Raw genomic sequence first — 259,349 nt, forward strand, 5'->3', positions numbered from 1 at the left:
AGAATGCTACAGAAACACATACCAGAGGCAGAAATACCTCTGGGATTCAATAAAAAAAGAGTTTGACATTTAGTTTGTAGTTCTTGATTAAAAAAAAATATATATTCTCTTAGTTCGAAACAACTCTGTTCATCTGCTTATTTCTATTGTAAGGTAGGTCAGGATTTCTTCTCAGAGGTTATGATTGTTGCTGAATACAGGTGTTGGAAGGACATTATTCTTGCCAGTTGTAAACAGACCCTAAGGAGTATGAATTATTTTAATCTTAAAATTGATGAGATCACTCACCAAGAGCTGCTGTTTCTGGGTTCATAGGGGAGGGTGACTGGCTCAGCTTTGTGTTCAGCTGTCTTACTGCTTTTCTTACAGGGTTGGATAAACCAGTTCTGAAACAAGAGCTGACCTACTACAGTTTTCAATGTGGTGTATTAAATGGTCACCAACTGCAGATTTCTTTGATAGTAATTCTGCAAGTGAGCTGCTGATGAACTGAACACCAGCAGATGGCTTGGGGTACAATCCATTACAGCTGCTTGAAGATAAACTATCCTTGTCCATGGCTCAGAAACTGGGTCTGGGGATCTGTCTTCAGAGCTCCATATATGGCTTTAAAGCTGTTCATGTCAAAATTATCCCAGTTGGGGGGAAAAGCTAGAGGGGGGAAGAATTTTAATGATGCACAATGTGGTAGCTGGATTTTTATTTTTTTTAATAACTTGTGCTATTTACTTACATTCTAGAGTTATTCTGTTAAAACAAGATCTTGCTATTTTTCTTTTCTGTTCACAGTTGGCAGCTATTGGATCAAGTATGCTAAAGTTAACCAGTACTAGACCAAATGATGGCTGGCTGTTGTCTCAGTCCACACAAAATAATCCTCTCCCTTTTATTTTGATTTCCAGGCATAATAGGATCTATCCTATTAATTCTCATTCCTCTATCAAGTGTTCAGTTGAAGAACTTACAGTTTTCAAAGAGTTAGGTCAGCTGTCCATTTTTCACAGCTAGTTGCCTCTTTCTATAAGCAAATATATTTTTTTTCCTATCCCGTGAATCATTATTTTCATTATTTCTGCTTTTTGCCTTTAAAATGCTCATCTTAATCCCATTTCCAAACTCTTACACACAATTTAGAAAAACGACCTGATTGTTTAGACTGTAAAGTTTTCATGACTTATGTTCTAACATCTGCTATGGGAAACAATGTTCAAAATACTGCTATCAGAAAAGCTTAGGCCTGTTTAGCATTCAAACAAGTTGGTGCTTTTTTGAATAGAAGTTCATGAGTTTTCATCTGACATTTGCACCAGAAATCAAATTGATCCACAAAAACCAGGATATTCCTGAAAAACATTGACAGTATTTTTTTTTTGCTTTATTAAAATACCTTTTCAGAGAAATTATTGGCAAATTAATAATGCTTGAAAAAAGACCACACATACAATAGCATTATTGATCTAGTGGCAGTCGGTGCTCTGAAGGATCTGTGCATTAGCCAAAGGTTTTTATATAGCAAGTAATATTTGGTGTATAGCAAAGCTGTTAAAACAATGATAACTACATTGTTGAAACCACACCTCAGAAGAACAGTCAAGTAAGACTTCACTTAAATCTTGTAGAACAACCTTTCAAGAACACAGTGTGAGATATAAGCCTTGAGATGGTCACATGGGCTCATTTACTAAAAATTTTCTTGCAGTTTAAGGCCAACTTATGTTACATGGCAATAGAGATATTTCAACATCCTTGACCACTGGCTTATACTTGCCAGGAAGGCAGATGTGGCTTTTTAATGGAAGAGCTTCTCATTAAAATTCACTCACCTGTCTCTCTGCTCCAATTAGAGGGGAAAAAACCAGATAGTGCAATCCATATCCTGTCCTGCCTAATATACACCCACTAAGCAATAGACATCTGAATGGAGGAGCACTATGCTTGGCCCTAGACCTCTGTTTCTTTTCCTGTCTCTACTTAATTCCTTTTCTTAGCAGAGATTTGCTGCTATCACTCCTTTTAGTGCTGGTGTGCAGTCAAACACAATAACCTAATCACATCACAGTTCTGACCTGCAAGACTCCCTCATCTCTTTCACATATTCTTCTGTTAAACTCATTTTTTTTCCCAGAAGTCTCAGCAATAGCTTAGACAGAGCATATCCTCGCTGGATGTCCCATATTGGTGCTGGGTTGTAAGCAGCCAGCATCTGTGATAGGTCATAGTACTTTGGAAGGAACTGTGGTCTTATAATACTGCATGAATGTTAGTGCTAACATGAAATCCCATCTTGCTATGTAAGAACTATTGGCTGTGTGATTCATTTTTGCTCTTGCTCTCACAGGCTGCCTACAGCCTGACTGCCACCACAGGATCCTTCATTCTTCCAGTACATTCATCCAGAAAGGACAGACCAAAGGAAGATCCCTGGCATAAACACTTGTTACTTTAGCCTGTGCATAACTTAATTCTCTTTGTTCTGTCTTCATAACTACTACATAGAACACATCCATGCTGTCTCTGACCTTATGTCCTAATTAAATACTGCATGGCAGTGTAAGCACCTTCAGCCACTGCTGCCTTGACTTTTTCTGCCTCCCTATGACAGAACTCCATTTGATATTCTATGATATGGCAGTTCTTGTTCATGTTCTGCACACACCTCCACCATTTCATATTTCCTCAAATGTTTTCAGAGGGCACTGGGGAATCTTCCTGTTGTTAACTTTATTCTGGCTCTTCTCTCATTGTCATCCTTGTCTTAACAAGTATTTAAATCTTCTCTTGTAATTCTCTACCCGTACATGCCACAGATACACTGGAAGTTTTATCACTCCAAGGGAGATTCTCAATTTTTTCTCTATCACGATTTGGTTTAAAGGGAGTAATTCAGATTCAGGCACTTATGTGTAAATGTCTGTAGTGGATATGGCCACATGTGATGTGAGTGCTTCAGGTCCCACAGCAGATGGTGGACATTTGGTACTGGTCCACAGAGCTGAGAAATTTTTCATCTGGTCATGTGTATGATTTCCTAGGCTTGGTTGACTTTATTGATGGAACAGAAATAGGAACGAATAGTCTTGCAATCTCAATAGGCAAATTAATGGGTTTCAGCAGGACTGGAAAAAATAATTTACTGTATGCAGATTTGAATAGACCACCGGCAAGCTGGATGCTAATTTTATCTCACCTAATGATCTTCTAGGCTAATTGTAGATTAGCTGACAGCACATACAGCTGCTGTTGTGATATCTTGAACTAGGCCAACTGCTCTGAGCTCCAACATTTTATGTAGCAACACTGATTTGATTTGTGGGGCCTTAAGTACTGGTGCATGTGTTAAAGGAAGTGATTTGGGCTTTGCTGAGAAGCTGAACTACGACTTGAATTGTTTATAGCTCTCTGACAGCTTGGGGGACTCTGATGATTTTCACCATCTGAGAAACTTGCATTACACTCCTCAAAAAGACTGTCTTTCCAAAACAGACAGCCCTGACAGACATTGTTGATGTAGGGTTGCAATTGTCTGTCTGACTCATAGTTAAAAGATCTGCCAAACAGCATATTTTTGGTGCAAAATACTTATATCTGCTAATGTAGAAATAGATTGTATTGTCATCCAAGTTATTAATATCTGCAAAGAAGCCCAAACACTGCAAGAAATCTGCCTTGCTATGCTACTTGCTTCAGTTTGGCTGAAAATGACAAATTTTAAAACCGTTATTAAGCTGAAGGTGTTGTACTAACCCCTCTATAGGATAGGATAGAATATATTTAGGTGTTTTCTGGACTAGGAAGAGAAAGCATACTTCAAAAATATTAGCTAATGTTTGTTCTTTCATTAAATATTTTCAGAGGCAATGTTAGCCAAGGACAATATTATTAATATTTAGGTAGCATTCAATTTCCTCAGTTTGGACAGGGCTTTAGAAAAAGAAGAATATTAGCAAGCCTTTACATGAGCATTGGAATATCTGAGGTTTGTTTGTTACATATTTATGTGCAGCAGTTGGCTTTGTGGTAGTTTCATACTAACACCACTCAAAAATGACCTGTTTGGAGGGATCCTTGGGATCCTCGTGATCAGTATAAGACAAGGAAAGACCTCCTAAAGCTGCACCTTTCCCTCTGCCAAGACACACATACTACTTTTCTGTGCAGTTGCCCCTATTCATGAAACTTTAAGGAACTGTGAGTCCTTTCTCACAGCATCAGAATTGGCTGAAGGTGAGAGAAGTAGACAGTGTAGGCACTGTCACTGTCAAGAAACCTTGTTCCTTCTGTAAAGCAGCCTGAAATGAATCATAGAATCATTTAGGTTGAAAAAGATCTTTAAGAATCCAGCTGTAAACCCAGCACTGCCAAGTCCAACAGTAAACCATATCCCTTGATGCCATATATTACCTGGAAACAACCTCTCCCACAAGCAGTAGGCATGCCCAATACTTCTTTTGTAATGAATAGTTCAACACACACACACAAACTACTGCTCAGCAGTGCCTGACAGGATATGCTCCTTATGACTTGGTGTTTTATGTTCTTCAGTTGTGTATTGTCATAAACCATAGCAAGAATCAGAAATAATCAGAAGTAATACATAGAACCATCCTCTGGTGATTTTCAGCCATATTTCAGCCCATGAAGCAGGGAGCATAAAGAGGAAAAATGAGCCCTTTCACATGTCTAGAAGGATGGGCAAGCAAACAGGCAGCAGCAAACAGAGCAGATAAATTCGATGGTCCAAATACTTGCTGTATTTGTTTCAGATATGGTTCTGCACATACTTTTTTGATGAGGTGTTCCAGGTTTTGTTCAGATTTCCATCTGCTTTGCCCCCAAGGGATGAAGAGTTCTCAAATCAACCAAAGTAACAAGTGGTTGGCATAACTGTCCTTTTCCAAAATTAGCACAAATGTCTTTCAAGAAATAACTCTGCTCTGCTTCTACACAAATATAGTAGAGATGGCCTTTGAGTCCTAGCAAAATAGAAGTATTGTACTTGAATATCTGTATTATAGGCTTTGCCCCGGGAGGTCCCAGTTGTCCTTAATAAGCTGCAGCTGCGATGTCCTTAATTAGGCTGCAGCTGTGACCAATGAAGATAACTGGGATAAAAGGGGGCGGGTTAGCCAGTCAGGGAGAGCCTTGGAGGAGCCCTGAACTAAGAAAGAGTAACATACAGAAGAAGGAGTCTGTGCTGTGAAGATCTGCAGCCATGGGAACACACCAAAGAAGTATGAGACTTTAGAAATCTGATAACAACAGTATGGGACTCTAGAAATAGAACAACAACACACAGTATGAGTGGAACTATAGGATGTGAAAGGCTTTGAATCCCATGAGAAGAAATGCTATGCATTTTACTATTGCATGAAAGCAGTAGTCTTGCTTGTCACTAGGAGAAGATCTATGAAACTTATCCTGGTTTAATAAATATGAAGTACACAAAAATATTCAACAAGGGGATGACAGGGATGACACTGATATTGCCCTCTCTGGTGCAGTAATGTCTTGCTCACCTTGCTTGAAATCCAAAGTCCCTTACTCAACAAATCTTTACTACTCACCGGATAGGATGTTCAGTAGAAAAGGGAAAGAAGCCTCCACATTAGAACACAGTCAGCTTTCTGGTACTTTCAGTGTTTCCAGGAGGTGGGAAAGCACAGCAGTGAAATCGAAAGAAAGGAAATGAAGCTGATGAAAGGTCTGGTGAGTGGCTGAGGGAGATGGGAGTGCTTAGCCTGGAGAGAAGACTCGGGGGAGATCTTATCACTTTCTACAACTGCCTGAAAGGAGGATGTAGTGAAAGGGTTCAGTCTCTTCTCCCAACTCAAAAGCAATGGGACAGTAGGAAATGGCCTCAAGTTGTGCCATGGGAGGTTTAAATTGGATATTAAGAAGAATTACTTTACCCCAAAAGTGTGGCTAGGCAGCAGAATTGGTTGCCAAGGGAAGTCATCTTCCCTGAAGGTACTTAAATGATGTGCAGAAGAGGCACAGAGGGACATGGTTTAGTGGTGGACTTGGTAGTGTTTGTTTCAGGGCTGGACTTGATGAACTAAGTGTTTTTTCTCAATCTAAATAATTGTATAATTCCATGAAGTGTAACTGATGCTCCCACAAGCAGAGAAACTTATTAAATCTGAGCCTACTCTGTCTGGAGAGAGTTATTGTAATGAATGGGAAATTGTGCAGGAGCAGCACAAGAATGTTGCTATACATAAATAATATGGTTTTGCAGACTAGGTGTTTGTAATAAGGTGGGGGTAAATTCTAATTTTGCTTAGCGGTTTGAACCTTTCAGGGGTCGTAAATTAAAAAGGTGCTAAATAGTACACCCAGGGAGGGCTTGAGCCTGACCAGTTGCTGAACTGCCTGGGAAAGGTTTTAGGGAAGAACTTTAGTGATTTTTCCTGGGTTAAAAATAGCATCTGTGGTGTTAGAGAACACTTCTTAATTTCAGTGCAACCTCAGTTAAGGCAGCATGGTGAATAAAAAAATTGCATTGGTGTCACAGACATCTTTCATGAAAAATCCTTTCTTAGGATTTTTCTTTGTGAGAAGCTGCAGTCTCAGCAACCAAAGTAAACAATGGTTATCTGCTGCTGTGGAATGCAACAGGTAGACCTGTGACTGGTCTCCTGTGGATGTTTAGATTTACTGACCACTCATAGCAGAGCTGGCTCTTGCTCTGTCTGAGACACAGATCTTTGTTATTCATTCTTTTCTATTCTTAGCTTAGCTAGCTTCTGAAGAAACCTTTTCCTTTCTATTGCTTTTTAGTATAGTCTTAATGTAACGTATATCATAAAATAATAAATCAAGCCTTCTGATCATAGAGTCAACATTCTCGTCTCTTCTTCATCCTAAAAACCCTTGTGACCATAGTCACACATTGGTTTTTTTCCTTTTTGTTAATCTGAAATAGTCCTACCTGCAGCTACCTCTCCTAAACATGGGGATTCAAACCGTGTTGCTAACAAGAAGAAAATGTTATTTGTAATAACTTATATATTGTGTCATCAGCACAGTAACCCTAAAGAGATAATAGAAATCAGTTACTTTATGAAGGAAACACTTTTCTTTGCAAAATCCACACCCTCTTGTAGCCAATTAAAGTCCTGCAAAATTTGGAAAATAATGAATATTGCACCTTATCTTCAGTTCTGGCTGAATGCTTTAGGCTGAAGTTCAAAGCAGCCACTCTACAGTTTTCTAAAAATTGCTTTATGAACTTGTTAATTCTTAGCTCAGTACCTATCATATTCTATGATATGATAGATATGATATTCTATCATATTCTATAGCTCTTTTAAGATCAGAAGTACTATTTCATATTGGTGCTTCATGATTTTGTCTCCAGAGATGAAGGAGTTTGCTTAAGTTTATTTAATTCACTTAGGTTCATAACCCAGACAGAACCAGCTCTGGCAAAACTTCCTCTGCCTTATGTTCCTTATTTAGTAAATAGAACCTGCAAAGTCCATTGCTATCTTCTCTGAAATCTTTGGCTTTGCTGGACTAAGCTGCAAATGAGATATATAGATCAGATGAACTTGGAAGGAAAAAAAAAGAGCAAGAGAGTTGCTGCTTTTACAAAGAAGCAAAAAGAAGCAAAAAGGGTTTTTCAAGCCAAGAAACTCCGTTAATAGCAGTACTAAATATCTACTGAAGCTTTGTGGAAAGCTTTTTATTTTTAAATAAAAAGATCCTAAGCTTACATTAATTGTCTTCCTCGAAAAAAAAGACTGAACAAACAGAAATATAGCACTGTATATCTGTAGGAAATCTTACAGTTAACTGAGGTGTCTTTTACATCAGGCAGGTGGTACAGATTTAAGTCATGTTTGTAGTGCATAACACAGTGCAACATGGTTCAGAATAAGAACTCTTACAGCCTTAGTTCTGCACAGGCTAAATTCCCTGACAGATAAGTATTTCTTCCTGCACAGATGCACATGGGTTAGATACAAAGTCCTTGGATCTATCCTTTCCTTGATCTAGGCAGTGGTCCTTGGTGCCTCCTCAGTTACCACCCACCCATTTACAGATCATTAAAACTAAAAGTGTGTATCTCTGTACATATTCACAGCCTGTGGAATTAGAAATTTTTATTGGGCTTTAGCTGCTTTAAAGTTATAGACCCCACTTTCCTCCTTCATCCTCTTTAGGCAAACCTACTGACACTGAGCTTGCCTTTAAGTGACTTTTTAGAAATAGTCGGCAACACACAGGCATCCCTGAATGCTGCTTGACAGAATAAAGCATAGAGAAAAAAAGCCCTATTTCCATACTAATAATCCTTGGAATAAAATGGACCACAACATTGTCAAGTGTCCTGCTGTTTGATGGAATGTCAGAAAGATTTTTTTAAATTCAAAAGGACAAAAAAGCAATGGCAGGAGAAGCCATAAGTGTGGAATGGTGTTTCAAATCATACATCTGCATATCCAATCCACAGAACATCTGCAAGTGCCCAGTACAAACCTAGAAGGAATATTGCATTTAGCTGAGCCTTGTATATTACTGTGCATAACTATTCTAAAAATGCATGTCTGCAGGCAATTCCATCCTGCATGGGAAATTTTTCCTGAAAGTTGAAGAAAAATGGATTTGAGAAGATCATGTAACTTTACAGATAATCATAGTGGGAGCAAGCACATACTAAAAGAACAGCTCAATGCTACAGGCTTCTGAAGACAATAAATTCAGGAAGGTCCTGGAACATGAGATGCAGTATTAGTCCCTTAGCAATGTTCTATTTTTGTTTCTATGTGTAAGTATATGCCAATCTGCTTTTAAAAAGCGTTTTTCAAATCATACAAAACAGAAACAAGCAGGTTGTGAGTCAAAGGTGTTTTGAGTAATTTATAGATTAGATTTGCCAACAGCTACTGCCATGATGTGAAACTGTTTCTAGTCATTTAGCAAGGCTTTTATACATGAAATAATATAATCATATTTAGTTGGAAGACATCTTACAGATGATCTAGTTCCAGCCCTTCAAGTAGACCAGATTGCTAAAGGACCAATCCACCTGGCCTGGAGCATTTCCATAGATGGGGCATCCACAACTTCTCTGGGCAACATGTGCCAGCACCTCACCATCCTCACAATAAAGAATTTCTTCCTAATATCTAAGCTAAATCTACCCTCTTCCAGCTTAAAACAACTGTCCCTTGTGCTATCACTACATGACCTTGCAAAAGGTCTCTCTCCAGCCTTCCTGTAGTCCTTTCTTCATACTTAAATCAACCTTTTAAAACTAGAAGACAAAAAGACATATAGATAAATTTTAAGAAACATAAGTCCTGAGTCCCTGCTTATGAATCAGCCTAGTACCAAAGAATTTTTAATGGGGAATGACTCATGAGAAATCTCTAAGGATTGACTTCACTGACTTAGAAATATAGATGTAAGTGAGAGCCAGGAAGCCCACGGACTGTCTGCATGCTTTAAAATTTGAGTCAGCAGTCTCTGATAAGATGACTGTGTGTCATGAAATTTCAGGCTTTCATCTGCAGCCTTGTGAATGGATTTCCTTCTTTCCACCCCCTGAATATTAACTCCAAGATGCAAGCTGAATATCTGTAGCATGAACCAGTAGAAAGTTGATTGCAGGGTAGAAAGAAAGGGGAATTCAGATGCCTTAAGTTTTAGGATTTCTATCCAGCTCTTGGTTTGACTAATCTTACCGCATCTCATTCTTCCTATTAAGCCATCAGATTCCCAGAAGTGTTGTCTTCCTTCCTCAGCTGAATTTTCCCCCATTGGTAGAAAATCAGCTGGAAAGAAAAAGTCCTGCTTTTGAATTAAACTCTTTCTAAATATTGTGATATTCTGGCAGCAGCATCTTGAACTTAAGAGTCACTTTTGAAGAGTAAATATTTTTTTCTTTTATGAAGTACAGGATTGCACTGGTCTTAGAGGTATTAAGGCTTTCAGGAAGCTGTTCCTTACTGGAGCAGAATTATCAGGATTTTTAGTCTTTCTTCTCTTTCAGGCAGGCTAACCTTTATGGTACATGTATTTTTTTTTTAATGTTGCAAATGTAGTGAAACATATGAGAACAAGAGGACAACAGGAGCATTTACACTTCTGAGTCCTTTAAGATTTTCCCTACAGATGTATTTTAGTCATTGAAAGTTATGGTAGCAATGCTAAGAGTGAAGTGTTCTTTAAATCAGTGCCTAAATATATTTTGTGCTGGCTGAAAAGAAGTATTTCATTTATGTGAAGAAATACACTTAGAGATACTCAAGTCTTTCACTTTCCTGAAATTCCTAAATATGAGTACCTCTGCTTGACTGATTGGGGTAGGCTTCAGTTCAGGCTTTGGGCAAAGGCAATTTTTCTCAGAAAACATCTCTTAAAGAAACAGTGGTAGAATGCTGACTAGATATTTCCTCTGCTGCTCTGTACTGCAGAGAGTCAGTGCTACTGTACTGATTTAAGCTCCTTTGAAAATGCTGTGCTGGAACTTAGGGTACCAACTTTCAGTATTGGTAAGGCAGGATGAGACATGCCTTGCTCCAACACTGCCATAAAAGCTAGGAATATACTAGGAGCCATGAAGCTCATTTGAAAATATCTACCTCAGTCATTCAAGTCAGTAGATTGCTATTTGTGTTTTTATAAAACAATAAACATGGTGTGTGTGTCTGCCTTGAGCCTATGTGTCTGTCCCAGCTCTTATAGCATACATGGTTTTTTACTTTTAACAATTTTGTTTATATTTGAAGTTCAATTAAATGAATATATAGGTAAGAGGTGTCGAACTTCATGTGATCCTGTGGATGGGATCTTTTTGTTTGACTCTACACACACAGTTGAGAATTTAAATATCTGCATTTGGCCATCTTGCTTAGACTGCCTTTACTCTCTAAGGAAAGCAGAAGTATATTATTCTGCCTACTTTCACTGTACATTTTAGGAAGAAATTATTCACTCCTTTTAAGGGCATCTTTCTCCCTGTTGTAGATAACTACACTGCCAGCTTAATTTTATCATCTAGCCTATGTAGTATATGCATGTTTGTTCTTCCCTGTCTCTGGATACATGTCCTTTTTCCTTTTAATGATGGATTTTTTTCCTCTTGTCTCTGGCAACAGTTTTTTTTTTCCTCTTTACAGAGCTTGCCAAACATATTTTAGTGTAATCTATCTTGTAAATGGGGTCTTGTCAATATGAAAGCGTTTTCCCTGGGACAGACTGTTGTAAACTGCACAAAATATGAGTTTCTTTCCATCTGCCAATGACTTAAAATTTCAGGTTGGGAAGCAACTTTTTTTTTTGACAAGAAGGGCAAGAAAGTGTACCCCAGAAACTACAGGCATGTCCATCTCACTTCAGTGCCTGGTAAAACCATGGAAAAGATTACTCTTGGGAGTATTGAAAAATACCTGGAGAAAAAGGCAGTCATCATTCACAGCCAGCATGGCTTCATGAGGGGAAAGTACTGAATTGAAAGAAAGAAATGAAAGAACCTGATTTCTTTATACAGCAGGGTAACCCACCTGATTCTTGTTCCAAAACCAGCTGATGTAATAATTTTCGACTTCAGCAAAGCTTTTGATAGTGTCCCTCAGAGGATCCCTCTGGACAAAATGTCCAGCCCATAGCAGGATGAACACATCCTGGGACGGTTGAGCAACTGACTCACGAGTTGGGCACAAAGGGTTCTTATAGTGGAAGGGGTTGACGTCAGGCTCATGACCTGTCCCTTGTGAGGTTCCAGTGGGCTCCATCCTTAGCCTAGTTCTCTTCAACAACTTCATTAATGATTGTTGATAATTGCTGTTTGATCTGATGATTTCTTCCTCATATGCAGAGATTGTTTTCTGTTATTTTGTTAATGAATAAAATACATTAAAAGTCAATGATCTGACCCCAGATTCTGGGTCTTGTTAAATATATATTCTGCCTGTTATGGCTTTGTTGAAAATCATCTTCAAGACAGTACTTTTGATCATCATTTCAAGGTGCCTGCTTTCACAGTTCTGCACCCCTTGTAGGAAATCAAGCAGTTCTGTGCCTTGACCTGTATGATGTCTGATTCCAAGAACAGTTCTTCATAGACAGTAAGAAGCTGGATTAGCAAGGAACCAGTCATGATTTAAAAGTGACCTGATGCTTCATGAGGTTTTCTCTTGAACAAAATAATGGGCTAATAGGTTATAAATCGAAGCAATATGGATAGAAATAGAGAGGCTTTATGTTTATTATTTACTGCATTGTGGAGGGCAGCAGGATAGAACAAGGAAAAAAATGAGAGGAATACTGTGAATCACTCCTTTGTGTTGCTTTAGTCCTGTTCAGTAAATTATTTGATTAACTTCTCTATAGGAAAAGAATAATTAGTATTACTGACAGCAGTTGAAAGCATAGAAAAGTGTGATGGCAGGAAAATGACTGTGATCATGAGGGAATTGTCATTTTCTAGAATATATAGGTTTGTTCATAAGCTGACTTGGCTTGTCATTTCAGCCTCACTGCAGCTATAATAATTAATTTATAGCCATGGTGTGTATTTGTTGATAGGACTAAGTGGACTGTGAAGCAAGTGACACTCAGTGCCATGAAGCAAATCCTTGGGTGGATTTTGTTCTATCTAGGACCCTTTCCATTCCTTACTTATATCAGCCCATATAAGAGTTCTGGGAAGCCAGTTACAAAGGGTTCCTGTCATCAGTTTTATTTTCTAAGGTTCCAAAAACACTTTTGGTTTTTGCCTGAGACTGCTTCCATTTTGTGTACACTCCTGATTCCTCTCCTACTTCTAGATCTAGCAAATTACGTAAAGAAACTGGTGTTGCCAGTGAGTACCTTTTGAGAAGCACATATTTGATTAGAGTAATATCATAAATATAATAAAAAATAATAATGAAAATCATACTGAGACCTCTTCCAGATCATCCATTGTGTCAAAAGCTTAAATCAATCCTGACCAATGAATCTGCAATTCATATTCAAATTTTCACTTGAATACATAAAAATTCTGAAAGAAAGGTGCAATTACATTCTCTTCAACAGAGCATTTCCATGCACATACAGAATATACATAAAATATCAGAATTGCAGCATATGAAATCCCTAATAACCTTAAATTATAGAATTACTTACACATGTTATTTTGCCACTTTGAAGATTAATTTAAATTAATGTTATAATTAATTTAAACAAAGGAATTCTTTAACATGTTCATTCATCCCTAATTTTCATGAAAAAGCATTTTATGTGCCTCAGACCTTTGCAAATAATAAGTAGCAGCTAATTTATTTAGTTAAAAGGTGTGACCAATTAATTTTCAGCACTGGAAATGCATATTACCAACTAAGGCACAACATTCGAGGAATATATCAAAAGATACATATATATGCATGTTATTTTAATTTTGTTACAGTTGAGGATAGGGGGCCTTTTGGAGTCTGCTTCTCACAAAATATACTCCTGTATATAAACATAATCTACATAAAAACTTTGCAAGTCCCATCTTTATGTTAGTGATACATCTTTCAAATATAAATTAAAACATTCTTTGGACACATGAATTCCTTCCTAAAATCTGTATTCTTTCCAAATTGGGTTTGCAGAAGACTGTTAACTCAATTGTTGGTGCAATGCATTAGATTTTTAATTTTGCCTTTAAGAAGTTAGTTTGATGTTTTAGTGTGAAATTAAAAAACAAAAAAGTACCCTCCACTCTTGCAATATGGGTGAATTGATGCTTGTCAGAGCAGGGTGTGAAGGCACCAGAAGGCACCAGAACTACGTCACTCTTTCCAGAATCAGAATTATTTTAAAACCCAACACCAAACACAAGCAGCACAGAATATGCGGAAAAGACTCCCCAGAAAACCATGGTCAAACACTTGTGGGGATGAGTTTCAGAACAGACTTTTGAAACAAAGCAATTATTTTAGGGAAAAAAAAGATACTGCACTTAGTGAATGTTAAAAAGATTGAAGGATGTTCAGGTAAGAAATTTTCTGAACAATTTGAAAAGAACCTACTCTTTCTTTAGTAAAATATTTGCTCTGGCTTAGGAGTTAGGTGTTTTAAATTTAAATTGCATCTCTGTGATATGTTTAGTAACTATAACAAAGTGATTTCTTGGCACTAGTTTGGCCTTCAGTCTGATGGCTTGGCTAAGTGTATGCTAATAAAAATATTTATTCTTTGGTACAAATGAACTTTTAGAAAGATATTTTTAGACTAGGTAATGATATTCTAACTACACAATTACACATGCAGCTCTTTGCCATCTTAAATGTCAGTAAATCTTTCAACATCTCACCTTTTTCCCCTGACTCAGCTTGCAGACAATTTTTCAGGGAGAGATGGTCTGTCATGTTGATCTGTAGAAGAATCTCAAACACAGTGAATCAATGCTGTTACATCAGAAGACCTAAATGCAAGTGAGACATATAGAGAAAGCAATACCTGGAAATCAGAGACATTATGATTACTTTTCAGATTAACTTAGAGAGAAGGAAGGGATGAAGGATGAACACAAGCTGACACCAAACAGATCAACACAAACACATGAGATTTAAATATTTTACTTAATCTCTTAAGAGTCTAAAAAAAGCAACACACTTCAACAGCAGTCAACTACAATTTTATCAACCCACTCAGTGAAACAGGATTGTCTCAGATGTTGAACAATGAACGCTACTGAGAAGTTTATGTGAGCTTGTGTTCACTTTAAGTGTTCTCGAGAAGGGCAGCAACCCTATTAAGTGTTTTAGAGACAGAATTTAGTTGCTGAAGTTGGGGAGGATGGTGATCGAGGACCCTGGCTGGGTTGCTCAGGTGTGCTATGCCAGGGGGCCAGCACTTCATTAGCTGGCTCCTGGCTCTCTAGGTGCTGCCTCTGTTAGCAATGGAAGCTTCCTTGCCTCTTCCTCTCCTGAGGGAAAACAAGCTTGGGTAGGGATGGCCATGTTTAGACTTTTCCTATGAAACCTTAGTGGTTAGAATTATGGAGATTTTAATGAAAACTCTTAATGGAGATTTTAATGAACACTCTTCTATGAAATTTATTTGACTTGGATTCCATTTCTTTTAACAGATTTTAAGCATTTTTCCTCCCATGCACTGCTTTTCCAGTCAGCACAGGTGTGAAACCTGGAACAAACAAAACAAAAGCAAAGAGGCTGCAACATTATGAACAAGTGAGAAAGAAACATATGCTGCGTGTCATTCATGGTTTCAATGTCAAATCAAACTCTCTCTCATCTATTCTTTCACATGAAACCAGAGGAGGACTGGAGACATGCAAAAGAAAGGTAGTTCTCTTTGGCAGCCCTGGTGAGAAGACACAGCTTTGTTCGTATGTCTTGGCTGATACTTTTGAGCTTCTTCTGCTGATGTATTTCAAGGAACAAAATCCTCAGCACAGTCAGTACATCAGAGTAAAAGCAGAATGTGTGCTCACTTCATATCTCCAAACAAAGCAAATACTCTGGTAAGACCAGTAAGACTGGTAATGACATTTTTACACACCATCTAGGCTTTAATCTGCAAGGAATGCTGTGAAAATAACCCAACTGCAAACACTGAAAAAGAATAAAGGCTTTTCCTCCTCTCCCTCCTACAAAGTTAGCAAGAGAGTAGCAGCTAACAAGCAAACAATCTTTTTTAGTGCTAGGCAGCACAGAGATCTCCAGGCTGCAGCCTGTGCTTTTCTTCTTGAAAGTGAACATAAGTGCTGCAATTCATGCTGGCTGAAGGGCTGCATTTCATTCAGGTCAAGTAGCTCAGGAATCTACATTACAACAAACCCCAAGTGGAATTATGCTTCTTCCAGAGTTAAATGCAAGATGAAACCATGCTGATATACCTGGTTTGGGGAATCTTCTACATTTGAAGTAGACGTGGAATGGGAAGCAAAATCAAAGCTTCGGAAAGCAACATCAGGTGTCCAGTAAGCTGCTTGAGAAATTAAAGGATGATTAAATTAAACTTAGCTCTGCTTCATATTCTATATAGACAAGTTTTATAATGCAAATATGTACAAATGACTGTTCCACTACATGCTGCATTGAGATATTGCTTCTCAAACTTTTCTTTCATTACATTTTGCTTAGTATGCTGTCTGTCACTTGCATTAACAATAATATCGCATAAGGATATTTTTACCCCATAGTGAACATTTGCATAAAAATGTTTATAAAAGGAGTCTGGAGGGTTCACAATGACCAAATGTCTCTGAAAATAGCATTACATGATTTTGAATGAAAGCTGTTTAAAGTAGAGTTGAAATGAAACCCATTATATCATACTACACCATACTGTAAATATTTGCCTTGTGAATGCTATTTTTGCTGTTCTATCTTTACTAAATGAAACATCCACAGAATCACAGAGTGGTTTGGATTGGAAGGGACCTTAAAGATCAAACCACTTGCCAGGGACAGGGGCACCTTCCACTAGACCAGTTTGCTCAAGGATACATCTCACCTGGCCTGGAACATTTGCAGGGATGGGGCATTCATAGCTTCTCTTGGCAATCTGTGCCTGTGCCTCATCATCCTCACATTAAAGAATTTCTTCCTAATATATAATCTAAACTTACGCTCTTCCAGATTAATGCCATTATTCCTTGTGCTATCACTGTACGTCCTTTTAAAAAGACCCTGTGCCTCTCTCTTGCAGGCTGCCTTTAGGTATGTAAAATACTACAAAGTTTTTCCAGAGCCTTTTCTTCTCTTGGCTTAAAAGCTCCAACTTTCCCAGCTATCTACATTTGAGAGGTGCTCCAGCCCTTTGATCATCTTAGCAGCTCTCATCTGGACTCCCTCCAACAATTCCATTCAAAATTGTTTTCATGCTTAAATTAATTACCTCAAAATAAGGATTACGTTACACAACAACCAAATTCATGTATCTTTTTCCTGAGGTTCCATTTATGCTTTAAAAGTATGCTTCTGTACACAGACAGAAACACATGCTTTCCTATTACCAGCTTTAAGTTAAATTTGCCTCTATTTAATGGACTGTTGAATGTGATTTAATGAATCGTGACTGAAAAGTAGACTTCTGGGGATATGTCACTGTCAACACATTCTGTCTCTCTGACATGTTGTCATCAGTGATCATGCTTACCCTGGATGAATGGTCTAATGTTCTTTTCTAAAACATAATTACCGATCTGACATGTAAAGTTAACAGAAAAAAATAAACACATAACAAGTAAAAAATTATGGGACCTGTGCTAGTTCCTGCCATGCCATGCCGTGCACTCCAGTTCCTTTTCCTAACTAGTCATTTGTCAGCACTGCTGATTTCTTCTAAATTAAATTACGAGGTGTTTGAAATGTGAAACATGAGCCTACTGCCTGGAATTAACTGAAATCCTTTATAAATTATAGATCTGATCTGAAGTAGGAAGACATCAAATAGTTGAGGATAGTAATGCATTTCTGTGGTTTATTCGATTGCTGGATGTGTATCCATACAGGAATTGTCAGAGCTAGAAAGCATCTGTTGAAGTCAAAGGAAAATATCCTTTTTTCTCCCAAGTGAAATCAACTTTATATCTACTATGGAAATGGTTTCACATCCTAAGTTACACTGTGCTACCCTCTCACTTGGGAAAAACACCACTGACCACATCAGCTAGAATATAGTCAGATTGAAATTTTTCTTCTGAATGGAAGAAAAACCTGAACAGTTTCAGTAAGAATATTTGACCACAAAAATTTCAGATTTCTATGTTTTCTTTTCTCATTTATTCACTAGTGCATCTTCAGGAGTAAAACCAGCAGTTTTCTACAATTATGTCCCCAACTCCAACAAGCCTAGATACCATAAGAATGACACCCACAATTGCTTAAAAGTTAGGAAATTCTTACAGTTAGAGTCCTGTGGAACTCTGTTTCTCAAAACATAAAAAGTATTTAAGAAAAAAATTCACAACTTGGTAAACATACCAAAATGTAATCATTCTGACTGTCACAATTAGTTATTCCTTAAGACAATCATATCTTTGGCAAATAGTAAAATAAAATTAAGTAATTATTTCTAATTATCAAAGCCATTTAGCTCTGAAGAAAGAGAATCTGTAACACTTGCTTTTCCAGTCCTGTCAAAATCAGTGGTTCAAGTCCAGGGTTTTGATCAACCATTATTCTATTATTTTCAACCTTTCAAAGCAAAATTTGCATTTTTAAGTTCAATATTTAAGTTCCTAGTAGACTATGAATTCTAGTAATAGGAACTGAACTTTCACAAACCATGCCAGATTAGTTAGATTTTCAGTATCTGCGAAATTAATTGATTTATCTGAAAAAATTATTTGCAAAGAAGTTATGGTGTGTGCGGCTTTTTTTCAGGACTTGTTTACATGTGTTTTACAAACCCAGAAGATGATGTGGTAGAGAAAAAACTGATCTCATGCAGATTTCAGTAAGACTGCTCCATCACCTGCAGTGAAATGTCCCTGATATGTGCCAAAGCAAGACATGAACCAGGCTGAATTTTCAAAGTCCATCACTGCTCATCATTGGCCTCTCAGTGCTTCTGTTCCTTCTTGTCTAGTCAAGCATCTGTTACCAGCACAAGCTCAAAAGGCTTAGTGAATTATGCATTTTTTGCATTTCATCCAAGATTTTCACGCACAAGTTTTTGACTTGATCATCTCTGTATGCTTGTTTTTATTTGACCTTATTTTTTAACACACTCTTGCTGCTTTTGTCTGACAAAGGCTAGAAGGCACTCAGTCAAAATGATGAAGAATATTAGAAAGAAGAAGTCCTAGCATGTAAAGATAATGGATCTATGAAAAATCAGAACAGATATTATAAATGAAAAAAAAAAAGAAAATGGAAACAAAAAAGAAAAAAAACAGTACTCCCCCAAAAAAGCACAAATTCCTCTAGATTTTGCTTTATTATAACCTTGTGTCTGATCCAATAGTCTGGTCTTTCAGTGCATGTCTATGCACCGAGAAGCAGAACAATGTAGTCAGTAAATGAATGCTGATACCTTTTCTGTTTGATTTCTGGTGTGATTCTCTCAAAATCAAATGGCAGTGGTGGGCAGCTTTCATTCTGTGTGACTCTGTTTGCACACATGGCTGTCTGGGCAGGGCCGGAGGATATAAGATCTGATGTGTACTCAGGTCCTTTCATTTCTGTCACAAATTTTTTGAGACATTAAACATTTTTTGAGAAAAATTGAAAAAGAAAATAATAATTCTTGATTTAACATCCTTTTTTTTTTTGAAATAGCATTTTTTTGAAGATTGACCCTTTATGTTTTGCTGTATATTCTAAGGTGTGGGACTTTAAACTATTTAGTAGCTCATGTAAACATTCAGCACAGCTCTAATATAATCTCAAATATCTTGATTTCTAAAGGGTTTTTTTTCCATTTTAGTTTTGAATATAAAAAAAAGCTCTGTGATTTAGATAGTGGTAAATTCTGTTTATAGAGAGAGAGAGCGTGAGGGCAAGTGTTCTGCATGACTGTGCAAAACCTAGGAATCACAGAACAAAGGTTTATGTCTTCAATTATGTGGAATATATCCTGGAATTTATTTTTCATCAGCTGATCATCTGACCCAGAACAAGACAAGTGAAGTGATTTTGTAATTGTAACACACACCCTTATTGCGTATTTTGACTCACCAAGAGAAGAATGCTTTCTCTTTTTTTTTTTTACATACCTAATTATTAATAAATCAGTAGATATTGTGACCAAAATCTGATTAATATTATTAAATATATATTGAATGTATATGAAAATGTGCTGGTTGGCAGTATGTTGTTGGAATCACAGTCCTGAATTTAGACACACCAGAAATCACAGAAACTAACTGCCATGAATAACTATAGTCTTTTGATTCTTGAACTTATGTTCCTTATAAATAGCAAAGTGCTTGGGCTTCCTTAATCTGACTGAAATAGAAATGAGTGTAACATGCAGTAATACATGTATTATATAGTAACATCTGAATATTTCTTTGACACAAATTTTGATTTAAAATATCTTAGTGAGAAATGGATGTTTAAACAAACCCACCCCAGCATGAGGAAAAGAATCTGCAAATAGCCTGTAGAAATAAAATCAATGTATATAAATAGAAGTACTACATGATAGTTCAAACAAATATTTCTTTGAAAAATAATTGTACTGACTGGATCATGAACGCTTGTAGTTCGTGATTTACTGATTGGCTGTTGTTGAACTCTGTGCTTTTGGTTTTGGACTTCTCATCCCCTCTATCTTATATCTGGAAGGTACAATCCATTGTTTATTCTGGATGTATTATATGATAAAACATTTTTGACATGTAGTCCAAACATCCCAAGAAAGATAATCTTTTTAGATTGTGGGAGGTCTTTTTGCTGCTACATGTTGTGATTCAGAGTAATAAATGAAGGATGTGAAATAGTGTGTGGGGAGGCACTGGGACTATAAAGAAGTATCTTTGTAATAACATACCCCACTGGAAGGTCCAGAAATTGTCTGGACGCTGTTGTCTTCATGGTTTTGGGGTTAGAGGGGTGAGGTCTGAAGGAGCGGTGAGGAGAAATATGTTTTTAGAATTAAAATTTATCTATTTTCTGTAATATCTGTATTTTCAGAACCGAGTATTTAAAAAAAAAACAAAACCAAAACCAAAAAACTCTGGTTTTGGTCCAATATTTTTCCCTCTGTATTCTAAAATAAGCATTTTAGCACTGATCTCAGAGTGATTAATGAAATAATATATGTATGCTTTTGAATATTGTTTTTTTAGATAATTCAAGAAATGAACATTGCTTGTTCATTTGCTAGATGAACATGTTGCTGTTCATCTAGCAACTGAACCAGTTGTTACGTGCTAGAAGTAACTTAGGTGACAGAAAACTCCTATAAAAAAGTATGGTCCATCTAGGAAAAGCATAGGTCAGTGAAATCAAGAGAAACTGGTGATCTTGGGGTGTTGGTAGATGAGAAGCTTGAAGTGACCTGATTCAGTCAAGGGGGAATGGCTTTAAACTGACAGAGGGTAGTTTTAGATATATGGGGGGAATTTTTTATTGTGAAGGTGGTGAGATACTGCCACAGGTCACCCAGAGAAACTGTGGGTGCTCCATCCCTGGAAGTGTTCATGGTCAGGTTGGATAGTGCTTTGAGAAACCTGGTGTAGTGGAAGATGTTCCTGCCCATGTCAGAGATTGGAACTAGATGGTCGTTAATGTGCCTTCTAACCCAAACCATTCTGTGATTCTATGATGATCTAATACTTTTAAGTGTAAAAGTAAAGATTCTGATAACTACTGCAGTGAAATTTTCAGATGAATATATGACAAGTCCAAGGAAATTGAAGGTATATTGCAATTACAAGATCTATATTTTGTCTGTGAAAAGAGCTGCTGAGAGTGGGCTGCTGTGCAGTTAGCTACCAGGGAAGGGTGGGTGGAAAACCAGCACAGAACAGAATGTCTATGAGGTCAAAAAAAACTATTGTGCCTTAAGAATGATTGCTGGAGAAAAGACTATGAGCAGGAAGGAGGCTGAAAGAGATCACTGTGTAATTGTGAGGCTCAAAAAAACAACACATAAGGCAGGAAATTGGGTGGCAAATATCTGATATTTATTCAGGCTCATGGTGATATTTCCAGTAGTTTCTTTTATACAAATAATTTGTCTTTCATACATTCAATTGTTTAATCTCAATATTTATTTCAAAGTGGTATTAACTTCTTTGTGTAGCTTAACGGCATTCCAACTTTGTAGTGACATTATCCTGATCACCTCTCAGTCTGTGATCATTTCAGGATGTGTTTTGTTTGACTGTTCTGGAAAATGAGGGATTCTGGGTCAAGACTATGCAAGAGAAGGAGCATATACCATATAGAGAAGCAGTCTTAAAAATGGTCTGGCAATTATTTTAAAATAAGCATTTCCTGAAGAAAAATGTGAAAAGGACTTGCAATTTTGAATCTTGATTTCCAATCCATATTCTAAATCTGAGGTTAAAAATTTGTTGATTTACAGGATGCACTCCACGAGGGTTTTGGAGGGAAGTGAGAAAGACATTCTTCTTATGATGAGATCCCTCTTGTCTATGAAAAATCTATTAGGCATAATATTTATCTGGATTTATTATAAGGAAGAAAAATCTAATAAATCTGAAAATATTAAATCCGTATAAACAAAATTTGTCATATTATCTATACATTTGCATTTTTTAAGTGTTGGTTCCAAAGATAAACTACTCCCTTTCAATTATGAATATTATCTCTGCCATGAGCCATTATATTATTGCACCTTTATTGGTACCAGTACTGCAAGGGATATTTGAAGCAGCAAAATAAAACACTTTATTATAATAAAGGGTAAAAAAGCAACAGTAACCTACTGTTCCACATTACAGACCTGAATATATGACTGTGACTATTTTTAAGCTCACTATTCTTCAAATTTATATAAAACTAATTTTTTAACATTCAAAACCTAATTCATGGGAAAAATTTCCAAGAAACAGGCAATAGATTAATTCTCTCAAAATAGACTCTTGAAGCATATGGAAGAAAAAAACCACCAGTTTTTCCTGCGCATCACATGAATTTTACTTTGTCTGCAACATTTATAAAGTTCTAGAACACTTTGTGTCCCTCTCTCCTCCCCAGGTCAAAGTGGGAAAATACTTAGTGTATGTCCATCTGAGCGAATTGGTGCACTATGTCATGTGCCATAATGGGCAGCTATAAATAAATGGATTTTGAAAGAAATCTGCATGAAGCCAAGGGTCAGATCCATAAAAGGATTTATGCACCTTAAGAAAGACTTGGAAGAATTTAGTGCCTTATTGATCCTGAGATCTGCTAAGCTGCATCTGTTTAACTCCAGAGATGCTTAAAAACCTGTATTATCATCTGTTTTTGAGCACTGCATGCCACCAGATGCCATGGCTTGGTTCTATATGTGCCTCAGTTTGACACAGTGATTGCGCCGTTGAGCGTTTAATTCATGCTTAGTACGTGGTGTCTGATCATAAAATGTCTTTGGACCCTTCAAGATAGGAAAAGAACTGTGACTGTCTCTCATGGGAATCAGCTGAATCAGAGGATAATGTTCTCTCATAGGATTATAAAATCATAAAATTCTGTAATGGTTTGGCTTGGAAGGGACCTTAAAGCTCATCTAGTTCCAACCTCCCTTGGTGTCCCATGGACTCCTTCCACTTGACCAGGTCACTCAAAGCCCAATCCAACCTGGCCTTGAACAGTTCTGGAAATGGGGCATCCACACCTTCTCTGAGCAACCTCTGCCAATGTCTTCCCACCTTCACAGTAAAAAATTTCTTCCTAATATTTAATCCAACCCATCCTCTGTTCATTTAAAGCCATTACTCCTTGCCCTATCACTGCATTCCCTACATGTAAAAAGCTCCAGTACAGGTCTTTTGATGGTCCCCTTTAGGTGCTCAAAGGATACTATAAGGTCTTCCCAGAGCCTTCACCAGGCTGAACAACCCCAATTCTCTCAGCCTGCCTACATAGGAGAGCTGTTACATCCCTCTGATCATCTCTGTGGCCCTCCTTGGGACTCACTCCAGCAGGTCCACGTCCTTCTCATATCATGATCTCTTCTCTGTCCATTGTAATATTTATAAGTGTCTCAGTTTCAGAGGAAAGTAAGGAAAATCTTCCTGGGCTAACTTGCTTGGTAAGGAGATCAGACACTGAGGACAAACAAAAGTGACCTAGAAATAACTCAGAGGGAATCCGTGCTGCTCTGCCCATCTTCTCTAAGTGCTATAATACCCAAGCTACTGAGGAAAGGGCAGCTGCAACATTTCAGATAAGGTTTTAAGAGAGCAACCCTTGATTCATTTGAAAAGAAAAGGAATGCACTTAAAGCTCCACAAGAAAAGTCCATGGATGAATACCTAGGCAAATAAAATGTTTCCTCACAGTCCTGACTAACACATATTGGATGGGAAAATTGGTGTCCCACCTACCAGTTCCAAGGCAGCCAGATCTCATTAACTGTAGAGAGCCTGTTGCCCTAATGTCCATGTGGGTGCAAGATCCTACTTTATTGCTTAGAAACCTTCATTTATATGTCATTGAAAACATCTGCATTTCAGTTTTTAACTCCGTTTTCATCAACCATCTGATGGCAATTGCTGATTTAGAGTTATGTCTTGACTCACTTCAGGCTGGTTCTTTAACAGAACCTGTAAAAGCATGGTGCTGTTTCATGATAACCTTTTTCTCAATGGCATTTTTCTCCCTTAGTCACAATGACACCTCAAAGAATATTGTGTTTCTGTGGATTTTAATCAGAAAATAAGAGCAAGAAATTTGATGTGCTGTTTTTGAGGGCTTTTATTCAGGCTGCCCATTTCTCCAGTGCCTAACAATCTTCAGAGGTATCAGTGCATGTGTACAAGATGGCTGAACCACTTCCTGAGGAAATACACACAGTCAGAAAGACGCAGAAATGAGCTTTTTTATTATATTTTTGTTGAAGTTTTGTTCTTTGGTCCTTGGCAATCAAAACTGCATGCCAGATAATTTCAAAATGATCGCTTGTCACAACAAAAGATATATCAGGAACAAACCAAATGTTTTTCCCACTCTTCTGTAGGAAAGAACTACACTTTCCTATTCTCCTGCATTAAAGGAACTCTCTCCAGCTTCTATAACTTACCTACATTTGGGAAAAAATAACTTACAGCATAGTTGCCCCATTTAATCAACATAATACTTCTGATATAGAAACAGTGTCATAAAACCCATTTTTAACTCTTAATTTGAAATGAAGTTACTGTATCTTCAGTTGCTATACTGTAAATCCAGGAAATTTAGAAAGACTATCCAAGATTTTGATATCTTCATCATAGGTATTTAAAAAAAAACAGTTCTGTGCTTGTAAAAGAGACATGCCCAAATTCCAACTGGGGCATAGCACACCCATGAGTACTGGACTGCTTATATTGGCAGAAAATTATAAAATGTCAGAAAGATCATAAAGTCAGAATAAATATGATCAGAAAGATCATATTTAGTCAGAAATGTGTCTTTTTGTTAATCCAGTTTGAGAGCCTTTTTTGAATTTTGTGGAAGCAACAATTAGATGGAGAAAATAGGAGCTTTCACCTCTGAAGTGAATATAATTAATCACTTCATTTCCTTTCTTCCTCTCCTCTGTTGCCACTTTATGTGAATATTGAAATAAATCAATTCCAAAAGTATTTTTAACTGCATTAAAAATAATGCTTGAATAATGCTTCATTACTTAAGCATTCAGTCTAGCAAACATCTGGATGGATAAGGGCATTTCACAAAGCACTACAGATGCAGAGGTGAAAATAGATAATGGCAAGTATGAAGAATGTAATTATAATATTTTGATTACTTCTAAAGTGTAGCTGCTTTTTCCTGATGGGGGACTCGATGCAGGTAAGTCAATAAGATAAATTTTTTCTGACTGCTAATAAAGTTTTCCTGCAAATTCAAGCAATATTAAATAAAATCATTAAAGAATGTCTCATAATACAATACATAAATATTCTATGTGAGCATGCTATGAAAATTTATGCAAAAAATTACAAAATTATAATGCATTTTTGTTGAAAGCAATAATTTCTTTTTCACCCAAAAGAAATTGATTGATTCAGAGTACTTGTTCACAAATACAGAATGAACATCCCTTTACAGATGAAACAAAAATGCACTCAAGTAAAAGAAAAAGAGTTTATTAGGCAGTTTCCCATTACTTTTTCTCATGTCTGGGTTAATAGAGGGGAGACTTCACTGCTCTCTATAACTACCTAAAAGGAGGGTGTAGTGAGGCAGGGGTCTGTCTTTCAGCCCTGGTAATAAGATGAGAAGAAGTATATGTTTGGATACTTGTGTATCCAAGTATCCATGCTTCTAGTTTTATTGGTTTTTTCATTGTAGAGTCAGTTGGGATGTAATGTAAAGGCTTTCTATATTTTAAGGGGTTTGGAGCTTTCATTAGCCTAGCCAGATCTGAGGTGTTTGTGGGCAAATGAACTCTGTGGCACAAACAGAAAACTCTGCCAATGAGATAAAGCAATAAAACTTTTCTAAGCTGGCAAGTTGCTTCATTTGTCTAAAGAAAAGGCTGCTGAATTATTTCCTACTCTCTGCTAGGCAATCTTCTCTGCTCCTGTTGCCTGGAAATGAATTATTTTCATGTTACAAACAGATTTGTTTGAGAATATGCTCAGGTGGGTTGAATAGGTCTTCAAGGTCTACTGGAAGAAGGATGGACTATATGCAGATAATGGGTATATCTTAATGGTAGGCATTAATCATTAAGCTTTCCCATTGCACTGTTCTCTAGAGCATCTTTTTTCATGTAAGGCAGTATCTTTACTCACTTCTGTGATATATCACAGGGGAACTGTCACAACAGGTTGTTAATGTTAAATCTATCCTAATGGAGTTTAATTAAAAACCGTATTTTGCAGCTTTAGTTAAAAGCATACACAATGCTGCTTCAAATCTTGACCAGCCCCTTAAGGCATACAAGTCATAATAAGTTCTTTTTCAAACAACTATGATTTTATTTTGATCTATCATTCATTTACATGGGTTAGAAAATACTTATTACACTATAACCAGAACTCAGTAAGATCACCCAAAAGTAAAGTTAAATAAGAAAAAAATGAAATATAATACTCAAAAGTCTTTTTTCTTATCTCCAAAGTGGGTGCTAGGAAAACATAATTAATGGGGGGGTGGGGGGTGGAAGTGAATTGTTATTTTTATGAGTATAAATAAATCCGTTCTTCCTTAAAATCCCTTTCAGTCACCTAAATTGAATTTTTCATAAGAAACATTTGTCAAATAAGAAAGTAAAAAAGTATATTTCTAAAGATTTTTCATATAGTCATGCATACTTAAAAAGAGATTGAAATACATAATACTGAGGAGTGAAGACAACACAATAAATGTTTTTGATATAAACTCTACATCATTACACTGCAAAGCACAGAATTCTAAATAATGAATTTGACAGTAAATCACAAACCTAAATTGTATCTAGGTGAATACAGTAAAAAAAATTCTGACAATAAATTTAAAGAATAAATAAATTAAGATCTGCTTTAAGACTTTGTACAAGAGATTCAAACAATAAAGAAGAAATTGAAATCCATTCTAATACAGAGATATATATTTAACTTACTATTCATAGAAACCAAGTTGGGTGTGGCTTTAAGTTGTGGTGATTTTGTGCCTTTTAATTTTTGTTCAAATATCCATTCCAGATGCATAAAAGTAGTTTATATCATTCTCACAACATGAGGCTGGAAGAGGTGCCTAATTAATACACTTACGCATTTGATAAATGCATTTTTCTGAACATATATATGTTTAAAATTTTCAAAAACGTATAGTGAAAAATTCAGGCAATAAACCTAAACAGTATGTTTCAAAATTGAAGTACATACTGTCATTTAAAAGTATTAATTCTTTTTTTGTTTCCTTGAAAAATGTTTTCTCTACTACCCCAATTTCCAAGATTCATAGAATCATCGAATATCTTGAGTTTGAAGGGATCCACAAGGATAATTGACTCCCCACAAGGCAACTTGAAAAATTGGGTACATTCTAATATTTTTATATCCATCCTATATTTTGGAATTCAAGATTTACACAGTACTTGAGGTGAGGCTGCAACAATGCTGATTATGATGCTAAAATCACTTCTTCCAGCTGGTTAGCTGTACTGTGCCTAATGTACCACAGGATACAGTTGGCACTTTGACCATCAGGGGACATGGCTGACTCCTACTGAGCTTGCCAGAGCTTCTTTCTGCAGGGCTGCACTCCAGTCTTTTGCCCTCCGTTTATACCTACATCCAGGATTACATCATCCCACATGCAGGATCTGGCATTGGAGCTTGTTAAAATTCCTGTGGTTGATGACTTCCCAGCCCTTTAATCCATGAAGGTCTCTCTGTAAGGGCCTCTCTACCCTTGAGAAAGTCAATAAGTCCTCCTAATTTAGTTTAGTTGACAAGCTTAGTGTGCATTAGATTGCAGCATCCAGGTCTGATAAAAATGTTGTTGGGAGCTTGCCATAAAATTGAGCTCTGGAGAACACCACTAGTGACTGCCCACCAGCCAAAAGTTGCCTCATTTACTGCAGCTCTTTGTGTGAGCCAATATAGGAAGGCAGTTGGGACAACCACAAATTTGTGGCTAGAATGGATAGAGTAAATTTATTTTTGTTATCTTGTTAAGCAGGTAAAGCAACACCTGGGCAGAGGCTCGCAAGCAGAGACACAGGAACTGTTAAACAGGGTCCATGCTAGAAGATCCCTGCCCTGCTGTTCACACAGACTAATCAAGAGTTATTCCCAACTGCAAGGTCACTTGAGGAATTTCTAGTCTCTTCTCCAACCTCTGCTTTTTAACCCATGCCTCCCAACACTTTTTGGGTCCAGCTCTTCAGCCAATTGGTTGCACATTGTATTGTATACATGACTGGATAGTTTTATAGATGGATATAAAGAGAGATTATAAAAAGACTTCCCAAAAAACCAAACAAAAAACAACAAAAAACCAAAACCCAAACAAAAACAAAACAAAACCAACCAACAACAGCAACAACCAAAACAAAAAAAAAAAAAAAACAAAAACAAACAACTATGTCTGCTACTGTCTCTATCCATTAGTCAGGTAACTTTGTCATAAAAGTAAACTAAGTTAGTGAAGCATGATTTTGCCTTCATGAACCTACACTAACTTTGAGTGATGACTACATTGTCTTTCAAGTGCTTTTCAGTAATTCCTCCAACAATCTTCTCCATAATTTTACCAGTCACTGAAGTGAGACTGACAGGCTTATTACCAAGGTTACCAAGGTCTTGTTTCTTGCCCCTTGAAGATTCTAATAACATTTCCTAGCTTCCAGTCATCTGGAACCATGGCATATTCCCAAGACCATTGATAGATAACTAAGAGAGGTCTCTCAACAACATCAGCCAGATCTTTCAGTATACTGGGATGAAATGTCATTATTTCCAAATTAAACCATTACATGTTAGAAAGCTATTCTAGTTGTGGTACCTAATCTGGCCTTGCTGAGGAAACTGGACAATTCTACTCTTATCCCAACCCCAAATGTTTATTCTCTTATCTGCAGAATTATAAAGCTGCAGGGAATACAAGTACTACAGGTAATACCATCCAACCCATCAGAATATACCTAAATAATTTCTGACAGAAATCCATCTAAAACAAAGTGATCTAGACTCTCCAAGCTCATCAGAAAATCTAAACTTGTTCTATGATATCTTTAGTACATCTTTTCCTTTGTATCACCCACATATTTCTGGTAAAAGTTAAAACCTAAATATAAGTAATGCTTCACAGTCCTCCAACAATTTTTTGAGTAGGCAGCTATCATTAATGCAGTCTTTGTAGGCACTAAAGAGCATCAGATGCTAAGCATTTCTTAAAATAAGTCCATCCCATGTTCAAAATTGACACAAATTTCACTACCAAACTGCAATAACCAAATAAGTAGTTCTCATTTAATTAGTAGTAACATTTTACTCCACATTTCTACAAGTCATCTCTAGGGAGGTAGTGGAATATTGAAAGAGATCTGTCGTACACATGCAGTTTTGGAAGCACTGACTAAGGTACATATCTTATTAATGCTGCCTTATAACACCTCAGATGTTACTGGAGAGTGAAAAAGTTGGCAAAAACTAGGGAATCTGATATGGGTGTTGCCCAAACCTTTTTGTGGAAATGCTGAGTATTTAAAACTGAAATTAGCAGAGTTTGAATAATTTAAATATGCTCCAGTGTTAAGAAATGTTTATTATTGTGACACAAACTTTTTTGCATGTGCGCTGACGGAAAAGTTCTTTTTTCTGAGAAGAACTTATGATGCTTTGTCTCAATGTATTCTGTTTCCATTCAGATTGCCTGGTGGATCTTGATGATAACTACAGCATCTAACTTGTATGAAGAATCATCTTTCAAAACATTAGGCTATTTAAAAATTTCAGAAAGTCTTTCCTTATGCATATGGAAACAAAACATTCTATCCCAAGCATGTGGAAAATGTTTCTATCATTCCTTTTCTATTCTTGCTTCTGCATTACGGTAGACCATTAAGAAACAAGGATTTAAGTGGGTTTTTCCCCCAGCTTTTAGAGCTGTGAAGTTAATGAAAGTCTTCCCTACCCTAGGAGTTGCCAATGCCTAGCACAGGATGCTCAGTGAAGGGGTTGCTCACTCACTTTCAGTGAGGTATTGACAATTCATGTAAATGTTACCTGCAATTACTGCTTAGATCTGTGATTGTGTGAGTCTTGAAATTACTTTTCACTAGTGTAAGTTAAAAAAACCAGTTTTTTCCTCTAAATGAAGTTCAAGACCCAAATACCTTTTCAAGCCTTGATCTAAATTGAATTAATTATTCTATGACTATTTGTTAATTGATAGGCAAGTTGTTATGACAGATATTGTTTCCTATTAGTCAGATCATTAGCAGATATCCTAAAATTTTTATGCAGAAAACCCTCTTAGAAATGTGGTGACCTTGTATTTCTTTTCCTCCTTCTATCCCAAAAGAAGTAGGAATATTGTATTTATACAAAAAATTGTGTCCAAGGTCTATTTGTCATTCCTTTTGTAAAGAAATTTAATATTTCTCTCTCACTGCACCATTCCAACTATCTCAATAAACAGAGTCTACTGAATAGGGCATTTTGCACTACAAATAAGAATAATCTTTCTTTCTAAGAGATAACATGACTGAATCACTACAATTTCAGTACTGTTTTGCACCAAAACAAATGTCTGCATGTTAAAGCAATATGGACAAAATATAGTAAAAATTTATTTTTACTATAATATATATTAGCCATTTTCGGACTGTAGGGCATCAAAATCTTCTGAGCTCCAGCCTCTTCAAAAGAATCTTTTTAATTATGAACTTTACATGTAAGTGATGGTGCATTTCCGGTGAGAAAGAAGATCCTCTAAATCACTGTTTTTGTTTTCAGGATGTATAGTTCTGATTACACTTTTGTGATTTAAATTTTCTTTTTAAAAGAAAATTTCTTTCAAGTGAATGAAGTGATTTTTTAAATTTCTTTCCCAAAAGGAAGATTTTAAAATGAAAATGAGTCATGATTTTGGTGTGCTTCAGTGTCAACCAGCTTGTCCTGTCAATGATAATTATCATGTTGATATACTCATTTGAATGAGTGTTTTTTCTAATCCCTTCTCAGTGCTTTTAAAATGAGAGCACATGTACAAGAAAGTTATGTTTTTAAGGTCATGGTGCAAAACTACCTCAGGAGTGCCCCCAATGTTTTGTTCCCTTGCAAAATTGTAAAACATTCACTATGTATACATATACATATATATATATATATATATGTGTGTGTGTGTGTGTGTGTGTGTATACACATGCATTGTAAAAAGTGTGTGAAGTTACCTGGCAGATCTAAAAAACAAAGAGAAAACAAACCCTTGGCTTCAATGCCATTTTAATGTTCCCTTTCCTGTTTTGGGCATGTCTGGTGCACATTAGAAACCAATTCTATGCAGCCCTTGAGATCAGAAAAGCTACAAAACAGGAAATCTCCAAAAGGTGACAAATAAGGAGCAGTTGAAATAGACCAAAATCACACAGCTTGATCCAGAAGACAGCATCTGTCCATGCTATTTTGAGCCCTCCAATCCATGATTTTCCTGGAGAAATTATGACTAAGTATTTGCTGGATCCAGCTTCTAATTAACTTCCCAGCACTGTTGGCTTAGCACAGCCTTCACCTGTGGGATGTTCTGAATTGAGTAGCCTGGATTTCATTTACGTCAGCATTTGGCCTGACTCATTGTATCTGAAGAACTGAAGGAAGAGAATAAATGGGTACATTTTCAAATGCAAATTTACTCAGCACTCAGCTGCCCTCATGCTTTTAAAACACTTTGTCTAAAAATTCATTTAGCCCTTGCCCTGTTTATGCTTACCTTACTTTGGAAACTGCCCCGCTGACAGCTGTTGAGAGGTGTGTGGCATGAAATCTTCTATTACAATATGTCCTTAGCTGTTTCAGGAGCTATAAGGCATGAGCAACAGAATATTATTTCCTACTGGAAATGCAATGGTACAAAATGAAACAAACCTACCTAAAATGTCTATTCCTCAGATTCAGATAAATGGACTTTATATAGAAAACTTCCAATGGCATATTAAAAAAAATACAAAAACTCAATCTCCTAGGTTATTTTTTCTCCTTCTTTTCTAAAATTATGTTTTCAAGACATCTTTCTCCATATTTTTCATTACAAAATTTAATAAGTTTTAGGGATATAATAAATAAATATTAATAGGCATTTCAGTACAGAGTCTCATAAATTAAATAGAAATTTTTGCCATGAAATGTGTCTCATCTTGTGGGGTACACACCTGAACCCAGTAGACTCAAGGTCCAAGGTTGGTTAGGGACATCTTGAGAGAAGAAGAGGAAAAATGTGCAATCTGACCATGTAACCCCAATTTGTAAATTCATTGTGCTTGCAGAGGGGTTTCAGTGATTAGAGGAATAAAGCAACAAAACTGTTGAAAGCAGTGTGGTGCTGTTAGTGCAAGGTGATTGTGTATTAAAAGGGAGGGAGATCCTGAGGGTAGGCTATGCTCCAGTGCATAATATAATCTGATTTGCAAATTTCCACCATTTACTTATCATTATGTTGCCTAAATAAGTTAATTTAACAGATAAATTGAATAGGTGTCCTAAGAACCTATGCTGCTGAATGATGGGAAATATGATCCTCAGGGAGAAGATGACTAAAAAATCTTGGGTTTTGTAAGCAAAGCTGTTTTTTCCTTCATTTGCTCCCTATCAGCCTTGTCCAACATTTACAGTGTAAAATGTTCTGAGTCGATGCATTGAATTCTGCACATACAGGGTAACAAGTATATCGGCCATAACAGCCCCAGGCAGTGCTGCAGTCTGGGGGAAGAGGTGCTGGAAAGCTGCCCAGCAGAAAAGGACTCAGAGCTGTGGGTCAATAGCAGCTGCACATGAGCCCACAGTGTGCCCAGGTGGCCACAAAGGCCCATGGCATCCTGGCCTGTATCAGCAATGGTGTGGCCAGCAGGACCAGGGCAGTGATTGTCCCTGCACTCAGCACTGGTGAAGCCACACCTCAAATCCTGCATTCAGGTTTAGGGCCCTCACTACAAGAAGGACATTGAGGGAGTGGAGCATGTCCAGAGGAGGGCAACAGAGCTGAAGGGTCTTGAGCATAAATCTTATGAGGAGTGGCTGGAGAAAAGGAATTGCAGAGGAGACCGTATTGCTTTCTTCTTGAAAGGTTGTAGCAAAGTGGGTGTTTGTCTCTTCTCCCAAGTATCAAGTAATAGGACATGCAGAAACAGCCTCAAGTTTCAACAGGGATGGTTCAGACTTTATCAGGAAAAATTTCTTCATGGAGAGGGTTACCAAGCATTGGAAAAGGCTTCCCAGGGAAGGGGTAGAGTCACCATCCCTGAAGGTATTTAAGAGATGTGTAGATGTGGCACTGAGGGACACGGTTTAGTGGTGGACTTGTCAGTGCTAGGTTAACAGTTGACTTTGATGATCTAGAAGGTCTTTTGCAACCTAAATGTTTTTATGATTCTAAGTATATGGGGATCCTTGCCTAACTTTTTTTGAGAACTATCTCAACGTCTAAGGATAAGCCTACTTATCCTGTCATACAAAAATGGGGAGATCTAGGAGTCTGTGCAAAACAGGATTTTGTAATCTAGGGTAAACAGCTAAATTAAAATTATGCTTTCATATATTTTTCTACATACCTAGTCTGTAAATTCGTTGAAGTGAATAGGATAATCCTGGTGTAAAAAGTGGAAAAGAGTACTTCTTTAGCTCTTGTAAAGAGCCCTTTTAGAAAATACTTTAAAAGTGTAGAGCTAATTGAGCTTTGAATGCTCAAATATTTTTATTGTGGAACAAATAGAGTCTTTGAAAAAGGCTTTTTAACTTTTGCTCTGTAATACTCAAAATGACGCTGTGGGAACTAGTTCTTTAAAAACCCCCAAAACAAAACAAAGGAAACTGAACTCTCCTTCTCCCCCAGAACCTTAGGGGTTCAAATTAAGTCAATCAAAATCAAGACCTTTTGTGGGCTGAGGGTAAATGCTGTTTTCCTCTGCAATCTGTGACCTCAAATAGGCCTTTTTCTTTTTAATCACATGCTTTACATGCTGTGAAGAATAAAATGCATTTAATTCTTTGACTCAGCCTTCCTTTATGCCTGCGTGAAAGAGCTGCTGAAAACTGCAGGCAAAGTTATATAGAAAAGAATAAAGCAAAAAGTGGTTTCATGCACAGTCCCCTATTCCTAGGGTCCTTATAAAGGTACACACAGCATGTGAGACTCTCCACAGTGATAAAATTGAAGAGTTTGAAAGAAATAAAATTCTGGAATAATGAGGAGGGAAAAGAACCGCATTTTATTTGCTTAGGGTGGAAGAAAACCTTTGCATGACTGTAGGGCTGCCTCTTCAGTGTCCATGACATCAGAATGGGTCACTTTGAAGGGACCTACAGCAATCATCTAGTCCAACTGCACAGCCTTTACACCAGAGCATTTGCATCATTTCCCTCTGACATTTGGGAAACTGGAACTCCTTTTTGTGCCATTTGGCAAAGCAGATTGCAGTGTATATGCCATCACTATTTGGGTTTTTCTCAGGGAACTTCTCTCCTGGATCCTTTCTATGTGTCTACCTGTGGCTAAATCTAAAGTTTTCAGGGGTTTGGAAGAAAAAAAATGACTTGTAGCCTCTGCTACTCTTCAGAACAAGATGGATTGGTTATATCTATAGTGGTAAAAGAAATATGCTCAGGAATCTGGAGCAAAGCACTTCATACAGACTTGATGAAATATTTTTGTCTCCAAAACAGGGTGTGTACATGAAGATAGACTACTGAGAATGGTGCTTGATATATGGTAAGCTACTGGACTAGGAAATGCATTAAAGCCGTTTAAAAGACCATTTAAATAATTATGATGTATAAACTAGTATTGCTAGCACCCAGGAAAGTTTCTAGACACTGTTTAATTTACAAATAGAGGTGCAACCACAGAAGACCTGTGGATTACCCAACTGTGACAACCACCTATTTGCAACCTGTATCTTCCTCTTTTATCCTCAACTTTTTAAACATCAATCTTCTTCTTCTTCTTGTTCTTCTACAAATGCTTAATGCTTTGACTCCTCTACTCCCTAATACTAATTTTTTTTTCCCTGCAGTGCTCTTTGTATAATTCTGTTTCTTCACTTTCTTGTCAGTCCATTCTTTTCAGACATATGCAACTGTTACTGTACTCCCACATATGCAGGATCCTTTTCCTCACTTCTATCATATTTTTCCTCAACCTACAAAGAAGAGGTTGTTCTTCTATTCTCACACTTTCAATACTTGTCTTTGACATTGCTAGCCATTTCTTTATCTCAGTGCTCAGCCTTTGAGATGCATAATTGAGAAAATGAAAGTGTTACAGAATTACTCTAGCTGTCTGCATCACAGAAAATAAAGGCTTCACAAGGAATGGAGAAAAATCTGATGGAAAATATTTTTCTGAGACAATGAAACAAGTCTCTTATGGAACATTATTACCTTTCTTCACTAAGGTAATGCCAGACATTTCTACAGCTCTGTAAAGTTCTGCCCACCACTCCAGGTAACATGATTGTGGCTCTTTTCATGATGACAAAATTATCTCTCCAGTCGATTTTTCCTTCATTTTTACATTAAGATATCCACAGAACCATGAAATTATTTTGGGTTGTAAGGGAGCTTTAAGGATCACCTAGCCTAACCCTCTGCCATGGATACAGACATCTTCACTGGACCAGGTCACACCAAAGCCCCATCCAACCTTACTTTTAACATTTTTAACACTTTTAACACTTCCAGGCATGAGGCATGCACAGCATCTCCAGGCAACCTGTTTCTCTGTTGCACTATCCTCACTGTAAAATTTTCTTCCTTGTGTTCAGTCTAAACCTGGCCTCTTCCACTTTAAAACCATTGCCCTTTGTCCTATCAATTGCAGGTCTGCTAAAAAGTTTGTTCCTACCTTTCTTACAGGCCCCCTTTGGGTACTGGAAGGCTGCAATGTGGTATCCCTGGAGGCTTCCAGGTTTAAAAACCCCAACTCTCCCAACTTTTCCTCATAAGAGATAGTTTCAGCCTTCTGGATACTTTTGTGTCCCTCCTCTGGGCCCCCTCCAGCAGGTCTTTCCCATGTCTCTCATGTACTGGGAAACCCATATGGGGATGTGTTGGAATTCTAGATGCTGAGAATTTTAGACTTTCTGTGCTGAGAGACTCTAGCTCCCAGGAGAACACTGCATTCATACAGAGTGCAGGTGTGGTGTCACCAGAGGGGCAGAATCCCTTCCCCTGACCTGCTGCCCACTTTGGATGCCCAAGATGTGTTTGACCTCCTGGGCTTGAGCTCACATGGACAGATTTGTCCTCAGATGGAACCAAATGGGACAGAACTGAACTTTGCACACAGAGGCATGTAATAAGCAGAGAGTAGGAGACACAGAACATCAGAGAGAGGAGATTTTCCAATGCCAATACCAATCCAGATTTCATCTGAGGGGGAACATTTTGTGATATTTCAAGAATAATAAAGGTAGATCACAATCTGTCTTTTTAAACTAAAAATGAATGTGTGGCTTTTTTTTCATTCCCCTCTATATGTTAATAATAATTCAATCACCTCTGATTTATTGATTTATTTATTTTTCAATATAGTTAGTCCTTCTGTCAAGAAAAAGAATGTAAAATTAAATTTAAAAGGTTTATTGTAATTATTGATTGAAGAACGAAATGATGGATTAATAAAACTCAGTGACTGCATATTTTTTGTTTGCATTATTCATTCTTGCATTATTCTTGCTTTTTTGTTTTTAATGTAGGATGAACCTGGACTTCCTATAACTGAAACACATGAAAAATTTATAAGGTATGGAATACTTTAAAGGAAAAATAAAGGCAAATCAAATAGATGTTCATAATTTCATGATCCTTAAAAAACCCAAACAAGTATTACATATATATATATATATATATATATATATATATATATATGAAATCTGTACTACCTTTCTATGACCTTAGCAAAGTTATTTCAAGTATTTATATTACAAGAGGAATTACTGGCCTTCCTACTGCCAATGCACCCAAATCTGCTCTTACATGATCATCTTCTAGTATGAAATACTTTTCGCTTAAGACACATGTCAAGGCGCATGATAAGGTAAGTGAACAGTTGACAAATGACTTGGAAATATTTATAAACCTTTTCATGAATAATTTTTAGTAAAGCAATATATAATATCCTAATGATAAGCAACCCAGTAATCAAACATGATTATTTCACTTTATGACACACTCAGCCAACAAGACCTAAAGAGCAAGACCATTCCTACCTCTGGATAGTGTTACATGTTCAGACTGCCAAGCCATAATGTCAGTTTTCATTCAAAACTCATTTCACTTAGTTATAGGCATTACAGCAGAGAGAAAATTAGGAAACTCTGGGCATATCCAGCAAAAGATTCTCAACTCTTTTGTAGACATCTTGTTGAAGCAGTCTATCGTACTCCACTGTCAGGAAATCCCAGATGACCTTTGGCTAGATGCTTAACCAAACTGCCCAAAGCTAAATCCCACAAAAAGCTTAGTGAGCAAATAAGAATGGTGACACTATACAAGAAGATTCTTTTTTATATGTAAGTAATTTAAAGTATGTATCTTTAATCAGCAGAAATGGAGGCATTCAAAACAGAGCCCTGACAATGTCCTGAACTTTTATTTAACTCATTGTCTTTATTCTTTTATGTTTATCCATTCATCTAGTCATTTATTTCAACTTAAGAAAACCTAGAAAAATCTGCATGTTGATTCTCTTCTTGTTTATTCATGATAACTTCCTGGTTTTGATGTGATTTGGTGAACATTTACTTTAGTCTAAAAAGAGACTGCAAAATCTAAATGGCTCCTTGTATGAGACATTAACTAGACATCAACACAAAATTCTATCTGATCATTACCAATTCTCAGGTGGTCCTAGGTCAATGACAACAAAGGAAACTGTTCCAAATTGTTTTCAAATCACTCCCCAAGTTATACTCATTTCCACTAACAGCTGGCATGTTTTGTTTCAGGAGAAATAATGGAGTCTGAAGCAAAGAGAAACTTGGGGTCATCTGAGGTGCAGAATGTAGTAAGCTAGACAAAACCTCCTACCAGGCTGATTCTAATCTCATATTGACAGCAGATGTCAGTATTCCTTAAGGACTATGTGTATTAGAAAGGAAAAAGTGTCTTGAGGCTTTGAATGGGATTCTGGGTACTTGTGAACACTCCAAGTGATCTAAATTTGTGAGCAACAGATTTTGTTGTTTTCATCACCTTATTTTTAAAATGTCTTGAAGAAGGTGTTTGCCACTGAACCAAAAGAATTAGCAATTTAACTTATGTGTGGTCTCAATTCTGAGCAGTGCTGAGTAGCCTGAACTCAAACCTGTAGTTGGGGCTGGAGGAAGAAATTGCTCTCAGCCTAAGCAGCATGAACACTCCCATCACAGAACAGTCAGTGGGGACATGATCTTGAGGTATGGAGGAAATACTTAGGTCATGATTTAAAAGTCAACCTGCTAATCTCAGAGTGAAATGAAAAATACTTGGTAAACTTTCAGAGTTGAATTTTTAAATAGAGAATAAAAGATGAATATAAACTTTTCAGAGAATGTACTATTATTGAATAACTTTCAAACATATGTATGTAAGAAGAGATATTTTCATCCAGATCATTTAATCCTTACACCATTTACTCAAACATACTGTTGAGCTATTTGGGACTACTCACAAGAGTAGTTGCATATAAATCACTAAAATTCAGCATAAGGATTACAGAATCTTTCCTCATGTCATATAGCCTTGAGTGACACATTGGAAAAAGATCTCTCCTATACAAACCAAGGAGCTTGCACAATCCTTGAACTTATCAAAAGAAGACAAAGTTATATTAGATCAGCTTTGAAGGTGCCTAGCAGCTGTTAATGCTTTCTAACAGTGGGGAGTCAAGGACGACAAAACCTCTTGTGATGAGTTCAAAGAACAGTTACAGCATGAATGTCAGAAACACTGTGCAGTTTTGCAATATGCTGTATAATTAGGAGGGAAGCTGTAGTCAGAAGCAATGAAGACATGGTTACCTTAGAAGCTGCCTATGGTGAGGACCCCACACTGGAACTTGTGGATGCCTGAAGGGGGCTGTGACCCCATGGGAAACTCTCTCTGGAGCAGGTTTGCCATGGGGAATCCAAGCTGGAGCAGTTCACAATGAACTGCAGCCCATGGGAAGGACTCAAACTGGAGCAGTTCATGGAGGACTGTTTCCCATGGAAAGGACCAGACCCTAGAGCAGGGGAATAGTGTGGGAAGTCTTCCTCTGGAGAGGAAGGAGCTGCAAAGACAGTATGTAAAGAACTGACTGAAGTCCCCATTCCCTGTTCTCCTGAGCCACTGATGGGGAGGAGATAGAGAATTCAGGAGCAAAGTTGAGCCAAGGAAGAAAGGAGGAATGCTGGTTCAGTTTTATTTTTTTTTTTATGATTTTATGTTATTTCTTATTACCCTACTCTGATCTGATTGGCAAAAAATGAAACTTGTTTCCCCAAGTCAATTTTGTTTTTCCTGTGAGTAATCTGTGAGTGATCTCTCCTTGCCCTTATCTTGACCCATGGGTTTTCTCATATAATTTCTCTCTTCTGTGCAGATGAGGAGAAGAGATTCAGTGAATTTGGTGGGCACCTGCCATCCACCATGGACAACCCACCACATCAGATAAAAAAAGCATCCTAAAATCTTCTCTCCAAAATAATTACTTTGAAAGATTAAATGTAATATACTGGTGTGGTATGCAACAGAAGGGGGGAAATGATCACAGGTCTCATTCTATTGTGCTTCAAAGCTAAACATCTAAACACCTATTGGCTGAAATTCTAAAACTTGAGTTATTGTGTCTAAATGTGCAAAAGAATTCAAAAAAATCCAAACAAACAAAAAATCAGCAGAAATAGAAAAGAGTAATATGAGAGCACTATTCAGTAAGCTCTGAAATTAATGCTATCAAGGGCACTCAGCTGTGACACCCTAGCTTGGTGGCTATATCCTACCCTTAATACATAGACATGGTAAAAAAAATATGTATTTTCTAATCCTAAAATAAAATCTATCTCTAAGTTTAGTCCTGATGAAACTCCACTGGCTGGTTCTCCTTATTAGGTACAAAGTTCACCATGTGAGTTCAGGTGATAGCAATATTAAGGATATACACAATTAGATTTATTTTTTTAAATGCAGCAAAATATTTCCCCATGCCTGCAGTTACCTCACCTCCATGAGCTACACTCAGTTCTGCTTACAAACTGTGGCTAAAATCCTGCTTCTTTTGTCTGGGAGTAGGATTAAGTGTCACAATATTTAAGGGCAGTCCTCTAGGCACTTTTAAAGCAAGTGTTAGATAGGGGAATGGTTTTATAAACAACCCTGTTAGATGTTAATAGGATCAGAATGATTACCTCTACTATCATACTGAAAATGCACCCTCAGAGAGATTTTTCTTTATCCTATTTATACTTAGGTAAGCCCTCTGCCGGAGTTTCAGACCAAACTTTAAAGTACTATGAGTCTGCACAGGGCAAAGAGATGTTATAGCCCATACAATCTGCAGTGAAAGAATAAGCTTTTACATAATCTCTCTGAAATTTGGTATAGGTTAGGCACCATCCCCCAAACACCAGTTCCTGTTTGTATAGAGTGAAAAGAAACAATTTTCAGAGAGCAGAGAATTCTGAATAATTTGGGGTAGTAGAGAGTTGTTGATCAAGCAGCCCGACTCTAATTGTTAAATGCAAATAGACACCATGCCGTAGAGAATATTGTCTTGCTGCTGAGCTATTCTCATTATGTTTCATGAAAAATAATAAAATCACGGGAAGTCTGTGGGACTTGTCCTAACTCTGTAAGATTTCAGATTCCATGACAACAACATTAAAGGATATGCATAACAGTTAGATGCTTAAACTTTAACGCAGGTTTTCAGATCAGCAGCTATCAATACTTGAACACTACATTTGAGGGAATGAGAAACCTGTACAAAATTTCAAATTCAGCAAGAACAAAGAACTGCCAATATCTGGAATTTATTTCACTTGTTTTTACTGCTAATCTAACCTTGTTAATACATTGATATTTACTTCTTCTCAGGTAGAGAGCAATAAGGTCCCTCCTGAGCCTTCTTTTCTCCAGGCAAAACATTCCCAGCTCACTCAGCCACCCCTCACCGGGCTTGTGCTCTAGACCCTTCACCAGCTCCACTGCCCTCCTCTGCACATGCTCCAGCACCTCAGTGTCCTTCTCATAGTGAGGGGCACAAAACTGAGCACAGGATTCAACATGTGGCCTCACCAGTGCCAAGTATGGGGACAATCACTGCCCTGGTCCTGCTGGCCACAGTGCTGATACAGGCCAGGATGGCATTGGCCTTCTTGGCCACCTGGACACACTGCTGACTTATCTTCAGCTGCTGTTGAAGAGCACCCCCAGGTCCTTTTCCACTGGGCAGATTTCCAGCCCCTCTGCCCCCAGCCTGTAGCCCTGCCTGGGGTTGTTGTGACCCAAGTGTGGGACCTGGTACTGGGCCTTGTTGAACCTCATACCATTGGCCTTAGCCCAGTGATGCAGATCTGTCAAGATCTCTTGGTAGAGCCTGCCTTCCAGTAGAACAACTCTCCCAACCAACTTGGTGTCCTCTACAAAATAACTGAGGGTGAATTCCATCCCCCCATCCAAATTATCAATAAAGTTGTTAAATTGAGCTGGCCCCAATACTGAGCTCTGGGGTCACCAGCTGCCAACTGGATGTGACTGCACTCACCACCACCCTCTGGGCCTGGCCTTCAGATTGGTTTTTTCCCAGTGAAGAGTGCATCTGTCCAAGCCACAGGCTGCTAGCTTCTCCAGGAGAATGCTGTGTGAGATGATGTCAAAACCTTTACTAATGTCTAGGTAGACAACATCCACAGCCTGTTCCTCATCCACTAACTTGATCATCCTGTCATAGAAAGAAATCATATTGATCTACCAAGACTTGCCTTTCACTCCTGTGCTGACTGGGCATGATCCCCTGGTTATCCTGCACATGCCATGTGTTGGCACTTAGGATGATCTGCTCTCTGACTTTTCCCTGGTACTGGGGTCAGGCTGACAGGCCTGCATTTCTCCCAGTCATCCTTCTGACCCTTTTTGTAGATGGGTGTTACATTTGCCAATTTCCTGTCAACTGGAGACATCCAATCAAAGCTAGATCAAAACATATTTGTTAATTGTCATTAATTTAAGTGATGATGATGATGATATATCTGAAAAAAGGGTGCTTGGGACATTCAAACACTGAGAGGAAAGGACAAAGACAATATAAGCTTCACGTAAGGACATTACAGGTACACGTATTTAATAGAATATTTCAGCTGTGTACATCCAAAAATTGCATACAAGTTCTTTGTTTTCTTAATCATTTTGACATCGTTTTCATATTCAGGAAAAACTAAAATCATTACACAAATGGGGTATAATTGAAAATACTATAAGAAATAATTGTAGAGTATTGGCTTCTGTAACTTCATAGCTAGGTTCCTTTAATTAACTCCAGATATGAAAAGCTTTTCAACATTACAGTTACACAAAATTATGAGATACTTCTTGAGCATTCAAGGAAGATAAATTTAATTTCACACAATTTGCTAAGCTGAACATTTCTTTGTTTGTACACCTGACAAAAATATATATGCTTCTTCCAGATGGATCTTCCAGGTTTGCAACTGCTGGTATTTGCTCTTCTGAAAGATACTGTCTGGAGGAGAAACTGAAATTTCTCTGATACATATAAGTGTTGTGCCAATACTTCAAGACATAGGAGTGAAAGTGGTCTAGAAATACTTGTTTCCACAATATTTTCACTTATGCTTTTGTAAAAATAGTTCAAAAGCAAGCACACACAACTGGCTATATTAAATATGCATGAAAACACATAAAAGTAACTACCATTACAGCTAAGACCAATGCCTGCCTACTGACTAGTTTATTTTTCTCTCTGTCCTGCCACCATCAATTTTTTTGGTGAGTGATTATTACTATTTGCTACAGCACTGAAAAATTTTATCATGGAAAGGGCTGAGATCCAGACTGTCTAAAGCAATAAGTACATAACTCATGCTGAGCTCTGACAGATCTAAGTGCTACCAAGGATTAAGGCCTGAGAAATTTTTCAGCATCTCTGAAAAATTTCCTTGTACAGCATGTAGTTTCTTAATGGATCTGCTGAAGTATAAAAAAAGAAAAGTTAGATTGAAACCGTCAAGGTGAACAAATTTCTCTTTATTTTAGCATATAGAACCAGAACAAAAGGAAACACAAAGTGTATATGAATAAATGAACTCAGTATCTGTAAAATACACTGTATCAAGCCTGCTGATTAAACAAATTAGATTATGCATTTTCCTAGGATTTTACCATCATTCCTAGTGAATATATATTTCAGCAGAGGAAAATCAATATTTTGTCAGGGAGACTGTCGAATCCAAACATTCAGAAAAAGGTATTGATGACAAGTTATAAAAATACTGACTGTCCTCTGAAGAAAACCATTCTGCTGGGAAGGCAATGCTTATTTCTTTGGGCAGATTCCATCCGTTAACATTTTCTATGTGGAATTTTACACACTGCTTTTCTTCTTGGAGCTAACCTTATACCAGCAAAAAAAGATTCTTAAACATCTAAGGTGGAGTGCAAAAACATTTCCATTTGAAGCCTGATCACACTGCAGGAAAAATTACATAAAAATGTATTAATTTTGAGTCAATACCAGCTAATTAGCCACACATAAATCAATATTTCAAAATTAATGAGTCTTTGTATCATACCTGTCTTCCCATTTGTCACCATTTTTTTGAAACAAGTGAAATATTTCCCAGTACTTTGTTTTTCCATGTTCTGCGTATCATTGGTTATACCACATGCTGACTTTCATGAAGTACAAAAAGACTCAAGTCTATAAATCTGAGCACATCTTTATGAAGAAAGCTCATTAACAGCATTACAGAATCATAACAACTGTAAAAAGCCTTTGCACTGACTGTTTTCCCCAGTTCTTCCTTCAAAGCTCTCAATCCTTCCTTCCATGCACTCACAAGTCTCTACTTACTGAGACAATGCAGTGAAAGGCTCACTGTGAGAGAGATCCTTATTTAACTAACCAAAAACCTTTTTCTTAAGGCTTCTATGAGAAATTTTCTCTTTTGAAAATTCTCACACCTCTGAGTTCCATATTATTATATCCAAGTATGCTGTTAACTGCGTGAGTGTTCTTAACAAAATCAATAAATGGAGAATCTGGAAGGAACAAACCTCACTCAATAACAAAACAAAACCCATAAAAAACCAGCAAAATTATTCAGGAAGATATTTTGGAAATGTTATCAGTTAGCATTTTCTTGGTGGCCCCTGGGCATACCATAAGCCCCAAAGAATCCGTTTCTGTAAGATAAATTCTATGGTAATTCTCAAGAAAATTTTAGCAAAAGACTTCTTCTCTGTAATGTCCACTCTATCACATAATAATTGTGTGTGTACTCAATTAGTAAAATTATTAGGGAGTGCTCAGCAGTGTGAGGCAGCTTCAGAAACCAGTTACTTTACCTTAAAATGAAATTTGCATTTAAAATAAAGCAGGAAGTTTGAGGTAAGTAATTTGTTCTCTTTTTATGAGTTCCCTACTCCAGCATATCTTGAAGATGGTGATCATATTTTAAAGCTGCCCTTCAATGAATTGCTCTTTTCTTGAATCTCCATCAGTGCTTGCCCACCCCAGTTCCTGTTTTAAGTCACCATTTCACAGACATAAGAAAATGAAAAAAATCCTCCTTCTCTGCCCACCTGCTTCTACCAGGAGCTGTGAATGCCACCCACATTCCCTATTTCATGCTATAATTAGAACAAATATTTTAAATACAAATATTCTCTCCTTCTCCTCCTGAAGTCTTTGTTGCTCTCCTGTCACTCTCCTGTCATTCTTCTGCATCACCTAGAAAGACTTTGATTACTGAAAATCAAGTTTTCTGCTTTTTTTATCTAGGGCTTTGATTTAGTCAGCACGACAGATATTAAACTTCTTTTTTAGACATTCTTTCTTGCGGGTCTCTGCAGGGCCTGTATTAAATTAATACAAAGCTTCCTGAAGATCCTTCAGCTCATTCTGTGCTTCACCTTCTTGCTCTGTATTTGTACCTTTGTGAGCCCTGAAAAGCAGATATCCATATTATATCCAATTATTCCCTGTGAAGCAGACAATAGACACTGGGATGCATTTCAGTCTTACTGAAACATCCCTTCTTTATTGCCCCAGAAAGATCTCCATTCCGGAGCTGGTCCGTGGAATGTTCATCACGTTTTTGCTGCTTTTAGATGGTATAGCAATGCTCTGGACAGAGTTGTGGTTATCACTGGGCTGTTCCCTGTAGAGCCCTCCTCTGCTGCCAGACCCACACCAGCATTATTAGCCTAGGGTCAGAGCTACAGCTTCTCATGGGCATGCTGTTTGTTCAGCCCACCCTGTGCAGCAGAACCCAGTACTTCACCATGGGGACGGATTAAAGATGGCAGTAGCCTCTCTGGAGACAACCTGAAATAAGCTAAAATGCAGCAACAGAGCAACAAGAAATGAGCAGAGGGATAAGTTCAGATTTTTCCTGTCAGTCATCTGTTTGCTTGAAAACAGCAATCCAACAGCAACATACCGTGCATCCACTGAGATGCTTGCTATGTCTTCCCACCCCCATTACGATGACTTTTCTACAGTCTACACAAGCCCCACAAATCTGCCAGACTGTGAGCTAGCAATAAGATATTTTAGGACAGCTGGAACTGTTATTGTTAGGTGTGGTTTAGGCAAGAAAGGCTGCTTTTTATTCCCTTTATGCCTATAAATGGTTACAATCTTTTGTTTAATGTTTCTGAGACTTTCACACACTTGAAATAGAATTATTGAGTATTCTGAGTTGGAAGGGACCCACACAGATCATTGAAGTCCAACTCCTGGCCCTGCACAGGACAGCCCCAAAAATAACACCATGAGCTGAAGAGCACTCTTGAAAAATATCTCAAAAATATCTCAAAAAATGTACTCTGTCAGGCTTGGTGAGGTATCTACTTCCCTGGGTAGCTTCTTCCAGTACCTGAACACACTTGCTAAGACCCACCCTCACTAGCTTGCTTAAAGCTACCTTTGCTGTCTCACTGATAACCTTCAGCATCAGCAACTATGAAGGAAAGAAGCATGTATTTCTCAGCCATTAAATATAGAAGACAAGTAAAAACTTCTGTGTTTTCATTCGTAAATTTGCAGGTGACACTAAGCTGGGAGCGTGTTTTGATCTGTTGGAAGGTAGGAGGGCTCTGCAGAGAGACCTGGGACTGTTGGATGGATGGGCAGAGTCCTATAAGATGATGTTTAAAAAATTCAAGTGCCGAGTCCTGCATTTTGGCCACAATAATCCCCTGCAATGCTCTAGGCTGGGGATGGTGTGGCTGGACAGTGCCCAGGCAGAAAGGGACCTAGTGGTACTGGCTGACAGCCAGCTGAACATGAGCCAGCAGTGTGCCCAGGTGGCCAAGAAGGCCAATGGCATCCTGACCTGTATCAGGAATAGTGTGGCCAGCAGGAGCAGGGAGGTCATTCTCCCACTGTACTCGGCACTGGTGAGGCCACACCTCGAGTGCTGTGTCCAGTTCTGGCCCCTCAGTTTGGGAAGGACATTGAGACACTTGAGCGTGTCCAGAGGAGAGCAGTGAGGCTGGTGAGGGGCTTGGAACACAAGTCCTGTGAGGAACGGCTGAGGGAGCTGGGGTGGCTCAGCCTGGAGAAAAGGAGACTCAGGGGTGACCTTATCACTCTCTACAACTCCCTGAAAGGTGGCTGTAGCCAGGGGGGTTGGTCTCTTTCACCAGGCAGCAACTGACAGAACCAGAGGACACAGACTTAAGGTGCACCAAAGGAAATATAGGAAATGTAGGAAAAAGTTTTTTATGGAAAGAGCTATAAAGTTCTGGAATTATCTGCCCAGGGAGGTGGTGGAATCACCATCCCTGAATGTGTTTAAAAAGACTGGATGTGGCATTTGGTGCCATGGTTTAGTTGAGGTGTTAGGACATGGGTTGGACTCAATGATCTTGAAGATCTCTTCCAACCTAGTGATTCCAAACCTATTACCATAATAGTGAAGACCAAGAAATCCAGCTGATAGGAAAGGGAAGCAACAATTTTGAGAGTGGCTGGTTGCTGCCAGGGAGACTCATCTGGATCTGCACAGAAGGGCAGAGGCCAATGGCTGTTCTCTGCCTGATTAAGAATGTGCCTGCCCAGCTTGAATTTGATGAAGCATCTCAGGAGGCTGCTAAATGTGCCCCAGCATGTGCCTTATTTACATGTACAGGGCCTGCATTCAGCATTGAGAATTGCAGGATAGCCAACGTTAAGAACAGATAAATAGATAAAAAAACCCTGAGTGTCCATGTGTAGCAAAGGTATTCAGTGATACCTGACCCATAGTAAATCAAATAAATTTTCCACTGCCGCAGCAGACAGATACAGAAAAAGAAATTATGCACTAGGTTTCCTGATGCCTTCTATTTTGCTTTCAGTGATAAGTTCAAAGAAAAAAAATTGTCTCTAAAAGCCTGTCCTGCTAGTGGGGTGTTCTTCACACAAGCAAACCTCAAGAAGGCTGTTCAGAAGCACAGTACTAAGTGCAATATTGTAATTCTGTTTGTGTAGCAGTGAACTGCCCAAAATTCCCAAGCAGTGCATTTGAGTAGGACTACAGGAATAGTGATCAATCTTAAATTGAACTGCCATAGATTATTACCTCAGCTCTTCAGTAAATCTCTGTTTATTTTACTTTTACTATCTGGAATAAAATCACGTTGCAAAGCTGCTAACCAGCATGTAACATTGTAATAGAGGGAGTAGAAAATTTCAACAGTCATCATTAAAAGTTTGAGGTTTCCGAGGAAACCTTTACCTCAATAGGAAAGGAAGCTTGTTCAACAAGCTCTAGCTGATAGGTAAAGAAACAGCAGAATCATTAACTTAATGTCCAGGAAAGATGAAATTGTCAGTGATCAGAATCAGTTTTGTAACATTTGCGTTCCAAAGGAGTGTGACTGGTCATGTCTGCCAGTTGTTCCTTGTGGTGGTACTCTCAGTTTCACCCAAAACCTTGTGAATTAAAACAAACAAAGTACAGCACTGCAATGAATTTTTTATATTCAAAATATGTTTATATTTTGACTGCTGAGTGCATCTGTCTGAATGCCTACTTTAACAATAGGCTATGTCTAAAGGATTTTATTCTTTATTCATACTTATCTCCAAAATGACATTTTCACACTTTGGAACATTAACATATATTTTAAAATTGCACTCTGTGGGCTTAGGCATTATCACATACTTCATCCAAAATTAGTCAAAGGCTGTACAAATAGTTTTTGCACTACTGCAAAATAGCCCAAAAAGAGATAAATAGCTGACTCTACATGGTAATCAAGGATGTTCTGGACTAAAGGGATGTTTTCAGAGATCATAACTCTACTGCAGTTAGAAGTAAAAGAAGTCTTGCCCTTTAGTTTCTCTTTACCACTCATGTGCCACAGAAATTATGTCACTAATTTCCAATTTTAATGTTTAGGCTGAGAGACAGGACATTCAAAGACCTACTCATTAGTTCTCCTGGTGATTTAAATAATCCTGACACATCAGGGTGCAGATAAAATATGTTCTTTGGATCATGGAACCCTGGAGACAAATAGCTATACAATTTCCTTATGCTGCCTTCATATTAGTTTTCAAAAAGACAAAACATTAAAATAAATAATGCTAGAGACATTTAAGCAGGAAACACTTAGTATGGTTAGTAAATGCATTTGTTTTTCACCTTAGTAAATTTTTATGAGACACTGAAGGGATTTTAAAAGCTTTGCTTTGAATAGGTGTCCCAATATAGCCATCTGATAAAACCAGGATTTTGACAGGACCCCAAAATGCATCAACCCCCACAGATGCATATAGAAGTCATCATTAATATTGTTCAACCATTCAGATCCACAAAAATGGAGACAAAAAGGTGTAAGTCAAGAGACAGCACATGCACTTACAAGAAATTGTTTTGAGAGCAAATTATTGAGTGAATCTAATGAGGACCGCGAAATTTTTGGGACTGTGGTGCCCATTTTGTTCAGGCAGCTGTACTGTTTGACTGAACTAGGACCTCACTTGTAGCAGATATGTGCTGTCATCTCTGGTTAGCAATGTGGCTCAGCAGCTGCATGGCTTAGGCACCTGTTCAAACATTGGAAGTATTCCTGGAGGTTTGAGCAAGCTTTAGTGATTAGGAAGAGGGTAACAATAGTCTGGGACAGAAACCCATTATTAAGGGGCAAATGGAAAATCTAGAATGGCTATTAAAGAAGTCTTTGTGTACTTCTGAAGAAATTAATTTTCTTATCTATGTCCAGATAATTCAGTGGGAGCAGATCCAAGTTCATAAAAAAACATTGGTAAGACCTCCTACTAAATTTTTGTGATTTCTAAAAAATCCCAGTAAGAATGATCTCATCTCATGTCTTTTGGAATATTTGTATTGATTTACATAGTTTTCTGATCTTTCTTTGTTTTTAAGCTAATATTGTTTTTCTAATATAAATTATAATTTGAGCATTTTGTGTTTATATATATATAAAAACAAATAAGTTACATATATAATCCATTCTCTTTCATTTATAAAAATGAAAAGCTGCCCCTTAAGCCATTAAGCTTCTGTACAAATACAAGAAACTGCTTCCAGAAAACTCCTTTGTATCCAGAGTCATCAAGCTTTCTTCCATTATTCTTTCTTCTAGGGTGTCTCATCACTTGACATTTCAGACAGTATTGCTGCCCTAAGTCAAATACAAACATACAAATAATGTGAAGGAGAAATTTTCCATTTTATGTTTTACTTGAGAAATAAATTATAAAATTTCACCTGTTAGATGAAGCAATGTGTGTATTTTAGATCTTAATTAAATTCCAATACCTCTGAAACAGTTTACAATTCAGATGGAGTCTTTTGGCTAAATATCCACATGTTGTAGGCTAGTTGGCTTGGTACATTTATTCCCGATTCTGTGTACCATACAACCCAGGGGTTGATCTGCCTTGTCAAGGAGCTGGACAAACCTTTTTCTTTATGTGATGGATGGATATACCCCAGCAACCTGCACTGTGGGTAAATTTATAGCCAGTGACAGCAACAGCAGCCCTGTACTGTTTCTTCCTTGACCTTACAAGCATGGTGAGCACAGGTTGGTTTGTGACTAAATGGTTTGTGATGTTGGTTGTGAAGGTCAACCTCTGCTCGTCAGAGAAACTTCACTGATTTAAGCACTACCCTTCATTAATTGCTGGACTCCTCCGGAGCTTTCTGGCAGCACACAACTCATGCAAGCTGTTTCTCCTGGGCCACCGTGTCCATTGGACCTGCAGGGGAAGATGCTGCATTTGCAGGCATGCAAATCTCTTGGGATCACACCGTGGTGCACAGACCGCTGTGACAGTGTGACACTCCTCTGGGCCAGACACACACTGCCATCCCTGCAGCTTCTCTGTCAGTCTTAGCAAAGAAAAGTTCAGATCCATATAAATGTTTAGAAAAAAATAAGATTTCAATAAGCACATTTCTTTTTTGCAGCCCGGGCTGCACAGGCAAACTGCAGAAATTCACTCATGTATTGGAATTGGTCTGTCCCTTTTTTTTCCTTTCTAAGCATTATCCTTGCTGCCAAGGAAACCTGGTGCAGGAAAAGCAATTTGGATAGCCTACACATGGCTCCTGTTGCTAAGGAAACAACTGATGATGTCTGTAGACCTCTGTGCAGAGCTCCTAAGTGCAGGTGTGCACTTGGATGGCTGAGATCCACTTGGGTGAAGTGACTGTGGAGAAATCAGAATTGCTGTTTTTCATTTAGTATGATATCATGAAGGTCCTAAGCATTTAGTGTCTGAGATTGATTTTGCAAAATCATAGCACTGAGAGTAATCTCCTGTATTCTGTTAGCACTGCTGCCTGCCTGTGCCCATAATCATTTGTGCACAAAGCAAATAGCCAAGTAACTCCTGTACCTGCCATATCCAATTCCCTCACTCTCATGCTCAGGTATTCTGAAGAGATACATATGAAGGAGACATAAAGTTTGGAAATGCAAATGATGACTCTTCAAAAGGTTTTTGCACATCTGCCTAGCTAGTATACAAAAGCTTCCTAAGAACAGTGAAAATTATATGTATTGTTAAAACCACATGCTGGAAGGATATTAGAATAATTCTCAAGAGTCCCAGTGATATTTCAAATGCAGCTATTTTCAGCTGAGCTTATATATGCAAAATCACATAACTAATCTGATGACATTTCCAGTCTCCCACAAGGACTGACACTTATCTGTTCATTTTTTGACCTTCTTGGTCTTCTCATCAGATATGCATGGGTGCATTTGTAAGGCCCCAGGAAACACACTAAATGAGACTCTTAAAAAGGGCTTGAGGTTGTTCATGTACTCTGAGTGAGATGCAAGGCAGAACTATCGACAAGATATTCTGAAGAGGTTAAAACAACAAAAAACTTTACTGAAAACTTTAAAAAATCATACAACTTTGGCAAAAGTTTTAAACACATAAAATATTCTCAAAGCATTAAATTTGCCTATTCAAATTAGTAGCCTCCAAGGCTGTCCAATTTTAAGCAAGTCAAAACTCCTAGAAGAGGGAATTAGAAGAGGAAGGAGGAAGAGAGCAAGACAGAAAAGAGATAGAAAAGAACAACTCTTGTCCCAGCAGTGTTCAGCTGATAGAAATTCCAAGCAGAGGTAGGGTTAAGACATGCTCATCACATGTCCTGGGTTAAATACATTTTGGCTTTCCTGGGCCTTTCCCAGGTAGGACTTCCAGCCATCTGGCCATTCTGGGTCTAGAATGGGATTCCAGAGGTGTAGAGCATTGCCTTCAGTGTCCCAGGGTCTGGTGGCCGTGGCAGGGCTGGGATACACCAAAGGCAAGGTCCCACCTGCTCCTTTCTCCCCCCCACACACACCTGAAATGTTTAGAGACAGCAATCCTCCCAGTCCCTCCTAGGATTCAGATATTTTACTATTCTTGTATTTCTCTTACTCAGCTTACACTCCAAAGAAATTGTTCGCCTGGTAACTTAGTCAATGTTCTCATACCAAGAGAGTAAGGATTCAAAACTAATTGCTCAAATGAATTATTTATCAGAAATAAATCGAACAAGGAAGGCAAGCAACAATTTCCTATGTGATATACACAAAATATTATAGTTCAATCCAGTGTGTTTAGTAGACATGTTGAGTGTAATAGGAACAGATTCTTAAGCCATTCCTTTACATCATTTGCAATATGTGAACACTGGCTGTATATATAGTGTCTTAGCCCCTCTCTCTGCCTCAGTCTTTAAAACCCTCAGTATAAATTCTCACAGGTACACAGCACACTGTGCTCTACATCTTGTGGGTCTGGCCAAATAAAAAGCAGATGCATCAATTATTGACTCATATGGAGAGTTTTATGGGCTTAGGGGTAATATGACAGGAAAATAGGAAGCAGCTGCAGGAAGTAGTAGAACTGAAAGACAAAATTTTACCTTTCTTATTAAAAATGTAGATAAAGTTGCAATAGTTGAATATTGTTATTCTTTAGTACATTTCCAGATACCAAATTTCCATTTCCAATAGTGCATCATGAATGATGAAAATAATTAATTTCATCTACATGTTTAATTAATTTCATCTACATCTCTCTGCCTGCCCAGTAAAAGTCTTGAGGTTCCATGACCTGCACACATGAACTAACCACAGGGCAGAATCTCACTCAATTTTCTGTTGTACCACCCTAAACTATAAACACACACTTACCATAGAGGTCAGGAAGGCTCCTGGGAAAGCTGTTGTCATCTCTACCTTCAAAAATCACTCGCTGACTCACTCTGAGTCTGATGGGGGAGACTTTTATTCAGTTAGTCTTTGATTTCTAATTAGTCAGCATTGTGAAATCATAGCAGTGCCGCTCTTTCTAACCCCTGGTGACCTGAGAGGTCCCAAAAATGCAGTTTCCCACAGTTTTGAATTCATAAGTTTGGAATCTGTCTGGAATTTATAAACAAGGAAAATGAAATACTCCTTTTGCTATGGTACAATGATTTCTAACACATGGATAAATTTCCCTGTGTTTCTTTAATGGTTTATCCCAACATTTCTTATTTTCATGAATTAACAGAAATGGTCATTCTACTAATCTACAAAAATGATTTTTAGTTTTCATGCACACATCCAAAATAAAACTTCATTTCCAGTATAAAAATAGGAGGTGTTGCTTCAACAGCTGCAGAGAAAAACAAAATTACAACTCAGGAATATTAAACCAGATCTTTCAGAACTCCCCTGGTTAAAGGTAAATGATAGTTATCTAAAATTACAATTAGTTATGCACAGTTTATGTTAGAACATGATTAGCAAGCAGTAAAAACAGGTCCTGTAATGGCAATGGGGAAGTGTTTTTCTCTGACAAAGCCAAACTACCATTCTGAGTGGGGAAAGAACAAGATGTTACTGTAGTTAAAATGGAAACAAAAATGAGAAAAATATTTGACTAGCTCATGGTTATTTTCTTCACATGACTTTCAATTCGTTTAATATTTGAATTTTCTGGGACTTGAAGAGTATTTGCATTGAAGCACTGGTAAATGTGAAGCTGCTTTTATACAAAATTCAGTTTACTCATCTTGAAAATTGTCCTGAAAGTGTAGATGAAACACACATTACAGAGTGAAAGCTACAGAGAGAAGCACATATCAGAACCCGGTGATCAAGGATCCCTCTCTTACCAAAGAGTAATCTTGTCACACATATATGAGGTTACTTACATTTTCTTCAGTAATCATGTCCCACTGATACAGAAATAGTGCATATCTAGAAGATCAAATCTTTGCAGTTCACAGAATCTCAGAACGGATGAGGTTGGAAGGAGACTCTGGAGGTCACCTTGTCCAAACCATCTGCTCAAACAGGGGCTACTCAGCACAGGACCATGTCTAGATGGTTTCTAAATATCTCCAAGGGGGATATTCCAAAACATCTCTGGGTTAGCTGTGTCAGCGTTTGATCAACCTCACAATAAAAAAATAACAGACAGAGCTCTCTTACTTAAGTACCTTTTATAATAACTCCATGCAACAAAGCAGACTGGGGTCTATCTGAAGAGAAGCAGCTTGCAGAGAAAGACCTGGGGATACTTGCAGAAGCTTGAATCAAAATAGTTTTGTCCTTTTTCCTGCAAGGACTCATTTTCACTGCAAACCAACAGAAAATCTAAGTGAGGCATATTTCAGTCAGATTTTTTCATTCTCAATTACTTTTGCATTTGGAAACACTTAAATGTGTACGAAATCTGTGGAAAATTTTAAATTTTTGATTAATTTTTATTTAGTTTTTATGGGCTGTTGACAAGCTTTGATCCACTCTTATGGAGCAGAGGGAAGTATGACTCTTGTGCTGAAACTTTAAGGATTACAGCAGTCTGAGCAGACAGTAGAAAAAACCAACTGGGAATTAGGTGATAAGAATGAAAAAGCTAAGAATACCAGCTTTGGTTATGTTTAGAAAAGTGCAGACATATCTTTCTGTCAAGCTTCCTGAAAGGTGTATCAGTGTTTGCACATGTAAGATATAAGGTTTCTTACATCTCTTCAGGAACAATAATGATAAGAGGTCCAGAATAAAAGACAATACATTGTCTTGACTTTTATCTCCATTTATGTCTATTTCTTTAAACTTTTTGCTTTGAAACTTCATCCACCATGAGTGAGAGTTAGTCCTACAGTTAGTTCTACTTGTGAAATTTGCCTTATGTCAGCACTTCTGTTTGAGAACACATTTCAAAACTGCACCCAGCTGGTTTTACTTGGAGGATTTGACTTCCCTCCCACTGGCATATAACTACCAATTCAGATACAATGACTATGCAGCTACCCTATTTTCTGTACCACTAAAAGTTGTCCTTAAGTAGCAATCCAAACATCCTTGACAGAGGTCACAGTTTAGACACCTATTTTCAAGGGATCACAGTGCTAGGAAACTTCCTCTCTTTTTAGAAACCCTCAGCATTTCCTAAGTGCACTCTGTCTTTGTAGATGCACAGCTCTGAACAGTGAGATGATGACAACCAAATTATGACAATGTTTCCTGGAGAGAAGGATGTGATCAAAACTTATTTATTTCACTAACTCATGATTGCCTCTCTGTACTGGACTTTGCCTTGCTGCCAGACATCCATCCAGTTATTATATCCCTCTCCCTGCTCAACAGGATAGAGAGAAGAAAATAAGATAAAAAATCTGTGGGTTGAGATAAAGACAGAGAGATCACTTAGTAATTACCATCATGGGCAAAACAGATTCAACTTAGAGGAGATTAATTTAATTTATTGACAATTAAAACCAGTGTAGGATAATAAAAAACAAATACAAAACTCAAAATCTTCCCCCTAATCCCCACTTTTTTCCAGGCTCAAATTCACTCCTTTGTTCCTTAACTCTTCCACACACTGCAGACTGGCACAGTGGGATGTGGAAGGGAAATTGTTGTCCCAGCATTTCCTCTCTGCTATTTTTTATTTCTCATATTTTTTCCCCTGCTGCAGTGTGAGACTCTTCCCACTTGAGACAGTCCTTCATGTATTACTCTAGTGTGTGTTCCCCATGGGTCACAGATCATGACAGAAAACCTGTTTCTTTGTGGGCTCCTCCCTATGTTCATGCATGTCCTCTTCATGGGATGCACCATTTTTCAGGACATATCCACCTGCTACGGCATGAGGTCCTCCATGGACTGGAGTGTGGAGATTACCTCCTCTAAAGGCTGTGGGATAATCTCAGCTCTGGTGCCTAGAGCACCTCCTCCTTCTCCTTCTCCTTCTCCTTCTCCTTCTCCTTCTCCTTCTCCTTCTCCTTCTCCTTCTCCTTCTCCTTCTCCTTCTCCTTCTCTTCTCCGACCTTGGTACCTTCAGGGTTCTTTCTTTCATATTTTTCTCACTCCTCTCTCACAGCTGCTGTGCAGGGTTTTTACCCTTTCTGAAATTTGTTCTTGCAGCAGTGCCACCAGCAGCACTGATGGGCTCAGATGGAGTGGGCTGGCACTGGCTGTTACCAATGGGGCCCTGGTCTATTCTCACAGGGGGCCACCCCTGCGATGCCCCAGCTAACAAAACCTTGCCACACAAGGCAAATTCCCCACGACAGCCTCTCTGCTGTTACAGAGAGGTTCACTCTTCATGTCACCTGACTTAAGCCCTCCCTTCTCACCCCATTTTCACAAACATGGGAATGCACACAGAGTCAAAAACACCCTACTGGAAGCTTCTGGACTATAGTGAAGCATATCTAGCACACATAGTAATTTTATTAATACCTTTATGAAATTCTTTTAGATGGTTACATATAACTTCAGAAACTTGTCCAGCATCTTTTCATGAACTTCTTGCATCATCCATATTTTTGAAGTGTTCTCAGTTTCAGCAATGAAAAATGATAAACTTGATATGAGAATCTTGGCTGACAGAGAAGAATCAAAACCCATGCCTGTCACAATGTGAGAATTCTGCCTGTTTATCATCCACAGTTTGGATAAGGAGGCAGGTGATGGAAGATTGGCAAGTGACATTAAGTTATGAAATAAATAAAAAAACTTCAATTTGAAAGAGTCAGAACCAGAAGGAAGAGTTTATTTTTTCTCTTACATATTATCTGTGGGACTCTAAGAGTAGCAGAGTGAAAACCCCAATGTTATTCTTGAAACAGAAAAATCATGATGAATCCAGCTGCAGGGAAGGCTTTGATCTAGTTCACACCTTAGTGCATATGAGGAATTTTAACTCTACATTACAAACCTGCCAGAGCTCCAGCTCTGTTAGTTGCAGTGGCTATAAAGCTATAGCTTTCTCTGTGATGCAGATTCTGTGATTCTAAGTTTCACATTCCTCTTTATTCCAGAAAGCAGATCAAGGCTATCTAAATTACAATAGTGATCTAAATTACAATCTAATCAAAGGCTATCTAAATTACAATAATAAGAAATATATTTCAACCAAGAATGATAGAAAATGTTCCCAAGAATATCAGTCTTGTGGCAACAGGTTAGAGAAAAAAAGGGAGTTTCTGTTGGTGTCCCATTGTGGAAGAGTTGTGCAAGCTCTGAATCAGGGGTCACATGGAAAGACTGCAAGGAAAACATCTGTGTCCCCAGTTCATACTACTACTTCCCAAAAGACTCCTAGGATGTAATGTAATTTTTTTGTACGTTTTATAGTTTTTAAAAAATATTTGCATTGCAATATCAGTAATCTGTTAGGTAGGACAATCCATGAGATTGTCCTACCTAAGAGATTACTGATATTGCAATTCAAGAAACAGAAGCATTGTTATAAAATAGGTGCTGTCTGGCATTTTGCCCTTTCTAAAATATGGTTTTCCAGAGACACCATCAGCTTGGCTGACAGGTTCAGCTGTGTCCTAAAGTGGGTCTTTTTAGGAGACATCTGCTCTTGGCCAAATCCATCAAGTGATGGATTACAAGAATTGAAATAGAAGATGGGCATATCAAACTTCATTTCTTTTTAAACTTTTCTTTTTTCTAAAAACTTCCTGAATGCATTTGTGCATTCAGGATTGTGAAAACTAAAAATGAAATAGTTGCTTTAGGTACTTAAAATTCCAGCTCGTAGAACCTCAGTACTTTTCAAAGCCAAATGATAAAAGTAGTATGACAAAATCCTAATTATTTTTCTTGTCTAGTTATGAATAAAACAAGATTTCAGATAATGACCTCACTCAAAATGTAAGATTTAGTTGAGTGGTTTTGTTTTGAAGTCTTTGTTTAAATTAATTTCTGAAACTTATTTTTCTTATTTTAGTGTCAGCTCATCTTTACACAAAACTTAGTAAGAAACTTTCCATGAAGAATAAACTAGTCAGAGAAATGACAAGCACATGCTTACACAGTCTGTCAGCATTTATGTTAGAAGTGAATAGATAGAAGCAGTAAATATCACCTGTAAAATCATAGTTACAGAACTAAATAATGTTCCTAATTGGTGCAACTAGATCCTGAAAATATTTTTCTACAGGTTTTCCTTTCTATTTCCAATGCTGGATATCTGCCAAAATATGCTATGCTAAAAAATCAGCCTCCTCAGTTTTCAGCTGAAAATTCCAGTAATAGTCACATGAGTATTACCACTGAAATAGAAGTTGATATAAAACACCTGTATTTATCTTTGTTTAGATTTTCATCATCATCATCACAATATAATTTCTCTAAATATATTAAGAAGGAAAGCCTTTTGCAGTTTCTGCACTCACAGTGAGTAAAATGCTTTTGCAAATACAGCACAGTCAGTTATAACACTGTTTTTCCTTTGGGGCTCTATTCTCACATTCCTGTTCTCATTTTACATATATGGCATGACCTCAAAAAGATTTTCACAGTTTCCTGATGCACTTTTTCATCATCTAAGACACTCTTTATAGGCTGGTTGAAACAATCCACATTTTGCTTTCTGGTGAAGTTACCACATCATGTTACAGGGAAATCAAGGCAGAGGATGGCTGTTGGGAGGTCCTCTGCTCAGGAGAACAAGAAAAGGGATCAGGAACGACTGATAGCAGGAGCTGATGAAATGGCAGCTGATTCTGTTAGGAGACACACAGAGTAGAAAGGAAGGATGATGGAGATGACCTGGAGAATGAATAAATATGCAGGTTTTACTTCAGGTAGTATAATATGAAAGGGTTTTGCATTACTGGGTTCACACCTCTGTGAGAAAAAGAAGATTTTCTTAATTGTTGCTGCTGCTTATGCAATAGAAGACATCACCTCCTCTTTGCTTATCCTAAGGAGTTTGCTGGGCCAGAAGCACTGAACTATTTCTGTCCTGTGTATCTCGAGTGCTGTGAGGTGAATCTTTCTGTAAGATAAGTCACCTGCAGCTATCAGTGGTAATACACTGCAGAGAGCAAGCAGCCAAGACAAGACAGCAGCACCCAGTTAGCACAAATCCCACCCACATCCTTGCTCAGTGCTAATGCAACCATGACATTTGTGCCCCACCACTCCTGAAGCCCTGGATTACTACAGATGCCAAGGCAGCACTTAACTCTTAGGTGATTCACAAGTGGAGACCATGCCATGAGATATTAAGGATATGTGTACACAACAAATTAAACAAATATGTGTACACAACAAAACAGATTCCAGTACTAAAAAATAACAGTTAACTGCCTCTTAGAACTTGCTCCTCATCTGCTCAACTCTTGGGTATTTCCAGGTATTGTCTGAGAAACCCGAGAGAGCTTCATAGGAATGGGTCTTTGCTTCAATGCAGGACTCCAGTAATTTAGCTGGAATTCTGCATGACAATAAAGTACCAGCACTGCAGGTGCAGTGGGAGTGTTGGGACCAAGCAGAGAGCAAAAGTGATAGATGAAAAGAGATTATAGAGAGCTATTGCCAATGAGAAATTTTTTTAATAAAGGCCCCACTAAAAGTACCTGTGAAAAAATGGTTAAGCAGGACTTTTGGTGTGGCCAAAATTGCTGTCAATATCTGTAACTTTGGTAATTTTTTTTTTTTAAGGAAATACCAAGTCCAAAATCACATATAGGCTTCCAACTTGATCATAGGAAAATACTTTTTGGGCTTTTAAAGTTTTTTATTGCTCTGCAATAGACATGCACTATTGCAGAGAACTTGTCTCAAACTTTAATAAATTAGGAACTATAGGTTAAATTTTATTAATGTACTCTGTTTTCCAATCATCTCTTCAATTAAACACTAATCTATGGGATGAAAAAAGATAATCTGGAAAATAATAAATCTACTTTCAAGTGTAGTTATAGTGCAAACTTTCAGCTTTTGCTGAAGAAAAAATACTTACAATGTTAAACAAATTATGGCGCTGATAAATTTAGTCATTTACAAGAGTGATTAAGAAAAAAGATCCAGGATACAGGTACACCTTAGGAAAGAAAAAGATTTTTCAAAGAGGACACTAGATTTTAAATTACATTTTGAGCCTACACTTTGAGCTACATTTTGAAGTGATCATTAATTAAGGCTGATCAGAAGGTGACGGAATTAACTTCTCACATTTAAATAAATTAAATTTAGTAAAAAAAATATCTCTTTTCACAGAGATATTTTTCACAACCCCCAAAATGGCTCAAGAAAGAGAAACATAAATATTCAATAGTAAAGATCAGCACTGTGGTTACCTTTGGATTTAGAAATTATGTTTTTTTAAGGTACAAAATCAAGTTTTTATTTATAACAACGAGATAACTTGCATACAACAATATAACTATTATGCTGCTTGCAGCTGAAAGTGACTCCTGAGAACTTAAAGGAAAAATATATACATGATGCAGACCAGATGCTGTAGAAGGCAGTATCTCAAAAAAAGCCATAAAGGAAATAAAAGCCCAAAAAGATTGGAACAAAAGGCCTGCAAAGAAAATTACACAAGGCTAGGTACCCAAAAAAGGCCTAAAACAGATGAGCACTTTGGAAGTGCTTTACTTTCTTCATGGACTGGTAAAGGTATTTCAGCACCTGTTGCCTACTGGCTGTCCACTGCTAACAATTGATTAAATTTATATGAAATCATATGTTTTTTAAGACCTCAGTTTCTTAAAAATGCAACCTAAAATTAAAGCACCATTTCAACGCTGACAAATACAGACAATTCACACACACTCCACCCCCAATCCCTTCACTACAGCTGCAAATAAAATTCCTAACAATGATTTTGCCCTCTGGCATTGTTCAGTCCATGTTTTGCCCATTACCTTTCCCAATTATTATTCTTATATTCAACTCCAAAGAGTTCCCCATTGTGCAACACAAAGAACTGTGGTGGGTTGACCCTGGAAAGGGTTAATCAAGCTGCTCTGTCACTCTCCTTCCATCAAAAGGATGTAGGGGAAATTAAGACCCAAAAACTCATGGGTCAAGATAGGGACAGGGAGGTCACTCTGTAATTGCCATCATGGGCAAAACAGACTCAGTTTGAAGAAATCAATTTAGTTGATTGCCAATCAAAAAGAACAGGATAATGAGAAACAAGAATAATTGTAAAATATCTTCCCTCCTCCTCTTGCTTTGTCCCAGGTTCAACTTCATTCCCAATTCTTCTACCTTCTCCATGTGAGAAGTGCAGGGGGAGAGAGAATGGGGATTGTGGTCAGTTTGTAACACCTCATTTCTTCTCTTCTTCTTCCTCCCACTCTTCCCCTCATTTCATGGGAGACAATCCTATAAACTCATCCAGTGTGAGTCCTTCCCACAGGATGCAGTTCTTCATAAACTGCTCCAGCATGGGTCCCTTCCACAGGGTGCAATCCTTCAGGAACAGCTGCTCCAGCATGGACTCCCCCTCTCCACTAGTCAATAGGTCCTACCAGGTGTCTTCTCTAGTGCAAACTCTCACAAGCTGCAGGTTTTTTTAGGACCGATCTACATGCACTGGTAAGAGATCTTCCACAGACTACAGAGGCACAGCTGCCTCACCATGGTTGTCACCACAGTCTGCAGGGGAGTCTCTGCACTGGGGCCTCCTTCTCCTTCGGTGGAGTTCTTTTATTCACGTTTTCTATCTCCTTTCTTCCAGAATTTTTCATCCTTTCTTAAATATGTTATCACATGCAAGGTTCTGCCAACACTGCTGGCGGACTTGGCCTTGGCCAGCTGTGGGTCCGTCTTGGAGCCTCTGATGCCTTCTCGCAGGAGCCACCCCTGCAGCACCTCCCACCAAAACCTTGCCACGTCAGTGCAACTCAGTCACAGCAGTGCTTGCTGCACATCTAAGGACAAGGTAAATCAAGGTAAGGAATAGCTTTAAAATATGCAACTTGTCTGGGGACCATTAAGTAAGTTTACATATGAATTTAGGAAAAGGAGTCTCTTAGGAGTCCAAAAGTGAGGCTCTTTCCTCAAGTGTAATGCAAAGCACTTAATGCAGCTAGTTTTAAACAGAACATCATACATTTATAGTTGTCTGTTCAGTTTGTCTATGACACGGAGTTGAACTTGGTGACTCAGAAGTTATTGTGAAATTTCTGTGCTCTAATATCTGCCGATGGCAATGGGCTAATGATAAAATCTGAGTTAAAAGCATTATCAGCAGTATGCTTTCACTAGAAAACAAAAGGAGAGGATTTCATTCATATTCATCTTTCTAAAGAAAAAAGCTCTGCTTTGCACAGCTAAACCAACGTTTTAAAAATAAATTAAATATCTACCTACTGAAGACAAGATATTTCTAAAGATTTCTTCTTAATAGGCATTTTAATTAAATTTCAGCACCCACATCATATCAGTGCTCACAAGGGAGCCTGATGTTCAAAAGAAAGAGGTTGCTGTCCATCATCCAGTCATCTTCACTGTTTAAATATGTGTGGAAACTTAAATGCTTCTTAACAAAAAGAATATGAAATTTCCAAGTATATATTTGCATGTAGTACTGGAGACGAAGAAATTTCTTCCATGATGCATTTGAGGTGTCAGGATGCTGTCTATTCCTTTTTCACTAATCCATCATTGATTATGCTGAAATTTATTTTTAATTATAAGTTTTCCTTTTGGATCATGAGCCATGCTCATGTCTCTCTTTCTCTAATTTTCTAAGGATGACCACAGTCACCAGAAGAGTGTTAAGTTTATGGTGTCCCCCTCTCCCATGACTCTGGCCTACTAATATTTTCAACATGAAAATTGCCTTGCTTTTCCTCAGAATAAATATACATTGCATAAACTCAAATAATTTGGACACAAAGAAAATTACCAGGGTCCAAAGGATCTTCTCTGGTGAAATATTTAATCTTACTACTTTTGATAGAAGCTAATTTTGATGAAACTGTGAGTGAGTATAATTAGAAGACTTTGGAATAAAGAAGGTTTCAAACAGAAATGCTCATTTAAAAAAAAAAAAAGGAAAAGAAATGAAAAGTAAGATGATGCACTGAACATTAAATATCATAGCATCATAGATTCATCTAGTTGGAAAAACCTTTAAAAACCCCAAGTCCATCTGTTAATCCAGAACTTTCAAGTGACTATTCATTGAACAAAACCTTTGATTTTGTTTTTCTGTCTTCTTCTTTTTTCTAAAAAAGATAATTGGTATTTTATTTGCTTCATCAAATCCATCTTTAGAAAGTCCTGACATGATGAAGTGGGCCTTCAGTGCTAAACTCCTGATCTATAGTATTTCATAGCAAAGAACTTAGAAAAAGAAAGAGGGAATTCTGTCTTATTGTAATTCATATTTACACTGTCTTGATTATATCCTAAAAAAAATAAATCTGAAATTAAAAAAATATTGTCAATAACTATGGCATTAATTACATGGTTATACACTTAGCCAAGGTAAAATAATGTAGCGTTCAGTTCACAGCATATGAGAATGTGACAAACTGTTCATTAAAAAAAGTCCATCTCAGACTGTTTATTCATTGGTCAGAAAAATCTGTAAATAAAGTGTTGCTCAATGCAACAAATCTGCACCTTGTGCTATCCTGTGTTTGAGGTATAATTTCTGTAGGCTGGAGCAAAAAATTACAATTAAAACTTCTATCCGTCTTGCAGAATATGTATTCCCACTTTGTAAAATCTTTTTTTTTTTTTTTTTTTTGCACAAAAGCTCACAAGGCTCATAAATTAGACCCTTTGAAGCTGAGGATATGGAGTTAAAAAACATTCAAGTTTAGAGTGTATTTAAGAGAGCTTGTAGCAACAAAGACAGACAAAAGACAGCAAAATAGCCACAAGGCAGTCACTAGGCCCACATGCAGTCTGGGAATTGGGACCATTTTCAGTCACTCATATTCTTGCTCTTCCTTGCTGGCACAGCCACAGAGCAAACCCATGGGCACAAAGCCCCAAGCTCAGCACCAGCTTGGAGACAAATGGTGCCCAGGCTTGTACAACACTTATAGATGCTACAGCTCTAGACAAGGAAGAATGAAGTAGAAGTCTGGTATAATGCTGGTGTTTACCATGCAGGGGTCTGTCTTGGAAGTAATGCACTCACGTTGGCAGTAGAGAGAAGTCAGTCCTAGCGGGGCGTTATTAACCTCTTCCTCAAGCTGACATTTGAAATAGACCAGGTGAATCACTTCTAAGGAATGCCCATTTTCTCAAGTATGGGATATTGATGAGAGAATTGTCCCATGCGTAGATCTCTGCAGCAAAAATAGGAGAAATAAATCACAGTTATGACGCATTATTGTATGTCATACTCACAGTATTATATAGGAATGATAAGTATTCTCTGAAGCCTAACAATCCAAGTTGGCATCTTACATATAACTATTAATATAATATCTATATTATATTAACAATATATTAATTATACTATATATTATATTCATTGTTATATATAATATATGTTATATATAATATATAGTATTAATATATTATATTAATATGCTATATGAATATATTATTTATACAATATAATATACCTACTAATATATCTGCATCTCTATATATTTGATATAGAGATGAAGACATCTCTATATCATCAGCACATCAGATACATAGAAGACTCTACCTCCCTAGTTTAACTTGTTGGAAAATATTTAAGGGATTCACTAGTTATCCAAAATTAGAGGGAAAGAACTTAGGTTATCTAATCAAAGAAGTAGATCAACATATTCCTTAAATTAAAAGGAGAAAATAAACCATAATGAGACCAGCCAAGTAGAATAAACCTGATTTTCCTTACAGATTCATAAATTATGGAAATTAAGGAAAGACCAGAGAATCACTGAAAAATTACAGCTCACTCCAAGAGATATCAATCGTTGTCATTTCTCACATACAAGCATAACACTGTCTCCTTTTTGGGCTGCAAATTAAGGAAATGAATCTAGAAATATGAATTTTGAATACATTAAAATAGTGTGATGAATAACTCTATTTCTCCAGCTAAGAAAAGGAAAGTCTTCACAAAAGGCTCTTCATTACTTTTATCAGTCCAATTCTGCTTGCCTTTCTGATGGCAACAGAAGGTCAGTTTCATGGCTTTCAAAGATTCACCAGTAATGACCCAGAACCAAACTAAGCATCACACCATTAGCAGTCATTCAACAGACAATGAGCAGGTGGAAGATGATTAATTGGTTCAGACTCAGGTCCTATAAAATGATGCTTAATTTCCTCTGAATTGCCTGAAAATGGCCTATAGAAGTGTTTGGAAAGAGATTAGGGAGGATAGAAACTTGCAAGATACCACCTTACTCACACGTGAAGAGACTTTTGTAAAGGCATTCCAAGAGTTGGAGAAGGTGGACAGCCAAGTTTAGACCTAGTCAAAACAGAGGCTCAGAAATATGATGTACAGTTTCAGAATAAGACTAACTTTATTGTCCATCTGTGACTGAATCAACTTTAATAAATTTGCATTGAAATATTCTCAAGCATATTTAATTTACTCCTGTGGACATAGCCTTTGACTATCTGGGTGAGTCCCTTCATTCTCTTAATTGTGAAGTACTTCCTGTACTTCATTTTTTTTGGATGTCGATGTCTTACTCAGACACTGCAGAGATGTTGCCCCATATATAACCCTTTACGTAAAGGCAAACCTGGACACATACTTTGGATAAATACAGTGATCACTGAAATAAATTTGTAAATTATTTCATAACCTATACATTATTATGTGAATAACTTGGAAAAAAATGTAGAAGTGGCCAATTTAGAATAATGCTGTTCTAACTTGTAAAATGTGAAACATCATATTGCATGTTTTCTTCAGAAAGGATTTTTTTAGAGGAAAAGGGACTGGAGAAATAACACTTTCTGTTACTCTGAACCCACTGCTTAAAAAAAGAAAGAATAAAAATCTGATCTGAGGGGTAAAAGAGAGGACTTGTAATTTTCATACTCTTAGTCGCTTGATTCACATGAGCAATGACCTCTCTAAATGATTTTCTTTACTATATGACTCAGCTGTAGAAAAACATCATTTCCTACAGTATATTTCAAAGCCAACTATCTGTGTTGACTCCCTGTCTTCCTTCTGTGCTGATTATGGATTCTCAGGTACCCACCTTTTCAAGATAATTAGATTTATCTCTTTTAAATCAGAATATAATCCCTAAAAGATTTAAAACAAAAAAAACAAAAACTTTTCAGAAGATTTGCAGAAGACTAACAATTTACTCTAGTCATAATAAAAAGGGTCATCAGGTAAAAGTAGCTGCTGTGTTCTGCAGTTTTGATGGTGTTATTGCAGAAGAAAAACCTGAGGTGTAATATTTATACTGTATGCAATGCCTTTTTTGGGAACGTATATTTCAAATTTATACATTGGAGAAAACAGCTTTTGCATGGTGTGCTTGACCAACACACCTCGACAGTGGAGGAATGTTCTGAGATGAGGCAAAAACCCCAATAAGCTCAGGTAAAAAAGCACCATAAAGAAAGCTAAGCTTATCTTAACACCAGGGAAAAATTAAGGGCAATGTTTTTAGATAAGACAGCTGCACTGTTGAATCATCAGGTTCCCTGAGATAATTAACAGACAATTATGTCTTCCTGAGCTAGCCAGACCAGTGTGCCAGGGCTGGGAGGACATACACATGCCTCAGCCCAACATAAAGTACAAAATCTGGTCAACTGCTAGAACAGAACTGGAAGGCAGCTCAATCTGGCTTTAATCCATGCATGGATCCTTTCCTAGGGGCTGGGGATGCTCAGCATCCTGACAGTGAGCACACAGGGACCGGTAATGAGGAACAGGGTTGTTCTGTGATTCAACCAGTACACAAGTGCTGTATCATTCTTCTCTTATGCTTTCAGTACATTGCTGCAGCACTCTGTTATATCAAAATCACAAGTACACCAAATGAGTAGATTTGATAATAAACACTGAAGCCTCCTCCTGGTCAGAGACTACTGAACTCTGACAGGGACAAATGTGGAAATGCTTCTCTCAAGGTACAATTAAGATAAAAGTTCTATCTGCTGTTGAAGTGGGTCAAATGAAATTTCAAATAAAAGGGTCAAAATTGAGAACTTAAAGAAAGGAAGGCATAAAAAATATACAGTACAGGCCTGGTTCTCAACCCATTTTAAGCCACAAAATAGATCAAGCCTCTCCCTGAACTCTAGGAACATTCCCATGCTCCAATCTTTCATTGGTTAGCTGTAAACTGGCAGGGTTACTCCTGAACAGAGAGTCACTCCTAGAAATGTAGACTAATAATATGATCCTATTAAAATATCCCATGGCAAATTTGTCAATAATGCTATTATAGAGAAAAAAAAAAAAGAAACCAAAAAAAGGATGAAAAATAATAAAACAAAACCAAAAACTAACAAAAAACAAGATAAAAGGAAATAAAAATAGAAAAACAGATAGAGACACAATTCATACTCACCTGTGCAAATCAATGTGATAACATGGACCCCAATAAAAAAAGTTTGTTTTCAAAGTATAAAGAACATGCTTACAAGGACACTTTAGAGTGAATTGTTGGAGAAAATCAGTTACTGGGCAATTAGTTTCTAAGTTTCTTCACCTTCTTAGCTGTATACATTTTCTATATAGATTAAGGGTTTTTTTCTCTTAGGGGTGTCAGGTCTGGTTTTACAGTGGTTTTTAATTAAGAACTTGGTAGTCACCATTTTCAATCACTTCCCTTTGTAAAAGTGCAAAGCAAAAGCAAAAATGAACTTGAAGTTCTTTCATTCACAGTCTTGGACACCAAAGCTGGTGTATGAAGCCAGCTGAATTTATTGCATGTAGCACATGTCTTCCCACACTTCAGTGAGTGAGCAAGCCACAGTAGAAACAGGGTGACTCATTAGTGAAAGCAGCAAACTGAAGCACATTTTGACCAGATGAAATTAATGAGAGAGAAACCCATAAAAAATACCCAGAAGTAAAACTGTTCCAAACAGATAAAACCCTAGATTCTCTGATTTTTGGTTTTCATGACATATGTCTCAAGGTGAATACATAAAGCAGAAGATAACAGTTTACATTCCACACTACAGTATGTGGGGTGGAATTCAGGCACACAAATACATTTGTCTACTGTCATTTAGGCACTGTGGGGAAAGCCTGGCAACTTCCACCTGAAACTGGAAAAAGTTGTAAGCTGCCTGTAAATACCTGTCATCTTCAAGGTATCTTAAATCAAAGAGGACATCCAAACCAGCACCAAATGCCTACAAGACAAGTCAGGCTAGCCCTTACCCTCTTTGCTGAAGTACCTATGTTGGTGTGTTTCCCTGTCTGTACATGCACACAAATATGCAGCAAAGTGCCAGCTGAGTCCAGAACAAGGCTCTCTTGAGACTGCTGCACCACTCACACCTTCTGTAAGTCTGGAGTTCTCCCATGGCAATTAATACACAAATGCTTTTTTAAAGTTGCATAGTAAACACTTTAGGGCAAGAATATTCTCTTTTTATACTTCATAGATGACCCAGTGTTCTAAAGGGGCTGACAGGTTCTTCCAGAGAAGTGTCAAGCACCATCTGTTTTCACAGACAAGTTCCCAGTCACCACTTCCCTGTTGTTGAAACATTGTCAATCATTTGCTGAGGTCTAAGATTTTTAATAGCACTGGAGTATTTAAAGATCTGCAATTTCTTCTCTGCCAGAAAGATTTTTTTTTCTTTTTTTTTCTTTTTTTTCTTTTTTTTTTTTTTTTTAAACAGATAACATTTCAGTAAGGAAAAATTCACTCCTCATTACTGGACATGTCTCATTACTGAACATAACTCCTTACTCAACAAAGATCACATTCTGAATGTGTGAATGCAATGAATGAGTACATCAAGTGGGAAGCATAAAGGGGCACTCAGCTCCTTGCCACAGGTGCTGCATTGTGTTGATAGCAGCAGGGAGATGGCAATGACTAATCAAGGATGTCAGCTCCCTTCTCCTCTCTGCTGGGATGAATTGGGCTCGGTCTTGCTGTTTTCCTCTGTCTCAGAGTGCCAGACAGTGTGCTTGGTTTGATGAGAGAGAGGAATTTAAAAAGCAAGGGAACTTTCTTTTGGGAAGCAGGGCTGCACTTTCATGGAATAAGGAGAAACAGAGTCAAGACTCTACTTTTGGAGTATGAGGATCTTTTCCTGAGGGGCAATCTCTGAATAAGCACATGTAAACTTATATGTAAACTAATATGTTCAGTTAAGAATTTCAAATGCATACTACCTTCCTTTTAATAAAAACCCTGACACACAGTCATACAATCAAATAAGCATACAATGATTATAAATATATATTGATTTTATTTAGGAGGACTGATTTGTTCTTCTTAGAGAGAAGCACTGTACAATAATTGGCATTTCTCTAAGGGTTGCTTTCTATAAAAAGCCAATTAATAAAAACCTGCATGTGGAATGAAGGTAACATTTAAACTGACACAGTTATTTATTTCAGTAAACTACAGTCTCAACAGAAAGAACTGTGTAATGATTATATTTTTCTACAGGTTGTGAGGAATGTTGAAAAATTTGTTTTGTACTGCAGTTTTCCCTGCATCAGCCATGTTGCATGGAGTCTATTTCAACTGTCTTTAGCCAGATAAGTGTTATTCACCCAGTTTAACCTAATTTCCTTGGATAGCTTGGAGCCAGATGGGCACCCACAAAAGACAGCTGAGCCAGCCTCAACTGTTCAGCATCTGTGGGATGAATTCTCTGATCATGTCTTGTGAGTAATAAACAAGGCATGAATGGCTATTTTAGAAGATATGTTTAAATTTTGTGTAGCTGAAGTTATGCTATGAGAGCCCCAGTCTGTGTCTCAATGTGACTCAGTTCTTTGTAGCACTCCAACTTCATAATTTCATTCATGCTTGTATTGGGTTTGCCTGACAAGATTTTGGTAGTGTGAGTTTTCACATGGGTGGCTTCAGAGAGAAGCTACCAGAAACTTCCTTCATGTCCACAGAGAGAGTGGCAGAGGTGTCCAAGACAGACCTGATGCTGGCCAATCAGTCAGTCCATCAGAGACAGTGGTGTTTACTTACTTAAGTGGAGATTGGAAAAAAGGGGTAATGATGCCCTCACAGTGCTGCTCAAACAAAGTACCCAAAAATAGACCAATTTGACCAGCATCAGTAAATACGGGAATGGCTGACAGTTTGTTAATGAACAAATAGGAAAATGATTAATGCTTCAGGAAAACCCGTTAGATCTTTTCCAAGTAGTTTGCTCTGCTAATGATCCCAGTTTGGTTAATAAAGGTAATGGATGGTGGTGTAACAAACCGTCACTTCTGTAATGATCATGACTCAGTAGTGCTTGACATTTTGATTAAGAACTAAAATGATATGGTATGATATGAGACACCAAGATTGTATTAAAAATAGACATGGCATATCTCAAAACTAATGGGAATCAGCCAGTGCATTTCATAGGGACTACAAGGATCCACAGGAGTTGATTCTTAGCTTTGTGAAACATAAAGCTCTTTCATAAGATTTATGAAACATTAGTTCTTCTGAACATCTTAGAATAAAGCCAAACAAAGCAAACTGATCAAGTATGCTGATGGCAGATATTTTTGAAAAATAGTAAGTACAAAGGAAAGGATAAGTTCCCAATAAAAAATTGGATAGCTTCATCTGATGAGTGGAAGCAGACAACAAGCTTCTTTATTCCATCAGTGGCAGTATAATATCTGGAAAATAGGTGTTATTGAGAAAACAGAACTTCTGCTTGTTGGCAATGGAGAGAACTATTGTCCCTTGAGAGGGCTCTGGAGAGATGCAGGGGCAACAGCTGAACCTCTTACAGGATATCTGTAAGACTAATATACAGTACCAAGTAGGATTTTTGTGACTACATTTCCTGTGTACTGACAGGGCTGTGACTGTCACCATATCCACATATACTGGTCACAATTTATGAGGTCTGTTTGACAATCTGGAAATTGAGAAACCAAAAGTCATGCCTTGTAATGGCATCCTGGAAGATGAAGCTATTTAGAATATCAAAAAATCTAGAGTAAGTGTGTAACTCTGGAGGAAGTGATAAAGACTTCCCTTCAGTACCTATACTGAGAGTAAAACATGGATAATGGGTACTTCAATTCAGTTGCCAAAGTTATAACTACAACCAACCCAAACTGAAAATTTGAATGTGATACTCATTTCTAAAAGTGAAAGTCATCTAAAAATCTTGTGAAGTGTTTCAGATGATGTTATACACAGCCAGTGTTTCATTCTAGAAACTCTTAGTTGAGCTTTTTAAGCAGCAGTGAATCAATAAAGTTGGACAATGGATGCAGGCACATTTATTCTTGAAAATATTTTAAAATCTTAGCATCCAACATTCAGACACTTACCCAAGGTCATACAGAACCTGTGAAGAGGAATCAGAAACTATCTTGTGATCTGCAGTGCTCTCAATATACTCTTCCTTCTCACCATTTGGAGATCATTCTAATTCAGTAGTGTCCCCCTTGCAAAAATTATGTATTTTGAAAATAAGCAACGGAAATACAAATGCAATTGCTAAAGCTTTTGTTTCTGATTCATTTTCAAATCATGTTTAAGCTGATAAAACAGACTTCAATCCACATTGGGTTCTATGCATGATATGGTTAACTCAATTGAGGTGGGGTTGTAAAAGTTATTTCTTGAAAATTAATTAGCTACACCTAACTTCAAAACCTTTCGTTTGCATGCTTTATGGCTCCAATTTTTGTTATAGACCTGCTAAGACATCCTGCCATGCAGACTATCCTATTTTATATAGTACTGAATCTGCCTAAATTTTGTTGTGCAAACATTTCCCTGCCATAGCAACAGCCAACACCTCAGTCTCCAAAATGGTCCATGAAGCCAGGCCCAGAGCAGCACTCTTTATCTTTTACATACACTTTTTTTAGCTGCCTGCTTGGCATGATGTCTTTATTGTAAATTCCAGGGATTGTCATTCCTTGAAGGACAGCATGCCTTCATGTTTTATATTTGACTTGGACTCACATCCAGGCATATGACAAACATAAAATGAAAGAAAATTGCATGTAGAACTCAGAGTTTGAGATTTGGGCTAAACAGGATAGTACTCAAGGTCCTTGTGGCATACCATGACATACCCTATCAAACACACGGGCTTGGACAGATGGCTGGCACCACAGGAAACTGAGACAAGTGTGCAAAGACAATAAAATAAATGTAAAATTGAGCTTTAATGCTTTGTTTCCTCAAATCCACCTACACTTCAGATGCTCAAAAAATAAGGCCTCATACACCCTAATTATCTATTTGCCCAGATACAATCATCCATTTCACAGGATCTTTTTGGTACTTTTTTAACCTCAGCTTTACTCCTTTCATTTGTTTTAAAATGAGCCATTTTTCCTAACTTAACTTGAATGAAAACTTGAAAGAAAACTTAAGTAAGCTGTTCTAGATGTTGAGAGTTTTTTGCTAACTTCCTAACAAGTGGTAGTTAAGAAAGAAAAGACAGTGGCAAAAGAGAAGAGTGGGACAGAAACCTGTTTTTCAGGCACATATAAAATGCTCATCTGGTGTAGGTGGTAAAGGTGTAGGTGGCTGAAATCTGTTAGTTATGCAGTAACCTAGCAAGAAAGGGTTACTCAGGGTCTTTCTTCATGTGGTGCAAACATAATTGCTCAGCACTTTAAAACATTACCTCAAAGCATCCCAAATATTTGTGAGTGTGGGTGTTTCCTTCCCCATGAAAGTGGGCTCAAATCAGAAACATTCATCCACAGGCTTCCTGACAAGGAAGCTGGAGACATGAGAATCCATGTGTTAGCCAGACTGCCAAACAAATCAGGCTCATTCCGATGGGTCATATACAAAAATAAGGTCCTTATTTTTCACTATCCCAGACCAAATCTACTGAGAAATTTTTCATTGTGGTCAGGAGGGCTTTCATAATTCGGGGCATGTTTTTTGGAATTTCAATCTAGCACAACATAATCAAAACCTACTGGCCTCATTAATTTTATCTTCAATCTAAGCCATTACATTGCAAAAGCATTACAGAGATACAAAACTCTTTGGGATCTGGGGGCATTGTTTGAAGTGCAGGAGACTGATTGTGAACATCCCAGAACAGAGTTCACATCAGTCCATGTTGCTTGTCAGTGATGTTTCCTCTTAAGTTCTTAAGTGTATTAGTCAAAGCAATGCTTTCAAATGTTCCAAAAATACTCAGTTCAACCAGGGGCCGAGACTTTGCATCCAGAGCCACCACCTTTGACATTCCATGAGCTGTGTTACCCAAAGAGTGAGCCAGCCCTTCATTTGCCCAAGAGCACCTCTTTATAACCATATCTTTGGGAGCACAGCATGGTATGTCAACTAGTAGCTATTTTGTCCTTTCACAGACATTTCTATCTTGGCAAGTAGCACAGGGGAAGGAGATTGAATATTTCTATCATGGAAGATGGGTTTTTTGGGGGGGTGATGGGTTTGGTGTTGTCTTATTTTGCCAGATAAGAAATAGGATAATAGAAGTATCGTACAGTGTGTGTGCCTTTGCATCCACTCCTAAGGCACAGCTACTTGCAGGGCCCACATCCACTGTACACTTTTAACAGCTGAGAGCAGCAGCACTGGAAGAATTAGGGAAAAAAAGTTATTTTCTCTGGGAAACCAAGTTTGAAACAGTTCCAGGATCCCTTGCACTTGGAGGCTCTGAAGTTAGGTGGGGCTGGGGCTTAGCCCCTCACTCAGATATGTTTTTTTCATGCCTCAGTATTTTAAGGCTGTCAGTCCTGGAATAATCTTTAGCTATGCCAGTGTCAAAACCCTGTCATTCTGTCAGACTATTATAGGTTTAGGAACATACTGACTCTACAGTTTTAAAGCAATTAATTTTCATTTCCAAAGCAAACATGCCAAATGGCTTCACACAGACTAGAAACACTGAAAACACAAAGTTTTTTTGTAGGGAAGTTCATTAAGGATCCAGATAAAAATACTTCCTGACATGGTAGAAAGTAAACATTTCAGGCTCAAAAGACTAGAATTTTCTGTCAAAACAGATTTATTCTTTTTTTTTTCCTACTGTCTCTAACATTTACATCATAAACATGGAATAAATCCGGAACTCTGATATGTCAGCTAGGAACATTTCTGCAGGGCAATCAGTTTCCTGGGATATCTGTTTCAGTGGACAACACATAACTTGTAAGTAGATATTTAGAATAAGATTTGAATAGCTGGGGCCATAAAGTTTTAGCAGTTTTTAAAATTCTTGTAATTTTGTCAGTTGAATCTGTTTCCCTTGAAACGTTGTGGGGGGTTTTTTGGTTTTGTTTTCGTTTTTTTCCTGCTATGTCTGAGAAGTCTATGACATGCAGCCAACAGTATTTGTGGTTTAAATATCTTCCTTAGGGTAACACATTATCCAAACTGGAATAATATGGAAGTCTATCACAGCAAAAGGATCACTAATAAGTATTCAACATCTCAACAACAGGGTTTATGCAAGATTTGTTACAGAACCAGACTTCAAAGCAGCCTCCCTGTCTGCCAAATCTCCTAATGAAAACAATTTTTCATGTTACTGTATACTGTACATGATCTAAAGCCCTGAATGCACTTCCAGAAGATTAGAAGAGAGTCAGCGATATCACGTGCTGTGTACAAAAATAGCAGTGCCAAATGACGAGTCCATAACTCATAAGATACATGTGAATAGTTCTGACACAGCAGCAAGGATGGCTTACTCTGGGTTTGTAACCTGACCTTTCTGCCACCCCAGTGAAGACAGAGGAATTGTCACTGAAACCGTTCCTCTGACACAGAATTTTACAGAATATTTTTAAAGCAAAACAGCATCGATTTTGAAACTACACCCTCCAAACTGTGGCATTTATAGAGACATTTCACAAGAGTCAATATGCATAGTTAAGGCAGCAAGAGGACCTGAGAAGCAAAGCTGTCCAGCTGCCCCACTGTCAGTAGCCACCAGTCTTCAAAATCCAGACCTGCAGTGGTTTTAGTGTGATCACTGCTCTTCCATACTGACATATTTAGATTCCATATTCTCACTGGATCTATTCCCAATCTTTATATTGTTACAGACCAGGTTTTCATTCCCAGATTATCCTAACAACTACATCACACAGAGCAGATTTTTATTCCCAGATTATTTTAACAGTATAGTCTGAAAGTGACATTTGCCTCTGTACAACCAACCATTGCAAAGAACTGCAATCAGAACCCGGATTTTCTTTTTATTTTAAACTGAAAAAGGCTGTGCCTGGCAATGGTATCCTTTCCACAGACTTACATTCCCCTGTGTCTCAGTGACCATTTTTATATCAGGTCTTGAGATTTTTTATTTGGTCTGGAAATGGTATATTAGTTATAATTTTTAACTAGCCCACCTGACATTCTGCCTAAATGGTTAACTCAATTCTTTGTGAAAATACAAGTGTAAGAAATGAACTCAGAAACATGGAATCTCTAGATTTCTTAGAAGCCAAAAGTTTATACATTCATGTCTCAGAACAAGCTCAAATTATCAAAGAAACCTTAAGCTGCTTAATAATTGCATATTGTTCTCATGTACAAAATAAGTCACTTCTTGAAAAAAAAAATTGGAATGTTTTTGTAGCTGAGAGTATAAAAGAAGTTTCCAAGGGCACAGTATGTGTTACAAATTTGAACACTTGGACAAGAAAATTCTAGCAGGTAAGGTGGATGATGGTGACCTCTAAACTAAAACCTAGGCTCAACACCTGGAAGTTTTTCTTTTCCTGGTTATTTTTTACATGCACTAGTACACTGATCTTATCACTGGCTTTCACAAAAACAGGTCATGTTGACTGGGATATCAGAAAAAATGAAAGTAATATGAGATATACATTATTCTGATGTTTGCAGCTCCAGATTGGTACTCCCTCAGGACTTCAATTCTTTTTTAATTATTGCTAAACAGAAAGTGTAATTTTCCAGGTCTTGATATTGTATGTCCTTAAAGAAACATTGATTTCTTATTAAAATACCAGTTAACAAAGAGTTTATAAATTTTGACTGTTTAAAACTGAGTCTAGGAGGACTTTTAAGTTTGAACTCTGCAGTTCTTCTTGCATTGGCTGACAGCTGAACTCTGCTTCAACATTTTTCAAGCCAATGAAGAGTGACCTTCTGGACAGGGTAATATTGCAGAGTGATGATCAAATTTGGAGGTAGGTTTTCAAGACTTTTTTTCATACTGGAACAGCTGGAGTTGCTGCCCAAGGAGGCAAACCTTATGCATTCTGTCCATCAGCAGAGTGAATGCACAGACACACAAGCTGGCCATAATTTCAGCATCCCTCAACAAAATAGTGCTTTTTCCAGTGAAAAAATAAGAAACCCCAAACTTACACATCCAAATGTGATTTAGGATCTTTTCCATTGCATTTTCTAGCTGCGTGTAAATAATTTGCTAAAATAATATCCCATTTTGCAATATGAATTTGAAACTCTCTGACTATAAAAATTAAAAATTTATTCTTGCTAAAAAATTTGCAAAGTAAAACATATTTTTTTTATCATTTATGGATTAAATGACATTCGAATTTGAAGTTTGTTGCTAGATAATGTTCAAACCCTCTCCCCAAATTTTATGTTGTTTTAGTACAGACGATTCATCTAGATTACAATGAAAAATATTCTGTCATTAGAATTTCTCCACTGCCAGAAAACTTAAATAGAGAGAAAAGGAGAGGATTTTAAATTTCTGAAAATAAAATACATATTTTGTGCAGAGCTCTTCTATAGTTTCTAGAAACAGCCTGGGTTGTAACTTCTAAGATATCTGTTTTAAATGAAGAGAGTAAAACTTTGAAAAGCAACAAGTTTGAGAATGTTTAGGAATCATGGAAGCATTTATAACAGAATTTTAAATAAAATTATTTTTTAAATGGCATACCTGTGGAGTCAAAAATCTCTTTAGGCTGCAATACAATCTTTTTGGTTTTGCTCAGATGGTTCTGGAAATTTATTTAACTAAAAAAACCCTCAGAAACACAATACAAATAAGGAAACCAGAAGAAATGAGAATGTCAGGAAAAAAATAACTACAATATTTCTAGGTGTCTTGAAAAATAAAAAGACCTCTTGAATGAAAAATGCTACTTCTTTCAAGGTGATAATTTGCTGGGTTTTGGATCAGTATAATTTAAATTTAAGAATGAAATGGGAGAGAACTGTGTTTCTGGCTCATGGGAAATTATCAGTTGGCTTTATTTTTACCTTCTTCACACTAGAACAAGACCAAAGAAACCATTATGCCTTGTGAAACAAAATTCTGATGGAAAAAATAAAAATTGCCACTTTGGGCTGATAGCATTCCCCACCCCCCCATCCCCCCCCAATTTAAGTTTTCTCACTTCAGATTAATTTTTTAAAAAATACTCTGCCAGTCTGAATCTTTCATAAAGCTCAGCTCCCACCATCCAGTGATTCAAGGTGAACATTGCCTTCTTCAAATTGCTCTCAGAGAAGGAAAATCTTTTGGTAAAAAGGATAGAAAGAAGACAGAGAAAAGAAGATCAAAAGGGAAGGACAGACAATAAATAGAAATTTCCAGCAACTCTTTCCAGAAGATTACACAGTCTTTATTTTTGCTTTTTGCTGCTATACCTGGTGAAACAACCCAAAGTTGCTCACCCATCTCAAAGCTGCTTTGCCTTCTACAGAGTGATCCGAAATGAAGAAAGAGGTGTTTTCAAATTCTCAATTTATATTAACCTCCTAAACACCCTCAAAATGAATCTGGTGCTTTTCCTATTAATCTGCCACCCCTACATAACTGCCTGTAATAAATCTTATATAATAAAATGTTTCTTCACTGAAGTACTCTGGATATTTATGTGCTCGCTGAGCACTGATTTTTATTCTTTGAAACAAGTGCTTCATGACAAAAATCAGGCTCCTAAGCTTGTTGGTAGCACACAGCCTATTGTGTCCTCTATACAAAATAACTGGGTCTGTAAAATCTTCCAGAAAAAGAGGCTTTTTTGCTTTTTCATCTCTCAGCACTCCATGACGCCTTCTTTGTATCTTCTGTCCACTTCAAGGTATAAAGGCACACAAAACTGAGAGCCTTTGGGATCTCTGCCTATTCTTTAATCTCCAAGGAGTAATTTCTGCTGAATTCCATGGTGTGGAAACACCAAAATTTCAGTCCAAGGCAGCCTGCTGTTTCTGTGCCATCTTCCCCCTACATGATCTACCCCAGTCCTCAGCTCCACGCTCTTCCAATGTGATCATCCCCTGACCTGTGGCCCCAGTGAAGGAGGAGGCAGAGGTTGCTGCCTGTAATTCTGACTTCTGAGGACAGTCCCCCTCCTCCCCATCCCCTTCCTTTAACAGAAGAAACATCTGGGGATACAAAAGCTGTGGGGACCTACTACTACTGTCTTTTGCCACCACAGCCAGCACTGCCTCAGGGTTGTTCTTTCCAAGGTGAGTATTTGAGGGTGAAGTTGCAACTCGGCAGTAGTGCTGCAACTCCTTCAGTTGCAACACTAGGTGATTACCTATCTGGGGGTTTCCCAGGAATTTTATCCTGCAGTATAGAGAAATATAGGCCCAATACCACAGCAGAGGGCTTGAGAAGTGGAGATGAAAGATGTGTCAGAGGGATATGGGAATGGGATGGTAAGAGATGGGGCCATGGAGGCACTGGAGGCCTTATGGCCATAAACACCCACAAGTGGTCACTTACAGAAACATAGGACTGGATTTCAAGTGGAGGGGGCTACACAGAGAACAAAGTATCACTAATAAACTCAGGTGAGACAGAGCTGCAGACCTGGCAAGAAAGATGATGGTGTAAAAGTGTATTACCAAGCACACAAAAATGACCCTGTATGGATCCTAGAGTGAGGAAGAAGAAACTGTCAACATGGGCATCTAGTCTTCCCATCAAACACTGTAGATGCTGAAAATTTCCTGCAACATCCTCACTGCCAACACTAGGATGAGACTAGCAAGTTTATGACCCTGAGGAGTGGAGGAAGAGGGAGCAGAAAATCAGGAAAAGGCATAGAAAATAAGAAGTATTTTCATAATGATTTTAACTGAATTATCATAATTGCTGGACTCTTTCTGCATAGATGTATTATTTTCCTCTCTCCAAAAATTCCTCCTGGATTAGCAATGATTCTTGAATTAGACTGTAATGAAATGAAATAATTTTAAAGATACTAACCATATTGCAATAAAGTGACAAAAGTCGAATCACAAAATATGCTGTCTTGGAAGGGAACAGGACACCCCAAGAGTTACACCATGTGCCTGAGGACACTGTCCAATGTTTCCTGAATTCTGTCAGGCTTGGTGCTGTTACCACTTCCCTAGGGAGCCTGTTCCAGTATGTGGGTCTGCAAGATATGAGCAGTGGATTCAGCTCATTCCTGGATTTCCATGCCTACCTGGATGGAGTGTCATTTCTTTTCACGGAGAAGAGTTTCAGAACCTATATTTTGAGGGTTTTTTTACTCTTAAAATGTCCAGGGTTTGAAGTTAACAGCAAGGCTATAATTTAAAATGCTGGTGTTTCTTGAGTACATGTAGACTCAAATAAAAAGGTTAACTATATTAAAAGAATTAGATTTACAGGCTATAATCCATTACCCCTTAGAGTCATCATCTACTATAGCCATAGCAATATTTAATGTCAGAAAAAACATGGAATTTCTTGTGTAAAAGTGATCATACTGCCCTAAGCAGCAAACAGTATTAAATCAAGGGAAAAACCCAATTTTTTTCTTTCCTTGGTCACTATCAAAGGAGAAACAAAAAGGCTAAATAATATTAATGTGGGTCTGCAAGGGACATAGCATATGAGTGGATGTCAAAAGTGGTGTGCAGCATTTATTCTATTGATCCATGAGATAAGACACCACCAGAAAGTAAGGACAACTTGTCCAGATGCAAATGAATTACATTTGCTGATTCTCTAGCCTTTGTGTTTTCATTCTGGATTGCTGCATTACTTTAGATGCCATTATGACACTGAAAATTCATGCTGCAGTGATCAAGTGATCCTCACTATGCTCCCTCTTTTAAGATGTTCTTCACAAGGCTAATTTTCTTACCTCCATTCCTTTTTGGCTCTTCTGCCTCTGGTTAAACCTAAATCTTACAGGTGTAAAGGACAGACACATTTCCAATGTGAAAAAAAACAAAGCCAGTCTCAGAAGATATGATTTTCACAGCAGACTCAAATCTATACTCATAAGTTCTGTGAGTTCCATACTCATAACCTCCTATGAGTAATTGCAACTCTTCTCACAGAAAGGTAAAAACTAAATCAAGTCTTTGATTTTTAAGTAGATCTTACTTCAATAAAAGTAGGGGTAAGTTTAGGCATTTTGGCAACCTATTTGTTAGAATACATGTGAGGACATGTAAGCAAAGGCAATAACTTGTTCTGTTTCCTATGTTGCTCCTTGAGTTGAGGGAGGAAAAGCTTTCAGAAAGCAAACATGAGGGGCTGTCCATTGGGAGGTTAGTGCTGGAGGGAAACCACCATCTTTTTTTTCATTGAGGAGAATGTTACAACTCAAAATAAACTTCAACCTTTAGGCCTTTAAAATAAAAATTTAAAGAAGTTCATTCCATTTTGCATAAACAGCTAACCTATTTTTTCAGGTCTACCACTCTTGCCACTGTTTTGCTCACAGGCTCACAGTTTGGCTTGGCTGATGAATGGCCATTAGCATACATGACTATTTCAAGGCCTATTATGGCTCTAACTTGGCATATTTTATAGGAGCTGATCATCTTCCTTTCATTGCCTCATACCTCATCTTCACTAGATCTCTCCAGGAGCCAAATAAATTCACCATAATGTGAAAATGGATTTATTTTTATTCTGAAAAGGATTTCTTTTCCTAAATATAATGGATTAGCTTTGCTACAAATCTATTCTGTCATCTAGATGAATTTTTTTGGAAGGAGATGAAAATCAAAGATTTAATGCATTTGAGCTGCTGTAGGCATCAGGAAGGATGGTTTTTTATGGTGAAAGTGAATAACCCTTTTTTCTCCTTTTCTTTTTCAGGATTAATACTATACAGAAAAGTAGCACTGTGAGGTGAAACAGACCAGTATCATATTGGTAGAAATGTTTTTGTCTTTGATAAATATGGTAGGAAATCATATAACATTATCAACATTACCCTGTGAATGAAATTCACAGAACACCTTGCCTAACTTCAGACTTGGTACATTGTAGAAAGCTTTGACAGGCACAAAGGCTTTCTGATTTCAGTATATCTGTTCCAAAGAAGAGACAATATTTCATGAATTTAAGGAGTTTGGAATGGGGTTTTTTTGGTTGGTTCTTTTTTTTGGCTTGGTTTCATCTTTTTTTGTTGTTGTTGTAATTTGTTTTGTTTTGTTATGATTTTGTTTTTTCATTTCCAACTCTAAGATGGGTCTTTGTGCCAAAAAAATTTGTTTGTTTTTCTAACTGCATCAGTTAGTGTAATAAAAAAAACTCTTCTGTGAAAGATGGCTGGATATAGATACTGAAGGTTACTGATACATGCATCAAAACTACACTTATGCAACTCAATAAATAATCAATACATTGGCTGAGCTAAGGTGATATAGTACTTTTTACCATTTCTTACCTCTAATTTTAAATATTCAGTGCTACAATGCATACAAAAAAGATAATTAATAACTGAATATGATATGAATTATCATTTTACAGAAAATAATTGCTCCCATATTACTCATTTTCAGATATGAAGACAATCTGCCATATGTCTAAACTAGCATCTTTGATTTTACACTGTTTAAGAATAAACTGTATTCTGAATCAGTCTTTTTTAATCCTTCATGTATAATTGAAGATCAAAAAATCTGATAAATAATCTTCTGATGTTAAATTTATTCATAATGATGAATAAATGTTCTGTTTTTTCATCTGTTCTGCCAGGAAGTGAGAAAATAAATCTGATTTAACCATGAATAATTTGAAGTATTTGCATGTTTGGAAAACTATTAAACTTAGAGAAATTGATTAATTTACACAGTAAAAAGGAAATATTTATATTCCTCATAGAAGCATGGATCATTTTTATTCCAGAACATAGGAGTTTGCCATTAAAATCAGCACTAAAAAAGTATTGAAAAGACTCATTTTGGGAAAAAAGTATTTCTAAATTTACTGTATTGTGAAATGTGAGAAGTCATCATGTTTTAACTAAACTTAAATGTAACTGTGGTACTGAAATAGGTCAACCTCTGAAATCAAATTGCATGATATTATGGATGCATGAAAAAGAGTTTGAGGGGTTAATAATTACATTTGTAAACAAAATAGTTACATGATGTAATAATAGTGTTAAAGTACTGACTTCCTTCAAATGTCTATAAAGGAGAAGAAAGCACATGTGCTCAGAAGGTTTTTTAAACATTATTATGTCTAGTGTTGTCTAATTTGATTAAGGGCTCCATTCTGGTAACCTTCCTAATGTTAATCACTTTATTAGAAGGGACTCTTCCAAGACTGAATCCTTCAGCCTGGCTGAAAGCATTAGTTTACATTTTGCAGAGCATTATGATCTAATTTTGTATTTGTCTGTATTGGTCTTAAACATTAAAAGAATGCATTTTTCTATCCATATATTTGTTTTTGACACTTTCTACCCTATATTATATTTTTACTCATCATTTCAATGCCTTGTATTAACTTTTAAAATTAGAGTAGTATAGCTATATGAAAAGAAAATTAAGTGCAAATGGAAATACAGATAAATCCAGCTAGAAGCTAAGTTCAAGCAAGCAAGAGATTGCAGATACTGGGGTTTTTTAAATCACGGCTGTGTAATAGAAGTGAGAACCTTTCCTAATTTCGTTGTGCATGCTCTGATAACATCTCACATCTCAGTCTCCAAGGCGGAGCCATCCCATTATTTACTGTCTCAGAGACCACAGTTCCAGGGTGTGTTGCCTCATCCATCAGTCACTAAGTACAAGAGCAATCTATGTGACTAGCAGGAGATGCTCCATTTCCTTGTGGCAGAACTTAATGTTCTAACATAAAACCAGCTTTCAAGACAAATTCAGCATTGGATCTAGACAACACCAACTTCCCACAGACAGGAAAGCACGTGAATCAATGAAATTCAGATTTAAGACTACTAAATACACTGAATTCAGAGCTATCAAGCTATATATAATAGTTCATAGTATAGAACAGCATTATAGTAATAGTATATTGCACTGTGACAACACAGCACACTGTTTGAAGAATAGATCTAGACGTATCTATAAATTTCTTTAAAGCTCTGAAAAAACAGTCTAAAGAATGAAGAAAAGACTAGAAGTCTTTTGCCCACATCACAGCTTGTCTCTTAAGCACCATTCCAACCTACACAACAGCTGTTGAGCTTTTGCCCTTCTGAGATCTAAGTAAAATATTTCTCCTCATTTGTAGGAGAGTGGCTGCTCTTCTTTACCAGAGGGTGGCAGAAATAAGAAGTGGAGATGCCCACAGACAGAGAGAGGAATTTGACCCATTCCTGTTAACTATTAGTGGTAGTTGTACCTAGTATTGCACCCATTTCATCCTCCAGGTGCTTCTTTCAACAGATTTTCTTCATTAAGTCAACTTTCTTAGGAAGTTTACCAACCAGAGGGTGAAATGAGACATCACTTTACTACTGCACTCTCAGCCCCCTCCTCTGAGAGGAACTTCTCTCAAAGGCTTCTCCTTGAAACAGGTGGGTACCAATGCACATGTGCTAGATAAGTGCATCACTGAATCTTCCTTCCCTTCCTTCCCCATCTGCCAACAGATAAGCAGGCAACCAGGAAACTGAACTAAACTTAGTGGGATATGGTTTAAACTGGACTGACACTGAAAAAGATGAGCCTGTATGTTGTGAAAAAATTATTACAGGCTGTGTGACCTGACTTAATCTCTGTTGATCTTCAAGTGCATCCATGTGGAGCAGGTGTCCTGCTCTTACATGACATTTCCTTACAACATTTCCCTCCAACCTGTTTTGCTAGGACTTACAGCTCTACTGATTGGCTAGGTCCTATGTGAGCCCTGTCAGCAGGACACTGCCCTAACTAAATCTTTGTTGTCTAGTGTTGCCAGGAAAAATTATCTGAGACTGAGAGAGTGCCAGCTGGTATGGGATGCCATCAAAGCAGGGAGCAGGCTGACTCCTGCCCTGGTAAGGTGACCTATAGACAATGTGCAAAGCCACACCCCAGCCCTGCCTGCTTTATGATGCACATACATACACTCAGGAATTTCTTTCACTGTTTTCTGTTCTAAGATTTCTGGTGATAAAACAGAGATTGAGCAAAATTTATATCCATCAGGTTTGGGGTGAAGGTTTAAAGCTGTAGGGGAGGAAGGAAGGAAGGAAGGAAGGAAGGAAGGAAGGAAGGAAGGAAGGAAGGAAGGAAGGAAGGAAGGAAGGAAGGAAGGAAGGAAGGAAGGAAGGAAGGAAGGAAGGAAGGAAGGAAGGAAGGAAGGAAGGAAGGAAAACCAAGCCCTGAACACCAATGAATCTAAGGGTAAAGATAATTATTTGGGATGCAGAATTCCACAACCACAGAGATTTGAGCACTTAGTACTCAGTTCATATCTACTTCTTTGTGGAAAACTTGGAGATTAAAAATCCTTCCTCTTTTTTTTTTTATTATTATTATCTGGATGAGAAATGGGAATGTTTTTGAAGTCTCAAAAATTTTAACGGGCTGAAAAATACAACTGTCTGTGTTCAATAATTTGCCCAGCACAGGGCCATTGACATATGAGTATTACCTCAGAAGATATCTTCCTGAAACCTTTTAAAGCCATTCTTTTAATTTTGAAGTTGTAAAACCCCTTGGTTTTATCTCCCAATTCAGATGTAAACAGTGCTTTTAAAATCAGAACCAGGCCAATTTGAAACATTTTGTTCTCATAGTCAGGATGGACTAAATTTAAAAGTGCTAGTGAGCCAACACCTGCTACAAATAAAAGAGAGGCTCAACTTCATGCTCCAAATTTATTTTTCACTGCATATGGGAGATGTGATAAACCTCCAATAGGCTTCTTGGCAGTTTTAAGGGGAAAACACAGATAAGCAACAATATTAGGAGAACACAGCATCATGATATAGAAAGAGTTATTCTTTCAATGGATTATTGCTGAAGGTCAGTCTACATTTGCAAGCATTTTGAGAAGGAATTTCTTTCTACACAGCCTGATTAAATTGTAGAAATAAAGTGCATAAATCTGCTTCAGAAGAAACTGAATGTAGAGAAAGAAAAATCAAGAGGCTATAGCAATATGTTTGATTTAGAGACATAGCTGATGATATCAGACTTTTATTTGTACTTCTCAGAAACAGCAAGGGATAATGAATCATTACATTTTGTCTTCTGACGATGAAATGTACATTTACTTCTAATGTACACCCAGAATAAGATTTTAAAGTATTGTGTATGCTTTCCTGTTTTTCTCCTTGCATGAGTGAATGTCTCACCAAGAGGACTGACTCCTTGTGTCAGTGACAGGCAAAAAACGATATTTTGCATTAGATATAATTTGAAACGTCACAGTTAAAGAAATTATTTTTCCATACTCAATTATTTAAGCTTTTCTTTAGTTTTGGGTTTTATTGTTACATATTGTTGTATACAGGGCTCCTACAGTGCATCACAGTCCAAAAAAAAGACAGTCTGAATAAGAAATCCAACTGCATGCAATCAGACTGCTTTATTGTCCTTCCTAGATCCCTTCCCGAAATGCTCTCTGCCAATATGTCTGCCAAAATGAGAAAAACTAGTTAACAGGTTTTCTATAATCACTTTCGTCATGCTGATGAGTTAATATTTATTCATTCTTGTATTCTCCATATACATTTGATTTATCTACCTGTGCTCAGGAAGCCATACTCCAGTCAACTTTAATACAGGCCTGATGGCACAGACATCAGTGAAATCTCTAGAAGCATTGAAAAAGTCCTGGATGTATGCCTACACTGCTAGTGTATGTTGAAATCAATAGTAAACATCATTATTGCTATTGTTTTGAGCACTAGTTCTATTGAGGTGGACATTGTTATGACAAATTGAAGCATAATTGTGTGTTTTGCTCCACTGTGAATATAATCTCTGAGTTATTCTTCAAGACAGAGGTAATCAATTCCTTAGACATCAGCAGAGAATCTAGTTTTGACCTCCAGGAATCACAATACTACTCGAGTGTCACTGCTACAAGTACATGAAGATGTAATCATGTAATCAAGAAAGGTAACAATGCAAATCCACCCCAAGGGCAGCAGGGTAGTGCTGTCAGACTGGAGGGAAATTATCAATAGAGCTTTTCATTTTATTATAATCTCCTGACAGCAGTTTCAGAAACCCCTGCAGTTGTCTCTGAGAGGGAGGTTTCTGGATGGCATCTGTTTAAGCAGTATTAGAAATAAAATGCATTATTTGTTTTATTGCTATTCTAACAATGGCCTTGAAAACATGCAAATTACACAGTTTACAGACCTAAAAAAGCAAAGCAGATATAGATGTATCAGTCCTTTTTGTTTCCTTGTTGCTTATACTTTGCAGACACGTAGTTAATGATCCCGTGCCACCAATTTTAAGTTATAAGGCTCCCTCTTTGTTAGGAGATGTTCTTCATCATTATTACTCTCTTTTGTGGAGGTCACCAAATAAAACAGATATTTGGTTTATAACTGAAGTGCTGAAGTGATACTTAATGTACTAGAAACTTACAGTATTCTCCATCAAATAGGGAAAGCCGGACCATGACACTCCTATTTCACATTCTAAGTCCAAGAGGGACTTTTTGTCTTGGCTGTCCCTTTCAACCAATCATTTTCCACTAACAATTTTGCTATGGCATGTTTTTTATAAGATTTCTAAAATCAGGCTTAGACAAAGCTCCTCAGTTAGAGTATATTAACAGATCCCCTCTAATGGAATTTTACCGTGTTTTCAACTCAATTTAATCAGACACATTTTAGGTTCATATTTCACAGTGTTATTATAAATAGGCAAACATACTGGTTTCATAGGGTCATAAAAAAGCTCTCAGCATTGGCTCTTTGGCTGTAATTTTGGTTTATGGGAGCTGTTGCACAGTTTGGAAAGTTAAATATTTTACTTCTCCTCCTGACTTCTCAATCTCATGGCTATCAGTATGAAGAACTAATTCAAATGGAAAAATCACCTCTCAGCTACCTACAGAAATGTCTGCTTTGACGTTCTACTTTGTAATACCTGGATTTCAACTTAGATGACAATGACATGCTATCTAAAAAATATTCTCATGCCTTCTAAAACGTATAATTAGAGCTGGATTACCATAGCTGCTATATATTTGGACTTCATTCATTCCTGTATGGATAAAACATTCAAATGCAGAAATTTTGTTTCAGTAGATATTGATGACAGCTGTTGTTCCCCCTCATAACAACTGTTTATGTTTAATTGGAAAATCAAGTGATGAAAATACTTAAAAATTTGAAAACAAACTTTTTAATACAGAAAGACTGTGACAGCTTTTACCCCAGCCTGATAGTAGAAGCAGTTCAAATGCTTTCTGTTATTACCATCATCCATATGACAGATTCCCTGGCTAGAATACATTTTTCTGTAATGCACTATTGCCTCCTGCTCCTGGGACTTCTATCTTTAGTCAATCACTGAAGGCTGAGTCTGGCTGGGGAATGCAACCAGAAGGAGAAAGTAGTGATAGCAGGAAATCACACTGTATCTTCTAGGACAGAAGCATTTCTAAATGGAAATATACATTTTCAGTGAGTTTATATGAGATTCCTATATGTAGAATTCCAGTTTTTTAATTAAAACTTTTTATGGAAGCGTCTCTGGTTTTAAGCAAAATAAACTTAATCAAATCCCAGTTTCCACTAGGAAGATGAAGGGTTTGGTTGATCAGGCTTGTTTTTGAACTACAAAATGTAGATGTAGAATTCAAGGAGAAAACATGGCAGAATTTATTTGAAATTTTCTGAACTATGCACAGTCCTTTTGCAGAGGCAGAACAAGTGTAAACCATTCTTTTTCACACTTACCTGAATCCTCTTTCCATGGCAACTTATTTCCAATACATTCTACATCCTCAGCTGTGCTTCCACAAATCCTACAGGGCATGAAATCCCTTTAGCTTATTCACCATTTTAAGACAGATAGGACCTTGCAGGTTTTTATGGTCATAACTTTCAAGTAATTGGAATTTAAAAAAGTGCCCAAGAGTTATTTCAAAAGACCTGCAAGAGATGTTCCATATCCATATCAATGCTTTCTACTTCCCAAAAAAAAACCACCAAAAAACAAACCAAAGCCCCCCCCCCCCCCAAAAAAAAAACAACAAATCAACCCCAACTAAAAAAATTACAAAATGAACTTTGAATCAATTTAATTTAAGGAAGGTATTTTTAAACTCAAGCAGTATGATTTTCATTGGTTTTTTTTCATGGTTTTATTTTTTCATTGTTTTATTTATTTAAGGAAACAATTAGGAACACATTACTACACTGTTTTGTCATTAATTTGAAAATATCAGATCTCTAGTCTTAAGCCATCATTATGCAATTCACACTCATTCAAGTGATGAGTTCACAAAAAGTATTATTCTCCTGCTTTGCTAACTGCAGATCTCACCATTGTTGTTTATTCCCCTGTCTGTTAAAACACTGATTTTTCTATTAGTTGGTGGAATATAAGCATTTTTACAAATAGTGCAAAAGCTAGTCTGTAGTGCAGTCCTGAATCTACTTTAAGAACATTTGTGTCAGTAAGTCTGTTAGTCTGTTGTCTTTGTATCAGACTCTACAGAAAGTATGGTATAGATTTTCCTAGCACAAAAGTAATAGAAAAAAAAGCTTATTCTAATAAAACTCTTGTACTCAACACCTTTGCAAATACATTATTTTTATTTCAGGATAGGATGGTAGTTGATTGTATCTGAATGTGAGGGGGTTAAAATACTCATGACCATCAACACTTGCAACAGAATGAGCCAAAACCTTCTCTAAAGGGTTGGACAAGACACTTCATAGAGAAGCTGAAAAAATGGATCAGGCTTTTGCTGGTTTAGATCTGATTCTGAGGAAGTGATTACAAATATGAAGACAGCAATTCACATGAAAGAAGTTCCAGCAGAACTGTTTGTGATTGTAAACAAGGAGAAAGAAACCCCCAAACAGCAATTTTCTAAACGCTCATGAAAACGGTGAGAGCTCCTGAGATGGAGTTCCAAAGGACAAGATGGTTTAGGTGATCAAGCAGATTTTGGAGAGAAGAGTCATGTCCAAGGGGGGAGTTTCCTTGAACTCTTTATATTTGATATTTGATCAATCTATTGGTGCCCCCCCAGGGAAGTCAAGACCCTTACACCCAACCTTGTTGGCCCTGTTGTGGGGACTCCACTGAACAGCCCAGTGAATCCCAGAGTGGTTTGACTAAATCTCTTCAGGGTCACACACCAGCAGCATCCCCACCCTTTGCTGATGTATTACCAGTTTTGTCAAGTTTAGTGTCAGCCTATTGAGAGAGTCCTAAGGCTGCACAGAAAAACCTGTTGTGAGAGAATCAAGGAAAAATGAAGCACATAATGAAATATATGAAGAATCGTATACAATTAAAAGGTGAACAAAAATACATTAGAAAGGCATTGCTCTTTTGGTAAGGAAGACAGACAAGAGACAGAAAAAGAAAAGAATAATAGGTAAGAAAGCAAGATACTTGAACAAAGCATGGATGGGTTGTAATTTTGTGTGACTTGGAAAAACAACCAGAAGACGTGAATATGTCTTTAAAGAAAAAATGATGATGGGTTATTCCATCTGTTGTGTTCCTTATGGTCAGGATGAGCTGTACCAACTTTCTTCTCAGTAAATCTGATTTAGAAGAAATATTATTAAAATTAGTAAAAAAATCTTTCTGGTTTGAGGCTAGCTAAAGCCCTTAAGCAAACTGCATCACAAATTCCAATAAAACTGGGTTTTCAAGAACTAATTAAGCAAATATTTTGAAGGGCATCATCATAGTATATACTTAATTCTCTCTTACAATCTAGGATGAATTGCAGTGCCTCTTGCAGAGCTTCCTAATCCCCCATTTTTATTGCTATATATGTATTGAGCTTCAACATCAAACTTTTTCCCAGCTACAAAACAATGACCTGAATGTCAAATTACTTATGTGGATTCATGCTAATGTAATCAGCTAGATAACTGGCGTAGCTCCTGATTAGACATTACATGGGCAGGAAAAATAATTCAATTTTGACTTTGGGTTTGATACTAATTAAATGCAAAATATATACACTTCTCAGTATTATGATTATTTATTCTGTCTGTGTCCTAGTAGGTAAACATTAATCTTGGAGATCTGAGGAACATTTGTATTCCTTATTCACAGTATTCAGAATGAAATGAGGACCACATCTAATTTCATAATATATAATAAAATAAAAAGAAACTATTTTTAATTTTTTAAATAAAATAACAATTCCAATGATTCAGGATTTGTTTTTTCATTAGTCTTTTCCTCCCCTGCTGTTTTGTCAACAGCAGAGGGGAACACTAGAGCAGGGAAGAATCTGACACTTCAACCTTTCACAGACCAAACATAATCAAGACTGAGTGACAGAGAAGTCCTGAGTGATTGTTTTTGTTTTTTTCTAATTATGAATCTTAGGAAATAATTAGATTTCTAAGCTACTGTCTCTGATATTGAGATATAATTTTATCACCAATTCAAATATACACTCCTGTCATTTGACTGCAAATTTAGGAACAGAATATTTAATGTTACCTACCACAGCCACTAAGATGAAGTCATAATAATTATTACCAGCCTAGTAAGAACTTCTCTCTCAGTAAGTGACAGATTATAACAAGGTGTGCTTTGTTGATCTCTATTAAAGTGCATTGACTTGCCAATTGTTACTGAGAGACTTCAGGAGGTTTTTTTTCTTTGCTGTGTATAAGTTGAAATAGCAGTTTTGATAAGTTATTGAAACTCCTTTGTTCCTTTTCTCTGTGCTCATGCTGGGTCCTAACCATAACCTTCCAATGCAATTTAAATAATCCACAAAATATGACACCTGCTGCTACCAGGGGAGGATATGCCAGGGAGGCGTTGTGGTTTCCACTGGAAACCTTACAAAGCTCTTTAGTTTTATATGGGAACATGAAATATTACCCTATGTTTTCCTTTGAGTGTAAAGAGCTTTATGAAGCAAAAACTCCCATAGTGAGCCTGAGGAGCAAAAGAAAAATCTTACATGAAGTTTAGGAAGCCATTTGATGATTGTCACACAACTCTGGTAAGGAATACTGAAGTTTTCAAGACCTTGGATGTGAACCAGTTTCCGCCAGTTCACACATTTTCCATTGGTATCATTAGTGTTGGAAAGAGGAGTGTGGAGTTCCAGTTATTCCAGTATTTTAACACCGCATGTATGATCCGTCTTTTCTCCCTTGGTCCTACTTTTCCTTCAGAAACTCAGATGAGCAAATCTGGAGAGGATTTTTGTTGCAAGCAAACTTAATTCATTGGCTTCTGGTCTTCTGTCTCTAGCAAAGAACCCATTTTGTGAAAATTTGAATACCCTAATTTCTAACCATCATATAAATTTTCTTTATCCTTGGGAATGTGTAACACTACTGCAATTTAGTAAAACTTTCAGATAGGATGAATAAAGCAGCCTCTGCCTTCACCATTCTCTTGGATGAGGAGCACCAGCAGTGGATCCTGGACCATCAATTTGTTTTGATGACCCATAATTAACTTCACAAGAAGAGGTTTAGGTTTTTCTACCGTGGCCGTGCAATTTACTCCATCTTGCAACAGGCAAGATGAACACAGCTCATAGAATACTCTCTGAGCTCCACAGCTCATAGGATACTTTCGAGTATCAGAGATGGGAAAAGGACCCTCACGCCACGCAAATGTGAAGATCAATTCCTGCTGGTTTATGGAGAAAAAGCATCATTGTTTGAAAAACAATCAGATGTAGGGCACACTGTTGTAAAAACTCCCATCAGTGGAACTGTTCATAGCAGTGGGATGATAGACTTGATTGGATAATTGCATTCTGCATACCACAAATATCTTTGAGGTTCAGTTGAATGAGATTCTTCTCACCTTACTCAGTCACATATTACTGTTATGTTCTGTTTAATGACTGTTTAGCTCCTGTTTTTAATACAGACATTTCTATTTTATTGGTAAGAAATGTTTTTTTCTCAGTGAATTTTTGTCCAGAAGCATGAATTTCATTAACATGTGAAAGCAGTATATTTTTTATGAAAGATAAGATAGAGTATTTTGTTGCTTTGTTTTGCTTCCCTGCCCCCACCTTTGTAAATGAAGGATTTCTTATTCTTGTTATTGTTATATTTAGGTCTGGAATTTTTTCACCAAATATAAAATAAAAGTAATTTCAAAAAAAAAAAAACCAACAGTGTTCAGTAATGTCTCTACTTCAAATAAACAGAGTGATGATAAGCAAATGCTTCCAGAAGGAAGGATGGAAATCATGCTTAATAAATGAATGTATTCCCTAATTCATTACTTTCATATTTCTTTTAGACTAAAGGGGCAGAAGGCCAAAAAAACAGCTGCAGTCATAGACGTGTTAAGAAAATCTTTCATTTTTTTTCTTCAAAGAGAAATTAGTTTCTGCAGAGATCCTTGCCCATGGCAATAGCAAAACACGTAGCCCCAGTATTTTGAAAGATACAATGCATTTCCAGAAATCTTTAGTAAAACAGCCATGGAGATTCTTTGAATATGATCATCAGCAGTCTTCAGGGCTATAGTTCATTGCAGCACCCTGCCTATACCAGAATGAAAAGCACTGTGCTTCACCAGTCAGCAGACTAGAAACAGAGTTAACAGACTGTTGTAACTCATGCTTGGGTCAATGGCAAAAATACATTCATTAAGAAACAACCTGATCCACAAAGGGCAGGCCAGTGCCATGAGGGCAGGCCAGTGCCACGTGCCTGATGTTGCACAAGGGACTGGGGAGAACACTGAACTCTGGGCTTGAGTTACTTAGAGAGAAACCATGCTCACTGTGATGTCCCTTTCAGGTTTGGCTGATTGCCTTCAAAAATTTCATGCTAAATATGTACTGAGATGCTGTCTCACAACTGCTCGCAGGCTTAAGTTCATGGGTGATGACCATTTGTACATAAAAAAGCTTTGAACAAGAGGATTCTTTTCTGTTTCACCCACATCTTACCTCAGCCCCTGCAGTTGACAATCTTTCACAAATGGAGGCAAGGCCTCTTGTTACTGCTATCAGTGCTTCAAATTTTCATTTTCAAAATTTTCAGAAAATTTTGAAAAGCTGAGTATTTGAAAGGAAATAGAATTCAACTCTGCAATTCTACAAAACTATGAATTATTGCACATTAAAAAGTGATTAGGAAATGAAGAAATATTATTCCTGAGAGCATTTCAGCTCTAAAACTTAGAGTCTTTCTCACCGTGCTGCTTACCATTTCATCCTCGAGCAAGCTGCCTGCCTGTCCATCTGAGAAAGAACTTGTTCCTATTTCATTAGAAATACCTTTCATCATTTAAGAAATACCTTTAAAATTTTTATCATTTAAGAAATACCTTTAAAATTTTCATTATTATGGTATGTAGTCCTGTTTAATAAAACATTGACCAGAAACTCTACAGTTTTTATCCATTCTTGGTTTTGTACAGTATCACTGGTGTAGTCTTTTCTTTTTCTCTTTCTCAGTATGTTATTTACTGTAGTTTCACTTTTTCCCTGAAACAGCCTTGGGGCTGATATTGTCTGCCAGACAGCCCTGTTGTGTTCTATACAATTTGCCTGGGGCTAGATGATGATCACTTATTCTTTCCAAGTTTCTGTCATAATGTTTGTTCTTGGTGCTGAGCTAAATAAATTATTAAGAGTGACTGGATTATGCTCCCTACCACATTTGAGTGAAAGGCCTCAGTTCCCTCTGTGTAATAGTATTAAATAATAGTATTTGGAGTTAGGAGATATTGGATCAGCCTTTTCACTGTCCTCAGCAAGGCTCTAATTTCACCCAGTTGCTGACATGCTGACTGCTGCACAGCTTTCCCAGTTTATTTTATCCTCCTGTCTTTCACTGGTATTTTTAAACTGGCATTACTCCCCAAACACACAGATGATGAGGGTCTGAAGGAGTGCACAGGGCTTCTGTGGTGACCCTAGGCCTCTCTAACAAAGCTATAATGAATATGATAGGTAGCTTTATAAATAATAAATTATTTTACACAATTATGTGTAAATACTTACAATCGCCACTTAATAATGTATGAACATGACATACAAAATCTGATCTGAATTACTTTAATCTTAAAATAATTAAAAAATAAATCAAAGATTATGGATGTATAAAATTTGAATATTTATCTACACAGAGTAGGATATAAAAAACAGTTAATCATAGACCAAAATGGGCTTTAAAATGCTAGTAATTACTTTCATGTGGATAAAGTGGATATTGTTGACTCCAACATGAAATAAATGAAGTTTACTGTTGGCTCTCTAAAGCCTTATAAAATCTATTTTCAGGAAAATGAGGCGTTTCCGTGAGTTTTTTTTGAGCATATTTGTCAAGTGACTAGTAGAATTATCCCTCCAGGAAAAAAAAAATCTATTAAGAAATAAACAACCAATATATTTGTTCCGAATTTCAATAAATGAGAACTAAAATATACTCTGAATCAAGACATTTCAGCACTAATCAAGTCCAAAAAAGAACAAGAGCAAATGATTGTAAGAAAATGAACATCAGTAAATATACACTGTAGAGCACATAAACATTGTTATTATAGCCAAACTATACTCATTCACACCAAGAAAATTCATTTATTCATCTCATATTGCTGTAATAGATCAACATATAAATAGCTTTCTTACAATAGGCACTTCCCTGTGAAGAATACAAAATTAAATGTGCAAGTGAGAGGGTCAATAAACACTCACTGGCATTTGGTGTTGCTTGTTTCATATCTAACTAGAAGGGTCTGGAAAAAAAGCCATACACTGTGTGAATGCTTGATGTTCAGTGTTCAAGCTCATTCCCTTACTTTCTTAATTTAGTATATTTTGCACCATGGTTATATGGCTTTAAAAACAAATAAGAGGAAAAGACAAAGCAGCTTTTACATAGCAGCTGTGAAGCTCTGGCTATTTCCGCAGTCAAAAATTTTAGCTCTTTACTGCACTCCTGGGGCTCTCTCCACATATTTGACATATAACATTAAAGCTCTTTTATGTTGGAGTTTCTTTTCTGTATGTTCCTCCCACAGCAAAACTCAGCATGGCAGGGCAGGTGTGGTGACACCTCTCACTCCTCTGTCCCAGCATGGTCTGGGAGATTGCTCTGCAAACACCCACCCACGATTTCATGTCACAGCCCTGGGTATTCATTTTACACCTCTGGTTCTTGCCATAAAAAAAATAGTACTGTGACACAGTCCTCTGAATGTTTTTGATGCTTTGTATGGAAAATGGAGGGGCAGGATGACAAATAAAATTTTAAAAAGTCCAAAACTTCAGAACTAAACCCAACTCCAAACAAGTAAAAAACCCAATTACCATAGTTTAGGTTTGCCAGTATATGCACAGATTCTGTGATTGTGTCCTCTATTTTAAAATGCAGAAGCACTCTGTGTGTCTTTATTGACATGAGATGAAACCTTAACAAACTCCATTGTAAAGACAAGGCTGTTTGTGAGCAAGACCCTTACAAGTAGTTTGATGTCACCCATGTGCTCAAGCAGATTGGGTACTAGTCTGGGAAACACATTTTTTAGTGTCTGAGTCATTCTAAATCATGGGTTGGAGGTTCCTTAATGAAGATTAATGAGAAAAAGATAGAAAGTACAAAAAACCAAAAAAAGCATATCCATTTATTGCTTTTAACTGGAATACTTCATATGAGACACCAAGACATTAGAGAAAAGGCTGCAGTTGAAACACTGTCTCATTATTATGTTGAGTCATTAATCACAGAAAGGAAGACTATCTGTTTTTTCTTCAGCTTCTGTCATTTTCCGAGATGGATCTCTATTTTATTAGCCACATGATTTTACAGGCAATAGCCAGAAGATTGCCAATCATGTCCTGCTATCACAGAAGATTTATTTCCCATATGAATCTGGCAAGGTGCAGCAGATGGCAACTGAGGCCATTTCTTGTCAAGAAATAAAAAAAATTAAAAATCCATGGGCAATATAGGGTTAACTTCCTATGGGAGGCAATTCTGTATTAAGCTAACTTCCTCCAAACCTTCATGTGAGCTTCAGTAGCTTTGAAAAACATTTCTGAAAACATAACTGAAAAAATACTTCAAAGCAACATGTCAAACAAAGCAAAATTAATGAGCATTTTTGGAACATACCTAGGAAGGTCAGCTGAGTTTGACTTCCAGAATTACTGGTTCTGCTTCTGCCGAAAAATTTCTTCATTTAAACAGATTTTACATTTTTAGTACAATCCAGATAAATTGTGAGAGAGGATATGACTGCAAATAAAAAATAAATAATTCCTTTAAAAAAATATTTCTCCATATAATGTTTAAATCCAGAATTAAAAATCCAGGGAAGTTCAGGCATGTCACATCATTTAGTGCTCCTAACAGGGTTATTAATAAAACATTTTGGGCTTCTAAAATAGTTCCTTTCTAGCATCTTTTGGTGGAAAAACAACTACAGTATGGCATACACTGCCCACAGTGCATGAGAGGTTTTTTTTTAGAATTAGGAGAGGGAAATAGAGGGAAATTTGGTTGAGTTCTATACATAGAAGACATTTTCTCTACTATAGTTGTTAGGAGGGTGTAGCTTGGATGGTGGTCTGTGTGGGAGCCCCAGGCTGAGCTGAGAGCTGTCTGGGAATGCTGGAGAGCACCCTAGCAGCAGGTGCCTGTGCCCATGCCTGCCCTCAGGGCCCCCAAAGGGACAGACACCTGCTGCCAGCTAGGCTGGGGGCTGTGGGTGGAGAAGCCTACCCTGCTGGGCTGGCACAGCCTCTGTGGGTATGTGCTGCCATACAGGAATCCTAAGGGATCCAGAAATGATTTCAGACCCATTCAGCTGTTTGACTGTCACTTCCTGGTGCTTGGAAAATGACTGGCAATGTTTTAGCACGCTTCAAGGGGGCAGAGCTACAACTATCTGTGCCATTAAGCTGATGTAAAGTCTGTCTGAACATGAGATAAAAAGGAGGCAAAGGAGAACTCTCTTGAATATCTCAGATTGCCTGCGTATCAATACAAGAGACATTTGTTACCCAAAACCCCCACCCATATGAAGATACAAGCAATACTTGAACTGACTTATATTAATGGAAGTGTATAACTTGGTCAGATAATAATGAAGAATATTTATCTGATGCCTTGTGAAGGCTGACCTAGAACAGAGGCTAGACAGACTTAAAGAGTAAAGTAGATATTTATCAGAAGGCCTCAATGGATACACCTTAGGCAGTACAAGAGCCCAGCCAGGGCCACACCCTAGGTGAACCCAAGATAATCACAAAATGGACAACCAGTCATGAAGTCTCTCACATTTATAAGTTCTGGTCCATTCACATATTGGTGTTAATTGTCCAATTATAGCTTTAGATTATGAAGTCCCCATCCTTCTTGTTTTTCTCTCTTCATTCTGCCATTATTTATGCTCTTGGGCCTGAAATTTGGATCATTTGTCCTTGGTCCCCAGCCAGAGAAGGAATTGTTTTGTCTACCTACTCTGTGAAGAGAACTTACTATCCCCTAATATGAAGCTCAGAAGTACACACCAAAGCAGTACAGGATCTGAAAAATATAAAAGCTAAAACCTGAAAATCATTTCTCTGTGCCTCTTGGAGCTGTCACACACCTCCTGGCTCCAGCAGCCCTTGCTCTTGGCTGAAAAACAGTAATGAAGCCAGTGATGTCTGCCACATCAGGAAAATAATTAAGGACACTTTCTCATGGTCAGTGTGGTCTTGTTTCCTGTCTATATCACAAATCAAAATTAGTACTACCTGGCACTGGTGCTGTCTTCTCATGGGGCAGAGAAAGCAGGAAGAACAAGTGGGAGATGTATGGCTGTGCTCCATGAAAAGAATTGCTACATCATTCCCCTCCTGTAGGATTTCTTCAATAGCCAAAAATAATCTAACCATATATTCTTTACTAAATATGTCTATTTAAAGATAATGGTGTTGTGTTTTCCTTTTTATTCTACACAAATTATTTCTTTCACTAACAGTAATTTATTAAGACTAATCATGATGCAGGCTACTTTTTAAAGATTTATTTCCTCTGAATTAAATATATTAATTTCTTGAGCCATCAGACCTCGGTATTTTTCCCAGATAGAAACAAGACTTTAGAGTATCATTATAATTATTTTTAAAAATTACTTTCAAATTTAACATTTTAGATTGTTGATATTGACTGTTTTGGCAACCATTGTTTAGGAGACAAAGCATGAAAAATGTAATTTATTCATGTGTGAAGTAAGAAAGCATAAGAGTGACAGATTAAATGGTCCTTAAATTATAAAGTGATTTGACATTAAAATTAAATGATGACAAATACAAATATTTTAGGAGAGAGAAAGGTGTGTGTAGACATAGAATTATTACATGGAAGAAAATGGTCTAACAGTCACAGAATCTCAGTGATTAGAAAATCTGATTATTTCAAGCAATCTCATTAGTTTTGAAAAACTATTCATAAATTTTAACATGTATAATAAACCTAAAAATTCTGGAAAATCTTGACAGTCACTTGCACAAATAATACAATTACACAGAGAAGTATTTCCACCCACAAAATTATCTAAGAGAGTGGGGGGAAAAAAGATTTCTAGCAAGCCACTAAATACTACATTTTGAATTTAGGCAAAGTCATTGGGTAGCAGTGGTGAAAAGTGTATAATCTCAGTGAAAATGCCAGCATTAGATTGTATTTTAAAATGAATATGTTTTCAACCAAACTCCAGGAAGCAATTATTGATAAAACTTTTGGATTTTCATATTCATATTTTCCCATGTCTGTAAGTTGTTTCCATTAAGTCCTACTGGGAAAAATCATTGTCAGATTTTATGAGTCAACATTGTCAAGCGTTTTGTGCTTGTTTACACAAATACACACTATTCTATTGCACAAAATATCCTAATATCACTAAATGCACTTATTTATTACCATTTTTTACACCAGAAACATGTATAACTTCAGTAGCATAGCTAATAACTTTTAAGCTCTACTTTGTATTATCTGACCAGTTGTTCCAAATATCCTCTCCTCCAAGAGAAAAATCATGAGTACAGTTGAATGACTATTAGAAATATATCCTCATTATCTCTCTTCTGATAAATAAAATGTATCATCCTTCTGTGTGTTTATCTGATGATCATTCCACTTATTGTAGTCATAGTCATACATTTTCAGAGATTTGGTGAATTTAGGAGAATGCAATGGAGTATTTGCAAAGTCTAAATACTCAAGACTATTTAGAGAGAGAGATCTGGAATGAACTGGAGCTAGTGCAGAGAAACATTAAGGAACTTATCTTGAACAAACAATTAATTTCAAAGAAATTAAATACCTATTTCAATATTTTTCAAAGAAACTAAATAGCTATTTCAATATTTTTCTGTCTCCCTCCGATATCTGAGCACTAGTGTTTGTGACACTTAGAAAATGAAAGAAATTAGCTTATTGAGCCATCTTGAATTCAAGGATGCAGCTGAGATGATATAACTCTGTTTCATACACTCATGGACATAAAGTTTGTAAATTCCTCCTTCCAAATTGCAATATTGCTTACATGTCCTTTCCCTGGAAGCCTTGGCCAGTTGTGTCTCTGTGGGCTATGAAGATGAGGCTCTCTGTAGATGTTTACAGAGGGCAAAGTGCCGCGTTCAGTCTTGGTAGTGACTGGGGAGAAAATGGCTTTCCTATGGCGAGATGAGTCCCATCTGTGAACAGACTTTGCCTAACCATTTTGTCTACATCAGCTGCTGTGTGGCAGTATGTAAGAAAGTATCTCATACAGGCACTTGTACTGTAGTGTTTAACACCTGCTGACGTGGATCTCACTGAAGTTGTTAGAACCTGCACAGAAGGCACCCATTAATGCAGGATCTAAGCAGCAAGTGCTGAATTATCCTGAGGCACAGAGGTTTTGGGGTCTGACTGTAATAGATCTCTACTTTCTTGATCCACCATAGTTATCCCACTGATAGAAAGGAAATTCTTCCTGTGTAGATCAATTACCCTGCCCACAGCAAGGGCAGCAGTGACCAGAGGCAGGGCACAGACAGAGCTAAGCTGTTTCCCCTCCCTCCCATGGAGCCAGCCATCAAGTGATGAGAGGCTAAAGCTCTCTGCACAAATACATACCTGCATAAAATGCCCAGAGAGATGACATGCTCTACTACCTTCAAATAAATCAGACACCTTTATGTCTATATTATTGTGAATGCAGTGCCAGAAAAAGATACTGAACCTACATAAAGTCTTGACCAGTTTCCTTCAATAAAAAGTTCACACACACACACACAAAAATAGGATACATGTTTTGTGATAAGATTGCAGGTGACTGTTAATTGTTGACTTAGAATTTACCATGGAATTCTATAAAGCGTGCCAGAAAAGAAATAAAAGAAAAGGAAGGGTAAATTTAATTCTTTGTGTGAGCCTCTCTCATGCCTCACGCAGAAGCCTAATAGGCTGGGCACCTTGCAGGTCTGTGCCATGACTGCAAATTGTCTCCACAGCACCATCCAGTGGCTTTTTCTTGGCTGGAAAACACCGCAGAAAACCTGCGCCCAAAACTCCACACCTCAGGGCTGAAGTGTACAGCAACACAGCCATATCCTCGGCGTGCTTGCTCTTCCCTCTGCCCTGCCCAGCTTCTGCCACTTCTCTTTCAGCTAATAACTATGGATACAGCACAATGGAATAACGGGGGAATAGAATGGTATCTATTTATTTTAGGAAAAATAGAAGCTCGGTCTCTCAGAATTAATCATTAATGTTCTGGAAATCTATGCAACAAATTATGTTGCATTTCTGTTACACATAATCAAATGTGAAGTAAGTTTCTGTCATAGTTCACCATTACTTGGAGAATGTAATAATAGAAATGTAGCTAAAGACTGCATTAAGCACTTTAAAATCCAGGAAGCCAATTTCATACTGTGCTGTCACACAGACAAAAGAAAAAAAAATCAGAAAGCTACCAGAGCCCTCTAAAATGGTAACAATAAAAACATGAGTCAATTCTCTTTATTTTTGCCTAGCTATATAAAAACATAAAAGGTACGGCAACAGAAATTGTTGTCAACTGTTAAAGGAAAGCAACTTCAATCTTGAAACATCCTTTGATATCTTCTTGATACCCTTTGCCTCTCTCAATGTCATCAACACACCATAACAAATATACATAGCCATTATTCTTATTAGTGAGTCTCAATATGCACAGCAAGTCCTATTACAAGTAATCTTTTATACATATAAATAATCCACTTCCAATACTTTACATTAATGAAAACAGTTTTTAAAAAAGAGATCAACTATTTTTATCCAAAATGCAGAATCAGTGCAGCATCTATTCTAAGCAAATCTCTTATGGTAACTGTTCTTCCTACTTACAGGGTCTTTAATGGTTTTACAGGTATTTATGATTTCTTCCTGGATCCTGAGTGCATAGTCATATTGGAGTGATAAAGAAAGAGGGTTGTCATATCATAAGGAAGAAAACTGAGTCTCAGGAACAGCACAAAGGAAGTATTTACAAGGCAGGAAGAGAAGTGATGACTCAAGCCTGACTATCTGCCATCCCCTACTTGCTCGAGAGCCTGTCTGCAAAATGAGTGAATTTTATATGCTCTCAGGTTCTACACACTTTCAACACAACCCACCATCAAGCTGAACTGTTGTCATTCTGCCTTTTTATGAGCCAGATCACTAATATACTGTAAAAGCCACACAATTTAAAAAACTTCTCCCTTTCTCAGATGTTAAAAGCATTACTGATGTATTTGTCTGGTGGAGAGAGAAGACTAATTATGTTTTTTTTGAAAGCTTGGGTAATTAATCTGTGATTTGAATTTAAAAGAGTTCCAAGTAGAGGTTAAGGAAAAAAATATGTATGCTTTATCACAATGTTAGTTGAAAGAAAATATGGAAGTGATAAAGCTACCAAAAAGCACCTTCAGGACAGGAGTCAGTTTCCTGGTGTCTTTTTAGGCTCTGTGAAGCTCCTGGACAGTGGAATATCTCTCCTGCTCTTTGGGTGGGTGCAGACCTGCTGTTAGGCTGGGGTTACACCGACTTAGACCTTTGGGGTACCCTAAGAAATCTAAAAGACTGTCCATGAATGGCACTTGAATTCCTCATTTGAGGTCCATTGTTTTAAACCACAATGGACACAAGCCAAATTCCTGCACTGGAATGCTCTAGTACCCTCCTGGCTTTTACAGAACTCTGTCCAAAGGGAAGAAATCACCCTTTTTAGATGTAAAGGCCAGGACAGAAACTGTATTTGGTCTCTTAAGCTACATATGCTTCCGAAGTTGAATCACGCTGTTCAAATGGCATCTGAGAGTGCAAACAGATTGGCTGCATGTCTTTCTTAACAGCATGAAAACTCAGTTTCCAAAAATATCATTGATAAAAAGGGGTACACTAAGTTTTGGAGAAAAAATATCTCATTTCAGACACTTAGAGAATCCTTAAGCAGAAAAACCCCTACTCTTAGAAAAAGGTTCATATGTTTCAAGATTTGGATTCCACAACTTTCTACAACCAGGAGATGTGAAATCTCCCAGTATTTAACACTTTTTATAGTTAGGAACATCCTACTTATGTGTAGTTTAGGTATTCCTTGCTAAGATGAAAAATTGATTACTACTTCTGATGAATATGTTAGCTGTCTCTTTAGTACTTCCCTTTTCACAACTATAAGCTATATGACATAACTTAAGGGTATCTTTTCTTAGGCAGAACAAGCCCAGCTGAAATATTCCTGAGAGATCACATTACTCCACTATCCATGATGCTGACCTGTAGGCTCCCTGCAGGAGGTTCTTTTTTACACCTTTGTCAAACATGAGGTTTGAAGTTGATGCAAACTTCTGCTCACCTAGAGCAAAACAACAGTTTCTCACATGTTGTACTCCTGGTAATACGCGCTGAATGTCTACTAGCTTTCTTGCCAATATTGTGGTTTTTTTGGGTTTTTTTTTGGCAACAACTTAGTTTCTCATGGCTGACTCTCTCTCTCTCAGTATGTTCCATTAAAATCATCAGACTTTTCCTACCAGTCATCTAAGTATGTCACCACCTTCTTTTTTTGAAGTGCTGTTCTCTGCTGTTCTCTATCCTGTTATTTTGAATTCCCTTTTGCCAGATATAGAGGCCTTCATCTTGTCTTTCTAAGCTGTTTCACACCATTAAGAGCGAATAAAATCTAGGTATAAACTCTACCACTTAAAGACGTAAAACAACAGCTCCAAGAAATGTCTCCTTTTTGTGTGTGTTTAAGATGTTCAATCTTCTCCACATTGATTTGAGGTAGACCAATCTTTTGAAACCTTGTTTTTGGTTCCCTTAGAGATGTTTGATGTATCTGCCTTCTCTTTAACGAGTCATAAACACATTCTTGGTAATGCAATGCTGCTTTCCCCTTTTCCCAGCCTTTCTTTCTTGAACAGCTTGTACTGCTCTCTATCAACACTCCAATCCTTTGATTTATCCTACAAAGTCTCTGTCTTGCTGATTAAGTTATAGCTCTGTTTGTGTAGCAAGACATTTCGTTCTTTCTGTTTATTCCACATACTTAAAGATACCTAAAATCTCTGGCTAGCTTCCCTGGAACCCTGCCTCTTGTTTTCTTTTCTCTTGATTTATATATGCCACTTGTTTCCAAGATTTCAGGTTTTTTACCAGGATACTACCCCCATAAAAACAGGTAAAGTATTCAGCTCTTTCAGAAAAATGAGAAGGGGATCATTCCTTAGGTTTACTTTCTACTCTTTTTCAACAAACTTTGCTATCTTAAGGATTTTGCTGTGTTATTCTAAGGATGAAGATTCAAACATCTGATTCTGTGTGTCTATCATGCTGGTGTTGTTTATATGTGAGATTTGATCTCCTGTTAGAGCCAAAAGGGATGTAGTGTGGATTCAGGTGGCTGTGCATAGGTGTCCAAAACCTATAAAATTTCACAGAATATTTGGTCTAACGTACAGAAACATACAGATAACCTATAAGGCAATTTCCTTGGCAAGGCAATTCAAGGCAGGTAAAAAACTATCTGTTCACCTTTTACAGGCATCTTGGATAGTCTTAGGAACCTCCACCAGCACAAGGCACCTCTGCTTTGGGGTTTGTCCTGTTCAGTAGAATGCTTAGACAGGATGGAGCTCACCCAGAAGTCAAAATGCACATTCAAAGCCGAACTTTTCTCTACGATCCCATCACTGTGTTGAATAAATTTCCATTGGCTCTACAGGGAGCTTAGGACACTTAGGAATTCAAATGTGTACACCTAAATTTAGATGTCTCTAGTCTGAAGCCACATCCCACTCCAGCAGAGGGTTTGATTCATTAGACCTTTCCTTCCTAAAACTTGACACTGAAAGACTGTGCCAGAAAAACCTCAAAATGTAACAGCCGAGTATTCTGACAGAAAATAAGTGCTTACTGGGAAGCACAGACATGAAAATAATCATAGAGGATAAAAATTAAATTACTTTGAAAAACACCAAAAACTTCAGTAATGTTGTTCTACTATTCATTAAAAAATTGCAAAAGAAAGCAGTGAACCTTATTGCACCAAGTTCTACTCTCTGATGTAAGAAAAACAAGCTTAAATCATTCAAAAACTCTGGTTAGAAGAAAGGAGAAAGAGCTGGTAGCATGTCAGTAAAAATAACAGATGTGAATTCTGTGAAACTGACAAATGTAGGCAGATAAAAGAAGTTTAATTGCTTGCTTTCCACCAAAAATATGAATTGTTGAGATTTAAGTAGTAATAAAATGGGAATCTACATAGAATTCTGCATACTTCCAATGTAAACTGCAATAATAAAATTAAATAGCAATTTAACTGTCAATAAACCTAAGCCACTTTCTTCCCTGTATTAAAATACAAACCCCAAATATCTTACCTGAATAACTCAAAAGTCTTGAGAAAAAGTCAGACAAGAACTTTCTTGTCATGACCTGAAATTAAGGTTGAGAAAATACCAAATATTAGTATTGTATATTTTTTCTAGTCGTTCACTTGTGTTTGCTTCTGTTTTTCTATTTTTACCTTTTAATGAAAACAAACAAACGAAACCAAAAACAAAACCCCACCCCAAAACAACAACAAACCAACTAAAGACAAACACAAAAGAAATATACTTCAAGAATCTAGTCTGGCATAGAAAAACAACCTGAGTGAAAGAGTCCTACAGCTGAGGTCAGTACTTGCTTGTTTAAAAGAAAGTGTTACTATTTATTCACATCTCTGAATCAATCTTTTCCTCTCCTTCCTTTCCTTGCATGTCTCTCTCTTCACTCACAACCCTTTTGCCCCACTAAACCTTCACAAGAATCATATCTCTGACAATAAATGTTTCATAGAAAATGAAAGATTTTGACTGGGATCCCCCATCTTCTTTCACAGAATCTACATTCTTCTATCAGTCAATAAATAGAATCTCTCTTTCTAGAGTCAGAAACTTGAGTTTTGTCTAATGGTATTTAAGTACATAAATGGTAATACACTGAGTTATGTGGAAGAAAAGACTTAATAGTATGGAATGCTTGGTGTGGGTTGGCAAGAACCATTTGCTGCTCGCAGAGTTCTGTCTGGGAGAACTGCAAGGTCTGTAACAATAGAATTAATGAAATTAACTTGTTACAGATATCATGAATTAGATTAATACAGAGAAAAAAAAATATAAGCCTTATTCTTATTCTTATTCTGTGTAAAAGTGCAGTCTCCAAAACAAACATAGAAAAAAATCTAAACTGAAACAAGAGATACTTTTGTACTCTGTGATTTTACATCATTACTAATGAGCAATAGATTGGTAGAAGCCCATTTAAACTTAACTGAGAATAATAAGAAGTCTGAGAAAAATCTTTCTCCATTATTCCAAATTAATAAAAAATACAAATAATTGTTAATAAATTTAATACAATATTTTAAATAATTAGTATAAGATTCTTTCTTTTGCATATAAATCTCCATCTTGGAGAAAATTTCATAATCTCTTAAATGTCCATGCTTGTAAGAAAAGCTTTCATTAGCACATAAAGAAAAGGAGCTGAGACATAAAAATACCTTTTACCTGGTACTGAATGAGTAAATATAGTTAAAATGTCTGCATTGCCTTTTCCTTTCTTCTTTAAAGATAATGAGCCAAGTCAGCTTACCTGATCTGGGTAAAGTTATACTGAATCACAGCTGCTGCTGTTGCTCTTACCTGTACTCTCTAATATTAGAAGCTGAAATCAATTAGTATTTCCCAAATCCCCCAACTCTATCTTATTTTTCAAGCTGTCCTAATCTTGTGTTTTTCTGTTTATGAAATAAAACCAAGAGATATATCCTACTGATATTTGCACAAACTGCAGAGAGAAGGGTAAATCCCAGTCTGCTTGGTTTTTTGGATATGTAAGATTTGGCAGAATTGAAAACGATCAGCACCTGGGCATGTGTCAGTAGATGTTCTGAGAAGAAGGATCTAACATGGGAGGTAGAAATGGAGAAGGTCCTAAGGGGAAGTTATTTTGGCCTGACACAATGAGCAGATTAAAGGAAGGCCCAATCATGATGTTTATCACCCCTAAAACCTCAATATGTGATAAGGGTATCACAGAATGTTTAATTTTTGCCCTTTACTTCTCTCTCCTGGCCACAGTATTTGCTACCAAGAAACATTTGGCAGCTAGCTACATGTTGGGAATAAAACATACTAGCATGCACTCAAAATGTTGCAAGGATCTTGACTCCACTGTCCTGAAACAGAGGTAAAATTTTGTTTACTTAATTCTCATCTGAGAAATACCACAGAGATTTTATCTGAACATTAGTTTAATAAGGAATTATAAGCTTGGGAAGACTTGGGAAGACCCATGGGAGACTGCTAATGGGTTATGATACGTAAAATGCCAGAAAACGTAAAACATATTGATAGTGCCATGTTGCGCTCACCCCTGCAGAGTAGAAATGTCACAATATGCATAAAAAGGCACAGGAAATACTGTTAATTATAGAGGTATTTGCTTGTGAAAAATTAAATATTACACTCAAAACAGAAGTTGGCTTCTCATGATCTAATAAGGAAATTTATGGGGGGAAAAGCACTCTGCTCTGGGAAATGTCTCTGAAAGTAAGCTGTGATTACACTTCCAATCTGTAGCAACACAGAGCAACACCAGTGCTGTTGGTAGCCTGCACGAGAGGTACAAATGTTCCAATAACATTTTGATGTGCTCACATTGCCAATTCCAATGAAATCTGGTGGAGCAGCCATTGCAGGCTCTCCTCTCTGGTCCTCACGTGTGCCTCTATTTACCCAGCCCTCTCTCCTTGCCTTTGTGTGGATATGCATGTATGGGTCTACACAAACATTTGCATGCATCCATGTGAGCTTACTAGAATGACTGGCTCAGCTTTCCAAGCAGCTGCTTTTGGTATTTGATCTGTATTTGAACTGACACGAGTTGATCTCACGTGTTCCTCTGGCATCTCTTAGGAAGAGACCCGCAGACAGCTGTTACAGCCTGCCTGTACTGCACACTGCCCAGTGGGATGAGGCTGCTTTCTGAGCAGGTCCCCAAAGGCAGTATGCTTCTGCTGAAATCCCAGCAGTGCCTAACTTGGGGCACATCTAAAATACATGTGCCAGTGGTTCACACAGCAGTCCAACTCAGAGACTTGATGCTGCAAATGTGGAAGTCCAAGGGCAGAATCCACCTGGCATTTTCACTGCGCAGCTTAATGCAGATTAATTGCATCACCTCTGCTGCCCGTGGAGGTCTGGTGGTCTGGTGCTCGTTCTCACAGTGCGTGCTGTGGCTGGCATTTCCTTCACACTTGCTGTAGTGACATTTTCAGGCTTGCCTGCTTTGGCAAGCACTTCACTCCTCGGTGTTCTCCAGGGAAGCAGGTAGAACCCAGCTCGAGGGACACTCCCGTCCCTGCGGTGCAGGAAGCCAAGGGCTCTTGGAGGCTGGGCTGCCTGCGCTGCACTGCACGCCCCGCTGAGACTCGGCCCTGCCCGGTGCTGCCCTGGGCTTATTTCACCCCGCTTCTCTCTCGGAGCCCCCAGGTGGAAGCTATTCATCCATAGAGACAGGCTATGCGCGAACCCGGTGGCATGCTGCCCGGCCGTGCCAGGCGGGAGCCAGCCTCCCGGGGGGCAGGAGTGAGCCGGAATTGAAGGATGTTCGCCCGGGCACGGCACGCTCTGCACATGGTGGCAGGTGGCCCCTGCGCGCATCGTGTCCAGACCCCAGCGCGGGGCTGAGTCCAGACAGACCGCAAATAATAATAACCGTTGTTGTTGTTGTTGTTGTTGTTGTTGTTGTTTTGTATTATTATTATATTAGCCCAAAACAAACAAACAAACAAACAAACATGTCCAAAAACATGGATGTTCTGTTAAGCACTTCTGTCTCTGCACGTTGTATCTTTTCCCTACTATTTCTAAGCTCATGCATTAAAATTCTGTCACAAATTTTTAGGGAAAGGAAAAGTAAAGCGGGGAACTGGGGGTTGAGCAGCCTCATTCCGTCTGCTCCTCTATTACCAGTCTTGGCCGCGGCTCGGTCCCGTTAACGTCCAGGCCGGGCTGACCCAGAGGCACCGGGCGAGGTGGGGCGGCGCAGGGCAGGGACCACCCGGCTGGAGGCTGCGCCGAGTGGCGGAACCAGGGCAGAGCCTTTGCTGCGCCTCGGGAAGGAGCGTCGGGCGAGCTACCTGGAGCGAACCTCAGCTTCGGGCTCGGAGCGCGCTGGGCTCGGTCCCCGCGGAGGCGGACTCACAGAGCCCCACCGCGGCTGCATGGAGCGGCTCAGGGCTTTCCCAGATGCGGAGCGATGTAACAGCGAACTTTCCGCGGAGTCGAGGCTGCTCCTTGGTGCGTCTGCCTCCGAGCGGTCCCGAGCGGTGCGCGTTCTCGGCTCGCCGACGAGCCCCGCTCCAGCGCCCGGCGGGCGCCTTCTCGCTCCTCCCCGTGCCCGGGGCGGCAGCCGGTGAGCCCCGCGGAGCGCCCGCGGCAGCCTCCGCTGAGCCCCGCGGAGCGCCCGGGGCGGCCTCTGCGTGCGCGGAGCCCCGCGGAGCCGGCGCGGTGCGCGGCGCGGCCGCAGGGGGGCGCGGGCGCGGGCACAGCGCGGCGGGGGCGGCGGCCGGGCGGGCGGGCGGGCGGGCGGGGGGCGGCGGGACAGCGCCCGCCGAGGCGCAGCCTGCGGCCAGCTTGGGAGAGAGCGCAGCGGCGAGGACGGAGGAACCCGGCGTGTGCCCGTCCGCGCTCCTTCCGCCGGTATTGGGGTGCCTTTCCCCCCTTCCCGCGCCCCGCAGCCCGCGCTCCGGAGGGGACCGCCGCGTCGGGAGGAGCTGTTACTTTCCGTAGCCGGCATGAGGCTTCCCGGGGGAATAAGGAGACGCCGCGCTAAGCAACCGGGGAAGAACCTGCCTCTCATCTGTTGCAGCGGAACCCGGCGGCAGGCGCGGTCCCCCGGGCGGCGGTGATGGGCACCCGCTGACTCGTGGCGTGCGTCCGAGAGTGCCTGCATGTCTGGCAAATATGGAGAAAATAAAGTAAAAAATGTGGATAGTGCCTGAGATGGACGGCAGCCAGTGAAACAAAACAAACACGTTCTGAAGGGATTTAATTTGCAAACGGGATTGAAAAGGGTGCAACTTCCATGGGAAAATGTGACCTGTTAGAACTACTGTCGGAAGATGCCGGCTGTCAACGCAAGCAGCTAAACCAAGTAAGTCCTCATCAACTTTGACCTGTCCTCTTTCTGAGCCTTTGATTACCTTTTTAACCCTCTGCAAAAAGAAGTGCCTATGACTGTCTAAGGTAACTTTTTGCGCCGACGCAAGCAGCCTAAAGCAACATCGTGCGCGCCCTTGGCCCTTGGTGATAGTCCAGAGGAGTATTAGGATCTCTTCTTCCTCTTGTTTGTAATAAACGTATTTTTCCCTGGCAGCCGCTGCCGTGGGGAACGGCATCCTTCGGTCGCTGGGTGACACCTGCAGCACAGCGGAGCGCCCAGGGGGCCGGAGGGAGCGGGCGGGGGCCGCTCCGCGGGGCAGGAGGAGGCTCCGCATCCGCCACCCGCGCTCCGCACCCATTCCACTCTCGCCCCCGCGGCTGCTGCCGGCGCTGAGAGCGCCGCGGCCCCGGCAGCGCCGGGCGGGAGTTCACATGTCGCGCACACGGGTGGGTGCGGGAGCCGCGCCGCGGACCGCCCCTGGTCCCCACGGCGGTGGCGGCCGCAGCTGCGGTGTCCCCGCAGGCGGCTCCTCCCGAGGGGACCTCGCTAGCCGCCGGCGCAGTCCGCAGGAACCCTCCAGGGAAAGCGGGGGTCCTGCCAGCCCCCAGGAGGGACCTGGAGGACGGCGAGGTGCAGGCGGCAGGAGCACAGCAGGGTGAAGTGGGCAATGGGACGGCTCCTGGAGCAGAGGAAGGGACTGGTGGGTTCATCCCCATCTGGGGTTTACACGGCAAGGCCCTGATGCCTGAGGTGATGGGAGAGAAGCTGTGGTCCTCTTGGGAAGAAGCAGCTGATGCTCTCGAGGTTTAAATGCCGACAGAAATTCAGCACTCTACCAAGGCACGCAACTGTAGTTGTGGCTACAGTTGTCAAAACCGAAAGACTTGTTAATCTAATATTTCTCTGTTTTTACCAGAAAGCATCATTTATGCACTTTTGTTTTACTGGACTTAGTTGCGTGACTTCCTGTTAGCATGGCAACCGAATTTTAGATTTCTCTACGCATGACTTGTGAGATGGCTCTTCCAACATTATAATACCTTTCAGGTGGAAGTAAATAAAAACACCTTCTATTATGTGTTTTTGTTCCAGAGAATGAGTACTCCACAAAAAAAGAAAAAAAAAGTAAAAAACATAGGTAACAGAGATGCATGTTGGTTTCATCTGAGAAATAAGTAGTTCTAAGAAACAGTTCACGTAAAGATTTTCTTTAGAATGCAGAATAGACAGAGTGGGACATAGTTTAAGTTCTACTCACTAAATATCAGTATTATAGTACCTTTAAGTCCACTTTGCTTGAAATTTCAAATTTGATTGTATTGCATAGATACGGAACATTTCAGTGTTTATGTTACTTGCTTCAAAGCCCACACCTGGATAGCTTAGCAAGGATTTCTGTGCAAGCATACTGAATTTTCCATAAATTAACCTCATTCACTTAAGCAATAGTTTTGTGTACAGTTAGGGAAGCCAGGCACCAGTAAGAATCCTTTAGACCTGTTTTAGAATAGCAAAAATTCTGGAAGACCTGAATTTACGCCCCTTTTTTAGACAAGACTCAGAAATAAGCTTTATCCTTCAATATCAAAATAGCTGAAGCCAAACATGGTTTTCCTTTGGTGTTGCCTTCTACACTGAAAGGCCTTAGTCTTGTTTGCAGGATGATGGCATTCTTTACTGTGGGGTTTTTTTTCTCTTTTTGCCTCTGTTATTCTGAGTTAGGAACAGATGAGACTCTATTTGGAAACAGGAAAACAAAAATATGTCTGTCTTTTAAATTTAACTTCAGCCACTTACTCTGAATCTATGTATAGCAGTCATTGCCCTTAAAATAGCTCCAGAAAAAAAATTCTATTTCTTCTTATCTCATGCTATTTAGAGGCAAATACTGCTAGCTGAAATTTAAGTGAAATTGAGGTCACTACAGATCTGGTATGATTTTGATTTTCTTTTTGAGATAGCTTTGCTTATCTACTGAAAATGTTGGGTCCTAACCAATGTGGTTCTACTCTTGGTGACAATGGGCTTGCATTTCTTCAGTGTGGAGAGACCACAAAGTGCATATTGAAGGACACACGTAGAGAAAACAGTTAAAGGATTGGCTTTCACCTTTGTGTGTGTGTGTGTGTGTGTGTTTATTGCCTGACTTAATTGACTAGGAAAAATATGCATGACTGCTCCTCCAAAGACCTGAGACCTGTCTCCATACCAGTACACTGTTTAATCTGTCAGCTTTTTCTGGGATTTGATTCACTGGAGTGAGATGGCAAAACCAACAAGGAAAATCCTCTGTGGCATCTCTGCTTGCCTCTGGTGGTGCTGGTAGTCAGTGTTAAAAGGGACTGAATTAATTTTGAAAATGATGACTATGTCCCCTTAACTTATCTTACGGAAAGGCAGAATAGAAGCAGGAAGAAAAGACTCTGTTATAACCTGTTAAAAGAAAAAGCAGATAAAAATAGATGGAGCATTGTTCTATTCAGAAATGTAATGGCTTTTTGAGTCTCAGATTTATCATTACTTTTTCTATTCAGTTTTAAGTTGTGTTGGGTTATGTTCTTGTTACTTTTGCAAATATAATGTTTCTTAATTACTGAAGGAGGGTTGAAGGTAAAACTTTGTGTGTAAATCAGTCTTCCATCACCATGTTTTGTGATGAAACAAAATTCCAGAAACCATCTGTTTTATAAGTCCTCAATCATTGAGAAGGATAACCCAAACTTGCCCTTGCTTTAATACACTGACACTACGTTAAGTAGTATAGCATAGTGTTAGTGTAACACCAGCAACAATGGTGCCAGGATCCTCATGTCCACTGTGATTTGTTGCTGGGAAAAAAAAATAATCTCCTGACTAAATGCATATTAATTAATATAGTTTTGTTAAGTGAATACAGGGGAAGGCTGAGCAAATTAAACCTTTCTGTAACAGATATGCATGCAGAAGTCCTTTAAAGGGGCATCACCTTTCAGTCAAATAGAATTTAAGACTGTCAAAAGAGAAGCAATTAAAAATAAGACAATTTCTTTGTACAGTGACGTTTTCAAAGGAGTTAAAAGGTTTTTAGTGTGACACAGAGACTAAAGTAACAAATAAATGACTTCACTATTACATCATGTTCTTCTTGGAGTTGTGGGCTGTTTTGGTTTCATTTGAGGTTTTCCTTCACACTTCAAATGTCTGCTTTGGTTTAACAGACATATTGACTGATGTGAGACAAAAACTAAAGGGAACCTTGGATAAAAGTTCCTTTTTTTTACATATTTTCCAGCAAATATGGGCTGAAGTGGGACAGGAGAACTTCCTTAAATTTGAGTGAATTGTACGTTTGTCTAAGATTATGAGCCAGTCAAATCTAATCTCTGAAGTCCGTGACAGTTTCTGCAATTTCTTGGTCACTGAGTCTGTGATCGATATATTAATCTCAAAAGCTTCTGACATACTTGTGTGTGTCAGATGAGCCATTGGAATGTTATAATTATATTATCTGGTATATTATGCATTGGGTAGAAAAGGGAACAGTAAATAGAGAAAGACTTTTCACTGGGCTTTTTGGGGAAAGAGGTTATGGGATTCTTCTGGAGATGCTTTCCACATATCGTTGGAAACTTCTGAGGATCAAGCAGCCTTTCCTCAGGAGGCAAAGCCCTCCTATTCCACCACTGGTGCATGGACAGCCCCTGAGCATGTGGTGGTGCCCTTAAGCTCTTCCAGTCCTAGCTCAGCATACGCTGGTTTTCTGTGATAAACAAGATCTTTCCATTTGGTTTTGGCTTTTTAGAGCGGTTCTGATACCAGTGTTAAGGACCACAAGTACATCCTTCCTTGGCTCAGAGAACCAGAAAGCCTGTGTTACCTGTGTTCATACCCAAGACCCTACTGGCAAAGGAAGTGCTGGGCTCCTCTTGTCCTTAACACTGGTATCAGAAGGTGCCAGCTGGTCAGGCAAAGGATGGATCCGTTGACTGAGAGCTGGCACCTGGGAGGACTCCAGCCTCCTACAGATCTTGTAGCATGCAGGCTAACCTGTTGTGGCTACATTTGATAACCCTGAACTGACATGGAATACCTGTTTGCCAGCTGTCAGGGTGAACCTGGAGTGTCTGTCTTCCTTTCCTGGAAAGAGAAGGGCTGAAGCAGAGAGTAAACCATCCTCTGTATTTTGTCATCTCTTTTATAATAGAACAAGCATCCTCCACAGGTGACTGTCTCTCTTTGTTAACCATGCAGCAAACGCCGAGACAAGGAACCTTCTTAAGACAGATTTGCTGAATCCCAGCTGTGCAGAGCAGGCTGTGGTAGTGCTTCATAAAGGCTGAGTAAGCACAGAGGTCAGTAGATACAGGATAAATGGTTGATATAATCAGCCTAAAATATACATTTTTAAAAAAAACCCAAAACCATGCATACACATGCACGTGCTCCAAGCTGCTTTACTAACTTTTATAAAATCTGTAAATAGCATGAACTCAAATCTTCTGGAAGTTTGCCAGCTTCCACCTCTGCAATCCAGTTTCCTTTCCAGAATTTTTCAGAACAGTGAGTCTTATGCAAACTGTCTATAATAACTACTTAAATTATAACTACTTAATAACTAAAATTTTTGTCACTTTTCAGCTCAGGTGTCTGGTTGTCGTGTCTGTCAGAAAGAGGCAGCTGCTGCCAAAGAACCAAGAAACTCTCTCAGTGATGGTTAAGTAGTGGGGGTGATTATTAACCCTGGTCATAAAGTATGAATGAGGCATTAATGCAGCTCTGTATCCAGACGAAAATGTATGGTGAGAAGTTGGCCTGGCCTGAGAGCCTCAGTCCTCCTTACCTCTCACATCTCCTAGAGAGATGGAGGCATTCTGCCTAGGAGATGTTTTTTAACTGATAAGCAGTTTGATGTCAGGCCAGAGAAGACAGAGTACCAAATTTACATTCAGTGAAAATGATATTTTCTTCCATATTTTTTTCTTCTAAAAATTCATATACTTTAATTTGTCTCTGCCAATAAGTATTGTATTCTATGCATTGATTTGCTATTCTCATTTCCATTATAAAAAGTAAACCAGACCAATTTACTTCTTTTGAGTAAAGGAATGAGCAATAGGATTATAGCAGAAGATGGAGGGTCATATTGTGTCTGATTTGAAATTACCCATAGTACATTTCTATATACTAATTTCAATTAAAAAAAATTAAGAGTAAATTTTGAAAAGCTCTAAAAAGGGATTTTAGCAGTGAAGGCCTGTGGGGTTTTTTTCACCTAGGTCCCACAAATGTGATTGTAGTTGTGAACACCATCCACCTACATTCTTTGTATAGTCACTGGAGAGACAGAAACCTCCCATAAGCAAACTGATCGATCCAATTCATACCTGAGTGGAAAGAAATCAGGTATTTATTGTTGCTGATTGTTGTTTAATTTCACACAGGTGAAGTAAGGCAAGATCAACCTTACTCTAGTGGTGTCAAAAACCCAAACAAACAAATAAACAAACAGTTTCAGAGGAGACATTAAATGGACACTGGTTTTCTTCTAAGGCATCTTAAGATCCTGCTGACTTTCCGGATATTCATGCTGACATCATAGGAATAACAGATGTCTGCAACATAATTTAAACATCCTGTTGTCTGTTGTCAAAATTTTTAGGAGTTTGTGGATGGGTTGAGTAGCTGAAATACATCTTCTAGTTTTTCCAAGGAAAATGGGAGTGTCAGCTGGACTCTTGCAAAGGAAGAAACACAGTTCTGGGTGCTCACATCCTGCCTCGTCCAAGAGCAAGGTGACTTTTCCAGAGAGAACACATTGTATCTGTGGACCAAGGGAAGGCAAGAACAAATTCTTTCTTCAGATGTTCTCAGCACTGCCAGCACCACAGTGTACCTTAGTCCACTGAATACAGAAATTATCTCTCAGTGAGGAAATAGTTTTAAGTGATGTTCATGTGGAAATGCTCATTATTATTAAACACTTCAGAAGCAATCCTTTTGCTGCTCTTCAGCACCGATTGCTGAATTGATCCTGCCTATCTTCCACTGAAAAATAGGTGAAATATTCCATTTGTGTTTTGTTTATATTGACAACTTTTTATTTTTTAGGTTGGGAGAGGTACTGGCCATTTCTTTCTGATGATAATGATTTAAAGTTATGAGAGCTGCAGTCAATCCCTTGGATTTGTTTATGCTGGCACAGTGAGTTTGTTTTTCAAATGTGGTGTGTTCTGTAGTGCATTTATACCTGCAACACCACACGAGCTTTCCCTATAGTGGCTCTAACTAGCTAGCAGATACCCTACAGCAGGAATTTTGGCCATGAATAAAACCAATTCCATGTTGCCTATAGAGCAGTTGTCTAATTTTCCTTAAGCCTCTTAGCTACAAAACTGTCATTCCAAAGGCTGTAACTAACTGTTTGTCTTTGAATTCATCTAGACACTGTAGCATCAGACCTCTGAGTCTGTATTGCCTTTAGAAAGAACTTGGTAACTTCACAGGGTGATTCATATGACATATCTTGAAGGAAATTAATTGCCCTCTGCAGGGAGTGCATTTCTTCCCGTTTGTAATGAAGGAAAATTGGATGACAAACCAGCCTTGGATGTCAGTGTTTTGGATTCCTGGCTTAGTGAATATGTGTCTCGGCTTTATTTCTCACATGTTTTAAATTGGAGTACTTTATTGTGTCACATAATGATTAATAAAGTTTCCTAAGTCTAATATGAAGAATGTGTTGCACTAATTTTTCTTAATCTGTTAAGGAACCTGGTACCTATGACACAGAGATCACATATTTCGACTTGATGACATAGGCAGGTATTTGCACTAACTCCTAGTCTGTAACTACTCTTGTATTTTCTCATAGAAGGCATCATGCTTCCTACAGAGCAATTACAAAATAATATTTTTGTTTGTCCACTTACATAAAAATATTTTATTCATTGTTGTTTAACTTAGTGATAGTAACTTTGAGCATATTTGTTTATGCACTGAGGCCAGTTGTACCAAATACTGATGTGATTTGAGATGATTACATTTATTTTGCTGCAGTGTCTTTATGTAGAACTAAACTTCCACATAACTCTTTCTGTTTTTCTTTTTTTTTTTTTGTAATTAAAATTTGCTTTTTTCAAAATACTTAAACCAAGCAGATTGAACAGGAGTTTGAAAGTCCCTTCTTTTCAGTATGATTTTGCCCACAGAGGAGGGAAGCAGGGGATGCTCAGTGAGCTGGGTTGCATTTCAGTTCTTGGCCACTAGTCCATCCTCAGAGCTACACTGACTGACTGAACTAGCTTGTCTGCACAAGCTGGATTTTATAAGGATGGGTTAGGATCAAAGAAGGATTTCTCATTCATCCCCACTGTGCGCTCACTTCCTAGAAACCACCCTCCTTTTGCTACTGCTTGTGGTGGCTTTAGGTCAAGTAGGGACTTTTTTCCATCTGAAGAATTCCTTTGGATTAAGTGCAGACAGGATTTAGCTTTAGAGGTTTTTATAGTTTTAAAGATTCTCCAGTGCCTAGGATGTGGATGTATGTCATCTATCTGTTCTGTCCTTTTATTTTGTTAAAGAAGCAGACTCTCATAGCAGGGTATTTCCTGCTTAGCACCCTTAGTGGGGGGTTTCACCAGTGTCGCCTTAATTGATGTGCTCCTGTGCATTCATCCATGTCTCTTATTAACTTCAGATTTCCAACTCACTTGCTCAGTACATTAAGTCCCAAAGCTGTAGGTGAGCTCTGGTTGAGACTGAAGAGATTTCATTTGGCTTTAATGGCACTAAGGTATGTGGGAAAGAAGCAATCAGCTGTCCCTGAGGAGAGGTTTGGGCCAGCAGTACCTTCATGTGGGTCCGTCGGTCTGTCTGATGAGATATGTTCAAGGAACTCTTTTTTTGGTTAGTCCTCAGAGCCTTTGAAGTTCTTCAGGGCATTGCTATTAACACCCAAGAAACAAATAATTTAGGACATAGTGTCTTGCACTACCCAAACTCCACATGTCAGGATCCTTGTTTTCAGAAAGAGTCATTGCTGATTAGTGATTCTGCGCAGTGATAATCTAAAACCAGGCTTTTGCTGAAACCAAGGTTTGCTGAATTTGGGCAAATTAGCAAGGGCAAGAGTGGGACTTTGGGGAAGATAGAAATAAGCTGACATTTCAAAACAAAAAGTGTTGCCATTTCAGAGCAATCAGGGAAATAGAGGACAATGAAGACCATGACACTTGAGAGACATTAGCACACTCAAGTAGGTCAGTTCATGCTCATCTTCCCCATGATACTCCCAGTGACAGTTAGATAATAGACATCTTTAAGGGCTTGATTTTCTTTTGAAAACATGATAGGTTGGTTGACATGTGTGCTGGGGAAATATGATACTTTAGCCGTCTTATTCCATTAATGTTTTCTTACTGAATTGCCTACTTGCTGTCATTTTAACACTCTTTTCTTAAACCCATTGCTGAAAAACAAAGCCTACAGTAAAAATTACCTAATCCAATCCGCCACCCATGATAGCAATGCTTTTTGGCCAGAACATGATGGAATTCATTTTAAGAAATAAGATAATTCCTTCTGATTTAACCTTAATTCAAGAAAGTATTCAAGCATAAAGAATTTCTGGTGTTCTACTGAAAGCAGCTTCAGAAGGTGCTTCCTGTTAAGCATTGGCTTCATTCCTCTTCTCAGTATGAGACATTTTCACATTTTCCTTAATCCAGATTTAAGAGTACAATTTGAAAGTTTAGGTGAACATTTTATATATGACAACAAAGAAAAATATCAATAATGCACAAACTAACATCTCTTTAGCAATTTCTCAGGTGTTAAAAATATTTTAAAGATGTTTGTACTTTGCATGTTTTCATTCTCCCTTGGAAGTGTGACCTTAGATCAGATATTCAGCTCATTGTTCAAAATATCTCCCATTCCTTTGCCATAACTCCCTGAGAAAACTCCTTTTATGACATACTTTTGTTTTACAAGTAGCTGTCATTTAAGAAGGTCATTTTGTAGCCAAAGATGCCATGTTCAAAAACTCTGTCAGCCGCTTTTGCATATTGTAAATGTTCCTAAAATCCCAAAAACTTTGTGCTTTTTCATTTATTTTTGCATTTAGTTGTCGGACATTGCAACTATGTGTGCTGTTTGGTCTTAGGGAAATTCTAAGATCACAAGTGAATTTAAGATGGTGATAATGGTCAAAGTAATTCGAAATTGCACCACTCTTATGTGAAATTTTACAAAATACAAAATAAAGCAATTGTGCCTTCTCATCAATCCTACATATGTAAAGATGATGTAATTTTAGAAAATTTGTCCCCTTAGTTTCAAGAGAATTATAGTGCTTTGACAGCTTCTTGTTTCTTCTCAATAATTTAGGAGTTTATGAAAAATACATTGTGTTGACTTTTCCACTCTAATGCAGTCAATGCAATTACAAGTTGTGGAGAATCTAATCTGAAATCTTTTCATTGTTGAGTATTTTAGAAAAATATGTAGTCCTGAAACATTAATCTGTTCGTAATTATTGCCAAAGCTGCAGCCAGCATCTGTCCTGTGTAATAGAAAATTTTCTTCATTCTCTGTCTAAATACCTTTTCCTGTTGTACTTTAGAGACTCATATATATGGAATATTGATGGAGGGAGGCAGTGAATCTTTGTTTTAAATATACTGCTGTAGCTGACAAGGTCTAAAATCTCACTGTATCTCATTATAAGAGTTCCTGCATCTTTTTGTTGCTGGGAAATTGACTTCAAGAGTGAAAAATCAAGTAGGAAATGGCATGTACAGTTTTTGAACCAAACTTCTTTTTTAATCTTTTGTAAAACATTCAGGAGCCATTCTGAACAGCAATTTATAGAATTGCCAAAAACCTATTTCTGTTTCAAGTCTATAGTACATCAAATGAAAAAATATCAGTCTTGAAAGTCTCTACTATAAGCAGAACTCTAGTGTACAATTATATATTCAGTATGTTCAAGCTGTTATTCATACCTTCAGTAAATCCCATAGATTTCACTGAACATAAGGTAACATGGGTTCAACATTTTATCTTCTACTTATGTCAACTGTGAAACCAGACTTTGTATTATAATGGAATGATTTCCAAGATTATGGATGCTCCAATTGTATTTCTGTGCCAAAATTCTCACATTTATAGATCCTTACAGTTTTGTACGTATATGCATATAGAGTTTTATACACACATGAAAGAACAACACATGTATATGTACATGTAGAGAGAAATATTTATGTGCGCTGTGTAACTGACACACATGAAAAGTTAATATTTGCTCTGTTGACTGAAAGAGCTACCCAGAGTTCAGGAATACAGCCTGATACAGCCTAATACAGCCTATTAAAGTGTGTGCTTTGTGTGAGCACACACAGAGTTCTATCAGTATCTCGTTGCCCGGGAGTATTTATCTCTCTACACTTGTTCGTAAGATTTAAAAACTGAGTGAGTCCAGCTCTTTGCCAAGTATGGCTTCTTTGCCACCCCAAACAGAGAAGAGCTCTTCACTTAATGGCAACCTACCAGGACATGGAAAGTTCAGAGGCAGTTACTTTTCTTGTGAATTTAGAGACTCCTAGGAAGTGGAGCCTTCTTGAAGGCCAGCGACTTCTGTCTGTGGAGCTGACAGCTCTGACACTATGCAAACTTAGACCCAGCTCCTATAAAGGAATTTTTTCTCAAGTCTGGTAGCAAATACAGCTCAACTAGGACTAATCTATTATCTTTCATTTTGTTTATTATCCAGAAACAATTTTTTTTCTTGGTAGACTTTTATGTAGAAGCTATAACTGATGCAATTAAAAGCACAGCAGTCTATTAATCAGATTAATGAAAGTCTAACAATAACATTTTAAACTGAACCTTAGGTGAACTGCAGATTACAGGGAAAGCATCTGAAAGGAGGCAGAGTACTCTTGTGCTACACGGTTTCTAAACCTCCTTGGAAACCTGCTTTTGAGTCTGAAGACCAAAGTGTGCATAATATAAAAAACAAAACATGGCCCAGAGAAACTGTGTATGCCCAATCCCTGGAAGTGTTCAGGTTTGATGGGGCTTTGAGCAACCTGATCTAGTGAGCATCATCCTCTGTCCATGGCAGAGGGGCTGGGACTAGATAATCTTTGATATCCCTTCCGACCCAAACCTTTTTATGATTCTGTGATGTGATCTCTCAGGATCCTGCTGGATGTTTCCCAAAGAGTCAGTACAGTGGCAGAAGGCTGTGTTTTGTGATCTCCTTATCTGAGTGCAAGAAGCATTGTGAGGATAGAGGAGGAGGATACTGTCACAGTGAAAAAGGGGGTTTCAGGGTAAGCAGCATATATTATGTAACCCAATGTAGAAAATGTCATCCAGGCCTGACAGTTTTAGTTGCCCTGGGACATGCACCTGGATACGGTCCTTGTTGATTGATTGAGAAAAACAGTAACTTGAAATCCCTGATGAACCTTTTTTGTTGGTAAAAACAGGAAACACATAGCCAAGATTACATTTTTTTGTCTTAAACCTCTTGATAGTTGCTGGGTTGTTCCCCCCGTAGGGAACTCCTGTGTGGGTGCCGGCAGGTCACTCCTTCGTGGGTCCCGTGGAGCGGCTCCTCCCCGTGCACCGCAAGCGCAGTCCCGGATGTGTATCGATAGCACGACCAGGGAGAAGGAGGACTCGAGGCACCGGTGCAAACACAACTGGGTTTGAGGATTGTCCCAGGCTCCACGGAGGGAGGGAAGCAGGGATACAACTGCAGTTGAAAAGCACCGGTGCCCGGGTGAGCTCAAGCCCCGAACCGGCCTGGCACCCGGATTTATAAAGGGAAGAGGGTAGGCAGGGTCGGGGTACAAATCAACCAGTGGGGAGAGGGCTCAGAGGAGGGGACAAGGTGGGGCGATCGGGGGTACACCTATAGAAATGTGCGGAGAGTGTGCTCTTGTGACAAGGTCCAATGGGGGAGTGAGGAACAGGGAATATTCCAGAAAGGAGGGAGTGAACTACAACTACAAGTGGTTGATGTTCATACAGTAGAATCCTCCCAGGGTGCCTCTGCCCCGTCTTCCCTGTCTCCTCCTCCCACAATAGTCTCTACACTCGCCTGTCTACAAAACGCTGAGGAAGTTGCCCTCTTTTTTTGCCTGGACCTATGAAGTAGCTGCACAGGATGGCTAAGTGTAAAAGTACTGGAGAGATCAAAACCAGCCAATCTGTTAGACTTCTCTAGGTAACCATGTTTGAGTCAGTCACAAACTGGTCCACAGAAATTACTTTTCAGTTCTAGATCTCGTGCATTTAAAAGAATATTTTAAACTTTAAATGCATTAAAAAGAATATTTTCAGAACTGTCACACAGAAAAGTTGAATTTCTTCTGAGTCATTGATTATTGTTATCTGTCATCTGCAGATAATTTATCCTGTTCCTTTCAGTGCTAGCTGGTAACTTATATAGTAGAACTGGAAAATTCCTTGATCAAACAAAGGTAAGTGCTAAGTGCTACCAAGAGAAAATTAATGGAATGCAAGGATTTGACTTGGGCTGCCAGGTCAGAAATGAAGATGGCCAAAAGCTGCACACAAAATAGATTTCCAAGCTTAAGTGAAGCCAGTAGCAGCTGTTCTGAAGAACGAATAAAGTCCACACTCATATTTGCTGAGGTCCATAAAGCAGCTTATTTCTTCATTGCTTGGGTGTTGAATTTTCACAGACATGTTTTCACAGTTCTCTCCTTTAACAGCCTGGTGCTTATTTTATTGTTATTTTATAATAATATATTCAGTTTTAATAATCATAATTATTTTCTGTGTTGTACAAAACCCCCCAAACTGTACAAGGTCTGTCCTAGTGCTGGATGATAAACAAACCTGAGGGAATTGGGGTTTCTTCTCCAGATGTCTAAGCCTTGAATGCCAATACAAATAAACTGAATAATTCTTTTCAGGTAAATAACTTTATTCAAGTATACAAGAGACTGTAACAACCTCTGAAAATCCTTTATTAAGCAAAAGATCCTAATTCATCATACCTTATTATCTCTGGACTACTGAAAATGGATCTGTTCCTCATGAGTGGGCTGGGCTGAAGTTTCAAAAATTGTAGCAACTGAAATCCTCATCTTTCCCATTTTCCTCTCTCGCTCTTTGGGGTTTCAGTAGTGGTCCGAAACATGAATGCAATTTTGCTATAATGCTAAAACCGAGGAGAGAACATATCCATCATATCTATTTCAAGATAGATATGATTTTTTATTTAAAAATATTAGAAAAAGTAAAGAAGTTGCAACAGGATTAAAGATATAAACTGGATTAGAGATGCGATCAGAAAGCAGTAGTAATTAACATCTGTTTGAAAGAAGGTTTAACAGCTGTTTAATTACAAAAAATTAAGAAACTGTTCAAGTAAAACACACAGATTAGGAGGAAGCACACCAGGGAATAGAAGAGTACTGGAAAGATTTCCAAGAGGTTTTTGAAGTTTATAAACTATGGTTTGCTGAAGGAGAAAGGGATCACTACAAATAGAAGATTTAAGATTGAATAGTACAGTAAAGCTCTATCACAGTGATTCAAAAAGGTACAAAAATCACTTTATCTGTCATTTCCTAGTGCCAGTTAGTGAAAGAGGTACTAGTAATTTGAGAAAAAGCAGTTTTTGGGCTATACAGTAAGTATAGCTATTGCACCTGTAGTGTAGCAGTACTGTTGTACTTATACACGTGTTAACTCTTCATTGCTTTCTGACATTTAAACAGAAATCCTATAGTAATTAACTTATCATTTCCTCAATCCCAGCCTACCTTGCTAAGTCAAAGTTTGCTTTGCCACTGACTTCAGCTGTGTTATTACTCAAACTACTGAGCAGTTGTAATGCCTTTGATATTTTAGCAACAGTCAAGATTGAGAGACACTGTGAGCAGTGGGACAAACTGCCTTGCTGGGCTGTTGGCAGTAGAGGATGGAACATTTTACCATATACCATTTTGGAGACTTCACTAGAAAGAAATCAAAGGGGACATGATAATGTGCTTAAAATTTCCTGGGAAAGCACAGAGAAAACAAAGTATGATAATACCACTGGAGCCTTAAATAACACTATCTGAGTGACACCAAAAGTCAGCTATGTAGTATTGTGGATGTAATTGCTGAACTGTAGCAGTCCTGGCAGCTTTTGAGAATCAAATGAGTCATGTATTTGGGTGGTATAAGATTCTTAAGGGTATTTAATTTTCTCTAGCTGTTGAATAAGAAGCGACACAGACCAAGAGCTACACGGTGTCTTGGCAGTCAAGTAGAAGAGACTCCAAACAAAGGAAGAGTTGGAACAGATCCCTGAAAATGAATATAAATATACTGTACTGGAACAAATAGATGGAGCTAGGCAATGAAAACAATCTTCTTCTTTTTTTTTTCTCCAAATAAAATCAATTGAAAGTGAAAGACTACCGTTTGAAGTGTCAAGTGATCTTGATAATTTGTGTATTTTTCTGTAAAAATTGTGTTGGTACTTCCTCTAGAAAAAGTGTTGATTTCCTGAGTATCAGATATGTAAATCCTATTGTTTGTGCGAAGTAACACAATGAACTTGTAAACTGTAGTGGATTACAATCTGGAAGATAATAACTTAAATGAAGAAAATAAGCTGTGTTGATGTTTTGGGAAATTTCTCAACTGATTTGAATACAGCCACAGTCTTACTGCCTGCATCTAGATTTTTTAAGCCCTGTAGCATGTGTTTAAATGTGTATCTATAGACAGAAGTACAGCAACAGAGTACCTTCACTTGCTGTAGGACTCAGCAGGACCCTTCTTTGTCAGATACAGTTTCTCTGTGTTTTGCGATCCTCTGTGGCTTTCTGTTTCACCAAGTCATGCAATCTTCTATGTAGCCCACAGAAAATTTTAGCATCTTCACAACCTTTCAGCAATGAATTCCTCAAGTAGTTGCTTGAAGTTTCATCAGCTCTTTCTTTTACTTGAACCTGACTCTTACTGCCTGATTGCTTCTGGATCTCATACCCGAAAAGCCAATGAACAAATAATCCATGTCTGTCCTTTTCTTGTCACCAGTAATTACACAGACCCGCATTACACCTTCCATCTGTTCTTCTTTCACAGAGGTAAGATTTGTACCTTATTTAGTCATTCTGCTTCTGGAAGGTCTTCTGGAGATTTAATCATTCTGCTGCTCTTGTCTGAAGGTTTTCCAGTACTACTGGCTCCTTTCTTTGAGATAAGGAGCCTAGAAGTGCATGTTCAATCCTGTATACCACCCTGAAACTACAGACACATACACATTTGCATTAGTATGAGTGAAGCAAATTCTGTTTGACAGGAAATGGGCATGGTAATTAGAGAAAATTCATCTCAGCTTTTGGGAACCATGACTCCAAAGTGTTTGTCTTGTCCCTTTTTATAAAATAAGAGTTACAGAGTAGTCTTCTTTTCCTGAAGCCAACTTGGCAGAGGTAGCTGAGGCATGTAACTGGTTATAACTCATTTATGCATAGACAAGAAAAGAAGATTTATAAAATGTCTTGTGTTTTGTTTATGTCAGTCTATTTCAATGCTGGGAAGATAACTTTTATTCTGCTAATTGAAATGAAGATCAAACAGTGCTGCAAAACCTGAATCATTACCTTGTAGAAATGCTTGCTAATGCTAATAATCAGTCCTTTAGTTCCTGTACATGTGTTAAAATTCTGCTTATTACTCACTGTAGCATATGGATCTAATGGAAATTGTGGAAGAGCTTTTGTTATTCTCTTGAATTTTCACAGTCTCTGCCCAGCTGAACTTGTTGTTCTGAGTTTGTTAAAATGTATCTCAGGCTGTGGAACTGTAGAATTTAAGAGAATAGGAATTTACTGAGTCATATAATACTGAAAATAAGAGTTGGGAGACTACTCACTGAGCCATGCAGAATCCACTGTTCTTTTCTGTCTTTCTCACTCTAATTACACATCTCACAAAGTAAAAATCCCTCTTTTTCTTCAGGCTTGAAGTTTATAATTTAAGTGTACATGTTTCTCTTCAAGACATCCACAGAAAATAAATCAGAGATTCTTTAGCAAAAAGGTTAAGTGTTCAGTTGTATTTCCGCTTTGTCTGTTGGGTATAGGAGCATCATTTAATCTCATTTCTCTCATATCTACCTGAAAATTTACAATTCATAATTATGCATTCATAATCAGGTTCCCCTCAGCTGGCAGGGACAGAAACATAACCGATGGGCTTGAACAGTTCTCATTTTCACCAGAATAATGTTTGAAAGCTCATGCCAAAAGGTGATGTCAATTCCTTAGCACTGAAAGGTGTTATCTTTGCTATTGTATATAAGCAGCCAAAGTGGAGGGAAGCCTGAGTAGGCAGAAAGCCCATGGTCAATTCATTTCCAAACTTTGAGGAACTATTAAACTTGAAGGTGTTTCATTATTATAATGGATTTTTAATAACAAGCAATACAAAAATAATTTGATTCTGTCGTGCTTCTCTGTGACAGAGCATTAGAGATGATAATCTTGTAGGTCAGAATTGCCAGAAAGTCTGTATCTCATGTCACTGTATAATCTGAACCGAGCACCACTTTGTGTTTTTCATTTTGTCATGTTGCTGGGTTCTTTGCTCAGCAACTGTACTGAAAAGCTTATTCTGCTCTTGATATGTTTTTATATGGGACTGAAATATTCACTTGATTCCAGCAGTGCTCAGCATCTTGGCCTTACTGATATAGATCACACTCTCTGACAACTTTGCAAACCCTTGGGATGTCACACATTTGCATTACTCTTTCAGAAAGAAAAAGACTCAGCCTGTATTGGTTCACTTGGGTCCTTACGCAGGCTGCAGTCCTTCATGTACTATCCCAGCACGGGTCCCTTCCATGGGGTGCAGTCCTACAGGAAAAGGCTGCTCCAGTGTGGGTCCCTCATAGGGTCACAAGTCCTGCCTGGAAATCTGCTCCAGTGTGGGCTCACCTCTTCATGGGACCACAGGTCCTGCCAGGAGCCAGCTCCAGTGCAGACTCCCCCAGGGTCACAGCCTCCTTTGGGCACATCCACCCACCCGTGGAATAGCGTGAGTCTTCTTCACAGACTTAAGTAGGTCTCTGGCACCCTGATGGACCTCCCAGGGCTGTGAAGCACAGCTGCTTCACCATGGTCTGTACCACTGGCTGCAGGGGCATCTCTGATCCAGTACCTGGAGCACCTTCTCCCACTCCTCTTCACTGACCTTGGTGTCTGCAGGGCTGTGCTTCTCGCTCCTCTGTCCAGCTGCTGTGGTGCAGCCATTCTTCCTCTTCCTAAATATATTCTCTCAGAGATGTTGCCACTGTCACTGGCGGGCTTGGCCTTGGCCAGCAGTGGGTCTGTCTTGGGACTGGCTGGCACTGGCTCTGTTGGGCATGGGGGAAACTTCTTGCAACTTCCCCATGAAAATCTTGTCATGCAAAACCACTGCAGCCCAAGGCTTAGCTCCCCTAAACTCATTATGCGAGTTCAAAACCTGAATTTCTTACATTACATCCTAATGTCTCTCCAATTAAAAGGTCTCAGTCTGATTTACTAGTTTCTTCTTTTTCTTTTTGATGTCATTGTACCTACCTACTATGGTCCAAAGCAGATGTTGTTTACCCTCAAGAATTACATTTTCTAATGGCATAGTTATTATTAATAAAAACACATTGTAACAGAGGGATCAGTCAGTGATGAGTTACATCTTATCTAGTTTTATGAACATGAATAAAGAAATAGATATCCAAAATTTTTAGTTATTAATTGGTGTAAAATTAAAAGTAAGCATTTTTCCATTTTAAGGCTGCTTGGGATGAAAAAGTATTTACACATATATTTTGGATTATCAATATAAGTTATTAGCTCGTGCATGAGAATCAAGAGTGAGTCATAAAGAAACAGGGGAAAAAAGAATTCCTATCAGCCAGACTAAATAGACCTCTCTGCTTCATTAGTACTGCTAGAAGTGTATCTCATGAAGGAACAAAGCACAGAAGCAGACATTGGAAATGTATTCCCAAGCAAGGCATCTAGATATTGCAATTGCCAAGTATGGTCTGTTTGCACTCATCATAAATGTCAATGCTATGACTGGAGGAGAAGAGGGAAGAAGAGGGCAGGGAAACCAGCAGGACTCATAACAGTGGCAGACCATGGAGTAAGTCATTCTTTGTGAAATGGACTGCTTATGTTACTGGAGATGAACTTGTATCTCATTCTCATTATCAGACTATGCATTTCCATGGTGTAAATAATAACTACTGCCTTGGAAAAACTTCTCATACTTTATAAAAGGACATAAAAACTGCAGATGAATATGGTAAGACTGCACATTTCATGTTGCTGGCAGTAAAAAGAAAAAATACCAAAAGGAATAGTCATAACCCATGCTGAGTTAATGGTGGGACTCAATGATCTCATCTTCCATGAGTCTGTAATTTGGATTTTTTTGTAGTGCTTTCGGTATGTGGTCAGAAAAGTTAAGAACTGAAAGACCATATATATAAAAAATACTGCCAGGGATTACTTCCAAAGCAGAGACTGTAGCAGACTTACAGCAGTGAACAGTATAGTAAGCACTGTAGTATGTGGGTGGTGCTACTTCTGCCATTTATAGGCAATAAATACTATTCCCTTTTGGTTAAGAAAGAATACTTAAAATTGCAAAATGGTTGTCATAGTGTAACCAAGAAGCCAACTTTTAGAAATTGTACTACATGGCTTGTTGTATATAGCTAAAGAATCTAACATTGGACAATTACTTTTTATGGACAAAATTTCTAGATATTTTAGCCCAAGGCAGATTTAAATATGTGGGAAAATGTTGCTTGCAATGAGAAAAAGTTTAAAAACTTACACAGCTTTATTTGAAAATAATCACATCTGTGCTGTTCACACAAGTGATACTAAGTACCAGAACACACCTCCTAATTTTTCCTTAAAAAAAAAGGAATTATTTTTAAATTGAAATTATTTTCCTAAGGGAAGTTCTGGCTTATGAAATTGAAACCATCCAAGTAGTCTGGGAGAATACATTAATTTTGTGTAGAGCTTCATTTCATTAACCATTGTTACCGAAGGCCAGCACTTTTCTTGCATGGAGTTACCTCCAATATCTGTTTATCTCTGCATGTTTTCGCTTGAGATCCAAAATTGTTTCAAACATTTCATAAGAGCATCTGGTCTGTAATTTTGAAAACCTCTACGTGTTTTTTGTTTAATTCGTATAATGATAGAATCTCAGAATTGTTTGGTTTGGAAGGAACCCTAAAGATCATCTTGTTCCAACCCCACTGCCATGGGGCAGGACACTTTCCTATTAGTCCAGGTTGATCTAAGCCTGGCCTTTAAGACGTCCAGGGTGGGGAATCCATAGCTTCTCTGAGCAACCTGTTCCAGTGCCACTACCTCATAGTGAAGAATTTCTTCCTAATACCGAATCTAAACCTACGCTCCTGTAGTTTAAAGTCATTACTTCTCGTCCTGTGGCTATCTGCCCATGTGAAAAATCACTCTCCAGCTTTTTTCTGAGCTCCCTTTAAGTACTGGAAGGCTGCAAAAAGGTCAACCCTAAGCCTCCTCTTCTCCAGGCTGAGCAATCCCCACTCTCTCAGCCTGTTGTCATAGAAGAGAGCTCCAACCCTCTGACCATCTTGGTAGCCCTGTTCTGGACCTGCTCTAGCAGATCCATGCCTTTCCTATGCTGGGGATCCCAGAGCTGGGTCCAGCACTCAGGGTAGGGTTTCAGGAGAGTGGACTAAAGGGGCAAAACTACCTCCCTCATCCTGCTGGTCATCCCTCTCTTGATGAATCCAGGATTATCCCAAAATAATGAAGCATATGTAAATACCATACAATGTATGCAGTGTTTCAAAGCAAAATATTGCCTTCCAAAGTGGCCACAGTGGGTGGTCTCATATGACCACAAACATTCGTATCGTAGCTGAACAGAAGCTTCAAACTTTGATAATAACACTAAATATGATCTATATGATCTGTAGAGCTCACCTTTTTTTTTTTTTTTTTTTTAATATGTAGCCCAAGTATTTTTGATCGAGACCAGTATGTTTGTGTGCATTTTGGATGTATGTAAGAGTAGGTCCAATGGCTTCATCCTAAAAGTTTTCTAATTTGTGAATGTTGACTTGCATTTGAGTTTTGAATCAGGTCAGTTCTGCAGCTTCTTCATGAAGTTGAGCAAGGGCAATATTGGCATATTTTCCACCGGCTGGAATGAGAGTAACATCTCCTCTGTGTGCAGCTCTTGTCCCAGGTAAAATCAGTTTCACAATCCTAATTCTGTGAGTCACTGGGCAACGTGACTCACCCAGTATCACCCAATGGTATCTTGAGCTCCAGCACGATGCTTTGCTCACCAGGTAACTGAACAGAAGTACAGCTATTCTGAAATCCTTTGTTCCCCTTCCTAAGAGTCTCTCCCAAGCATGTTACATAAGCACGTTCTCACCAGCGCAGGAACAACTGTGGCTGTATATGAGTGTGAATATTGTGATGTGGAGCTGCTTGCAGGAGTTCTCTTACTCAGTTTCACAGTATCTGTGGCTTTTTGGCCCTTTGAATGGAGGTGAAGAGGGTATGAGCCATTCTTCTGGAAATAAAACATATTTTTCATTCCTAAACAAGTGCTTGGGAGTTAGTTTACGTATACAGTGATCTCAGAGCCTCCTCTACTTTTAGTAGTTCAGGATGAATGTCTTAAGGAGGAGGAAAAGAATAATATGTAGTAATGTGATCTGTAGGTTCAACAATTCCACAAATTTTTTTTTTTTTTTTAGAGAGGCCAAAGTTAGATTCACTGACTATGCATTTATTTCCTTTTAATTGCACTCACTGCTTGCATTTCATATGAAATTAGCTTTTATTTATATTAGAAATTGCTTTTATATGGTGGCTTACAAAAATAAGCCACACATGCACAGGAAAAAATTCTCCACTGAATACTTTATATCACTTAGCATTCAAGGATCTGAAAATGTAGTACATTTCTTGACATCTTATACATAATTTTGTACCTAAATTCTGGAATGTATTATTCAGTCTAACTGATATCCTTGTGTAGGGCAGGGTGTGATGGTAGAAGTGAAAGTTTGTAAGTGGATGTAGCCAACAAAATGACCTGAAATAATGGTGTCCTTGGAGGTTTGCTTCTTGTAAAGTGGTACAACTCCAGGCAAGATGGTAAGCCTTCCATAAGCCAAATACATTCAATCTTTTATATGCCCTGTGCATTCACAACTTCACTTAGTAGGGCAGAGTCTTCAGAGTACTGTTAAACCCCATTAAACCTCACTGAGATTTAAGTTAGTGCTAGAGTGCTTGCTGAATCAAAGACAGTCTTCTAGGTCTGTCTGTAGGACTGTTTTTGTGAGAATACGTTTACTATTTATAGTCATATTGATGTCCCTTCTCTAAATTTAATTTATCACAGGTGCCATTTTAGACAAAAAAAAAAATCGCTGGCCCTACTTATAGCAGCTATGTGCAAGCAAACGAAGAGATGGTAGAGAAGAACAAAGTAAGAGTGTCATTTTCTGCAGTGTTCCCAGCAATGCTTCAGTTCCACTGTGCCTTAGCATTTCTCCCCAAAGTCTCATGAACACTGCCCCACAAAATTGCGCTGAGGTAACTCACTTGGGCCAGAGATGTCCTACTTGTGTGGGAATCTCAGAAAGATAACTGGAATCTGTGTGCCATTCTTACCTCAAGGATACAGGCAATAGAAGGCTCTGCCTCTTTGTGCCATGCTCCTGTTCAAAACCTGTCCTTCACTTTGACAGACATAGTTTAGATAAAATAGGAAACACACAAACACTCTGGCAAACATTAGGCTTACTGGCCTGAAAAAGGATGTAGTTTTCTTTTTTTCCTTTTTGGGAGAAATGGAGGAAGGAATGTTTCCCTGCTGGGAGGGGATTTCCTTTTGTTGCTTTCTCCAGTCAGTGCTTTTAGCAGCTGAGGAAATGATGCTTGGTAGGACAGTCTCCTAGGGTGCCATTTGGCTTTTATGGATGCAATTCTAGTTAGGGTAGGATCAAATGCTGTTGGCATAGCTGCATAATTACTTTTTGAGGAGTCCTAGGGAGGTCCATGGTTGAAGAGCTTTTCATGACTTGTTCAGTCTCTCACTGTTTCCCTGAATCATGATCCAGCTATCTAAAACCCCGCTCCTTCACTACAGATCATTTGCAGAATTTGTCTCTGGACAGTGCTGCGGCTGTTCGTTAAATTGTTGTGGGCACTGTGGTCATGGAAACTTGAAGAGATCCAAGCCTGACTGAGTAGGATGAATAAAAGCTTTTAGCATCTGAGTTGGTAGTTGGTAGTCTTCCATGTTCCTTTATCAGGAAAATAAAAAGTGCTGGTCCATCATGCAAGGTGTTCCAGACTGACATTGTCTCCCAAGCACATCTGCTCCACCACACACAGCCATGAGAGCCATTTTGCCCTGTCCACCACAGTTAGTGTCTCCCCTCTGAGCCAACCAGGAATGGTTCCCAAGCTCATTCTGACACATCAGCACACACATAATGAAAATCCATAAAATCATGTTCCATCTAAAATCCCAGAGAGGTGGATATTTATTCTAAGCACAGGTCTTAAATAGGCAATTTAAAATTCTTCCATAACTGGTAAGTCTGGAGAATTCTGTTTTTATGTTCTCTTTCTGAAGCTGCTTTGGCACTGTCTGAACTACATAACCTTGTTTAGTGATAGCTGTAGAATTGCTGCCTCTTGTAAGATGATGCTGTGTTTTGCAAATTTCATCTAGTGTGGCTGGTGAAGTCTTGTAATAAAATATAATTTCGTCTTTAAAGTTGGAGAAACAGATCTTCCCAGGTAATAGTTACTTTCCTCTGTTGTTGCTGCTAGTATTAAATTGTTTTTCCTGTCACTGCATGCCCAAGTGTGTCTGTAGATCTTAAATGCAAGAGAATACGGCAAAATAGCCCGATCAATATCTTGTAGGCTTTGAGGGTGAAGGGAGCCAAAAGGGCCATGATTCTTTGTGGAGATGTGATTTGGGAGATTCCACAGGGGTGAGGGAGGAAGAGAAGGACAGGGCCCTTTCATGGTGTAACAAGAAGCATGGGGTCTCAGAGCTGTTGATGGGCAGCTCTTGACAGATTTCCTTGTCCTCCCCTTCTCCACATAGCAAATCCATGGGCTACTCTTCATCTGAATGGTGACCAACACTTTCAGTCAAGCAAAAGCTAATCTTCCCTTTCACATTTGCACTAAGACAGACAGCAGAGACAGGACTTCAGTCCTGTTCCCTGAACCATCAGCTGTCTTGGTGCCACAGTGCAAGTCAATAAAAATTCAGACCCAGACTTTATCTGTAAAAGAGAGATAATCCCTCAGTCAGGGAACAATTTCAGGTGAGGTTTGCTGTCAGTGATCTGCCTCTCTGGGGAGGGTGTGATGTCCCACTGGCTCTGCTGTAGCAGTGACAACAGTGCCATACACTTGCAGACAGACCTGAAATTAAGCATGTTTGTTGTTTCTATTTACAGGTGTTTTCTAAGATTTCTCACAGGAGCTGTGAAGTCCGGAATTGTACTTGCTAGAAAACAAAGTACTATAATTCTTTCATTATTTATCATGTTTTCATGAATAGTAACAGCAGACTGTAGAACCTTGCTGAATTTATATCTTGCATTGACTGTGCTTTGAAGTCATCACTGTCACATTACTTCAGTGTGTATATGAGTGTCACTGCCATATATCACAAACAGGAAAGTAATTTCCTGTCAATCAAGAGAATAGGACTGAAATTAAAATGAGTGCTACAGGTTTTCCCTTTGAAGCATCTAGCTTTTTCTAATGTCACTTATTAGAGCAAAGTGTTTCCAGTAAGTATTGTGCAATTAAAAATATTAGAATCATACCTTTATTTGAGCTGCAATATTGGAGCAAATTAGGAAAAAATAAGGAAAATGTAGCAAGTTTTTTCAATGTTTCTTGATTTGCTCTTCTCTCTCTTCTCTGTGATTAATCCTCGATATGTAATATAAAACTGTGTCATTCCTAATTAACTTTTACTTTTAGATAAGGTTTGACTTTAACATTCTTCGCAGTAACTGTGAGAAAAAACTTCTGTCTTTTGCTGGCATGTTCTGTGAAAATACTTTTGAATTTACTGAGACTGTGTATTATTCTTGCTTTCATTTAGCTGATTTGCAATTTGCATCATCCTGCTGCCTCAGCTATCCTTCAGGCAATGAAAACCAAAGTGCAACTGAGGTAAATTTTTACCAGGCAAACCAAAACTACACAACCAAACAAAAAGTAGTCTTCACACTCAGCTGTCAGCAAAAACTGTGTGAAAACCTTGTTCTCAGTTCAATATGCTTGGCAGTTTGTGCTCTGTGTTCCTGCTGGTGGGGAATGTTTAGAGGCATTTGCACAATGCCCTTAATAACATAGTTTAACGTTTGGTCAGCCCTGGAGTGTTCAGATAGTTGGACTAAATGATTGTTGGAGATCTCTTTCGACTGAAATACTCCTGTTCTATTCTATTCTATTCTATTCTATTCTATTCTATTCTATTCTATTCTGTTCTGTTCTACTCTAGACCTGTGCCAGTGGTTGTCTCTTTCCCCAAAAGATAAAGATATACAAAGATAGAGAAAATAATACATAAATCTTGTGGCTGTCTTACCTCAGTACAAGGCTGAATGCAGCTGAAGCATATTTTTTACCCACCTCAGTAGACAAGAAACAGGACACCAAGGAAGATCAAAACCTCATTTGTATTCTAGAGATCAAAATACCCAGGGAAGACAAGTCACGCAATGGCTTGCGTGTATAGAACTACTGAGCAAGCAGAAATGCAGTTGGACACATGCCATGTCTGGCCAAACCTGGGCAGTGTGGTCCCCAGTTCTGTCTTTGTTTCTGTGCCTGGAGCCCAGGACTTAGGGGGAGGTTGCAAATGGTTTCACTCCAGCCTCTCAGCTTGTGTGAGTGGGATGGTCCACTATAGATTAGTGAGTAAACTCCTAAATAAGGCCTGAACCAACATTGCTTGTGTTGTGCTATGGAGGTCATTTAGTGATGCTGCTGTGGTGTCTTTTGCTGTGTATCTGGGTTCTTGCTAATTCTATCTTCTGTGTGAGGGTCTTTACATGAGTGAAACAGCTACTGAGGAAATGAATCAGTGTTGCATGGTTTGGCTCTTGGTTCACTTCAGGCTTCAGTTAAACGTGGGCATGTGGGACTTTAAAAATTTCTGGTTCCATTAAGGTGCAATGAATCTTGCCTGAGGGTGCTTTATGAAGATCACCTTAATCTTTTATAGTTGCTATTTGCATATTTCATATAAAGAACCCTGAATCTCTATGTGGCATTTCTCTTACTCTGTCAAAAAAATTCAAGCTCTTCCTTGCAAGAGCTAGTGTGGAAATATGTGAGGGATAGGAATTTCTTTTAATATAATTTGGTATCTGTGGGAATTAATGACTATGTCAGTGCTTTTAATGAAATCACATACACTGTATTTGTAACTTTACGTTCTGATCCAAAAATCTATTTAATGTCTCTATTCCAATCTTTTATAACATAATTAAAATCGATTTTTGTCTTTAAATATGTAATCCATAACAGAAATGTCATCACTTTGCATAATATATATAAAATATATTGATAATTATTCAAATAGAAATATAAAAAATAGGAATACTCCAGTAGGAATGCAGATCTGTTGTATAGTAGAAGCATTTTCAGTGATCACATTTTTTCAGGTAGTTTATATTACAGTTTGTTCTGTGTCCATGGATTTGATATTGTGTGTTTAGAACTGAAGAGTTAAAAAAGTTTACCTCATTGTATCTGAAACATGAAGTTAAAAAATAGTGAACATAATTAATTCTGCTAATGAGAAGTTAATTCTTAAGTTTTCATTCAGTTAAATGAAATGTTAAATGGAATGTTAAATAAAAGTCAGTAAAACCAAGAGATACTAAAAATAAGACAGATTAAAATTGCATCCAGCATTTAGCAGAAAAAATGAGATCAGAATTTTTTTTGGTTGATAGCTTCTGGGGGGGATTATTATTCCAGAATACTGAAATAATCATTTAGTTATCTTTGGAACAATTTCCCAGAAAGTTTTAGTTATTTGATTTTTTGTTTCATTTTAAAATTATTTAAATGCACTATTAATGTCAAAATTGTAATTTAAAAAAAATTTTTGAATAATGAATTTATTCTCTTCCCACACTTCCATCTCTCAGCATTTTATCTTTTTGAGTTATATTGAAATAGTCTAATTTTGAACAGTTCAGTTTCAAAACTTTGGAATCCATTGTAAAATGGCATTTTCATCCTTTGCAAAGCCTCAATGATGACCCCAAACTAAAAGACTTTGTTAGTATTTCACCATGCAGATTTCATCCTTTCTTTTGTTGGCACCACTTTGTTTAATAGTCTTTATCTAGTAGGAGATGATTAGCACATTCATTAGCCGTTTGAATTGTTTATGTGATGACAGATTTTTAATGTAGTTTGAGTTACAAGTTATTGACATAAAACATGTTAAGTATGGAAGTCTGCAAAGAAGAGATGGGCCAAGTAATACTCAGACTAACTGACTATTTCAAGTACTGCGTATTTCAGGCTGGCTTTCTGGGCAGCTGGAGCAAAGCTGCCACCTCTGGCACAGTCTTTCCATATTATTAAATTTTCTTGCAAAATTACTTTGTGATAAATAATAGAAAAGATAAACAGAGTAGTGAGAGTCAAACTGAATGCAAATTGCTCTAAATTTGCATGAGATTTCAAAGAATGGGAATAGCCAGGGCTCTGTGCCTCTGAGTGGAAGGTTTTCTGTACTGAGAGGAGGAGAGAAAGAAAGTAGCCAGGCAGCAGTCTGTTCACATTAGCTTTATTTTCTTGAACATTTCCTTGGGTTGTTTCTGTGCTGGGTAAGATAGCAGGGATTAGCTAGTACAATTTATCTGTTATACATTCTCTCATCTCTTAGAGAGGTTAAATTAAATAGCTCCTGCAGCTCTGTCTGCAGCAATATTCCGTGCCTGGAGCTACACCAAGGTGGAACAAGTAGCTACACTGGGAAATGTAAGAACAAATTATCTAATGAAACTTTAACTTTGAAATAATATGAAGAATTATGGAATATTAATCCAACTATTTCCAGGTGGGACATGCCTGGCCTTGTCTGGCCCTTGCTGCTGGGCCAAAGGCTGCAGCTGTGGTGTTTCACCTCAGAGACACCTTTGGCCGGCTGGATGCTGCAGCTGGGCACTCGGAACAAATCCAGGCATGGTAGGAACTCAGTTTACCTCTGGTGGAAAAGGTTCAGGTGATGGTGAAGAGAAACAGGAGAGGATTCTATTGTAGAGTTTTAATCCAGAGTTTTATTCCAGGATGACAGACCTCTGGATCTTGTAACAGCTCCCAACAGAATCCAGACCGCATGGTCCTGTCTCCTTTTAAGCCCAGGGACAGGGGGAGGGAAGGGACAGGTGAGGCACCAACCAGGTGGGAGGAGGGGAAGGCCCAAGGGATACAGACGCTTGGACAGGCCAATGAGCCCAGACCTGAGGGGCATCTTTTGAACTTCTGCCAACCACACCACGACCCTGCTGGAATGTTAAGATTGATGAACAGCTCTCAGCCGGAGGGCAAAGGGGGAGGGGAAAGGAGAGGTTGGCACACCTGGGGGGTTGGGATAGGTGAAACAGGAAATGGAATCCCACTGCAACAAAGAATCATAGAATCACAGAATATTCTGAGTTGGAAGTGTCCCACTGGGATCATCAAAGTCCAGATTCTGGCCCTGCACAGGACCATCCTCAAGAGTCCTGTGCCCTCATACGCCCAAAAGCATTGTCCAAATGCTTCTTAACTCTGTCAGGCTGGTGCTGTGACCACTTCCCTAGGCAAGCTGTTCCAGTGCCCAGCCACCCTCTGGGTGGCTTTTTCTAATATACATCCTTTTTCTAATATACAACCTAAACCTCTCCTGACACATCTTCAGGCCTATCCCTTGAGTTCGGTCACCACAGAGAAGAAATCGGTGCCTGCCCCTCCTCCTCCTCTCATGAGGAAGTTGTAACTGCAGTGAGTCTCCCCTCAATCTCCTCCAGGCTGAATAGACCAAATGACCTCAGCCACTTTTCATGCGGCTTCCCCTCAAGGCCCTTCACCATCTTCAAAGCCCAAGAAGGAAAAAGAGAGAAAAAAAATACCAAGAAAGAAGTTTATTTTTATTGGCAGATTTGACAACACTGTGTCTCAGCTATGGTCTCTGCAAGCTGGAATTGTGTTGATAATCCTCCTTTATTTCCACAATTTCTTTTCAAGCTCAGCTGCATCCTGCTCTACATCATGAGGAGCTACATATTCATATCACAAGCTGGAGGTCATGTTTGAGTCAATAACAGCAAATAAATCCAGCAAACATAGGTCTGACCAAAATACAGAGGAGAGAAGAAGATGTGTGTCCATGCACTGTTCACATAACATCTACATATACTACCTAGGCACTGGTAGGATCCCTGGGAAAGAGCTGGACAGCCATGTGCTGGCATTCCCACCACCCAACATGAGGACAATAGGTGCTTCCTGACATTAATGAAGGACTGAATCCACTCTTAGCCTACCAACACAACTTCAGTGTCTTCATTCAGAAAGGCTACCGGGAGTGCTATTTATTTTAGATCATAATTGCTGGATTTCTCTTCTTTCATACAAAGGAAATCAGCAAAGCAGAGATTATTGCTCCAACTTTAATTAGATATTTCCACATCATTGAGCTTTCCGGTTATTGTTTTCCCAGTAATTTTCTAACCTTTGCTTCTCTTCTATTGAAGTAGAGGTGGTATATAAATGCTAGAGCATTTGGAGATAATGTACAATGTGCAGTCAGTGAGTAAGTGTCACTGATTCATTAAAAAGCCCCACAACAATCTCAAATAAAGACAAGAAGTAAAGAATTTTGGCATCATCCAGAGAGGGAAGAAAACCTTTAATTAATTTGAAGCCTTCAATCATTCCACACATTCCACATTCTTGCTTAGCCTTGGAGAGATATCTTTCAAATATTTTCCTCAAATACTTAGGTCATTTCGCTGGATGAGAGAGGCCATACTCACCAGTAAACACAACATACTTTTAAAAATGGTATGGCAACAGACAAGTGCTTTTGTTGGTATACATTACATCGTTGCGGGGGGATACTGGAATTATTTTGGAAAGTCCCCTGATGCATGAGACTTAGCCCACATCACATTCTTCATGAAGCATATTTAGTCCAGGGTGCAATATTCTGAAGGAAATTGGTGATGGTTCTGGTGCTTTCCTCCTAAACCACTGTATTCTGCCTTCCTGGTAGTAAAGGTTTTCTTTCTCCATGCTTTCTCCAGCCTGCAGTGAATTGCACCCTTTTTCTGCTAGATTTCTGCAGCTGGTTTTCCTGGGTGCTGGCATCTGAACTTCCCAAGCTATTGCAGTGGATCACATGATTCCCCTCTCTGAAGGTCCGGGTCACTCTCTGACCCCTTGCAGTCCTGAATTAGTGACATCTTCCCACATGAGCACATTTCCTTTGTCTCAGTCTGGTCTCATTCTCATTGTTGATCAATGCTCTCAATCCATTACTGGCTATCTTGTAATTTAAACTAGCTGTTCAGTAGAATTTCATCATAAAATCAATAGTGGTGTTGTCCTGCTTTAATAGAGGTAGATGCTTCTCTCAATGAATTGTCTGTCTGTGGAAGAGCTTTCTGTGCTGAAAACCAAACAGGAAATATGCAGTGGACTAAGTACTAAGCAGCTGTTTTCACAGCTTATTGTCAAGGATACATGGCACATGGTTGACCATGATCTTTTTTTGGATCCCCAAGGAAGAAGCTGTGATATATTAGAGGTGTTGAGGTTGTGTTACATGCTGCAAGGTTAGCTGTTTCTAAACATTTATTTTTGTAGTTTCCTATGTGTTCTTACTGTCTCTTTAAGGCAGTGATGTGGGAATGAAATGTTTAGTGCTGAAGGATCAGATCCAAAAATAGAAAAGAAATAGTTCTGAACATAAGCAATCTGAAGTACAAAGCCTAATGATAAATATAATTGTTAAAAACAGGAAATGGTGGTAGAAATAGTAGTGAAGTATTTGTTTCTAGTAACAACTTATTTCTTCTGTCTCCAATAAGATAAGTGTCCTGGACAAACTGTATGAAATAATGTGAAATTAAAGGTTGTAAATTAGAGTTTCCCTTTACCAGGTTTTAAAAGCTGTAGTGCACACTTGATTGCAGCAGAGAGTCTGGAGAATCCTGCTTTCTGGCTGCTCTCATGGCCAAATTATTTGCAAAAATAAAAGCAAAATTTGCAGAACCTGACATCTGGAATTCGTTCTTTCTAAGCCGGGCTAGCTGAAAGCCCTATTAATAAAAGTATGGGGCTTTAAAATCTAATTAATTATTTAAAAGTTCTGTGTTGGTGGAAGGTGGCTCTTCCTAAATAATGTGTAAGAACCCTTGTAATGATGTTTCATCCCCTGTGCCCTCTTTCTGGAAGGGTCATATGTGGGGCAGACGTTGATGTTTCAGTTTACAAGGCAAAGGGTTGTGGAATGTTTTGAGTCTTGATTTAGGCCCCAGAACAAACCCTGCGGCTGCTTGGGAAGAATATTCTAAGCTGAGAAGCAAAACATTCCATGGTCCTTAACCAACTCAAAACATTGACATCTGACTTTCACAGTGGCATGAATGAAAGATTTAAAATCCAAGAATTGTACCCTTTTAGATCTGAGTTCTTCAACGTGCCTGACATTGTCCTATGGTGATGCTGTAATTTTAGGTTACATGTTGTACCAAGGACATTATGTTCAACTAACAAGAAAGGGAATAAGTTTCCAGAGCCATTTCACTCATAGTTGTTAATAGAAATTCATTTTATAATAGCTGAAGATAAAAAGAAAGTTTTCTTGAAGAATCTATATTACAGTCTCACAAAACTGATAAAATGTGTCAAGGTTCACAGTAACTACTTTAAAAGATGAATTAAACTAAGACCTATTTTATTTAAGTTTTAAGTTACAAATAATTTATCAAAAGTAAAAACTGGGCATGCCACACTTTTTATTTTACAAATATAATTGTTGAAGTTGTTATAAAGGTTAATATTAATTCCATTGTGCAAGACAACTCTAAATCTATAAATATGTGTACTACAGATCTAAATTGCCATCTATCCAAACACCATTTAATACATGATTAAACTGTCTCCTGCTGCTTTTCCTAACTCATGTGCCCCACATGGAAAGAATTTGTAGGCTAAATCCATTTTCTGGATGACATACTAAAAGTCTTTCTAATTCATTTACGCACATCTAAATCCAAACAAATCAGTGTCAGCCTCCCTTGTAGCCCACAAGGTCTCTGGGAGGAATTAATCTGATCCTAAAGAAAGTGTCTATAAGATGTACATATGAGGAATCTGTAGCAGCCTGCTTCACTGCACTAACTGTACAGGAGGACTCCCCTTAGTTAATCAACTAAATTTAACTAAGACTACTGTGGACAACTAAATTTAGACAACTAAACTTAGGTGGGAGGAATTCCTCCACAACAGTTTACATGCCAGTTAGAAATGATGATCTCACTGTCGTGGGCAAAGATGAAGCTGACTGTCGTGGTGCAAGTCAAGACATAGTATCAGGACAAGGGAAGCTTTCACAATTGCCCCATTTTATGTCTGACTTGAGAAGCCACTGCCCTTAGTCACTTTAATATGTTTCTCATGCATTTCACTTGCAAACTTACTGATACGCATTACACTGTCATCTTTTCATGGTTAGATTTTTTTTCTTTGCCCATGTCTTCTCACTCTGGTTGAAATATGTTAACCAATAAGTTGGTTATGCTCTTAAACTCAGTGGCCCTGGGTACACTTGAGTGTGAATTAATGTCCAGAGAGCAGGAAGAGTACAGAAAAGTGTCTCACCTTTTTCCAGGTTTCTGGCAGAGTGTGTGATACAGGGCACTTGTAGTTCTGTTTGCTTTTCCTTACATTTTCTATTATATTCCAAAAGATCTTGTACAACAGCCACTATGGTTGCTTTGTGGTTCAGGTGTTATCTTCTAGGCATTCCAACAAAATCAATTATATAAGTAAGGAGGTACATTTTGTTTGTTGGCTAGACCATGGTGGATGTTGTAATTCAGTACATCTTATTTTAGCAACATTTTTTTTTTATTTATAAGCTTGGGGTGAAGGAGTTGGAACTATTTACCAGCTGACTGACAAAAGCTTAGAACTTTGCACTTGGCAACTGATTTGTTGAAGATAGAGAATGATGGTGTTATGGGCGTGGTAATTATTTGCAGTACATTAACTTATTGCAACTTGACAGCCTTTTCCCTTTAACTTCATATTGAAAGTGTGATGAAATAGTCCTTGAAGTTTGATTATTCTGCAAAAGTCCAACTATTTAAAAAAGTCATAATAGGATTCACTTTGAAGGTTGTTTAAGCAGCAGGAAATATCTCAGATCCCCTTTATCTGACATCTTTGTCTCTGTTCTCCACCTGCATTTTGTAAAATATGCAAGTAGAAGATCCAAGTACTATGAATGTATTTTCAGAGGAAACATCCATGATGAAGATGTGTTTAGTCCAAATGATCTTTGCAATTTATCATATCGCCATGTCTTCTGAAGCAAGGATTTGAGAAGAACAAAGCTTTCTCTCATGTGAGGAGCTTTTTATAGATTTCTTTTAGTAATAATCAGAAATAGTCTCAAAATACAGTGTAGCTCTATTTAGGCATTTTTGGGTGATGTGTGGAGAACATTGTCTTAAGAAAAAGAATATACAAAGCATTTTTATTCACACTTAGCATAATGGTAACAGTTAAGCAGATTTGCTTCTAAAAAGGTCTGGTGGTAATTAATTAAGGAACTCTCACAATTTCCTGGATGGCAGAGGTGGTTCTGACTTGCAGATGAACATGAGCAATTGGAAATCTCTCAACTATTGTTCCTAGGAGTCTTCTCCACATAGATTTATAAAATAATTTTGTTTCATCCTGTTAGATGTAGCAATATTTCACTATCAACGTTGACGTGCAGAATTTCTGAAGAATAGTTAAAAAGCCCATAGTATTCTACACTCATTGGTCCATGATACATAACTGTTACAAAATTAGAAAAGCAGCCGCAGAGGTTTATTTTGTATCAAGAAGGGAAAAAAAAAAAGAAGCAGCTGGAGACAAATCACTCTTGACTTGTTGAGGTCAGTACAAAACATGGATAGAGTTTAAGACCTATAATTTTTAAAGTCCGTAGTATCATCCGAAATAGAATTACTTTTCTTTTTTTAATTATCATATTCTGCTTACTTTATCTGTGCTATAAAATACATAGAAAGCATAAGTCTAAATTCTTTTTAATAAATGTTCGAAATTAACATTATGCACTGGCAGAACAACATTTTGCTATGGCAAATGATAATCAAAAAGTTGATAGAGTAAAAATTACTTTGTAATTTTCAGTTCATATTCTCAATTTGTAGACCATGTAATAAATTTGAGCATACTCTCACTACAATCCTCTGTTACGATCCTAACTTTGTCTTTGGTGAAAGGCCTGCCAGAAAGTGTCTATTTTATCTCTTGTGCCTTTATTTCTAGCCAGTCCTGAATGCAGAACTGAGAACTGGCTCTTTTCAGGCTCTAAGCACTAGTTTTTGTCATCATGCTCTTGTCCCTTCTCCCTGTTGTTGTCAGTTTTGAATTTCTTTTTCGATGGCAAAATTCAGAAAGAATAATGAAAACTATTATGTTTCAGAAAAACATTAGGATTAGAATATATGTCTGTAAACAATCTCAGAATGCTTTGCTCAAGATTTGACCAAGTTCTCTGAACACTGAACCATTCTATGAACATCAAGAATAACGTTTTTCTAGTTTGAAAGCAATGATCCTAGGTAATTTTCTTAAAAAATGGATTATAATGTTTTTACTTTCAAGAGAAAGACTGAGTGTCTTACTTGAAGAACAATTTCCTCTAGATCTGTGAAGAAGTGTGAGGGGGTGGGTTGGGGGTCTTTTCACAAAGTGGAGTTTAAATTGTAGAATTATAGAACAGTTTGGGTTGGGGTTGGGAGGGACTCAACACAGAGAGAACTTAGTCATGCACTAAAGTTCATGCTGTCATGTAGGTTACTGAACCCTTCCCTTGAATATGTTAGATGTATCTTCCAAAGAAATTAACTCCATGTACCATCCACCAGGATGCTTGGAAATAACTGCAATTCTGTCAAATACCAGTGGCATAGGGGGAGCTTTCTTAGGTGTTTCATGATCAGAGCAATTTATGTCAGCACAAAAGTTTCTAAACTGAAAACAAGAGATTGAATTATTGTAGATGCATCCACATTAGTCTAGTATCATAACATCAAAGTACCCTCTTAAGTGATTTTTCCCTCCTGCTTTTCCCTGTACTACCAAGCTTTGTTTGGCACTGCAGAGAGGCCTGGAGCCTGTGGATTGGATTTCTGTACAAGATCCAAAGACAGATCATTGAGTCCAGGTGTGTTCCTGCCACACTCCAGCTGCTAATGCTCAGCTTGCTGGACCAGGATAGAGCTCATCTGAGGTACATCACCTGAAGTACAGGGTTCTCAGCAAGGAGCTCTGCTCCTACTGCACTGTGATATTTGCTGAGGCAGATGCAGTGTTATCCATTCCTATAGGAATGACAGCATGAAAAAATAATGCTCAAGCTCCAGTGTGCTGTTGTGACCCACTCAGGTTTCGCACATGCTTTTGGGGAGCACAAAGCAAGTCTCAATAAGCAGACTATGCCTTCCTTATGCCTTGGTTCTGTCACATGCAGATCTGTGTGGTAGCAGGTGGTTTTCTGAATATAGCTGAGACAGCAGGGCTCATGTCACACAGGCACAGGTACACCTGCTCCTGCTTCCTCTTTGGTGGTTGCTCTTGATCAGCCTTGCTTTGCACAGTTAAAAGCAATGTGGCAGAGATTAGCTATTTTAGCAGTCGCTCATCTGCTCTCATCAAATCAGACTGGACTTGTAGAAGTAGAGCTGGTCACCAGCCAATTCAATTCCTCACTTCTACCTTCTCACCTGACACAAATTGAAGCTTTGCAGATAGCCTACTAACAGTGTTCTCAAGAAATCTGGCTTAATTTCCTTTATACTTCCTATTTTTGGTTTAGTCTGGTTTGGGTTTGGCGGGGCAGGATTTTTTGGGGGGAAAGGGGGTTTGGTTTTTTTGTTTTTTTGGAGGAGAGGTATGGATAAAATAAGTTGGTTGAAGAACTTGAAGGAAAAGGTTAGGATAAAGACTTGCTTCAGGGATGAGACATGATATTGAAGCTATCTGATGCTGTCACCCCTGAAATTGTGACAGCTAGAAGTTGTGACTGCAGTAGAAAGCTTTGCCCATTGTCCCATAGCAAAAGGCAAATATACATAAAGTTCACCCCAAATCTTTCTAGCTGATAGATATCATAGAGGAAAACAACTTAGATGAGTGGTTGTCAATAAGCAGGCTGTTAGCAAAATTTGCTTAAATAGGTCAGGGTTGAGTATAATTAGAAGTAATGGGGTGTGAGATAGCAAAGTGAAATACCAGCAAAATATCTGGAAAGCATTTTGAATCGTGAAGTGTGTTGGACTGTGAAACATTCTCTCCTAGTGCTGAAATACATGCATATGTGTCCATCATTTATGTTTTGTGCTGTTTTGCCTTTCTAATGTGATATGATAATCATGTATCTATGAAAATTATTGGGAAGTCTTGGCAACCCTGATTTAACCCTAGCAATATATATCTCTACTGGGGCAAGTAGTGAGCGAAATATCATAGATTGGAAATAAGCAGATGGCAGCCCAGAAGGGCTCTGACGTTTGCTCAAATGTGGAGTAACAGGGTATCAAGCTGTGGGATGATAACACCTGGTTGCCTGTTAGCACTTTGTGTCAAGGCAAAACTTTGATTGTCCCAAAAATGGAGCAGTGCCTGCAACAGCCTCATCTGTGCCAAATGATGGCTGCTAATGCTTTATATCTTCATTTTCTCTTCAGATATTGATTTAATGGGAGACATTCTTGATTTTTTTATTAGTAGCAAAAAGTGCATGGCAAACTCCACTCAGGCAATGAGGTGAAGCTGCACAGACATCTCCCATCCATTGCTGAATGTTGCCAGCAGCCTTGAATTCTCAGTTTTTGCTGACCTTCTGACACCATGGGAAGAAGAGACATGCTCCTTTCTGTCTCTCTGCCCCTGTGCATGGCTTTTTTATAGACTGCACAGCCAGGGAGCAGCTTGACAGCAACCCCCTGGTAGTGCAGCTGCCTTAAAGCAGATGGTCTCCATTCTTCCTTCCCCAGCAGACATCTAAATTCTGTGTGCTCCTGGGCTCCTCCTAGTGCGTAGCCTGGCAGATGATAGCTTCCCTAGAGGCAGCCCTTTCCCTGCCTGTCATGGCTTTCACCTGACCCAGATCATATCTGTAGCCTCAATGTATCATCTTGTGGCCCTGCAGACAATATTCAGCAGAACTGAATTCTGCTCACCATATGGGATTTGTATCCAGGCCCACACAGGGTATTCATGCAGGTGTCCATGAGTGTGCTGGGTGAGAAAACAGTCGGTGACCTCTTGGAGCTGGCTGGCATGTTGATCCCTAAGGCAAGTCATAGCACTTTGCAAGTGCTGTTACTTTTACTGACTAAAGCTGTGATGAAGTTGGGTAAAAGGCATGTGTCTAAGTGACATCTGATATGGCAGCCTTCTGGGATTCTACCTGTGGACAAAGGAGGATATTTTCTATTTGGTCAGTTCCCAAGGATGTCTCAGGCATGTAGGATATCTTAAAGGTCATTCTCTGTTTAGAAAACTAATCCCATCCTGGTTATCCACTGGCAACAGAGGGAGTTTGAGGACTTATCTCAAATGCCAATATCTACATTTAGACATTTAACGTAGGTGTCTTAACCCTGAACTGAATGCCACCCACAGTTTTACTCTCCCAAAAGAAGTAGTCTAAGGACATGAGATTGCCTAAAGCAAAAACTTGCCAAAAACTTGCCAGTAAATGATTGTCAAATATATACAGCACTTTGACACAGCTCTCATCCAAACAGTTGGTTGCTTTTCAGAAATAAATGAGAGTATACTTTTAGGGTCCACTGCCACTAGGTGTAACTCTCAATTCTGTGTTATTTACCATATTCCCATGGACACATTCTGCTGCGTGATCCACTGCCCATCTCTTGTTTTTATGTTACAATTTTTTTTCTAGCCAGGTCCCATAAGTTATTAAGCCAAAATGCTAAAACTGGTGGACATTTTTCACTCTTACTGGTATCTGTAAAATGCAGGATCCAGATACTCTTGTTCAGTCAAACTGAGTAATTGTTTCTGAGAAGAAGAGTTTTATTAACAGCTGGTATTTCTACCTTGAGGTTGACCTTATGTTTTGAGACAATTAGCTTGATTAAGTTCTCACTGACATGCCACTGTGCAATGAGCTTTGGAACTACTCTGTAAAGGCAATGTCTAAATTATACTACCCTTGAATTAGTCCCATTTGTCTTAGTATTTAAGCAAATGAGTGTGATTAGTCTAGAAACAGTTCTACCTCTGGAAAACAAATAGCTTGTTTTCTATGAAAATTGTTACTGTGAACAATATTTAAACCTCAGTCAGCTTCTCCTTACACAACCAGTGTTAAGTGAGCACTCAAGCACATTATGTACCAATGGCAATTTAATTTTCCCCCTTGTCCCAAGCAGTGAGTGTAGAGAACTGAGGGATCCATATTTCAGTAACATTCTATCCCTGATATCTGACAGTCTGAAGATTTTGCTGCAGTAAGAAAAAAAATCACTTTGAACATTTTGATTCTTAATCATTCCTAAAAGGACTCTTCTTTCTAGTCACAAAAATTAATTTTAAATTGAATTATTTTCAGTTGTTTGTCTGACTTTTCTCCTCAGAGCACTGGTAAAATAGTATCTAGTATCAACTCTTCTTATGATGGATGGTGTTATGTTAACAGTTCCTGATTATTTGTTAAGGGTTATTGCATGTCTGAATCTGTAACTCCCAATGGAAAGAATGCCATAATTTTAGATTTCCTTGAATAGAAACTGCTGGTGTTTGTAGTGGCTAGAACATCAGGGCCCTAACCCACTTCAGCAGTGAGCAGTGTCCAGCACAGCTGGCTGTGGGTGGCCTGGCAGGTGGTGTGAGCCCTGGGGGGCAGTATGGACCACAGGCAGCAGTGGAGGTCCCTGTGAGGACACAACTTCAGCGGCAGGGAAGCAATGGCTGGAGGGGATGTTGCTCTAAGAATGTGTGCTAGGCTGTTCTTTCAGAAAAGATGTTACTGTCAGGCCAGAATAACCTGTTGCTTATTTAGTTAATGCATCCCCTGTGCATTGAATTTCTAACAGAGTCATTGTTAGATTTCAAGCATTGTTTTTGATTCTATGCGTCTGCTAGAGTATCAACTATAAGTAGTTTTAGACAGAAAATTAGTATTTTAAACAGTGTATTTTACAATGATACTCTAGTAGATGCATGGAGCCAATAAAATAACTACTTTCAAACCATAACATCAACATTGGTTACTAGAAGTACATGGCCTTGTTACTAGCAGCTGGTTTTATCTTTGGGTTATGCTCAGCTTTGTATATACTCTCATCTTTGGAAGAAAAAACAGAATTGCAATGGAAGCTCCATCACTAGCACCTGAGTTTGGAAGGAATTCCTACACTCAGTGTGTAACTGCAGTGTCAGCATGCTGGGGATCACAGAGAGTCTAGGATACACCTGCACAATGATGAATAATGTTCACAGCTTCCTCATATCTATTTGAAGCTCAACTTCTTTGTGTAGCTTGGGGTCAGTTTCATCTCTCAGACAACCAGTTTCAAGGAAAAGTACGTATTACTTCCCTTGCCAGTTATAGTGAATTGTACATATATACCCCTAGAATATCTGTGATCTTCTTTAATATCTCTGGACATTTAATGAGATTTCTAGTGGCTAGCAGTGGTTTGATATGTTGTTACACAGCATAGCATCTGAAAGGGAACATGTGCCACAACTCATGGTGCACTCCCTTATGTGCCAGTATTTGTATTCTTACTTAAAAGGGTATTAGAGTAAGAAATAAGTTTCCTGCAAAGGGACACCTTTCCAAAACAAATTTGTCTCATAATCTGCATTATTGCAGGCATAACTGGCATTATTGCTGTATCTGGCTTACAACAGTGACAGACACCTGCATATCAGGAGCTTTCCTGATCTTTCTAATCAGGGTAGGGTCTGTCTTCCTTTGTATATTTGTGTTCATTTGGTTTTGACCAAAAGCAATTTCTTATTTTCAGGGGTTCTTTTTCAAAATGAACTTTCTGAACATCTTTCGTTCAGAGAATTCTTCAAATGCACATGCTCAGGCCAAGATTCATACCCAGCTGTGTCAGTCAAAAGAAAGAAATGGAAATTTGATTGAATTCCTTGCAGCAGGATTTTCCTCCTCTTTTTCTGCTAGTTCTAGAAAGAGATCAAGACAAATACATTCCAACTTAGAAACCTTAGTAGGCTGTCTAAATTTACGTAAGTTGCATCGAGGTACAGCACTACTGGATGTGGTTAATATCTAAAATGTTTACCTCTTATATTCACTAGTAAGAGGCAGTTGTGGGTGTCATTCAACTCACTTGGAAAGAAGAGTAAACAGTAAAAACTTCTCTTTTCAGCCACTTAATAATTGCCTTTGTTTTTGCCTTATTGGCAAATGGAAGGAAGGAAGGAAGGAAGGAAGGAAGGAAGGAAGGAAGGAAGGAAGGAAGGAAGGAAGGAAGGAAGGAAGGAAGGAAGGAAGGAAGGAAGGAAGGAAATGCTCATATTTATATTCCACCTATTTTATAAAATAAAATGGTTGTGGGTATATTTAGAACAAATTTCCAATACAAAGTTCATGATGTTCACAGGGAACATTTGACATTTTTTACTACAAGGGGTCATGGAGTCAAAGACTTACTGACTACTAACAAACAGAAGCAGAGACCTGTGTGATACATCTAAGTAGAGAAAACTGACTAAAGCTCATGCTCTGGGGAGGAAGATAATTACTGGAAGAAGAGAAGTTCTTATATATATGCATCATTGCAGAATTAGGTACATGCCTTATGAGCTTTCTTTTGCTTTGCCCTTGAGACCAGTTATTCCACTATTGCAGGAAGCAGAGTACAAAAGGTTATTCTAATCTAGCTAAAAGTGCAAATTACATGAGTGTTTACAGAATAATTTTGAAAAAGGATTTTTTTTTCTTTTATCAGATTTTTTTTTTGACTTAAAACAGCTGAGGAAAAGAAGAGCATGGGTTATCAGCAGATTAAAGGTTGATGATTATGATGCAGTCTTGAACAAGGTGATTGTAGGTCTGGAACTTAATCAAGTAAAATATCCAAGCATGAGATGGAGAATTATTGAAATCATACAAAGCAGGAAAGTGTATCTTGGAGTAAAAAGCACACTTTGATCACTCAAAAAAAGTGGTGTGGCAAAGGAGTAGTGCAAACACAGAAGGAGTCTGAAGGTCCAGTTCAGCTGACCACTTGGAGATATCTATTTCTAGTTAAATACCTGAGGCTACCAGGGTTTGGGGTGTGACATAAGAGCTAGAGGGGACCTGTTCCTTTTCAGGAGGGCAACTGGGGACAGATACAGCATCCTGGGGTGTTTCAGGTGGCACCAATGTGCAAGGAATAGGCCGGAGTTGTAAAGGAAACATATTTATGCAGCCTGGCCAAATGAAGTCTGAAGAGGGATAGCTTTTTCTCCAGCTATGCTGGAAGAAGGATAATCCTGTCAGCAGTCCTTAACAGCTGAACATTATTTAGGACTGAGGCAGTTGTCATGCTGGAGGAATGAGTCTGTCCACCACCACTCACAGTAACAGTGGGTCAAGCAGGGGGATCCCAGCTGCCTCTGAAAAGGAGTCTGATCTTTACAGAGTCAGATTGTTGGTGAAAGTTGCCTGTGTGAGAGGCTGGATTTGGTAGCTCAGGAAGCCTTTTGCAGTTCAGGTTTTTCAGGACCAGGAAGCCATGCTGATTTTCCCTCAACCTGCCTTATGTCAGAATTCAGATGAGGTACTTATAGTAATCCTTAAGTTTGTGAATCTCTCATAACATCTGAGCGTCTTGATAGTTAAAATATTGTTTCAAAGGGTTTCTGATTATCAACTGTCATTTTCCTGAAATATTAATGTTACTTGCTGTTCTCTTCAGCTTTTATTTGGTTGTCTTGCCAAGGAGTTATTCCTACAATGAGAATCCAAGTTAGGCTGGCTTGTGTTTAGATGAACTTATACACTCTGGCTTAAGATGAAGAAAGCATAACACAGGTGCTTCAAAATGAAGTTGTTTACTTGCTATTTCCAGACATAAATCTGGATGATTATTTTTTAAAGTAGATGAGTAAAAACCTTGACTAAAAGAGTGCAGAATTAATCTTCTGCCAGTTGAAAATTTTGACAAGATGCATTTTTCACAGTGAAAGTTTTCTGTATCAATTATTTCCTATTTTCTTATCAGTCAAATGTATTTTTTCTATGAATAAGATGCTGAAATTATTATATGCCTGGGAGCAGATTTCATTATTGAGGAGAAGAGACATTATATAATCCTTCAGAAAGTTCAAGTATTGAGGAGATAGATTTGTTGTTCAGATTTTCAGGTGATCTATTTTTAAAGTTTTTATGTTGTAATGCAGTGATGTACCTTCTTCTGACATTCTCCCACACAAGAATATACAAACTTCCTGAAGGGTGCTCAAAGTATTTGAACTATTACCAGTCTCACATAATTGCTGCTGGGTCACAGATCTACAGAGTACTGTAATAGACATGTTTTTGTCAGCCAGGGAATCCACATGACAGCTTTCTGGTGCCATCACTCCCTAGCAATGAGAGTTCTCTTATTGTTACTATTTATATCTTTCACTCTTGTTGGAATTTAGCCGGAGACTTTTAATCCTGAATTGTTATTTGGGCATATGTAGAAATGACAATGTGGCCATGCAGGCGAATTTCTGGAAGGAACTGTTATTCTGGATTTTAGAAGCTTTATATAATACCTTGTCAAGTTATTCATTAGGGCATGTTCTGTGCTATACATTTAAAGGTCCTGAGTGACATGAAACTGTCATTTTATGACTTCTGGCAAATAGGGCTTGTCACTTTGAAGTCTTTATTGCTACAAGGGCAGGAAGGGGTTAGTCATCACATAAGTGTACAACTTCTTGAGGAAAAAAAATACTATTATTTTTGTCAGGCTTTGATCCAGATAGTAAATAGTATCACTGTTAGACAAGTTAACCAAACAAATTATACATTTGACTGATTTCAATTAAATTCTTTCATTAGGGTTTATTACCAATAGGTGATCATCTTCTTATAGACTTGTATAAATATATTTTGTATTGTCTAACTAACTAAATTCTTTGCTATTGAGTTTAAATGTTTTGCTTTGATGTCAGTTTGATTTCCATTTAATTGAACATTATAATTCTTTTTACTTGAGTTTTTGGATTACTATGGTAGGTGAGCTTAGATAATAAATTTTCCTGATTTTATTTTCATGAAGTCTTCTAGTAAAATTATTAAAATACACCAACTCAAGTGTCCCTAAGCAGTGTGAGGGCAGAACCACAAAGGATATGGCTGGAAAAAGACCAATAAATTCCAAAACTTGAACAGTTTTCCTTAACTAGCCTTTATTTATTTTGTTGGGTTTTTTTTTTAAGTTCAGCCTTATTCAAGGCTCCCCACAAAATACACATAACACTCTGAGGGCAGCAGCCAGTACTAAAATGCTTATGTGAGGATATATGTATGAACACAAATCTCTTCACAGCTGGCTCTCTGTTGGTCCTAAATACTTGAAAAGTGTTTTAACTTATCCTCAGGCTGGCTTAGCTTGTACATCTGAAAATGGACCCACAGAGGAGTGTTTTTATTAGCAAGTCTTTACTAAAAGTATTTGGGCAGTCTGCCCAAACTCTCCCTTTTCTGGACAAAGTGCATGCTGCCTTGTACTTCATCATAGGAAGCATTTCAAGACATGTGGTTCTGTTTGAAAACATACCCTGAAACTCAGAAAAGTCACTGCTACTTGTAGCATAATTCCCACAAGTAATGCTCCTGTCCTGTATTTCCCAACCTAATCTGGATCCTCTCTTCTTTCCTCCTCAAGTGAACTTGCTCAGTCAGACCTTTTCTGCCCAACCCTTTTCTCAACAGATTGTTTACAGGCTTCTTCTCCCATCCTCTTCTCATTTGGAGAAAGACCACCCACCCTTTCCATGAGCAGGGACAGCCCACTCCCTGTGTCCCCTGAGAAATGTTGCTGTGCTGTGTGGCTGCTGCAGGATCACATCCACAGGGCATTAGGTCAGTGCTACTGTTGGAAATGCTGGAAGGCAGCCTTCTGTGTAGCTAGATGACACTGAAGTACTTTTATCTTGAAACTGTTTTGGAGAGCTCCTTGAATTTACCCCGGAGGATAACACCAGCCAAGGAGACAGGAAGGTCGACTCAACTGGATGTTGCAGTCACTCATTAAGATCATTATCTGTGTTATTGCCTTCCCTGTCCTTCCCACCCTAAACTGGCTGCCTACTGCATGTAGGCTGGACTTGCATCTTTCATGCTCCATCATTTCAAAGAACAAGTTCACGTCAGTCAGGGGCAAGCAGTTTTTCTCTCCTTTGCTCTGGTGGCAGGTTTAAACACGTCACTATTTCCCTCTGGGCAAGAACAAATAGTTCAAGCTTCAAGGTCATTCCCACGGATTCCTGAGGACATTTGCCTACTGCTACCCATCAGCAAGAGGTAACCGTGCATCTCGTATTTTTCTGAAGAGTACCTTTTTCTAGTTTAAATAAAGTGGGAAGATGAACTAATTTAATATTGTCCTCTAATGATACTTCTGTGACCTAATGATGCTCTTTTTTTTCCTCATGAGTGAGCTATCAGATTTTTGCCCACAGGGTAAATGAAATTAAGCTTAGTTTTAAGTGTATTTGAAGAACCAAGTTCTTGAATATCTCTTCTTTTAAGAAATATGCAGATTTGCAGTACTGTATGCTTGACCCCAAATCATCCTACCCCTCTAAGATCTGGTAATAATTTCTAATGTCTCTCAATGGTCTTTTATTTCTATTTTGATATTTCTCAAACTCCAGTCTGATAGTAGTCTTGTAGACTTTAAAGGTCACTGTTATAAGAATCTATCATTGTCAACTAATATTTGGTGTAACATCAGCCCTAGAAGGTAAAAGTTTCCTCCCATCTGGCATTAAGTAAACTTATAGACCATCTTTATGCTATATATGAAGGACCATGCTTTAACCGCCGCCCCCCCAAACAATGCTATGAAATTGCATCCTGTCTTTTACAAAAAAACATCAAAGTAAGTAGTCTGTGTCACATCATGAAAGGTTTACACATTCAGTGTCTCAGACTCAGACTTTCCTAGGTCTTGTTCTCTTAAGATGCTGATATAAAATGCTGGTGGTGTTTAATCCACCATATAACATTGTACCTTAAAGTTGTTCTTTGTAGCTGATGTCCTGCCTTCCTGACTGTAAAGCCAGGACAGCTGTAAGCAGATGACATGGCAGCCTGCTTCCCATCATCCACTACACCTGTATACTAGGTCATGTTCTTTGCTTTACTGAAACTTTGATTATGAGGCATTTTAGACCAGAGCAAAACGAAGAGGTTTAGCTCTTTTCCAAATTAGCAGTCTTATAGGGAACGTGCACCATACTGAGTTATTCAGTTTATGTCCTGCATGTGTGAATCAGTGTTAAATTTTAAATTTCAAATTGCTACTTTTGCTATTGTCAGCTTTCAAATCTGAACTGTAGTTCTAACAATGAAAAATTCCTTTCAGGTAAGGACCCTACATACTGTATTGCCAGCTATAACAGTTGTAAAATAAACAGTGCTAGAAGGCAGGCACGATCAGTGAAACTCCATCACCTGCAGCCAAAGTTGTTCGAGCAGTCCCTGGAATCAGCCCAACTGCTGGCTCAATACAATTCTATCTTCCTACACACTTTCCAGGCACAGTGTAGGAGTTACCCTGGACCCCAAATTATCCCCAGAAGACAGTTCTCATTCAGCTGACCTGTTTTGGGGTGAAGTATGTTTAACAGTATGGACGCAGCCTATCCAGTTGACCCCAGTGCTAGAGCATGTTAAAGTTGCTGTCTAGGCATTTGGTTATAAGGCAGTATCTGGACTAATGCTGGGTTCAGAAATCAAAGGCTTATCTGCATTTCTTTTGTTCTTGTTGAAATGAAACAGTCTGTTCTGGTGACTGACAGAGAAGAAACTTTATGCTTCATTTGGACTGGGATTTATCAGAGCTAGTCTTACTTTCCAAAATTCTCTTTGAACATCATTTTTACTGTGTATCATATAGCGTTCTGTGTCAGATTAAAGCTGGTATGTCACAGATCTATTTTAGAAGGAAAAATGTCATACTTTCATCAACCTAAAAAATGTCAGAAACTTTACTTTGCCATGAAAAGTGCATATAAAATAGTTTCAGAAGATCAGAGAAATCAGCATGTTATTCACTTGTCATAAACGTTCGGGTTCTGAGCAGGGTGATGCCATAGTTACATGTGAAGTTTCACTTTTGCTTTTTTTTTTAATGCAAATAGTCTGAAAAACAAACTCATGAGCAAAATCAGAAGTGCTTTGGTTATATAGAAGAAGCTATATAGGATAATGCTATATTTATCTATCTATATATACTGTAATTCTATAGTAAGTGTAACAGTGGTCAGTGTTGGAAATAGAGTGTCTTTAGAAGGGTTGCGTCAGTGAGGATTTCAGAAGCTGCACATGTGGATACTAACAAGCATATCTGTATCACTCCCACTTCCCATCTGCTGAAGGAAATGTGTCCTCACTGGGGTCTCTCTCTGTCTCTGGAAGGTTTGCAGTACATCTGTGAGCAGTGATACGAGTGGCTTGTCACTGAGGCCCTTGGTGCCTGCTGATGGCTCACGCCAATTTCCCTCTCACACCTGGTTTTGGGGTAGGGGCAGCAAGCAAAGTAAGTGCAAGTCAGTGTCCTCTGGAAAAATAGGGAGGATATGATCATATATGTAAAGGAAGCAAATATGGTCGAATAAATGCCAAGGAAATCTGATTGCAGTTTTTCTTGAGCTTTAAAGGGGAAATATCTGTGTGCCTGTGGTTAAAATATGCATGTATATGTACATATACACAAGGATACAGCAGCAGAAAAAAAATCCAATTATTTATTTAGGACTATCAAAATTAATAACATCAACTTTTCTAAGGACATATGCAATTATTAAATAATGGTAGAGTGGAAATGGTAAAGGTTTGCAAAGAAGGTGGAATGTTACCATTCCTCCATGAAAAACAACATATGAAAGAAACAGTCCCACGTAATTTGAAATAGTGGTCTGTAGCAGGTGCAAAAAAACCTGACTGTTAAGAAAAAAATGTTTTCTCAAAAGAATCACTATTTTGTCAAAGTATTATGATTTCCTTTTTTTAATCTATTTCTCCTGCTCAGGTGCTGCTGGTATTTCCATTGCACAGCGGGAAGCACCGTATAAAGTTATTTTGTCTTCATTTCTTCTCTGAAGTATTTTTATTATGTGTCAGGTATATGAACTCTGTAGAAACTATTATTACACTTTCCATAAGTTTGTACCATAACGTTTTTTCTTTCATTCTTCTTGCACTGGCCCTGTGATTTTGACCTCTTCCTGCAGAGATGTTCAAAGCAATTGGAAACTTTTGTACTGCTGCTGGTTTCTTTCTAGGTCTTACAGCTCCATGTAAATGTCATATGCATGCATTTATATGTGACAGCACAGTAACAGTTGTTACACAACACTATCTACCTGTAGATAAAATTATAAACAGGTTTTTTTTTTTTTTTGTAAACAGCCATGGAACCATTATCTTTGATGTTTGTATCACCCTCCAGGACCATCCTGTATCAGCAATCAATCTCTAGTCTCTAATTGCATGTAAACATAGACTTTTACTTAAAACAAAACCTTATTTATGGGTAATTATTTTCAAGAATTGGTACAGGCAACAAATAGAGATTAGTGGGGTGCAGCTATTTAAAAGAATGAAAATGTGTGTTTAATATGTCTCTTCTAAAAGAGACAAATTAAATTTAGATCTACTCAAGAATCATGAAAAGGTAAACAAAAAAAGTTCCAACAAGTATTTTCCTCATGGCTTACAGTGAAGCAGCAAAAGATCTTCATCAGACTTAAAATAAAAACAAAGAAACAAGAAACCCCCAAATCATTCTCATTAAATCATGATAGATCCCATCTGTAGGTGACTGTACTCTTCATCTACAATAAACATCTCTGATGCCCAGTTTCATTGATACAAGTTAATCCATGGTTTTTCTCACAATAAATGTGGAGACAATGATCTTTTTATTCATGTGCTTTCAAGAGAGAGAAGCCTTTAGCATTAACCCCCCAGTTGCAGTCCCTCTGTTTTCTTCAGGGGTCTTGGGGAACTCTGTAAATAGTAAAAAACTGGATCCTGTGTGTGCATTGTTGTGGGTTAACTTGACATCTGCCTGACAGATATGAAATAGAGCCTGTGTTGAGACCTAAGTCTTTGTCAGGTGGCAGCTGGAGTCAGGCAGGATGCCCTTCACATCCAGCACCCAATCTGCTTGAGTTTGGGAACGGGACTGTGAAACTCAAAGTGTCTGTGGCTGTCCATGGAATATGACAGTCCACATTTCTTGCAGATACCTTCTTGTGAACTATATTTATGTCTCTTAATTTTGATCTGAACATTAAAATTTTCACCTCCCTTGAATTGAACTTGCAGTTTTGAAATGAAAGAATGAAAAGCAAATTGAAAAAATACAGTGCATTAAGAAGCTGATATCTGTTCCAGGGGTACAAAACTGTGCAATGGATATGAGCTTTATTTTACTTAGAGTGAGATTAACAGAACATAATCCACAGACTGGGCAACCTCTAGTAGTCCAGACTGTAGGCTGATACCATTCTGTAGGGAGAGCTGGGAAACATCTTGCAAAGGTTGGCAATTCCTCAGCTCCTGTATATGGATGTGGCAGAGAGTTGTCTCTCCCATATCTTCTTTATCTTCTCCTGCCTATGTCAAGCCATGTTGATCTGCTCTGGAAAACAAAGAAAACAACTTAGTAACAGCCTTTACATATCTCTCATTACACTACTTAAGAAAAGGGGGAGCAGAATAATTACTATATTCCTCACTATGTTAAGTGACTTTTTTTTTGGTGAATGAAAACCTCACAATAATAAAAATATGCATTATAGCTTGCTATAGAATCTCAACAGAGATTTTGTTTTAATGACTGAAAAAAGTGGAGTAAAAAGCAGCAAGTTAATGCAGCTTGCATTATCAATTGAAAAAATTACAAGAAGCTACAGTTCTTCCTCTAATAAGGTGTTCAACCTCCAGTTGAACAGCAGAGGGAAATATTTTTTGTCGACCTTGTTCTTTGAGGTCAATTTTTTTCTCTTCCCACTTTCCTCTTTCCCTTTTTTTTTTCTTTTTTTTTTCCCCAGATGGAAGATAGAACCAGGAAAAATAATTTTGTTATAACAAATTTTTTTTGCAAAGTCCTTGAATAAAGTATCCTTGAATAAAGTACACAGAATAAAACCATAGACACCATATGCTTTACTATATGTAAGACTTTAGAGTTGTTTTATTGCTGCTATGTTTCAGTATTAGTTCTAGTTTAGAACTGAGTAGTTCAGAATCAAAACTGTGACTATTATCTACCAGTCCTTGGAAATTTATCTCCTATGGATTTTGTTTTTCCTTTTAGGTTCTGAGTTTTAATTTATAAGTTAGTGAGCTCTGGTTAGAAAAACATTTTATGTGAATGTTTTTCTAATAGCATATGAGATTGAATCAAAATCTTAGTAGGGAAGCTCACCACTGAGCTGTGCAGTCTGTGCCTGTCACAGAAAAGTCAGGGTATTTGAGCAGGACTAGATGTAAAGAGGTAGAAACTGTATTTAGTTGTCCACACACAATCCTCAAGCAACACACAAGTTGTTGTAGGATGTCAGAGAAGATCTCTCCATCGGAATTACCTTTTACCCAATCGAAGCTGAATTCAACACAGTTTTTGAATTGCCTTTCCTTGTGGCCTGTAAATTCTACATTCTTTGTCCATTATCAGTGATGCATTCTTTTCCCCAGGATTTGTTAATCTCTCCCTAGGTCTGAGACTACACTTGGACAATAGTACCACCTTTAACTTATCTCAAGTCCCTGCAGTAGTGGTTTATCTTACAGTCCAAGTTCAAGTTACCGGCAGAGGGATATTTGAAGGGTAGAGGGAGGTTTTGGTGATCATTGGTGGTCATAGATGCCATCTTTCTCATAACTTGGGGTGATCTTCATTTGACCATTCATATGTGTATGAGCAGTTGCTTCTCTACACAGTTTGCTGCATTGGGAATTTTTTGTCTGGATGCACCTACCAGGATGTGCTAACCAGAACTCTCCTCTGTCAGATTTGGGGTGGTCACCATCCTGTCACTACCTGCTCTCCTTTTTCCATGGCAAAATCTTTCTGTGGACTTTACAGTGTTTGAGACAGGTGACTGTGCTCTTTAAGTCTTTGCAGAACTGAATGAAGAAATTAAGGATGAAGTGGAGCAACTTCTGGTGATAAACTATGTTGTACCATAAAATTTCTTGTTTGCCACAGATTTAAAAAAGGCAAAGGGTCAAATGGTATTCTGACAGATATGCTTTTACTTGGTAAGTTACAAATAAGCAGTGTTTTGGTTTCCGCTTTTGCTTACATGTTCTATTGATAAAAAATGTTTCAACATTGCTTTCTAATATGAGTTTTAAATATGTATATAGAGCAAATATTAATTTGGTGCCCCATACCCCAAGCTCAATTACTGATTTTATCCTTATTTTCATGTTGCAGAGACAAAGTATTAGAATGGCATAAAATATGGCCCAGTTCTACTACAAAAGAAGCGTCAATGCTCCCTACAGAGACCGAATCCCTCTTCGCATTGTGCGGGCAGAATCCGAACTGTCTCATTCAGAGAAGGCCTACCTGAATGCTGTGGAGAAAGGAGATTATGCCAGTGTAAAGAAAGCCTTGGAGGAGGCAGAAATTTATTTCAAGATCAATATTAACTGCATTGATCCCCTGGGCAGAACTGCACTCCTAATTGCAATTGAAAATGAGAACCTTGAGCTCATTGAGCTGCTCTTAAGTTTTAACGTGTATGTGGGAGATGCTCTGTTGCATGCCATACGGAAGGAGGTGGTTGGAGCCGTGGAGCTGCTGTTAAATCACAAGAAACCCAGTGGAGAGAAGCAGGTACGTGCAGGATCTTCTGAGTTTATAGTCTGGTCTAATGTAAAGGGAAGAATTGTGCAAAGGGGGTAAGAAAAAGAAAAACAAAACATCATCCTTGAGTGCAGTACTTAAAATCAGAAAATTAATTACTTTGATACTGAATGCATTGTATTCAACTATGTTTATACATCATACAGTCAGAAATTGTTTTGACTCGGAAGGACCTTCAAGTCTAGTTCCAACATCCTGCCATGGGCAGACATATCTTTCCTTAAACAGGGTTGCTCAAAGCTCCATCCAATCTGACCTTGAACAGTTCCAGGGACAGGACACCCTGAACTTCTCTGGGCCGCCTTATCCTGTGTCTCACCACCCTAATTATAAAAAAATGTCTTCCTTCTGTCCATTCTAAACCTACCCTCTTTCAGTTTAAAACTATTGCCTTTTTTCCTGTTGCTACAGGCCTTGGTTAAAAGTCTCTCTTTGTCTTTCTCATAACTCCCCTCTGTATAATCATAATATTATTCCTGCAGATATGGCTGGGAAATCTTCAATCATTCAAAGAAACAAATAATTCCAAAGAGAATAGTAGTGGAAATATGTAGTCCCTTTGAATCAATTATGAAACTCCCATATAAGTCAATGAATGTTTTAGCCCATCCATGTAGAGATCATGATATCCCAACTCAGAGAGAAAACTGGTGGACACAACCCAGTTCATCAGAACTTCAGTCCTGTCTCAAGTAGTCATCCATCCTATGAAGTACAATTTAAAAAATACAAACTTCTCTCCCTTTCTCCCTGTCTTTTCTCAAAGGAAAAAATCATTACATATAGTCTCATTCATGATCTGATACCTACTCTGCTTTCCCTTGAACTGCTTTGAGACCTCTCTGGGAAATATCTAGCCTCTTGCAAATCTTTCTAATTTTAAGAAAATAGTGGAAACAGGATAACATAGCCCATACATTCTGATATTCCTAGGAGTCTTTCTTCTAGGAAGAGAAACCTCAAAAGTAGTTATACTATTGTACTCTATTTTCATCAATTTCAGCTTTCTTGTGTTATAGGTACTCTATTAGTGTATTTCAATGAATAGTACGTTGAAATTATTACAGCCCTTTTACAGATAATACATGTAATATACTTAAATTACAGTATAATATACTTGCCATGGATAGAATTGCAGATAATAGGTAAAAAGTATAATTTTTGCTGATAAAATAACATTAATTCTACGCTCCTTTGTTATAGAAAGAAAGAGATACTAGGTCTTCCTGCAAATGTGTGTGCCTGCCTTTTCTTCTAGATAGTAAAAGCAGAGCTCCTGTAAAATGACAACAGATTTATGTCAGAGAAGGGGAAGAAAACTATATTCACATGATGTTTGTCTCATTTCATGATTCCTAAACTGATAGTGCAGATGAGGATACAGTGCATAGGAATTTCTCAGTGCAGTGTACCAGGAGCCTGAAGGATCAGTGCACAGCCCCATCCCAAACCAGTTAAAACCCCTGTGTCTCCATTATGCAGCCTCTACAGTGGAAGTTGCCATTGGCAGGGTAGAGTTCATGCCATGTGATGGTAGCCATCCAAAGGTGTGTCTCATCTCTGGTCTGGCTCCCTGGGCTCCCCTTGGCAATGGAAAAAAATGGAGATCCCTGGAGAGCTCCTCCTGCAGTCTTTATCAGTTACTTGTTTTAAGACATCATAAATCACTTTTTGACCTTGGGAGTCTAGAAATTCACCTTACAAGAGCTGCCTAAATTTCAGGCTGTTCTTTAGACTTTCAGGGCTACATTTTTGTCTGGGCCACAGCTGCTGTAATGAAAATGCTTGAATATAAACAGTCAAACTTGTATTAGTGAGCATCATGCTGTAGCAGACAAAAGATAAGCTTACTTTTTGTGTGAATACTACCATGTTAAATTATTCACAAACTGCTTTGCTCCGGTCTAGAGGATCCTTCTCTGTGCTGAAGCTTAACCATGTTGTTTCAGTGCCAGAGTCCACTGCTGGTTGGAGTGAAGAGTGCTGCTCCTGCTATGCTTTCTTGGTTTCCCTGGTTGGACTTGCTGGGGGTCTTACTGTAAAGTGTGAAGAAGAATAATGAATCATTTGAACAGAGACATCTCCTTTTGTGTCAGTTTAAGTCTAGGTTTGCCCGTTGCCTCTGCAAGCACTGAATGCAAGCCAGTGCTTATAAAAATGGCTCCTTAACTGTTAGGTTGCTTACACATGTTCACTGTTGTATGCCCTGGGGATCCCAACAACAATTAAGCTTCTATGGGTGTCAGGTGTGTAATAATACACTGATAATCACACTGGTTCATTTTTAGGAACATGGCATGCTGAAGAGGATGTAAATGCCAATGGCATTTTTGCACTAATGCCACAATGAATTTAGTATAATAAAAAAGTACCTTTTGGCTGAAAAATCATTCCAATGCAATAAAGAGATAAAAGCTGAATACTCAGAATTATGTACTTCTATTATATATTTTTTCTTCCTTCAAGTTGTTTTCCCCCTTCAAGTTTCTTTAGAAACTATTTCAAATTACAACTCTACTTTTTGATTACTGGTGTTTGTAAATATTTGATATATTGTTTAGACAATGATTCATTTTCAGACTCTGTGCTTTTAGTAACATGATATCTTTGGCTGTTTGGTTTTCCTTCTTTGAAAAAGGGAATGTGTGGTCACGTGTGGTAAAATCCTGGCCCCTTGAAGTTAGTGGAAGTTTTGCCATCGATTCAGTGAGGTCAACCCTTTTTTGCTGGTTTTTTTTTTTTTTTGGTCCCTGATGAAAAGTTTTATTTCTACAGAAGACAGTTAATAATAGAAAGAAAAACACCTTGCTAAATACTTCCAAGCACAAGAAACAGTTTCCCAAATATTTAATTAGTGAAAAAGTTATGAACATTGAATTTCTGGAAAAAACCTGATATGATTCACAAGTAAATGAATTAGCTCTCACTAATTTTTTTCTTTATATTCATGAGATAATGTCCTATGTATGATGCATAGCTAATTTCAGCTTCAGTTCGTACAATAATGTAGCTATATTTGTAAAACGAAATAATTTTAAGCATAGAATTTATTATATAATTCAAGTTCTCATTGTCAATGTCAGAAATCTAGAAGAAAATGTCCTCTTGTATCAACAGAAAGCTACAATTCTTCAGGACTGCTGAAATGTATCTTTTAAAAGAACTGGTTATCCTCCAAAACTTAATGCTTTAAACATTTTAGGTGTTGCAAAAGGGGGAAAATGTAACAATATGTTAATTCTAACCAGGAATCAATTCGTTTAGTTAAAGTAATCTGATTTTGCATTTTTGGAAAAGTTTTATAACCAACATCTCCAAATTAGCAGATGCCACTGATCTCTAATTTACACTTTCTCCTAAAAGAAACAAAAAAATAAACACAGAAGAAAAACCAAACAAAAAAACCCACCATAACAAAACAAACTCAAAATAACCCACTCCAATAACAAAAAACCCTAACAAAACCCCAATAAAACAAACCAACCCCACCCCCCAAACCCCCAAACTATAAAACAATGTTCAGATCTCGTTAAAGTTAGATCTAAACTCTCTAGTCTATTGATCATTCAGCTGCTGGCTCTGCCTAATAGCCATATGTGATGGGCTCAGCATTTCCAAGACCACATAGGTTACAATGGTTTTAGCCTAATTACCAATGTATGGATACATCTGGTGCCACCTGGTGACTACAGATGAGGTATGTAGGTTTAACAGTTCTGAATTGTCTTTGAACTCCTTCTGCTTCTCAGTTTTTGAGAGAAGTTTTTGCACTATACATTAATCTAACACAAGGAAAGGGGTTTTTTGCCACTTGCATTATATTCATTATATTTCTACACTTCTTTAGCTGTACCAGCTGCTAGAGCACAAGTAAAAGAGAATAGCACAAATTAATGTGAATGAGTTGAGGAAACTTGTCCAAGTACTTTTAAATTACCATTCTTTAAAGCCATATGTCCTGAATTATCTGCCAAGTCACTTGTTGCTTACCCTGATGGATAGCTGAATGCCAAATTAAGAGGGGGGGAAAAAAAGTTGTTCTTTTAAATTTAGTATCTGCAGAAAACATTTTTGTCTTGTTAAATTGCATGCAGCATCCACGGATGGGCTGGGGGTTAGGCAGCATAAAAAAATTAATACCTTTATCTAAATCATAGTGTGCTCTACTGCTTAGGGAACTCAGGCTTTGATCATTAGCTGGGGGGTTGACCATCTAAATATTTGTGTATATTCAGGGAAGACTGAAGCAGAGGTGTAGCTGCCTTCTAAGGATGCTGCAAATCACATAAGTGAAGCTGAAATCTCAGTTACTAGACTTGAATCCATGTGGCATTGTATTAGCTGACAGACTTGCTTTAGGGCTTGGAAACCCGACAGCAGTGCTTACAGCATTGTCTGACTAGCAGAATAAAGCACATGACAGTGCTTTTATGCCTTCTGTTCACTATTGTATGTCAGTCTTGTGATATTTGAGGGTATTTTTAATGGGTGGACACTCTAGGGATAGATGTGCAGATGTGTGAACAAAATACTGAGCTAATGCCAGACTGGCATTTGCAAACACAAGGGAATTGCTAGAGGAAGGAAAACTTTTAGATAAGGGAGGATGTGATCCCTGCGATATGTGCCTGGCTCACATGCAGAGAAAAGTAGAAATCACTGGCACAGTGCTGGAAGTAGGAAGCTGAAAATAAACTATATCCACATTCTGCAACACTCAGAGACCTTTTGCTCTCCCAGAACAAGCAGTAAAGGCACATCATAAACTACTTTATGCAAAAGCCCTGCCTCTACTTACTCTGCCAAAGTCAAGCCAGGAAGCCAGGCTTCAGCTTGTCAATGTGTCAGCCTCTAAAAATGCAAGTCCATGGCATGTACAACTTTTTTTTTGTTGGGTTTCATGGATTTTCCTGGCAATTTCTCAAAGGCCCAAGAAAGGATGAGTTCCATCAGTTGTCTAAATATTTGGGAAAAAATATTTATTAAAAGAGACAAAAACCCAAACCTCTGAAACTTTAAGTATAGAGACATTTCTGAAGGAGTGAAAGATTCAGCATTTAGGTTACCATTTTCTCTTCAGACAGAGCAACCCTTCCTCATCAGTATGGAGGGCCCTCTAGTATTCTCTCTGGTCATGGTAGACTTTAGGTATGATATGTTCTAGCCTTTCTCTGTAGGGAAAGAACTGAAAGGAAGGAGGTGAACCTTTTTTTGGCAGAGATAACCACAGCAAGCTGTGGGTTTGTGCTGTAACAAGGAATGGCATCTGGAAGAGATGGGTGAGGTGAGAATTCATGTGTAAGAAGATGGCAAATGCTGAGATATTTATGTGCTGTTCAGTGTGCTAGCAGCCATTGTAAACTCTTGGACAGGAGGAGTTATCAGGTGATTGGTAGGAAAGCTTGCTATTTTGGGACTTTTTGGGAGGTAGGGAGAGAAAGGGCATTGTTTTACTGTCAAAGGCTAAAGTTATATTTCATCAGTCTTGACTCATGTCTGACTGATAATTATTTGGAGTGTGTGAAGGTAGAAAAGAAGAGGACAAGAATACAAGTTGTCTTTCGCTTGAAGCTGCTGATGTAATTCTCATCAGAAAAAAAAAGTGACTGATCTTTTGCCAAAATGTGTCTCAACATCTGATTTTTTTTTTTTTTTAATTAGTTGCTAAGTAATTCTGGAGAGAATGATAGACTGTAAGAGAACAGCCAGGATGAGGGAATGGTCCTGTGTGAGGAAGTGCAAAGGATATTGTACAGTATAGTTTCTAGGCCAGTGGAACAGACTCCTCTGTGGATGTTCAGGCACTCACCTAAGCTATCTGGGAAAGGGCATGGACAACAAAGCTAGACAGCTTTGCAGGCAAAGCGCCTTCAGTCTGGCAGCATTCCCAGAAACAGAGAAAAAGTCTAAAAGGGAAAAGTCAGGAAGCAGCATGAAAGTAGCACAGAGCCTGAAGAGTCATTTTCCATTCCTGAAATCCTGGCAGCTTAGATGCTGCTCTTCTGACAAAGCTCCTATCAGGACTGACAGAGCTCCTATCTCCTAGGAGATTCCCTACATGTGGCCACATCACCCACTCTGTTCTTTTAATGTCTCTCAGTATCTTTGGACTTCTTGAAATTGCCCTTTGAGGAGTCCCAGTGTCCTGAGATTAAGCCAATGCTCTGCTTTGGAGCTGCACTTTTAACCTAGCTTCAGTCTCAGTCTCCCTTAATGTGTTTTAAGAGCATTTACGCAGCTTTGGCCCGTTGTTTTCTTTCCAATCTCATGGAATATCATTTTCCCAGTCCTGCATTTCCACATAGCCCAATGGTATATATGTGGGAAAGCTCCTATGTCAGGGTTGTACTTCCTCCTGGTGACAGTGGGCTCTCCTGGAGAAGACCAAGGAATGTATACAGGTTGTAGGCCCAACATGACTGCAATAGACTTTACATAAATGTTAAACCTGACTTTTTTTTTAATTCTCCTTCAAATTTTCCCCTAGCAACTGAACTGGGAGTTATATTGGTCAAGAAGAGACAGAAAGATTTTATGATCACTGCATGATGCCTGGTAGTTTCCTAATCTAAACCTCTTTTTCCAGTAACTTTGCAAAATTCCAGTTACAATCTCTTCTGGGGTAGTTGTTGCCTGTTGAGATTCAAGCATCATTTTTGTTTTGAAAATGTCTCCCACAGAAATTTATGAACGAAATGTCTTTTTCGAATGTTGTGATTAATGACAGTCTAGCTAGTAATGAGTATGGAGGAGGCATTGCAGAGATTCTTTGTCTGAAAGTACACATTCTTGAAGTGAAACGTGAGGGCAAAATGTTGTTTCTTTCCACTGCTATCTGCCTGAGTGGGTAGATGAGTATTTTTTTCCCAGTGGTGTCTGATTAGTTAGAATTTTCTGACATGTTGATAGATGAATGGGAGAGGCTGTGTAGGGGATATTTCATTTATGGATAAAACTAGTCAGTCTTTCATATAACCATTTAGGCACATGAAAACAGCATGTAGCACAGGTGCACAGTAAGGGTGGAGCTGACTAATTGCATATGAGATGGAGATAAGCATTGTCAGAAGTTTTGTTCTTGGGTTTGAAGAAGGTTGCTGGCTGTTTTCAAGTTCAGAAAAAGTTGCACATAAATGCCATTATGTCTTGGCAATAAACCCAAACTGTCTGTGTTTATATGCATCAGAGCTAAGGTGGGTGGATGAGTAGAAAAACCTGTGACAATTACTAAGGAAATACTCCAGAAGCTGGTATGCCTGTGCCACCCAACAGAGCTCATAGCAATTTCAATATTGAGGTAGGCAATGTGTTCTACAATATGCACCCATCACCTTGTAACAGATTCTAAATCATCATATTCCACAGCAATACCAAAAGACAAATAACAAACCATGAGGAAACATGACACTTTCTTGACCTGTACAAAATGATGAGCCAATTTTTAGTGGCTACATAAAGAAAAATTCTGACTATCAGGATCCTTATAGATAGGTTTCTGGAAGATAGTGTTATTGAGAATGACTTTTCCCTGCTGTTAATCTATTCCTCTGGTTTAGCAATCTGCAGAAATCCAGAAAATTTTGATGATGACAAATACAGATTTATTTTAAAGACAACTGGTGACACTCCACCTAAACTTGAAGTGTTACAGATTCAGAAATATTGAGTATGTTTCTGTCATTATTTGCTGACATTTTCATATTTCTTGTTTGAAGTTCATGCTAGAAATGAAAGTACTTTCCTATCATGAGGAGATGAGTACAGATTATCAAAAATATTTTAAAGTCTAGAATAAATCAAACCCTTTAGAAAAAAAGAAACTCCAAATCTTTAGAAAGATAATTAAAAAATAAGGTCAGCATAAAAGTCAGATTTTTCTTCAAGAAGTCACATTTTCTGTGCTGATTTCTTTTTCCTTCTTTTCGTGTTTTTTGAACCCCTCTTTACAGCACTCTGCCAAACTTACAATCAGAATAGGGACAGAACACAAATTAAAATAAAAGATGTCCAAAATTTCTGCCTTCTACTGTCAGTGGTCCTGTAGTGTCATCTTCACAAGCCTCCATGCCAGGCATCCTTCTCATCAAACCCACCTGCCTTCACTTCCTGAAAACTCATCAACTCCAAAGATTGCAGTTAAAATTTAAATATTTTAGCAGTCTTTCAGTGCCTGAAAAAATGTTAAGAATCAGCTTTGAGGCCAGTAGTATAAATTTGTTAAGAGTGAGAGGTTCAACCAACACAACCTTTTTTGATTGAGGTAGTCTTGTCTTCTAAGGCCTAGAAATCCCCATTGCCAATTATTTGTACATTTGATGATGTAATTTAACTTAGGAAGTTAACAAATTTATAAGCATCAAAGGAGCAATATAAAAAAAATCCAGTATCTTTTCTGTTTAGATCAGCCTCTCAGGGAACAGTTAATACTTTGGCCCCAGACTGAGATCTGTGCTCTGTATAAATATGTGCTATATATAAATATATGTATACAGAGACATGTATGTAAGGGGGTGGAAATCAGCCCCCCATTCAGATGGCTGAAGCTGAAGGCAAGGCAGCAGTGGAGCTCAGTCTGTGCAGAGATGTGTCCTGCCTGTCCTGCCTGTGCTGCAAAGGAGGGACATCCTCCAGTAGGTCTCATGTCATGTCTGTGTAGGTCTCTCTCATTCTCTAGAGTGTCTTAAGCAGCAAAATGCTGTTTGAATCAGTCCATTTACTGCTTACATGTAAGCCAGATAGCTGAGCTCCCAGTAAGGTCAGTGATGAGCAAGAGGACTTCCTGAGCAAATACCAAGTGTCTGCTGTAAGCTAAGAAAAAGACTTCTCTGGACTCCACTCACTACATCAACCAGGGGCCCAGCCCAGTAGCTCACATGTAGTGGGTAAGTGAAATATGAAGCATCTTAGAATATCTGTGAGACATGAGTTGTGGCCTTGCAGTTTTGTCACAGAACCTGTGGGCAACTGAGACGAGCCCTAGATTTTCCTGGGTATAATAGAAGCTTAAAAACAATTCAGATATAGAGCTATCATTAGGTGTTTAATACAAAGATAAATATCCTCCTGTATATTCATCTGCAACATATCCTTTTTCCGACAGTGCCCAGTGCAGAAACATAGGAAATATTTTAGGAACAGGACCACCTGCTGTTGAAAAAATCTCAAGGCACAGCAGTTTCTGATGGGCAGAAACCTTCAGGCAATCCAACGCTGAACAGTGGTCCACTGAAAAATATTTTCAAAGAGCCACCATTTTAGAGTTCTGTCTATGAGGAGCCACTATGCTCAAATGCAGCTACCTTAAACTTGCCTGTGGAGATACTTCTTAAATAATGCAGGAGTAGAATTTGACAGACTTTTTCAAAGTCAGCATTAGTCTTTGGGAGTCAAGCATGCAATCATACACAATAATCTATAAAACAAATAACTTTTTAAACCTTCAGCCATGGGAAAACACTAGGAAAATTTAGAAAACTCACCTCTGTCAAATATATATATATATTGTTCATATATAGTCTTCCACATCCCACCATTATCTTTCCTTGTGTCACAGGGCATCTCTTGTCAAATTTCTCTGTGAGCAGTGAAATTTATGAAATCTGATTTTCACCCAATTATATGTATCATGATAGAATTTCCTCTTTTTGATGTTATGAGCATTCATCAAAGCTTTTGAAGAGGCTGATACACTCATGATATCCTTGTTTTGTATGAATTCTTTGGTGCCTAGTAACATAGCTGCATTTACACTTCAGAATTTTCTTCAAATCTCAAACATCCATATCTTTTGGGAAACTTGAAGGAATTTAGTATTTCTTATATTTCTTCTACATTTCTTCTATATTTCTGTTAACACCCAGATGGAGCAATCCAACAAATTCAAAAGTCACAATGGACTGACAAAGCCCATTAATGTGATAACAGGGTCTGACTTGTCTTGGGAGGCTACCAATTTAGCTTGTCAATTTACTGATTGTTTTCTGGATAGAGGGTATGTATGTCACATACTGTACTGACAGAAGTGTTTTAATTGTACTTGTGCCTGTACCAGGATCCATATCTTCCATATCTTCACCCCAGACTGGCAGGAGGCAAAATTAGCTCCCCTCAACTCAGCTACTAAAACACTACAGAGAGCTGGTAATAAAATATTATCTAAATTTGCAGGCTTGTCAGAGTGTGTGAGGCCTTCTGGCAGGGGAAAAAAAAAAAAAAAAGAAATCTGAAATATCTACCCTCAAAGTGTATCTTTGCATATTAAGTACTGCTGAGATACAGCTGAATATTTGCAGAAAATGCAAAAGTCTACCATTTTATTTGCTAACAACTTATTTTATGACATTTACTGTATGTACAAGCCATCTGGCTGATAAGATTAAATTTCTCATCCCTGGTCCTTGCTCATTTAGACCTTTCCTTAATAAGTCTTTGCTTACTACCATGCCCTGAATTTAACAAAAATATACTTACATACGCTCAAAGGAAAAAAAAAACCCTAAACATTTCTAAAGCACATTAAGAATACTCTTTATGCATGGATGCACCATGTGTGTAAGATCTGAACAGATCAAAATCCAGCCAATTGGTGAACTGAAGAGGAACACAATACTAAGATAAGCCTAACTTGAAACAAGGAGTATTAAGGGGTTTGAACCAATACATTCCCCTTGCCATCAGTTTCAAAGGTTTCCTTCTAGCAATGTACCCTTAAATGCCTCTGACCAATTCTTCTGCCCCTGGTCTCTCACTGGAGGGCAGGTGTCGGGCAGGATATAACAATGCACATCGCTCCCGTTTCTCCTTTGACCTCTTTGCACTGGGAATTCAAAAGGAATATTTTTATTTCTAGCAACCTTCTCTTGTTTACTTACAGGTTCCCAAAACCTCTTAAGCAGGAGGATTGTTCAATTGATTCTTGTATACCAGGAAGATCTTAACATGTCTATTGTTAAGGAATTGAATCCAGCTGAGAATATCATCAACCTGTAATAATTTTCATTTTTCAGTCCTTTACCTCTCAAGTACATCTTTCATTCCCAGCACATCCTAGCATAGTTGTGTGAGCCTCTATATACTTCAGAAAAAATGTTCTATTTTGCATCTGTGAAATATGGGAAATTTACAGTATGGTTCAAAATGTAGAGCTACTGCTAAATAACAGACAACTGAAAAAAATACTGGGAATAATGTACTTGTGAAACAGCTTATTGTGAAGTTCTTCTGCATCCTCTTAAGGTACAGGTTTCTTTGTCTCTGCCAAAATCTTTTGTATTACTTTCTCTTATTTTTTTTTAAATAGAGAAAACATTTTTTCTGTCTCATGAATTTGCCTGTTCCCTGCTTTGTTCTTTGTGAGTACTACCCTTTTAATTTTCTCAAATATTAAATTTACTTCTCAGCCATGAAGATATCACAAATTACTTTGCAATGTTAAATAATTGCAATCAGCTGCAAAGACATTTAGCTAATTCCCACCCTCTGAGACACTTGTAACTCCTAAACAGTTTGTTGATACCAAGGGAGGCCACCAATCTGTTATTGTCTTTTCTGCAAAAGCTCTTTTTCAGAAACTATCTTTATAACTCCATAGCCAGTGGGACAGCTTTTCTTGTTTCTAGATCTAGAAAGCTCAGGGATAAACAAAGGATTCTGCTTAGATTCTAAGAACTCCTTTGTTCTCACATTTCTCTGAAAACCTCACTGTTGAAGCAAACCAAGTTCTTTCCAGCTCTCTTGCTGACTATTGGAGCCGTTTTGGGACAAGGAGAATGAACAGGAAAAACAAGATCTTTTCCACATTTTAATAATCGGACTAGAGACACAATTTCTCAGGAAATGGAATATCAGACCTAAGATTCATTAAAATGATTTTGTCTTTATGAACCATGTTGTGTTTGGGAAAATTATTTATGCATCCATTTAATAAATTCAAATGGGAAGGCCCTCCCCCTAGATCCACCTTGAACATTCAGGAAATTTTAGTATTGACTTTACTCATCATGGAAACTCTGAGAGAGGTATATATGAGCTTTATCATGATGGACATAAGTAATTCAAGTTCCCCTTTAATCCTTTCCATAATAAGATCTTTCTTCTTTCTCGGCTCTCATGTTTTTTCCAAACCATTTTACTTATCTTCTTTCACTGTCTCTTGAGCGAAAACAACTTTTTCTTGTCACTCCTCATTATGAGCAGTCAAGCAATACCCAGAACTCCTACTAGAAACACTCCTTTACCTGTTCAAAAATTTTATGTGGAGAGAGCAAGTGTAAGTTCCATAGATGAAAACAAATTCTAAGTATCCTTGCAGTCTTCTATTGAGTGTCTACTTTTAAGCAATTTCCCCCCTTCCTCAAGCTACTGGCATTGACTGATGAAATACCACATCAATTCACTCATAATTCTCACAGGAAAACATTAATTGGAAATGAGCAATTTGATGTACAGGCAGTATTTTGGATCAGAGTTCTTTCAGAGATACAGGGAGGACAAATTAAAAAAAACTTTAAAAAAAAGAGAGAAAAAAAAGCACTGAAGTCCTTTGACATCAGTTCTACCCAACAAATTCATGTCCAAACCTATCAAATCCAGTAACTTTTCCTCTGCTTCTGTCTGGAAACTGCTATCAATTAATTTTACAGCATTCCCTTTCCATTCTGTATTCTCTTTTTTTCAAATAAAAGAAATCTATATTTTTTTACAGCAAGGACTATCCTGAAGAAAATAGTCAAACATTCTGCTTGGAAGCACCTGGAAGAAAATATAGACATGAATAACAGTCTACCAAGATTTGTCAGGAACAAAGCTTGTCATAACAATATAATTATCATTCATCACCAGATAGCAAGTTCTGTATGTTGGGGAAAATCAGTGCATATCATATAGCTCGAGATTTGTAAGATTTCATAAACTGTCACTCAAAAGACAGTCTAAGAAAACCACACTCACAGGAGTTGCCCACAGTACTTGGTGAAACAGGACATATAAATTCAACAGAGGGGTGAAATGAGCAGTCCTGCAGGGGTCTAGCCCTATCAGTGCAATTATTCATGACATTTTGGATGAAATAGAGGGCCTGTTAGTTCTGTAGACAACTGACAACGTGGGGGGATCTCAAGGCTTTTGCAGGACACAATTAGCATTCATGTTTTGGCAAGCAAGTAATTATTTCTGTGAAAAATAAAAGAGTTTAGTAAGAAAAAATGTAAGGTTCTAAGTGGAGCAGAAATAATCAACCAAGTATGTCTTGGAATTGAAAACAATTAAGATAACAGTTCTGCAGGGAATATTAAAACAAGACTAACACAAAAAGACTGCACAATACATTTTACTGTTCAAAAGTCAGAATCACATCTGATGACATCAGAATGAGCACAGATCGTAGAATTGTAGAATCACAGGATGGCCTGAGCTGGAAGGGACCAAACGGTGGGAGGCTGGAAGGGACCTATCCTCTTCCAGTCCCCATAAGGAAGGTCTGAATGAAAACTTGTAAAACAGAAACTAAGAAAAGAAATGAAATATACTCTGTATTCACATTTCATAGAACAAGAATTTATGGGCTTAAACTGCACAAAGGTAGAGCATATGAAGTATCAGAAACATTGTGAGGAAATGGTGTGACATATCCACCCACCACTGCAGAGCTTTAGAAACAGATTGGTCAAATTCTTTTCCTTAATGTGTTACATTAATGCTTTTTCTGCAATGTGGCTGTCATGGAGACTGGAAGTGATCAGTCCATGATGTGACACCTGTGACACACAAATTGGTTCAGATGTAATAAGATCAGCATGAACAAGCATTAAAAAGCTCACATCTTTGGGGTAGGTTAAGTGTAGCTGATAAAAAAAACCTACATCCAAGGTTTTGTAAACTCAGCTTGAGCCTGGGAAAAAATGGATGAAAATAAGTCAAACTTGTACATTTAATTGTTCAAAATTCACAGACTTGTAAAAAGGCAACTACCGAAGCCTCTTAAATTTGACAGGGATTCTGTGTTACTACAAACATCCCTGTTCCAGTCATGTCCCATCAAAGCTGAAAGTAAATTTTCAGCAAAATAGATGGACATGATATTACATAAAACACTATTCTAAGTGGGAGGAAGAGATCCTTTGCGAACAGTGATTCATATTACCAAATGAGGGCATTTAGGCCTGAGCCTTGGAAATATATTAAGACATGTGATGTACATTGAGAAGGGTTTACACAGAGGCAAGAATGTTGCCTTTCCCCCCTTACCAGGAGGAGACAGACTAAAAGCAAGCTCTTAAGGTAACACATTCAGCATTACCTGTTCATACCCTCTTTTCACACATCCTGGAGAACTAGCAAAAATGATGAATGGAGTTTTTTTGAAAAATACCTGTCCTGTATCTCAGCATGCAGGTTAGGAGGCACATGCCTTGGCTAGCTGAGGGTCAGTACCAGCATGAGCACAGCAATCAAGTTCTGAGCTATTAGCACATGGCTTGTGTCTGAAGAACAAGTTATGTTGAGCTCCATGCTAAGGGGAGTGTTTACCTTACCCAATTTCAGCTATATAAAATTAGATATATATCTTGGGTTCCTTATCAGAGCTCCTCTCTGCTAGACATCTTTCCGGCATGACATGAAGTATAATATTTTCACAGAAAAATATTGGGAACATTTTGTAAAATTAATAGTTAGAATTGTCATAATCACATAGTATAATCACAATAATTTAATCTGGAAAAAAGTGGGTTTAAACCTTCTTGTTGTTAGATCATAGGAAAATATTGGAATGAAGGAACTTTTCAAGATAGACAAAAAAAAAATCTGAAATACTTTGGTAAAAAATGTCCACACAAAAGTATCTGATTTTTAATTATTATTTTTTGCTATCCTACCTGGCTTTAATTCACAACTGGAATTACATTAGACTCCAGAGAAAAGAAATAGGGACGTCAAGCATTAAGCATCTTGACATTCCTGAGGTAAAATGTGTGTAAGAAAATGTTAAAGGACAGAATTTGTAATTAAATCTTATGAAAGTGTACACATCCAGATATACTGAATATGAAAGTATGCATTATGAAAGTATGCATTCTTAAGAAGTTACAATATTACTAAAATATTTGCATTTAGTCCTTAGACTGTTATTTAGTTATTATTCAGCTTAAAGTGCCTAAGACCTCTTTTTTACTTTTTGTGTGTCTGTTTCCTACATAAAAGAAAAAAACTAGACATTTAAAACTAGAATTTTAACCAATGAAAGATAACACTTAGCAGATTAAGAGTGTGGTAATTATCATTAGGAAATGTGATGAGTTCAAGGACAATAAACAGGTAGAACCCTTCTCAGTGAGGCCAGGGAAGTTGCCTCTGGAAGGCAGACAATGCCAATGGACCAGATGGGTGTTGCATGGCTAGTGTCACACACCCTGCTTGGAAACGACGCTGCCCCTGAGCTCGGCTTGGCCTCTTCTGTCCACTTGCCTGTGGTACATCCTCGATGTACAACTGCCTCACATCCAGCTGTACACTGCACAGTGAGCACCCTGGGGTGGGAAAAAACACTTTGGGACAATCAGGAGCCACCACTGCAGTCCTGCTGTTTGTGTGGTCTTGTGAGCATAGCTTCAACATGAGTCTCAGGACCCCTCTGGTGCTGTGACAACTGATTTCAAGTTATCCTGACACAATATCTCTAAGTTATTCAGTGTATCTGGATGTTTATTGGTGACTTAGTCCATGGTAAAGGAGTTGCAGTAGGACGACTTTTTGAACCTTTCCCAGAGGAACTGCTTCCATTGTCTTAACCTGGATGTATTTCAGGTGATACAATAATGATACAATAATAGCAAACCAAAGAGAAGAAGAACTCAACGAATCAGAATGTATGTAGAATACCAGAATGTATGCATACATGGAACCATGTATGCATAGTGATAACTCATGTGCTGTGGGCTGTACAGAAATGCATTTTCTTAAGCATTTTCAAGATGTTTGAGTGATGATGGCTATAGAGAATTAGTGATAAAGCAGCTGAGACTTTTATAACACACTTTAATAATACTAATTTCCTTATATAACCTGGTACTGCATGACATATGTATTCATCTTATCTGTCATATATTCTCTTTTTGCCTTTGCTTTAGGTTTTTCCTCAATCATGCTGTCATGATGGACATGACTCAGAAATTTATTCCCCTAACTGCCTAAAACTGAGAGGGATTTTCTTTCATTTTCAAACAAAAGACAAAATAATTGCAAATAAATAAACAAGGACAAGAGTCAGGGAACCTGTCTGTTTGCCCAAGGAAATAGATTTCCGTAGATTCTGAGCTCTTGCACCTAAACAGCAGGTAAATGGACTGTAGTTTTCAGTCTCCTTGTTGAGATATTGCAGTAATGAGAGCTATTATGAGAAATCTAGATGGAGAAAAAGACACACATAGACACACATTCTGCTTTTTGTTTTCCAACTGACTGCTATTTTTCTGTTTCCTGGATATCTAAGAGATCATCAACAATCGGTCTCTCCTTTGATGTCATGGAGACAGGAAAACATCTCAGTCCTAACTGGCATTAATTTAACCTAGATTTCTCTTCCTGTCATAGCAAAAAAGCTTGTCTTCACACAGGCCATACATGGAACATAAACACATTGAAGAGGACCATTCCACTTGGTATCTAAAAGAATTGTTAGATATTCAAACCAGACTGACTCATTCCCACTTACAGTGAGTGCAGGGAAAAGAAATGCGACAAAAAAATCTCATGCCCTTGAGCACCGAAGTGTTCAGACTTTGAACTATCCTTTATTTTCTGTTTAGGGGTTGTTTTTTTTTTTTGTCTACTAATCACATAGACATTCATAACAAATATATATATGTTCGGCTCTGTAAATAATGTTGGAGTAGAAATTCTTCACAAAATGTAAGAAGGCAAAAATTATTTGACTTCGCCAAGTTTAAGCAGCCTCAAACTTAGCATGCTGACTCCAAAATGTGTGATTAGTTACACTACTGCTGAGCCTTGAGAAGTCACAGGCAGTGACTGAAAGACCTAGTACCTTTCCATCCTCCAGGATTTAAGGAAGACTCAAATGTTTTCTGTGAGAGTTCTGTCAAGGCTTCCAAGTGTGTGGCTAATATCAGTGTGTGCTGGTTATTTGGTTTGGTTCTCTTTAAAGAGAATTATTTTTAGTAGTTTGAAAGAAAAATTCATTGTAAGTCTGATAACTGAAGAGCAAGTACTCTGGGTCAGCCATTAGATGTTGAAATTTTCTGGATTCCATGAGAGTGCTCATTACTCCAAAGATAAGTTCAAAGGATATGTTCATTTTGCTTCAGATGAGGGAGTAATTTGACCTTATTATTTCGATATTCTTTCTTTCACTTAAATTAATACAAAAATCTTATTTTTTTTTAATTTTAAGGTAAAGGATCGGGGGTTAAAGTCATGATGTAATTCAAGTGGAAGTCTTAGGGTTTGCCCTTTAAGTTTAAATGTTTCTGTAAGTTATGGCTGAAAAGATGTAATAAATACTTCTATATTTGGTTAAATTCTGATAAAATGAATTCCAAAATGTCTGCATTATCCTTGAATCTGAGTTAGCTTAAGATGAAAGGTTTTGATAAGCTATGAGAAAAAGCAAGCAGCTTGTAAGGAAATGGATCCCATGTACAAGTCAGTCGCTGTAATGCCATGTCATTTGAGGCTGTGTCTTAATTTTTCAGAGCTTGCAGCTGATGATATGTTTAAGACAGCCCTCCGTTCTGGCAGGGCTTGAAGCAAAAGTTACTTCAGTACTGTCAGAAAGTAAAAAACTAGCAACATGTGAAGTGACAGAGTTATACTCTGAGCAGTCAGTGAGTTTGAAGTTACAGCTTTCTGACCTTGAGTTTTCTGCCCTTGCAGCTTTCTTCTTCGCTCTCTGGTACCCTAAACCTGAGGCCAAGAGGGAGTCTCACTGCTTGTAGCAGGCACTGTCAGAACACAAAACATGCCTCTCTGCAAACCTTTTCAGCTCTATGATCGCCCAAAATCTCATTTCTACTAATGCAAAGTTTGAATCTCTACCACCATTTTCATGCTGTTCTAGTCTCAAAATCACTGGCCAAACTACTAATTTAGAGAGCATAACAAGTGTGTTTGTGTGCACACAGTGGTCTCTTTTTTTCCTATGTAATATGCAAGTAAAAGAGAAGACAAATCTAAAACGGCAATAACCTGTGAGAATTGTGGTAGGAAACAGGTCTCACTTCCCCCACTGACACCAAAGACAGGAGAGAAAACATACATGGATTTCAAGCCCAGTTCACACTGGACAGGGATAATGATGTGATCAGGGCACCTGGGCATCCCCAGGTGGGCTCTGTGCAGTGTCCAGCCAGGAGGTGACAGATGTCCCAGAGGTATCCTGGAAGAGACCTGACAGAGCAGCATGGGCAGAGCCACAGTGTCCTCTGGGAAGTCATATATCCATAGTTGTGGTTTTGGGGCTGAGACCAGGAGCAGCACACAGAGCTTCTGTTTTTTCTTGTGTCCAAGTGTTCCCTCCATCCTTATATACCTTCAGTATATTCTCAATTGGGTTCCTTACTTCATGAGTAATATGTAAGCAGTGTTTCTCTGCACATGCTACACTGTTTGTACCCCAGAATAAAGCAAGGAGAAGGGAAGTTGTACAGAAGCTGCTTGGCTCAGAACCTCTGGTTGTGAGTACCTGCCTGTGAGGATAGCTGCACCCTCTGCACAGGACCATGAGGGTGGGTGTGCCAGCTCAGTCAGCCCACGGTCCTGTGCTAAAACAAACTCAGTGCCAGCCTGACTCAATGCCAAGCCATGTCTGAGTGCATGAGAGGGGAGAAAAGGGATTTCTGCCTGTTGACTCCACATACCTTCTCAGAATCTGTCACGGCTACTTAAGGTCAGCAATATGCTATGGCCAGGAAGGTTTTGCTTCCCTAGGGATGTGTGATTACAATCCTGAATGCCAGATCTCCAGTCTTGACTTTCCACTCCCATTTTACCCTCCCATTCCACTTGTGCTTCTTCCACCTGGCAGTGAGGTCATGGTTATGAGACTTGCATCAAAAATTTTTTCCTTCCTGTGATGGCCATCTGTTTCTCTCACCTTCAGATAACTTTGAGTCAAATGTTTTCCTTTTTTCTTCCTCCTGAAAGAACATCCCTCAGAGCACCTCGCTGTGGTGCTCTGTGGATTGTGTTTGTACTTGGTTATTGAGCTGTGGACAAAAGTCAGTCTGTATGTGATGATGCCAATATAATTTTTTTGATTGGCATTGGCTAATTACACTCACATTCTTAGTCATACTAATTGAACAAATTGTCTTGACCTGGGAAAGGCTTTAGAGTGTGGTAGTGTAAAATAAAGAGACAAGTTTAAAATGGAAAACCTTACAGTCTTCTGATAAAGAAGACTGAAAAAACAGAAATGCATATAAGAAGAGGCTTTAAAAATGGTCTCTGAGAACATTTTTTCTACTAAATCCCCTGTTTTCCTATAAACAGAGTATTTTTCTTTGTGCAGGTGAATGTAGAACTGAGCCTTAAGACATTAAGCTCTTTGCAGCAAGTATCCTGATTTCTCCACACAGCCTCATTTTCAACATTCTCTTTAAGAGAACACATTTTTTTCTCATTTACTCATTTTCTTCTCATTTACTCTTCTCATTTACTTGACTGTTTTATTTTCTAAATCTAACTTGCCTGTGTCCTTGTCATTGCTTCCTTCAGAGATTCACAGTTATGCCCCCCATGCATTTTCTTCCCTATGAAACTGAGACAAACCAATGAGAGACAAGAAAAAGTTTCCATCTTGCTCACCTCAAGAGACTGGGGAGGAGCATTTGTGTCTAACTTGTCCTTGTTTATCTAATAATTTGCTCCAATAAATCATTGTCCATGGGTTGTTTATGTATAAACAGGTTCTGTGAAGGATCACACCCTGTTTATAGCAATTCATTAACTGGAAAGACACTATCTTAGCTAATTGAATTGTTATATTTAAAGAGTTTCCTTCGACTCTGGACAGAAATAAAGATCCAGCAGTAAGTGTATTACCCGTTAACCATTTCTAGCTTAATTTTCTATAACTCTTGTTCAATGAGGGGGCCTGTAAGAGGTTTTGCTTTCTTTCACAGGTGCCACCAGTGCTTCTGGACAAGCAGTTTTCAGAATTTACACCGGATATCACACCTATTATTCTGGCTGCCCACACCAACAATTATGAAATCATAAAGCTCCTGGTGCAGAAGGGGGTGTCTGTGCCCAGGCCACACGAGGTGCGCTGTAACTGTGTCGAATGTGTCTCAAGCTCAGATGTGGACAGCCTCCGCCACTCTCGCTCCAGACTCAATATCTACAAGGCTCTGGCGAGCCCATCATTGATTGCTTTATCCAGTGAGGATCCTTTCCTTACTGCTTTTCAACTGAGCTGGGAGCTGCAGGAACTGAGTAAAGTCGAAAATGAGTTTAAGTCAGAGTATGAGGAACTGTCACGGCAATGCAAGCAATTTGCAAAAGATCTCCTGGATCAGACACGGAGTTCCAGGGAATTGGAAATTATTCTTAATTACAGAGATGATAATAGCTTGATAGAAGAACAAAGTGGTAATGATCTTGCAAGATTGAAACTGGCAATTAAGTACCGTCAAAAAGAGGTGAGTGTGCTGGAGAATATTTGAGTGTATTCAGTAGTAGTAATGTGATAGATAAGAGCCTGAAATACATCCTTTTACTGAGACAAATTTTTGCTTATCTTTTTTTTTGTGCTACTAGGTTTCTGTTCTTTTTATAGTTTTAATTAGATGAATTTGAATAGTTGTTACAGTTTGATAGTATCACAATTCAAAATGTTCTCTTCTACACAAATTCTATGAAACTCTTTTTCTTTTACACCTGAATAGACATAGTCTTCAGCAGTTGTGCTCTGAAGTGCTCTTCAGTAATAGAGTGAGAAATATATAAAGCATACTTTAAATTAACTTGGACTGTGTCTGAAAGAAAAAGTCAGCTGTGTTTAAACACACTCTAGAGGTACCTTTGTAGAGATATTTCTTCAAAAAGTAGCTATTACAGATAGTGAAGCAGAAGTTTCATAGCCATGCATGATTCCCAAAAATGTTAGCATTCAGATTCTCTTTCATAAAGAATTCAAAATGGAAATACATGGGTATTGGTGTCCATGGCAGTTAAAAGTTCATACATTTGCTTCACCAATGTGTACATTCAATTGGAATCAGAGGATGTCTGCATATATTTTTAAAAGTACTCTGGTTGTTTTGTGTGTGCAAAAGCAAAAGAATCAAGACACAAAAATAAGTTAGGAAGACAGTTCCCATGATATTTCCAAACCTTCACCTAATCCCTGCATATCATCATGTCAGAATATGTTGTATTATCTTATTGGGAAACAGTACATACCAAGTCAGCTGAGCTATGTAAGCTTATAGGCAAGACAAATGTATTCAGTATTTGTTCATATTCATTACAGCAAATGTTTAAAAAACTTCTGTGTTAAATCATATCACTGCTAAATCTCTGTTCTGCAAAATATAATAGTAAATGTGTTATTAAATATGTTAGAAAGGTTTGAAGAAATAATAACCAAACATTTAATGATTCTTTTGTTCATTTGAAACATAGTTTAGTAATCCTAAGAAGCTACTGTGAAGGTAGGGAACTACTGAAGTACTGACGGAAAAAAAAATCTCAATTAGTCTCTGACTTCATAAGTCTTCTAATAAGCATTTTTCCCCTCAGAAAATGTATTGCATAATTTTATGTTTTATAGTATAATGTTTCAGGCAACATATTCACTGCCTTCATAAATTATTTTCAGATTGTACTTTGCCAGATTTAACAACCATTATTTCTATTTCTTTAAATGCTAGTCCTGTCTTACAGTCATATAAGAAGCTGAAGCTCGGACTTCTGTTTTTGCAAGGATTCATACATTGAAATAAAATTCTGACCTCTCATTGTTTGTTCAGTTTTTTTAAAACCATAACACAAAACTTGATTTTTTTTTCATTTGAGATAGAGACAGTGATAGGCATATGTAGGGTGAAATGTTTTTTATAGTTACATCTGATTGCTGTGCCTAATTAAGTTGCAATAATACAGCTATTACATAGTTGATTCTTCATAATAGAAAACATTAGGCCATACTGATTTAGTGAAACAATTCCAAATCAGTGGATCTTTTCTATTTTACACACATTTTGAATTTCTGTAAAAATTTCCCACTATCCCTACCATTTGATTCTCGCTGAAGTAAAATCCAGGTTTACTAAATGTGTTCCACAATTATTTCCATACTGGTTGCTGAAGCAAACAGTAGCCTCTCTTAACTGTTCAGCTATTTTATTTCTGATCATTACTACAGTATTCTGGTAGGTGCAGCCCTTAGCTCAAGAAACTTATCTGAGGCATAACAGTTGCTTGGATTCTAGCTGTCCTGATCCATAAAGATCATGATAAAAATACATCATCAGGTTCTTTCTATTTCTTGTGTTAAGTATGTTACAGGAGACACAGCCTCTGGCTGGATCCAGCAGCCTCCAGGGTCAGGGGATTCTTTCAGCTTGGGCACTGGAACCCAGCCAGGAGCTCTTGATAGTACAGTGTTTTAGGCAATATATTCACTGCTTTTATAAATTATTTTCTGATGGTACTGTGCCAGACTTAACAATGACTATTTCTGAATCTTTAAATGCCTCTCCTGCAACAAAACAACAAAACAGCAAAACAGCTAAGAATTCATTGTCTTTCCCTCTTATCTTACAACCCATCCCTAAAATCTCAGCCTTTATTCATGCTGTTACCAAAGAACATTCTAATGCCATACTGGGGCTGAGGTCAGAGCTCCACAAGTAAGCAATCAAGTCTGGTTGTCCAGAATGTCCAGTCTCAGTCCAAAAATTGCAGCTAAAAGTGACCAAATAATGAGGCATGTGTCCTTTTACACTGTTATTATGATTAAGTTCTCAGGAGTTAAGTATTACTTTTTTCCTTTAAAGTTGAAAATAATTCCAAAAATTATTAGCAGAGATTCCTTTTGGCATTTTAAGCAAGCAAACATTAAAACTAAGTCCTGTAAAAGGGTGTGGTGGTCTTTGGGTAACATACCTTGGTTTAATCTCAAGACACTGGATGGTGTAGAACAGCAGATTTAGGGTACTTGTGGAAACAAACAAGTGGATGGTGAAGAATTTTCATTGTGTAAAGAAATGAAAATTGACAAACATGAGTAAAGAAAATTACCAAGCTCAGAGTTTTTGAGGACTTTCCAAAATGACATGATGCTTGAAATGTAGATTTAGAAATGCCTTGTAATGAACAGAGGAAGTCCCTTGAATTCAGATGATTAGGCAGTGCTTTGTGTAGTGCTCTCCAAGCTCCTGGTGTCACCCTGTGTTTGTGGAAATTGAGAATGTACATTCATTTTTAGAGCTCTCCATGTTCTCCGTTTTGCTGCTGAAGTGGGCCTTCCACAAACCAAGAACATTATGCTAACTGGATTTGAGGTTCTCCACAGTGAAAGTTGCTCATCTCTGCATTTCCATTCATTTCACACTTGCCATAATACTGTGATTCTCATTCATGCGCTGTCAGAAGGCATCTCAGTGATATCGATTCTCATTCCATGGAGTCCAGTCAGAGGTAACCTACAGTGTATTATCAACAAAGAAACTTCCCTGATAAAATCATCAGTCTTCTTTATTAATAACTAATTAGGTTGAAAGATTTATAGTCTCAAGTTTACCTTGCAGGATAATGTCTGGCAAGACTGTGGATACTATCTGTTCAGAGTTATGGGGCAGAACCAGGAGAATATCTGCCAGATTATGTGGGGTTTTGTAGCATAGCCCATGGGACAGAACATCCAAGGTGCCTTTTTTTTCTGTTCGTTTTGCACCACTGGTGGCATTTTACTGTAAGGAAAGAAGCTTGTGGTGCCTGTTTCTGACACCTACTGTTGCCTGGGCTACAAACAGCAAACAAAGAAAGGTTCCCTGAAGTCACACAGCCACCCTGCACTGCACACAAACATTTTGTTGTCCAATTATCTGTTTGATATTATCTCAAGTAAGGGAGAGTTTGGTTTTATGAAGGCTGCCACAAGTTCATTGGGGTAGATTCTAAGCACACAATGAGCAGTGAGAAATAAGTTTCCCTGGTTTCTGAACCAAATGAAAATGTTATCTGAATTAACTGCAGCTCCACATAAGGATATAGAAGGCAAATCCCAAACCCTCTATGTGGTTCACAAGCAAATCTGAATTCAAATTAATTGCAAACCTCTGGTGCAGCAATTCAATCAAGTAGAAGAGAATAGTAGCTCTCTTCATTGATTAGTAAACAGTCATCTTTTCACTCATTGTAAAATGTGTGTTTTCTTGTCATATATATTTAGAGTTTTCAAAAGAGATATCAGAGCAAAAACCCAGTTTCTCTCACTATTCAGTTAACTTTGTTTTAGCTTTGGTTCTGTTTAGGTATTAAGCATATAGCTACAAAAATTTGAAAAAGTGCTTACTACAATGCTTACTAATTTTCCCTTACATGTGAAATAAAGAAGGGGAGGTTAATAGGCTGAATCAGTATGATCTGGTTTCACTGTAAGTTTAACCAGTGCAATTTAAATACTTATACTGGTCTTTTATATCTCTGTTTCATTTTTGCCTCATGCTAAATGTCCCATTTCTTTTAAGCTGTGGCTGTATAAGCTCAAATACAGTAACAGGATGAGGTTATAATTATTGGTAGTATTGCCTCATTTTGCTTTGTAATTAGACATTCTCATATCAAAACAGAAGAAATAGGAAATTTTAAATATGTAACTGTTGAGCGTTTCTCTCTCACTTCTTGAATGAACACTGGCTGGTTTGGTTTGGGTTCACTTTTTTCTTTTTGTTAATCTTTTCCATTCTTAGGTTATGCTGATCATCTTTCTCTTCCTCGACTAATACACAATCTCTGGTAAATTTGTAAATAGGATATAAAGAAGTTAAATTCTGCCTATTTCAAATTAGCAGTCTGGAAAGATTTTAATAAGCTTTTTTCTGCTTTTATCTTAAAAAACCTGAAGTAAACGTGTGGTTTATTCAGCTTCCATCCAGGGTTATGTGTCATGTTGACACCTATCTATAGAAGCCAGAACTAAGTTTTCTAAAGTTTTTCTAATCCTGAATTAACTTTTTAAAGGTTTGATTAAAAAATTCTATATTTTACTTTCTCTCCCGGTTTACTAGACATGCAGCTGCTTAACTACTAAAACTCTCCCAAATATTTCTAGTTGGAGCTCTAGATGCTCTCTCTCCCCAGGGGTAGGACCTGTTTTTTTCTGAGTTGTGAGCAGCTGCAGAATGTGTACTAGCAAAGGGCAGAGCGAAAAAGGGAGTGGGTTCAACAATTTGATGTATTTAAACAATTAACAAGTGTTCAGGCCTTATTAGAAAGAATTTCAGGGAAAATGTTTCAGGGAAATCAGCTTCTAACTAAATTTAAATACTAAATACAATAATATGATATTCAGATTTCCTGCATCAATTCAATGTTTCTAGGAAAGTGATGCTGAAATATAAAAAAAAAAGTTGTTTGGTTTTGATAATAAAAACCATCTGTTTGCTTCTGCTCAAAAGAGGACTTTTTGAAAAGGAATCATCAGTTCTTCCTAGTTTTCTATGCAAAATACAGCCTCAGTGAAATGAAAATGTTTCACAATAATGTCAAAAATTCAGTGAAATTTTCAATGAAAACATGCCTAGTCATTTCAAATCTGTTATTTCATGTCAGTGTTTAAACACTTCATTTCAATGAAAGAAAGGATTTTGTTTGTCTGCAGTTACTTGTAAATCCACTTGGACTATGACATGTTTGCCAATTAAATTCTTATAGCTAATATTATCCATATCACATTATTACAGAAACCAGTGTAGGCATGATAGAAAGCAAGAATTGCTGATTTTCAAAACTGTTTTAGCAATTTCTAGAGAAAAATAATTTTAAACTACTGAAATGAAAAGCTGCTATGTTCTTAATAATGTTTTTAATGTTTAATTATAATGAATTTCTCATAAAAGTCTTCCAGATGCAAAAACATGAACTACTGACTCTGTAAGCAGGAATGACTTTGGAAAAACAGCATCTTAAGGATTGTTCTGTGTTTAAAATTAGCCCACACCTGAAACATAAGCAGAAACACAGTGGCCATGTGTAGCAAGTCACTGTGTATATGAGTATTTGTCAAAAGGCTGCAAAGGTGCACTCAAAAGTCTCCATGTAAAAAATAACAAAACCTCACAAAAACCAGACTCTGATAATATTTGGACATTTTTGACACCAAAGGAAGACATGTTTAGTCTATGAATGGCATAACTGAGAGGAGTGATATATACACGTTTGTGTCCATGTCTCCAGAAGACCCATTTCTGCAGACTCTCAGCTATAGCACTCAAAAAATTTGACAAACATTTTTCCATGCTAGAGTCAGGTACTCTAAACTAGGTCATATGTTTGCTTTGTAAATCATGTAAAAGTCTCTATGTTTATAGATAAGAAGTCCACAGATTGTTAAATAGTATGAATTAGGTGAGTAGATTATCTGCTACACATACAGAGCCTTCTTCTAGTTGGTTATATAATCCTTTCAGTTGGAAAAAAACTTTAATTCCAACAATTAATCCAGCACTGCTGAGTCCACCACTAAGCCATGCCCCTCAGTGTCACATATAAATGTCTTTTGAATACTTCAGGGATAGTGACGCAACCATTTCCCTAAGCATCCTGTTCCAGTTCTTGACTAGCCTTTTGGTGAAGAAATTTTTTCCCAACATTCAATCTAAACCTCGCCAGTGGAATTTGAGGTAATTCCCTCTCATTCTATCACTCATTACTTAGAAGAAACCAACCTCCACCTCACCACAACCTCCTACTCTGCAGGCTAAACAACCCCAGTTCCCTCAGCCACCCCTCCATGAGACTTATATTCCACACCCTTCTCCTGCTCCGTTTCCCCTTTCTGGACATGCTGCTGCACCTCAATGTCCTTCTTGTAATGAGGGGCTCAAAACTGAACACAGGATTCGGGGCCTCATCAGTGCTGAGTACGGGGGGGTCAATCACAGCCCTGGTCCTGCTGGCCACACTATTGCTGATACAGACCAGGGCCTTCCTGGCCACCTGGGCACTCACATGGCTCGTGTTCAATTGCTGTTGAACAGCACCCCAAGGTCCTTTTCCACTGGGCAGTTTCCCAGCCACTCTGCCCCCAGCCTGTAGCACTGCCTGGGGTTGTCATGACACATGTGCAAGACCTGGCACTTGGCCTTGTTGAACCACATGCTATTGGCTTCAATCCATCGATCCAGCTTTTACAGATCCTGTAGAACCTTCCTATTCTCCAGCAGAGCAACACTCCTCAGCCTGGTGTATTCTGCAAACTGACCAGGGGTGCAGTTAATACCCTCATCCAGATCATTGATAACTATACTAAACAGGCCTGGCCCCAACACTGAGCACTGGGGTCACCACTAGTGACCAGCTACCAACTGGACGTAATTCAATTCACCACCATTCTCTGGGCCCAGTCATCCAAACAGTTTTTTTAAGCTGTGAAGGGTATTCCCGTCCAGGCCATGACCTTCCAGTTTCTCCAGGAGGAACACTGTGGGGAATGGTGTCAAAGGCTTTACTGAAGTCCAGGTGGCCAATATCAACAGCCTTCCCTCATTCAGGTCACCTTGTTATCGAAGAAAGTCACTTAGTCAAGCAGTGATGTAGGTATCCCTGTGGAAGATGTACTTACTGCTGCTAGGAAAAAATGTTCCTAAATCACAGGTCACATCTGCTTAACACAGCATTTAGTTGTGGTGAAGCAATTTTCCTAGAATATGTGAACAAATTCCTTATAGAGTCAATAGACAGAGGTATGCACAGAGGGAGATCCTGTCTGTTCAAGATAAGATGTCTAAGTTCATTCCAGAGACATCTCTCTCTGCTTCTGTGGCTGGATAAGGAAACAGTGTGCTTCATTTAGAAGAATTACTTCACTAGGCATTGAAAATGTATAAACAAGTTAGACAATTTACTGCATTAACTGCAATTTCTACCCTGTTGTAACAGAGACTTCGAATTCTGTAGGCACAGAGCCCACATAAGGGGAAATTAATTTCAGCAATAAGTAATTAATGATGTCTCAGAAGTCATCAATAACCTTTAAATGCTATATGCTACACACAGGTTGCAACCTTCTCATCACCGTTCTAGTTAAACTATTAATGAACTAAGATCAGCAACTTTTTATTTCAAACACTTGATGGAAGTAATTAACTCAAAGATGAAACTTTCTGTTAATGAAGTACAGTGGAAATCTCTCATTTCAATTGCTTTTCTGCATCTTCATTAAAAGAAATGTTGCTGGGATATCTGCCTCAAACAGGAAAAACCAGTAGTGCAAACCTCTAACCAGCAGTGCGCAACCCTTCTGTTGAGACTGGCAGCAGCAGAAGTTGGTTTGAAGGAGTCCCTGCTGATGCACCTACAAGCTTCCCTACAAACCTGGGATAGATTGAGGACCATGGCACAAAGTGTTCTGTGCTTCTGTCCAAAATCTAACTAATCCATTCCCATGCTAGGTTTAACTGGCTTAAAATAAGAGTGACTGAAGCACATTTGAACATGCTGACACTGAAGCTTCTACATGCTGTTGCAGTGACATTTTTTCCATTGTCTGGCTCTCTCCATTGAGTGTTTATTGAACAATAAGACAGCCAAAGCAAACTTGTTTTAGGCCTATCTGCTCATTCTTTTAATCTATCTTCTCCTTGTTCCACCAGATGTCCGCAGAGGAATCTTCACTTCGTTCCTTACCCCTTCCTACATTTAGTGTAAACCTTAGATATCAAGATATAATAGTAAAGGGTGTCTTCATCCATTGCCTTCATCAATATGTGCATCCATTGTCAAACAAAAGATTTATGAGAAAAACAAATGCTTCTTAGATGAACTCACTCTTGTGCCTCCAAAGAGATCAGATCTATATATATTATTCAGTTGAGCAGAGAATATTAATTTCTAAACTTTCCAGATCCAGGAACTAAAGTAGAAAAATTAGGAGAAATGCTCAATATGGCAGTGGTTTGACAAAGGGAAACTTGCATTTTGAAAGTTATATAGGGTTTAATTTTGAGTGCTGGCTTTTCAACTTCTAGGGTATTTTTCAAAGAGGAAGGAAAATGTTTACACAAAACTATCAACAAGTCCTCCTTGCAGAGATACTTGGCTTTCTTCTATAAATAATAGGATGATAGTCTTCAGGGTTGGTTCTTGAGATCCTATTTTACAGAAATAAGATATTTTAAGAAAAGATTTCAAAAAATTGAAAACTCTTTTGTTATGGAGAAAATAGTCTCACATGTTGGTGAGCACTTGCAGACTAGAAAGGACCTGATAAGGAAGGATTTTGCAGAATGTTTCAGAGAACAGTAAAAAGTCAAGGTGAATACATATGAATAGGAGAAGAAAGAAATCCAAAGGTGAACATCACCTGCTATGTTATTATGTTATTACATCAAATCATGGCTTTTATTCTTTGAGTGTATTTCATTCCTTAGTAGTATTGGATAAATGTGAGGGTCTTTAACATCTGTGGGAGAGGAAGACCAATGAAGATCTTCAGAAAGTAGAAATTACTGAAGGTCTACAGAGTACAACATGCCTATGCTCTGTTTGTCAAGTACAAAATCTGGCTTGTTAGGTTTTTCAGGTGGATGGAGAGGACATATTTTACTCTGCTTGCTGAGCATAAATGACAATAATGTTTAATTATCAGGGTAATGCAGTTGTTTAAATTAGAGGTTGTTCTAAATAGCTGTCCTTAAGGGCTTTATTAGCAGCTTATTAGCAGCAGCTCACAAAAATACATGACTCGGTTACATGGCATTTGACATTAAGACAAGCTGAAAGTGTAACATCGTGTAAAAGAGTTTGAAACATTATTAATAAAATTAGTTCACGTGTTTGTTTCTGCCTTCTTAATAGCACACAGAAAGAAACTAGAAATAGCCATTCCTGTAGTGTGCTTGTGCTGTGAGTTTCTGACTCATTCCACATAACCTCAGGTTTTTAACTACTACTACCTGTGTCAGCAGGCAAGCCTTGGGTTCCTTCATCATTGATGGGAAGAGACAGACATTTCCAGGCGACTCAGGTCATCTGAGAACAAAATAATTTTTGTCACTACCTATCTTGCTTGCAATTATTTTAGAGGTGACAAAGGACAACTAGATGTGTTATACAGGCTAAAAAGAATGACATATAATTTCTGGAAGATAACTAACAGTGACTATTTTTTTAAGTCCTGATATTCTGTTTCTTTGAGACCCAAAAAAAGCCTTTAAGATGAAATGGTGAACCTGTTTACAGGAATCACTTCTAGTGCATTGTATGATCTAAGGGTCTGCCTGGAGAAGTAAGCGTGATGCAAAGCTGCATTTCAGAGTTTTGTTCTAAGGGAAAAATCCTCAATTTTACATAAAGATGCTGAAGATCAGATGGAAAGTTTTGCAAGAGAGCACTGTAAGAGCTATGACAGCCTGCAAGATTGCACTTGTGTTAAGACATTTCTTCATCATTATTTCCAAAGCTGAAGCCTCTAGTGAATTTATTCAAAATCAGTCAAAATGCTGAAATAAAGGATAAAGCTTTTATATACAGTGAAAAAATACTTTCTTTCAATGCATGTGGCTTTATTCTCAATAAAAATGTGTTGGTCAAATCACATTAAAAGTAAGTAGCATAATAACACTTAAATAAGGAGAAATAATCATTTTCATTGTAAATTAAGATTATATCTTCCTAACCTGGCTATGAAAAAAAAACCTTGTTCTGTACTAAACCTTGAAAAAAGTAGCCTGGCAAGAGGAGCACTTTTTCTTTTCAGACTGATCATTCCAGGTATGATCTGCAAATTATAGTGCACAAATGATGGTCAAACAAGACCTTATCAATACTTAAGGCTACATTGGTTTGAGGTTGTCCTGCTTTTCTGGTGCAACTTTCAGCCAGAGCAAACATACCTGTTGTGTTTTCACCCCATCTGACAAGTAAGCACCACACAACTGCTTGCTCATTCTCCCCCAGTGGCATGGAGGTGAGAATCAGAAGAGTAAATTTAAGAAAACTCATGGGTTAAGATAAAGGCAGTTTAATAAATAAAGCAGAAGCCACTCAGGTGTGCAAAGCAAAAGAAGGAGCTCATTCCCCACTGAGGTCACTTCTGGACTGGGTTTTCTATGATCTGATGACAGGAGCTGAGGGGGCACATGCACTGTAGCCGGTGTGCTGGGAAGTCTCTGTCATCGAATGTACAGAGGATGACACATACTTGCCTTTCTTCTCCTGTTGGTGTTAAGGAATCTGGCAACCTTAGTCTTTCTCATATGTGTTTGCCAGTATATAACCTGGCATCTCTGCTGAAAGCATAAAAAAAAGCCCTAAATAGATTTTAAGGGTTCAGAAACAGTATTTTTGTTCTTACTAATATTGCAGCAGTACTCCAGGGATATTTAACTTCCCAAATAGCTCAATGAGTTTGAAGTAATCAAGCAATATGAATTTTCAGGTGCCTGAGGAAGGAAAAGGGTGGATCACTATAAAATTATTTATTGCATCAGAAGATAGAATGACCAAGTGTTTGGTTTGCAGATATTCTTTTCACAGGAAAAAACACAGATACTTATATTAGAAAAAAAAGTAGTGAAATCATCCACGTAATTAATCAGTGAACTATTTAGCAAATTTATACTATTCTTCATAGACCAGCTTTTCAACAGATATGCTTATTCACTTCAAAACATTTAGGTGAAGATTATTATCCTATAATTTTTAAAAAGAAAATTAAGGAAAAGAAGTTCCCTTCCTTACTGCTTTCCTTCCTTTACAAATGCAGTCAATGTAAATTGACCCATCGTAACACTGCCAATATAAATATTCTGCCAATAAAAACATAAATATTATTCTCTTAGGCTTGAGTCCTTTGGCTTCTATCCTCCCTCAGTTTTCATGGAAAAGCTGGGGTTTATAACAAGCTTAGCAAGCTCAGTACTTCAGAGAAAGAAAGACATTTTCCCCAAGCAGTAGTGATAATACATCTGCCATCAAGTCTTTTTTTTTCTAAAGAGGAAGTGAAGTTTTACCATTGTGAGCTGTCAAGGTTGGAGAATTATGGGGTTTGTGTATCAGATCCCTTGTTGGAGTTTCTAAAATTCCCCAGATTAGAACACTGGTGTTGGATTATCTTTGAAGTTCTAGAACGAAGCAGTAAAGGAGCTTGCAGTTAAATCTTAGAGAATGCTGCAGCTGTTTCCCTGCCCAATTACAATATAATTTAGTTTACTATATAGTTTGGTTATGAAGTATGGAGTTTTTTGGCTGCCATTCCTCTCAGCCTCTCACTGAAGCATTTGTATGCTGAAGAAATCACCTTTTTTTTTTTTTTTTGTGCTGATAGAGGCTGGATTTGGGAGAGCTATGGATTCTGTCAGGGTTGGTACCAACTGGCACAGAGTGGGCAGCAGTAAGTAATAAAGAGACACTGGAGTCTCACCACCACAACCTCAGCAAGTAGGTATTTTGAGTTGTGTGGTACAGAAGATGTTTTGCGTCCTGACTACAGTGTTTGATTATATTAGTAAGACACCTTTACAGATGCAGGCTGGATTTTGTGGAGAAAAAGATGACTGACAATAACATTAGCTCAGGATGTTCCTAGCTCAGGAATGGTCTCTGTGGACCACAGCAGAAGTCTTCAACCCAGCTGATTTTGTTAAATCCTGTATGTTATATATAGGATGACAAAGGTACACATGTGATCTAAATTTAAATTGGATGTCACTGAGGAGCTGAAGGGGTTTTTTTATGTTTACTTGGGCTTTTTCCTCTCTGTACTCACTTATGTTTTACTGTAAAATAAGTTTCTTTATTCTTAATTTTAATGTATCACTGACTCTCAAATTTTCAGTTTAAAGAATCAAGCTTTCATGTATATGATTGGGAAACATCACAGAAGAGAGAAAAAAAAGCAAAAGAAAATATTTCTTCAGAGTACTAGTATCTTTCACAAAGATTAAAGAATGGCTCTTTCTTAGAAATATACCCTTTATGACTTGCTGGAGCAGAGGCCAGGGCATGTGACATACAGGCAGTGACAACAGCCTATGAAGTATATTTCTCTGACAGTGAACAAATTGCCTTGGATTTGTCAAGGAAGAATGCAGCCTCAGACCTTCAGGGACTGAAAAAACCTTTGTTTATATCCTTCCACATATTCTTCTTCCACCTCTAGCTTTTAACAAACAGCCATTTTCTTCCAAACTTTAAAAGAAAATATATTCCTTTACCTGGTAGTACAAGCCAATGTATTATGCCCTATCTCCACAAGAGAATGCTATGGAATCTGGCCAAACAGAAACATCCCCTGAGTTATCTAGTTACTAGAAGCATGCAATGAGTTTTAGAAATACCAGTCTAACACAGAAATGTATAATGTAAAAATCAATAAAATGTTGAGCAAAGAACTGGACTTTGAAAGGTTGTCTGTAATGCTAAATGCAAGCAGACCATAGCCTGGTGGGATGACTGAGTGGTGCTAAGGGATTTGTATTCAGGCTTCAAAAAGTTGCAGATTTGCCTTGCACAGACCTGTCTGGAGAAATAAAAAAAGGGAGCCAGACAAGAGATAATAGGTGGTGGGGATGAGTGGGGTCAAATGCTCAGTCTCAGACACTTGATTTTTTCAGTGTAGATGAGGCCTGAACATCCTTAAAAGTGACACTTATGTAATTCTCAATTAAAATTGGCTCTTTATTGATTCCTTCCTCACTCTGCTTCTTCACCGTGAAAGAAACAGGCAGTGTTCAAACATCTTTACAACAACAGTGAGAGTAACTCCGGGTTTTTTAAGATACCAAACTCTAATGTTTTGCCACAAATTACAGAGCTTCATAAGAGGAAAGAACTATCCAAGGCTGTACTTATTTATCCAGGCTGGCAGATGCTAGATACAGATTTTCATTAATGGCTGTAGTAGGTATCTTCCCATTACAGGAAAGCACAGTATTCCATAGGTCTGTTCCCAAAACAAGGTAATTTTCTTCAACCACAACCTATTGTTAGGTGTAAAAGAGCTTTTTGTAAAGCAAGACTTTGGAGCAAGCATTTATACTCCCCTGAAATAGTTTCTAAAATTAATATTTTGTGTTTAAACTGCAGAAGCTACACATGGCTGCACTTGACTGATAAAAGTCATGCATCTGTTAGAGACTCACATGCATTTCTCCTGAAAATGGTCTCAGAATAATGCTCATTGAGCATCCTTGCCAAAGACTTTTTATTTCAGTTTAGTCTTTGTGAAGGAACTGGGTGATTAATCTGATTTCTCAGCTCTCAAGATTCTTAGATAAAAACACAGCCAAGTTAAACAAGAGGAACCTAAAGATAAAAAGCATTAAAGTATTTGAAGAGAAAGAAAAGCAGATTAAGTGACTATATACATTCTGTTCCTAAGTATTTGTGAAACTGCAAAGCCAGATCTGCCCATTAATAGAGATCTTTCAACAGAAAAATACTCTGTTTATTTCTTTATCTAGCTTGAATGCTTTTGAAATCAGTCTGTGTTATTATTTTTTCCTGTCTCCCTCTAATTTTGTATTCAGTCAGCCTTCAAATGAGTGTTATGCTTTCCAGGAACTGGATTCCCAATGATTTTGGGGAACTTTGGCCTCTTCAGTTCCACGCAAGCTTCACATCATACAGAGTCACTTCTAAAGAAACTGGGAAACCTTGGAGTTCAACTCTCTTATCTCTTGGCTAGAACAGTATAAGCATGGAATCAAGAACAGTTATGCTTAATATCCATTTTTCACATGAGGATTCAGGATGGCACCTCATAAAGCTAAGCTAACAGAGTAAAATAAAATCTAAATTTGCGTGGCACTAATGGGAGGTGATTACCATTGTTTTTACAGAAAATATTTAATAGTGCAGCAAAATATCACTGATCCAAGGTTTCTCTTCACAGAAACAGTCAAAGAGCCTGAAAATGAAGAAAAGAAGGCATTGAAATTTTTGTGTTCAGGTTTCTTTCAAATAAGTCAATACCCTGCTCCAATCTGAAAGGACAGTAAACAAAGGAAAGTGGAACTAAGAATGACACTCTACCTTGTTTTGGCCCCTGCAACAAGCTGAGCAAATGAGGAATAGGGCAGTCTCCAGTGATGCCAATAGAAATTCTCACATGAGTAGGCAATTCCCAAAGACTCTAGCTGTTCTGGTTGTTTTCCTACCCATCCTTCGCTCAAAGCTTTTCTTAGCTAATTTTTCTCCAATTAAACTCTCACTGTGTTCTGTGCTTTAGTTGCTTTCAACATATTTGCAGCTCCCTCATGAATTTTGAAAGGTTGGTGTCTTAGTTTGCAACTTTTCCTTCTGGCAATATGGCAGCTACAGATGTAGACAAAGTGGTAGAATGCTCTGTATGTGAGGGAACTCACTAATCTTGTAGTGGAACTGTAACTATCTTGGATCCTAACCCCTTCTGGCTGACCAGCTAAGGCTTGGAGGCCTTACCAATACAGGACACAAAACTAACTTGAATGTAAGAAAAGTGGAGTCATAGAATGATTTGGACTGGAAACAAGCTTTAACTGCTAATTGCTCACTGGTCCAGAGGTGTGAGGTTTTTTTTCTTTTTACATTCCCTGTGTTGGTATAGGAAGTTTTTTAGAGTACATATTGATTTTGGTCTTGTAGAATGAACTTGAACTTCTGAGTTTATAAACAAAATGTGTTTATAGTCTCAGTTTATTCAGTGTTAGAATGAATACTGAGAGAATGATCAGCCACTATCTCTATTCTCTTGAGAAGTAGTGTACTTTTTAGAAACTATTGGTACAGACGGGAAACTTGGTGTCAGAGGTGGATGAAGAATGCCTTGGGAGTAATAGGATTGAAGTGATAAAGACTTAATCAAATATGTGCCCAGTCATATTTATCTTCTTTCTTACTGGTGTCCCCAGGTGTTTTCTGCAAAGTTACTCCCTAGACCATGAATTCTAGCTTGCACTGTTGCACAGGGTTATTCTGTCTCAAATGTAAGACTTTACTAAGAAATATCGGTTTTATTATTTGCTTGCTATGCATGGAAATACACCAGCTAGGTGTGCAAGAACAGAGATTCAGTATAACAGAAGTAAGTTCATATTTTATTTTCTCTTCAGAAACTTACAGGGCTTCTGTAATTGTTTTTCCCTACAAAAAATGTCTTGAATTATGGTGGTTCTAACATTTTCCCAGTGTGGGAGCTAGAAGTATTATACCAACATCATAATTTTGAAGTTTGAAGCTATTTTACACAATCATCCCAAAGCCCAATAACTGATTCATTTTCCTTTACCACTGGGAAGTCTAACAAAGCTATTCATGCGCAGCTGGTTCCTAACAACTGCATTCTAGTTTTAGTTGCCATTGCCTTTTCTAAGCAATTAATCAGAATCACTGCAATTATAGATAAGTCTTGGCTTATTTAATAGATTTTTAATAGGGTTTTTCTGTACTGATTCGTTTTACTGAGAAGGAGTCATGAATCAAAGTAAGAGCTTCTGCCTGTGTTGATGTAGCAAATGAGAAATTTTAAATGCTCAAAGCTGCAATGTCATTAATCCTTTTAAAAAAGCATTTCAGTTTTTACTTTTCTATTTTACTTTTGTTTCCTTCCTCCTCATATTTGAAGTTACAAAATAGAAAAATTAAAATAAAAACCCCTGGAATTGTATTCTGTTCTTGGTGAGAGGATCTAAACTCTGGATTTTATGATGGAGGCATCTGTGCTGTGAATTTGCTCTGCTACAGGGATCTGATGTGGCTCAGGTTGCCCTGATCATATACAAGGTGGTGTCATCTGGTGCTCTGATCCCGAGTGTCCTGGTTTTGGCTGGGATAGATTTAATGTTCATCTTAGCAGCTGGCGCAAGCTGTGTTTTGGGTTTAGTATGACCATAATGTTGATGACACTCTGATGTTTTGGTTGTTGCTGAGCAGTGCTCACCCTAAGCCAAGGACATCTCAGTGTCCCATGCTCTGCCATTGGCCAGGTGCACGAGAGGCTGGGAGGGAGCATGGCCAGGACAGGTGACCCAAACTGGCCATAAAGACATTCCATACCTTAGAATGTCATGCCCAGTATATAAACTGGGGGAGGCTGCTTAGGTGGGGCCAGTCTGTGCTCTGGAATGGGCTGGGCAGCACTCAGCTGTGGGTGGGCAACCACATTGTGCATCACCTGTCTCTCTGGGGTTTTATTCCCATCTCTTTTTCTTTATCATTATTATTGTTTTTGTTTTTATATTAATTTAGTTCAATTGTTCAACTGTTCTTATTTCAACCCATGTTTTTTACTTTTTTCCAATTTTCTCCCCCACCCCACTGAGAGGAATTGGGTGATGAGTGAGCAGCTGTGTGGTATTTTGTTGCCAGCCAGGGGTTAAACCATGACACCGAGTGAGCTCACTGGTCCCCTTAAGGACACAGCTGCAGATAGAGCTGAGTAAAAGTTGACCAGTTGTTTGCATCCAGCAGGAATCATGGTTATTGAGATGGTCTGCTCCAGCTGGCACAACATTTAGATGGGATGGACCTGAGAATAGGATTTGTTGCAGGAATCAGGGTTTCTGGCCTGAGGCAGAAAACACGCAGTATAATTATACCCAAAGGAATCCAGAACATGGTCTCTAGCTTTTGGAAAGGAAAATGTAGAGCTGATCTAGTCAATAACATTAAAGCATTTAAATTGCAATTAAATGTTGTTTGTCTTAATGAAGCAGTCCTCACAGAGTAAGCACTGAAATTCTCAATTACAGCCTTTGGGGGAAGATATAGAAAAGAATATGCAGTGACATCTCTAAAGGGAGAAACAATCTACCAAATTTAGGAGTCTTCTTAGGGAGGTTGAGACTTGAATCTGTCATTAGTGCCAATGCTTTTCACAGCAATAGATAGAAAATACTGATGTGAATTTGAAGTTAAACTAAATAGAAGAGTTAACTTTTCATTAAATAGCTGTGAAAATTTGTAAAATATTAAAAGTAAAGTATTCTAGAGAAAGAAAAAGCAATTGAGCTTGAGTCTTGTCAAATGGGATCACAATCATTGGGAGGTGTGTGTGACAAAGCAGCAGACCCCAGAGCAAACCTTTCCTACCAGTGTGTCTGTAATGGCACTGCAGCACAGCACAACAGAGAATCTGGCTATGGCTTCAAAAAAGTATTAATAATAAAGTTTGTGATAAATGTTTTCAGCTGGTTCTTCCTCAAAAAAAGTCATTAATGTCATTCATCTTTTAGAGAATGCTATCAGACATAGTTCTTTGGGCTACAGCATAACTCCCTTGGTTATGTCAGAAAGGAAACAAATTTTCTTTGACAGCTTTCATTTCTAGATGACAAATTACATCCTGTTTTATAAAACATACTCAACCACCTATTGATGTCAGAATGAGAATTGAATTTGGACCTCAGATTTTGTTAGACTGCTTTTATAAATGTAAAAATAAGCACCTTGTTATAAGTGGAAGTTTTTTATATTTTTTTGTATTTCATAATACAATGAAATAAATACTTGTAGGTAACAATGTAGTACAGTAAAGAGCTAACAACATATTCTGATGATACATTATTTATAAAATTATTATTACTTTAAAGACCATATAGAGTTAATAGATTCAGTTTTGTTACTTCTTCCTAATTTCATTTACTGAGAGATGTATTTTAAAAAAAACAGATTTAATCAGAAGTGAAAATTAAATTCTGTATTCTGTAAATGCTTGGATAACACTAGAATCAGGCTGTGTTATTATTTATACCAGATTATTTTTGTTGGTGCTGTGAATTTCTGTTTTTCAGTGGTCTCAGGGAAGAGCCAATTCCTAGCATGACAACTGAGAGAGTGAATACCAGAACATTTTCATATGGGCAGACTCTGTGAAGGAGCTAAAGATGTGAAATCGGGAATAATCATGTAGCAAAATCCCTTGTGTAATTACAAACTGCTGGAAGCCATCATAATGTGAAAATATAAACTTGCTGATTGCTAATTATGTGGAGACAATATCAAAGTCAAATCACATAATACTGACAGTACAAAAGATACTCAAGAATAGTAAAAGAATACCTCCAATCTCTCCAATTAAGGAAGAAAATTATACTACAGTGAAAATATTTTGCATAGGCAATGCAGAACTGGCAAATTAATGTCACAGAGTATTTCTATTTCTGCTAGTCACAAAATACTTGTGCAAAATAGTTTTTAATTTTTTTATCTCCAAGTTCATCAGGGGACTTCCATGTCTATTTAGCATTAATATGTGATCATCTTATATGTAATGCCATCCATTTATATGGGAATTGCTCTATGCTGGAGCATGTCTTTCTTCCATCCCCTTTGACTCGTCCTTTCTAATAGAAAAGTTTCTAATAGTTACAGTATAAATTTGAATTGACCAGAGAATTTTTTCATTAAGACCTCTTCCTTATTTTTTTAATGTAGTGAAGGGCTTTTCAGTGGATAAATTAAGAGTATAATAAGAATTTGGAATCGGTAATAAAATACATTAATCACAGATTAAATTGTTTGATCTATTTAACTGTTACCTGTGAGTAATGTCTCTGAGACATGGGCAGCATCTCCACTGTGAGTCCCAGGAAGGTTTCCCTGCCTGCAATCCCTGTATGCTCTCAAGTATTTACTTATGAAGCATGAAAACAGCGCCTTCCTCTCATTTCCTCTGGTCCTCCAGAAGGGAGAAACTCACCTTTCCTGTGCAGCTGAAGGACAAGACTGTAGGGCTCACCACTGAGCACACTTCTCTTCCATCAGAGTATAACTTTTCCCTGTTAAAACCTTTCCTTCATTTTTTAGCTAATGTAATAAATGTAGGTATAACTACTGACCGTATTTCACAGCATATGAAGACAATCTCTTGACCACAAAAATGAAATCTCTGAGAATTAGTTTGGACATTTTTAATAATGTCATACAGTTCATTGATAAATTAAACTTTAAAAGAAACTTCAGCAAGAGACTTAGGATAATTTTCCAAATGTCCAAAAAATACTTTGGAATGGTTCATAGTTAATATTATATGGCAAATGAGGCTCAGAACCAAAAAGAAAAGTCTTCAGTGAAGAGCCAGATATTTTTGTTGTTTCAGGACATTACTAACCAACCTTGCCAATGTGTTGTTAAAACACACCAGCATGAATATTTAGACCTTTCAGAAATGCATTATATCATCTGTAGATAAACAAACTGTGTTGTGTTTTCTGTTATAAACCTCTGCCTGTGGCACTAGAACTGCTTCCAAATGCAATACGGCTCTTTAAATGCAGACATAGTATTTTTTATGCTTGCTCCATACCATACCATTAGTTGTTTCTTATGTATTTTGTGTCAAGCAAGTAATTGAAAGCACATTACCAAGGCTGCTTCCTCTGACTCCAGCCATACCAAATGCATGGTCTGTGCAAGCTTTCTTCTGTATTTAGAGGAGAAAACCAGTGCTAGAATTCTCTTGTCATATTTTCAAGAAAAGTTATTGCTGATTTCTTATGAAAATATTACTTAAAAAATCATCTCTTCAGTGTCTGGGATTTGAAAATTTTCTGCACTTACTAAAAAAATTCCTGTGCCTCAGAACACCATCCTTGACACATTGTACCTTAACCACACAGTCCCAACACCATAAAATCTAATATGGGTATTAGAAGACAAGGCATTTTTTTAAAACCTGGTCAGAGATGCTTTCTCTATTAACACTGACATTAAGTGTTAATATGCAATTAACACTTGCATATTAATCTGTTTAAAGATTAGAACTAAGCAATGCAGCACCCACCCCATTGTGGAGCATTCTCCAAATGGTGCATTCAGCAAGGATCTCCTCATGGCATGAGGTAACTCTGCATCAGTTCTGGTCTGCCCAGTCCCAGGGCAGCCCAGTATTTGGACATTGGAAAAACTCCTGCCTTTTAGTTAAATTTCTCTACATTGCAAACAGGAAAATTAATTCCTTTTTAGATGTGCTTGGCAAGGAGTAGGTCCCCTATATCTGTCACCAGGCTTTGGTAGCTACTGGCAGCTGTTTCTTCACATAGCTCCCAACACTGTGAGGGTGGCCAAGGGTGTTTAGAAAAGGGGCACAGGCAAGACCTAGGCACTGATTAGTTTAGGTGAGGATTTTCTTTGTAATTTCTTTCATAATATCTTCCCATTCTTTAGTAATAGGAAGATGATATGAAGAGGAGGAAGCAAACATGGACCTGGCATTCTATGGGGCAAAAAGAGAAAAATATTTTATTGAGGAATGACTCACACTTTTTCACTAGTCAAGCAAAGCATCTATCTGTATCTACTCAAGCTAATTAAGTTTTAAAAATGTTTTAGAGAAAATAAACTTGGCAAAAGCAAAACTTTGAAACCATCTGCTCTGACCACATACACTATTATTCCAGACATTTTTACCTTGAAAGAAACAACCTGAAACCTTGAGAATGCATTTTTCTAAAGGAGGAGTACATTCTGTTGCTCTTCTTTAGGGCTATTTTCAAGATCCTTACAGTAGAAATAAATTTTCTTATCTTTCACAACAATCAGAAGCAGCTTCACTGCTGGTGCCTGGTAGGCAAATTTGTCTCTGCTAAGGACTCTGACATTTCATTAATGTACACCAGGTTTGAATATGGCTGAAGTAATCAATTCTGACAAGATCCAGACATATATAGGAAAATACATGCTGACTCTCATCTCATTCCAATCTAAAGAGCATTTTTTACTAGTAGTAATCCCAGTGATTTTACAAACAATTTGAGGAGTTACCTGTTTTTCATCCCCAAAGGAACTTGGTTCCTCTGGTTATAAGTATTATCAAGATAATGTAAGATCCCAAAATAGGTGCATTTGATTCGAGTTCAAATCTGAAATTATTTAGTGAAAAAATACAATTTCGTAATAAGAGAAAAAAGTTTCTGCATAGCTTTACAAACTATTCAGCCAACGGTTTAATCCACTGTATGTACGTAATACACTCGTATGTGTGTTGAGTGTATTGGGTTTATATGGCAAGATTTTGATAGCTGGGCTGCTTAAGTGAGATGCTGCCAGAAGATTCCCCCCTTTCTTCCATGTTCAGTGCCAGATACTCCAAGATGGACATGCTTCTGGCCAAAGTTGAGCCCATCACTGGTCATAGTAGTGCCTCTGGGATAGCAGATCTAAGAAGAGGAAAGAAGTTAGTGCGCAGGAACAATTTCAGACAGGGTACAAGAGAGTGAGAATGTGTGAGCAATACAACTCCGCACCCAGGTCAATGGAGAAGGAAGGGGAGGAGGTGTTCCAGGCACCAGAGCAGAGACTCCTCTGCAGCTGGTGAGGAAGACCATGGTATGGCAGTCTGTCTATGGAGGTCCATGGTGGAGCAGAGATCCACCTGCACCCCTGGGTAACTCCACACTGGAACATGTGGATGCATGAAGGAGACTGTGACCCACTGGGAACCTGCACTGGACCAAGCTCCTGGCAAGACCTGTGGTCCTGTGGAGAGAGGAATCCAAGCTGGAGCAGGTTTGCTGGCAGGACTTGTGACTCCATGGAGAACCCACGGAGCAGTCTGCTCCTGAGGAGCTGCACCCCATGGAAGGGATCCAAGCTGCAGCAGCTCATGAAGAACTGCAGCCCATGGGAAGGAGTCATGTTGTAGAAAGTTGTGGAGAACTGTCTCACGTGGGAGGAACCCCGCAGTGCAGTAGGGGAAGAGTGCGAGAAGTCCTCCCCTGAGGAGAAAGGAGTGGCAGAGACAACATGAGGAACTGACCACAGCCCCCATACCCATCTCCCTGCACTATGTGGGGGTAGAGATAGAGAATTCAGGAGTAAAGATGAGCCTAGGAAAAAGGAAGGGGTGAGAGAAAGCTGGTTTTAATATTTGATTTTATTTCTGATTTTTCTGCTCTGGTTTGATGGGTAATAAATTAATTGCCCCAAGTTGAGTCTATTTTGCTCATGATGGTAATTGGTAAATGATCTCTCCCTGTCCTTATCTTGACCCGCAAGCCTTTCCTTTTATCTTCTCTTTTTTCCCTCCCCCACTGAGGAGTGGAGTGCTAGGGCAGGTTTGCTGGGCACCAGGCATCCAACCAGCATCAAACCACCAGAGTAACAGGAGGAAAGTGCTTATTTTCTTTCCTTTCTTTTTTTTTTTTTAATGCAGCTCTGGCCCTCTTTGATACATATCTTGCTTCTGTTCTATGCCTTTTATATCAACTCTTGTGTGCTGCTACTCTGTCACCCTTATAAAAGAAAACAATGGGGAAGTAGGGACTAGTGATCGAAGAAAAGTATGACAAAAAACCTTGATATATACTTCTTTGAAAAGCTATCTGAAAAATACTAAATATTTACTTGTTTTGGTGAAATTCAGTTTTAAGGATCATATTCCAAAACATAAAATCTCATAATGGTAACAGAAAGTATTGCACAGGATAGGTGTGTATCCTGCCAAGGGTTAGTGACACACTGGGGAATGCTAGTGCTTAGTTCACATTGTGTAAACATTTTGTAATGCATCTGTAAGTTTTGTCAGTGTTAAAGCATGTAAACCTGATTTTTAGAGAATAAGCAGGGAACATAATGAGAACAGTTTGTTCATGGCTGTGGAATCCAGTTTCATTGTTTGCAGACCTCAGTTGTGCTCCTTGGTTTCTACCTCATGTTCTCTGAATTCTCCACTAATGTTGCTGATTAAATAAGAGGTATCTGTGAGCTTGCTTTTCAGTTTCAAGTCAGGTTTTGAAGTCCATGTGTTTAGCTATCTGTTGTCTCCTTGTGTACTCAACCAATGCAGAAGGGAAGCTTTATTGTGAAAAGTAAATGTTTCTGTGCACTAACTATACTTTTGGCATTGAAGGAAAGGCAGGCTGACCCAGCCCTGTCTTACTGGTACAATCAGTATGAGTGAGATTGCACAGGCTGTGGATTTATTTTAATGTTTTTAATCTCCATCTACTAAAGATACATAGAATAAAAAAACTTCACAGAGATAGCAAGAAACTAACTCTCTTCCTTTCTTCTCTCTGTAGTTTGTTGCTCAGCCCAACTGCCAGCAGCTGCTCGCATCCCGCTGGTACGACGAGTTCCCTGGATGGCGGAGGCGACACTGGGCAGTGAAGATGTTGACATGTGTTGTGATAGGACTCCTTTTCCCAGTCTTCTCTGTGTGCTACCTGATAGCTCCCAAAAGCCCATTGGGGCTGTTCATCAGAAAGCCATTTATCAAATTTATCTGCCATACAGCATCATACTTGACTTTTCTGTTCCTGCTGCTGCTTGCCTCTCAGCACATTGACAGGTCAGACCTCAGCATGCAGGGACCCCCTCCAACCATCGTCGAGTGGATGATTTTACCGTGGGTCCTGGGTAAATGTATTACTAAAGAAAATACAGTGAAAAGTATTTTGAGCACTGTGGTTTTGCCAGGCGTTCCTGAGGCAGGATACAGCAGAGTTCTGTCATGAATTATTAACCTACCAAAGCAGGCAGATGGTCCAGCTCCTCCAGTGCTTAGCAAGAGTAGTTCACAGTGTAGACAAACAGTAGAGTTTGAAAATCCAGAGTCAAAGATTACAGTGAGAAGAAACAAAAGATATTAAGGATTCCTTCCTATGATTATGCAGTAGCCTGAAAATTTTTTTTTTTCTCTCCAGACCAGAAATTGTCCTGGTTCTTGTGTCTGTTTTTTTAATGTGCTAATCTACTTTTAAAAAGAATGCTTCTGCTACAAGAAAGATTTTTCATGTAGGGAATTGAGGCATAATTTAATTTCTGTAGTGTTATTACTAACCTTAGTCACCTATAGTATGCTTCTTTCTAAATGACAGATGCACCTATTGCAAATAGTGCTGATCAGCATTTTCAAGTGAGTATTTTCATTAAAATATGCACACAGAATATTTTTTCAGTGCAAGAATTTGTCACTCAACTCAAACCAAATATCCTATGCCAGAAAGAATGCAAAAATTCTGTAGCATTTTTAAAATAGGAAAAAAAAAACTTACCTCTCTATCCTTATAGTTTACAATAAAAAAATTTGGGCTGGGATTATTGAAAGCCTGCTTTGTGTGGGCCTTGTCATCCTTAAGTGGTCCTTCCTGTGATCCTAGTATTATCCTAGGTGCTCCCTCACTTTGCCTGTGTACCCTGCTAGGTGGTAATTTCTCTCAGTGTACTGTGGTCTCTCCCCTTTTTCTTATTTTTAGAATCAACACAAGTTGGACCAGGTCAGGGCAAATATATTTGTCTAAAATAAAATTATAGAAGGAAGGACTCAGTAGTCTTGACTGCAAGAATTTAGGTTTGGTATATTCATTAAAATTGTCATCACATAAACAGGTACCTGCACAAAAATTTCTGAAACTTTGGCGGGATTTTGATACCATTACTTCCCCCAGAGCTTCTCATTAAGATACTGTGTATCTTCCATTTTTCCCAGACATGTGGGTTTCTTTAGAGCAACATAACTGTCAAGGCTTTTGGCCCCATTGATCCTATATTTACTACAGCGTTGAATTTGTAATACACTAGCTGGTTGTGCCCGTTATTCTGGAGAACAACAATTCAGTGGCTTTTTCTCTGCATGTACCTTGAAAGAGCACTGTGGGAAGCACAAGGCAGGTGTACATCTGCTTTTTATTTCTAAAACAAGCATGCAGGACTGAAAAGCCTGTCTATGCTTATTTGTCAGGCACTTGTCAGAAATCCTGCCTTCCACGGGTGAGCTGCTTTTTGGGATTTCCCCCATGGTAGCACAGCAGTGCTCACCACCAGCCTCCTCTGTGAGGTGTGTTTTCCTTGGCTGGGTAAATATTTTTAATACATTAAAAAAAAAGCCAAAATCTAAGATTATTGCAAAGAAATTATTCAGTCTGGGAGGTTGTCTAGATTGATACTTCTTACAGACAAGTCAGACTAAGTTCTGTAAGCAAGATTCACATTAAAATATTAAAAGAAAATTTCCTCCAGTTAATTTTCCCAGTATTTTACCATCAATAAATGAGAAACTAATATAAAACCTATTATCTTTACACATTGGCTCCTTAGAAATAAATGCTACAATGCTGAGGAGGAGCAGGAGGCTCTTCTGTGCTGTGCCATGCCCAGAGGAGATATTAGTACCTTAGTACCTTTTCTCTCTGGCTTTCCAAAGTAGCAGGTGGTCAGTATCTACTCAGCTTTCACAGTATCCTGAGGCTAAAGGATAAGAAGAACAAATGCACAGCTGACACACAGACCTTGACATGCCAAAGTGGATTTTGTCATTAATCTGTCTTTTAATAGAGATGAAAGAAAGAGGCACAATTTGAGAAGGGCAAGAGCTAGTTTCTGTAGTAAAGGCAATTCAAAAATTTTAGTGACCAGCTTCTCTCCAAAAAACACTCAGTGGGAAGAGGAAGAACCTCTAATGCCCTCAACCTCTGACATAGTTGTTTACTTCGGAAGACGTTTAAGTAACTCAGCATCTCAAAGAACTTGTTTGAAGAAGCCATTAACCCTGAGAATTATGGTGTTTAAGATAACTATCACTTCTAAAAGCAACATTAATATTTTCAGCATAGACTCATATGGCTGGATTATGCCTGTGCTGAACAAACACTTCATCTGCAAGCAGTACAGATCAAGTCAAGGGAGCCACTTCCATAAACAAAAGTTCATGAGCATGGATGAAGATCAGTGTCTTGACACCATTGGTTAAATAGCTTGTAGTCAGTCTAGACTGTGCTGTTCAGAAAAGCCATACCTTCCAAAATCTCTTGCATCCAAAATGATGCATTTTGCACACTGATCTCTAGTATTTCCTAACTAGCAGTTTCCTGTTCCAGTTTCACATTTTCTGTGTCCAGCTTTCAGCTTTTAGTTGCTGTAATGCCTTAGCCCAGCCAAATAATGAGGCCTCAGATTCACCCATCATAATTTAAGGCAATTCCTTTGGCACCTGATTTCCCCGTACCACTGAAGGAGACATACATCTCCACAGGACGTTCCAGCTCACAGCATGTGATAAACATCTATTTCAGCTTTTTTTTTTTTGTATATTTAGGTCTTTTTCATGTTTGGTTGCTTTTTGTTGAGGGGGTTGTTTTTGTTCATTTTGTTTTGATGGATTTTTGGTTGGTTGGTTTTTTCAGTGGTGGTGGTTGTTTTTCTAAAGGAATGAATCTCAGCCAAACCCTGCTATGTTCCTATTCACATACATAAAAACTGTAGTCTAGTCATCTTTTAATAAATTTAGTTTTTTTCTTAAGTTCCTATCACTAAGCTAAGGTTTGTTTCCAGGCTGCAATTTAGTTTGTTTTCTAATCTCTTCAAACCATAAAATTATGCAGTAACCTTAAAAAGAGTAAATGAAGCACTCTTCAGGGGAGACTATAGCTGAGGTACATACAGATACTTTAGCATTTTCTGGATGTAAACAAAAAAAATTAATTATTTAAGTAAAAACTAGTGTGGCTCTAGGGTTATAGCTCTTCTCTGGAACCTGCAGCAGCAACTATATGTCAAAACTATCAATATTTTAAACAATAGACCTGTTTTGGTTTTTCTTAATTCAGATAGCTCTGGTTGTAGTTTGCATTTTAATTCAATCTCTCTTAATATTCAGAGAGGAAGAAGAGCTCACTGTTGCAGGTTTGTCGTCAACATGAAATCCAGGACACAAATATTTCATGCAACTTAAGAAGTTTCAAGACTGTCCATAGTAACCTGAGCTCTCTAGTGAGCAAATAGTAATTAGCATTTGCCAACTACTATGTAATAGAAGGCTAAATGTGCATAATTAGCACATAATTAAAAGTGTCACTAGAGTAGGAAGCTCAGAGGGAAAACTTGTGTTGGGCTACATTTCCATGGAGACTATTGACTTTACATTTTAAAAGTCTCTTGAGGAAACTTCTGCATTAATTTTGTCTTTTACATGATTAGATGATTATGCAAGTGGTGCTCCAGTATGTGGTAATTATCTGTGGAACAGTAAGTCAGTGTTACAAGGCTGTCATAACCTTAAGAAGTAGTTGTGGAAAAAATTCTCAGTAAGAAGAGTCGGAATCTCCTGTCCTTGCATTTAAACAAATAAGAAACAGGCTTTGGCTCATAAAGAAAATTAATTGTCATCTTATTACTGGCTGTTGGTTCGAACTACAGAAACATAGGCCTATTTAATATACTTGAGAATCCATCACCATTGGAAAAATAAGCAGGAAAATCAAGAGTATCATCTTGGGAAAAAAACGAGGAAGAACAGCTTTTTCTATCATCATATCCCCCATCCAGTTTCTGTGTCCTCTGATCATTATAGCAGTGATTCAGAGGGGAAATCCAACAAGACCCTACCTCACCCTCAGTGTGCCTTGACCGCGGCTCATGCAAGGATGATGTTGACCCCTGTGTGTTTGTCAGAGGTGTTCTTCTGCCCTAAACCATGGCCTCAAACCTAGAAGGAACTGTACTAAGTGTCCTCACAGTGGGCATTTGCTTCACCAGCAAATGCTACAAAATTCAGAGGAGAAAGGCATCAAATAGAAAAATTTAGTGTTCAGTAGTTGTGGTTAAAAGGCTCCCTTCCAGTTTTTCAGCGTGACTGTAGCAAAGGAAATTTTTTAGGCAATTTCTTTGGATGAGTTTTTTGCTCTTTTATGGTCATATTTAAATGCTCATTTTAATTGCATTGTTCAAAAGCCTGCCTGGAGCAGGAATACAGCCTTACTGTATCTCTTGAACAACATGTTCCCTATCCTTTTTGTCAGAATGGTTTATACTATTGGAGTACATGAATCTATAGAGAATGTGGATGTTTGGGAACTGTGCAAAATTGCAAACATTTGTGGTTAGCAAACTGCTGGTGGGATGTATGGGAATGTACAGTCTTGTCAGTCCTTGGCACAATGTACATCCAAACTGATGGCACAGCAAGACACTTCACAATAACTGATCATAGAGGGGGCAAGTACACTGTGCATCATCTTCTAAATTAGGTCAAGAAAGTGTTGTGTAAAAAATTAAACATTTGGTAGGAACTGACATGTTTCAGGGAGCAGATATAGAGAGTAATATGGCTGGCAAGATGTAACAGTACATAACCAGTAGTGACATATATAGCACAGAGGAGAAAAACAACCCCAGACAAAGCAGGAACACAACTTCTTTTTAAGGAAGGATAATGCACATAATGACCACCAAAGGCCATTAAATCCAAACTACTGCTAAACACAGGCTAACTGCAAAGACAGGTCACATTGTTCAGGTTCCTGTACAGTCAGATCTTTAATTTCCCCAAGGATGAATATTTCACAGTCTCTCTCTCACAGTGCCTGTGTCTAACTACTGGTAGACTTTTTTCCTGATCCTATCAGCAATATCCCATGCCCCAACATGCAGCCATCACTCGTCCTCCTAATGTGCACCTCTAGAACAGTCTGGCTCCAGCTCTGTGGAACCAGCAAATTCAATAGCGGATTACAACAGCATTACAGAATCACAGAACATTCTGAGTTGGAAGGGACCCACAAGGACCATCTCCTAAGTGAATGGCCCATACAATGATCAAGCTTACAACCTTGGCAGTATTAGTACCATGCTCTAACTTTTTCCTTGGGAAGTACTTTTAATGGTGCCTCTGGCCATGTCATTCCCACTTTTTTATCTGATCTGACACAGGACCCACTGCACAGTTGTTCCCCTCACAAACAGGTATTTACCCATGGGAAAGCCAGAGGTGTGTGTTTGATTTTGCCCATGTTCTCTTGAAATAGTTGTGCTCTGTTAATTAAATATGCCCCAGAGAGTGGAATTATGCCAGAGTGCCTCTTGTTACCTTCATATACCTTCAGCAGAGATTAGTTCATCAGCCCAGGTGTAAACAGAAGAGCTATATCAATCCTCATCAATGCTCACTGAATTCCCTGGAAGGACTTTCCTTTGCTTCACTGAGCTTTAGATCATTAGCAGATTGTCTCACTTCTTGTATCTGTGAAAAACTCTACATCACATAGAGCAAAGTTGATTTTGTCAGTTAAATGGTTTCACAGCCCAGCAAAAATATGTTCTCCAAGAAACATGGTAAAAGGCAGTTGTTGATCTTGGCATGCAAAGATTGACCCTGAGGAACCTCTTGCTTCCCATCACTTAATGGTAAGGAACAGAAATAGCACAGAGCAACCAACCTTTTGGGGGAAAGGTAAGGCCAAAGTTAGTAAGGGATACACAAAACTTTTTGAGCCCAAACATAGTTCAGAATACTGCTTTTTATACCTCTCTGAAAAATTTTGATGTTATTGTTCACAGTGAGAGTTTAACCACAATTATAATTATAAACCACAAAAGGCAGTGTTTTAGAGATGGCATAAATCTTTGTGAATTTCCACAGTTGCTGGAAAATTTTCTTGCAGTTGCTCAAGTTTCAGTACAACATAGGAATTTAGACAGGCTGTGTCTAAGCTTTTTCCTTAGAACCCAAAACACCTCTGAATGGATTTCAGAGGGAAGTTATTTCTTTGTTGTTTGTTTCTTCTGCATGAGACTGAGATGTGTTCCTTAAGAGTAAAATTACAGCTCTAGGTAGCTATAAAGGATCAAACAGGATAGAAGCAAAGTGTTTTCTAAGCAGAAGTTGTCTGCCAGCACTAAAACATACTTTGTTTAACCCAAGGCTTTGTCCAAAGGAAAAGAATTTTTGTAACAGCTTTGAGCTGCTGCCCTGCTCAAAGTTGCAAGTCTTAATTTATGAAAAGAAAAGCAAGTCCACTCTTTTGAAAAGACATTTCAGAATCTAATATGCAAAGATTTCAAGACTGGAAATACAGCTTCAAAATCAAAATCTACAGATAAAAGTCAAAAATAAAAGCAAATCTTATCAGTGTATGTTTATTGATGTATCTGCACATTTATCATATGCAGTATGTGATATCTATTACTAAATTCTTAAAGATTTTTTAAAAGTTCTAGAAGAACTTTAATGAGAGATGTTATTTTTCTAAGAACATTTTTATTTCAGTGCTTTTTGTTTTTCTAAGATGTATTTTCATTTTGCTGCTTTGAATAGAACATGATATGTGGGGTTTATTTCAGAAGAAACAACTTTTCTCATTAATGTTCAGAAAATTTTGCTGCAAAAAAATGTTTAACTCACAAATTAATTTCATTTCTCCAAATTCATTTTATCCGATCAATTTTAGTTCCTTTCTTGCTTCAGGCAAACTGGACTTCATTCAAATGGTTGCAATTGATCAGTTTGCATGTATAACAATTCACAATGGTTTACAAAACCTCTCCATGGTGTCTGTCATTCCCAGGGCCCTTTGTGGTCTGCAGGATTCCTGCCCTGAACTTAATCTATTTCATCCCATTAAAACCGTAAGCATTTATAAAATTTTTCCTTGTAATCTCAGGCAGTTTCAAAATACCCATGCTGTTATTTCTCTTTTGCTGCTCCAATATGTGGGTATAAACAATGCAGCAAGTATTTGAAAGTCTTACCCTCAACTTTTTAATTAAAATCCTTGATTAATGAGGTGGAAGAGATGCATAATGTTTATAATTTCCTTGCAAGTGGCAATAAATGATAACAGCATGGTATGGATAGGTGAGGATCTAAGAGGCAGGTGTTAAATCTGGCTGATGTGAAGAGATGAGAAAGACACGGTTGGAGCAAAGAGACACACTACAGCAAAGAATATCCAGCTAAAATAGTGAAATCTGCTCTGAGTGGAATTATTTCAGCTAAATGCAGTCATCTGGAAGTTAGACATCTGTTTTAATTAAGCCTGATCCTCCATGGCTTCCTTTTCAGCCAGTGGGAAGACTGACCCACCTGCAGATGACAGGATTATTGCCTTGGAGATTCTTGTTTCCTCCCAGGGATCTAAAAGAGGGCTTTGGGCAAGGAACTTGTCCCCAACCTGACTGCCTAAAAGGCTCTTGCTATTAGATCTGCTCCCTGTCTTTGGCTGGTTTCTCTTAGCAGTTTTTCCCCAATACCTGTGTGCAGGCTGGCAGTGTCCCCTTTGCTTTGTCGAGATGTCAGCTTCCTTGCTGCTGAAAGTGTAGCTCTGACATGAGTTCTGCCAGTTTGCAGTAATGTTGCTGCTTTGGAACATTAATAATCAGACAGTGCCTGGACTCTCTATCTGTTTCTTACCTGTAGCAGTGCCTCTACTAGCCAGTCTTGTCACTGCATATCTTCTCCTCTGTCATGTCAGGTCATGTTTGGAAATGCCCTAAAGCCTCCTTCCATAATAAAATCAGGTACTATCCAGCTATCCATTAATCTTCCAAGTAGAAAAGTGTACAAGGTCACAGAAATAATTCTGCTCTGATCTCTGGATGTATTTTTCTAAAAAAACATACACCAAACAAAAAATCCCTATAAATTTTCCAAGTATCTTCCTGATTCTCCCAATGAATGTAACAGAAGAAAATTGGCATGTTGTGTCAGAGCCTGTGGAGGTAAGAGTAGTCTGAATTCTTCCCCCCAGACACCTCCTTCTTGTTAAAAGATACAGTTCTGATCTACAAGATATTTTAAGGCCTCTGGATGTGGTAAATGAAACCTAAACAGCACAGCTGGGAATCCCTGAGGTTTGTTGTTCAGAACACTTTCATCATGTAAGCTCACCAGGCCTTAGAGATATCTTCAGCCTTGTGTAAAGGCTCTGGGATTTCAGAGAACACTTTTCTAGGATAGCCCTTGATGCACACTTGGGAGGATTTACAGAACTCTAGAGAGTCCAGTTCTTCCAGCATTCATTGCTGCAGATGAGCCCTGCTAAGAATCCTTAGCCATGGAGACCTGGTAGCTGCAAAGACTCTGATCATAGCTGTCATGGTGAGGTTGCCCTGCAATTGTGAATTTGAGCAATCAACCTTAGGACTTGGTACCAAGATTTGCTTTCAAAAATACATGTGTGGGCAGCTCTCCTGTGCATATGTGGGCTGTGTGTCTTTCACAAATGTAAAATCCATCTGTCCATCAGCATAGCTTCAAGTTCTCTGGAGTCACATAGGATCTCAGTACCTGTATTTATATATTGTCCATCAGCATAGCTTCAAGTTCTCTGGAGTCACATAGGATCTCAGTAACTGTATTTATATATTGAGTTTGTACTTAGATGCTTTGGCTGGTAAGAAAAGCAAGCTATCACGTCTCTCTTACAGCCAGAAAAAATATGAGATTTACAGTTTTCCATTACTATTTTTTTAAAAAGAACATGCATCAAAATGAACATAAAAGTTGTCTTGAACCAAAAAAATAATTAGAACCACCACCTTTACAATGTCAAAGTATACTCAGAACTTTCAGCTGCCAAATGACTTCCAAATTGCTGGGAGCTTGGATTAATTATGTTTCTAATTCAAAATGATCAAATTTACAACAGCCATATACTCTCTTCACTATTTTATAATGGTCAGTATTTCTCTGTTAATGTCAACTTTAAAATTACATTTCATTTTCTAAAGCCCAGGAAGTGCTTGGAAAAACAGTCTGGCTTTTCACTCACAAAACAGATCAAGTGCAGCAGCATTATTCAGCATTTCTTTTCCAATCTGTACACAATCCCATGATATTTTAGGCAGTGCCATCAAAGCATACAATACTGAGCAACAGGCTTACAGAGAACAGCCCTGCTGCAGTCTGTGTCAGTTCACATCTTGGCTGCTTGTGAACCACAGAATATCTTGGCAGAAGACTTCAATTAACCTAAAGCCTCTTGTTAAAGCATTCATCTTATTTTGCATCCCGACCTATTACTGCTGTCTTTTCAAAGTGTATTTTAAAGCCAATCCTTAACTCTGATAAGTCATAAAAAAGTTTATTTCATTCTATGAATGTGTGTATTGATTTCTGCAAAGCCTTTTTATTTGGGGATCTTCTGTCAATGCAGAATGTTAATTGCTTAATGAGCCATGGCAGTCTTGCCAATGTCAAGATCCTGAAATTTTTAAGTAAAAATTCCTTAAATGAAAAAGAGCAAGGCACTGTTCTGTGACACTGAGACTTAGGGGCCATATCTGTGTTACACAGACTTTGGCTTGGAGCCTGGAGTCAGGTCTTCTCCTGAAGTGGTGATTTTTATGTGCTATAATGCACATGGAGCAGCAGTGATTCAGAGCAGTGTCTGTAATTTTGAGGGGATATAGCAGCACACAAAGCAGCTGCTTTTATGACCTGATGGTTAGGTCTTAAAAAGTTATGCCCAAAAGGCAGTGAAAGAGCAAGCAGGGACATTTTCAAGTTCATGGACTGTGTGATGAAGGTTGGAGAGGACTGTGGAGGGAAGGGGGAGGCAGATCTGCTGTCACCATGTCCATACTGCATGTCATGAGTGACCAGGTCTTGAAAAGTAAGTGATTAAGTCATTTCACTGGCTGAAATGGGCAGGCATGTAGGAGCCTGCCCTGGTAGCCTTGTGCAAGTGTGTTGCCTTTGTGATGGCACTTGGGCAGCTGACAGCAGTGCAGCAGGGTGTGCTCTTAGAGGATATTGACCCTTGCCGTGCAATCATCTTCAGCTGCTCTCTCACTGTTGCACAGCACAATTGATTGCATCTTTAAAATAAGTGTTCACTTTGGAACAGTGCTGTACTTTCTGGGTTAGTTTTATCTGATACACTACAGATAGAGTTGCAGTCAGCCTGTCTAGACTGTTGAAGGCAATAAAATGGGCCTATTCCCCTTTCCTATCTACATGTTCCCAGCGAGGTCCTTCCTCAGAGTGTGTTACCCCAGGTCTGCAGAATGCTGAAATGGTGGTGGTGGCATGGCTGAAAATTAATCCTGTGAAAATAAAAATTGCTGGATCAATCAGGTGATTCAGATACTCCTGAGGCTTGTGATTATTGGTGATGACACACATAAACCAGATGGGACCATGTGTCTGAGGTTTGAGGTGAAGTTAGTGAGGAAGGAGACTTTTCCTTTTGAAAGCTATCAGGAGACAGGGAAACTAAGCCAATACACTGGAAAATTAATTTTTAATAATTCAAAAACTTACCTGGCACATACAAGAGTAGGCCAGAGGTTACTTCATACAGATCATGCTTGAGAAAAATCACAAGTTTTCTATCCAGTCAGCCAGAAGACTGACTGCAACAAAATGTTCAGGTTTAAGGAGAATTAAGCTTATAGTAAGGAAATGCAGAACTCTATAGGCCCCTGCTCAAAATCTATTTATCATTTTCTAAAAGAGCAGGTAAAAAAAGACATGTTGAATTTACTGTATCTCAACACCAATATGTGAGAGATTGGCATTATTTCTGCCCCTCTAATGAGGACAAAGTAAGAAATTCGTGCAAGAAAATAATTACTGTGAAAAATTAAAAGTTGCAATGTTATTGTTATCAAAAATCTCTTTAGATAATAACATGAAATGTGCATCTAAATGTACTGTATTGTCTTACTAACATATTATACAGAAATGTGGAATATCTTCTTCAGAGTGGTTTTAATATTTATAGCATTAAAAAGAGTCTCCACACAGTTGTCTCTGAAGCTGTTAAACCAAGTTCATGTTAGACAACTTGCAAGATTTTCCACTTCGATTGAATATTTCTGTTTCACTGTGCCTAGCACAACGTGTGCTCTGCACACCTGACAACAGTTTCAATTGCTTCATGTCCCAAAGGAAGGTGTCAACAAAAGACTTTCTTCTGGAGACACTGCTCTTTCATATGGAAAAGGGAGACTTTAGCTCAGCATTGAGAATAACAATAGAAATTCTCTTCCTTATTATGTGGGTTCCAAATAAAATAAATTCTGTTGGATTGACCTGCAGTCATAAATTTTCCAGTCTGAAATACATTGCATCAGTTGCCAAGGACTGAGTTGACACTGGTAACTTATTTTAAGACCCTTTTTATACTTTTTAGGATACAATGAGAAAGAGATTGAAGAAAACCAAAGAAATTGTCCTTGTAGAAGCAGATTTTTTTTTTTTTTTGTGGGGGTTTTGTGTGACAAATTGATTCTGGAAATAGCAAAAAGATGAAATTTTACCTATCTGGATGTGTAAATTAGAGCATTTCTCCACCTTCCCTTTACACTAGATGTAAGGAAAATCAATCTATCATGAGTTAAGTGTCTAGAATAGTCACAGCCTTTTTAAACTTAATATTCATGCCTAATGAATAATGTTTTATTTGCAGGTTTTATCTGGGGTGAAATTAAACAGATGTGGGATGGTGGACTACAGGACTACATTCATGATTGGTGGAACCTCATGGATTTTGTAATGAACTCCTTGTACTTGGCAACAATCTCCTTGAAAATCGTTGCATTTTCAAAGGTAAACTGTAAATAAAAATCAGCAACATTTTAAAGATAAATTAAATCAGGCTTCTTCAATCTTTCATCTGTGTTTGGAGGTCCTGAGGCTTAGCAATTCAAGAGATGTATGATGTGCTCTGTGAATCTTCTGCAGCACTGACAGGAAACTAGACAAGTATAAGAGCAAACAAAATATTGGGTTTTATGCTTCTTTCTCCTTGGCCTGTGCAATGTTTTCTTATTTTGTCCTGAACTGTCATACTGTTAAATTCTTGAGAAATGAAAATTACCTGTAATATTTTATAATGCTTGCATTTTATGTTAATCTTTGACTTTTTAAGTGAGAAATTATTGCCCCTAAGACAATTTTACACAACTTTCAGACAGGTCTACTGCCAAAATATGTAGTCAAAATTGGTGGGGAGAACTAAAGAGCAAGATTTTAATTTCTTTTGAAAATTTATTATAAGTGCAACATGAAAAAGTAAAACTGAAAGGGATAAAATGGTCATTTGAGGCTGGGTGTGTTCATTTTTATGTTCTTTTCATGGACTTGTTTTGAAAAGTCTTATATTTCCACTGTTTTAAGTATCTTTCAGCAGAACAGCCCTTCTTTCCAAAGGCATAGAACATGTTATTGTGAACATTTTGTATGTATTCCACATGAATAAATAATATGACAGAAATTCCTCATAAAATGAGATATTTTGAGCTAAAAATGATCTATAGTGCAAGTAAACCACATATGAAAGGAAATATAAGGATTTTTTAGCAATAGTCATAGAGTTCTTACCACATCCAAGTAGAGATAAGCCCATTTTTACTGGCCACTGGGATCAGCATTGTACTTCAGCTTTTTCAAGTTCCCTGCCGCCAGCAATAATTTATAGCTGCAATAGTACTACTCTGTGTGCATGGAAGGAGAGTCCCTCCTCAGCCAAGATGCTTTTGACTGGGACAAGGGGAGAGCCATCAAGTAGCCAGTGATGACTTCCTCTCCTCAAACAGCAGCTGTTCTTGCTGCAGCCCTGCCACAGGCATAGAGGAGCTTAGGAACTCTAATTTTTATCATCTTGTGTCTGGTCACAAAGGTCCGTGTGCCAGCCAGTCAGGAGCAGTGAGGAACAAAGACCCCACCCCGGGTCATGTGTTGACACATCAGCCTTCTTTGACAAAAGGTTTCTGACATGCTGGATCTCTGGCTGCAAACCTTTGGAAGTCTTCTCACTCGAAGAAATTTGGAGCCTGAAAGAGGAAGGTGCTCCAAAGAGTGGTGAACTGTCATTTAAAAGCTAATGAAATATCTTTTTACACACAAAGATGCTTTATAATAAAATGACTAGAAAATAAATAGTCATTTCACTGTCCCTTGAAACAAAGCACACAGTTCATTTAAAATAAATGTTTCCAAAGCATTGGAGATGGCTAATTATTCACTTCAGAATAATATTGATTAGAAGACATTATAGTCCTTTCATCTCCAAAATGGCTTCTGCTTATCAGTAATTAGTAATCAGATTCCAAGGTGACAGTATCTGGGATAATGTGCATCCATTACTCTCCAAATTAGTGTGTACAATTTAATCATAGTGAATACAGTGCTTACAAAAGCTGTGCTAGTCAACTGAAACACATGATGAAGTAATGAACAGAGGAATGTAAGTGTGATTTAATACCCTGCCACATTCCTTCAAATGCTTACAACAGAGTTCCTTGCCACTATGCCAGATGAGATTGAGAGGATGCCAAATGTAACCAGTATATTTTAATGTGAAGCTTTAATTTTCTTTTCCTAAGCATTGTGAGTCAGGTTTTTCTAAGTTACAACTCTTCTGTCTTTATTGAACCAAATATGTAAGGTCAGTTCTTAGATTTATTCTATCTTCTATGGATCAGTTCCAGCCACCCAAGAAAACATTTTAACTGACTATCTTGAATAAAATTATGAGTGTCTCCATGCTACTCTCCTGTGTGATAAATATTCCTAGAGTAAAATATAGTGTTTATTGCCCATTTAAGGCTCTTACTGATGCAGTAGTTAAGTAGATGGATATTATCTAGAGTAGCTGATGGGGCAATGTAAAATTCACCAAAGCATATAATTTCAGGATGAGAGAACTGCTAAGATAACTCAAAGTAACTGGTTTCATTGCCAGTTTTCAAATAAAATAAGGACATCTTATAATTTTCAATGGCCTATGGTTTATTGTCTCTGTATCCATATGTTAGGTCTTCCTAAATTATCCAGTGTATCCATTGAAAATGCTCTCTCCTCCATAAAAATATCATAATCTATAGTACATTGTTTTTTTTTTTTTTAAGTACAAGATGACAGATTTTAAGCAACACATTTGTTTTTATGGAGGGTTTTTAGGTGCGCTAAGAAAAAATGGTTCCTTTTACGTTTTTTGAATATAATGTATTTTGTTTTGATATGTAAAATTAAGTGCAGTGCCAACATGAGTGCAGAATCTGCTTGCTTTCTCTTAAATACTTGTTAAACGTGAGCATTGGACCTAGTGGTGCTTGTTTCCAATTCTGCTAAAAATCACATACAATCTCATATTGCTGATGAGAAGCCACTGATGTGAAGATCTTGTAGGGAAAGAAATTCCTATTCAGGGCAAGAACTCTGAAAAGTAGCTTAAGTACATTATTTGTCTCAACATTTGCTGGCTTAATGATCACTGTGTTGGGTCTACTTTTTTCAGGAGTAAATAAGATTATATCTCTCTCCTACCACCAGTTCTGCAGAAGCTAATATATTCTTACATTTTTGCATTGTAAAATTGTTTTGATTGGTATTTTATCAGATTCACAGACTAAATGTCCATTTACACAGGCAGATAAACACCTCTCCACCGCTGAGAAATTATGGACCTTATTCCTTGGTGTAATTACCATTCTAAAGCTCTCTGCTAGGCCCCCTTCCTACTGATGCTTTGAAATTTCACATAATGAATGCAAAGATTGCCACATACATTTTAAAATAGGAAGAGTTCACATTTACATATGACTTTTCAGGAAATTATTTAAAGTACTTTTCCTGAAATGGATATTATTTAACTTGTCTCTTTGTAACCAGAAACAAGAGGGTCATCTTAGACTGAGGTCCAACAGCCCATTAAACATTCAAGTAGTCTGATCTACATGTCTGTTTAATCTGCTGTGGTGCTTCCAAGAGATCAAAAGTTCATGTCTTTTGTTTTAATGGCAAAACAGTGATCATTCAGCTTTTTTTTCTCACAAATGGTTCAGATATTGAATTTGCATTTTAGTTCCTTTGACTAAGGATCAGGGATTATTACCTTGTATTCCCTGGCTGACACTGCAAAAGCATGATATATTTACCTTGAAACTCTACTGTTTATATGCTGCTCAATTTGTTTTCTGCTCTTCTTAATTTTCCATTGATGTGCCATGTAAATTTGCTTCAACCACAGAGCCAATAATGGGTGTTATTTAATCAAATTAAGTGATGGTTGGCTTTGTTGTATGTCAAAAGGTTGTGTTTGCATTTCCAGGGGGGACAGAAATTCATCAGGGTCACCAAATAGAGGACTGCAGAGTATCAACATCATGATTTACAGCAAACTCAGTGTTGCAATGTTTTCTTTTACCATTTTCCACTCCTTAGAACAATATTAATTTATTTATCCTGTGTAGAACAGAAGAACTTCAACAAACATGAGTGAGAGAAAAAATGCTTCAATTCTACATGGTTTGACTCTAAGATACATTTTTTTTCTTTTTCACTGTTCCTGGATTTAGTATACCTAGTCTTTTTGCTACTCTTCTGTATTTTCCTTTTCACATGAAAGCTGCTTTGTTCTGTAGGGGTTTGATTATAATTTCTAGATTCCTTTTCAGCATCCTCTGCTCTGGTTAGTGTATTCAATAGGGGTTTGTTGTTAGAGACCTCTTATACTCATTATTGTCTTTATATTGTTTGCTGTCTTCTTGCAGTTAGTATTTCCAGACAATTTCCAAACCTATCTCTCAGGCCTTCACCTTTCTCACTTTTTTTTCCACCAAGTATTTACAGTCTTTTAAGTTATGTTTCTTCAACACTGAAATAAAAGCCATGACTCTCTGCTTACGACAGTGACACCTCTTGAATTCTATCCAAACATGCAGGAAGCACTTGAGCCCAAAAAAAAGAAGTCAGTTATGCTGAAATGTCACAGTTGTGCCTTTGATTTCCATTTTACAAATTAAAGGTCATTTTATCTTTTCTGAATGTTCAAACAAATCAGTTTTGTGTCTTTATCCAGGACATCATAGACAAGGTCCCTTTTTCCTCACCTTTCTGCTTAACATCATTTCATCTAGAAAATCTGGCATTGGACACATCTTGCCAGACTGCAGCTGTAAGACAGTCTATCCCCTTCCCCTACAATCAATGAGGAGAAAATGAGAAACTTCAAGAGCAACTCACCTATGTGGGATATTTGCTGTCCCACCACTCTAGAAATTCTCATTTCACTTTGCTGACTGTAAGAGTAGGTGGCAGAGTGCAGATAAGGCTCTCCACACATGACTTGTTAAACTTGATTCTTCTTGTCTTGGTATATCATGTGCTATACTTGTTCAGTGTCCTGTAGTCCCATGTGTTTCTCTGAAGGGTATTTTCTTCAATTTCTCCCAACTCCCCCACATCTGTAATTTCCCTGGAATCTGCCACTATTTGCCCTCACCTAAAATATGTCTGCAGTTTGATGCTTTTGATTCTCTGTCAAAAACTCCATCTCTTCCCAGTTTCCTGAATGTTCTTCATATTTCTCCATGACTGTATTTTACTTTATTGCCCCAAGACAGCTTGTGTACTTTTCCCTAATCTGAGTATCTACTGCACTGTCCAGTACCAACCTTTGCTTGTACAGACAATTATTCCTAGTTATTTAAAAGGTGGCAGTTTTCAGCTGTGAGAGCTTTAACGTGCCATGAGAATTTGCAGTAATGTGCAGTAAAATATTATTCAAAGAAAGCCATTATAGGAATCATGCTGAGGAGTTTTCATCTCTCTCTTCTCAAAAACACTGAAAATAATTTATTCTGCTTTTTATTCTTGTTTTATCTCTTAGGTGTTGTCCCCAGTAACTAAATTCTATTTTCTACTGCCTGTTTTTTATCACTGAACTTGAATCAATCAGAACTGGATTAAAGAGCCATAGTGGATGGGGTAAATGAGCATAATCATTAGGGAGAGGATAGTCCAATGAAGAGAGTACTGATCTATGATTCCAGCATAGAAATTTAGGTCTAGATTTAATTCATTGCACTGTAGAGAAAAAATATCACAGGTGAACAAAATATAAGGCTGAGTAATTCTTAATTCTTTAATGGGCTATTTTTCAGTTTTTTAGTTCTCATCCCCAAATCCAAAAACAAAGCTGCTATGGCTGCTTGTATATGAGTAAATGGCATTGTGCCAGGGATTGCTGTCAGGCACTGGGACAGTTTCACATGCAATACCAGTTGGTTAGAGAAACCCTGGTGTGGCCTGTGCCAACTGTTAGTGTCCAAAACAATGCCCAGTTCCCTTTCACAGTTTGGATTGTAGAATCACAGAATCATAGGATGGAATGGGTTGGAAAGGACCTTTAAAGGTCATGTAGTCCTGTGCCTCTGCAATGAGCACAGGCATCTTCAACTAGGTCAGGCTGCTCAGAGCTTCATCCAGCCTGACCTTAAATGTTTCCAGGAATGGGTTATCTACCACTTCTCTGGGCAACCTGTTCCAGTGTTTCACCACCCTCACCATAAAAAATTTCTTTCTTACATCTAATCCAAATCTACCCTTTTTCAGTTTAAAACCATTAGCTCATTGCTATTGCTACAGGCCCTATTAAAAAGTCTATCTCTATCTTTTAGGTACTATCTCTACCCTTTTAGTCTATCTCTACCCTTTTAGGTACTGGAAGGTCACAAGGTCTCCCCAAAGTCACCTTTTCTCCATACTGAACAGCCACAACTCTCTCAGCCTTTCCTCAGAAGAGAGGTGCTCCAGCTTTATGACCATTTTCACTGTATGCCTCTGGACCAGCTCCAACAGTCCATGTCTTTCCTGTACGGGGATGCTGGAGCTGGATACAGCACTCCAAGTGCAGTCTCACCAGAGTGGAGTAGAGGGATAGAAACCCTCCCTTGGCCTTCTGGCCCCACTTCTTGTATAGCCCAGGGTATGGTTGGATTTCTGGACTGTCAGCACTCATCTACCAGCACCTCAACTCCATCTCCTCCAAATCCTTTCACTCCCCAGACTGTCTTGATACTGGGAGCTGCCCTGACCAAGTTGCAGTGCCTTGCACTTGGTCTTGTTAAACTCCATGGTGTTCCCATGGGGCCATTTCTTGAGCTGGTCCTGGTCCCTCTGGATGACATCCTGTCCTCCAGGCATGTCAACCACACCACTCAGCTTGGTCTCATCTGCAGACACGCTGAGTGTGCACTCAATCTCTTGGTCTATGTCATTAATGAAGATGCTAAACAGTCCCAGTCTCGGTACAGTTCCCTGAGGGATGCTACTTGTCACTGACATCCATTTGGACATCAGGATGTTGATCATCTCTCTATGGATGCACTCATCCAGCCAGTTCTTTATCCACTGAACAGCCCACCTATCAAATCCATCTCTCACCAACTTAGAGAGAAGGTTGTCACAAGGGACCATGTCAAAAGCCTTACATAAGTCCAGACAGATGACATCTGCAACCCTTCCCTTGTCCACTGATGTAGTCACTCCATCCTAGAGCACCACTTGGTTGGTCAGGAAGGACTTCCCCTTGGTGAAATTCTGCTGGTGCTTTAAATTGTGTCCCTGCCCTCCATGTGCCTTAGCACAGCTTCTAGGAGGATCTGCTCCATTCCCTTCCCAGGCACAGAGGGGAGGCTGAAAGGTTGGCTGTTCCCAAAGTTTTAATTTCTCCCCTTTTTAAAAATGGGTGCAATGTTTTCCTCTTTGCAGTCTGGGAACTTCACCTGACTGACAAAACTTTTCAAATATGATGGAGAGTGACTTGGAAACAACGTCAGCCAGTTTCTTTAGGATTCTGGGATGCATCTGATCAGGTCCTACAGACTTAACATTTGTTACTCAGGTGTTTCTGAACCCCTCTGACAGTGATCACTTTCTTTGTAGGGTGAGTGTGGTGAAATGCTGTGATGCCTGTTTTTGTTGTGTCATCTGGCCCCAGATGGACACATGGAGTCCCTTTCCTTACTGCTCAGGGCATGCCCAGCAGCTCTGAAGGTGCATGTGCATGGTCTAGAATAGGTAAATACAGATAACACCATAGTCCCCCTTTGAAATCTGCTTTATATTACATTATCCCCTTTTTAGAGGGCTTCCTAGCATAGATTCTCTCATCTGATATGTTCTATAAAACAGACTAATGAGTCCAAATAAATAATAATGAGTCTGCTATAGTAGTTAATCCTCAGTTCAAATATCTTTCCTCTTCAATAATTTTTTTTTTTTGGTAGAGCATGAACAGAAGTCACAGTTTCAGGGGTCAGACTCTTTGATAATGAGACACATAAGCAGTTTGCCATGGTTCATTAATAAACATCTTTTTCATCATTGGTCCAGTATTAGTGATTAATTGATATACTTACTTGGTGATTGAATGTTTTCTTCCTACTTGCCAGATCTTTTGTGTGTTTCTATCCATCACTGTCAGCCCTGCACTTTCCTTCAAAGAAATAATTTACCTGCTTGTACAGCTGGAAATTTCTATAATTCTAAAAAGCAAGGTGCTCAAAACTGTTCCTTTTGCAGTGTCAGAATTTTTAAACTGTGAAAATTTTTGCTACTGTGAAAATTTATTGTGAAATCTGCAAATTAATTGAGCAGCTTATAAAGAAACTGACATGTTGTTTATGCATCAAAATAGAGGAGTAATTTCTTCCCTCCTGCTTGTTTTCAGTACAGTGGGTTAGTTCCACGGGAGAGCTGGGACATGTGGCATCCAACCCTGGTGGCTGAGGCCCTGTTTGCAATCGCAAACATCTTCAGCTCCCTGCGCTTGATCTCATTATTCACTGCAAATTCTCACCTGGGACCTCTGCAGATATCTCTAGGAAGAATGTTGCTGGACATTTTGAAGTTTCTCTTCATATACTGCCTTGTGCTGCTTGCTTTTGCAAATGGATTGAACCAGCTGTACTTCTACTATGAGACAAATGAACCTGGCAACTGCAAAGGAATACGATGTGAAAAGCAGAATAATGCATTTTCAACGTAAGTAGCTATTTATTTCTGTCCTCCCCCTCTCCCCAAATATTTTAATGACTTAAAAGCTGTCTACAGAAAAGAACCTCTGTTTTCTCTTGGTATTATTGTGGTGTTCTGACAAACACATCTAATGTTACCCTAATAATAACAAAAAAACCCAACATTTCATCACTCTAATAATGTTCACCTCATACCACAGTGAAGTCTGTACAATTCAAGATATCTCAAAAGATAAAAGGTCAAATAGAGATAGGAGGATAAATGAGATTAGAAGTTGCATAAGGTCACCAGTTCAGACCTTGCCCATCCAGGCAGCTGTCACTCTGCATTTCTTCCATGTCTACCTGTGGGCATTAAATAAGTCTGGTGTTCTAAAACATGAAGATTCCTTGAAAATACGATAGGCTGTAAAAAAACCACGCAGTCCCAGATTCTACTGACTCTACTCCAAACAATCAAATTTCTAATTTCTATTATAAACTGTTTCTTTTTCTTTCACTTCAAAATCAATTTTACTTCATTATAGTTTTTAGTTCATCTATAGTTCCAAACACTGCCAAATGAATACTAATTCTCTTGTCTTTCACCTTTCAACCTGCATCAAACTACTGCTATAAATGTCTGTTCCCTGTTAACTTCTGTGTATCTAGGCTTTTTAAAAATATATATTTATTGCCAATGGCTTCCTTCTTAGAGGAAATAACTTTGTAAAAATAGCAGCCTTTATATCATCTTAATCAAGTAACTTTCCTCAGGCACAGCCTATTTATGTTGTATATTAATAACACTTATCCAGGTCTAAACTTTATGTGATCTGAACAGAAAAGCACACAGAAATTTTTCAGAGCTCAGCACTGAGGGAAGCAATATTCATCTGGGAAATAGTGAGGAGTACTGGTACTAGTGTCAGAAGGTGATGTCACGTCAAAATGTGATGCTTTATGTGCTCCATACTTTCAAGGAGCAATCTAACCAGGACCATTCTTATGACACTATAGTGTAGCTGATCACAGAACAAAAAAAGGTAAATTTTTCAATGTATCTAGCTGCAGAGGATTATTTTTTAATGTTCATTATTGTGACTAGATTCCTAGATGTTGTACAAACTTCTCTAAGGGAATATCATATGTTTTAGCTGTAAAAACACAAGTTTTTTATGAAGGCAGCATGCTTTTCTTTTTTGTGTTTCCTTTCTTCATAAGACAAAACATATGCTAATGATTATAAAGCCTTTCTAATTATTCAACTCCTTTTATCTCAGTGGCTCTCAACAAGCTAGAATTGCACAATGGGAGGATACCATACTTCTTTCAACAATCATACTTGAATTATTTTGGATCCTTATTCTACCCCTTGTAGTTAAAGCAAAGAGTCAAAGTACTTCAAAAGAAGGTGTCCAACATGACATCTCTGAAACTATATTTATCTCTCTGAAGTTTGAACAAATTCAGCCTTTTGTTTGCAGGCTTATTTATAGATTCTGTATTGTATATCTAGAGGCCCAGATTTGAAAGACTAGGCCATTGTTTCACTAGAAAGATATTCCCTCTATGTTGGCTATATTGTGATAAGTGTCATTCATCTCAGTCAAGTCAAGAACTTTTGTGTGTTTTGGGAGGAACTGAACAATCTGAAAACTAAATGTGTAGTTGTTATACAGCTATTCCTTCTGGGTTTTGTTTTTCAGGTTATTTGAAACGCTGCAGTCATTATTCTGGTCTATATTTGGACTCATCAATCTCTATGTGACCAATGTGAAAGCAAGGCATGAATTCACTGAATTTGTTGGGGCCACCATGTTTGGTACCTATAATGTAATATCTCTTGTTGTTCTACTCAACATGCTAATAGCCATGATGAATAACTCTTACCAACTCATTGCTGTAAGTTGTTTCTTACTTTTGGATAATTTATAATATATACCCTCTCTCTGTTCCTATATTCAATATTTCTGGCAGTAAAACACTTCACAGACAGGACATTGGGACAAATATTGCAATTTACTCTGATTCTTTTGCATTGCTCTGGAAGGACAAAGAAACCAGACCTAATCTGGACTGGGTAGAGTGAAATTTCCCCACAACACCAGATGGGGAAGAGGTGAAGAAGCCAGCTAATGAGTTGAGGAGGGTGTCCTGATGCTTCTGGCAAGTGAGGTGGGCTACAGCCTTGCCAAAGCTGCACTGTGCAGGACTTCTTCTTAGAAAAAACTGCCCAGATTGTTCTGTCACTGCTTCATTTTTACTAAATTATATTTATTATCATTTGAAAGGCTGCTGTTTTATTTTTTTATCTGACATGGATATACAGTTAACAGAAATTGGGTGCCGATGTTCCAAGGACACTAGCTATTCAAACTAAAGGTCATGTCTTCTCATTCAAGTGTCCTGTTTCCTCCTTCAATGAAAACTGTCTTTGTCATTACCAGAGAGATTGGCATAGTTTTATTTCTAAACTGTCTATTAAGGAGACTAAGAGAAAAAAACACTGATTCATCATATCAGTGTTTAATTCAAATATGATAATGCAGAAAGTAAACAAAAGAAAGCTTCACAGTCTTAAGATTATAAATATGCCTTTTTTCCAATCTGGAAATTACAAGTGTTTCTACAAAAGAAAAACTGACCACCTGTGTTTGTATAATTCTAGTTGTCAGAGTCTAGTGAACCAGATCACTACATAGTACCACTCACCAAAACTTAGTCCTTACCTTTCTTGCTACAAGTTGTAAATTGTTGCTTTTGTTACTGTATGGCCAGGACTAGATCTGTAGCTGAGGTTCTTGGCTATACAAATCTAACATTAGTGATCTAAACTTCTTGTTCAGCTGCAAGGATTTAGACATCTTTCCATGGCCTTTAGCTTTCATTTTCCCAAAAATGTCAGGATTTTACAATGCTATATAGGTTCCAAAAGAAATGAAATTTCAAATAAAAATTAAAAACCCACCCCCCAACCTATTCCAAACATTGAATTCTGAAGTAGTAGGAAAAAAAAGATACTTCACTCAATAGTTTTAGTATCCTCATGATTTCTTGGATAACCTATTTGTGAATTTTGGGGACTGGTAATTTCTAAGAAAATGCATGAGCCTTGCTGACTTGCTGCAGCTGCTGCAGAGCAGCATAATTAGACTGATCTATGCAGAATAATGGTGAGCTGCTATTACAAAAAACTGCTTCTTCCAGAAATGTAGTATTTCTCTGCTTGTAATTACCTTTCTGTTTTGTGAGAGACTTTCAATAATTTAACAGCTTGTAACAGGGAAAGAAGTGCTTATAAGTAGATACATACTTTACATATCGAACATCTCCTTACTGAGGTAAAGCAGCTCAGCTTTGCTTTGTGTTAAAGATGTACTGTCAAAAGATGGCAGTATTTTAAAAAGACAATTCATTAGGATTTCAAGGTTGTTCTAGCTTTAGTTTTTTCAGATTTTTTAGGGGTTTATTTCGCCTCCTTAATTACAGCAATATCTATGTCGATGATGTGTTTCTTGTGTGCAGGATCATGCAGACATTGAGTGGAAGTTTGCTCGAACAAAACTCTGGATGAGTTACTTTGAAGAAGGAGGAACTTTGCCCACTCCTTTTAATGTCATACCAAGCCCAAAGTCTTTGTGGTATCTGATCAAATGGTTATGGAGACACCTTTGCAAGAAAAAAATTAGAAGAAAGCCTGAAAGTTTTGGAACAATAGGGGTAAGTTGTGTGGTTTACTCTGCCTGTAGTCCTCCTCTTTGCTATATAGATGACTTTTTCTCAGCTTTATAGAGTGTCTGACCTGTCAAGTAATGTTAGACAATTATTCTAGCAGAGAATGTTTACTTTTTACATTCATGTCAATGTATTTGAAGAGAAAGCATCATCATATCCCTGTACAATAAATTATGAACCACGACTGTGCTTCATCTACAGATAGTTCAAGAAAGATTAAGAGCAATAAAAAATACAAGAGATCAAATGTGTATACTTGTCTGTCACAGTCAGAATTGTTGGTTGCTAATCCCTAGCTCAAGTTTCACAGCTCAGGGATAATTGAATACCATGAGCCAGAGACTCATGTATGAAGTATTCATCATGGGATATTCTCTGTGTCTCTGTCTCTCTACATGGAATGAAATGAGTTTGCCATAAAAGCATTTTTACCAAAAGCTGTTCCCATTAAAAAATTTTTCAAAGGTGACAGCATTTACTTGGACTTGTTTTCTTGAATTTAAAGGTAGAGATATTTCAGAATCCCATTCTGAAATCATACCATATTCTGATACTGCTGATTAGCAGTGACATTTCTAGGGGAAAAAAAAAGAGGGGAAAAGACACACAAGGCGACCAAGAATAGTTCTGCACCTGGATTCAGCAGATGCCTGTGTAATATCTCAGCTACTTACTTTCTCTGGTAGATGCAGCTGGTAAAGCAGATTTGAACTTTTCCCTCCTAACTTCATCTACTTGAGATACCTCAGTCAGTGACACACTTTTTCCATAATGTCAGTGCAAATATTCAGGCAACATCCTAACCCACCAACAGCTAATTCTCTCTAGTTATGTTTTCTTCATTTCCCATGAGCGAGTCAGTACCTCAGTAACTAGACTGAATTTAGCCAGCTCTAGCATGAAGAATACTGTTTGGGATAAGATGTGGATAATGGCATTTTCTTTATACCATAGTGATTTGATGAATATAAATGTTTCAAGTCTGTCAGGAACTCAGATAGCCGAGATTTAAGTGGGAGTATGGGAGATAAATGTGGGTAAGGGGGAAAAGAAAGGGGTATGGTCCTTGTGCTATTGATTCTTATAAAAAAAAATTCCATCCATTTCAAAGAAGTCAGGGGGTATGATACAATTATTTGATGGACCATTTCTATATCAATCTTTTCTTTGTATTTCTTTCCTATTTCTTGATAAGTGAATAATAAGTTTTTCCTATCTATTCTTCTGTCATATCCTGAAATGCAGTTTAATCTCTAGAAGTACTTGGAGGAACAAGTTCACATGCATGTACAGATATATGGTAAAGAGGAAAAGTAACATATAAAACTAATTCACAATTACTATGCTGATAAATTGATTTCGTCCTCTTTGTAGAAAGCTTCAAATCAGGCATATTGGAATATACTGATATTGTTGGCCAGTATCTAAATTGTGGAAGCAAAACTGTTTCATTTTGATGTCATACTTCTACATATAGGAAAGAAACAACCAGGAAAAAAAATCTAATAAACATGAGGGAGATATTGAAACAAACCAGTAATGGATGACAAGAAACACACTGAAAAAAATATTAAGAAAGACTAACAATGATTCATATAGAAATTTTAAAGAGAACATTAACTAGCATGAATGGTGAATAATCTTAAGTGTAAAACATCTCTGTGTAATATAGGAAGTGAAAAAAGTAAATGCAGAGACCAACAGAAGGAGAAACTATGAGATGTTGTTAGAAAGAAAAAGTCAAGAGAGAGAGTGATGTACTTATGTGTGTGGGGGAGTGGGCAATGCTTCTAGGCATTTGTTAAACATTTGGTAGGGATGATTAGCTAGTGTAAACTGAGAGAATGATATTAAAATTAATGGTATGATGCCAGTGTATAGCAGAGGGTTGCTTAACACAGTATTTCTGTTTGACTGAGACAGAGACAGAAAAACCTTATACAGCCCAGCTAAACTTTCAGGACAATATTTCTTGTCAGGCCTTCCATCTGGGATAAGGAATTTTTTTTTTTTTTTGTTACCCTCTCAAACTGCAGATTTGGGAGTAAACTCATTCCTGGACAAGGGGAGCAATAAAGATACAGGGTGCTCCCAGCCCTATGCTGAATGGCATGATGAGGAAGAGGATTCAGAAAGATCATGTCTGCTTCCTGCACCTACCTCCTGCTAGGGTACATAAATGCCACCTTCAAGAAACCCACATCTTAGATTTGGGAAAACTGCTACAGCAAAGGGTCAAAGGGTAGGGAGTCTATACACCAAGCTACTTGAGAATTTTTCCAAATATTTGGAAAAATATATTTCCAAAATAAATATTTCCAAAATACATATTTCCAAATAATTTTCTTTTTGTTTTTAAGTTAAAATCCCCCAAAATCTCTAAACATCAAACCTTTTAATTAATATATTTCAGTTTCAAATAAGCTTTTGTTGGGAAAGACTTTTCAGCTCCAGGATGAAATTTCTCTTTGAAGAAAGGAGCAGGTGCCATTTAAAGTAAATATCTAGGGCTGAGGAGACCCAGATTTACTTCTATTCTTCAGTGGATATCTAATTATTTACCCCAAGCATAAAAGCTATGACAACAGAAATTTCCTTCTCAAGATCTTTAAGATACTGCAGGGGCTAAGATGCTCTCTTGGGAGAAGAGAAGGAACTGAACCAAGCTTCCTTATGATTTGAATGTGAACCACTAATTACTGAACTGTTTGGGATGGAGGATGTCAGTGAGGGAGAGATGTGGGACATTTTTAGTTGATTCCTGGTTTGTTTTTTTTTTTTAAATTATTTGAAAGTGGAATCCCTAAAGTATGTGGGACAGTAGGGCCATATACATATCATTGGTTTCCCCTGCAGAATAGATATTCTTAGTTGAATCTTAGATTCTTAGTTGAACTATTCTTAGTTGAATTAGAGTGAAACCCCTCTGAAGCAGAGAGCTTACCAGCAGAGCCATCATGGCAACCACACTTCCAGCTCCCTGAAAAAGTGAGTGGCTGTGGCTGACTGGGCAGATTCAGTCCACCATATGGGCATCTCATAAAACTACAAAGTTTTCAAGCTAACTCCTCAGCATAACACAAGCCCCATTAGGTTTATGTGAATTTGGAACATTTTGCAATTTCCAGACCCAGTTATTCACCCAAGTTCCAAAATGGAGTATGATATATGCATATGCACTCTGTGCTCTTATTTCCACGTTGGATAGATGCAAACCACCAGATAGGTGCTGTTAACTGGACATCCTCCAAGAGGTAAAATCATCAGTTAACAAATGGGCACACCACAGTGATCTCATAGTTTGTCCTGAGGAAAAGCACTTCTTTCTGGTTCTGACAAACTTCCCATACCCACAGCTCAACCTTGATTTCCTAGAACTTTTTCAATTGTCCCACAAACTACAACACAAATTAAATTTAGGACCTCTATGCCCTTTCAACCAAAAGTTAATGAAGAGTTTTCTTTGCCTTTTGTTCAAGGATCTCAGAGGACTTCAGCTCAGTTGTATCTGCTCTGTAATAACTTTGGCTTCTGAGCTACAAGATAAGCTTTTTTGAGATCTACTCCTTTTCACTGAGTCCTGCATTATAAATTCTGTCGCCTTCCCTACAACCGGGTCTGGGAGAGTAAAAAAATGCTATATATATGATTTTCTTATATTTGCTGGATGGATGGATGGATGCCACATTGTCTGTAAGGCAGAGCTCAGATTTCAAAACATTCTGTTCTGAAATCTCTAAATGTTAACTTTCCTATTAAGAGGCACTAATCAGCAGTGACGTACTATGGTGTTTTCCAGTAGAAAAAGCAATAATGTGCATCCAAAGAGTGAGTGAGTCAGTGCTAGAGGATACCAAATAGATAATAGACAGAAAGGAGCTGGCAAGGATTATGCATGATCTCTGCAAAAAGTCCTCAATAACAAAAAGCCAGGAATCATGAACTAGGACTGAGTCAAGGATCAAATTAATGTATCAAGAATCCACTGCAAAATTAATATATGTTTACAGTTGAGAGTTCAGTATATGCAGGCAGAATGTGTAAAGAAAGGGTTGAGGGTCAGGATAGTTTACAGCTCACATTGTAATGGAATGATTTATCTGACCCATAGGAAGAAGAGAAATGCCACTAAAAATAAGTAGGACATGGTTGCTTGGGAGGATCATCTACACTGCTGTTTATAACATACCTATCTTGGGCAAGAATACGGTCTGTGGCATTGTGAGGTGCCTCTGAAAAAAAGGCAATTAATTTGCTTTTCCTTGGATGTCAGTTCTGTGGTTCTTCTGTCCTTTGTTGTGGAGGGACAGCTGAAGCAGTGGGTGGTGAAGTCAAGGGGAGGTTTTTCAAGGGAGAGGCTTTTTCTCCAAAGCAACACGGTGCCCAGCCATGCTGATGGCAGCTTCTCTAGCCACAGCTTCAGCTGAAGGAAGGCCAGAAAGGTACATGTGATTTACTGATATTTCAGCTCTGCTATGAATCAGACAGAGCTCCTCTACCACTCAGAGTTCAGCACATTTTTTTATTCTGTCATTTTGACATATCCCAGGTATGCAGCATTTTCTTCAGCTATTATCAGTTATCTCCTGCACTTAAAATTCTGAAGTGCATGCTTGTGTGCTGCTTTTCACATATATCTATATCATCTATATCTATATCTGTATCAGGTCTATTAATTTTGTTAGCTTACCTTTGCAAAAGCCAGATTAGTAATATAATTCTATTAATTAGGCTGAGGTTTTCCTGACTGCACAAGGCTTATGGCTTATGGCTGATGCTGTTGGCCATCTGTATTTCAGAAAAAAAAAAGATATATGGGAAAAGAAATCCTAGTACCACCAGAAAAAACAGTACTGCTTTCCTCAAATTATGTTCCACTTTACATCTGATCAGTCACCAAAAAGTGTTTCATCTATAATTTTAAGTATTTCAGAAGTGAAAATTGAAAGGATTGACAGAGATAGCTTCAGTATTTTTTTTTTTTTGCATCTGATGTTTAGATAAACAGTTGCCTCTTTTCTAACTATCCAGAATTTTATGCCATTTTCCGAGCAATCTACACGATTTTATTATCATTTGTCACAGAAAATCTCCTTTTCCCTTCTCCTATTCTTTTTTTACCTGGTGGAAAATGATGCAATTTCTAAGTCAGTGTAAACATTTTGTATTTTCTCTGTAATGTCTGTTATTGAAAGTTGAGCAAAGAAATAATGCCTTCCATCTGGTGTGGAAATCAATAATCTGGAGTGTTCCTGGTATAGCCAAGAATCATTTCATGGAGAATCTTCTCTGTCAACACAGATAAGTTCTAATCCTTTAAAGGTGATGCTTCTAGTCAAGATGAGGAATATATCCCACAGCTTCAGACAATATTTCCATTTTCTTTATCACTAAGAAGTTTAAGGCCAGTGCAAGCATTGGATTTCTATTCCTCCATTATAAAAGATATAATTTTAATAAAACACATCAAAATAAGTAATACAATTTTATTAATTTTTTGACTGCTAAAGAGATTTTTTTTTTCCAAACAGTGTAAATTGCTAGCAATGGCATAAACAGGAGTATCAGATAATTACCACTACTAGTGGAGCTACTATTAAAGTTTCCTAAAGGATATTAGTGCCCCCTTTTGGAAAGTGACAGCAGCATCCCCTTCAATGTCATTATTGTATTCAACATGCATAACCATGTTTCCCAGCCTGTTACTATTTTTAGTAAAATTAAACTTTCATCCTTTTGCCAGTCATAATTTTCAACTTGTTCATGCACAGAGAACAATGGTTACTTGAAAAAAATTTTGAATCATAAATTAGACTATAACTGAGTAGAGAAAAGCAGGCCAGCTGAGAACTAAATAAGGACTATATAGAACTAAATAAGGAAAATACGAATGTTAATGACATTTTATTTCTAGTGAATAGCCTGGTTTTCAGATGTGTTTAGGCAAAGATTCATTCTACTTTCAAAAGGAAGCAAAATATGATTGGGAACTGGAGATGGAACCTAAACATTTAAATGAGAAATAGAGAAATATTTGGTGATAATAAATTTGATAGGTTATGTGTAATTCCCTGTGGAGGAGGTATGTAGATGTGTGTGCAAACATACAATTAAATTAATTTTCTTTCAGCATCTTGGTGGTATGGATTGAAAACAATTAAGTGCAGTAGAACTGTTCTGACACATTGTTACATAGATCTTTTCATATAGTTATCCCAAATTGCACTTGTTGGCATTACATTAAGGGGAAAAGACACAGCCTCTGTTTCTGGGAGTTTCCAAATTGGCTGCAAAAAAAGGATAAATGGTATCTAGATAGCTCTTGTTACAGATACAGAATTGAACCTATGCATTTATTTCACATTTCACTGTAAAATAAAGCAGAATAGACAGCAGCTGCAGGAAGTATTGTGCAAGAAAAAAATCAGCATTTTTTTTTTATTTAGGAGTTATTCACTTTACCTGAAGTGTGTTTCAATTACACCCTAAATTGTTTTTCCCTTCACCTGTGAGTCAGATCTGTTGTTGAGCTCTCTTAGCCATGGACTCCCTTAGTGTTCTCTCAGCAGAATGAAACATCTCCACCGTGTGGCCAACTGCAAGAAAGCTGAATTTATTTATTTTTTTTTTCTAAAAACCGGCTAAGTTCGGGTGTTGGGAGGGTATGAGCCTTCCCACGGCTACCCTGTCCCCTCTGGCCCTGGTGATGGGCAAGCTCGCCCATCCCTCCATCCTTAAACACAAGGAATATCCATTTTCTCTTTTACGAGGCATAGATGGAGAAACACAATCTGGGAAAATACTGAAGAAAGCATTCTCATGTACAAAGCCTACCCCACAGTGGCTCTTCAGACTGATTAGGAAATAATGACTTTCCTCCTTTCTATTAGTTTTTGCTAGCCCAGCCACGAAGCCACTGCATCTCTCAAATTAATTGCAAACAAGAAATCAACCCTGAAGTATAAACTGACTCCAAGTACAGGGAGAAGGTTCATCATTTCTTTCAAGTAAAAAAGAAAAAGATTCAATAACTTGCTGTGCCTGCCTTACTGTGCAACTGAGGTCAATTTCAACAAGTCCTTTGGATGTCCTTTCCCCCTGTTTTAAGCTTGTGTCAAGTGTTCTGTTTTGTAGAGATACAATCAGTGGTCAGACACGTTATTTTCTTGTCAGCAGCAGATATGAGAGTCTAAGTTAAAGCTGTGTTTCTTTCACCAGTTAGGAATAACTGTTGTAGAGGATGGGGATATGTTACTCATTATGCAATTGAGGACAAAAGGAAGTCAAAGGAATAAATAAATCTGGCCTTTTTTCCCCGTCTTCTTCTGGGCAGCCCTTAGATATGGCAGTTTAATTTAATTCACCTGCTTGAAACCTGGGCAATTCTTTCATCCTACCACACTTCTTTTTGCTGCTCCTCTTCAGAGTTACTGTACCTTTTACCCTCCCTCCTTATCAACACCATACTGTGTTGAAAGCTGTTTCTTTCTTCCATACAGCTCTCTATGACTAAGTGTTTTTAACAGAGAGCTAAGGGGGAGCTTTTCTCATTAACACAGTTTTATAGTGCAGGTTTTGATTAGCTTTACCTTAAATGAGACATTAGGAGTCATAGCAAGTGTCTTACTTATGCCATGGCTTTACAAATCCCACCATATTGATGGTTTCCATGCAGAATTTCCCTTCTGTAACTCATGGCCATTGTCTCCCATTCTTTCACTGTGTACCTCCAAGAAAAATCTAACTTGACATGAGTCAAGCTTCTTTCAATTCAGTAAAATATGCTTCAGTCTATGCAAGTGAGTGACATGATTCATTGTTCCACTTCCTTCTCAGATCATTGACCTTGGGACTCTGCAGCCTGTGACCTGACTGCCCCACCACATCCATGCTGGTGCAGGAATAAAAGCGTTTTGACAAAAATGTAGAAAATCAACTTTGCCTTCCCCACAGCAGCCTTCCCCTTTCTATTGAGCAAATGATAGGCTTTGTTGAAATACTGTCATTTTTCAACAGATTTTGAACCTCTTCTCTCAGCTTGCTAGATACTGTATAATGCACAGTTATAGAGTGCACACACAGGCCTGCTGTTTTCTATGCTTAAATATTTTACTTCCCCACAGAGATTAATATTTTTTTATTCTTTTCTATTTTTCAGAGACGTGCAGCTGACAATTTGCGGAGACATCATCAATACCAGGTACAGGCCTATGTTTATTCTTTGGGCCATTGTTTTTTTATGACTTCAGAATGTCTTCATGAGGAAAGAAAAATATGGAAGAGTTTCATGAGAAAGTGGAAAAGGAAAATAAATGGGAAAAACCATAAAATCTGTATTTATTTCCTCTTCAGCAAACAAGCTTAGTATTTTTGATGTTCAAACAAAAGAATTTCAGAATACAATTATCTTCTTTTTGGAGCAAAAGGATATTTTTTAGAGCAATAACATGCTATCCAGTATTTTGCCCAGTGTAACATGTATTGCCTTTAGAAAAAGCAAACTCCTGCCTGCCAGGAATCATCAGGACCATATGTACAGTGAACTAACATGCTCCATCAGAACCTGCTCTTCATCTCTCCAGCTTTAATGCTCCATTAATAACTTCCTTAATAACCCCTCTGCCTAGATCCCCTGTATGTAAGCAATTATTTCTCATCCTTCCTTCTTCAGTTTCTACTTTTTTTTAGATTATTATTTCACAATTACTAATTTTCATCTTTATTTTGAATTTTTATTGTGTAAAAGTTAAACAAGGCGTGAGCTGTAGGCTTGGTAGTCAATGAATCCCACATGGGAAATAACTAGGTAAGCTGGGACTTTTCCAGCCTGAGGAAGAGGAAGCTGTGGGAAGTACAACAGGGATCTATAGAATCGTGAGGAAGGTGAGCACAGAGCAGTGGTTTGCCATTTATCTGTGAACTGAATGCCACACATGTACTACACTGCATAAGTGAGGCTGTATAGAAGGCCTTTTGGGGGAAGTGATTTTTCTCCTCCAGCCCTCGCCTTTGGGACTGTATCCAGAGCAGCATGTCATGTCTGGTCCCCACAAGAGAGATGTTGACAAACTGGAAAGGATCCAGCAAGGGGGCACCAGTGGTTAGAGAACTGTCATATAAGCAGCTCAGATTTCAGCCTGGAGTAGGTTAGGGGAAATATAACTGCTGCCTTAAATATTATAGTGAGTGGTTAGAGAGGAGCCAGATTTTTCTTTGAGGTACAATGCAAAAGACAAAATGGACACAAGTTGAAGGAAGGGTAATTCTGTATGGTAAGGAGAATTGTCTTCACAGTGAGGGTAGTAAAGAACTGGAAAATGTTGCTCAGGGAGGCTGCAGTATCTCCACCCATGGAGATATTCAGCACTTGACTGGGCATGACTCAGACAGCCTCCAGGTACCTATTTCAACCTAAATAATTTCTAGAATTCTTAGAAGACAACACTGGAAGCTACTAGACCGAAGGTTAAAAATAAACCCTGAAACAGAATCTTACTCTATCCTGTGGAATTCACTGGCAGAGGATTTTTGAATGCTGGAAGTTTGCATTAGTTCAAAATGCATAAGAAAACCTGTCACAGCCAATTAAACCTAGAACTCTCGTTTTTGTTCAGAGAGTCACAGTGTCTCACAGCACAGGAGGCTTGAGAGAGAATAGCTGCAAATAAAGTTGTCAGCAACTGCTTGCTTCCAGGCTGGATCTTACTGGCAGGAAACATACCTTGGGTCAAACCCAACATATCCCTTCTCAGGATAATAAGCATTAGTAGTTTCCATCAAATAGCAAAACAAATTTTCAAACAGGTTTGTATAGTTTTTGTCATGTTCCTAATGCATGAAAAAGCCCAAGCAGAGCCTGTGAGTGTAGGTTTACTAACTAATACCAAGAAAGCTAATACAATACTTTATATTTTAGGAAGTTATGAGAAATCTGGTTAAAAGGTATGTTGCAGCAATGATAAGAGATGCCAAAACTGAGGAAGGATTGACAGAAGAAAATTTTAAGGTATGTGTTTATTTTTATCTTTATAGGCGTTTTAGTAATTTAGTAAGATATTTTAAAACTGTGAAGCATATTTCTTACACTTAGTTATTCAGGTAGCATATTACTTGCTTCCTAGAGCAAGATCTTCAGCCTTGAAGATGCCAGGTATCCCAACAGTGAGAGAGTAAAGTTTATTACGGACCCAAACATAAGCCCTTTTTTCCCCCCTTTTTTTTTTTCTCTTTTTATTTCAAAAGAAAAGTCAAATTCACTTTGATGTTCTGACATTTCATCTTTTTTTTTTTAATTTTTAGGAGTTAAAACAAGATATTTCCAGCTTTCGCTTTGAAGTCCTGGGTTTATTAAAAGGAAGCAAGCTGTCTAATTTGCAGACTGGAAAGATGAGCAAAGACACTGCCTCTCTGTCAGAAAATGAAGAAAATAGTGAGAGTGAAGGAAACAAGAAAGGAAAGAAGAAACCCTTCAGCCTTTTTGACATAACAACGATGATTCACCCACGATCAGCCAGTATCGCCTCTGAAGGACATAATGTAAGCAATGGCTCAGCAATGATGGTGTCAGAGTCCACTCAGGAGAAACAAAAGCGTGTGAATTTTGTAACAGACATAAAAAATTTTGGGTTGTTTCACAGACGATCAAAAACAAACTCTGTGGAGCAGAGTAAAAATAAAATATACACCGTTTCTGAAGAAGTTTCCCGCCAACAGGCAGAAGAACAATGTGAGAAAACTGATGAACTGGAAGAGGGAGAATTGATCATGAACTGTGAATTAAACTTCCAAAATCCTGGCAAAAAATGTGTGTTAGCTGAGTCACAAAATACCAGCGAGTCTTTGGATTCACACGAAGAGGGGAGTATTTGTCCTTCAGAAACAGAGAAAATGGAGTTACAGAGCTCAGAACCTGCCACTCCACAGGATCAGCTGGGCAAGGCTTTGGACATTAGCATTGACTCTGATGGGAAACAGGAAACAATTGTTCAGGGGGACTATGTGATAACAAGGTTGTGATGCTTACAGGAGGAAGCATTTACAAATATATATATTTTGCATAGTGCTTTTGGGGGGGAATGTTTTAAGAACTATATTAGCTAATGCAGAATTACACTTTATAGTACTCAACTGTGGCACATGATCTTGTAACATAGTAGTCAAGAGAAAGAAAATATGAGGACCTTCTGTTTTGTAGCCTGCTTTAGCTTTCACGATTTGTTTTACATTTTTTAATAAATGGAAGCATCTTGTATTCTTGTACTGTTGCAATAACCCACAGAAACTTTTTAGCTATCTTTTTCAATTACAGCAAATGGAATTTCTCTCATATGATAGTTAACTCCTATGATAAATATTTTTCTATGCAAATAAAAAGTAGCTTAAGAGACTTGTAAGCTTTTATTTAACTTTGTAGGTTCTTAAAAGATTCTGTGCACCATAATAATCATATGTGGCTTCTGCCAGCATATTTCATGTCAAGCTATTAGAATCATTTGTTTAAATTGCTAGAAACTTGTGTCGAAATCTATACAGAATCAGAAGATAAATTATATTCTTTTATTTATTGAAGGAATATGAATACCTGTAAATTATGAAAAATAGGTCTATTTGATATTTAATTACGACTTTTCCCTCACAGCAAGAGGAGTGTGACTGTCCTGATACCATTGTTAGAAATGCATTTGCAAGTTTTGAAGACTGTAGAAATGTTTCTTAGAGGAAAAGAAATATCTGTGGCTTAGAAAAATTGATGATGGATTACTCCCCAAGAAGCCTTTATCACCACAGCTACTGCTTCCTCAACCATCTATTTTTCCTCATGTGGACAACCTATGCACTTTAATATTCAGCTGCTTATTAGCTTCTGCCTTTCCAACACACTTGGGTTTGATAAGGGAAAGATACTCCAGGAATAAAAAAGCATACAGTGATTCCCCTGAGTACTTGAATAAATATGGCAATTTGTTGAGAAGTTTTAGAAGGCACGCCTTAAGGGAGTTTCTTTGATGATTTTACAGTTTGGGGGAACCTGATTGGGTGTTTTATAATAGATACTAAATGTATAAAGAAAACCTAATAGTATTTTTCATAACTGATGAGTGACTCACTGTCTTAGTTAAAACCAGTATTTTTAAAATTAAACATTGTGGGTTTTTTTTAATCATTGGCTGGTGTCCTATATTATTAAAAATGTCATTTTACAACTGGCATAAGACTAACTACCCCTAGCTTTCAACACCATTCTTTCCTCCACTGAATATACCACAAAGGTGTTGTTATTTCATTCTTCCTCAGCCCTGCCACGGTAGATTTTGTAATTCATATTAGCATGTATTAAGGAACTTCCAGATGCATAGAGTGAATTTACATTTCTGATGGAATCTATCCCATGTAAACCTGTAGATCCTGACCTAAAGCCATGTCATTCTGGCTCTAAATTGTCCTGGTGCTGAACTGTGTCTTAGAAATCCAGGCAAACCCCTCTCATCTCTAAACTTAAGGTGAGTTTTCCAGCTCCACTTTACACATGTGCTACTCTCTCTGATGAAAGCTTCCTTCCTCCATACCCGTTTGTGTCATGGCAGATACAGTTAAACCAAAATGGAAAATATGAGTCATAATTGGAAAATAGTTTGTATAGCTTCACAGCAATGTGTTCAAATCATATTTGTTTGGTTAGTTTCCATCTTCGCCTCTTGACTGCTCTGTAGACCCTCTCTCCTTCACGTCTCTCTCCTTGTCCACCTTTAGATTGTAAGCTCCTTGGGGCAGAGCCTGCAGCTTTTCTGTCTGGAAAGCACCTGAATTATTACAAGTATAAAAAGAAATAAATAATAATAATAATGGTGGAATACCTTCATATCATTTGTATTAGGTTAACTCTTTTAGAGAGTTCTTTTTTGTACTGTAACATTTTTGCCAAAGATGCCATAAGGCAAATGTGTCACATTGTCACAAATTTTTCTATATGCCAGTTAACAGTCCTTCCCCACTACTGCATTCAATTTCTCATTCTTCATCATGGTTTGTAATGCCTTTGAGTCCTAAGCTTACTCCATTTACACTAGCCAAATTCAAAACAGACAGTGCTAGCTCAAAAGAGCTTTCAACACATTCCAGCCACATGGTTTCACTCCAGACAGAAAGTGCCTGAGCACAGTATTTGTATTGCAAACATCACCATTATCAGAACAAGTTAACTACAGCAGGTCTGAGTTGTGCCTATTATTCTGGCATCATAAGAGCCTGTTTCTCCTGTGCATAAAGTTCCCAACACAGTAAAGTGAAATATCAGCCACACCATCACTTCGTGACCCCACTGTGCTGTGCATCAGTCTAAGTCATGGATACAAGACAGAGCAGCAGAGACAGTGCAGGTGGGCAGGATACTAAACCACGGGGACACAATTTATTGCATAGCAAGAGGCTGTTGCTGCCTTTTTTTTTTTTCTTACATCCAAATACTGGAACATCAGTCTAATAAATAAAGCATACTTAAAATCAACATCTGCTCTATTTTTATGTTATTCTTAGGCATCGAAGCTTGACAGTAATAAGGACCTGATGTAATTAGGACCTGATGGAACTTAAAAGTAATGCCAAATAAGCACCTCATTCTGTGATAACAGATGAGCCCAAAATATATCCAAAACTGAAATGGTGATGGACTTTTACTGCTTGCAGGCAGCCAAAAAAAAACCCTTTCTCACTGGATGCCTCTGAGAGGACACCTGGGCCAAGAAATATCAAGATATGCACAGAGCAAAGCTTGTAATGCCATAGCAGAGGCATTATTAAGCTTTGCAAAGCTGAGCATACTTTCTTCCCAAAAGAAATTAAAAAGTTCTATCCTACCTGTCCCTTCCTGCAGCTTCCATTAGCATCAATATAGGAGGAATACAAATGGACCAGGATATGAACCCCTATAAAGGACAGTTTTTTGAAGCGGAGCTTAAAAGTGTTAAATGTTTCATGCAGCTAGAAAACTGACTAAGTACAAAGGGATTTAATACCAATATTAGGTTGCTTAGAATGTTGAGAAAACATTTTTTAATTTTTTTTTTTTTGTAAGGACAGAACCTGACTGCCCTTTGTTCTTCAGCTTTTTTTTTTTTTTTTGCCTTATTTCTTCAGCTCCTGGAGAAATAGAGTACAGACAGCCCAGCAGGACTTTGCCACTTTGGCATAGCTGGACAGGAGGCAGCTTGAATTCATTCAAGACAGTGCTTCACATTGATTCACAGTCAGAGGCCAGGGATGCAAATGCTGCATGCTTACCTTCAAGATAAAATTGCAAAAGCTCCTTCTGACTCTGCATGCTTCAGTGGCCCTCAAGGGCACTGCAGAAGTGAGAACATCAGAGGATCCAGACTATGGGGTCCTGTGGGCCAGCTGCAGGCCACAGCTATATTTGTACGTGGTACAATATTACCAGAGACCAAGACTCTCCAGGGGTAACCACAGCTCTGCAGCTGGTTTTAATCTTGTTTTCTTCATTCATAGATTGAGACCATTACATTGAGTGAGATGAGCTAAACACATCACACAGCACTTTCTTTTTGATACATCAGGATTTAATGAGAATTTCTATGGCTTTCTCAATACAAATTGTTTTTGTAAATAAATAGTACCTAGTTCCAGGAGAATGCATATCTATAGTTATAGCTGTTGGGAACTGTAAAAGGTGAAATTTCAAAATTCTTCTAAAGTGTATTTGATGCAAGAATGTCTTCCTTAATGGCATCCTTTGACTGATCTTTGAGAGGGAAAATTTTTTCTTAGCTTCCTCACAGGAATAAAGCATAGAAAAAAGACACAAAGAAATTACTATATGTTCTTCTTAAATTCTATATGTATATTGCAAGCTATAACACTCCATTTACTGTCAAAACCTCAGATGAATATTTCATCATATTCTGAGAAGCAGCATGAAAGAGAAAAGAAGCAAATCATGTCTAAATATTTTGAAGAGGCAATGAACTTTTGAATACAGTTCAAAACATTTAGCATCAAATATTCTTTTGGGAATATAGCAGTACAAGTTGGATAACAACACAATCCATCTTCATTTTCAAGTCTCTTAAGAGATACCTAAAGCTTTAGTGAGTAGAGAAACCTCACAAAAATAATAATAGTGGTAAATAGTAAGAGTGCTGGTAATGATAGTGGTAGTGAATGTAGTAGTACTAGTAAATGTACACGTAACAATAGCAATACTAGATATCTACTCCTGGGAAGAGGGAACTCCCTACTCAGAGTTTTCCTGTTTCCCATATCAAGCAACCTTTTGATAACACCAGTAAAATGTCCTTGGGCACATCTGTCTTCCAACATAGGCATTCTGATCTCTGTTGAGAAAATCTTACTTTGTGTTTAAACTCTTTCCCTAGCTGAAGTTTTAATTATGGACCCTACGTTCACTGCAGCAGGAGCAGATTAGAGATCCTTTGAGACAGTTTATGGCTAAGTAGTTGGATATACTCCAAAATAAATTGCTGCAGTTAAGGATGAATTTCAATCCTCCAGTAATGAAAAGAAGTTGAACTCACTGAACTACATCGAACCAAGTTCAGTAACCACTGCTTTGGTTACTTGATAAGTTGCTTTATTTGTAGCAGTGTAAAGAATGAAACAGAAGTCGTTTCTCATTAATATCAAAACAGCAAAAACAGCTGCAACTTCAACCATCATGACTTTAGAACTGTAAGAGAACTACATCATACAATTTCATCACAGGTCCCCCCAACATGTAATTCTCTTCCTAAATTAATCAAATCTTCTGCTGTTGCTAAATATAGCTATGAAATGTTTATACACATGAATAGTTTCAACTGTTCATATTTGTACTTTTGGGTAGCCACTATATTTTAATTATATAATATTTTTCTGACTACTGTTTGCTTTGACTGTACTCATCCCCCTTCAGCCTTTGGTTTCTTTGTCTGTAGTCTAAACCAGTTATGCTATTTTCATTTCAATTAAACTTTCTGCTCTCTTTAATTGACTGTCACATTCACAACCGAGTGCTGTGCAGCAGTAGGTGTTGCAGTGCTCATTACTGCTGTGGCCTTTTCATTCTGGCCTTGAGCTCTTTGTAACCTACTACTTTTCTACCATGGTACCCCATTGGTACATTCAAGGGCCAATGCAACTTTCAATTTCAGACACTTAATATCAGGATAATTGTCTTTGATAGAGATCTTTGACACTTTTGTACATTTAAGAGGGAGTTCTACGACTAGAAACCTGTTTCCAATAGCTGATAGTTGAAATGAATACAAGTTCAGCATGGTGCTTCTTCAGTATCTTTTCTCTCACTTTTCTCCTCTGACAATGCAGTAGAAATGTCCTTGTTCAAAAGGAAGTCTCTTGATGGCAACACCCTCAGTGTTGCATTCTAAGAGTATGAGAGCCGTGCTTGCAGTGGAGACAGAGGAAATGTACAAGATGTAAAACAGGTGTTTCCAGAAAGGCTGCTTCCAGTCTGAAGGTTACTAAGAGAACTTCACACATGCAGAACTCATCTCTTCCACTGCATGGAGTTAAGAGTTAATTCATAAGAGCTGGCATACTTTTATTCAATGGAACTGAAAAAGCAGGAATAGCCCCATCTATATTTGCTTTCTGTGCTCAGCTTTTAAATTCACAATAAAATTATTCCATAAATGATTAAACAGGCAATAAAAGTCCATGGTTAGTGAGCAAGATAAAATAATGTTCTAGGAATCCATGTGTTTTAATTTAACAGGCTAGTAAAAAGACTTTTTTTTTTCCTGTAATAGCAATTTATTGAGGATTGAAATACTGTATTCATGAACTCCAGTCCCCATTTAAAAAAAAAAAAAAAAAAAAAACAAAACAAACCAAAACCCTCCAACCCCAAAAAAAAAAAAAAAAAAAAAACAAACCAAAACCAAAAACAAAGAGATTTTCCAGTTTTTAGAGATTCATGAGGTTTTGTAGTTAATTAGTACCCTAAGAACATCTGAACATCTGAAAGCATTGAGCTAACCTTTCATAAATTTAATGGACAGCACAGACTGCTCCTTAAATGTGGCCAAGTGAGAATGTCAGCTGCAAAACAAAAAACAACTCATTCTGGTTAATGACTTAGGCTTTTAGCATACAAAATGGAGTTTACAAGATGGGTGATGCATCATTTTCTGAAAGTGTCAATTTGTCTCAAATACAATAAGCATTTGAAGATATTCAGAAAAACTCAGAAAGTCCTACACAGATGCTCATTAGTGCACTAATTTTTATCCCTTTTTCTTCTGCATATCTTCCCTATCTAATACTTTGTTTTTACAGAGAATGTGTAACTCCACTAATAAAAATGTCTTACATTTTTCTGCTACCTAGTTCTAAAAGTAGAAAGTAAGACCAAATAATGAAATGTCACTTTTGACCTTATGTCCATAGGATTAAAAGATAGTTTTATTTGGATTAATTGTGTGTGGTACTCAGATATAATTTTTTTCAGCCATATCCAAAATGAATGCAGCTAGAAAAGCATGGAAATATTCTTTCACTATGACTAATTTAACAGAATCCACTTCTACATCAAGAAAAAGAAGCAGGGAAAAGAAAATTGAAAGAGACATATTTTTATAAATATGTTATAGTTAGAGAAACGAATATCCGCATTCTTAGTTCCCTTCACTTTTATTAAGTAAAATTAGAGGGACCTTTTTTCACCTTTTTTTTTTAATTATACAGTTGCTTCTGTGGGTGCTTTAAAAGACACCCAGAATTTTATTTATTAATTATTAAGAATTTCATTAACAGAGAGATAGTAAATCAGGAGAGATTATGAGAGACCTCATCTGAGGACTGGTTCTACTGATATTATTTTTACATGACTGTAACTTTCCAAGATCTAAAACTCTCTATTTCCCAAGTGAATTTATTGTCCTTGAATTGTGCAGCTCTGATCTGAAATCAGATCCCCATGGAAGAAGCGTGAGGATTTCAGCCACAGAGAAATGTGCTCTGCTGATTTTAAGAGTGTATAATAATGATTTGTTTACCCAGTCATAGATATGATATAGAGCCCTTGACAGTAATGTCTAAACAATAGTAATAATAACACAAAATTATAATAGCACATAAATATAAAATACATGTAAGAAAGTATTTCAATAGTTAAGGCTGTCTAAAACAGAACAAACATTTTTACCGTTTGTTCTGTTTTAGGACCCAAAACATCGGCCCGAACACCCAGAGTTTTAGGAAGTCAAACTAACCCAAATCTGGCTCATATTTCCCCAGAGAAATAAATACTGAGAAAGTTTATTCATTAAGGACCATGTATGGTGGGGAAAGAGCACTTCATTTTGGAAGCTACTTCTTTCCTTGCTTGTTTGTTTGTTTTCTATTTCTGCAGAACATGAATAACTTCTGAAAACTTAAATATTCCCACACACTCACACACTGGAGCTGATGAAGAGAGAACCAGATGTATGATACTGAGCCAAGATTTACCCAGCATAGCCAAGAGAAGTAAGTGATAAAAGACCAAATAAAAGCAATTATAAACCTGAAACAAGATGCTAGTACTGCAAAAGAAAAAATTCTTTACAATAAACCAGAAAAGAAATAATTTCCATGGGAAATCTATTTTCCACATAAAGACAGCATTAAAATACGATCTAAAGTATTTTCATTAGCCACCTAGAATTTTATTATTGATCTTCTGTGACATTGTCACCATAGCCAAGGAAGCATAACACTATTGACTTACCTGCTAATTCTGTCAAAATTACAGAATCACAGGAGGAACAAGGTTGGAAAAGATCTTTGAGATCATCAAGTCCAACCTATGACCTAACTTAACACCTCCTCATCAACTAAACTATGGCACTGAGTGCCACATTCAGTCTTTTTTCCATCCAGGGATGGTGACTCCACCACCTCCCTGGACAGACAATTCCATTGCCCAGCCACACCTTCAGTGAAGAAACTTGGTGAGTATTGCTGAATAAAACCCAAAAGCAACCAAACCCCAACATAAAATTAAAAAACCCACTAGCAGAAGGATGACTAACCCTGCCTGCATTTTTTTTGCTGCTGCTGCTGCAAAAAAAAAAAAAAAAAAAAAAGATGTGCTATACCCTCAAAGACATGCCATATGCTTCTTACCCACTCCAGATGACCAAAACCCCGAGAGCCACCTTGTAATCACACCTCTGATGGCCAGAGGTGTGCCTGAATGGGTGATAAGAGAAAGGGAACCACCTGCTCAGCTCCCTTTTAATTGCAGCTGTGATGGCCAGTGAAAGCCCCTCCTTAGCCCCCAAAAACAGCCAATTTGGCAAGGCTTTGACTGTTTCCCTGCACTTCATGTCATCCCATGCCATTTTAATGTTTTCACTTGTGTGAAGGATTTTTTGCACACGTTTAATTTGTTCACTCTCTTTGCCTGACTTTTCCTTTGATTTGGTTTCTTCATTTGGGGATTTTGGTAAGTAGAATCTTAGCAAGTTTCAGTCATTTTCACTACTCATAATTTACTCTCAGTACATTTGGTTGTGGTCAAGCCACTTCTAAATTTTCTGCCATTTTTGCACTTGCATTTTAATTGATAATACTTTCTTTCCAGACCGTATCTGAAAGTTTCATCTCTGTGTTCAAAATTTCATTTCCTTGCCTGAAAGGAAATTCTTCATTTCCTGAAAGCAACAGAAATCCCAATGAGAATAAATGCAGAAAGGTTTGGTTCATTTCCTGGCACTTCATATCAGTCCATTTTCTTTTCTTGCTTTCACTTAATTTGAGGTCGGTTTTTTTTTACCATTTCATTAATTCACATTTATCCCTGTCACTTTCTTTAGATTTTCCCCTGATATTAGGGATTTAAAATAAATTATTTTGGCAAATTTTGGTCTGTTTTAGTACTCCTCATTCATCTAAGTACAGTTGGTTGTAGTCAGTGCATTTCAAATTTTCTGGATTTTTTTCGATTTCATGTTGGATTGACCATGTCTCCTTTCTGGAGTGTTTGTTCAATTGGCCTCTGATTTCAAGATTTCATTCCCTTTCCTGAAAGGAAGAGGTTCCTTTCAGGAAAGGGAATGGAATCTTGCAATTTCAATGAAGATTACTTCAGCAAGCTTTGGTCCATATTTCTGCACTTCATGTTGTCCATTGGCATTTCTTGTTTTCATGCCATATCAGTTTTTTAATTTTTTAGAAATTTATTTCTTCAGTTCCTTCTCTTTCTCTTTGTTTCCCTTTCGTCTCAGATTTTAACAATTTAAAAGGTAATAATTTTGGCAAGTTTTGGTCTATTTCACTGCACCTCATTTCAACTCAGTACATTTGTTGTAGTCACTCAATTTCAAATTTTCTGGAATTTTCAATTTCATTTTTAATTGACGATATCTCCTTTCTGGAGTGTTTGTTCAACTTTGTCCTCTGATTTCAATAAGGTTTAATTGGGCAGGCTTCAGTTGATATTCCTGCACTTCATGTCAACCCACTGGCTTTTCTTGTTTTCACTTTGTATCAGATTTTTTTTTTTCTGGAGAATTTTTTTTTCTCTTTAAGCATTTCATTGCATCAATTTCTTCTCCTGTATTTTCATTTCACTTTGTTCCCTGATTTGGGGGTGTCAGTGTAGTTAATTTTGGTAAGTTTTGGTTCTTTTTTCAATGCACCTCGTTTCATTGTGCTTATAGTCACTCCATTTCCAAATTTTCTTTTTTTTTATTATACATCCCTTCCAGACTGTTTGTGAGACTTGCTTCTCCATTTTCAAGATTTCATTTCCTTTCATGAAAGGAAGTTCTTCATTTCACGAAAGGAAAGGAACACTTCTGATGGGAAAATAAATAAAGCAATGTTTGGGAACTAAATATGCACCGTATCTTGATTGATATATTTACTGAAATACATGGACCTGTTTTCTTTTTCATTTCATAAGCTATATAGCTCCAGGGCAGCTGCTGAAAAGATCCCTCATGAGAACCTCTGTACTGAGAAATTAAAATGAATCAAAATCTTATGGAAAAGAAAAACCCTTAAGACATCTTGCTATTTATCCAAGCAAATCCTCTCTTGCCTTCAAATGCAAATAATTAAAAGAAAGACTAAAACTTTTATCAGGAGAATCAGATTTTTCTTATGGTATCAAACATAATTTTTTTAGATAAGTAATATTACACAAATTTTGACAGTTCACTATGAATGTTCAAGAAGAAAAAAGGATGCGCAATATATCCCAGCCTTTACCTTGCTGAACAGGTATTTAAGGCCTGGGTCTTGTCTGCTGCCAAACAGTTTGGAGCCAGCTGGAAATAGCTGTGATTGGCAGAAGGCAGCCCCTGGCTGCTCTGGCACTGCCCAGCCTGCAGGCCCATAATCAGATGTCCACTGTTATTTGATCACTTCTGCCCAATGATGTTCCTTCTGGAGATGAAGGGCAGCAATGTGCTGTGCAGGAGCTTAGTTATCCAACACCCAGTTCTCTTAAACTGAACTATTAGCTGTGGAGGGGGGTTCTGCAGACAGGTATTAGACATTGGAAGTGCTGTTCAGTGTGAATTTCCAGGAACCAGACCAAAGTCAGAAGCTGTTGCTGATGGCACCTTCAGCATTGAGGAGTGTCCTAAGCTCAGTATGCACATGGCTCCCAAGTACACACGGCTTCAGATGCTGGGTCGTGCTGTCACATATCTTATATCTATTCCCACTTCAAGACTTCAGGGTTTTTCCCCCTCCAGCTTGGATGTTATCAGCCAGGACTTCAAGGCAAGTCTGAGTAAGGCATCAACATGAATGTGCAGTTGCTCTGCAATGGTAAAAACCCCACATGTAGTCACAGCTCTCATTAAATGTTATCAGTATGTTTAAAAGTCTGCTATCAACTTTAAATACAGTATGGACTGATTATAATTCATGCTGAGACCCTCATTCTCAATTGTATGTCTTTTTTCTTTACTCTGCAAGTCTTAAAGGCATCCCTAAAGTGCATATAGGTTTATTTCCTTGCCACTTCAGTGATCCTTATTCTGCCAGAGGGAGGTATATGAAACAGAAAGAGGACTAAAGTGCCTTTTAGCAATGGTATGACAAAGGTCAAAGCATTTGGAAGCACTGCTAAAAATGACAGAGTAAAGCATTATGCTTTTCAATATTAAAATCCATGCCTACACCATCTGTTAGAAAGAAAGATCAGTCTTAATATCCCCAGGGCTGTTCTCCCACTTTTTGCTTATTATGCTCTTTAACTCCAGGATTTAATTACAGATGGGAGAATTATCATACCTAAATTAAAGCCTGTGTGAGCAGAACATAGGAAGAAATTCTAAATTAGTCTAGACACACTAGTACTAAAAAAGAAACCTTGGAATTGATAATTACCCATGCTAGAATTATCTAGTATTGCTCAAGATAGAACTGGGGATTATTATTCACTGTGAAGTAATATAAGACATAATATTGACCAAGTATTGCTCCATATATCTTCTGTGACATGTTCATATCAAGGAATGATTGTGTCAAACCTAGATGTTTGAAAAAAAGCAACACCTATCATTCCCAGGGGCATGGGGTACATGATACATATCACATGTTCTCTTTGATTGAGGTAATCCTTATATTTTTCAGGCTTTATCAAGATCATATAGCTCAATAGAAAGATTTTCCTCTAAAATGGAAAAAGAAAAGCAAAAACCCCCAGAAATTCAGTCTAAGATAACATCTCCCCAAATTAGACATTTTTTCTGCACTGTGTTCTTGACAAACACTTTACCAACTGGGACAAAGGTTTGACCCCATATCAGGGCATCCTGTATTCCATAAGTTCTCTTACAGTCTTTCAAGGTGAAACTTTGGCCATGCATATTGTAGTCCTAATCCTTACTTTGAAATGGATCACTTCACTTTTCAGAGAAGTTCTAGGGACAGGCTTTCAAAATAATTTAAAAATTCACAGAGTTGTCGCTGAAATTCTCCCCATGTGTGAGAATGCATCCTTTAATTTGCTCAATAACTTTATGAAATTTGTCACTCAGTGATCTATAAATGGGATGTCTATTGAAAGTTAGTGGAATATGTTAATTTTTATTTTGTCCTATCAGTTTTAACTAGACTCATAAACTGATTTCTCTTTGTATTAGTAGAGTCTAAAAACCTAATCTTTCCCACATCATAAACACTAAGCAATGTTAGCAGTCTGAGTTTTATACAAACTGTAGTCACTGGTTATTTGCTTGGAGAGCCTCAGGATTATTCAGACACATAATATTTTAATTTCCTGATATTGGCACTCTACAGCACTCAGCAACTATGAAGTGAAAAAAATTGCAGTACAGGTATTTAAGGAGCTGGCTGCTATGTGTCTAATAGTTTATTAGATATTATTTCATTAAAAATCAGCATATTTAGTGAAGTTAAAATTTATTTAATGATCTGACAGATTGGTACCATCTGTATCATGGAATTTATTGGTATAGTCTGCAAAATGTATAGATACAACCAACCACTCAAACAATCTAGTATAAATTTTTATGTATGATTGAAAAGGAAAATCTATTCCTAAAAAAAAAAAAATAGGTCTCTTTTTGTCTCTTTTTGCAATAATTATCTTCAGGGAAGATACAGAATCCAAAATTTATTGTACAGCATTTGGTCTTATACTTTATTATTTTGCATGATATGAGAAATCATAAAACTTATCATTTTCCAGATACAGAATAATCAAACAGTAATTCTGTTCATCTGCATAAGAAATCCAGTCATTTTATACACCGATCTTTCCATGAGCTTTAATTAACCTGATTTTTAATTTGCTACATCTCTGATCTTCCGATGACATACATGGATGCTTCTTTTATACCATGGTTTTTACTTTTCAAAGCCAGTGTTACAGTCTAGTTCCTATTAATTGATCTTTAATGTGGCCAGAGCTCATCTGATAGTGAAATGCTTGCTTGTAATAAATGCTGCCTGCTAAACAGGTGAGCTGTGTTACTGAAAGATGCATCAGACAAGGTCAGAGTTCAACTATTGCCCTTTTTCTCTCTGGTTTGACACCAGTGTTAATCCCAGCTCACACCAATGAGCTGTGTCATTTAATTATAATTTCCAGTGTTCTATAAACACCACAAAATAAATAAGACTCACTCAAAGTCATGGTCCTTACAATATGAAAAGTGACCACTCAAGTGATTTACTCTTGGTTCTTCACAATACATTCATGCATTAACTATAGAAGTGAGGCTAATTTCAAAAGACAGATTTGTAATCATAAGCTTATGTTGTAATCAATAAGCTATGGGCTTTTCATTGTAATTGTGGTAAAAAAAAAAAATTCTTTCATTTTGATTCAACTTGATTCTGAATAGAATAACCCCTCCCCTCATTGACTAAGATAAGTAAATTGTTTCAAAATCCACTGGATTGTATTGCTATGGTAACTCACTGAACGAGTGAAATAATAATTGTGCATCTGACATTACACAGAAGTGTTTGATTTTCTCTCCAAAATAAAATACTGATATCCTTAATCTTTTTCTCAAATCTCTGCCCATGTCAAAGAGAAAATCAATTTTCTCTAACCTTGCAGAATTAGATCTACTGATTTGTCACGGGAGATTATATTCTGCATTATTTTATTTAACTAATTTTGTCTTGCAAGTCATGATCTTTAAACTGAACATTAATAATAAAAAATAGAGTAGATGTCACTTCTTATGAAAAGTCACATATTCTAGAAAGGACCTAAAACAAAACTGATGTGCAAAAGTGCAAAAAAACTGCATCCAGATGCACATAGTACGGATCAAATCTCACTGTGCATGCTTTGAAAATTTTGAAATGCAATAAATGTGCTCACACGACTTGATGAATTGAAATCTAAATTTGAAAGTCATATCCATCTACTAGGGCAACACCCTTTAACTGTGAATCTACATGAAATCTAGTTAAAAACAGGCTTGATTTTCTTCAACCTGGTTTGTATGATCTGCTTTAGAAAGATGACATTCATATATTCACGCTATCTTAGCCTTTCAAAAGACAACCTGCATATTTCAAAATATCCATAGTGAAGACACTCACATGTTTTTTGTTAAAAAAACATTTAATTTTGACCTTGTCACGTTGTATATGAAAAATAAAATCTGACCACATTTGAGGTCTTATTCATTGTCCTTTGTTTTAGGTACAGTGCAGGGTCTCACTGGTATAGGACAATGCCTCAGCATCGAGCTCTTATTAGTAGAGCTATTTATTGATTATATTAGGTGAACTCATAATTTTTTAAAAGTTAAAATCATTAAGTACTTCAATTCCTGGAAGAAAAGTTAACCTGTCTTAAACTTCTCCAACTCAAAGAAACTACTTTTTCATAGTGAATATTTACACGGAGAATCCTTGATTTAGAACCCATCCTGTGAGGCTTTTTCCCCCCATATTTAGAATACTGTAATCACACACTAAGAAGGTCCTAAAATTTGTGTCATGCACTATAGCTGTTAGTAGGAAAGAGACACCAGACAATTGCCCAGTCTCCAGACAGGATATATAGGAATGTCGTGGCCAGAAGGAAGGCAATATGTCTTGTCGTGTCTAGAATTGGTTTTCTGACTTTCAATTCAGCTCTGTGCAGTAAACAAACTTGATTGTCAGACAAATAGAGAGCCTGAAATTTTACACCATGTGGGAAGCCAGGGTCAAATCCCTCCCTGCTCAGTTTGAGGGGGAGCTGTGTCTTTCCAGTAGCTCTTGAAAATCAAGATTTCAAACTGTGTTTTATAGTCATCTCTGTAAATAGAATTATATTAATTTTTGAGGGTTTTTTTCAATTGTTAAATTGAAAAAAAAGAACTTTTAGCTATTTTAATATTTATCATTATTTTATCAGACATCAATCTTGCATTTAGTTTCTCATCCCTTCCATTTAAAAAAATATCTGAACAAGAAGTAATTTTAGATTTTGTTAACAATATTAATGATTCTGTTTTCTGAAATCTCTGAGAATCTGATAATTCTCAAAAAACTTCATATAGTTGTCTAGATCACTTCTCTTTTCCCACATTCAGCTGACACTACTACATTCTTCAATTGACAAAATCTCTATCTTGGTATGTCATGTGCACTTGAAAAAAAAATCAAAAATGAAAAATAATTTTTATGTCAAATCCATTGCCCTTCCATACATACATACAGAAGCTCAAACTGAGGAATTTAAGCTTTAAAGTTTCACTACACCTAGTTTTCATAATTCTTATTTTCACGTCTTCCAGAATGCTGTCTTTCTTGTGTTTAACCTTATAAAACCTGAAAGAATTTGTTTCTCTTCAAGCTGCTCCTAAGTGGTTTTATATTACACTTAGTAGAAAGCAAAAGTAGCTCTTTTATTATTACAGTGTTATTGATCAAAGGCCTAATTTAAAAGATCTCTTTCATCATAAATGATGGTTATTCCCATGTTTTTTGCAGCTCACACCCACCATACCACCACATCCATAAATTCCAGCATCTTTTTTACACTTTTGATTCATGCCCTTGTATGTTCTAGGTTTCAAAGTTTGGCTGTTACAGGAAAGGTTCATGGCATTCAGGATTATACAGCCTGTAAACAGCAAGAAGCTTAGAATTTTGCCTTAACTTGACCGTAGCCATCACAAAATTCAAACCAGACGAAACAGCCACCATTTGTGTAGTATACATATCCTGGGGATATGAGCACTACTTAGTGTTCATGACAATACAGACACTGCAATAAATGACCTTTTGATTAACTGGAAATGTGATAAATTTTACCTGCACTAGAGTAGTTTAAATGACCTTTGAAATTTGTAAAAGCTTCCCATCAGAGTAAATAAGCATTTAATTGGGCCATTTAGGATGCATACTACTGACAATTTGCTGTCATTTCAACCTCAACCAAAAAAAAAAGAAATTGTTCGTGAGGCATCTTCACTAACTAAATAAACTGGATGGCACTGGCAAACTCACAGGGTTTTTCTTTGTTTGCTTGTCTGTGCTTTTTCCTTTAAGCAGTAAAGAACAGAGAGTGTTGACAGAGTCTAGTTCATCGCCATACCATCTAATTCTGGGGTAACCTTAAAAAATTAGTGGTGCTCAACACAAACACCCTTGTAGCTTCTCTTGTGTCTTTGGGGCCCTCTGGTACATTCTGCTGCTGCCTGGATGACTTCTTAACTCCTATTGATTGGCTCCCTCAGCTCTTATCTTGGTGTTGCACTGACACTTGCCATGTGTTTTACAAGCAAAACTTGGATTTTATTGCAGGCTGCCTTATCAGATGTGCTCATTCTCTAAGGAAGAAAACAATTGTTTGCCAGTGCCAAGAGCATCACCTGCTGTTGGATGAGAAATCAGCATTCCTTTTTCCTGAGGAGTAAGGCTAATCCCTACTTAATTTTTCAGGGTAACTGAGCTGAATATACAGATTGGGACTGAGGAATCTGACCATATAACTCATGCTTTACTGCTACATTTTATAATATTTTGCCATGTGCACATTGCAGTTCATGTGTTGGGATTTCTAGTGTCACTTTGACACAGAGAAAGCAGAATATTTTGATATTTTACAATTTAGGAATATTTCTTCTTCCATCAAAATTTGACTATAAAATAGCACTTTCTAAGAGATCAGGTTGATTTTACAGCTCCTATTGACTTGCTTAAAACCAGATACTTACAGTTTCTGAGGATATACGAAGATAAATCTTTCCTTAAAATATAGAAGGAATCAAAGTATTGATTAGTATCTACAACTCTGAATCACCAGAATGACAACTTTGAGTCTTCCTTTCTTCCTTTCTCCATTTCTTCTCTTCTAAATTCAGATGCTATGAGCTCTCTTTGTGTTTATACACCTAACAATGCTTTCTGAGATTTAATTCCCATGTATGTTTATATATACATGCTGTGTCACACACTCACTGGGTGAAATAACACTCATGGGGAAAAATAACATGAAGCTATTTTGATAAACTCCTTTGTGCTGCTAAAACTTGGAAAGATAATGTATAGAATAAGTTCAGTTATTGAAAAAAGGTGGAAATATGAGGAGAAAAAGTATTTGACAACGTGTGGCAAATGAATTTAAACTTTAAAACAAAAACAATTTTAATTCAGGAGCAGAATTCTTTTTGTTAAGTCCTGCAGTAAATGACCAGAGAGAACTAAGTCCAGAATTAATACTGGCTTCTTTTGAACCATATTACTATCATGTTGAGATTTCATTTTTATGGATTGGGTACAAATTGCTAATAGACAGATGTTTTTGTTGCTTCAATTTGATGCAAAAGAAGTTATTCACAACCCTAAATACTTTAATACAAATAATTTGTATCAAATAGTTAAACTAATCCTCTTTAGGAATAATAAAATTAATTGCTTATCATATAATAAATTTTTAGTGTGAACAATTAACACAGGTTTCAGAAAATGACTTTACAGATTTCTGTCCACTAGAGGTCTCTAGAGAAATGCAATAAACTTCAGAATAGCAGATACCTTAGACTTTCTTCTTGACAATATTTACATGTCCTGGAAGATGAAAATCAACACATGTTCTTTTCTTATTCCAGGTATTTCTTTGGATATACTCTTTCTGTTGTAGGTAATAATTATTCCTATTACTATGGTAGTAATTCAAATCCATTCAGTGTTTTAATCAATTTTATAGTTAGATATTTAACATTTATAATTAGAACTTCAACATCACATCACTTAGGAAATATAATAGCACAAAGCATTTAGCAGAAGGAAGAAAAAAACTAAGGTGGCAGCTTAGTTTACCTCTGCATTTACTATTTTTTGCTAATGCTTGCCTCATTAAATATAGTATAATGATGTCACCAGGCTTGTTATTAAGTGTTGGACAATAGCCTACTGTACTCAATGCAGAGAACAAATGGGATTCTCTGAGATTTGAGGAGGTAGGGTCACTAATCAGAAAACTGGAAAACCGTGAAAAGAGAAAAGGTTTCCCTCTCAGATTGCTCCATCATTTACTGTGGTGGATAGCTCTGTAAACAAGAGCTCAATGCATGCAGCAGCATTAATTGCTACTTTTTTTTTTGGTGCTACATGGTAGGTGTGGAAGAGAAGAACATGAGCTATGCTGATGTCTCAGAGATGAGGGAGGGACTCCTGAGAAGACAGGTTACTGCGACAGTTCTGGGACTTTCTGAAGTTTTTCAAGTTAATTTTACAGTGTATAATCTGATTTTTTTTCACCTTTAAATTGAGATCTGCAAAGACTACTCAACTAAGGCAAATTAGCAGCTTGAAATATCACAGCTAGACACAAGAGGCGATATTTCTCAGAGTATTTCCTGCTGCAAAGACCCGGAAGAAATAAAAAGCATATCAGGACAGCACTGATATTCTCCTAAAGCATGTAATATGAAATCACAGAGTTGACCCATCACCTCCACCAGTGGATCTGTCAGTGAGGTTTCAGGCATGGAGTTCGTACATCAAGAGGTACTGACACTTCCATGAGCTATCTTGAGCTTTTTGCAAGTTGGGTATATAGAGGTTATGATAGAACAAAGCCCACATACCATTTAACTAAATGTCTCTGCTCTTAATCTGAGAAACCATGAAGTGTTATGCCAACACAACTATATAAATGGCAGAATTTTTTCCTTGGCATGAAAATTTCAAACTCCTGGATTGCAGTCAACACACAAGCTGCCCCTGGAACCTTAAGACTATCCCTTCATAGGAGATTTGACCTGCCATTTCTGCCTCAGTTTCCTCAGTTACAGCTCAGATTTAGGTTTTCCATTTCCATTACCTTTTCCAAGAGGCTTTGAAGGACCAGCCAATAAGTAGTTAAGAGAAAAGTACACATGCAAATGTTCAGCTACTCTGTGATTTTGATATAATAAGTAATCATATATTACATAAAGCTCTGAATGAAAGCATTATGTAACAGTACTTGTTATCATTAAAATGAAAATGAATATTTAAATTAATACTGCATTTGATTGAGTGACTACTTCATAATCAGAGTATGTGTTAATACGGCTTTTTTTTTCTCAAGACAAAAATGTTATTTCAGGTTATTGGCAACTGTATTTGTAACTTCCATCAACTTCACTAATTAGCTCATAGCTGATAACTGTGAGGACATGGAAAACAAAGGAAAGCAATGCAGT

The 259,349-nt window shown here is 37.9% G+C and overlaps 1 protein-coding gene across 2 annotated transcripts; it reads left to right on the forward strand.

Moving 5' to 3' along the window:
- The first annotated feature begins 110,166 nt into the window (after window positions 1–110,166).
- TRPC4 (transient receptor potential cation channel subfamily C member 4) lies at window positions 110,167–242,043 on the forward strand. 2 transcript variants are annotated; one of them, XM_054628032.2, is made up of 11 exons: window positions 110,167–110,306; window positions 160,399–160,803; window positions 180,972–181,490; window positions 205,020–205,356; window positions 217,128–217,267; window positions 225,177–225,490; window positions 227,172–227,367; window positions 228,991–229,185; window positions 237,359–237,400; window positions 239,117–239,206; window positions 239,500–242,043. In XM_054628032.2, exons 2-11 carry the CDS (start codon window positions 160,426–160,428, stop codon window positions 240,214–240,216), a joined length of 2,928 nt encoding a protein of 975 aa, XP_054484007.1. In that variant the 5' UTR covers window positions 110,167–110,306; window positions 160,399–160,425; the 3' UTR covers window positions 240,217–242,043. The 2 variants fall into 2 exon arrangements, with proteins under 2 accessions (XP_054484007.1, XP_077029867.1); XM_077173752.1 differs by lacking the exons at window positions 110,167–110,306; window positions 160,399–160,803; window positions 180,972–181,490 and having other exon boundaries at window positions 205,208–205,345.
- The last annotated feature ends 17,306 nt before the right edge of the window (window positions 242,044–259,349 follow it).

The sequence above is a fragment of the Agelaius phoeniceus genome, chromosome 2 (assembly GCF_051311805.1).
Source record: "Agelaius phoeniceus isolate bAgePho1 chromosome 2, bAgePho1.hap1, whole genome shotgun sequence".
Lineage (NCBI taxonomy): Eukaryota > Metazoa > Chordata > Aves > Passeriformes > Icteridae > Agelaius > Agelaius phoeniceus.

Coding starts and splice junctions, on each gene's coding strand:
- TRPC4 (XM_054628032.2), top strand. CDS start 160,426: ATGGCCCAGTTCTACTACAAAAGAAGCGTCAATGCTCCCTACAGAGAC. Junction 160,804..180,971: donor AACCCAGTGGAGAGAAGCAG/GTACGTGCAGGA, acceptor TTTCTTTCACAG/GTGCCACCAGTGCTTCTGGA. Junction 217,268..225,176: donor AAATCGTTGCATTTTCAAAG/GTAAACTGTAAA, acceptor GCTTGTTTTCAG/TACAGTGGGTTAGTTCCACG.